Below are 276248 nucleotides of genomic sequence, written 5' to 3'. Positions count from 1 at the left end.
ACTGGTGCTTTCTAACTCATGCCTCATTCAATATGGTCGTTCTGAAGATGCTTTCAACCGATTTATTCAGTATGTGTGGCTCATGCAGGAATCAAACCTACGATTTGTGCACCAAACACCGTGCCCCAACCAACTGGGCCATTGGAAGCGCCATATGTTGGCTGGTGGGGTCTAGGGCCAGTGGGGTGGAGGCACATGGGTAGGGTACAGGAGAGAGGAGGGGTAGAGCTAGTGGGAGACACTAGAGCGCTTCCAGAGACTGGGGGTGGTGTGGGGGCTGTCGGTCTGGTAACTCGGGCAGTCATCATAAATGGCAGCTCTCCCAATGGACCTGCTGATGTGACACAAACTGACAGGAGGGGAAGATGAGGCAGCCTGTGTGTGTGTGTGACTGTGGAAGACTAGCTGTGTGTGTGTGTGGCGGAGAGCAGCCTGTATGGTGGGGAGTTGGAGACCCTGTGTGTTTACTCAAGCGGATGGAGAGGAGACTGGACGGGGGACTGGTTTTTCCCCTGACAGACGTCTCTCATAATTGTGCGCTTTCGAAGTGGTTCGTGAAATCCATAGGTCTCCCGTGCTTTCCCAGCATGCATTGTCTGGGAAGCGTTCAGGAAAAAAAGTATAATTATTCAGTACTTAGATATTTTGTATATAAAGATATTGAGCCCTGCACCAATCAATAATGACAGGTTCATTACTGCATTTAGCATTGTAAAATCTTTATCTAATGTTATTTTATTTAAAGGCCCAGTGCAGTCAAAATGTTGTATATCATATACAGCTGATGAAACTAACACTGTAAAAGGGTTAAAAAATGTGATCAGTGTTATTTCCTGATAGTGGCTGGTTGAAAATGCAAACTACACAGGACCTTCTAATCAGCAGGTTTGGGATGAATGGAGATTTGGCTTGCCTGGTGACATCACCAGGGTATATCACTCAATAGACCAATAACTAAGAGTTCCAAACCTCTCTGCCAATAACAGCTAGTTTTAAGATGACATATCCCTCCCATTAGGCCCCTCCATCGCTTTGGTGCCCTTCCCCTCCCCACTCAGACCACTCCCAGGCAAGTTTTTTGCCAAAATGCTATTTTTGTTCCTTTTGTCGATTTTAATGGAAAACTATTACAGTAAGGTATCTAATTGTTACCCAGAAATTACTTGATATTGAGATAAAAACAGGCTTTTTTTTACACAATCATAACAGCTGTATATATAGTACCTCTTAAATGATTCAATATTACCCTCCATTCATGCATGTATTTATGAACAGCACATGTATTGCATTTATTCAAGGTTGATTGTAGTGGACGCTGGGTACGTTACATTCAAAGAGCAGGATAAGTCGATTCAATTTAATTGAAGTACTGGGCTGTCTCATCCCCAATGTAACGAAGCACTTCAATACAACAAGGTCAAACCTTCTAAAAGCAAGGCAGGGGTGACAGAAGCAAGCTAACCTCCCTGATTCTTTTATTCTGTGGTTTTGTCAATATAGGTACATCCCAAAACTCTAAATGGCTTCCTTTCCTAATTATCTCAATTTTCATCTGCACTAATCCTGAAAACAAAGAAAGGTTAAAGCACTAGGTGCACCACTATAGAGAATCTCTTCTCCAGCTCTTTCATATCAGTGCAGATAAGGGGAAAGGAGACTAGGAGAGGAAACCAACTAACACTATTGAGATGCAGCCTGTGACTGCTCAGGGTAGAAACCTCAGGAGGCTGAAGAAATTTGGCTTGGCCCATAAGACCCTCACTAACTTCTACACATGCACCATCTAGAGCATTCTTTTTTGTGTGGGTATTTTACCCCCTTTTTCGTGGTATCCAATTGGTAGTAGTTACAGTCCCCGTCCCATCGCTGCAACCCCTGTACGGACATGGGAGAGGCGAAGGTCGAGAGCCCGCTTAACCCGGAAGCCAGCCGCACGAATGTGTCGGAGGAAACACTGTACACCTGGCGACCGAGTCAGAGTGCACTGCGCCCGGCCCGCCACAGGGGTCGCTATAGCGCGATGGGACAAGGACATCCCTGCCGGCCAAACCCTCTCCTAACCTGGACGACGCTAGGCCAATTGTGCGCCGCCCCATGGGTCTCCCGGTCGCGAACCAGGATCTCTAGTGGCACAGCTAACACTGCGATGCAGTGCCTTAGACCACTGCGCCACTCGGGAGGCCCCCATCTAGAGCATTCTGTTGGGTTGTATCACCCCCTGGTACAGCAACTACACCGCCCGCATCTTCTCGTCTGATGTGGCAGGTCTTGTAAACTATCACAGATTACAAAAGGAAACCCAGCCTCGAGCTGCCCAGTTACGAGAGCCTACCAGACGGGCTAAATGCTTTCTATGCTCGCTTCAAGGCAAGCAACACTGAACCAAGCATGAGAGCTCCAGCTGTTCCGGACGACTGTGTGATCACGCTCTCCGTAGCCGATGTAAGACCTTTAAACAGGTTAACATTCACAAGGCCACAGGGCCAGACGGATTACCAGGACATGCGCTGACCAGCTGGCAAGTGTCTTCTCTGACATTTTCAAGCTCTCCCTAACCTAGTCTGTAATACCTACATGTTTCAAGCAGACCACCATAGTCTGTGTGTCCAAGAACGCCAAGATAACCTGTCTAAATGACTATCGCCCCGTAGCACTCACATCTGTAGCCATGAAATGCTTTGAAAGGCTGGTCATGGCTTACATCAACAGCATCATGCCAGACACCCTGGACCTACTACAATTCGCATACCGCCCCAACAGATCCACAGATAACACACTCTCTATTGCACTCCACACTGCCCTTTCCCACCTGGACAAGAGGAACACCTATGTGAGAATGCTATTCATTTACTACAGCTCAGCGTTCAACACCATAGTGCCCTCCAAGTTCATCACTAAGGTAAGGACCCTGGGACTGAACCCCTCCCTCTGTGACTGGATCCTGGACTTCCTTATGGGCCGCCCCTCAGGGGTGCGTGCTTAGTCCCCTCCTGTACTCCCTATTCACCGACGACTGCATGGCCGCGCACGACTCCAACACCATCATTACGTTTGCAGACGACTCAACGGTGGTAGGCCTGATCACAAACGACGATGAGATAGCCTATAGGGAGGAGGTCAGAGACCTGGCAGTGAGGTGCCAGGACAACAACATCTCCCTCCAACGTCAGAAAAAAAAAAGGAGCTGATCGTGGACTACAGGAAACGGAGGGCTGAGCATGCCCCATTCACATCGACGAGGCTGTTGTGGTGCGGGTCGAGAGCTTCAAGGTCCTCAGTGTCCACATCACTAAGGATATATCATGGTCCACACACACCAACACAGTCGTGAAGAGGGCACGACAAAGCCTCTTCCCCCTCAGGGGACTGAAATGATTTGGCATGGTCCCTCTGATCCTCAAAACGTTATACAGCTGCACCATTGAATGCATCATCTTGACTGGCTGCATCCCCACTTGGTATGGCAATTGCTTGGCATTCGACCACAAGGCGCTACAAAGGGTAGTGCATACGGAGCACGGCGCTTGTAACGCTAAGGTAGTGGGTACGATCCCCGGGACCACCCATACACAAAAAATTTATGCACGCATGACTGTAAGTCGCTTTGGATAAAAGCGTCTGCTAAATGGCATATTATTATTATTATTATTACGGCCCAGTACATCACTGGGGCCGAGCTCCCTGCCATCCTGGACCTCTATACCAGTTGTGTCAGAGGAAGGTCCTAAAAACTGTCAAAGAATCCAGACACCCAAGTCATAGACTGTTCTCTCTGCTACTGCACTGCAAGCGATACCGATGCACCAAGTTCGAAACCAACAGGACCCTGAACAGTTTCTACCCCCAAGCCATAGTTAGTCCGGGTAGCTATTTGGTTAACTATTTAACTATCTGCATTGACGCTTTTTGCATTAACTCTTTTTGACTCATTACATACGCTCCTGCTACTTTTTATTATCTGTCACTTTATTCCTAGTTGTATGTACATATCTACCACAATTACCTCGTACCCCAGCACATCGACTCAGTACTCGTACCCCGTGTATATAGCCAAGTTATCGTTACTCATTGTTTATTTATTAATACTTATATTATGACGTGTTTTACTTTTCTATTATTTCTCTGTTTTCTTTCTCTCTGCGTTGTTGGGAAGGGCCTGTAAGTAAGCATTTCACTGTTAGTCTACACCTGTTGTTTACGAAGCATGTGACAAATACAATTTGATTTGATTTGAAGGGTTTTCCAGAGGGTGATGCGGTCAGCCCAATGCATCACCGGGGGCACACTGCCTGCCTTCCAGGACATCTACAGCACCCGGTGTCAACGAAAGGCCAGGAAGATCATCAAGGACCTCAGCCATCCGAGCCATGGCCTGTTCACCCTGCTACCATCTAGCAGGCGGAGACAGTACAGGTGCATCAAAGCTGGGACCGAGAGACTGATAAACAGCTTCCATCTCCAGGCCATCAGACTGTTGAACAGTCATCACTAGCTGGCCTCCGCCCGGTACCCTGCCTGCACCGAAGACACTGTCACTAGCCGGCTACCACCCGGTCATTGAACAATGGTCACTTTAATTATATTTACATAATGTTTAAAACCGATAAAAAAGATGAGCATTCCTGCAACATTATTTTGTTGAAATATAATACATACAGTAGCTCATCCATATGAACATAGCTCATCCATATAACTACTGCTGTACATTCATTTTCCATACTGTCTATACACACCACGTATTTATATCCCGGACTCTGACATTGCTCGTTCCAATATTGCTAATTCTGAAATGTCTATACAGTTAAACTGCACTGCTGGAGCTAGAAGGACAAGCAATTCGCTGCACGTGCTTTATTTAATGTATTTCAAGTTTTAATGTCACGTGTACAAGTACAGTGAAATGCCTTTCTTGCAAGCTCTAAACCCAACAATGCAGTAATCAATATCAATGTAGTACTAAAAATAACATAAGGTAGAACAAAAACACACGAGAAATAAAAATAAGAACACAAGAAGTAAGTAAGCTATATACAGGGTCAGTTTAACATTGCTAATCTGTGTACACAACAAATACACTTTGATTTGATTTGAATGCTGGTCTGCTAGTGAGACTAATCCTAATTGTGAGGCCCTAGTGAGTTAATTGGGGTATGCTTGCGATCTTAAAGAGCAGATATCGTCAGTCGCCTCAACAGGTCTGACTGCTACACTTGTCTGGATAACATGAGGGCCTACATCTGCACCTTTCCATTGGTTTGCATACAAACCTGGTTATAATTGAGTGTGTTTCAGACTATTTCACATGATTCTGGAGAATTGACTAGTACTAGTGCATTAGTCTTGTCCCTAGCCTAGGTAAGCTACCAGTATACACAGTGCCTTCAGAAAGTATTTACACCCCTTGACTTATTCCACATTTTGTAGTGTTGCAAGGTGGGATTAAAATAGATTTTAATTTTTTGTCAACAATCTACACAAAATACTCTAATGTCAAAGTGGAAGAAAATTTGTTTAAAAACGAATGGAAAATAAAACACTAATATATCTTGATTAGATAAGTATTCAACCCCCTGAATCAACACGTTAGAATCACCTTTGGCAGTGATTACAGCTGTGAGTCTTTTTGGGTTAAGTCTCTAAGAGCTTTGCACACCTGGATTATACAATATTTGCCCATTATTCAACAACAAAAAATGTCAAGCTCTGTCAAGTTGGTTGATCATACGTCTGCTAAATGATGTAAATGTAAATGTTCAAGTATTGCCATAGATTTTCAAGCCGATTTAAGTAAAACTGTAACTAGGCCACTCAGGAACATTCAACGTCGTCTTGGTAAGCAACTCCAGTGTATATTTGGCCTTGTGTTTTAGGTAATTGTCCTGCTAAGAGGTGAATTTGTCTCCCAGTGTCTGTTGGAAAGCAGACTGAACCAAGTTTTCCTCTAGGATGTTGCCTGTGCTTAGCTCTATTCCGTTTACTTTTATCAAAAAAAACTCCCTAGTCGTTGCTGATGACAAGCATACCCATAACATGATGCAGCCACCACTATGCTTGAAAATATGAAGAGTGGTACTCAGTGATGTGTTGTGTTGGATTTGCCCCAAACATAAAGCTTTGTATTCAGGACAAAAAGTTAATTTCTTTGCCACATTTTATGCAGTATTACTTTAGTGCCTTATTGCAAACAGGATGCATGTTTTGGAATATTTTTATTCTGTACAGCCTTCCTTCTTTTCACTCTGTAATTTATGTTAGTATTGTGGAGTAACTACACTGAGTGTACAAATCAGTAAGAATACCTGCTCTTTCCATGACAGACTGACCAGGTGACTCCAGGTGAAACTATGATCCCTTATCCCCCTCCTCCGCACACTCCACTGGCTTCCAGTTGAAGCTCGCATCCGTTACAAGACCATGGTGCTTGCCTATGGAGCAGTGAGGGGAACGGCACCTCTGTACCTTCGGGCTCTGATCAGTCCCTACATCCAAACGAGGGCATTGCGTTCATCCACCTCTGGCCTGCTGGCTCCCCTTCCTCTGCGGAAGCATAGTTCCCGCTCAGCCCAGTCAAAACTGTTCGCTGCTCTGGCACCCCAATGGTGGAACAAGCTCCCTCACGACGCCAGGACAGCGGAGTCACTCACCACCTTCCGGAGACATTTGAAACCCCACCTCTTTAAGGAATACCTGGGATAGGATAAAGTAATCCTTCTACCCCCCCCCCAAAAAAAAAATTGTAAAGTGGTTATCCCACTGGCTATAGGGTGAATGCACCAATTTGTGAGTCGCTCTGGATAAGAGCGTCTGCTAAATGACGTAAATGTGCCCTTGAGCAAGGCACTTAACCCTAATTGCTCCTGTAAGTCGCTCTGGATAAGAGCGTCTGCTAAATGACTAAAATGTAAATGTAAATATTGATGTCACTTGTTAAATTCACTTCAATCAGTGTAGATGAAGGGAGGAGACAGGTTTAAGTAGGCTTTTTAGCCTCCCGAGTGGCGCAGCGGTCTAAGGCACTGCATCGCAGTGCTTGAGGCGTCACTACAGCCCCGGGTTCGATCCCAGGCTGTGTCATAGCCGGACGTGACCGGGAGACCCATGAGGCGGCGCACAGTTGGCCGAGCGTCATCCGGGTTAGGGGAGGGTTTGGCCGGGTAAGCCAGGTAAGCCAGTTGAAAACAAGTTCTCATTTACAACTGCGACCTGGCCAAGATAAAGCAAAGCAGTGCGATAAAAACAACAACACAGAGTTACATATGGGGTAAACAAAACATAAAGTAAAAAATACAACAGAAAATATATATACAGTGTGTGCGAATGTAGTAAATTGTGGAGGTAAGGCAATAAATAGGCCATAGTGCAAAATAGTTACAATTTCGTATTAACACTGGAATGATAGATGTGCAAAAGATGATGTGCAAATAGAGATACTGGGGTGCAAATGAGCAAAATAAATAACAATATGGGGATGAGGTAGTTGGATGGGCTAATTACGGATGGGCTGTGTACAGGTGCAGTGATTGGTAAGCTGCTCTGACAACTGACACCTAAAGTTAGTGAGGGAGATAAGAGTCTCCTGCTTCAGAGATTTTTGCAGTTCGTTCCGGTCATTGGCAGCAGAGAACTGGAAGGAATGGCGGCCAAAGGAGAGGTGTTGGCTTTGGGGATGACCAGTGAGATATACCTGCTGGAGCGCAGACTACGGGTGGGTGTTGCTATGGTGACCAGTGAGCTAAGATAAGACGGGGATTTGCCTAGCAGTGATTTATAGATGACCTGGAGCCAGTGGGTTTGGCGATGAATATGTAGTGAGGGCCAGCCAACAAGAGCGCACAGGTCACAATGGTGGGTAGTATATGGGGCTTTGGTGACAAAACGGATGGCACTGTGATAGACTACATCCAATTTGATGAGTAGAGTGTTGGAGGCTATTTTGTAAATGACATCGCCGAAGTCAAGGATCGGTAGGATAGTCAGTTTTACGAGGGCATGTTTGGCAGCATGAGTGAAGGAGGCTTTGTTGCGAAATAGGAAGCCGATTCTAGATCTATCTTTTGATTGGAGATGCTTAATGTGAGTCTGGAAGGAGAGTTTACAGTCTAACCAGACACCTAGGTATTTGTAGTTGTCCACATACTCTAGGTCAGACCCGCCGAGAGTAGTGATACTAGTCGGGTGGGCGGGTGCAAGCAGCGTTCGATTGAAGAGAATGCATTTAGTTTTACTAGTGTTTAAGACAGTTGGAGGCTATGGAAGGAGTGTTGTATGGTGTTGAAGCTCGTTTGGAGGTTTGTTAACACAGTGTCCAATGAAGGGCCAGATGTATACAAAATGGTGTCGTCCGCATAGAGGTGGATCCGAGCGTCACCAGCAGCAAGAGCAACATCATTGATATACACAGAGAATAGAGTCGGCTGAGAATTGAATCCTGTGGCACCCCCATAGAGACTGCCAGAGTTCCAGACAACAGGCCCTCCGATTTGACACATTGAACTCTATCTGAGAAGTAGTTGGTGAACCAGGCGAGGCAGTCATTTGAGAAACCAAGGCTATTTAGTCTGCCAATAAGAATGCGGTGGTTGACAGACTCGAAAGCCTTGGCCAAGTCGATGAAGACGGCTGCGCAGTACTGTCTTTTATCGATCGTGGTTATAATATCGTTTAGGACCTTGAGCGTGGCTGAGGTCTAGCCCAGCTGATTTGTAGGGTTCCAGATTTTTCAGCTCTTTCAGAACATCAGCTGTCTGAATTTGTGTAAAGGAGAAGCGGGGGGGGCTTGGGCAAGTTGCAGTGGAGGGTGCAGAGCTGGCAGCCGGGGTAGTGGTAGCCAGGTGGAAAGCATGGCCAGCCGTAGCAAAATGCTTGTTGAAATTCTCGATTAGTGTAGATTTATCGGTGGTGACAGTGTTTCCTAGCTTCAGTGCAGTGGGCAGTTGGGAGGAGGTGCTCTTATTCTCCATGGACTTTACAGTGTCCCAAAACTTTTTGGAGTTAGTGCTACAGGATGCACATTTCTGTTTGAAAAAGCTAGCCTTTGCTTTCCTAACTGATTGTGTATATTGGTTCCTGACTTCCCTGAAAAGTTGCATATCACGGGGGCTGTTCGATGCTAATGCAGTACGCCACAGGATGTTTTTGTGCTGGTCAAGGGCAGTCAAGGGCAGTCATTTTTTGAATGGGGCATGCTTATTTAAGATTGAGAGGAAAGCACTTTTAAAGAACAACCAGGCATCCTCTACTGACGGAATGAGGTCAATATCCACCCAGGATACCCGGGCCAGGTCAATTAGAAAGGCCTGCTCGCTAAAGTGTTTTAGGGATCGTTTGACCGCGGACCCATTACGGACGCAGGCAATAAGGCAGTGATCGCTGAGATCCTGGTTGAAGACAGCAGAGGTGTATTTATAGGGTAAATTTGTCAGGATGATATCTATGAGGGTGCCCATGTTTACAGATTTTGGGTTGTACCTGGTAGGTTCCTTGATCATTTGTGTGAGATTGAGGGCATCTAGTTTAGATTGTAGGTTGGCCTGGGTGTTAAGCATATCCCAGTTTAGGTCACCAAGCAGTACGAACTCTGAGGATAGATGGGGGGCAATCAGTTCACATATGGTGTCCAGGGCACAGCTCGGGGCTGAGGGGGGTCTGTAGCAAGCGGCAACAGTGAGAGACTTATTTCTGGAAAGTAGAAGCTCAAACTGTTTGGGCACAGACCTGGATAGTATGATAGAGCTCTACAGGCTATCTCTACAGTAGATTGCAACCCCACCCCCTTTGTCAGTTCTATCGAGACGGAAAATGTTGCGTTGGGTAACGATGAAAGAGATAGCATCACTGGAGGCACCGATTGAGTCGGTCTCCGCGTGTATGGGGGGTGGGACAAAGGAGCTGTCTAAGGCAGGTTGAGCTGGGCTGGGGGCTCTACAGTGAAATAGTACAATAAGAAATAACCGAAACAGCAATAAGCAAGGCATATTGACATGGAAGAGAGGCATAAAGCAATCACAGGTGTTAATCGAGAGAGCTAAGACAACAGCTGGTAATGGCGACAAAGTTTGGGCTGAGGCTAAACATAAACAGGATACGGTACCGTATAAAGGAACAGTCCAGCAGGCATCAGCTGTATAGCTGAGTTATCATAAGGTCCGGTGAACAGCAATAGGAGAGTTCGGAGGTAGTTCGGAGGCTGCTACAGCATTGGCGAGCAAGAGGCCCGGCTTGCGTGTGCTAGCGGGCCAGGGCTAGCAGATGGATCTTCGTGGTCGACGTCGTAACGGGAAGCCTGTTGAAACCAGTCGTGTTGGATCGGCGGGGCTCCGTGTCAACACTAGGAGGTCCCGTCCGGTTGACAGAGAGGTAGATAGCCGGGAGATGGGCCTGGCTCGAGGCTAGCTCAAGGCTAACTGGTGCTTGCTAAGGGGCAATGGTAATTAGCCAACGACAACAGCCATTTGGTTGCAGCTAGCTGGTTGCGATGATCCGGTGCTAGGGTCCAGTGATTCCGGCACAAAATTGATATGCCCTGGGTCGATAGCACGCTGTGCAGACTGGCCAACAAATTGTCCAGGCTAGAGCTAGAGCTGGCTGGTGGTAGTGCAGGCCACCGACAATGGTGAAGACGCTAACGGTGGCTAATAGCAAGTAGCCATTCGGTTGCAGCTAGACTAGTTTCAGCTTAAGGTTCTTGATAAAAGTTACAAAGAAATAATAGAATCCTTTCCACGTTGGGTGAGGCGGGTTGCAGGAAAGTATATTTAGTTAAAGAAAGAATTATTTTTTTTGAGAAATATATACAAAATAGACAAAAAACTAAAAAAACTGGCTATTTACACAAGGACACAGAAAAAAACACGACCGCACTGCTACGCCATCTTGGATTGTGGCGGGCCGGGCACCTGCAAGCTGACTTCGGTCGCCAGATGTACAGTGTTTCCTCCGACACATTGGTGCAGCTGGCTTCCGGGTTAAGTGAGCAGTGTGTCAAGAAGCAGTGCGGCTTGGCAGGGTCGTATTTCGGAGGACGCATGGCTCTCGACCTTTGCCTCTCCCTAGTCCGTACGGGAGTTGCAGCAATGGGACAAGCCTGTAACTACCAATTGGAAATCAAGAAAAAGGGATAAAAAGTACACCCCCCCCAAAAAAAAGTAGGATTTGTAAGCCTTGAGACAATTTAAACATGGATTGTGTGTGTGCCATTCAGCGGGTGAATGGGCAAGACAAAAAATATAAATGCCTTTGTATGGTAGTAGGTGCCAGGCGCACCGGTTTGTGTCAAGAACTGCAACACTGCTGGGGTTTTTTTCACGCTCAACAGTTTCCCATGTGTATCAAGAATGGTCCACCACCCAAAGGACATCCAGCCAACTTGACACAACTGTGGGAAGCATTGGAGTTAACATGGGCCAGCATCCCTGTGGAATGCTTTTGACACTTTGTAGAGTACATGTCCCGACGAATTGAGGCTGTTCTGAAGGCAAAAGGTGGGGTGCAACTCAATATTAGGAAGGTGTGCTTAATGTTTTGTACACTCAGTGTACAATGTTGTTGATCCATCCTCAGTTATCTCCTATCACAGCCATGAAACTCTGTAACTGCATTAAAATCACCATTGACCTCATGGTGAAATCCCTGAGCAGTTTCCTTCCTCTCCCACAACTGAGTTAGGAAGGGCACCTGTATCTTTGTGGTGACTAGGTGTATTGATACACCATCCAAAATGTTATTAATAACTGCACCATGCTCAAAGAGATATTCAATGTCTGCTTTTTTTAATACCCATCTACCAAAGGTGCCCTTCTTTGCTAACCATTGGAAAACCTCTCTGGTCTTTGTGGTTGAATCTGTGCTTGAAATTCACTGCTCGACTGAGGAACCTTACAGTTAATTGTATGTGTGGGGTACAGAGATGAGGTAGTCATTTTAAAATCATGTTAAACACTATTATTGCACACAGAGTGAGTCCATGCAACTTATTATGTGACTTGCTAAGCACATTTTTACTCCTGAACGTATTTAGGCTTGCCATAACAAAAGGGTTGTATACTTGTCGACTCAAGAAATTTCAGCTTTTCGTTTTCTATTAATTTGTAAACATTTCCCCTTTTACATTATGGGGAATTGTGTGTAGATCAGTGGCACAAAATCTCAATTTTATCCATTTTAAATTCAGCCTGTAACACAACAAAATGTAATTTATGAAGACGCGGTATATACCTTTCTGCCTGATAGACCTTCAGACATTCCAGGGCTAGATCCAGCCAGCCCATCTAGACAAAATAAAAAAGATACTCCAGAACTAGATTTGCCAGTGTTGGGGAAGCTACTCTGAATATATAGTTTACCAAGCTACCAATTACTTCTTCATGGAAGAAGTTAAGCTACCCTTAAGAAATATATAGTTTACTAAAGTAAAGTTTCTTTGAAAAAGTAGTTCACTACATCAAAACTACTTCCTGGAAAATTGTAAGTACAGATCACTCTGGAGTCAGATGTTAACAGAATAAGTGAGAAAAATGAAGTGAGAATTAGGCAGGTCTATTTAATTTTAGCAAAAAAGGTTGTGTAGTTCCAGTAGTTAGTTACTTGGCAAACAAGTAATTAACTACTGAAAACACTACCAAGATTTGAATTGAGTTCAACTACCACCAAGCTACTTCAAAATGTAGTTAAATTACTAGTTGAAATACATATAGTTCACTACTCCCCAACACTGAGATCTGTCCAGTCCAGTCTTTTGACAGGCAAAATAGCTATTCCAGGCCTAGAGCTGCCCAGAGGCCCACCTCTCATCAGACACTGCTGCAGGCTGCAGTCCCAGTCAGTCCAGACGGCTGTTTGTTGACAGTGCAGACCGGCCGGATGAATCCTCATTCAGCCCACTGAACGTGTCACTTCCTGCTTTGGTCTCCATGGCGGCGGGGGCTCTGCTCCTTGCATATAAAGAGCCATCTGCGATCGTGGTAACCTGTGCCGAGCCTGGCCGTCACGGCGACGTGATTGATCGCGGTAACCTGTGCTGGAGACACCGGTTGGTAGGGGAGAAGGAAAGGGGGAAGGAGAGAAAATAGGAGCGGAATGGGAATGGGAATGGGGGGGGGGGGGCAGATGTCCTTCTCTCCACCTGAGGGGATTTAAAAGTGTCACATGCTATCACACCGCCCGGTTCCCCGGGAGACGGATGTGTGGCGCGTGACATTGAGGGCGAGAGGCAGAGCATCAATCGCGGGCTGCATGATGAGTGTCACACAGAGAGCCCTGCTCCTGTCACTGCACAAACACACAGAGACACACTAATACACACTCGCACACACATTCCGGGACTAACACTCTGACGAAGTGATACGAACACATAGACTAATTTAAACTCACACCACACACATACAGTCATAGACCCACTGATGTGCAAACACAAGCACACATCACTTGGGTGCAGTTAAACACACTCACGCACACAAACACACATAAGATCCCCCCTCCTCCTACACATTAACAATAATGCACACACTCTCTCACTCATAGAGAACCAACCATCAGGCCCTAGCTGCTCTATATGGCTCCTGCTGAAAGAGCAACAACACAACAGCCACCATTACAGTGCATTCGGAAAGTATTCAGATCCCTTGACTTTTTCCACATTTTGTTATATTACAGCTTTATTCTAAAATGGATTTTTTTAAAATATATATATATCCTCATCAGTCTACACACAAAACCCTTAATGGCAAAGCAAAAACAGGTTTTTAGATTTTTTTGCAAATTCATAAAAAATTTAAAACTGAAATATCACATTTACATAAGTATTCAGACCCTTTACTCAGTACTTTGTTGAAGCACCTTTGGCCGCGATTACAGCCTCGAGTCTACTTGGGTATGACGCTACAAGCTTGGCACACCTGTATTTGGGGAGTTTCTCTCATTCTTCTCTGCAGATCCTCTCAAGCTCTGTCAGGTTGAATGGGGAGCGTCGCTGCACAGCTATGTTCAGGTCTCTCCAGAGATGTTCGATTAGGTTCAATTCTGGGCTCTGGCTGGGCCACTCAAGGACATTCAGAGACTTGTCCCGAAGCCACTCCTGTGTTGTCTTGGCTGTGTGCTTAGGGTCGTTGTCCTGTTGGAAGATGAACCTTTGCCCCAGTCCTGTGCACTCTGGAGCAGGTTTTCATCAAGGATCTCTGTGCATTGCTCCGTTCATCTTTCCCTCGATCCTGACTAGTCTCCCAGTCCTTGCCGCTGAAAAACATCCCCACAGCATGATGCTGCCAACCACCATGCTTCACCGTAGGGATAGTGCCAGGTTTCCTCCAGACGTGACGCTTGGCATTCAGGCCAAAGAGTTCAATCTTGGTTTCATCAGACCAGAGAATCTTGTTTCTCATGGTCTGAGTCCTTTAGGTGCCTTTTGGTAAACTCCAAGAGGGCTGTCATGTGCCTTTTACTGAGGAGTGTCTTCTGTCTGGCCACTCTACCATAAAGGCCTGATTGCTTGAGTGCTGCAGAGATGGTTGTCCTTCTGGAAGGTTCTCCCATCTCCACAGAGGAACTCTGGAGCTCTGTCAGAGTGACCATCGGGTTCTTGGTCACCTCCCTGACCAAGGCCCTTCTCCCCCGATTGCTCAGTTTGGCCGGGCGGCCAGCTCTAGGAAGAGTCTTGGTGGTTCCAAACTTCTTCCATTTAAGAATCATGGAGGCCACTGTGTTCTTGGGGACCTTCAATGCTGCAGAAATGTTTTGGTACCCTTTCCCCATATCTGTGCCTCGACACAATCCTGTCTGAGCTCTACGGACAATTCCTTCGACCTCATGGTTTGGTTTTTGCTCTGACATGCACTGTCAACTGTGGGACCTTATATAGACAGGTGTGTGCCTTTCCAAATCATGTCCAATCAATTGAATTTACCACAGGTGGACTACAAGTTGTAGAAACATCTCAAGGATGATCAATGGAAACAGGATGCACCTGAGCTCAATTTTGAGTCTCATAGCAAAGGGTCTGAATACTTATCTAAATAAGGTATTTCTAAAAATATGTTTTCGCTTTGTCATTATGAATAAGGCTGTAACATAACAAAATGTGGAAAAAGTGAAGCGGTCTGAATACTTTCCGAATGCACTGTATATAAACACAGCAAAAAAAGAAACGTCCTCTCACTGTCAACTGCGTTTATTTTCAGCAAACTTAACATGTGTAAATATTTGTATGAACATAACAAGATTCAAAAACTGAGACATAAACTGAACAAGTTCCACAGACATGTGATTAACAGAAATTGAATAATGTGTCCCTGAACAAAGGGGGGGTCAAAATCAAAAGTAACAGTCAGTATCTGGTACTGCAGTCCATCTCTTCCTCATGGACTGCACCAGATTTTCCAGTTCTTGCTGTGAGATGTTACCCCACTCTTCCATCAAGGCACCTGCAAGTTCCCGGACATTTCTGGGGGGAATGGCCCTAGCCCTCACCCTCCGATCCAACAGGTCCCAGACGTGCTCAATGGGATGAGAGATCTGGGCTCTTCGCTGGCCATGGCAGAACACTGACATTCCTGTCTTGCAGGAAATCACGCACAGAATGAGCAGTATGGCTGGTGGCATTGTCATGCTGGAGGGTCATGTCAGGATGAGCCTGCAGGAATGGTACCACATGAGGGAGGAGGATGTCTTCCCTGTAATGCACAGCATTGATATTGCCTGCAATGACAACAAGCTCAGTCCGATGATGCTGTGACACACCGCCCCAGACCATGACTGACCCTCCACCTCCAAATCGATCCTGCTCCAGAGTACAGGCCTCGGTGTAACGCTCATTCCTTCGACGATAAACGTGAATCCAACCATCAACCCTGGTGAGACGAAACCGCGACTCGTCAGTGAAGAGCACTTTTTGCCAGTCCTGTCTGGGCCAGCGACGGTGGGTTTGTGCCCATAGGCGACGTTGTTGCCGGTGACGTCTGGTGAAGACCTGCCTTACAACAGGCCTACAAGCCCTCAGTCCAGCCTCTCTCAGCCTATTGTGAACAGTCTGAGTACTGATGGAGGGATTGTGTGTTCCTGGTGTAGCTCGGGCAGGTGTTGTTGCCATCCTGGACCTGTCCCGCATGTGTGATGTTCGGATGTACCGATCCTGTGCAGGTGTTGTTACACGTGGTCTGCCACTGCGAGGACGATCAGCTGTCCGTCCTGTCTCCCTGTAGCGCTATTTCTCTCCCTGTAGCGCTGTCTTAGGCGTCTCACAGTACGGACATTGCAATTGATTGCCCTGGCCACATCTGCAGTCCTCATTCCTCCTTGGAGCATGCCTAAGGTACGTTCACTCAGATGAGCAGGGACCCTGGGCATCTTTCTTTTGATGTTTTTCAGAGTCAGTAAAAAGGCCTCTTTAGTGTCCTAAGTTTTCATAACTGTGACCTTAATTGCCTACCGTCTGTAAGCTGCTAGGGTCTTAACGACTGTTCCACAGGTGCATGTTCATTAATTGTTTATGGTTCATTGAACAAGCATGGGAAACAGTGTTTAAACCCTTTACAATTAAGATCTGTGAAGTTATTTGGATTTTTACAAATTATCTTTGAAAGACAGGGTCCTGAAAAAGGGACGTTTCTTTTTTTGCTGAGTTTATTTTCCTATATAGTATTCACACTGCAATAGAAAACCCCTCCGACTTCTCCTGTGTCATTTATGCAGCTAGCATAATTTTTTTATTTTACTAGGCAAGTCAGTTAAGAACAAATTCTTATTTACAATGACGGCCTACACCGGCCAAACCCGGACGACGCTGGGCCAATTGTGCGCCGCCCTATGGGACTCCCAATGACGGCCGGTTGTGATACAGCCTGGAATCGAACCAGGGGGTCTGTAGTGACGCCTCAAGCATTGAGATGCAGTGCCTTAGACCACTGCGCCACTCGGGAGGGTTTAGGTCAAGTATCATACACAAGGGGTACAAACCCACCACTCGGAATTTGATACAATCCCTGACAACAACACAACATACTACTGCTGTCCTGTAATTCCATATTGTTAGCCAATCGAAGCTATGGTTTAAGATATGCCACGACACAACACTGTCATTAGAATCAGGCCTGAGACGTTGATGGGTGTTTGCTCATCTGTTCTTTTGTATTTTTCAGAGAGAGAGAGAGAGAGAGAGAGAGAGAGAGAGAGAGAGAGAGAGAGAGAGAGAGAGAGAGAGAGAGAGAGAGAGAGAGAGAGAGAGAGAGAGAGAGAGAGAGAGAGAGAGAGAGAGAGAGAGAGAGAGAGAGAGAGAGAGAGAGAGAGAGAGAGAGAGAGAGAGAGAGAGAGAGAGAGAGAGAGAGAGAGAGAGAGAGAGAGAGAGAGAGAGAGAGAGAGAGAGAGAGAGAGAGAGAGAGAGAGAGAGAGAGACTCCCATATCTATTGGGTGAAATACCAGCGTGCCATCACAGCAGCAACATTTGTGACCAGTGAAGAATAAACACCATTGTAAATACAACCCATGTTTATTTATTTTCCCTTTTGTACTTTAACTATTTGCACATCGTTACAACACTGTATATAGCCATAATATGACAATTGAAATGTCTCTATTCCTTTGGAACTTTTGTGAGTGTAATGTTTACTGTTCATGTTTTATTGTTAATTTCACTTTTGTTTATTATCTATTTCACTTGCTTTGGCAATGTAAACATATGTTTCCCATGCCAATAAAGCCCTTTGAATTTAATTTAATTGAAAGAGAGCGAGAGCGAGAGAGACATAGTCCTCCAGTACTGTCGCTTCAAGCCTTCACAGTGACACCAGATTTTACTGTGAAGTTTAGCAGCCCCTGTAACTGAGAAAACCCAGAGAAAAACCAACCAGGGGCCTTTCACTACACAGTCCCTGAGGGAATTTATAGCAGTGAAATTCAGCTTGCCTGTAGTTTTAGGGCCAGAGTGAGAAAACAGCCTATCTCAGGGAAATTAACCCCTCTTTGGCCTTGGTTCCCTAGAGAGATTTGATGTTTTAGAGAAAGTGTCCCTCCCTCCTGTAGCTGTGAAATCAGAAAGAAACCTTATTTCACAGCAAAGCTTCCCTGTAGCTCCAAGGCCCAAGAGAGGCTGTACTGTATTTGTCAGTTAAAGCATCTCTGTAACATGAGGGCCAGAGTGAGAAACAGTATTTTTCATAGAAATTAACCCCTATTAGCCTTGGGGCCCTGGGGTGATATACGACTGTGAAATCGGAGAAAGAAACTGTATTTAAAAGTAGGGCTTTCCTATAGCTTGAAGGCCCAATAGAGACTCGGGGCCCAAATCAATCAAAACTGTAAACTGTATTTATAGAGAAAGTCAATAAATTACATTCTTCCCATGAGGTGAGAAAGTGTTTGAATAAATGTACTGAGTTAGTTTAATTGCACACATTCTTAAGAATGATTCTCTCAGCATAACAACATTCAGATGTTTTTCATTCACCCATGAAACCTGGAAACAGAATTTGATTGGAAGATAACCTTTGTATTTCACAATTGGCTCAAGTCAATGTAAACACCCCACAAAATCAAGAATCTCTCTAAAGTTTTAAATGCACAATAAATTCAAACATTCCAACATCCCACATATGTGAGAGCCCATTGGGATTAAGTAATTCACTGTGTAATTCACAGTGAAGACCTTATCTGGACGACATACTGTATTTCACAGTAAAATCAAGCACTCATTACACATACTTTACCTTGGCGATATCTATCGTTCGGATTTAGGGACCAGGGTGTTAAATGAAAGGAGCGACAGCGGTGAAATACGAGCTGAGGTTTTTAGAGGCATCCGTCTTCAGGCAGCTGCTACAGTGTTTTATCACGTCCCTCTCTGACCCATAATATTTCATAATGATTGTGGCCCCATAAATTATCTCATCGTGACACTGAGTATCGATTGGGAAGAGATGGGAATAGATGGATCTCCACTGTGAGCTGACCGATGTTCCCACTCCCCTGCCTGTTTTGGGGCTTAATTGAGTCATCTTCCTTCCTTCATTCCTCCCTCTCTCTCTCTCTCTCTGTGTGTGTTTATGCATGTGTGATTGCGTATGTGCATGTCTAAAGAATGTGTTGTTAAATAGGAATAGAATAAAATAAAATAAAATGTATTTGTCACATGCTTCGTAAACAACAGGTGTAGACTAACAGTGAAATGGTTACTTACGGGCCCTTCCCAGCAATGCAGAGAAAAAACAAGAAAAATTATAGCAAATTGAAAAATAATAACAAGAAGAATAAATACACAATGAATAACTATAACTTGCATTCGGAAAGTATTCAGACACCTTGATTTTTCCACATTTTGTTATGTTAAAGTATTCAGACCCTTTGCTACAGTGAGGGAAAAAAGTATTTGATCCCCTGCTGATTTTGTACGTTTGCCCACTGACAAAGAAATGATCAGTCTATAATTTTAATGGTAGGTTTATTTGAACAGTGAGAGACAGAATAAGAACAAAAAGATCCAGAAAAACACATGTCAAAAATGTTATAAATTGATTTGCATTTTAATGAGGGAAATAAGTATTTGACCCCCTCTCAATCAGAAACATTTCTGGCTCCCAGGTGTCTTTTATACAGGTAACGAACTGAGATTAGGAGCACACTCTTAAAGGGAGTGCTCCTAATCTCAGTTTGTTATCTGTATAAATGACACCTGTCCACAGAAGCAATCAATCAATCAGATTCCAAACTCTCCACCATGGCCAAGACCAAAGAGCTCTCCAAGGATGTCAGGGACAAGATTGTAGACCTACACAAGGCTGGAATGGACTACAAGACCATCGCCAAGCAGCTTGGTGAGAAGGTGACAACAGTTGGTGCGATTATTCGCAAATGGAAGAAACACAAAATAACTGTCAATCTCCCTTGGCCTGGGGCTCCATGCAAGGTCTCACCTCGTGGAGTTGCAATGATCATGAGAACGGTGAGGAATCAGCCCAGAACTACACGGGAGGATCTGGTCAATAATCTCAAGGCAGCTGGGACCATAGTCACCAAGAAAACAATTGGTAACACACTACGCCGTTAAGGACTGAAATCCTGCAGCGCCCGCAAGGTCCCCCTGCTCAAGAAAGCACATATACAGGCCCGTCTGAAGTTTGCCAATGAACATCTAAATGATTCAGAAGAGAACTGGGTGAAAGTGTTGTGGTCAGATGTTGTGGTCAACGTCACCGCATCAAAGTGACGATGGACAGGGCCATGTACCGTCAAATCTTGGGTGAGAACCTCCTTCCCTCAGCCAGGGCATTGAAAATGGGTCGTGGATGGGTATTCCAGCATGACAATGACCCAAAACACAAGGCCAAGGCAACAAAGGAGTGGCTCAAGAAGAAGCACATTAAGGTCCTGGAGTGGCCTAGCCAGTCTCCAGACCTTAATCCCATACAAAATATGTGGAGGGAGCTGAAGGTTTGAGTTGCCAAACATCAGCCTCGAAACCTTAATGACCTGGAGAAGATCTGCAAAGAGGAGTGGGACAAAATCCCTCCTGAGATGTGTGCAAACCTGGTGGCCAACTACAAGAAACGTCTGACCTCTGTGATTGCCAACAAGGATTTTGCCACCAAGTACTAAGTCATGTTTTGCAGAGGGGTCAAATACTTATTTCCCTCATTAAAATGCAAATCAATTTATAACATTTTTGACATGCGTTTTTCTGGATTTTTTTGTTGTTATTCTGTCTCTCACTGTTCAAATAAACCTACCATTAAAATTATAGACTGATCATTTCTTTGTCAGTGGGCAAACGTACAAAATCAGCAGGGGATCAAATACTTTTTTCCCTCACTGTATGAGAATCGAAATTAAGCTCAGGTGCATCCTGTTTCCATTGATTCTCCTTGAGATGTTTCTACAACTTGATTAGAGTTGATCAGCGCGCGCCCTGTTGCCTTGTGAATGTCAACCTGTTTAAAGGTCTTTCTCATATTGGCTACGGAGCGTGATCACACAGTCGTCCAGAACAGCTGGTGCTCTCATGCATGGTTCAGTGTTGCTAGCCTCGAAGCGAGCATAGCAGGTATTTAGCTCATCTGGTAGGCTCGTGTCACTGGACAGCTCGCAGCTGGGTTTCCCTTTGTAATCCGTGATAGTTTGCAAGCCCTGCCACATCCGACGAGCATCAGAGCCGGTGTAGTAGGATTCGATCTTGGTCCTGTATTGACGCTTTGCCTGTTTGATGGTTCGTCGGAGGGCGCAGCAGGATTTCTTATAAACGTCCGGATTAGTGTCCCGCTCTTTGAAAGCGGCAGCTCTAGCATTTAGCTCAGTGCGGATGTTGACTGTAATACATAGCTTCTGGTTGGGATATGTACGTATGATCACTGTTTGATGACGTCGTCGATGCATTTATAATTGAAGCCGGTGACTGATTTGGTAAACTCTTCAATGCCATCGGATGAATCCCGGAACATATTCCAGTCTGTGCTAGCTAAACAGTGCTGTAGTTTAGCATCCGCTTCATCGGACCACTTCCATATTGAGCGTGTCACTGGTACTTCCTGTTTGAGTTTTTGCTTGTAATATGGGATAAATGTGTGTTAGTGCATTTAATTTTGTTAAATTGAACTGTGTTTGACCTAATGGATACAGTATGTACCTTACTGATAATGCAACTAATTTTATAATTTCTAGGAATTAATCCACATGACTGGCTTACATATTTATCCAGTCACCGTCAAGTGCACTGACAAACTTTCCACTAGTGCTGTTGCACAGTATTCACACACACACGCATACACACACGCAACACACACACACACCGGGGCATTGATGTGTGTTTATCACTCCAACCCCCACTCCTCCAGTCCCCATCTTAGATTGTTGCTAAGGGGCCGAGGAGATGGGGCTGCTGATTGTTTAGCAGACATATTTACAACCCAGCTCCCTGCTTAGAACTGCCACTACATTACACTACAAAGAACCAGGGCCTGAGGGAGAGAGCAGCTAGGGCCCTCACACTGAGACTCCTCTCACACTCAACTGTCATTAGGAGGAAGAAAGGGGAGTGGGTGAATGTGTGAGTGCCAGCGAAGTTGAGTGGGCTGGAGAGCACACATAAGTATGTGTGCATGCGTGTGCGTGTGTGGGTTGGTTCTTCTATCCTTGTGGGGACCTAAAATCCCCAAAAGTCCCCACAAGGATAGTAAAACAAGGACAGTTATTACTTGTGGGGTCTATTCCCACATCCCCATGAGGACATAGACTGTTTTAAATTTAGGGATTAGGGTTACAATTAGGGTTGGGATTAGGAGTTAGGTTAGGGTTACGGTTTAAGGTTAGGGTTATGTTTATGGTAAGAGTTAGGGAAAATAGGATTTTGAATGGAAATGAATTTTAGGTCCCACAAGGATAGAAGAATGTAACGTGTGTGTGAGAGAGAGAGAGAATTCAAAAACAAATCCAATTTTGATAAACTCCCATATCTATTAAGATGAAATACCAGTGTGCCATCACAGCAGCAAGATGTGTGACCTGTTGCCACAAGAAACCTGCAACCAGTGAAGCACAAATACCATTGGAAATTCAAACTATTTGCACATTGTTACAACACTGTTCATAGCCTAATATAACATTTGAAATGTCTCTATTCTTTTGAAACTTTTGTGAGTGTAATGTTTACTGTTAATTTCTGATTGTTTATTTCACTTTGGTTTATTACCTATTCCACTTGCTTTGGCAATGTAAACATGTTTCGCATGACAATAAAGTTATTTGAATTGAATTGAGAGAGAGAAGTAGGAAAACAAGTATCACATCTCCTGCTGCTCTCCTTTTTGCCATGCTGACTAATAACCTATCCCCCGCCCCCTCTTACTCTCTCTCTCTCCATCTCCTACCCTCCCCCCGCCATCCATCCATCCATCCCCTCCCCCAACCACCCAGGACTCCAAGGGAGGAGGGAGGGAGGAAAGACGTCCATCACAGGTCTTTAGATTAACTGCATCGTTGAATAACACAAAAGAGTCCCCCTGCCCGAGCCTCCCTCCCACACAACAACCCCCCCACCCCGCTAGTGAGCCTGTGAGTAATGAAGGGGTGGAGACGTGATATCACGGGGACAGAATGCAACTGGACAGACTGTTACGATCCCATCTACGCGGCCCGCTTTGAAGACGTTGCGCTCCTCTCTGCTGGAAAAGTGTATTATTTTTCTCGCGCTATAGGCCTACTCCACTCTTTTCATCTCCATAAAAAATGGTCTGTCTTTCCCTCTGTCGTTGCATCAAATACTTGTTGCCGTCCTCTCCTTTCCTCATAAGTTCTCTCTCTTAATTCTCCAGAGAGTATTTTCCACTAATCTTTTAGGGCAGTTCCTTTCCGTCTCTCTTTTCATTTGAAAGACATGTGGATCTATTTTCTCTACTCCAAAGGACTCTACTCTTTTATTTGTGATTGTGAGGGGGATACCTTATCAGTCCCAAATCAACCTCTTACCCCTTCCCCTGGATCTGAAAGGATCCCATGGGTGTACGAAACGTGGTTATAGCTCCACATAGCCTTGTAAGCTCAGTGAACAGTTTTTCCACCATATTGTTTCCACACATTCTTTCAGAGATGGTGTCTAGGGGGAGGGTTTTATGTTGACCTGATCTTCTCCTTCATTCAGATGTGTTGTGGTCAGTGATCATGCACAAAGGACAATGGGGTGGGATCTCTGATGGTGAGGAAAGAGCAGACTAATATAATATGCCATTTAGCAGACGCTTTTATCCAAAGCGACTTACAGTCATGTGTGCATACATTTTTACGTATGGGTGGTCCCGGGGATCGAACCCTCTACCCTGGCGTTACAAGCGCCATGCTCTACCAATTGAGCTACAGACTTCCTGGCTTTCCCTCAAGTGTTGCATATTTCATATATGTTGCACAGGGCTATATGTGAAATTATGGGGACTTGAGCAAAGCTGTTTATCTACATCAGATAGTATGTTTAGTTTATCATGAGATGATACATTTACAGGAGGCCTACTGTAAGGTATGGTTACATGTCATCTCATCCTCCTGCTCCAGACTAGACTGCCATTTTATAAAAAGCACCTGCACACTTCCCAATGGTTCACACAATTATCCCTGGCCACAGCCAGGGTTCTCATCACTGGATACTCTCCTGGCTCTGACAACAGGTTTTGTCCCCAGGTCATATGATACTAAGCACCATTATGGATCGTGCTGACAGGCCATAGAAAACAACTCAGTTGAGGCCGACTAGAATATTTAATATTCCAATTCTGTTATCATGTGTTGTATCTGATGGGGTCTAGACATAATTATGATTTATATCTAGAGCCCATAACATACTAAATTGACCAGTTGATATTTGTCCATTACAAGTGTTGTAGATCTAAGGGTTATGCAACAATGAAATTATTCGAAATTAACGTGCCCAAAGTTAACCCCAAAAAGAGCAATACAATTACACAATAACCATTTATACTTACCTATAATCAATGTTAGGCGATTACATAAACTGTAGGCCTGCCTGAAAAGCACGTGCACGAAAGAATGGACTACAATGACAAAAATGGATCTGGTTGAGGATTTCACCGCCACGTTGTCGAACGTTGCAGACAGAAATTCCACCAATAGAGACGACGTGAATCCTTATAGTATACATCAGAGAGGCATATTTCTATCTGAAGTTCTGAACGTTCCAAAACGTTGCGTCCTGATGAACGCGCCTGGGTCTTGGCTAGCACTGTCATCTGGTGGTAGAACGAGGAACAACGTGTGGAAGCATGGTCAAGCTATTTTACCACTTCAAATTACTAGGCCTATAAATGCAAAATTAAAGATCCGGCCTTTGCTTTTTACTTATTTCACTGTGAATCAGATGCAAAACATATTTCCCGCGTAACTAAGGGGTTGCAGTAATTAAGAGCAAATAATCAATTAAAGTCTGATTAACCACTATCTCTGTGACGAGGAGAGGTAGTGGCATAATTAGACATTCATTACTGGCCTAGTATCCATGAGGAGGGAATTAACACGTCGCACTGATCAGACTATAATAGGCTATATTTTTGAAAGTAGGTTAGTAAGTAGCCTAGCTTTATTTTATGGAATAACTTGGAAGTATATGATCTGGGGTTAATATTCAGATTAATTAGTAAACTACCAGTAATTGATTTTATCACGAAAAAATAAAATTTGAATTATAATTGACAGTTTAAAAAATGTATAGTCATGATAGTTCAAAATAATCATGGTCAAATAAACACCCAATGTAGAAGACAAAGGCGCTTGTAGTATGGCCTATAAAATGCAAAAGTAGATCATGATGATTTAACTTTGGATAAAAATGGTCAGAGGTCTCATTATTCTACTTGGTGATTTTCGCCGCTCTGATGATGGTGCAACTACTAGGCTACCCTATTGTAGGTCAGTAGATTTTCAACTCTTCTTGCTGCTATACCACCATATGTATGAAAGCTGCTTTGTATCGTGGTGATATTCTCAGATGACAATGTAGCGCATTGAGTAACACTTTACATTAAGGTACCCTTTAAAGAGCCGCTGAACACGCAGATTGGCAGGTGTGTTTTTCTGTTGCTCATTAGAAAAACGAAGGTTACTCACGTAACCACGGCTCTATGGGCTAATAGTCACTCAATGGGATATCCTTTCGCCTGGCGGCAGGATGAGTCTAAATATTAATATCAGAGTAATTCCGTGCCACGGGTGTGATGCGCGTGCGCCCACCCCCTATAAATACCTGGGCACGTAGCATCAATTCATCAAGACTCTTCCCAAGGCTACAAGGGAACCGACATCTGGACTAGCATAGTCCCTAGCTCATAGAACCGTGGTTACATGAGTAACCTTCATTCTATTTCGCTTGAGGGACTATACTAGTCACTCAATTGGATGTTAATACCCTGAGTCAAGATCACTTTTGCAGTCAAAAAGAAGCCGAGATCTACCGCTCAGTTTTGATTTTAAACAATACTTAAATGTTACATTAACCTAATAAAAACAGTTCTGTAAAAATGACTTTTGGGCAGTAGGCCTAATACATTATCACAGCATATTGGCAATATGCCTGGCCTGCCAAGATTGTTATTCTCAGACCATATTATATTTCTAAACTTGAGCTTTGATAACAAAATAGATCAGTTGGTGTAGCACTTGCGAGGCACTGCAGACCACACATTGAAATCATTTGCTTTTTTATTTTACTGGACTGATGGTATCTGCATCTGATGGTAAAAAAACGAGGTCAAATCATGACGTTAGTGATCTTCAGGTTGGAAAGTCGGAGCTCTAGAAAGATGCCTGAGTTTCCGACTTGGAATTCCGAGTTGGATGGCCATTCAAAACGTTTTATCCCAGTCGGATCTTTTCCGAGTTCCCAGTTGTTTTGAACATGTCAATGTGCTGCGTTCAAAACAACTGGGAACTGAAAAATACGATGTCAAATCATGACGTCAGTGATCTTCAGTTTGGAAAGTCGGAACTCTAGAAAGAGGCCTGAGTTGGAATTCCGAGTTGGATGACTGTTCAAATCGATTTTTCCCAGTCGGAGCTCGTTTTATTCCTGAGTTCCCAGTTGTTTTGAACGCACTGAAGTCGGAGGTCGGAGATTTCCGAGTTCCCAGTTCCCAGTTGTTTTGAACGCAGCATTAGTCTCAGCGGAGGGAGAGAGCAGCAGAGGTCCACCTTTCATGATCCCTGCTCTCTCCTTCCTTTCCTCCGGTGAGACTGACCAAAGAGGGAACACCGTCTTCCACCTGATGGCGAAACTCGAGTCGCACCGCATCTGCCTCAGTCATGCACAAATTCATGTTGGGCATGCCAGCAAAGCCATAACACAACACTACACAATACATTAATTGCACTATAATGGTGACAAACGGTTCCCACAAACTGTTAGGGCCTACATAAAGCTGTCCCAACAGCAGAGTGTTAGATTAATTTGGATTTTAAGAATAATGACTAAAGGATTTCACCCCAAATACAGTATAAATGTTAGAATTATCATGTAGTGTCAACCCACTAACAGAGGGGGCGGTACTAAACATTCAAGAGGGAAGGCGGAAACTGTTTAGAAAAGTCACCTAAAGGTGGGAGGAGTCAAGTCCAGGAGGTATAAAATCGCATGTTTGTGTCTTTGGCGCCAGAGCTCTCTCCATGAATAAAAATACAGATAAGACTTGTGGGTTGTGGACCTTGAATCATTGATGATTACAACCAGAGCCTTACAACCTCTGGTAATGATTCAAGCTTAGGTTGAATTAGAGATAGAAATTCACATGACAGATTGGTCCTTCGAGCCGGATCTTAAATACATCTTTATCGTTCTGAAGACACCGAAACCCGTGCACGGGCGGGTGATAGCATCCGTGAATGAGTCCTGGCCTTCGACGTTAAGGTTATAAACAGGCCGGTGATTACTCTTTATGAACGATAAAGACGTTAACGAGTTTGAAAAATTATTTAAATCCAAACTGCAAGGAAAAGGTCAGTAATTTTATTCATGGTTTTTGGGGAAATGATTTGAACTTGTATAAGAATAGGAATTCTTGTAGGGGGCAGACAGGTTACCAAAATCTCAAAGAAGGTAATAATTATTACGACTGGGGAGGGTCCGAAAATGACCCTAAGTAAATAGCTATTACAAAAATAAACTAGTCCGAAATGACATGGAGTGAATTGCAATCACAAATGTAAACTAGTTAATATTGTCATTGTACGAATTGCAGTGTAACAGTATAAACAGGGAAATAATGATCATCGTGTGAGATGGATGAGTCGGGAGTAGCGTATACGACTGGGCATTTGCTAGAACTTTGCAAACAAGTTTGGCAAATGATAAGGTCGTATATGTGTGAGACTTAATCCATCGGGAGACGTGATCATTATTTCAAGGAAGGAGCAAAAAATAAGTCGCGTGAGAAAAATTGGGTAACTTACTCTTTTCATGAAACCGGAGTTTTAAATAAAAACTCTGGGTTAGGGGTTAAATAATTTTAAATGGTTAATTACAAAAGCAAGAGGCACACTAAGATATTAGCTCCTACGAAAATAATTTGGGAGTGAATTATTTAAAACCAAAAAGGGGGGGGATTTCTTATTGTTCCACCATGGGAAAGACATCTTCTAAAGAAGTCCGAGAATTAACAGGGGATGAAAGATATATGTTAGAAAGAGATCGAAGAAATATGTTTTATGGATCCATTTGGGAGAAGAGGTATGAATTTATTGGGCATCTCGAAGTAGAAAAATTAGAATTTATGATCAAACAGATGCATGTACACTGTGGAACTAATTTGAAAAAAACAGCGAAAGGAGGGGCTAGAGACAGCGAGTGTTTTTTTTAAGCGCAAAAGTGTTTTAACGGTAACAAAGGAAAATATTTGAAAAAATGATTCGTGTCAATTAAGAATTGGCTAAAAACACCACAAAGCGATTATTTGAGAGGTACAGTGGGGAAAAAAGTATTTAGTCAGCCACCAATTGTGCAAGTTCTACCACTTAAAAAGATGAGAGAGGCCTGTAATTTTCATCATAGGTACACGTCAACAATGACAGACAAAATGAGGGAAAAAAATCCTGAAAATCACATTGTAGGATTTTTAATGAATTTATTTGCAAATTATGGTGGAAAATAAGTATTTGGTCAATAACAAAAGTTTCTCAATAATTTGTTATATACCCTTTGTTGGCAATGACACAGGTCAAACGTTTTCTGTAAGTCTTCACAAGGTTTTCACACACTGTTGCTGGTATTTTGGCCCATTCCTCCATGCAGATCTCCTCTAGAGCAGTGATGTTTTGGGGCTGTCGCTGGGCAACACGGACTTTCAACTCCCTCCAAAGATTTTCTATGGGGTTGAGATCTGGAGACTGGCTAGGCCACTCCAGGATCTTGAAATGCTTCTTACGAAGCCACTCCTTCGTTGCCCGGGCGGTGTGTTTGGGATCATTGTCATGCTGAAAGACCAAGCCACGTTTCATCTTCAATGCCCTTGCTGATGGAAGGAGGTTTTCACTCAAAATCTCACGATACATGGCCCCATTCATTCTTTCCTTTACACGGATCAGTCGTCCTGGTCCCTTTGCAGAAAAACAGCCCCAAAGCATGATGTTTCCACCCCCATGCTTCACAGTAGGTATGGTGTTCTTTGGATGCAACTCAGCATTCTTTGGGAGGAGAACACGACGAGTTGAGTTTTTACCAAAAAGTTATATTTTGGTTTCATCTGACCATATGACATTCTCCCAATCCTCTTCTGGATCATCCAAATGCACTCTAGCAAACTTCAGACGGGCCTGGACATGTACTGGCTTAAGCAGGGGGACATGTCTGGCACTACAGGATTTGAGTCCCTGGCGGCGTAGTGTGTTACTGATGGTAGGCTTTGTTACTTTGGTCCCAGCTCTCTGCAGGTCATTCACTAGGTCCCCCCGTGTGGTTCTGGGATTTTTGCTCACCGTTCTTGTGATCATTTTGCCCCACGGGGTGAGATCTTGCGTGGAGCCCCAGATCGAGGGAGATTATCAGTGGCCTTGTATGTCTTCCATTTCCTAATAATTGCTCCCACAGTTGATTTCTTCAAACCAAGCTGCTTACCTATTGCAGATTCAGTCTTCCCAGCCTGGTGCAGGTCTACAATTTTGTTTCTGGTGTCCTTTGACAGCTCTTTGGTCTTGGCCATAGTGGAGTTTGGAGTGTGACTGTTTGAGGTTGTGGACAGGTGTCTTTTATACTGATAACAAGTTCATACAGGTGCCATTAATACAGGTAACGAGTGGAGGACAGAGGAGCCTCTTAAAGAAGTTACAGGTCAGTGAGAGCCAGAAATCTTGCTTGTTTGTAGGTGACCAAATACTTATTTTCCACCATAATTTGCAAATAAATTCATTAAAAATCCTACAATGTGATTTTCTGGAAAAAAAATTCTGAATTTGTCTGTCATAGTTGACGTGTACCTATGATGAAAATTACAGGCCTCTCTCATCTTTTTAAGTGGGAGAACTTGCACAATTGGTGGCTGACTAAATACTTTTTTCCCCCACTGTACCTATAAAGTCCAACGATGCATATGTATGAACTTTCGCACTCAAACGTAGACGTACGTAATGAGTGAGAAAGTAGAGAATATTTACATTTGCATTTTTGGTCATTTGGCAGACGCTCTGGTCCGGAGCGACTTGAAGAGCCAATAGAGAGTTGCATTGACTGTTCTGTTGTGTTGGGCATTTGAATGGCATGGGGTGAAGTGTGTGTGTATGAGGGAATTCAACGGCAGGTATAAATGATAACCGGATACTACTTAGTATTTGGTTGGTTAAATGCTGAATAAAAGATTTGAGGCGTGATTATGGGGTAACTAGGAAGACGCACTTATTCAATAGGGAATGGGTGGAGAGAGAGAGAGTTTTTACGTGTATTAAAAGTTGCATAAGATAGGTCTATGAAAATATGTTACAAGTACGAATGACATTATGGAATATCATCCTTAAATGTATGCTTATCAACGATATCAAGTGTTTGTTTTATTGATTAGGGCCGAATCAGAGAGAACAGTTGAAGAAATTGGATGGCGAACTGAAGTAGCGATAGAGCTGTGAGGGTTGAGTTGAGGACAAGGAGAATGATTTGTGGCTCTGGTTGGCGGGAAAAAGGAGAGGCAGAGACAGACTTAGAGAGACAGAGGAAGTTAGAGAGGGAGAGAATAAAAGAAATAGAGAGAAGGAAACTGTTTAGGTTTGAAAAACAAGCAGGCTGAGAGACAGAGACAACCGTTTCTGGAGCTTGAAAAGCAGAAACTAACAGAGTAAGAAAAGGAACAGACGAGAGCAGAGTATTTAATGGCCACTAGGGGAAATAGCTGGTAGAGGTAGAACTCCAGAATAGAAGGGGAGAGAGATTTTCTTAGGGGGTGGATCAAATAATTGATAATGGATCATTTGAAATGAGATCAGATGTAGCAGATTTAGAGTAATCAATTAAATAATCTTTGTATACTCAAGGAATTTTAAGGGATTTTATGGATTAGTTATAAGGAATTAGGTGATACAAACATTATTCATGGGTTAGGACTGGGGATATCTGTATCATGTTTTGTGTGTACTACCATCTTTAGATTACGGATGGTAATTGAAGGTTAACAAAATGTATAACCAGGAGAAAGAGATTAGCTTATCTCATTGGAGTGTTGCTCAGGGCAAGGGGGAGCAGTAGTGAAGTTAGGCAATATTTAGGTCATAAGAGGGAGCTACCAAATTAAGTTGAGCCTAACTATCTTTGATTGTTATTTTTCAATTGGGTTTTTCAAATAAATAAAAAACACACCCAGCATGATGTTTATAAAGGGTTGTTATGTTGAATTTAGGGGATTTTCAACAGTTCATAGGTGGTGTTTACTATGCTGTGGGATGGAACGGTTTATTAGGTGATATTTGAAACTAAATTAATGGAATAAGCTGCAGTAATCAGAGGAATGTACAATCTAAGGCGAGACAACTATTGCCTAGTGTAAGGGATTGGGGGTTGGCAGGGTCTAGACAGAGTCTGACACTTCCCCGATCTACAGAGAGGGGGAGTCATCAGACTCGATCTGGTTCACCTGAGTTCTGAGCACACCTGTCAGTAATTAGTGTAGGATTTAAGGTGTGCTCAGAAGCTCAGTCGGCGCGAGGTATTGTTCCATTGTGACTTGCTAAGCGTTTTGTTCCGAGAGAGAGAGAGAGTTTGTTGTTTTTGATTACCCGTGTATCCGACCCGTGCCTTGTTGTTTGACTCCCCGAATTGCTTAATCCTCTGCTTGTCTACCCCAGTGATTACCGTCCTCTGATCCTGTGCCTGTGCCCTCGACTACGACTAAGCCCGCTCCATTGGTACCTCTGCCTGTCTATGCCTGGCCCGGTTTTGACCACAGCCCGCCCGACCACGATTAAGCTATTCCCTTGTCTGTACTCTAATAAAGCATCGCTATTCTGCGATTGGATCTTATCACTCTGTCCGAGTATTCATTACAGAATACCTAGCCAATACCATGGATCCAGCGGAATTACAGAGGCGATGGGAGATACAGGAGAAACGGATGGATGAACTCCTACAGCTACTCAACGCTGGTGCGGCTGAAGGCACCACCCCGAGCACGGTCAGTCCTCGTCATGCACCTCCGATTTCTCTACCTACAAGGTACGACGGGGAACCTGGCAAATGTCAGGGGTTTCTACTCCAGACGTCCCTGTATATGTCGTATAATCGTACTATGTTTTTCCGATGACCGTAGCAGGGTGGATTTCATGATTTCTCTGCTAACGGGAAGAGCACTGGATTGGGCTACTGCGCTTTGGGCAGCTGAGGTCCCCGAGTTGAATGCGGAAGTTCAGTTCAAGAGACTGTTTCAAGAGGTGTTCGACCACCCAGTATCTGGGCGTAGTGTGGGAGACCAACTATGCGAACTTCAGCAGGGCCGTCGCACAGTAGCCGACTACGCTTTAGAGTTCCGTACTATAGCAGCCGGTAGCGGATGGAGCGAGACTGCTTTGCTCACAGTTTTCCGAAGAGGGCTGCGCAAAGACGTACAGACTGAGTTGGCTTGTCGAGGAGATATCACTGCGCTACATGAGTTTATCAAAATAGCCATCTCTATTGATAATCTTATAGTGCAACACAAGGCATCCACAGTCCGGGAGTCCTCGATCACTGGTCCTATGCAATCGACAGAGCGGAGGAGAGAATCTGAGGAGGAACCTATGCAACTGGGACGGTCACCTCTACAAGGTTCGGTGAGACAACAACGTCGGCAAGACGGACTATGCCTGTATTGTGGTCAGTCGGGTCATTTCGTTCGTCAATGTCCGGTACGACCTAACCGTACACCAGGATATCGCCTCGGAACTGCCAAACCGGTGAGTAAGAATCAAGTTTTGAACATTACATCGAAACAAATGTATGTGCCAGTTACCTTATCTGTCGGAGAGAAAGTGCGCAGGTTGGAAGGACTTATTGATTCCGGAGCGGCTGCCAGCTTTCTGGATATGGGTCTTGCTGAGGAGTTGGGAGTTCAACTTATCCCAATTCAACCTCCCCTGCGAGTCAACGCGCTAGACGGTGAGCCCATGGGCACTGGGTTCATTACGCACCGTACAGAGGTAATCAAGTTACAAGTGGGCTCCATACACCAGGAGAACATCTTTTTTTTCGTTATCTCCGCTCCACGGGAGCCACTAGTTCTCGGCCACCCCTGGCTCGTCCTCCATGATCCGGTCATCTCCTGGAAATCTGGCGATATCACAGCTTGGAGTGAGGTATGTAGGGCAGAGTGCCTCAATTTACCGTGCAAAATGTCTACTGTGGAGGATGCGCAGGGTGCGGTGTCTACTGTGGTCCCTACAGAATACCAGGATTACGCGCAGGTGTTCTCCAAGGAGAGGGCTACCGTGTTACCACCTCATCGGGCCTGGGACTGCGGGATTGATCTGCTATCCGGAGCTACACCTCCTCGTGGAAGAATCTACCCGTTGTCACAGCCGGAACGAGAAGCGATGAGCCAGTATATTGATGAGGCGCTACAGCAAGGGGCCATTCGCCCATCGACGTCTCCCGCCGCATCCAGTTTTTTCTTTGTGAAGAAAAGGATGGCGGACTGCGTCCTTGTATAGACTATCGAGGGTTGAACGATATTACCATCAAAAATCGTTACCCTCTTCCTTTGATTCCAGCAGCCCTTGAACAGGTGGGACAGGCCTCCATGTACAGTAAACTGGACCTCAGGAGTGCGTACAATCTGGTGCGTATTAGAGAGGGGGATGAATGGAAGACCGCCTTCATCACACATCGAGGACACTACGAATATTGTGTCATGCCCTATGGACTTACCAACGCGCCCTCAGTATTCCAGGCGTTCATGAATGACATTTTCAGGGACATGATTGATCGATTTGTTATAGTGTACATTGATGACATCCTAATATATTCTAACTCTCTGAGTGAACATGTGTCCCATGTACGACAGGTTCTGGATCGGCTCCTACAACATTCTCTGTTCGTGAAGGCAGAAAAGAGTGAATTCCATGTCACTACGATTTCCTTCCTTGGGGCCATACTCACTCCCGACGGGGTTAAACTGGATGAATCCAAGGTGCAAGCGGTACAAGACTGGCCTCAACCCCAGACGGTGAAGGAGCTCCAGAGGTTCTTAGGGTTTGCCAATTACTATATACGGTTTGTGCGTAATTTCAGCACAACCGCAGCGCCCCTGTCGGCGATGACCAGCTACAAGGGTCGCGGTCTGAACTGGACGGAGGGGGCAGTGCGTGCGTTTGAGACGTTGAAACAACGCTTTACCACCGCTCCTATTCTATGTCAGCCGGACCCTACCTTACCGTTTATCGTGGAAGTGGACGCTCGGAGGTTGGAGTTGGAGCCGTGTTATCCCAACGCCAAGGTGAGCCGCCTAAATCACGACCCTGTGCTTTCTTTTCAAGGAAACTGAATTCTGCCGAGCAGAACTATGACGTGGGTAATCGGGAATTACTGGCGGTGAAGTTAGCACTGGAGGAGTGGAGACATTGGTTGGAGGGAGCAGAGCATCCGTTCCAAGTGCTCACGGACCACCGCAACCTGGAGTATCTTCACAGTGCCAAACGACTGAACTCCCGACAGGCAAGGTGGTCTTTATTCTTCAACCGTTTCCGATTCACTGTCTCTTATATCCCCGGGTCCAAGAATGGTAAGACGGACGCGCTTTCCCGACGGTTCGAGCGCACGGAAAGACCCGTGGAGCCAGAACCTATTCTCCCCATGAGTTACCGTGCTGGTCCGGTGAGGTGGGCTATTGATGACACGATTCAGGAGAGCTTACAAGCGGAACCAGCTCCTCCAGAAACCCCGGGGTCTAAGGTGTTTGTGCCAGCTCCTCTTCGACCTCAACTGATGGAATGGTGCCACACGTCGCTGGGATCTGGTCATCCCGGAATCACTCGAACTACTCGACTCATCAGCCGAAAATACTGGTAGGATTCCCTCACAGATGACGTCAGAGACTATGTCTTATCCTGTCCAGTATGTGCTCAGTCCAAGGTACCTCGTGCACTACCGGAGGGTAAGCTGATGCCATTGCCAACTCCTCAACGACCATGGTCGCACATTGCTATGGACTTTGTTACCGACCTACCAGAATCAGAGGGCCATACTGTAATTCTCGTGGTCATCGATCGTTTCTCCAAGATGTGCCGGTTAGTACCCACGACTCGTTTGCCTAACGCCACTCAGATGGCTGAGACTATGTTTACCCAGGTGTTCCGGCAGTTTGGTGTCCCGGAGGATATTGTTTCCGACCCGGGGACCCCAGTTTGTATCCCGGAATGGAAGGCCTTCTGCGAACGCTTGGGCATCTCGGTTAGCCTAACCTCCGGATATCATCCCCAGGCCAATGGGCAGACAGAACGGCTCAACCAGGAAATTGGGAAATATCTACGGCAACAATGTTCGCGGCAGCCGCAAGAGTGGAGTCGATTCCTTCCTTGGGTAGAGTATGCTCAGAACTCACTCATTCACACCTCCCTACGCTAACGCCCTTCCAGTGTGTTCTAGGGTATCAACCCCCCTGTTCCCGTGGGATACCGCATCAGGGATGGTACCGGCGGTGGACGAGTGGTTCCGTCGGAGTGCGCAGGTCTGGGAGACGGCCCATCAACATCTCAGTCAAGCCTCACAACAGCAAAGACCTCACGCCGACCGACGCCGGAGACCTACTCCCACTTATCAACCCGGGCAACGAGTGTGGCTGTCTACCCGAGACCTGCGGTTCCGACGGAGCTGCAAGAAGCTCCAACCCAGGTACATTGGTCCTTTCAAAGTTCAGAGACGTATTAACCCTGTCACCTACCGTCTGTTACTCCCTCGACACTACAGAATAAACCCTACGTTCCACGTCTCCCTGTTGAAACCTGTCCATTATAGCCCGATGTATCCACCAATCGCTCAACAACCTACTACACCACCTTTGGAGGATGAACAGGACACCACCTATACAGTCCACGAGATACTGGAGTCAAGACGGAGACGAGGGGGCATCGAATATCTCGTGGACTGGGAGGGATATGGACCTGAGGAACGGTCCTGGGTTCCGGCTAAGGACATACTGGATCCCGCTCTCAAGGCCACTTTCCACGCTGAGCACCCAGATCATCCAAGACCCCGACCCAGAGGAAGACCACCCGGTAGAGGTAGAAGGCCGTCAGGAGCCGGCCCTGGGGAGGGGGATACTGTAAGGCAGGGGTGTCAAACTCGTTTTAGCTCAGGGGCCACATGGAGGAAAATCTATTCCCAAGTGGGCCGGACCGGAAAAATCATGGTATATATAACTTAAAAACAACAACTTCAGATTGTTTTCTTTGTTTTAATACGATCAACATACAACATAAAGCTGGAGCCTGAGGACAGTGTGTCCAAAATAGTACAAGCACAACATCACTATTAATCATAAAACACGTCAAGTTTATTTGAAAATTCTAAAGAAAAAGAACACACAAACACACAATGCCTCAGTGATTAACAGAACTGTTTCACAGATCACAGAACTATATCAGGGTGTCATTTCTCAGGCAGAAATGTAGATAAAAAGAATGAAATCCTGTTCCCAAAACAAGTGCAAGAACCACAGAGTCAAGAATAGGTTAAATATACAAATAAAATAAAAACAATTAAAAACAATAGCACATCAACATAAAAACATATACATAAATCTGAAAGCGTTGCTCAAACTCCCGTAACAGTCCCGTTATTTTATCTTTGAACCGCTTCATGTCTGCCACATGTTGGGTCGCACACACATTTTTCAGACAGGGGAAGTGAGCTGCATCACCACCGGCAAGTTGCGTCTCCCACAATGACAGCTTCAACTTGAAAGAACGTATGCTGTCATAATACCACGTGACAACTTTGTTGCGCCCTTGCAGCTGTTTGTTCAAGTTATTCAGGTGCTCTGTAACATCCACCATAAATGCAAGGTCCGGCATCCATTCTGCGGAATGAAATTCTAACACTGGTTTGCCCTTTTCTTCCATGAACTGTTCAATTTCTTCTCGTAAATCAAAGAAATGCCTCAGCACAGCACCTCGGCTTAACCATCTTACCTCAGTGTGGTATGGCAGGCCATAGATGTGGTCTTTCTCTCTGAGAAGGCTGTCAAACTGACGGTGATTCAGGCTTCTGGATCGGATGAAATTAACAGTTTGGATGACCACCTTCATGACGTTATCCATCTTTAATGACTTGCAACACAAAGCCTCCTGGTGCAAAATACAGTGAAAAGTCAAAAATCACGTCCTCCATTTGCAGATTGCACTTTCTCTCTGAACTTTGTCACAACGCCTGCTTTTTTCCCGATCATTGAGGGCGCACCATCTGTAGCCAGGCTGACAGCGCGGGACCAGTCCACTCCGACCCTGTCCAGCGCGCCGACGAGTGCGGTAAAAATATCAGCTGCTGTCGTTGTATCTGTCATCGGCACCAACTCCACGAACTCCTCGGTGACGGTCAATGTGTCATCAACTCCGCGGATGAAAAAATGGCCAGTTGTGCAACATCTGTAATGTCCGTGCTTTCATCAATTGCAACCGAAAACGCAATAAATGACTTTACTTTTTGCTTCAACTGGCTGTCCAAATCCACTGAAAGATCGGAAATCCTGTCTGCAACTGTGTTTCTTGTCAGGCTGATATTTGCAAAAGCCTGCTGCTTTTCAGGGCACACAATCTCCGCTGCCTTCATCATGCATGTTTTTACAAATTCACCCTCACTAAATGGTTTTGAAGCCACTGCGATTTCATTAGCAATGAGGTAGCTAGCTTTCACTGCAGCGTCACTGATGTCTCGGCTGTGAGTAAACACAGACTGCTGTTTCTTCAGACCCGCCAACAGTTCATTCACCTTCTCTCATCTCCGCTGTCCTTGAAAGTTGTCATATTTGTCGGCATGAAGACTCACATAGTGGCGACGAAGGTTATATTCTTTCAGCACTGCAACATGCTCTGAACACACCAAACATACAGCTTTCCCATTCAATTCCGTGATTAAATAGGATGACCATTTTTCTTGGAACACTCTGCACTCTGTGTCCACTTTTCTCTTTTTTGACAGAGACATATTGGGGCAATGAGGGTGCCAAAGCACATAATGTTAAAAGTAGAAGCCGTAATAAATATTGCGGGCAAAACAAAGTATCTCATTGGCTGCACGTGCTTGATCTACTTGCTCTGCCCCGGTATAAACAGTTTGCTTGCTTAACACAATTGCTATTGCGCCATCCAGTGGACGCAATTGGAACAGCAGTTTATTTTATTGAATAAAAAAAAAAAAAAAAAACGTTTTTTTTTTTTTTTTTTCTTTCAAAATCATCTCGCGGGCCGGATTAAACCCGTTTGCGGGCCTGATCCGGCCCGCGGGCCGTACGTTTGACACCCCTGTCTTAGAGGCTTACCTAGAAAGACTCACACCTGTAATTGCTGCCAAAGGTGATTATAACATGTATTGACTCAGGGGTGTGAATACTTTTGCAAATTAGATATTTCTGTATGTTGTGTAGATGGGTGAGAAAAAATCTATTTAATCCATTTTGAATTCAGGCTGTAACACAACAAAATGTGGATTAAGTCAAGGGGTATGAATACATTCTGAAGGCACTGTATCTGCACATATGTGACGTAGTACGCAATTCTCTGGGAACACTTTTGGCTCGTGAGTGCTACTTTCAGAACTACTGGCAAAAAAGTATACAAAAGTACAGAAGAATCTCTTTAATGTTTAACTATTTTTTTTTCTCTGTAAAATATATTATTTTATCAATTAAATAATGTTGCCTATTGCATTTACAACACAACAGTACAACAACAAATCAAAATACCCCCAAAATAACTTGAAACATATGTTTTAAATGCAATATATTTTTATTACTATTCTAAAGAAATTAAATTACAAACAGAAAATGGAAGTCTTCAAAGGTGACAGTCTCCATGTGATCTCATTTGGAGATGTAATATCTGCAGCTTTTATTCAATATCACTTGGTTTAAGAAGTAGTCCTCAGTCTTAATTGACGCAAACCTCAGTGAGCCCAGACTGTGTGTAGCAGGGCTTCTCGGTTGCCTCGTAGTTGGATGCCTCAGCATTGTCAGATACAACTTTGGCTAGCTTGGTGTCGAATGGGTTCAATGCCACCTGGATGGCAGGCTCAGAGTCAGGCACAAGGAAGTTATCTGGGATGCTAGGCAGAGGCGGCTCACACTCTCTCAGGCTGACAGCACTCTTTCCAGGTCTCTTTTCCGACTCAGATTTGTCCTTAGTGGAGATGAACTCCTTTGACTTCTGCAACTCTTTTGCAGAATCGTCAGAAATGGGGGCACACTGGCAGTGGCAATAGCATCAGATCGCCTTCTAGCCTCCTTGGAGATTCTCACAGCATCATAGAGAACCACTATTACGATGAAGCCATAGAAAACAAGCCCCAAAATCAGGTTCACCTTCACAAGTGGCTCGGAGTAAGAAGGGTCAGTCAATATGTTGACTCTGGGTTTGATCTTCAGGGTGCTCTTCTGAGCTTTTGGAGCTGGAGCCTGAAGATTTTCTTTGAAGATGTTGTTGTCACCTTGCAATGCTTTTTGCTTGTAAGCCTGTAGATAAGGAATACGTTTCTCCACAATCATCTGTGGGACTTTAGCTTTACCTGGGAAAGTATCATCTTTCATCCTCTGAAGTTGTTCCAGCATCTGGTCCACTTGCACCATTTTGGTCCATTTTGCAACATTGGGGATGTCCTGAACAGGGTGGTCCTTCACTGGCATCAAAGGCCTGTGCTCTGGAACAGAAATCAGGGGCTCTACAAGCTCCGAGGGCTCTTTAGAATTTTTGAGGAATATCCTTTTGTCAACTGGCCCACGTTACCTGGAGAAGAATCGTCTTTCACCCGTAAACTCTCAAGTTGTTCCAGCAATGACTTAAAATTGGTCTCTTTTGTAGCATCAGGGTTGTTCTGAACAGAGTGGTCCTTCACTGGCATCAACGGCTTGTGCTCTGGAACAGAAATCAGGGGCTCTACAAAGTCCGGGGGGTCTTTGACATTTTTTGAGGAATATCCTTTTGTCAACTGGCCCACATTACCTGGAGAAGAATATTCTTTCACCCGTAAACTATCAACTTGTTCTTTTGTAGCATCAGGGTTGTTCAGAATAGGGTGGTCCTTCACTGGCATCAAAGTCTTGTGCTCTGAAGACACCAACACATTTGCAGCAACAGGCGAAAGGAGACAGAAAATAACAGCCAACAATAACATCTTCATGTTGCACAGCCCACCCTTCTGGGAGAGCTGTGCCATTTTGATTAAAGAAATCGTCTTTCAAAAGTAGGCAGTACAAATTACAAGTCAAACTACTAGTTGGCTAGCTGTGCTTTGTAAAAGTGAATTGGGTTTACTGTTCACTGTCAAACATACACAAGATATGGACCCAACATGATGTAATAGAAGAATCTGATTATAACATCACGTGTTCCAGAATGTTGTAACCTGCTCCTCATTGTATTCATTAATTCAGATAATTCATTAATTCATCTCTTTGGATACATTTGGCAATTAGTTTGACGTGCAGTCCCTGTCCCTAAACTGCTTTCTCCTACGACTTTGGCAAATGCCCCCGTGACCTACAGCTCCTCATATACTACCAGGTCATGGTAGTATCTACACTGGTGCTGGTGCTTGCGATGACCCAGCTAATTATGAGCTTTCTGACCCAGGGAGTGAGACACTTTTTGGCCTTCCTCTTGGCCCGCACTGCCCCCCTGGAAACCAAATGTTTAAAAACATGGTACTTTGGTGACTAAGAAAGTATTTTTTAAACCTCTCACTTTGGGCTGGATGCTTCAATGTCTAGTTCATACATGCATAATCTGAGGGAAGAATTACTGTTCAGAGAGAGAGAGAGAGAGAGAGAGATGACTTGTTGCACATACAGTGCCTTCAGAAAGTATTCACACCCCCTGACTTTTGCCACATTTTGTTGTGTTACAGCCTGAATTTAAAATTTATTAAATTGAGATTTTGTGTCACTGGCCTACACACAATACCTCATAATGTCAAAGTGGAATTATGTTTTTCAAATGTTTTACAAATTAATAACAAATGAAAAGTTGAAATGTCTTGAGTCACTAAGTATTCAACCCCTTTGTTATGGCAAGCCTAAATAAGTTCAGGAGTAAACGTTTGCTTAACAAGCCACATAATAAGTTGCATGGACTCTGTGTGCAATAATAGTGTTTAACATGATTTTTGAATTACTACCTCATCTCTGTACCCAACACATACAATTATCAGTAAGGTACCTCAGTCGAGCAGTGAATTTCAAACACAGATTCAACCACAAAGACCAGGGAGGTTTTCCAATGCCTCGCAAAGAAGGGCACCTATTGGTAGATGGGTAAAAATTGAAAAAGCAGACATTGAATATCCTTTTTGAGCATGGTGAAGTTATCAATTACACTTTGGATGGTGTATCAATACACCCAGTCACTACAAAGATACAGGCGTCCTTCCTAACTCAGTTGCTGGAGAGGAAGGAAACCGCTCAGGGATTTCACCATGAGGCCAATGGTGACTTAAAAACAGTTACAGAGTTTAATGGCTGTGATGGAGGATGGATCAACAACATTGTAGTTACTCCACAATACTTACCTAATTGACAGATTGAAAAGAAGGAAGCCTGTACAGAATAAAAAATATTCCAAAACATACATCCTGTTTGCAACAAGGCACTAAAGTAATACTGCAAAAAATTTGGCAAAGCAATTCACTTTTTTGTCCTGAATACAAAGCGTTATATTTGGGGGAAATCCAATACAACAAATTACTGAGTACCACTCTTCATATTTTCAAGCATAGTGAAGCGTTATATTTGGGGGAAATCCAATACAACAAATTTCTGAGTACCACTCTTCATATTTTCAAGCATAGTGGTGGCTGCATCATGTTATGTGTATGCTTGTAATCGTTAAGGACTGGGGAGTTTTGCAGGATAAAAAATAAAGGGAATGGAGCTAAGCACAGGCAAGATCCTAGACAAAAACCTGGTTCAGTCTGCTTTCCACCAGACACTGGGAGATTAATTCACCTTTCAGCAGGACAATAACCTACAACACAAAGCCAAATCTACACTGGAGTTTCTTACCAAGAAGACAGTGAATGTTCCTGAGTGGCCGAGTTACAGTTTTGACTTAAATCTGCTTGAAAACCTATGGCAAGGAACGGTGTTTCCTCCGACACATTGGTGCGGCTGGCTTCCGGGTTAAGTGGGCGGGTGTTAAGGAGCGCGGTTTGGTGGGTCACGTTTCGGAGGACACATTACTCGACCGTCGCCTCTCCCCAGCCCGTTGGGGAGTTGCAGCAATGAGACAAGATTGTAATTGGATCGCAATTGGATATCACGAAATTGGGGAGAAAAAAGGGGGTAATTTTTTAAACAAATAAAATAAGAAATATGGCAAGACTTAAATGGTTGTCTAGCAATGATCAACAATCAATTTGACAGAGCTTGAAGATTTTTTAAAATAATAATGTGCAAATATCGTACAATCGAGGTGTGCAAAGCTCTTAGAGGCTTACCTAGAAAGACTCACACCTGTAATTGCTGCCAAAGGTGATTATAACATGTATTGACTCAGGGGTGTGAATACTTATGCAAATTAGATATTTCTGTATGTTGTGTAGATGGGTGAGAAAAAAATCTATTTAATCCATTTTGAATTCAGGCTGTAACACAACAAAATGTGGATTAAGTCAAGGGGTATGAATACATTCTGAAGGCACTGTATCTGCACATATGTGACGTAGTACGCAATTCTCTGGGAACACTTTTGGCTCGTGAGTGCTACTTTCAGAACTACTGGCAAAAAAGTATACAAAAGTACAGAAGAATCTCTTTAATGTTTAACTATTTTTTTCTCTGTAAAATATATTATTTTATCAATTAAATAATGTTGCCTATTGCATTTACAACACAACAGTACAACAACAAATCAAAATACCCCAAAAATAACTTGAAACATATGTTTTAAATGCAATATATTTTTATTACTATTCTAAAGAAATTAAATTACAAACAGAAAATGGAAGTCTTCAAAGGTGACAGTCTCCATGTGATCTCATTTGGAGATGTAATATCTGCAGCTTTTATTCAATATCACTTGGTTTAAGAAGTAGTCCTCAGTCTTAATTGACGCAAACCTCAGTGAGCCCAGACTGTGTGTAGCAGGGCTTCTCGGTTGCCTCGTAGTTGGATGCCTCAGCATTGTCAGATACAACTTTGGCTAGCTTGGTGTCGAATGGGTTCAATGCCACCTGGATGGCAGGCTCAGAGTCAGGCACAAGGAAGTTATCTGGGATGCTAGGCAGAGGCGGCTCACACTCTCTCAGGCTGACAGCACTCTTTCCAGGTCTCTTTTCCGACTCAGATTTGTCCTTAGTGGAGATGAACTCCTTTGACTTCTGCAACTCTTTTGCAGAATCGTCAGAAATGGGGGCACACTGTGGTGTGGATGATGCTTGTTTCAAACCAAACCGTGAAGAGATGCTCTCCCGAACTCTGGATGCCAGTGTCTGTGGTTCAGCGGTGGCTGGTTCCCTTTTCTTCAACCTGGCAGTGGCAATAGCATCAGATCGCCTTCTAGCCTCCTTGGAGATTCTCACAGCATCATAGAGAACCACTATTACGATGAAGCCATAGAAAACAAGCCCCAAAATCAGGTTCACCTTCACAAGTGGCTCGGAGTAAGAAGGGTCAGTCAATATGTTGACTCTGGGTTTGATCTTCAGGGTGCTCTTCTGAGCTTTTGGAGCTGGAGCCTGATGATTTTCTTTGAAGATGTTGTTGTCACCTTGCAATGCTTTTTGCTTGTAAGCCTGTAGATAAGGAATAAGTTTCTCCACAATCATCTGTGGGACTTTAGCTTTACCTGGGAAAGTATCATCTTTCATCCTCTGAAGTTGTTCCAGCATCTGGTCCACTTGCACCATTTTGGTCCATTTTGCAACATTGGGGATGTCCTGAACAGGGTGGTCCTTCACTGGCATCAAAGGCCTGTGCTCTGGAACAGAAATCAGGGGCTCTACAAGCTCCGAGGGCTCTTTAGAATTTTTTGAGGAATATCCTTTTGTCAACTGGCCCACGTTACCTGGAGAAGAATCGTCTTTCACCCGTAAACTCTCAAGTTGTTCCAGCAATGACTTAAAATTGGTCTCTTTTGTAGCATCAGGGTTGTTCTGAACAGAGTGGTCCTTCACTGGCATCAACGGCTTGTGCTCTGGAACAGAAATCAGGGGCTCTACAAAGTCCGGGGGGTCTTTGACATTTTTTGAGGAATATCCTTTTGTCAACTGGCCCACATTACCTGGAGAAGAATATTCTTTCACCCGTAAACTATCAACTTGTTCTTTTGTAGCATCAGGGTTGTTCAGAATAGGGTGGTCCTTCACTGGCATCAAAGTCTTGTGCTCTGAAGACACCAACACATTTGCAGCAACAGGCGAAAGGAGACAGAAAATAACAGCCAACAATAACATCTTCATGTTGCACAGCCCACCCTTCTGGGAGAGCTGTGCCATTTTGATTAAAGAAATCGTCTTTCAAAAGTAGGCAGTACAAATTACAAGTCAAACTACTAGTTGGCTAGCTGTGCTTTGTAAAAGTGAATTGGGTTTACTGTTCACTGTCAAACATACACAAGATATGGACCCAACATGATGTAATAGAAGAATCTGATTATAACATCACGTGTTCCAGAATGTTGTAACCTGCTCCTCATTGTATTCATTAATTCAGATAATTCATTAATTCATCTCTTTGGATACATTTGGCAATTAGTTTGACGTGCAGTCCCTGTCCCTAAACTGCTTTCTCCTACGACTTTGGCAAATGCCCCCGTGACCTACAGCTCCTCATATACTACCAGGTCATGGTAGTATCTACACTGGTGCTGGTGCTTGCGATGACCCAGCTAATTATGAGCTTTCTGACCCAGGGAGTGAGACACTTTTTGGCCTTCCTCTTGGCCCGCACTGCCCCCCTGGAAACCAAATGTTTAAAAACATGGTACTTTGGTGACTAAGAAAGTATTTTTTAAACCTCTCACTTTGGGCTGGATGCTTCAATGTCTAGTTCATACATGCATAATCTGAGGGAAGAATTACTGTTCAGAGAGAGAGAGAGAGAGAGAGAGATGACTTGTTGCACATACAGTGCCTTCAGAAAGTATTCACACCCCTGACTTTTGCCACATTTTGTTGTGTTACAGCCTGAATTTAAAATTTATTAAATTGAGATTTTGTGTCACTGGCCTACACACAATACCTCATAATGTCAAAGTGGAATTATGTTTTTCAAATGTTTTACAAATTAATAACAAATGAAAAGTTGAAATGTCTTGAGTCACTAAGTATTCAACCCCTTTGTTATGGCAAGCCTAAATAAGTTCAGGAGTAAACGTTTGCTTAACAAGCCACATAATAAGTTGCATGGACTCTGTGTGCAATAATAGTGTTTAACATGATTTTTGAATTACTACCTCATCTCTGTACCCAACACATACAATTATCAGTAAGGTACCTCAGTCGAGCAGTGAATTTCAAACACAGATTCAACCACAAAGACCAGGGAGGTTTTCCAATGCCTCGCAAAGAAGGGCACCTATTGGTAGATGGGTAAAAATTGAAAAAGCAGACATTGAATATCCTTTTGAGCATGGTGAAGTTATCAATTACACTTTGGATGGTGTATCAATACACCCAGTCACTACAAAGATACAGGCGTCCTTCCTAACTCAGTTGCTGGAGAGGAAGGAAACCGCTCAGGGATTTCACCATGAGGCCAATGGTGACTTAAAAACAGTTACAGAGTTTAATGGCTGTGATGGAGGATGGATGAACAACATTGTAGTTACTCCACAATACTTACCTAATTGACAGATTGAAAAGAAGGAAGCCTGTACAGAATAAAAAATATTCCAAAACATACATCCTGTTTGCAACAAGGCACTAAAGTAATACTGCAAAAAATTTGGCAAAGCAATTCACTTTTGTCCTGAATACAAAGCGTTATATTTGGGGGAAATCCAATACAACAAATTACTGAGTACCACTCTTCATATTTTCAAGCATAGTGAAGCGTTATATTTGGGGGAAATCCAATACAACAAATTTCTGAGTACCACTCTTCATATTTTCAAGCATAGTGGTGGCTGCATCATGTTATGTGTATGCTTGTAATCGTTAAGGACTGGGGAGTTTTGCAGGATAAAAAATAAAGGGAATGGAGCTAAGCACAGGCAAGATCCTAGACAAAAACCTGGTTCAGTCTGCTTTCCACCAGACACTGGGAGATTAATTCACCTTTCAGCAGGACAATAACCTACAACACAAAGCCAAATCTACACTGGAGTTTCTTACCAAGAAGACAGTGAATGTTCCTGAGTGGCCGAGTTACAGTTTTGACTTAAATCTGCTTGAAAACCTATGGCAAGGAACGGTGTTTCCTCCGACACATTGGTGCGGCTGGCTTCCGGGTTAAGTGGGCGGGTGTTAAGGAGCGCGGTTTGGTGGGTCACGTTTCGGAGGACACATTACTCGACCGTCGCCTCTCCCCAGCCCGTTGGGGAGTTGCAGCAATGAGACAAGATTGTAATTGGATCGCAATTGGATATCACGAAATTGGGGAGAAAAAAGGGGGTAATTTTTTTAAACAAATAAAATAAGAAATATGGCAAGACTTAAATGGTTGTCTAGCAATGATCAACAATCAATTTGACAGAGCTTGAAGATTTTTTAAAATAATAATGTGCAAATATCGTACAATCGAGGTGTGCAAAGCTCTTAGAGGCTTACCTAGAAAGACTCACACCTGTAATTGCTGCCAAAGGTGATTATAACATGTATTGACTCAGGGGTGTGAATACTTATGCAAATTAGATATTTCTGTATGTTGTGTAGATGGGTGAGAAAAAATCTATTTAATCCATTTTGAATTCAGGCTGTAACACAACAAAATGTGGATTAAGTCAAGGGGTATGAATACATTCTGAAGGCACTGTATCTGCACATATGTGACGTAGTACGCAATTCTCTGGGAACACTTTTGGCTCGTGAGTGCTACTTTCAGAACTACTGGCAAAAAAGTATACAAAAGTACAGAAGAATCTCTTTAATGTTTAACTATTTTTTTTCTCTGTAAAATATATTATTTTATCAATTAAATAATGTTGCCTATTGCATTTACAACACAACAGTACAACAACAAATCAAAATACCCCAAAAATAACTTGAAACATATGTTTTAAATGCAATATATTTTTATTACTATTCTAAAGAAATTAAATTACAAACAGAAAATGGAAGTCTTCAAAGGTGACAGTCTCCATGTGATCTCATTTGGAGATGTAATATCTGCAGCTTTTATTCAATATCACTTGGTTTAAGAAGTAGTCCTCAGTCTTAATTGACGCAAACCTCAGTGAGCCCAGACTGTGTGTAGCAGGGCTTCTCGGTTGCCTCGTAGTTGGATGCCTCAGCATTGTCAGATACAACTTTGGCTAGCTTGGTGTCGAATGGGTTCAATGCCACCTGGATGGCAGGCTCAGAGTCAGGCACAAGGAAGTTATCTGGGATGCTAGGCAGAGGCGGCTCACACTCTCTCAGGCTGACAGCACTCTTTCCAGGTCTCTTTTCCGACTCAGATTTGTCCTTAGTGGAGATGAACTCCTTTGACTTCTGCAACTCTTTTGCAGAATCGTCAGAAATGGGGGCACACTGTGGTGTGGATGATGCTTGTTTCAAACCAAACCGTGAAGAGATGCTCTCCCGAACTCTGGATGCCAGTGTCTGTGGTTCAGCGGTGGCTGGTTCCCTTTTCTTCAACCTGGCAGTGGCAATAGCATCAGATCGCCTTCTAGCCTCCTTGGAGATTCTCACAGCATCATAGAGAACCACTATTACGATGAAGCCATAGAAAACAAGCCCCAAAATCAGGTTCACCTTCACAAGTGGCTCGGAGTAAGAAGGGTCAGTCAATATGTTGACTCTGGGTTTGATCTTCAGGGTGCTCTTCTGAGCTTTTGGAGCTGGAGCCTGATGATTTTCTTTGAAGATGTTGTTGTCACCTTGCAATGCTTTTTGCTTGTAAGCCTGTAGATAAGGAATAAGTTTCTCCACAATCATCTGTGAGACTTTAGCTTTACCTGGGAAAGTATCATCTTTCATCCTCTGAAGTTGTTCCAGCATCTGGTCCACTTGCACCATTTTGGTCCATTTTGCAACATTGGGGATGTCCTGAACAGGGTGGTCCTTCACTGGCATCAAAGGCCTGTGCTCTGGAACAGAAATCAGGGGCTCTACAAGCTCCGAGGGCTCTTTAGAATTTTTTGAGGAATATCCTTTTGTCAACTGGCCCACGTTACCTGGAGAAGAATCGTCTTTCACCCGTAAACTCTCAAGTTGTTCCAGCAATGACTTAAAATTGGTCTCTTTTGTAGCATCAGGGTTGTTCTGAACAGAGTGGTCCTTCACTGGCATCAACGGCTTGTGCTCTGGAACAGAAATCAGGGGCTCTACAAAGTCCGGGGGTCTTTGACATTTTTGAGGAATATCCTTTTGTCAACTGGCCCACATTACCTGGAGAAGAATATTCTTTCACCCGTAAACTATCAACTTGTTCTTTTTGTAGCATCAGGGTTGTTCAGAATAGGGTGGTCCTTCACTGGCATCAAAGTCTTGTGCTCTGAAGACACCAACACATTTGCAGCAACAGGCGAAAGGAGACAGAAAATAACAGCCAACAATAACATCTTCATGTTGCACAGCCCACCCTTCTGGGAGAGCTGTGCCATTTTGATTAAAGAAATCGTCTTTCAAAAGTAGGCAGTACAAATTACAAGTCAAACTACTAGTTGGCTAGCTGTGCTTTGTAAAAGTGAATTGGGTTTACTGTTCACTGTCAAACATACACAAGATATGGACCCAACATGATGTAATAGAAGAATCTGATTATAACATCACGTGTTCCAGAATGTTGTAACCTGCTCCTCATTGTATTCATTAATTCAGATAATTCATTAATTCATCTCTTTGGATACATTTGGCAATTAGTTTGACGTGCAGTCCCTGTCCCTAAACTGCTTTCTCCTACGACTTTGGCAAATGCCCCCGTGACCTACAGCTCCTCATATACTACCAGGTCATGGTAGTATCTACACTGGTGCTGGTGCTTGCGATGACCCAGCTAATTATGAGCTTTCTGACCCAGGGAGTGAGACACTTTTTGGCCTTCCTCTTGGCCCGCACTGCCCCCCTGGAAACCAAATGTTTAAAAACATGGTACTTTGGTGACTAAGAAAGTATTTTTAAACCTCTCACTTTGGGCTGGATGCTTCAATGTCTAGTTCATACATGCATAATCTGAGGGAAGAATTACTGTTCAGAAGAGAGAGAGAGAGAGAGAGAGAGATGACTTGTTGCACATACAGTGCCTTCAGAAAGTATTCACACCCCTGACTTTTGCCACATTTTGTTGTGTTACAGCCTGAATTTAAAATTTATTAAATTGAGATTTTGTGTCACTGGCCTACACACAATACCTCATAATGTCAAAGTGGAATTATGTTTTTCAAATGTTTTACAAATTAATAACAAATGAAAAGTTGAAATGTCTTGAGTCACTAAGTATTCAACCCCTTTGTTATGGCAAGCCTAAATAAGTTCAGGAGTAAACGTTTGCTTAACAAGCCACATAATAAGTTGCATGGACTCTGTGTGCAATAATAGTGTTTAACATGATTTTTGAATTACTACCTCATCTCTGTACCCAACACATACAATTATCAGTAAGGTACCTCAGTCGAGCAGTGAATTTCAAACACAGATTCAACCACAAAGACCAGGGAGGTTTTCCAATGCCTCGCAAAGAAGGGCACCTATTGGTAGATGGGTAAAAATTGAAAAAGCAGACATTGAATATCCTTTTGAGCATGGTGAAGTTATCAATTACACTTTGGATGGTGTATCAATACACCCAGTCACTACAAAGATACAGGCGTCCTTCCTAACTCAGTTGCTGGAGAGGAAGGAAACCGCTCAGGGATTTCACCATGAGGCCAATGGTGACTTAAAAACAGTTACAGAGTTTAATGGCTGTGATGGAGGATGGATCAACAACATTGTAGTTACTCCACAATACTTACCTAATTGACAGATTGAAAAGAAGGAAGCCTGTACAGAATAAAAAATATTCCAAAACATACATCCTGTTTGCAACAAGGCACTAAAGTAATACTGCAAAAAATTTGGCAAAGCAATTCACTTTTTGTCCTGAATACAAAGCGTTATATTTGGGGGAAATCCAATACAACAAATTACTGAGTACCACTCTTCATATTTTCAAGCATAGTGAAGCGTTATATTTGGGGGAAATCCAATACAACAAATTTCTGAGTACCACTCTTCATATTTTCAAGCATAGTGGTGGCTGCATCATGTTATGTGTATGCTTGTAATCGTTAAGGACTGGGGAGTTTTGCAGGATAAAAAATAAAGGGAATGGAGCTAAGCACAGGCAAGATCCTAGACAAAAACCTGGTTCAGTCTGCTTTCCACCAGACACTGGGAGATTAATTCACCTTTCAGCAGGACAATAACCTACAACACAAAGCCAAATCTACACTGGAGTTTCTTACCAAGAAGACAGTGAATGTTCCTGAGTGGCCGAGTTACAGTTTTGACTTAAATCTGCTTGAAAACCTATGGCAAGGAACGGTGTTTCCTCCGACACATTGGTGCGGCTGGCTTCCGGGTTAAGTGGGCGGGTGTTAAGGAGCGCGGTTTGGTGGGTCACGTTTCGGAGGACACATTACTCGACCGTCGCCTCTCCCCAGCCCGTTGGGGAGTTGCAGCAATGAGACAAGATTGTAATTGGATCGCAATTGGATATCACGAAATTGGGGAGAAAAAAGGGGGTAATTTTTTAAACAAATAAAATAAGAAATATGGCAAGACTTAAATGGTTGTCTAGCAATGATCAACAATCAATTTGACAGAGCTTGAAGATTTTTTAAAATAATAATGTGCAAATATCGTACAATCGAGGTGTGCAAAGCTCTTAGAGGCTTACCTAGAAAGACTCACACCTGTAATTGCTGCCAAAGGTGATTATAACATGTATTGACTCAGGGGTGTGAATACTTATGCAAATTAGATATTTCTGTATGTTGTGTAGATGGGTGAGAAAAAATCTATTTAATCCATTTTGAATTCAGGCTGTAACACAACAAAATGTGGATTAAGTCAAGGGGTATGAATACATTCTGAAGGCACTGTATCTGCACATATGTGACGTAGTACGCAATTCTCTGGGAACACTTTTGGCTCGTGAGTGCTACTTTCAGAACTACTGGCAAAAAAGTATACAAAAGTACAGAAGAATCTCTTTAATGTTTAACTATTTTTTTCTCTCTGTAAAATATATTATTTTATCAATTAAATAATGTTGCCTATTGCATTTACAACACAACAGTACAACAACAAATCAAAATACCCCAAAAATAACTTGAAACATATGTTTTAAATGCAATATATTTTTATTACTATTCTAAAGAAATTAAATTACAAACAGAAAATGGAAGTCTTCAAAGGTGACAGTCTCCATGTGATCTCATTTGGAGATGTAATATCTGCAGCTTTTATTCAATATCACTTGGTTTAAGAAGTAGTCCTCAGTCTTAATTGACGCAAACCTCAGTGAGCCCAGACTGTGTGTAGCAGGGCTTCTCGGTTGCCTCGTAGTTGGATGCCTCAGCATTGTCAGATACAACTTTGGCTAGCTTGGTGTCGAATGGGTTCAATGCCACCTGGATGGCAGGCTCAGAGTCAGGCACAAGGAAGTTATCTGGGATGCTAGGCAGAGGCGGCTCACACTCTCTCAGGCTGACAGCACTCTTTCCAGGTCTCTTTTCCGACTCAGATTTGTCCTTAGTGGAGATGAACTCCTTTGACTTCTGCAACTCTTTTGCAGAATCGTCAGAAATGGGGGCACACTGTGGTGTGGATGATGCTTGTTTCAAACCAAACCGTGAAGAGATGCTCTCCCGAACTCTGGATGCCAGTGTCTGTGGTTCAGCGGTGGCTGGTTCCCTTTTCTTCAACCTGGCAGTGGCAATAGCATCAGATCGCCTTCTAGCCTCCTTGGAGATTCTCACAGCATCATAGAGAACCACTATTACGATGAAGCCATAGAAAACAAGCCCCAAAATCAGGTTCACCTTCACAAGTGGCTCGGAGTAAGAAGGGTCAGTCAATATGTTGACTCTGGGTTTGATCTTCAGGGTGCTCTTCTGAGCTTTTGGAGCTGGAGCCTGAAGATTTTCTTTGAAGATGTTGTTGTCACCTTGCAATGCTTTTTGCTTGTAAGCCTGTAGATAAGGAATACGTTTCTCCACAATCATCTGTGGGACTTTAGCTTTACCTGGGAAAGTATCATCTTTCATCCTCTGAAGTTGTTCCAGCATCTGGTCCACTTGCACCATTTTGGTCCATTTTGCATCATTGGGGATGTCCTGAACAGGGTGGTCCTTCACTGGCATCAAAGGCCTGTGCTCTGGAACAGAAATCAGGGGCTCTACAAGCTCCGAGGGCTCTTTAGAATTTTTGAGGAATATCCTTTTGTCAACTGGCCCACGTTACCTGGAGAAGAATCGTCTTTCACCCGTAAACTCTCAAGTTGTTCCAGCAATGACTTAAAATTGGTCTCTTTTGTAGCATCAGGGTTGTTCTGAACAGAGTGGTCCTTCACTGGCATCAACGGCTTGTGCTCTGGAACAGAAATCAGGGGCTCTACAAAGTCCGGGGGGTCTTTGACATTTTTTGAGGAATATCCTTTTGTCAACTGGCCCACATTACCTGGAGAAGAATATTCTTTCACCCGTAAACTATCAACTTGTTCTTTTGTAGCATCAGGGTTGTTCAGAATAGGGTGGTCCTTCACTGGCATCAAAGTCTTGTGCTCTGAAGACACCAACACATTTGCAGCAACAGGCGAAAGGAGACAGAAAATAACAGCCAACAATAACATCTTCATGTTGCACAGCCCACCCTTCTGGGAGAGCTGTGCCATTTTGATTAAAGAAATCGTCTTTCAAAAGTAGGCAGTACAAATTACAAGTCAAACTACTAGTTGGCTAGCTGTGCTTTGTAAAAGTGAATTGGGTTTACTGTTCACTGTCAAACATACACAAGATATGGACCCAACATGATGTAATAGAAGAATCTGATTATAACATCACGTGTTCCAGAATGTTGTAACCTGCTCCTCATTGTATTCATTAATTCAGATAATTCATTAATTCATCTCTTTGGATACATTTGGCAATTAGTTTGACGTGCAGTCCCTGTCCCTAAACTGCTTTCTCCTACGACTTTGGCAAATGCCCCCGTGACCTACAGCTCCTCATATACTACCAGGTCATGGTAGTATCTACACTGGTGCTGGTGCTTGCGATGACCCAGCTAATTATGAGCTTTCTGACCCAGGGAGTGAGACACTTTTTGGCCTTCCTCTTGGCCCGCACTGCCCCCCTGGAAACCAAATGTTTAAAAACATGGTACTTTGGTGACTAAGAAAGTATTTTTTAAACCTCTCACTTTGGGCTGGATGCTTCAATGTCTAGTTCATACATGCATAATCTGAGGGAAGAATTACTGTTCAGAGAGAGAGAGAGAGAGAGAGAGAGATGACTTGTTGCACATACAGTGCCTTCAGAAAGTATTCACACCCCTGACTTTTGCCACATTTTGTTGTGTTACAGCCTGAATTTAAAATTTATTAAATTGAGATTTTGTGTCACTGGCCTACACACAATACCTCATAATGTCAAAGTGGAATTATGTTTTTCAAATGTTTTACAAATTAATAACAAATGAAAAGTTGAAATGTCTTGAGTCACTAAGTATTCAACCCCTTTGTTATGGCAAGCCTAAATAAGTTCAGGAGTAAACGTTTGCTTAACAAGCCACATAATAAGTTGCATGGACTCTGTGTGCAATAATAGTGTTTAACATGATTTTTGAATTACTACCTCATCTCTGTACCCAACACATACAATTATCAGTAAGGTACCTCAGTCGAGCAGTGAATTTCAAACACAGATTCAACCACAAAGACCAGGGAGGTTTTCCAATGCCTCGCAAAGAAGGGCACCTATTGGTAGATGGGTAAAAATTGAAAAAGCAGACATTGAATATCCTTTTGAGCATGGTGAAGTTATCAATTACACTTTGGATGGTGTATCAATACACCCAGTCACTACAAAGATACAGGCGTCCTTCCTAACTCAGTTGCTGGAGAGGAAGGAAACCGCTCAGGGATTTCACCATGAGGCCAATGGTGACTTAAAAACAGTTACAGAGTTTAATGGCTGTGATGGAGGATGGATGAACAACATTGTAGTTACTCCACAATACTTACCTAATTGACAGATTGAAAAGAAGGAAGCCTGTACAGAATAAAAAATATTCCAAAACATACATCCTGTTTGCAACAAGGCACTAAAGTAATACTGCAAAAAATTTGGCAAAGCAATTCACTTTTTGTCCTGAATACAAAGCGTTATATTTGGGGGAAATCCAATACAACAAATTACTGAGTACCACTCTTCATATTTTCAAGCATAGTGAAGCGTTATATTTGGGGGAAATCCAATACAACAAATTTCTGAGTACCACTTCATATTTTCAAGCATAGTGGTGGCTGCATCATGTTATGTGTATGCTTGTAATCGTTAAGGACTGGGGAGTTTTGCAGGATAAAAAATAAAGGGAATGGAGCTAAGCACAGGCAAGATCCTAGACAAAAACCTGGTTCAGTCTGCTTTCCACCAGACACTGGGAGATTAATTCACCTTTCAGCAGGACAATAACCTACAACACAAAGCCAAATCTACACTGGAGTTTCTTACCAAGAAGACAGTGAATGTTCCTGAGTGGCCGAGTTACAGTTTTGACTTAAATCTGCTTGAAAACCTATGGCAAGGAACGGTGTTTCCTCCGACACATTGGTGCGGCTGGCTTCCGGGTTAAGTGGGCGGGTGTTAAGGAGCGCGGTTTGGTGGGTCACGTTTCGGAGGACACATTACTCGACCGTCGCCTCTCCCCAGCCCGTTGGGGAGTTGCAGCAATGAGACAAGATTGTAATTGGATCGCAATTGGATATCACGAAATTGGGGAGAAAAAGGGGGTAATTTTTTAAACAAATAAAATAAGAAATATGGCAAGACTTAAATGGTTGTCTAGCAATGATCAACAATCAATTTGACAGAGCTTGAAGATTTTTTAAAATAATAATGTGCAAATATCGTACAATCGAGGTGTGCAAAGCTCTTAGAGGCTTACCTAGAAAGACTCACACCTGTAATTGCTGCCAAAGGTGATTATAACATGTATTGACTCAGGGGTGTGAATACTTATGCAAATTAGATATTTCTGTATGTTGTGTAGATGGGTGAGAAAAAATCTATTTAATCCATTTTGAATTCAGGCTGTAACACAACAAAATGTGGATTAAGTCAAGGGGGTATGAATACATTCTGAAGGCACTGTATCTGCACATATGTGACGTAGTACGCAATTCTCTGGGAACACTTTTGGCTCGTGAGTGCTACTTTCAGAACTACTGGCAAAAAAGTATACAAAAGTACAGAAGAATCTCTTTAATGTTTAACTATTTTTTTCTCTGTAAAATATATTATTTTATCAATTAAATAATGTTGCCTATTGCATTTACAACACAACAGTACAACAACAAATCAAAATACCCCAAAAATAACTTGAAACATATGTTTTAAATGCAATATATTTTTATTACTATTCTAAAGAAATTAAATTACAAACAGAAAATGGAAGTCTTCAAAGGTGACAGTCTCCATGTGATCTCATTTGGAGATGTAATATCTGCAGCTTTTATTCAATATCACTTGGTTTAAGAAGTAGTCCTCAGTCTTAATTGACGCAAACCTCAGTGAGCCCAGACTGTGTGTAGCAGGGCTTCTCGGTTGCCTCGTAGTTGGATGCCTCAGCATTGTCAGATACAACTTTGGCTAGCTTGGTGTCGAATGGGTTCAATGCCACCTGGATGGCAGGCTCAGAGTCAGGCACAAGGAAGTTATCTGGGATGCTAGGCAGAGGCGGCTCACACTCTCTCAGGCTGACAGCACTCTTTCCAGGTCTCTTTTCCGACTCAGATTTGTCCTTAGTGGAGATGAACTCCTTTGACTTCTGCAACTCTTTTGCAGAATCGTCAGAAATGGGGGCACACTGTGGTGTGGATGATGCTTGTTTCAAACCAAACCGTGAAGAGATGCTCTCCCGAACTCTGGATGCCAGTGTCTGTGGTTCAGCGGTGGCTGGTTCCCTTTTCTTCAACCTGGCAGTGGCAATAGCATCAGATCGCCTTCTAGCCTCCTTGGAGATTCTCACAGCATCATAGAGAACCACTATTACGATGAAGCCATAGAAAACAAGCCCCAAAATCAGGTTCACCTTCACAAGTGGCTCGGAGTAAGAAGGGTCAGTCAATATGTTGACTCTGGGTTTGATCTTCAGGGTGCTCTTCTGAGCTTTTGGAGCTGGAGCCTGAAGATTTTCTTTGAAGATGTTGTTGTCACCTTGCAATGCTTTTTGCTTGTAAGCCTGTAGATAAGGAATACGTTTCTCCACAATCATCTGTGGGACTTTAGCTTTACCTGGGAAAGTATCATCTTTCATCCTCTGAAGTTGTTCCAGCATCTGGTCCACTTGCACCATTTTGGTCCATTTTGCATCATTGGGGATGTCCTGAACAGGGTGGTCCTTCACTGGCATCAAAGGCCTGTGCTCTGGAACAGAAATCAGGGGCTCTACAAGCTCCGAGGGCTCTTTAGAATTTTTTGAGGAATATCCTTTTGTCAACTGGCCCACGTTACCTGGAGAAGAATCGTCTTTCACCCGTAAACTCTCAAGTTGTTCCAGCAATGACTTAAAATTGGTCTCTTTTGTAGCATCAGGGTTGTTCTGAACAGAGTGGTCCTTCACTGGCATCAACGGCTTGTGCTCTGGAACAGAAATCAGGGGCTCTACAAAGTCCGGGGGGTCTTTGACATTTTTTGAGGAATATCCTTTTGTCAACTGGCCCACATTACCTGGAGAAGAATATTCTTTCACCCGTAAACTATCAACTTGTTCTTTTGTAGCATCAGGGTTGTTCAGAATAGGGTGGTCCTTCACTGGCATCAAAGTCTTGTGCTCTGAAGACACCAACACATTTGCAGCAACAGGCGAAAGGAGACAGAAAATAACAGCCAACAATAACATCTTCATGTTGCACAGCCCACCCTTCTGGGAGAGCTGTGCCATTTTGATTAAAGAAATCGTCTTTCAAAAGTAGGCAGTACAAATTACAAGTCAAACTACTAGTTGGCTAGCTGTGCTTTGTAAAAGTGAATTGGGTTTACTGTTCACTGTCAAACATACACAAGATATGGACCCAACATGATGTAATAGAAGAATCTGATTATAACATCACGTGTTCCAGAATGTTGTAACCTGCTCCTCATTGTATTCATTAATTCAGATAATTCATTAATTAATCTCTTTGGATACATTTGGCAATTAGTTTGACGTGCAGTCCCTGTCCCTAAACTGCTTTCTCCTACGACTTTGGCAAATGCCCCCGTGACCTACAGCTCCTCATATACTACCAGGTCATGGTAGTATCTACACTGGTGCTGGTGCTTGCGATGACCCAGCTAATTATGAGCTTTCTGACCCAGGGAGTGAGACACTTTTTGGCCTTCCTCTTGGCCCGCACTGCCGCCCTGGAAACCAAATGTTTAAAAACATGGTACTTTGGTGACTAAGAAAGTATTTTTTAAACCTCTCACTTTGGGCTGGATGCTTCAATGTCTAGTTCATACATGCATAATCTGAGGGAAGAATTACTGTTCAGAGAGAGAGAGAGAGAGAGAGAGAGAGAGAGATGACTTGTTGCACATACAGTGCCTTCAGAAAGTATTCACACCCCTGACTTTTGCCACATTTTGTTGTGTTACAGCCTGAATTTCAAATTTATTAAATTGAGATTTTGTGTCACTGGCCTACACACAATACCTCATAATGTCAAAGTGGAATTATGTTTTTCAAATGTTTTACAAATTAATAACAAATGAAAAGTTGAAATGTCTTGAGTCACTAAGTATTCAACCCCTTTGTTATGGCAAGCCTAAATAAGTTCAGGAGTAAACGTTTGCTTAACAAGCCACATAATAAGTTGCATGGACTCTGTGTGCAATAATAGTGTTTAACATGATTTTTGAATTACTACCTCATCTCTGTACCCAACACATACAATTATCAGTAAGGTACCTCAGTCGAGCAGTGAATTTCAAACACAGATTCAACCACAAAGACCAGGGAGGTTTTCCAATGCCTCGCAAAGAAGGGCACCTATTGGTAGATGGGTAAAAATTGAAAAAGCAGACATTGAATATCCTTTTGAGCGTGGTGAAGTTATCAATGACACTTTTGATGGTGTATCAATACACCCAGTCACTACAAAGATACAGGCGTCCTTCCTAACTCAGTTGCTGGAGAGGAAGGAAACCGCTCAGGGATTTCACCATGAGGCCAATGGTGACTTAAAAACAGTTACAGAGTTTAATGGCTGTGATGGAGGATGGATCAACAACATTGTAGTTACTCCACAATACTTACCTAATTGACAGATTGAAAAGAAGGAAGCCTGTACAGAATAAAAAATATTCCAAAACATACATCCTGTTTGCAACAAGGCACTAAAGTAATACTGCAAAAAATGTGGCAAAGCAATTCACTTTTTTGTCCTGAATACAAAGCGTTATATTTTGGGGGAAATCCAATACAACAAATTACTGAGTACCACTCTTCATATTTTCAAGCATAGTGAAGCGTTATATTTGGGGGAAATCCAATACAACAAATTACTGAGTACCACTCTTCATATTTTCAAGCATAGTGGTGGCTGCATCATGTTATGTGTATGCTTGTAATCGTTAAGGACTGGGGAGTTTTGCAGGATAAAAAGAAAGGGAATGGAGCTAAGCACAGGCAAGATCCTAGACAAAAACCTGGTTCAGTCTGCTTTCCACCAGACACTGGGAGATTAATTCACCTTTCAGCAGGACAATAACCTACAACACAAAGCCAAATCTACACTGGAGTTTCTTACCAAGAAGACAGTGAATGTTCCTGAGTGGCCGAGTTACAGTTTTGACTTAAATCTGCTTGAAAACCTATGGCAAGGAACGGTGTTTCCTCCGACACATTGGTGCGGCTGGCTTCCGGGTTAAGTGGGCGGGTGTTAAGGAGCGCGGTTTGGTGGGTCACGTTTCGGAGGACACATTACTCGACCGTCGCCTCTCCCCAGCCCGTTGGGGAGTTGCAGCAATGAGACAAGATTGTAAGTGGATCGCAATTGGATATCACGAAATTGGGGAGAAAAAGGGGGTAATTGTTTTTACAAATAAGAAATATGGCAAGACTTAAATGGTTGTCTAGCAATGATCAACAATCAATTTGACAGAGCTTGTAGATTTTTTAAAATAATAATGCGCAAATATCGTACAATCGAGGTGTGCAAAGCTCTTAGAGCAGGGGTGTCAAACTCGTTTTAGCTCAGGGGCCACATGGAGGAAAATCTATTCCCAAGTGGTCCGGACCGGAAAAATCATGGTATATATAACTTAAAAACAACAACTTCAGATTGTTTTCTTTGTTTTAATACGATCAACATACAACATAAAGCTGGAGCCTGAGGACAGTGTGTCCAAAATAGTACAAGCACAACATCACTATTAATCATAAAACACATCAAGTTTATTTGAAAATTCTAAAGAAAAAGAACACACAAACACACAATGCCTCAGTGATTAACAGAACTGTTTCACAGATCACAGAACTATATCAGGGTGTCATTTCTCAGGCAGAAATGTAGATAAAAATAATGAAATCCTGTTCCCAAAACAAGTGCAAGAACCACAGAGTCAAGAATAGGTTAAATATACAAATAAAATAAAATCAATTAAAAACAATAGCACATCAACATAAAAACATATAAACATAAAGCTGGAGCCTGAGGACAGTGTCCAAAAGCACAACATCACTATTAATCATAAAACACCTCAAGTTATTTGAAAGTTCTGAGGACAAAGAACACACAAACACACAATGCCTCAGTGATTCACAGAAGTATATCACAGATCACAGAACTACAGTGGGGGGAAAAAGTATTTAGTCAGCCACCAATTGTGCAAGTTCTCCCACTTAAAAAGATGAGAGAGGCCTGTAATTTTCATCATAGGTACATGTCAACTATGACAGACAAAATTAGAATGAAAAATCCAGAAAATCACATTGTAGGATTTTTTATGAATTTATTTGCAAATTATGGTGAAAAATAAGTATTTGGTCAATAACAAAAGTTTCTCAATACTTTGTTATATACCCTTTGTTGGCAATGACACAGGTCAAACGTTTTCTGTAAGTCTTCACAAGGTTTTCACACACTGTTGCTGGTATTTTGGCCCATTCCTCCATGCAGATCTCCTCTAGAGCAGTGATGTTTTGGGGCTGTCGCTGGGCAACACGGACTTTCAACTCCCTCCAAAGATTTTCTATGGGGTTGAGATCTGGAGACTGGCTAGGCCACTCCAGGACCTTGAAATGCTTCTTACGAAGCCACTCCTTCGTTGCCCGGGCGGTGTGTTTGGGATCATTGTCATGCTGAAAGACCCAGCCACGTTTCATCTTCAATGCCCTTGCTGATGGAAGGAGGTTTTCACTCAAAATCTCACGATACATGGCCCCATTCATTCTTTCCTTTACACGGATCAGTCGTCCTGGTCCCTTTGCAGAAAAACAGCCCCAAAGCATGATGTTTCCACCCCCATGCTTCACAGTAGGTATGGTGTTCTTTGGATGCAACTCAGCATTCTTTGTCCTCCAAACACGACGAGTTGAGTTTTTACCAAAAAGTTATATTTTGGTTTCATCTGACCATATGACATTCTCCCAATCCTCTTCTGGATCATCCAAATGCACTCTAGCAAACTTCAGACGGGCCTGGACATGTACTGGCTTAAGCAGGGGGGACACTGCAGGATTTGAGTCCCTGGCGGCGTACTGTGTTACTGATGGTAGGCTTTGTTACTTTGGTCCCAGCTCTCTGCAGGTCATTCACTAGGTCCCCCCGTGTGGTTCTGGGATTTTTGCTCACCGTTCTTGTGATCATTTTGACCCCACGGGGTGAGATCTTGCGTGGAGCCCCAGATCGAGGGAGATTATCAGTGGTCTTGTATGTCTTCCATTTCCTAATAATTGCTCTCACAGTTGATTTCTTCAAACCAAGCTGCTTACCTATTGCAGATTCAGTCTTCCCAGCCTGGTGCAGGTCTACAATTTTGTTTCTGGTGTCCTTTGACAGCTCTTTGGTCTTGGCCATAGTGGAGTTTGGAGTGTGACTGTTTGAGGTTGTGGACAGGTGTCTTTTATACTGATAACAAGTTCAAACAGGTGCCATTAATACAGGTAACGAGTGGAGGACAGAGGAACCTCTTAAAGAAGAAGTTACAGGTCTGTGAGAGCCAGAAATTTTGCTTGTTTGTAGGTGACCAAATACTTATTTTCCACCATAATTTGCAAATAAATTCATAAAAAATCCTACAATGTGATTTTCTGGAGAAAAAAATTCTCAATTTGTCTGTCATATTTGACGTGTACCTATGATGAAAATTACAGGTCTCTCATCTTTTTAAGTGGGAGAACTTGCACAATTGGTGGATGACTAAATACTTTTTATCTCCACTGTATATCAGGGTGTCATTTCTCAGGCAGAAATGTAGATAAAAATAATGAAATCCTGTTACCCAAACAAGTGCAAGAACCACAGAGTCAAGAATAGGTTAAATATACAAATAAAATAAAAACAATTAAAAACAATAGCACATCAACATAAAAACATATACATAAATCTGAAAGCGTTGCTCAAACTCCCGTAACAGTCCCGTTATTTTATCTTTGAACCGCTTCATGTCTGCCACATGTTGGGTCGCACACACATTTTTCAGACAGGGGAAGTGAGCTGCATCACCACCGGCAAGTTGCGTCTCCCACAATGACAGCTTCAACTTGAAAGAACGTATGCTGTCATAATACCGCGTGACAACTTTGTTGCGCCCTTGCAGCTGTTTGTTCAAGTTATTCAGGTGCTCTGTAACATCCACCATAAATGCAAGGTCCGGCATCCATTCTGCGGAATGAAATTCTAACACTGGTTTGCCCTTTTCTTCCATGAACTGTTCAATTTCTTCTCGTAAATCAAAGAAATGTCTCAGCACAGCACCTCGGCTTAACCATCTTACCTCAGTGTGGTATGGCAGGCCATAGATGTGGTCTTTCTCTCTGAGAAGGCTGTCAAACTGACGGTGATTCAGGCTTCTGGATCGGATGAAATTAACAGTTTGGATGACCACCTTCATGACGTTATCCATCTTTAATGACTTGCAACACAAAGCCTCCTGGTGCAAAATACAGTGAAAAGTCAAAAAATCACGTCCTCCATTTGCAGATTGCACTTTCTCTCTGAACTTTGTCACAACGCCTGCTTTTTTCCCGATCATTGAGGGCGCACCATCTGTAGCCAGGCTGACAGCGCGGGACCAGTCCACTCCGACCCTGTCCAGCGCGCCCGGCGAATGCGGTAAAAATATCAGCTGCTGTCGTTGTATCTGTCATCGGCACCAACTCCACGAACTCCTCGGTGACGGTCAATGTGTCATCAACTCCGCGGATGAAAAAAATGGCCAGTTGTGCAACATCTGTAATGTCCGTGCTTTCATCAATTGCAACCAAAAACGCAATAAATGACTTTACTTTTTGCTTCAACTGGCTGTCCAAATCCACTGAAAGATCGGAAATCCTGTCTGCAACTGTGTTTCTTGTCAGGCTGATATTTGCAAAAAGCCTGCTGCTTTTCAGGGCACACAATCTCCGCTGCCTTCATCATGCATGTTTTTACAAATTCACCCTCACTAAATGGTTTTGAAGCCACTGCGATTTCATTAGCAATGAGGTAGCTAGCTTTCACTGCAGCGTCACTGATGTCTCGGCTGTGAGTAAACACAGACTGCTGTTTCTTCAGACCCGCCAACAGTTCATTCACCTTCTCTCATCTCCGCTGTCCTTGAAAGTTGTCATATTTGTCGGCATGAAGACTCACATAGTGGCGGCGAAGGTTATATTCTTTCAGCACTGCAACATGCTCTGAACACACCAAACATACAGCTTTCCCATTCAATTCCGTGATTAAATAGAATGACCATTTTTCTTGGAACACTCTGCACTCTGTGTCCACTTTTCTCTTTTTTGACAGAGACATATTGGGGCAATGAGGGTGCCAAAGCACATAATGTTAAAAGTAGAAGCCGTAATAAATATCGCGGGCAAAACAAAGTAGCTCATTGGCTGCACGTGCTTGACCTACTTGCTCTGCCCCGGTATAAACAGTTTGCTTGCTTAACACAATTGCTATTGCGCCATCCAGTGGACGCAATTGGAACAGCAGTTTATTTGAAAATCATCTCGCGGGCCGGATTAAACCCGTTTGCGGGCCTGATCCGGCCCGCGGGCCGTACGTTTGACACCCCTGCTGTAAGGGATCGGGGGTTGGCAGGGTCTAGACAGAGTCTGACACTTCCCCGATCTACAGAGAGGGGGAGTCATCAGACTCGATCTGGTTCACCTGAGTTCTGAGCACACCTGTCAGTAATTAGTGTAGGATTTAAGGTGTGCTCAGAAGCTCAGTCGGCGCGAGGTATTGTTCCATTGTGACTTGCTAAGCGTTTTGTTCCGAGAGAGAGAGAGAGTTTGTTGTTTTTGATTACCCGTGTATCCGACCCATGCCTTGTTGTTTGACTCCCCAAATTGCTTAATCCTCTGCTTGTCTACCCCAGTGATTACCGTCCTCTGATCCTGTGCCTGTGCCCTCGACTACGACTAAGCCCGCTCCATTGGTACCTCTGCCTGTCTATGCCTGGCCCGGTTTTGACCACAGCCCGCCCGACCACGATTAAGCTATTCCCTTGTCTGTACTCTAATAAAGCATCGCTATTCTGCGATTGGATCTTATCACTCTGTCCGAGTATTCATTACACCTAGATCATTGATTTAGCAATAGATTCAGGTAGATAAGGACTAGAAAGAAAAAAAATTGATGAAGAATGATGAGCTTTTTGGTAAGGATAGACTGCTGTAAAGCTTTGGTATTCCATTATGTACTGCATACGGGTAAATTAAGTGATCTTATCTATGGGAAGGCAATGGCAGGAACTCTGAGGAGGAAGAACAGTTTATGTTGTTGCTCTCTTCCCAAACAGTCTTAGCTTTTCATACATACAGTGGGGAGAACAAGTATTTGATACACTGCCGATTTTGCAGGTTTTCCTACTTACAAAGCATGTAGAGGTCTGTAATTTTTATCATAGGTACACTTCAACTGTGAGAGACGGAATCTAAAACAAAAATCCAGAAAATCACATTGTATGATTTTTAAGTAATTAATTTGCATTTTATTGCATGACATAAGTATTTGATACATCAGAAAAGCAGAACTTAATATTTGGTACAGAAACCTTTGTTTGCAATTACAGAGATCATACGTTTCCTGTAGGTCTTGACCAGGTTTGCACACACTGCAGCAGGGATTTTGGCCCACTCCTCCATACAGACCTTCTCCAGATCCTTCAGGTTTTGGGGCTGTCGCTGGGCAATACGGACTTTCAGCTCCCTCCAAAGATTTTCTATTGGGTTCAGGTCTGGAGACTGGCTAGGCCACTCCAGGACCTTGAGATGCTTCTTACGGAGCCACTCCTTAGTTGCCCTGGCTGTGTGTTTCGGGTCGTTGTCATGCTGGAAGACACAGCCACGACCCATCTTCAATGCTCTTACTGAGGGAAGGAGGTTGTTGGCCAAGATCTCGCGATACATGGCCCCATCCATCCTCCCCTCAATACGGTGCAGTCGTCCTGTCCCCTTTGCAGAAAAGCATCCCCAAAGAATGATGTTTCCACCTCCATGCTTCACGGTTGGGATGGTGTTCTTGGGGTTGTACTCATCCTCTTCTTCCTCCAAACACAGCGAGTGGAGTTTAGACCAAAAAGCTCTATTTTTGTCTCATCAGACCACATGACCTTCTCCCATTCCTCCTCTGGATCATCCAGAAGGTCATTGGCAAACTTCAGACGGGCCTGGACATGCGCTGGCTTGAGCAGGGGGACCTTGTGTGCACTGCAGGATTTTAATCCATGACGGTGTAGTGTGTTACTAATGGTTTTCTTTGAGGCTGTGGTCCCAGCTCTCTTCAGGTCATTGACCAGGTCCTGCCGTGTAGTTCTGGGCTGATCCCTCACCTTCCTCATGTCAATGATGCCCCACGAGGTGAGATCTTGCATGGAGCCCCAGACCGAGGGTGATTGACCGTCATCTTGAACTTCTTCCATTTTCTAATAATTGCGCCAACAGTTGTTGCCTTCTCATCAAGCTGCTTGCCTATTGTCCTGTAGCCCATCCCAGCCTTGTGCAGGTCTACAATTTTATCCCTGATGTCCTTACACAGCTCTCTTGTCTTGGCCATTGTGGAGAGGTTGGAGTCTGTTTGATTGAGTGTGTGGACAGGTGTCTTTTATACAGGTAACAAGTTCAAACAGGTGCGGTTAATACAGGTAATGAGTGGAGAACAGGAGGGCTTCTTAAAGAAAAACTAACAGGTCTGTGAGAGCCGGAATTCTTACTGGTTGGTAGGTGATCAAATACTTATGTCATGCAATAAAATGCAAATTAATTACTTAAAAATCATACAATGTGATTTTCTGGATTTTTGTGTTAGATTCCGTCTCTCACAGTTGAAGTGTGCCTATGATAAAAATTACAGACCTCTACATGCTTTGTAAGTAGGAAAACCTGCAAAATTGGCAGTGTATCAAATACTTGTTCTCCCCACTGTATTTTCGCCCACAGGACTGCCGCTGACTGGATGTTTTTTGTATGTCGCAACAGTCTCGGTAAACCCTATACACTGTTGTGCATGAAAAGCCCAGACGGCAGCTGTTTCTGAGTGTATCAAATACTTGTTCTCCCCACTGTATATCAGGGATGTTACCCAAATGGTAGAGAGTAAAGAGGGATATGACATTGGTCGTGATTTAAAGATGATGGTTTTTTTTTGGTGGGCTATTAGAGATAACTGGGTTAATCACGAACATAGAGGTTTTTATTCTTTGTTGCTAGGCAGAACACTTAGGTGACCTAAATATGGACTTGTCATGTCCAACAATCAGTCTTCAGGTCAAGCCCGGGAGAGCCGGGATAGAACAGAGGTTGAACTAAACATAAGTGTTTTTACAAGATAAGAGATTGTTTGATTGGATTACTAATTGATTCTGAACTGAATGAAAGTCGAATTTAGCCGCCATAAAGACAAAGGAAGTGGGAGTAGCAATAAAGAAGCAAAAGACAATCTCAAAAATGAAAGGCATGGCAATTGGTTGATAAATTACCTAAGGGAATGTTTAGGAAGGTGGTAAAAAATTGACACATAAGCAGAACTATGTGTCAAGAGGGGGGAAGAGGCTAATTGTAGGATTAAATAATATACGAAGGAGAGGACAAAATACTTTTTTTTTTTTTTACATTTTTTTAGATACAGTCTAAAAAGAGAATGCAGTCAGAAATTGTTACATTAATCTGAACATGTGTGAAGATAGTTTATTAACCACACCCGTATGTCAGAGGTTTTGTGCCCCACAGGTGAACTAAAGGAGAAGGTGACCCACTATCTAACCAGGTGACTGGTGAGCATCCAGTCACTAGAAGGAAAACTGGAAGCAGGCCTGTTGGGAAGGGCCCTATCAGGTTATGTTGGTCACCACCTTGGCCATTAGAATAGCAGAGAGAGGAACCTGGGTCCATGTTACCCACTGCAAGAAGGTAAGACCACATACAAGCACCGCTTAGTACACGCAGAGTTGACGAGCAGAACTGGGCCACAGGGTCCGGGGGTCACCTCTGTCAACGAAGATCTCCTACCCAGACCTATCATCACTGTAGTGTGTTCCTAGGGTGTGAGTATGGGGTGGTACCGAGCAGAAGGACTCAAGACAGGAGAGGGTTGGCGGTTTTTGGGAATATGAGTGACCCTGAGCTGCATCATAGTCTCGGCAATAGTCGTGGTAGGTCAAGATCCACCACCACCTCGCACCAATTACGCTATGGCCTTACCATTATTAAGAAATAAAAGGGAAGCGACCCGACATACTGACCGTCAAGGGCGAGTGATCTACAAAATAGGAGTCAGAGAAGGGTGGGGAGTAAGATTCAACTTACTGGGCTTGCGCGGACAAATACGGATGGGATACTTGTCTAAGATTACATTTGATGGAGTCAAAAGATATGGAAAGCACAGGTACTGTCATTAATCCACTAACAGCAATAGACCGAGTAGATCAGTCAAGGGATGACGGAGTCAATTCGACTAACCCGTCCACTATGAAAGATTTTCTCCTCCAAGAATGGAACAATGGGGAAGTGGAGGGGGTCCCTGATGAGAATCTCTGGTTAAAGTGGATGAAATACACCGCTAGGGCCTTGGGGGAGACCAATTGTTATGCATGCTCCATTGGGCGACCGACAATGTTGACCGCCCCAATGCCAAAGGCAATGTTTCCCTGTGTATTAGACCTGGGGTCCAATCAAAAAGAGCCAAATTGCACAGGGATTGGGCTGGCAAAATTGACATACTGGGCCAGCCCACCTAGATTCACTTTAACTCCTGGCGAATAACAGTGTTACAGACATAGAAATGGCACCCGTAACTTGGGTGATTTTGATGGCTGTAAGGAGATAATTAATGTGACTGATTTAGATAAGGAAGGGAGAGAAAAATTAGGAGCCTAACCATCCCTCTGACTGATGTGTGGTGGGCATGCACTAACAAAGGGAGCATTCGGCAGACATTACCAGAGGGATGGGTGGGTACTTGTGCACCAGTATTGTTGGTCCAACCTGTAAGAATTGGTCATCAAAGACCAGTGACAGGAAGAATAATTAGGAGAAAAAGAAATAAGTCAGGAAGGAAATAGCCCAATTTGGATAGATGGTATAGGCATCCCCAGGGGTGTTCCAGACGAATAGAAAGCTATGAATCAAATATGGGAGAGTTTTACTACAAAAATTTTCTGGTGGGTGACAATAAACAAAAATATGGATTGGATAAATTATATCTATTACAACCAACAACGATTTATTGACCAGACTAGAGATGCAGTAAAGGGGATCTCTGAGCGATTATCCGCCATCCCGCTCATAACTTAGTAGAGGTTGGTTCTAGATCAGGCAGAAAGGGCCGGTGTCTATAGAAAGATAAGCCATTGTTACACATTCATCCCTAACAACACCACACTGGATGGGACAGTCACCAGAGCTCTTACAGAATTAACTGCACTAAGTGAAGGATGAACTGAACTCAGAAGTTAGTACATTGTGGATAGGGTGGTTTGATGAAATATTTGGTAAATGGAAAACCCTAGCAGCCACCATCTTAGGAGCGATCAGTGTTTGTATGGGTATTCTTGTATTATGTGGTTGTTGTCTTGTTCCCTGTGTCCGAGGATTGGTGAGTCAGGCGTTGGTGAAATGCAGTATCTAAACAATGATGAGAGATGGACTGCCTCCGGACTCTGACCAGGGGAATGTGAAAAACGATCCTCCAGGCTTGGTGGATGACGAGGATTTGGACCCTGAAAGACCGCAATTGGATGAAATGTTTATTAGTTCTGATGTGATCTCTGAGATTAATCATGCTTGTAAAATACATTTATCCTGAATGTGGGAATATTTAGTCAAAGGGGTGGATTGTTAGATTAATTTGGATTTTAATAATAATGACTAAAGGATTTCACCCCAAATACAGTATAAATGTTAGAATTATCATGTAGTGTCAACCCACTAACAGAGGGGGCGGTACTAAACATTCAAGAGGGAAGGCGGAAACTGTTTAGAAAAGTCACCTAAAGGTGGGAGGAGTCAAGTCCAGGAGGTATAAAATCGTATGTTTGTGTCTTTGGCGCCAGAGCTCTCTCCATGAATAAAAATACAGATAAGACTTGTGGGTTGTGGACCTTGAATCATTGATGATTAAAACCAGAGCCTTACAACCTCTGGTAATGATTCAAGCTTAGGTTGAATTAGAGATAGAAATTCACATGACACAGAGTCCTAACAGCAGTCCCAACACTTTACCACTGCTACACCTGGCTATCAGCTGAGCCTTGTCTGGCAACGAAACAGTTCATTCAGCCTCATTTACTGCCTTTAAAAAAAACATAGCTGATATGGCTGACTTGCTTAAACAAATGTGGTTTCTACTGACAATTGCATGTACAAACTATGGCATAAGGGGACGACGAGCAGATAAGAGGCAATCCGTAATTTCAATTAAGACATTAATGAGCGAGCTAAGACGGAAGTAGTCAATATAACTATTTGTTCAGCACTTTTGAAATGTACAGCGACAGAATTCAGAACATGGGCCGTTCTTACAGTATTCTCCCTGTACACCAAGTCAGAACCGTAGGATAAAGAAAGGGGGCATAAAAGCAGACAATATTCAATGATTACATTTCTCTAAACAGGCTATAGGCTACATGTGCACCACCAAGTCAGAACAGTAGGCTAAATTATGAGGGGAAATGGGACCAAATTAGTATTACTTTCTTAGCTACAGTATACATATCTCCCTGGCATATTACATCATTTATGCAGCAGCATACAATACATTTTTGGACTCACCTTGTTGTGCTGTGCTCACTTGAACAGGAAGGTGGAGTGGCGGTCCTTCGTGGGCAAATTTTTTTATCATCAAACTTTGGCATCAAAGTCTGGCATTCTCTGGATTTATGGTGCTTTCAAGACAACTGGGAACTCAGAAAAAACAAGGTAGAATCATGATGACGTCAGTGATCTTCAGGTCGGAGCTCTAGAAAGAGGCCTGAGTTCTCGAAACAGCGACTGTTCAAAATGTATTTTCCCAGTCGGAGCTAATTTTTTCAGAGTTCCCAGTTGTCTTGAACTCACTGAAGTCTGAGATTTCCCAGTTCCGAGTTTCCATTTGTTTTGAGCGCGGCAGAAGTCATGCTGGATTGACAGCATGGCCAACGTTGAATGCTTATCCTTTTAAGCTTGGAAAAGAGACCCTTAAACCCAGGCTTGGACCACACACCCACTCCACTGAATAGCAGGATAGTGATTGCTTTGCAGTGCTTGCAGTTAGCCACTGATTCCTTCCAAACCACTCATTGTTGAATTAGCGATTTCCAACTTGTTGTGTAATGTTTATGTCCGATGGCCGATGAGCACCGATACGTTTTAGCTATAATTTCTCTTCATATGAAAAGGATTTGCCAGTAGGTTGTCGACTTACATTTTAGTCATTTAGCAGACGCTCTTATCCAGAGCGACTACAGTTAGTGACTGCATATATTATAAAAAATGTTTCATACTGGCACCCCGAGGGAATCAAACCCACAACCCTGGCATTGCAAACGCCATGCTCTACCAACTGAGCTACACAGGACTTGATACATGATGATGACTGCTAGCTTGCTAGCTAAGATTTTGAAAGTATGATGTTGACATGATCAGTCCAATCAAAGCTACTGTAGATATAACGTGATTTGACGTCATTTTATCTGTGGCCAATGACCTTGAGCCTTCTTGGATGGGCACTTCTAATGTAACTCTATGGCAGCACCCAAGCGGCTTGAATTTTCGACCTCTACCTGTAGATTTTGCGGTGACGTAGTGTCCTCATGAGTGACAGAACACTGAGCCAATCACGGCGCAACTGAAGAACATTACCAACCCCTACGCTCTGTATTTTCCGCTGGCTGCCCCACCACCACAGAAAGCACTGAGCTAGGCTGAAACACCTGCATTTGGGAGCTGCCTTACTCAAGAAAGCAAAAAAGAGACCTTTATTAACTCAAAGATGTTTTAAATATTTTTTTAACATTGTTTGCAAACTGATATGTGACACGTATTAATGCCAAAACAACATGAAAAACAGTCAACAATAAAATTAAAATAAATAGCCTAATAAAAAGGCAGGGCTACTCATTCTGAAGTAAAGAGAAGGGCGTTTTGTAATGTAGTGTTGAATAAAAACATTGTTGACAGTGCTGAATAAAAACTGAAACATGAACTTGCTCATAAAAACAGCAGCTCTTTGATGTATTCTTTCACAGTCTTTCTGTGGTCATGGTTTTAAAGGTTATTAAATCTTATGTAGGCTAGTATCAAGCTTTGTTGTGGCCGGTCATGGAAGCGTAGGCACGGTGATAGCAGTAGGCGCACTCGATTTAGCCACAGATCTCCCGGTCCACCGGGTAGGCGGAGTTAGTCTTTTCAGACAACACTTTGCTTACCTGGTGCGCAGGGCTTCTGAATCAAGTGCACCTACCGCCGACGTTATGGGCGGGCTTTAGGGGGCCTGGCTCGCCCTACCGTACATCCTTGCCCTTCCAAATCCTTGCCCTTCCAAATAAAATATTGAAATATTTATCATTTATTTGACCGAGACGCGCGCCAAGAGAAAGACGCATCAATCTCAGTTAAAGCATTCGATCGAGCGAAACAGCGCCCCTCTATCTCAGTACATTTACATCATTTAGCAGACGCTCTTATCCAGAGCGACTTACAGTTAGTGAGTGCATACATTATTATTTTATTTTTTCACACTGGCCCCCCGTGGGCATCAAACCCTCAACCCTGGCGTTGCAAACGCCATGCTCTACCAACTGAGCTACATCCCTGCCGGCCATTCCCTCCCCTACCCTGGATGACGCTGGGCCAATTGTGCGCCGCCCATGAGTCTCCCGGTCGCGGCCGGCTACGACAGAGCCTGAATTCATACTATTTCTGTCCAGACAGCATCAGATACTGTAGGCTACATATAGAGTGGTGCTGTTTCGCTTGCTCGGGTGCTTTCTGCCGGTGATACAGTTTCAGCAGAGAGGAAGAGGCGAAGCGAGAGGGCTCACTCCCGCCAAATTCTGTCCAGCTTAATCCCAATGAGTTTCTCTGGGAATAAAATGCAGACCTATGCTTGTCGCCTGCCTTCCCGCCTTTGGGACAAAAACTCCCATTGTTAGGGCGGAGGTATGAACATCTCGTCATTATATACAGATCTCTGGTTTCAACCTAGTGCGAATTGGAAAGGAAAGTTGGCGGGTGCACTGTTAGGATGCTGGTTTCGCCAAAATTATATAATTACTCCTGTCTAAATAAAATAATTCAAAATACTTCACCAGGGAGCATGACTTAGCCACATAATATCATTAGTTCTTCTTTTTTTGTTGTTGCTGTGGATTGTTTCAAATCACTCGTGTGTTTGGGAAACCCGCGATTTGGGTTGTGCGCGTGGCAAAAGGTCTAGCAATTCAGGACTGCCCAACCCTGTTCCTGGAGAGCTACCGTCCTGTAGGTTTTTGCTCCAACCCTAATCTAGCACACCTGATTCTAATAATTAGCAGGTTGATAATATTAATCAGGTTAGTAACACCTGGGGTTGGAGCGAAAACCTAAAGGAGGGTAGCTCTCCAGGAACAGGGTTGGGCAACCCTGGCTCAGCTGATTGAGTTGCGGCTGTCAGTGAAAAGCGTCTAAAATATGCGTGAAGATAATGTAAATATTGCATCAAGAACAACGGGAGGGGGATGTGGTGAAGATATGGCGCGTCTCTCTCAAGAACCCATGCATTTATAGGAAAGTGCCCATTTGGCAGTCTGATTTCTGATTGTCTTAACTCACCACATAATGTTACACCATTCATTTTTTATTTGCCTCACACAAGTCAACAAATTCTGTTTTTTTTAACATCCATTGCGAATGATAGTTCCTTAGTATTTGAAAAATCGTTCTAACACTCCTGACCTCGATAATCACCAAGCCGTGTGAAAGAGCAAAATATCATGATCTGATGATCCCATATATCCAGTTGAAACGTAATCAAAAACAGCTTTCTGTACCGAGCTCACTGGCACAGGAAACTCTGAGGGGCCGGAATAGGCTAGTTGATTCAATGTTGCAAGTTCGCTAGCAACATAGTCTGGCAAGACCAAGTGATGATTTGATACAATGTTGCACTTCACTAGCAATAGCTCAAGTCAAGACAGACAGGGGGGCAGAAATGTGGAGTAGATTGATGAATGTGATTGAAATAACCAGAATTTTCATCAGGATATTTTCGACTCTTTTTATTTGTTGGTTTTAGGCCTATGTATTTTACTTTGTTGACGTTATAGGCCTACTGCTGCATCTCTGAGTTCTATGCTCTCATTTCTTTAGCTGCCAATGGATCACAGTGTATCAATGTGTCCATATGGCAGAGGCTAGTGCTCTTGACGACCTGGATGGCTGCCAATCGGACCATCTTGGAATGCTGAAATGACTGCTGTATATACCATAGTTGAATTTTAACTTTTATCATTTTACTTCAGACTTTTAATGATTCACCACATGACAATGATTTTGAGAAACAAAAACATTATTATTGAAATGAAACTGTTCCAAGAAAATGCACACATAAAAATAATCATAACTGGAACGCAGATTGGTAGAAATGGTAGGATAAATTGTAAGCTTCCACAAACTTGAAACTCACGAGCTGCCTATGGTCTTTACTATTACAGATATTTATCAAAATGTGAACCTGCAAGCGCGTGCACACATAAGAGGTCCCGTTAACAAACGTGCCCCCCTATGGAAATCAAAGGCCCCTCCAACAGCGCAAGCCTTTATTGTTGGCTTTTCTACAGAAATGTATGGCGATCGACTAGGAATGCCTTAAAGATCGACCAGTTGAGCAATCCTCCAGGTTGCCGACCACTGGCCTAGAGCAACACATCACCATAGTTGCTCAAGGCAGTACCCGGCCCAACCACAGGTTACTGTTGGGAGGGAAGGGTAGCACCAAGCACAGCTGAGCTCACACCGTGAGGTTCAGCCACATTCACCCGGTAAAACCTTGCAAAGGTACTGGGCGACGCCCAGCTGGCAGACGCACATATGTCAGAGAGGGGGACTCCCTTAAGCAGTGCCCAGGAGGTGGCAACTCCCCTGGTGGAGTGCACTACCACAGAGGATGGGGCTGCATGGCCAGCTAGGCTATATGCTTGCAGGATAGTGTCTACAATCCAATGTGACAACCGTTGTTTTGAGAGAGGCTTACCCTGTACTCTATCCCCAAAGCACACAAACACCTGATCAGAGCAACGGATCACCTGAGTCCACTCCAGGTACGCATTTACGGATCTCACAGGACACAGAGTGCGTACACCAACATCATGAGCCCCAGGGGGCATGGAGGTGGACAAGGCTGTTAGCACCATTTCGCTGTTCACGTGACCTGGCAGCAGGACCTTTGGTAGGAAGGCAGGATTAGGCCGCAGAGTAACGCTCGCCTTACCCGAGCCTAGATGGTAACACTCATTACAAACAGATAAGGCATGGAGCTCGCCAACCCAGAAAAGCCGTCTTAAGTGAGAGATCTCTCAAGTCTATATCGTCTAACGGTTCGAAGGGAGGTCTAGACAGTACTCCAAGAACCAAATCCCAGTCCCATTTGGGAACTGAGGGGGCTTAAGAAACCTGGATGGCTGCCAATCGGGCCATCTTGCTCTTCATCATGGAATGCTGAAATGACTGCTGCATATACCTTAAGTATGGATGCAACTCTGTCAGCATCGAACAAAGACCTCAAGAACTGGAGCACAGTTTTTATGCCGCAAGATTCTGGAGCAACCCCCTGCTCCCCACACCACTGGCAGAACACGTGCCACCTCGTGTCATACATTGACGTGGTGGACGGGGCCCGGGCACTCTGTAAGATGTTAACAACAGAGGGCTCAAGATCTAAACCAGACTGTTTTCGCTGTTCAGCGGCCAAGCCCACAGCTGCAGACGGGAGGGATTCAGATGCCACAATGTGCCCTCAGCCTGTGACAATAGGTCTGGCCTCTGAGGTAGTTCCCATTCTGTCCCCGCTAGGAGTGACAGTATTTTGCTGAACCAGTGGTGTTTCTGCCATCTCGGGGCAAACAGAAGGACCTTGTGGCCCGCTTCCGTGATGCAGTCCAGAGTCGCTTGAATCAGCGTGATCGGGAGGAAGATGTACAGTGGGGAAAAATGTATTTAGTCAGCCACCAATTGTGCAAGTTCTCCCACTTAAAAAGATGAGAGAGGCCTGTAATTTTCATCATAGGTACACGTCAACTATGACAGACAAAATGAGAAAAAAAATCCAGATAATCACATTGTAGGATTTTTTATGAATTTATTTGCAAATTATGGTGGAAAATAAGTATTTGGTCAATAACAAAAGTTTCTCAATACTTTGTTATATACCCTTTGTTGGCAATGACACAGGTCAAATGTTTTCTGTAAGTCTTCAGAAGGTTTTCACACACTGTTTCCCGTATTTTGGCCCATTCCTCCATGCAGATCTCCTCTAGAGCAGTGATGTTTTGGGGCTGTCGCTGGGCAACACGGACTTTCAACTCCCTCCAAAGATTTTCTATGGGGTTGAGATCTAGAGACTGGCTAGGCCACTCCAGGACCTTGAAATGCTTCTTACGAACCCACTCCTTCGTTGCCCGGGCGGTGTGTTTGGGATCATTGTCATGCTGAAAGACCCAGCCACGTTTCATCTTCAATGCCCTTGCTGATGGAAGGAGGTTTTCACTCAAAATCTCACGATACATGGCCCCATTCATTCTTTCCTTTACACGGATCAGTCGTCCTGGTCCCTTTGCAGAAAAAACAGCCCCAAAGCATGATGTTTCCACCCCCATGCTTCACAGTAGGTATGGTGTTCTTTGGATGCAACTCAGCATTCTTTGTCCTCCAAACACGACGAGTTGAGTTTTTACCAAAAAGTTATATTTTGGTTTCATCTGACCATATGACATTCTCCCAATCCTCTTCTGGATCATCCAAATGCACTCTAGCAAACTTCAGACGGGCCTGGACATGTACTGGCTTAAGCAGGGGGGACACGTCTGGCACTGCAGGATTTGAGTCCCTGGCGGCGTAGTGTGTTACTGATGGTAGGCTTTGTTACTTTGGTCCCAGCTCTCTGCAGGTCATTCACTAGGTCCCCCCGTGTGGTTCTGGGATTTTTGCTCACCGTTCTTGTGATCATTTTGACCCCACGGGGTGAGATCTTGCGTGGAGCCCCAGATCGAGGGAGATTATCAGTGGTCTTGTATGTCTTCCATTTCCTAATAATTGCTCCCAAAGTTGATTTCTTCAAACCAAGCTGCTTACCTATTGCAGATTCAGTCTTCCCAGCCTGGTGCAGGTCTACACTTTTGTTTCTGGTGTCCTTTGACAGCTCTTTGGTCTTGGCCATAGTGGAGTTTGGAGTGTGACTGTTTGAGGTTATACTGATAACAAGTTCAAACAGGTGCCATTAATACAGGTAACGAGTGGAGGACAGAGGAGCCTCTTAAAGAAGAAGTTACAGGTCTGTGAGAGCCAGAAATCTTGCTTGTTTGTAGGTGACCAAATACTTATTTTCCACCATAATTTGCAAATAAATTCATTAAAAATCCTACAATGTGATTTTCTGGAGAAAAAAAATCTCAATTTGTCTGTCATAGTTGACGTGTACCTATGATGAAAATTACAGGCCTCTCTCATCTTTTTAAGTGGGAGAACTTGCACAATTGGTGGCTGACTAAATACTTTTTTCCCCCACTGTATAGCCTCTTCCTCGGCCACTCGTGGGCCAGCGCATCTACGCCAAATGGCCCAGGGGGGTTGGATATCGAGAACCAGAGGGGGCACTGTGTGTTCCTCTCTGAGGCAAACAGATCCACCTCCGCTTCCTCAAAGAATCCCCACATTATTCAGGGGTGTAGTCACCACTCCTCTTCCGGAGGGCCTTCCCTGGACAGTATGTCCGCTGCAGTGTTCAGGATCCCTGGGAGGTATACAGCTTGTAGTGAGGCCAGATTCTTCTGTGACCACAGCAGAAGGGTATGTGCCATCTGGTGGAGGCGGATGGAACCCAGACCCCCTTGGTGGTTTACTACGCTACCACTGTAGTGCTGTCTGTCTGTACCAGCACATGTTTGTCCCACAGTTGTATGCGGAAGTTGAGCAGAGCTAGTTGGACTGCTCTCAACTCCAGCATGTTGATGTGGAGTATGGACCAGCTGGGGCTCCATGTCCTGCTGGCCTCCCTCCCCCTCAATACTGCTCCCCAGCCTCTCAAGGGGGTGTCTGTTTGAACCAGTTCCCTCTGATGGACTCGGCCCAGGTGTATCCCGCCTGAAAGGAATTTCAGGGATCGCCATCTTGCCAGTGCTCGAGAGCATTCCTTGGACACAGTCAGGCAACAATACCTGTGTTCCTTGGGATGTAAACCTTGAGCATTGAACCACTTTCACAGGGGTCTCAAGTGTAGAAGGCCTAATGGGGTCAAAGAGAGGCTGCGGAGAGGAGACCTATCAGTCTCTGACACTGAAGAACAGTCATCTTCTGGTCTTGGACAAAAGGATTGAGGTAATCTACAATTTTCTGGACTCGCTCTTCGCTGAGGCGAGCCCTCAATAGAAACGAGTCGATCCACATGCCCACAAACATCAAAGTTTGTATTGGGACCAGGTGGCTTTTTTGCATGTACAACCTAAGGCCTAGCTCTGAGATGTGCTTCAGGAGAGATGTCGTGTCCGCTGCTGCCTGTTCGCATGACTGAGCGCAGATTAGCCAATAGTTTAGTTAATTTAGTACTATCATCCCTTGTGATGTTAGGGATGCTAGAGCGGCATCCATGCATTTTGTGAATGTTCTTGGTGTCAGGAAGAGGCCAAAAGGTAACACTTGGTACTCGTACGCTATGCCGTTGAATGCAAAGCGCAGGAACTTCCTGTGAGCTGGGTGGATCAGTACGTGGAAGTAGGCATATTTTATGTCGACAGTGGTGAACCATTGGCCTGGGCTGATAGCCTGTAGGATGCGGGACGGAGATAGCATCTTGATGGGGAGGGTTTTCAAGCACCGGTTGAGAGGCCTCAAGTCCAGGATGGGGTGAAAGCCGCCATCCCTCTTGGGGACTAGGAAATATACTCCACTGTGCTGTTCTGATGGTTCGAGTTGTCTGATTGCATTCTTCTCCAGAAGGGAGGCAATCTCTAGTTGGAGAGCTTCTCTTTTCAGGGGGTCGGCTGTTGTAGTCGACCAAACCCATCTGAAAGGCGGTGGCCGGCATTGAAACTGGAGTTTGTGCTCCTGTAGATCCAGCACCCAGGGGGACTCCACAAGCTCCTCCCACTTTGCCCGATTGGGCATGGGAGAAGCGGCAGATGATGGGGCCACACTCATCAGGATGACTGAGGGGGCCCGTCCTTCTTCGGAGCAGAGGGACGGTGCTTGTTATGCTGCTGCCTGTGCTGGTGGTGGCGCCACTGCTGACCCAGAGCCTGTTGACGTGGCTGATCAGGGCGTGGCTGGTTTGGGGGTGGGCCCAAGTGGCCTTTCAAGGCACAGGAGAGCTGAGGTCTAGACTGCAATGGTCTCTGGGTAGGGTAACACGGGCAGGGGGACCATGAAAGACTGCAGCGTCTCTCTGTGCTTCCGCAGCTTTGCCGTTTGGTCCAAAATGGCGTCCACACCAGGACCAAAAACTTGGCCTGGGGAGATGGGGAGCTCCATAAACGGTTTCTTCACGGAGGCCGACGTGACATCTCAGTGTTTAAGAGGGAGAGGAGTGTGGACACCTGAGTCATTTCAGCCGTCAGCTCAGGGCCACCATCGGTGGACAGGCGAGCTATCAGACCGTGTAGGTATGCCTGCAGCAGAGTGGTCTCATTCATGAGGTGAGCCACCATGGCCAAGGTCAGGAAGGTGTGGATGTCAGCAGCCCAATGAGGTCCCGGAGGACAGCGGGGAGACGTAGCAATGATCTCGTCTGGGAGGACCATGGCCGCAACAATGGCATCCATGACGGGGTACTGGTCCAGTCCCAACTCCTCGGGGGAAGCCATGAAGGTCCAAGGCTTACACTGGCTTGAGACATGGAACTTTGAGTTCACCTTAGCCCAGTTTGATGCAGTTCATTGGAGAACGTAGGGCACTGAGGAATGTACACTCTGCCCAGACTGCTGTTAGGGTCTGGATTAAGATCCAGAGCTTTCAGAACCCTAGAGAGGAGCTCCTGCATATCAGCTGATGAACAGGGCGCTTCACTCTGAGACCTCTATGAGCCAATGGTAAGCTGACCCAGAACTGGCCTCAAGAGGTCTCTTCGTCTAGGTCATTACCAGCAAGGATGGAGATAGCATCAGGATCCTGTCTTAAGTCTTCAACGTGCATTATTATGCACCATAGAAGTATTTTTGAATTTTCGTGCTGGGCGAGTTCAACCAATTATGTAATTGGCCTGGGGAGTGACATAATTGAGCCTCCTCTGTAGCTCAATTGGTAGAGCATGGCGCTTGTAACGCCAGGGTAGTGGGTTCGATCCCCGGGACCACCCATACGTAAAAATGTATGCACACATGACTAAGTCGTTTTGGATAAAAGCGTCTGCGAAATGGCATATTATTGGTTGATTGAGCCTGCTGTCTGATCTGAAAATGAATGGAGTCATGTTTTGTAGCAATTATTGTGGCCTTTGTGTTTTGCCGATTGCAAGCAACAAGTGGATATGGTTGTCAGTGTTCAGTAGAGCGATTGGACTTGTCTCAATCATGTTCCTATCTGCCACGACATTGCAGGATATCTAGGTTGACATTTTTTCCCTGGCTTTGTGAAGACTGCAGCCTGACAGGTGCTCTATGTCCTTGTCCAATAGTGTTCCCACCAACTAAGGCAGGCTTTTCAAAACAGGGGCGGTACTAGTTTCTACAGGTTCATGGGAGCTATGTTACCGTGCACTGTCTAGCTAAACAATTACAATGGCTGCTTCTGATGATTCCTCTTTCCAAGAAGAGCTAGATGACGAAACAGTTTATAACCAGTTATTATTGACATTTTAGTCATTTAGCAGACGCTCTTATCCAGAGCGACTTACAGGGGCAATTAGGGTTAAGTGCCTTGCTCAAGGGCACATTGACAGATTTTTCACCTAGTCGGCTCGGGGATTAGAACCAGCGACCTTTCGGTTACTGGCACAACGCTCTTAACCACTAAGCTACCTGCTGTTAGTATATAGTATATTCCTTGTTTGTTTTTTAAAACTTTTTTTAAAGCTTCTGCATTGCCTTCAGTATACTACAATTCCAAGGGTGCATTTAATCTGCAATGCTCCGCCTAGTTAGTTTAGCTGGTAGCATAGTGGTTAAGAGCGTTGTGCCAGGAACCGAAAAAAAATAGTGGTGCACGATTCCAGGATTTTGGGAGCAAGAGTCGACTCCAATCAAAGGAGTCTGAGTCGACTCTTGCTCGACTCCCAAAACACGCTGAAACGGATGCGCACACACCGACACATCACCTCATTATTGCAATCGTTCTAGGAAGACTAAATTTGCGTTCTAGATAACTGACATGAGCATGATGCTGCCCATTTGCTTATAAAAGGCCTATTTTGTTTGAATATAGAAGGTGATGTGTAGGAACTACAATATTTCAGTTATATTTCTGCTGTGTGCAGCCTTGACGGATACCATGGGATGATGTGGCGCACTCTACGCTGATAAACCTATTATTTGCCATGTTAGGCTATAGCCCTATTCGGACGGGTATTACTAGAGACGTTGATTCTGTAATTATTATCCAAGCATGTGCGTTATTCCAGAGGACGATTCACACAGGATTCGTTTTTTCAAACTGCCCCCTGTAAAAAAAAAAATCTGATTGAATTGACTCTTATGACGGACTATATTGTAGGCGTGAAGATATTTCAATGTCATGTCTAGACGATATTAGGCTACACACTGACAACTCGTGCTTGGCTGCTAAATGTATAGGTCTCCCCATAATATTTAAATTGATTAAGTGTGATCATAATCATTATTTTAGCTATCCATCCATTTATTATTATTATACGTCCTTCCTAATAACAATGCACTACATCCCGCTGATGTGAGCTGCTGAACCGGATGAGAAAATGAACTTGCCATTTCCCATTTCCAAAAAGTTTAGCGGGGATGCTGCTTTGCGATCTATTGCCTAGGACAGGGCTCTCCAACCCTGTTTGTGGAGAGCTACCATTCTGTAGGTTTTCACTCCAACCCTAATCGAGCGCATCTGATTCAATAATTTGCTGGTTGATAAACTGAATCAGGTTAGTTACAACTGGGGTTGGAGCGAAAACCTACAGGACTGTAGCTCTCCAGGAACAGGGTTGGAGAGCCCTGACCTAGGACATCAACAGCCAGCCAGGGTTTCATTAAATAAACTATAGGCCATAGTTTTTATTGCACATTTAGGCCTAATTAAACTGATGCATTTGGCGACGTTCAACTTCAATTTACTGGCACTATGAAAAATAGTTTAGCCATACTCACACATATATATATATATATATATATATATATATACTTGAATACACTGTTGGTGAATTTACGAAGCATTGCTAGATACAGATTACCAAGATATAGCCTATGTGCACGGTTTTCATCCTCTCTCTCCATTGCCTGCTCTCTTTCTATTCGCTAGGAATAAAGCTAGTGTTTTGTCTTCAGTCTGTTGCGTGTAAAATAGCTCAGCCTACTCATTGGTAGACCCTACTTTAGTGAACTGGAGCGAGACATTGCAAGCCAAGAAATTGCGAAATACAGCATTGCGATAGCCCATAGCCTACATCTTCTGATTACCGATGCACTGTTCTGACGTGCTGCCTGGTGGCCGACATGCCTACATATGACCCTCCATTTCTCTCTCCCTCCCTCGCTCTTTATTTGCTGTGAAAGATGCGAGAGTTTGTTCTCGAACTAGACTACGGAGAATAGTGTAATGAAACACGTAGGGAGCAGATCTCGAACCCTCAACCTTCTAGCCCGCAGTCAGCATGCTTCCGTGGCAGAGTTGATATCCGCGTTTATAAACCCAGGGTCTTTACAATAGTTTCCTCCTTTGAAAAATACGGAGTCTTAGGAGTCGATTCCTTTCGGAATCGAAGCATGACACCCAGAAATGGGAGTCGACGGGCATGGAATCGATTATTTTGGAGTCGACTCCCCACCAGTATAGCTGGCACTCAAACCAAGATTACATTTATGTCATAGATTATGAGTGCATTTCACATTACTTTTGGGTTGTAATCATATTATAATGCTTGCATGAATATAATGCTGGAGTATACAAATATGTTCTACTGTCGGATACACCGGATAGCTGCAGTGAAATGTGTTATTTTACAGTGAGCCATAGTAGTACGGCCACAGATAGAACAGTTATCAAAAATATAAACATCATTGGTACGGCACACAAAAAAATAATTCGAAATTAGATGCTAACCATAAATGTGTGTCTGACGCTGGTTAGCTAGCATGCTAGCTAGCCCGACTGCTACCTCCGAAATAATAGATTACAACAACACCCGAGTTTAGTCTTAGTGACTGTCTTAAACAACAGTCCAAACAACATGTAGGCCTGTTAGAACACATTTATTATTAAATGTACAGGCAAATCACTACGGAATCATAGTCTCATGATTGAAGACTGCTGTATCTTTGGTGCTAACATTAGCAATGCTAGCTAAGTAGCTAACCCTGTTGCATCCGAAATAAAGTGTTTTCAAAAAAAATATCAACCAAATACAGCCTTGGCTACTGTCCAAGCAACCATCCAACAACACTGTAGGCCTATTGGAACTAATAAAAAATATGAATTTTACATGTCATTCACTACGAAAATATATGCTATAGAGCTCGCCAGCCTGTAGTCCTAAAACCCGGAAATAAATTACCTCTGGTTCGTTCATGGGGAAAGAATTGAATTTTGGAATAAACGGCGAAAATAAATTCTGAGGTTAACACAGGCTTTTTTAATATAGGTTTTGTTCTATGAGATGATAGCAGTCAATTAACATTACCTTTATGAATTATGAAGCCTTTATATTATTTGTTTTTTATTATTACATAAATTAGCTGATGAAGATTATCACATAAAACACAACATATAAGATCTCCTAAACCTGTGTTTCCCACAGACCTTATTTTCAGCGTTTATCCATAGGCTTTGTCCAACGAACCATGGCAGAGTTAGTACCTACAATAAATACACCATTACCATTTTTCTCTAATTGGAAAGGGCGGAATGCAATGGCTGCAATTTAGACCGTGATGGTGGAAGTGGTTTTGCCGAATGGAATCATGGGAATTTGAGCCTTGAACAACAGAAAAATATTGTAGCAAGCCAACTATAAATATCATACTGTAGGTTTTTGAGCATCTATTTAAAATATTTAAAGATGTTATTTGAAGACAAACAGAGCAACATATAGCAGGGAGTTCCAATATGATCAGAAATCTATAGACCGGTTATATATGTGGTCCTCTGTAGCTCAGCTGGTAGAGCACGGCGCTTGTAACGCTAAGGTAGTGGGTTCGATCCCCGGGACCACCCATACACAAAAAAAAATGTATGCACGCATGACTGTAAGTCGCTTTGGATAAAAGCGTCTGCTAAATGGCATATTATTATTATTATATAAATAGCTGAAAATGGCTGTCCATAATTTATTTTATTAGTTATCTCAGGGATCATACTTGAAAACGTCACAGAGAGAAGCAATTTCCGGTTTGCTCATGACTAAACAGTCAATAAACATGAAATCATAAAACTACACTAAAACTGTGTAGGACATCTCTAAATAAGTCATAATAACAACCCAAATGTTAAGTGGCGTAGTTGCCCTTTAAAGGTCCAATGTAGCCATTTTATCTCTAGATAAAAAAAAATGTGTTTCTCAAACACATCTTAATAAGAACTACTGCTCAAGTACTGTGATTGTTTTCAATTAAAATTGTCAAAAATAAACACAAATTGCTTCTCAACAAAGAGCAATTTCTCAAGCAAGAATTTTGGTAGCTGTGTCTGGGAGTGGTCTGACTGGAGAGAGAACTAAAAACTAGCTGTTATTGGCAGAGGTTTGGAACTCTTTCTTAGTGATGTCCGCAGGCAGGGCAAAACTCCATCCCTCCAAAACAGGCTGAAATTTCAGGTGGTCTATTCAAACAGCTCTTACACTAAAAGGTCATTATCATTTTCATAATTCACAGTATTATTCCAACCCCATAGTGTGGAAATACACTGAGTATACAAAACATTAAACGCCCACTCTTTCCATGACAGACTGACCAGGTGAAAGCTATGATCCCTTATTGATGTCACTTAATCCACTTCAAATCAGTGTAGATGAAGGGGAGGAGACAGGTTTTCCCACGCTCAACAGTTTTCCGTGTGTATCAAGAATGGTCACCACCCAAAGGACATCCAGCCAATTTGACAACTGTGGGAAGCATTGGCGTCAACATGTGCCAGCATCACTGTGGGACGCTTTTGACACCTTGTAGAGTCCATGCCCCAACAAATCGAGGCTGTTCTGAGGGCAAAAGAGGGGCGTGCAACTCAATATTAGGAAGGTATTCCTAATGTTTGGTATATAAGGTGTATATAGCCCCGTGTAGCTCAGTTGGTAGAGCATGGCACTTGCAACGCCAGGGTTGTGGGTTCGTTTCCCATGGGGGGCCAGTATGAAAAAAATAAAAAATATGTATGCACTCACTGACTGTAAGTCACTCTGGATAAGAGCTTCTGCTAAATGACTAAAAATATAAAATCACAAGCAAATCACACAATGTGCCTTTAAAGGGTACCTTAGTGAAGTGTTACCATGCATGGTATGGTGGACTACTGTGCCCATGTCAAGGTATTCCAATAACCAGTCACACAATAATAGATGACACCATGGTGTTGTCCCAAACCTTTATTGCAGCCCTCGAACAGAACACTTACAGCACGTGTCAAACTCATTCCACAGAGGGCTGTGTGTTTGCGGGTTTTCCCTCCTCCCTTGTACTTGATTGATGAATTAAGGTCACTAATTAGTAAAGAACTCCCCTCTCTTGGGTGTCTAGGTCTTAATTGAAAGGAAAAAACAAAACCCCGCAGACATTAGGCCCTCCATGGAATGAGTTCGACACCCCTGATTTACAGAAACTGTGACAGCTGTCCAACCCTGCACACAGAATGCATTTTCACAATAATTTAAAAACCTGTTGTTAGCCTTTACAGCAGGATACTATGTATACCTCTACGTAAAACATGTTTTTGAGTGTAAACCCCGTTCACATGTGAACTGCAATAAAAAATAAACACTGAGATTGTAGTGATGTTTTCGGTTACTGCTGGTTGTGGAATGTCTTTCCCTTGGGAGTACAGTCCGTTCTGAGCAGCAGAACCCCAACTGTCACATATGGCTTTGAAAAAAGTTTAACACTTTCTTTAAAATTTTCATAATTAAAAAGGTTTGATCCTAAAAAGTTTATTTTTATTTAAAAATCTAGAACAGATAAATCTTGCAAAGTTTTGTATAATGTAAAATTAACACCACGTTAAAAATTCACATTGACTTCAAAAGTGTTAAGGAATAGAAAAATACCCACTAGTGTTATAGAAAAAAGACTAGATTGCAACCACTTGTTTTCTGGTCTGTCAAAACAAACCATTATTTGGTTTCCTCAGAGAAGATTAGTATTGCAGCATTTCCTACAGTCCATCACATTATCAGCATTATATCATCTGACAGGCCCCTTATTACCACAATGTATAGAAAACTGCTACAATGGAGAAACAAATTCAACAAACACACTCATCTGAATTCACAGAAACATTACAGCTTTGGAGGAACACAGACTAAACACACGACTGAGTTTCCTTGAAAAAATTAAATCATTTTTCTTTTTCGTCACCATACAGCCTAAAGTCCAAAGCACGAGCTAGCATCATCCTTGTAGTAAAAACAAACCATGACAACATCATTAACGACAATAACATCAATATTAAATACTAGCAAAAGTCGAGTTAGCTGTCGCTAGGACAGCGTGAGCAGGTTACACTGTCACGTTCCTTCTAGATGTACTACAGCATTTCTCTTTGAACAGTTGGTTTGGGGGGAGCGTCACTTCAATTGAGGGATGGGGGGCTGCACTGAAACACATGCAGAGGGACAATAAGAGGTGGTCCGGGTGTCTGCTAAATCAGCAACAATCATAGACATTCAAAAACCTTTGCTCCAAAATAAGCACTTAGCCTGGGCTTGAGCCAGTTAATATTCAAGCGAAAGTGGAACTATACATTTAGAGAGAAAGGGAACAAAAGTTTATGAATATTACTGACGCAGAATTATTATAATAATTTTTTTGAATGATGAATTTTGAATAATCATGTTCCTGTTGGACCACGTGTGTGTGTGTGTGTGTGTGTGTGTGTGTGTGTGTGTGTGTGTGTGTGTGTGGAGCAGACCTGGGACACACACTGCACAGAAGTCAGGAGCGCTCATTTTACCAGGAGACCTGGTTGGGTCAGACCATTACCCCAGAGCAGCTACACCCACACTGAGCTGCACCTAAGGGTTACTACCATTCTCTGAGACCATGCCCTTCCCGTCTCCAGGTAAAAATGCAGTTATCAGTTTCTCCCATTTGGAGTTTACTTCAAACCCAAATACAGTAAAAAAATAAAATTGTTAAAAAATGGGCACAAGCCTGGCTTGGGTATAACTCATTGTGTTCTGATAGATCCTAAGATATACAAAAGATGTTCACCGTTCTGGCTAGAGGTATGAGTAAGTCAAAAACACTTTCAGTATTAAAGTAGTAACAGAGAGAGCGAGGTACTAGGAGTTGGAACAAACAAAACTACAATTTAAACGAAATGAGGACGAGTCTCAAACGCATCTTAAATGAGAACTACGGCTCATAGGATTGTTTTATAGACATAGTCTATAAAATGCACACACAGAAACATACACTATATATACACAAAAGTATGTGGATACCCCTTCAAATTAGTGGATTCGGCTATTTCAGCCACACGTGTTGCTGACAGGTGTATAAAATCGAGCGCACAGCCATGCAATCTCAAACATTGGCAGTAGAATGGCCTTACTGAAGAGCTCAGTGACTTTTTCAACGTGGCACTGTCATAGGATGCCACCTTTCCAACAAGTCAATTCTTCAGATTTCTGCCCTGCTAGAGCTGCCCCAGTCAACTGTAAGTGCTGTCAGCACAATAACTGTTTGTCTGGAGCTTCATGAAATGGGTTTCCATGGCCGAGCAGCCTCACACAAGCCTAAGATCACCATGCGCAATGCCAAGCTTTGGCTGGAGTGGTGTAAAGCGCGCCGCCATTGGACTTTAGAGCAGTGGAAACGCGTTCTCTGGAGTGATAATCACGCTTCACCATCTGGCAGTCCGACGGACGAATCTGGGTTTGGTGGATGCCAGGAGAACGCTACCTGCCCCAATGCATAGTGCCAACTGTAAAGTTTGGTGCTCCAGTATGAAAAATGTATGCACTCACTAACTGTAAGTCGCTCTAGATAAGAGCGTCTGATAAATGACAATGACATGTTGTTTCGGACTAGGCCCCTTAGTTCCAGTGAAGGGAAATCTTAATGCTACAGCATACAATGAATGACATTCTATCAGATTCTGTGCTTTAACTTTGTAGCAACAGTTTGGGGAAGGCCCTTTCCTGTTTCAGCATGACAATGCCCCCGTGCACAAAGCAAGGTCCATATAGAAATGGTTTGTCGAGATCGGTGTGGAAGAACTTGACTGGCCTGTACAGAGCCCTGACCTCAACCCCATCGAACACTTTTGGGATGAATTGGAAAGCCGACTGCGAGCCAGGTCTAATCGCCAAACAGCAGTGCCCAACCTCACAAATGCTCGTGGCTGAATGGAAGCAAGACCACACAGCAATGTTCCAACATCTAGTGGAAAGACTTCCCATCGGAGTAGAGGCTGTTATAGCAGCAAAGGGGGGACCAACTCCATATCAATGCCCATGATTTTGGAATGATATGTTCGATGAGCAGGTGTCCACATACTTTTGGTCATGTTGTGTACATCTATACACATTCTCAATCATACACGTATGGAAGCTCACACACACTCACCAAACATCACCGGACTAGTCTGTTCACCTGCCAGCATAACTTCGCCTTAGATATGCAACATCTTGACGTGTAGACTCTCGTAATACAAAACTGCAGCTTTGAATCTTCACATTGAACAAAAAACAGGACATCCATGCTGATGAACTCAGCTCAGACGTGAAGTTCTTGTACCTCTGCTTGTTATACACAGGAAAGGGAAAACAACCTACATTCCATTAGCAAAAAGCTACCCTCACATTATCTACCTACATCTGTAAGAGAAATTAATTGATACTTGCCATTATAACAAATGTTTAAAAAAAAATCATAGAAAAAAAAAAATATATAGGGTAAGAGAAAAAGTACTAACAAGTTCTGGAAGATTTTACACTAAAGAAAGAAAAACAAGATTCTGATTGTGTGTGAGAAATGGGAGACAGTGAAGAATGCCGTGACAACGCTTTTCATTCTCTGGAGGTGGGGAAGCGTGGCTGCACGCGCTCAGTGGGATGCGATGTGGGCTGGTCCTCAATCAGTCTTACCGCACTGAGACCGCAGGCTCTACGTTTCTATGGAAAGAAGATACTGACCTCACTAACTGACAGTGATGGAATAAAAAAGCAGTTATCATTCAATTTCATTCATAATACAATTTCATCTTGTAGAGAAAATATTGACAACATAACACTTTACACAATTACTACATCATATAATAAAGAAATCACAGTACAATCTAACAGACAAAAACAGGATTGAGGCCCTCTATTCAATCACAAGTCATTTAACAAAAATCCTCAAAAACAATATCAAGATATGTAAAATGCATGGAATGACTAGTAGACTCGTTAGTAGACTTCTGCGAGAGCCATTTTATAAGCTATGTTTCATAAACCAGCCTCAAGGGGGAGCTATAGCCTACACTACAAATAGCTGCACTGGCCTTCATTACGCACCACAAGGGAGAGTTAAGTCTACCTACCTTGATAGGATTAATCCACTGACTACATGTGGCCTACACATGTTAGAGCACACGCTACCTACTGATCACGTGTCCTCACTGGCATGGGCTTCAAAGTTGGGAATATCTTGTTGTACAACATACAAAGACTGGCTATTTTTGTCTGCTGTGGAAACATTCCCAAAGGTCAGCCTCACTGGGAAAGCTGGGCTTCTAGTGACACGCTTTCCTAGATAGCATAAAACCATACTGTATGATACTGTACTGCTAGTTAAATAGCCAAAGGGCAAACTATCTATTAAACAATGATTATGGACTAAGTACAGTAGGCCTGCATTCAGCTGTGAAATGTTGATTCTATGAAATGATGATTCTGAACTTGTTGAATGTCTGATTCTAAACTTGTTGCTGTACAATCAAACAATAGAGTAAAAACTAATGAGAAGATGCGAACAATTGCGTTATGACAAGTTTTTAAATGAAAGTTTACCCGTTGGCTCATCTTCCATCTGTGCTTCTGCCTGGGAAAGCTCTTTTGTTGAAACAAAACGAAACAAACCAAAGTTAGAATTGAAAAACATGCTTCAACACTCTACAGAGCAGTACTACTGGCCATGCTTTCAGAGAACAGGGTCAATGACCACTATGAAAGCTTATACAGAAGAGCTGTTCATAGTAATAACATTGAACTGAGTTAAAATAATCTTATCACCAACCTATCACCTCCTCTAGCTCATCTACTTCAGCTTCTTCCTCTGCAACAGAAGAGAGAGAGAGAGAGAGAGGAGGCACTGAAGAATGAAACGTACAGTTTTAACATCAGAATATTCTTGCCCTCAACTGAGTGGAGGTATACGTACATAAAATCACACTCAACACGTACCTGCAAACTCTTCCTGAAGAGCTTCCTCCTGTTGAGTTTCTTCTGATTCTGCTTCCTCTGTTTGTTCTGAATCTTCTGCTGCTGCTTCTTCTACCACCTCTTCTGTGGAACAAAGGAACAAGGAATATTAGAACACTGTTTTTCAAAAGACAATGAATTACACCCTCACATTGGGAATTGACGAGTTCATCCACTAATGAGCAGAGATTTTAAGTTTAAAGTGTTATTAGTTGTATGTACGGGATATGCATGGTATACATCATCCAACGACATGCTTACTTGCAGGTTCCTTCTCAACAATGCAACAACAATAAGAAATAATAAAAAATGAGGTGACATAAGCAATGCAAAAAATGTATAGGAGAGACAGAAAAGTGAGTACCATATCCACTACCCCGAGATTAGATGTGAAAGGGGCCACTGCCCCACCTCTCTACATACATGTAGCTACTCTTATCAGATAAGATAATGTGTGCATACACTTCTGCAATGCAGCACCTGTTGTTCAACTGTGCTCGTTCTAAACTGTGTGAAGAGAAACGCCTCATCAGCAAAAACCGAGGCCTTGAGAGGATTTTCGGTTCAATACTTTCTGGACCCAGATTAAGCCTACCCCTGGACTAAAAACCTTTTGTTCTGTTCTGGATAATTTTTCCTTACCCTCCTCTGCTGGTGCTGCCTCCTCTTCCACTGCCTCCTCTGCTGCTGGTTCCTCCTCTGCCTCCTCCGCCTCCTCCACGGCCTCCTCCTCAACTGGTGCAGCCTCTTCTTCTGCGGGGGCAGCCTCTTCTTCTGCGGGGGCAGCCTCTTCTTCTGCGGGGGCAGCCTCTTCTTCTGCGGGGGAAGCCTCTTCCTCAACAGCCTCTTCTACGGCATCCACTTCCTCCTCCTCTGCAGCAACTTCCTCCTCAACGGATGCGGCCTCTTCCTCAGGTGCGGCCTTCTCCTCAATAGCTTCTTCTGTGGGAGCAGCCTCTTCTTCAACTGGGGCAGCCTCTTCAGCAACCTCCTCCTCGACTGGTGCAGCTTCCTCCTCAATGGCGGCGACTTCCTCTTCGACTTGGGCGGCTTCCTCTACCTCTTCCTCAATGGGGGCAGCCTCCTCTTCTACGGATGCAACCTCCTCCTCGACTGGGGCAGCCTCCTCCTCAATGGTCTCTTCTACAGGGGCAGCTTCCTCCTCCACAGGGGCAGCCTCTTCCTCAACTGGTGCTGCCTCAACAACCTCCTCGAAAGGAGCAGCCTCCTCCTCAATGGCCTCTTCTACAGGGGCAGCTTCCTCCTCCACAGGGGCAGCCTCTTCCTCAACTGATGCTGCCTCAACAACCTCCTCGAACTGAGCAGGCTCCTCCTCAATGGCCTCTTCTACAGGGGCAGCTTCCTCCTCCACAGGGGCAGCCTCTTCCTCAACTGGTGCTGCCTCAACAACCTCCTCGAAAGGAGCAGGCTCCTCCTCAATGGCCTCTTCTACAGGGGCAGCTTCCTCCTCCACAGGGGCAGCCTCTTCCTCAACTGATGCTGCCTCAACAACCTCCTCGAACGGAGCAGGCTCCTCCTCGACAGCCTCTTCTTCCTCCTCCAGAATCTCAGGCTCTTCCTCAATGATTTCAGGCTCATCCACCTCAGGCTCTTCTTCCTCTTCAACCACCTCAGGTTCTTCCACAACCTCGGGCTCAAGCTCTGTAAGGAAGAGATAGCGTTAAGCAACTTAGCTGATAACGTGGATTTCCTGCCAAAACCAACAAAAGCATTTCCCAAAAGTAATATTTCGTTAGAAAATGACACTGGGTGATAAAGGTCTATAATATTGGTTGACTTTTTCCCTTTTAAAATCCACAATTTCAATGTTGTCTTCAAGCTTACACACCTGGTGGGGGAGCAGCAGCTTCCTCTGCTTCTATGGCCTCGATCACTTCTTCAATGGGTTCTGGTGCGGCTGAAGCAAGGGGAAGCGGGGAAAGAGATAAGGGGTAGAGGGGAACAGTTAAGACCATCCTGATTGCAGTTGATCCTTTTACTTCAACTAAGGCATTATCTGGCATACTTCATCATTTTCCTCTTGCACAGAACGTTCCAAAAAGTCTTCCTTAAAAAGGCACATTTAAGAAAGTGCTCTAATTTTACGAGGTGATTTTCCATGGTGTGTCAATAATGAAAAAAGTGTCTGCTCCGTCAATATATTATTTTAAATTAATTAACCCGTAGACCTACAGAATAGAAACTGCTGACTTAAACCATGGTAGATATATGTATGGAACATTAGTTTGTATAATGTGACAACTGGTATTGGTGTCTAGTCAACAGTAGGTGCAAGCATGTCGTGTACATGTCGTGGGGTTTACACAACAGTGCCAGGTATGTGGCAAGACCAGTTTATCAGAGCCAATGGTTAAAAGGGTAGAGAATGGCTCATGCTCCCCCAACCAATGACAGCTCCTCTGGAGAAAATGTATAATCTCTACAGGTGGCAGACATGGAATCAATAGTTTACATGTACAATGAGTTTAATGGTTAGCTCGTGACTTAGATAGCCGTAGCAGCGTCGTGTGGGTGTCTGGTGGAGGACCCAGTTCTACTGAGGGTAAAGGTTTCATAAAGACCCTTTAAGGCCCACACAGACTATGATTTTAGCCATCTTACGCCACGATTCTGCTGTCCCAGAAAATGTCCACGTTATGGGCAAATTGTTGGACGTCTTGGCTCGTTCAGGGTGACAGGGTCTAGGTCTGCTGATTTAAGTACCACCATGTGCGGTTGTAGGTCCGAATTGTTTTGCCTTTATCGTGTAGTGTGTGTGGCTGGTGTTACGATCCGATTCTGGTGACTGGCCAGTAGGAACACGGCCGACACAGAGTATGCACACAATAATATGATTGTGGATAGTCATATTAATATAATAGTTTGATTTAAACATTGACATGCTTTGCAAGAAGAACAATTTCCGTAATAAACTTTTAAAAATGACATCTGAAAATCAGGCTACCTGATGGGATTTTGATAAAGGCACAAAATCGACAATCAAAATAAACGTTCTACCACAGCGACCATGTTATTTTTGGGAAGTCTATTTGATTCCGAGTTCAGACAAGTTTGTATGTGAAAACCATTTCTAACTTCACTCACGCATAAGCATAGAGGGAGGCTTGCGCTGCTGGCACATGCGCAGATCAAATACACTACTGCAGTTGACGTAGCCTACATCGGCTGACAGCCTCGCAAGCCTATCGCAGAATGTGATGACAGAACTGAAGCAAATCGTACAATGTGGCCAGGTTGATATCAAGATTTTAAATTTGCTAACGTCGCACAGTGTGACATCTAATAATCATTAAAGACGGAATCAGACATACAGTGTAGGAAGGCCTTAAGAGCTTGTGACGTTCTAGTTGGATGCCATTTTGTCTAGTCAAGCCCACAGTTCAAATTAAATGAGAATAGTGATTAATAACTTGCATGTTTAAGCAATTAGGATACTGCATAAACGTCTGACAAGGGGAGGTTGTATGGAATTGTAATGATGAAATTAAGTAGTAGGCTATGTTTGAGTATGAAAAAAATGACCACTGGTCACATTCTTAATGTACAGAAGAGAAGTGTAGTAGATGCGTTTGTTGCATCTGTATCGACTCAAGGGACATGCACACCACCGGTGCTACTGGGGCCTTCTCCTGTGGGTGTGGGTATAGTGTGCGTGTCATTACACACACACTTCCTCTCATGAGCTTTACCATCTACTACAGTTAGGTTGTGTGTGTGTGTGTGTGTGTGTGTGTGTGTGTGTGTGTGTGTGGTACGTGTAGACCAGCAGGAGTTGTACCTTCTTCCACAGGTGCTGCAGGGGCCTCCTCTGGTGCTGCATCTCTGGTAATGATGACGGTAGCCTTCTCTTTCAGTCCTGAGGGTTTTACAAGTGACGCAGGGGGTTTAAGGACGACATGGCAACAACTCTTGTTCAGGAGAAGTGCCTTTACTACAACTCTATATAATGTATACTGTATTTGGCATAGTAATATTCATGTATATGGCTAGTAACAATATAGTAATTTACATAGAGATTTAGGTCTAGGTCATATGCATAAACGTTTAGAAATTAACATAATTAAAAACAAAAATATAACTTTTAAAGACTGATTTGGGTTTACTTTTGCACTTAAACACTGAATTGGTATTGTGTTCCGATATGCTGTGAAAAGGTGAGGTCTGCAGTGCTAAGAGAGAGCAAGACAGGGGAGCAAAGAAGGAAAAAAAAGGAAAGAGTATTCCAATAGAAACGACTGGGAGGGAATGCCTACGTGTATGCATACCATTGGCCATTTATGTAACACCAAAGTATCTTATTGAAAAGTGTGAGACAAGTGCACTTGATAACAGGAAACCTTCAAGAATCCAGCAACTTTATTAACAAAGAACACCCACATAGCTGATCCTTTCAAATCCACTTCGGAGTTCCATCTTCACCAAATGCAAAATAAATCATTATGTCCTATTTCTACACATTTCCTGTCTAGCGACTCTATAAAGCTATATTTTCTGATGTAAATTAACACATAACTAAACCACATCTGATTCTAAGCTTATAGCACCTTGCTGTCCACTTGGCACCTTTCCTTGTCAAGTTCATACTTCTATAGAGGACAACATTATGATTTTTTCACAAGTAGGGAATGGCTAAAACACTATGCACTATACATTGCGGAAATGGCTGTCCTGCACAGTAGGGGGTTTCATACTCCCATTCGCAGGGGTCTGTCACTGGAGATCTCTCACAGGTGGTGTTTTTCCTGAATCTTTTAACATCCCGTGTCACCAGAGGGAGTGAATGATCACCAACATCAGTGCAGGTGTGAAGAGTTTAGCATCATTTCCGGACCCCCTTATCAGACACCTTGAGCTTTTTAGCAGCAGCTTTGGGGGACTTTTTACTTTTGGCGTTTTTGGGGGCCTCCACCTTCTTACCCTCCACCTCTTTCCCTGACTTCTTGTCTGGCTTTGTCACATTCTTCTTAGCTTTCTTGCCCTTCTCGTCCTTATTTTCTCCCTCCTTCTCTTTCTGCTCTTTGTCTCTCCTAATCTTGCCCTTCTCAAATTCCTCCTTCTCCATCTTGTCCTCCATCCTAGCTGCCATCGCCACCTTAGCCTTCTTTGCTGCCTCGTCCCTCGTCACCCCTGGGACCTTCTCCTTCTCCCTGGCCAGGATGTTCCTCACCTCGGCCAGAGCCATCTTGGCAATCTTTTTGGCCTCCACTCGATCATGGATGATGGCCAGCTGCTGTTTCAGGGCCTCCCTCAGCTTCCAGCCCACGTCTTTGGTCAGAGGGTTTTCTGGGACACGAGAATACCGTTTAGCGTCTTTCACCGTTTTTTCACTGCCAGGCTGCTAGGGTCACAACGCAAGCATATTGCTGACCACACTTCAAGCGTTTAGTAGGTTGCAAAGCACCATGGGTAATTGGATTTGCTGACTGGGAATGTTAGGATAAGTAGCATCTTTCTGCACTTTGGAAAGGTTTCGCTAGAATTCACCCTGTCAATATTTAAAGGTGTATAGGGGCATGATCTGACAACAAAGACAACGTCTGTGGTCAAACACGTTTTACTACACGGATGGGATTCAGTTGGTCCAACAGTTATATGATGTCCAATATTACAGTCAGCACACCACGCAGACATGGTGGATTTAAATTATTTCATACAAAATACCCTATAACTACAAAAGGGGTAGTCAAATACAGCATGTGGCTAGAAACCAATTCATGATTGTATGCCAAGAAGCAGTAATATTTTTTCAGAAATTCAAACTTAATTCTACTAGTACATTTAAATTCAAAAGATCACAATATAGTTATTAGGGTAAGCAAGACCTTTATAGCTCAAACTCTACTGCACACTGGAACCCACACTGTTCCTCATGCAATACCTTTTTTGGCTTCTCTCTTGGAAACACGTCCTGGATTTTCATCTGAGGTTTAAGAAAACAAAAAGTTAAAATACGGATATAGTCTCAGCAAGACTGGTGTATCTGCTTGGTGCTCAACCACCAATAGGAATAGCCGAATCACAGCTTACCTATGGTAGGGGAGAGCAACCATTACAACAGAACAAAACCAAGCTCAACCAATAACAGGTGGAGAGAAGTATTGTACCTCACTCAGCTTTCATTGACACCATTGGCAAGCTTACCCATAGGCAAATATTTATTATCCAGTAGGGCTAAGATTTTCTCTCACAATCTAATAGTAAAGCCTTTGACATACAGCTTTCGGAGTATTGGTAGTAAAAATGCACACAGAATCTACTTGGGCCACCCCTCATCTGGCATTGCCAAATAGCAGCGGTGGGTGAAGTCACAAAGTCAGGGGCAAATTCAGTACGAATTAATAAAACTAAAAACCAGCCAGACCTTAAAAACAGACTAAGTTACAGGTCCCCCCAAAAAACTAAAATGTGCATGTTGATAACATGGAAAAGCAGACAAAATGCTAAAATGTATTTTGAGAGCATGGACTAGACAAACTACAAAGCAATCTGGACACTCATCCACAACAAAGTACCTTCTGTCTCAGTAGCCGCCTCTTTTTTCTTGACCTTTGTTTTTGGAGATTCTGGTTCGATTAAGTCGGCTAAGAAAAAAATTAAATAAATGACCAACGAAAAATCAACACCAATTTAGCAATGTTAAGACTTCAAAACTTTAGCCGAATATACAGGTTTCTTTAACTAGCAGACCTGCTTTCCATGAATGGAATGCCATGCATTCACGCATCTGAAAATAGACATATGGTGTAGTCGGCTAATCAGAGCTTCTTCAAGTTTTACTATCAGCAGAGAATAAAAAAGGGAGCAGGTTAAGTACCTCTGTGTCTCGCTCTTTTCCGATCGCGTCGAGGTTCATCTGATATTTTTCAAAAGGAACATGGCATTAGAATCTAACAATCCAGTGACCATTACTAATGAACAACAGGCAAAACTAATATCCCAAAATTATCAGAACAAAATTTGACAACTCTAAACATGCACATGCCAAACCACAAAGCCGGACAGATGCTACCATTCAGGGCTCTACACTGACCTTGTTTTACAAGGAGCACGTGTGCGTCTAAGTTGAAAAATGTAGGAGCACAAATAAAAAATATTTGGAGGTAATAAAAGTTAGAATCCTTAAATTTGTCTAGGCGCACCAAAATATAAATTCCAGGTCACACAGCAAAATATTTAGGTGCATATGCAAGTAAAATGGCCGCACTGTGGAGCCCTGCCACACATTCACGATTGCATAGTGCTTACCCACACCTCCTATTCTGATGGTTTTATTACATTACTTGTAAGAGTATGACTTGGAAATGATGACCATGCGAGTGTGACATGACTGTATAACTAATTTTACACTTAATCAATACATTTAGATTCATATTTGTCAATGGTGCCAAAGACCAATCAACTAAAACAATAGATGGTAGTTGTAATGGGAATATTTAAGATTAATAAAGTTAATATTCAGTTTAGAGTGATTAACAAAATGTTTAGCATATTTATATATATTTTCCCTTTCTGTAATACACATGATTTCCAGTGTTCTGTTTTTAACACTCTGGTTGGTCACGTGTTATGGATTAAACTCATATCTGTTGATAGTGATTGGAGGTACAATGACTTAGGACACTGATTATTATTGTATTCTGTGAAACACTGAATCTGTAGCAGCTGACAAAGTCACTGCCTTTTGTTCTTTCCTTCCTACAAGCCTCTTGGGCTAGTGTTGTTATCTCCCTGTTGCAACTTGTATTAAACCGAATTGATTTATGATTGACTTTATCTGCGACTGCACTTCTTCTGTTCACCTGGAAATACATTTCACAGTAGTCCACCATCAAAACCCTAATTGGGTCATTTGGCTAGTTCTATTTTTAAATGGGCAGATAAGTATTACATGAGTCGCTTGAGATGAAGTGACATATTCAAACTACTACAACCACTATGACTTCTTTTCACACATTTTCCATTTTACATTTTAGTCATTTTAGTCAAACCCACAACCCTGGCGTTGCAAACACCATGCTCTACCAACTGAGCTACATCCCCTGCCGGCCATTCCCTCCCCTACTCTGGACGACGCTGGGCCAATTGTGCGCCGCCCCATGGGTCTCACCAGTTCAACCTGTTTGTAGCTATACGGTCATTGCTTGGTCATTGTACATGAGTACTAAGTCAAGCCTCTAAATGAGTGAAAGACACTACGAAATCTGAATGGACAGCAGGTTTATTGTATCTTTGATAGTGCCATTCCTTATACCTTTTGTGACAGACATGTGTTTGCTAGTACTTACTAGAAACCTGTCTTCGTTTGCTTTCAATGTTGTCATAGATGACACATTTTTGACCATACATACTATTAGAAATTACTGGAACTTCACTGACACTGCTTTCCAATTATTGAGTTCCATCTATAGACCACAATGTTTAGAGTTTGAAATCTAAACTAGCTGGGTAAGTCTCTTTAGGGCGAGTGGGAGTCAGCACTGACCCATTTCAGATATCTGGTGTTCAAATCAAATCAAAATTTATTGGCCACATGCGCCGAATACAACAGGTGCAGACATTTTTAATAAAAAAAGTAAAATAAAACAACAACAAAAAAGTGTTGGGAAAAAAAGAGCAGAAGTAAAATAAAATAACAGTAGGGAGGCTATATATACAGGGGGGTACCGGTGCAGAGTCAATGTGCGGGGGCACCGGCTAGTTGAGGTAGTTGAAGTAATATGTACATGTGGGTAGAGTTAAAAGTGACTATGCAAAAATAATTAACAGAGTAGCAGCAGCGTAAAAAGATGGGGTGGGGGGCAGTGCAAATAGTTAGGGTAGCCATGATTAGCTGTTCAGGAGTCTTATGGCTTGGGGGTAGAAGCTGTTGAGAAGTCTTTTGGACCTAGACTTGGCACTCCGGTACCGCTTGCCGTGCGGTAGCAGAGAGAACAGTCTATGACTAGGGTGGCTGGAGTCTTTGACAATTTTGAGGGCCTTCCTCTAGGTTACCATGGAGTGTGGAATTCGGTAAAAGTACTTGAACTCATATAGTCAGACTCAAAATACATGGAATCCTCCATATCAGGGAGCACGTTTTTCCAAAGCCACCTCGGGCTAAGTATGCAACATCATATTTCATTACCCTGTCCTAGGACATCTAGAAAGTTGGTTTAAGGAACAGTCGAAAGCTAGTTTCTCAAGGGGTTGGCTTTAACAAAAGTGGACAGCTAACGAGAAATGATTAACACCTGTGCAATAAGTCCTCCAGCAAGCCGGTCTCTAAATATTTCTAAGCTTATGTGCAGTCTTTTTTTTGGGGTGAAAAATCGACGCTTTACCATGCAAGGAAAAAAAGAATATTCACAAAAAACACATAAACCTTAACCAATAAATAATCTGGAAAACACGTTTTTATTGTGTTTAACGAATGGATGACGAAGACAAAAATTATGGAAAGATGGGGACAAATAGCTGACCTGAATACGTTCAAAAACCAACAAACACAGAACATTAATAGTAATCCTAATATGGACAACAGAAAAATAAATAAGTTAATGAGGGAATGCTTCACTGATAAAGTAAAAAAAAAAATCTTCAACAATACTTTCAAGAAAGTAACTACTTAGACGAAAGGAGAAACTCAAGTAAAAAAGTACAAATATAATTCCTGCTAAGTGGATGAATATATTTACATTTACGTCATTTAGCAGACGCTCTTATCCAGAGCGACTTACAAATTGGTGCATTCACCCTATATGTGCTGGTTAGGACCCTAGGGTATGAAGTACTGTGGTTGTAAAAAAGAGAACCAATCTGTTGTCCAAGTGCAGCTGTTCATTGCATAAGTTGCTAGTCTGCTGGGTATTGCAAGCAGTCTGTTAAGTGGAAATGCACATATCATAGAAAAGCATTTTTCAGCCTGGCATTTAAAAGTGCTCCAAAAATCCTGAAGGCATAGTCTTCATCCCACCATAGGAGATCTTCAAAAAAGACTTGAGGGGTCAACTTCTACATGACTTAACCCTTCAAAGTATTCTGCCAGAGAATGGTGATTTTACAGAGGGTTTTTCAGCAAACGCTCCTCAAGCAATGGGAAACAAGTCTAAAGGAGCAATAAGTCGACTTGGGACCACATGCCATGGGGGATATGGCTACTGGTTACTGGTTGTGGAGGCCTAAGATCACACAACTCTTTCCCTGAACCCCGTCAGTCTGAGAAGTGCCAGCACTTTCCTCCTCCGCCGCTTCCTCCTCATCCTCAAACGGGTTTATGAGGCCATAGAGGAAGGTGAAGAAGCCTTGAAACCAATCGGAGCCCTCCTCTGCTAACATATCCAGGACCTCCTCGAGGGAGTCCGAGCTTTCCTGACTGCCATCTTTGGTCAGGCCTACGCAAACAGAGGGGAAAACAAGGAAAGAGAGATAGGGAGGGAGGAAGAAAAAGAAAGAGAAAAAGGTGGAGCAGGGAAAAAGGGAGGAAAGTTTTAAGCGAGGTCAGGCAGCGAGGGAAACTATGCAGGTCTAAGGTAGCATGAAGCAGAGTTAGAGACTAAAGAGAGGAGAGAAAAGCAATAGCATAGCCTAGAGGGGGGTGGGCATGCAGAGGGCCTCTATAGAATCTATCACTAGCAGCAGGGGGACCACAGCTGTGCCAGACAGGCAGTGGTCTGGGTGACAAAGCAGAGCAGTAGTCTTTATGGCAGACAGCAGCAGAGTAGACCGAGTACCAGAACATGGAACCAACTCATTGGAGCAAACACTCCTGAAGTCGGTTCTTCCCTTTTGATTAGAAAGAAATTAGCAACTTTAAAATCATTTAACAAGCGACTTAGAGATGAGAGAACACAGAAGTCCTTGTTATGACTGAGTAATTCTTAAAGTATGCAGCAGTTTGGCCCTGTGCCAATTGTGGTGCATGTCTACCAGGACTTGTGATAACTGCATGCCATGTCAGTGGTGTGGGCCTGAAACGCAATAGTCAGTATGGAATCGAACCCTAAACACCTTTTCACACCATGCACATGCAGACCTTGTTGATTAATTGTCCAGTTTGGTAGAATTGACTAAAATAGTATCTTGTGGCAGAGATCAGTTAAACCAAAGTCAGTCATGCAAAAGAAACCCAAATCAGTTATGTAATCACACAAACACACGTCAATAAATAACAATCCAGTTCAAATCGATGAACTTGCCTAGCAGTACTTTAGCATCCTCCACATCGAAGTCACCATCTCCATCGGCATCATAGGACGAAAGTTTACCTAGTAAAGTAACCGGAGTTAGTCTTTAGCCACGGGTCAATGGGGGTTGGGTATGTACGGTGAAATGTGGGTGGGTATACCCTACGCAATGGAATTGCTTAGGATGGGGGTTACTAGCATTTAGGTTATAATAACAAAACAATATGTTAATTGCTATCGTTCTTGGATGATGATTTAGGATAATCATTACTGTTAATTTCTGCATTTCCAGAAGTATTGCTCTTAATTTCTATGATAAGCAATATTACCGTTTAGTAATTTTTTTAAATGATCATATTAGCGTTTCTGGTAAATCACATTAGCATTATAGTAACCCCCCTTTTTTTGTTTTTGAAACTAATAAAACATAAAATATTGGTTAACCAGACATAAAATCTTGCATAATTTGGTCAGCTGCGTGATTAACTTCTGGCTCTATATGTGTTAGAAATTGAGAGCTCCGGCAAAAACGAAGTCTCCACCCTCGCAAAAGGAAACTCTGCTGCCCCCCAACATTCTTTGCATCTTGTGCCAATATCAGTTATTTTTAAGTCTTGGTTCCAATAGTTTTAAAAAAATTCTAAGAGGTTGTCAGTTGGATAGACTCTGCAAGGTTTTGTATCTTCCCTATCATATGAATATCATTTTCTGACTAATAGGATTCCCTCAAGATTGCTCTGATGTCCAAAATATTACAAATCGATATTGTGATATTAAACTTTTAAGTTGCATGTATTTGAAAATATCTACATTGGCCAGTCCAAAATTACTTTTTAATTGTGTCATGGAAATGAACTTATTTCCCATTACCAAGTAATTTACAGTTTCCAAGGATTGTTCCATAGGGTTGTGTTTTTTGGGAGTGATATTGGTTCTTGTAGAATCTGTTTCATTTTCTTCCATATTTTTATAGTGTTTCTTAACTATGAAGTTGTTAATGTTCTTTGAAAATAGACACTGGATTCTGGGGGTGAGCATGCGCATCTTCAATAATTCCTATTTAGTGCATTTAACAATATGTCAAAAGTAAAAGCCTTGGGTACAATTAAAACCACCCTCAGATTTAGGGAGATTTAAAACGTTCCTTTTTATTCTGAGTTTTATTTGCCCATATAAAGTCTTATGGCAGAGTATACTTTTTTAAAGAATGTCTTCAGTGGGGTAATTGGTATACAGGCCAGGCGTTTCTATGCGTGCTCAAGCAAAAAAATTACAAACATTAACATAGGGCCAAGAATTGACAAAATTAAACAATGAATGCGCACGAATTAGCGGGAGACAGAGCGCATTCTGAAGAGAGATGTGCCTACTAGTGAGCCTTCACCAAACACACGCTTCCCTTCTTCGTGTCAACATTCTAAATTAGGGATGTCATTTATCAAAATTATAAGCTGTAGAGTAGACCACTACTCAATTATTATAAATAGGCCTTCAACAGGAAATGCATGTGAAACCTTAACGCCAGACAAGGCCTGCGCATCAATAAAGCAGCATTTTTTATATTTCAGATCCATTGGGGTACGATACAGACCCGACCCAATTTTGATCCGATTCATCTGACATATTTTTGGATAGGATCTGGTCTACCTCGGCTCCGAATCGGATACGGACTTTCAAAAGAAAATAACTGGGTCCTGTCAGTGTCGGATAGGAATTTCACGGATCCAAGTCGGTTCAGATCTCAATTTCGGGATCCGAGAATACCTCGAGTCTACGCGCAGAATCTGCACATGAGAGATTAGCCTTATAGTAACATGTTAGCATTTCAATATTTAAAATGTTTTAATGATGAGGTACAAATAACAACCAGGGGTTGGAACCAAAATTATTTTTCAATCGTTTCGTTCTGAAACGAACCATTATTTTGTTTGTTCCGTTCAACTGTTCCGACTGGCAAAACAAAAAAATAAAGTCCTGAACAAAAATTTACATTAGCTTGACATTAAATTAATTTTTTATTTTTTTTAAAATAAATTACTTCACTAATCAATGTGGATACAGGAGTTTGCAATGGAGCGTGCAAGCTATAGGCCTAGTCGTTGTAGCCTGGACGCTATAGGCTGCCTAGGCAATAGTTGTTTACAATGCGCAATAGACAACCAAGTGTAGGGCGCGAGATGCGACTGAAATTTTGCGGGGAGAGAGCGAGAGTGGGTGGAGGAGGAGGCTTTGCTTGAAGCGCTGGGCATCTTATGACATGCATTATCGGAATTAGGCCCACTGAATTATACCTACAGAGGAACGGCTTCTATGGAGGAACTTTTAATGTCTTTGAAATTCTGAGAGTTGGACCAGAGCTAGTTAGCTAACAAGCTTGTTAGTGCAGAATTAAAAACAATTCTTAACTTTTAGTAGTTAATAAATCCAACGTGAAATGTGATTCTATAGTATCCATAACTAGCACTGAAAAAGTTCATCCATTCTTTTCTAATTAAAAATCTCCTCAATTTCTGAATCACGCTTGTAACGTCAGTAGGTTACAGTAGCCTAAGCTTCAGAGGGGGAGGGGCAAGTTGCACACGCAAAGATTTTCAGCTGGCAGGCAGACACTGGAATAAGTTAGAGTGACAGAGTGAGGGCTTTGGCACAGGCGCGTTGGTGCGTTTGTGGGACGTAAAAAAATGCCCGGAACGTAAAATAACGTTATTAACTATGTCTTATTTTAATAAATATGAGCAAGGAAGGGATGATTCAAAATATTATTTTGCCAACATTTGTTCATTTACATTGCATTATATCAAACTTATTTGATTGGTATAAATTATTCAAAAATACAGTGTGACTATTAAAAAAAATCTCTTCTATGATGGGGTCATAAAATACTAATGCAACTTTTAAATGTTATCTCTACATGCAATAAGAATTTTGTCGAAAGCAAGTGATTAGGAAATAAGGAAAGTGTATGGGAAATAAATTGATTATTTCAATTTGGACAGGAGGGTTGGTGAGTCTCATGGTTGACACATTATTATTTGGGGGCATGATCATGGGCGCAAATATCATACCTTGCAGTGTCTCAGAGAGGTTAATGTGCAAGTCCTTTGCCTTGGCTGCATGCAAGATTAAGACCAGACAAAAAAATTAACATTGGAGAAATTACAATATTTACTAGATTAATAAATTATTAATTAAGTATCAATTTGAGATCCAAACATAATTAGTGAACAGGCATATTCAGATCCCCTCACTGAGCAAGTGCACACATGCACCAAAGATAAAACTACGTCAAGGTTGAGAAGTTGAAAGTTCAATGATAAAATGCATCAAAGCACTCAGTATCACTTTGGGTTATTCCTCAATGGTATTCATGATTGTGGCGAAGGCTGAAGGTTTTATCAACTGACTGTGACAGAATGCTGTAGCTAGCAAGAAATTTAGCCTTGCTACAGTAGCAGTTGTGTTTCCTGTTAAAAGGTCCAATGCAGCTGTTTTTATCTCAATATCAAATCATTTCTGGGTTAGAATTAAGTACCTTACTGTGATTGCTTTCAATTAAAATTGTCAAAAAGCAATTTCTCAAGCAAGACTTTTGCTAGTACTGTCTGGGAGTGGCCTGTGGGAGTGGCCTGAGTGAGGGGCCTTATTGGGAGAGCCTAATTGGGAGGGATATGTAACCTGAAAACTAGCTGTTATTTGCAGAGGTGGGCAAACTCTTTGTTATTGGTCTATTAACTCATACCCCCTGGTGATGTCCCAAAAATATTCTGCCAGTCTTTTCAAACAGCTCTTACACTAAAAGCGCATTATCATTGTCACAATATTATTACAACCTCAGTGTGTGTGTGTGTGTGTGTGTGTGTGTGTGTGTGTATTTAAGGTGTCACTTACCGATGACGCCTTGGTAGTCGACCAGGTCGAAGTAGACGACGGCCACAGAGGTCCAGACACCCAAGAGGGCCAGCACCATGAACCAGGTGAAGAAGGAGCTTCCCCCTGCTCCCTCAGGCTTCTTGCCATTCTTACTGGCCAGCTGTGCTTTGGCTTCTGTAATGGTGGGTGGGAGAGAGAGAAGTCAGAGAGTCAGACCTGAAACAAATATTGTACAGGATAAAGGCATGTGTATACATAAGCTACACACAAATGCAGTGTGTTCCATTTGAGTTGTAAGAGTGTCAAAATACAGGCCTAAATGTTCCAGAAATCAGAAAGCTTTTGTGGTTAAAAGAAGCTGACGGCAAAGATATATCTTGCCATAATACTCATGACTTAAGCATTTTTTTTTTTCTTGCAGTCAGAGATATAAAATGGGAAGTTAAATGGGTAAGAATGGAGAAATCTCATAAGCCACTGACCACATTTTTGCCACTTACAAAACAAAAAAAGGTAGATAAAATGTTGCCTAGAAATAGCATGAAAACCTAAGAATGCCACATTTCAAACCTCAAGAGGCCTGAAAATAGGCCTTTCAAGTAACTGAATTATAATTCAGTATTGTCCTCAGAGGTAAAAATACAAAAGCAGTGGAGTAATTATTCTGGTTGCTGTTGACACTGAACACAGAGCACTATATGGGTAAAAATAACAGTATATTCGAAGAGATGGCAGTGGAAGAATGAACAGGTGCAGAGTCCGCTACCCTCAAGCTAGGTCAAACCATTCACACATACAGATCAAATCAAATGTTATTCATCACATGCTTCGTAAACAGGTGTAGGCTAACAGTGAAATGCTTACTGGACACCATATACACACAAAGCACCTGCTTATGTCAATGACAGTTATATATATTTTTTTACATTTACGTCATTTAGCAGACGCTCTTATCCAGAGCGACTTACAGTTACTGAGTGCATATGTATAGTCCTGAACAAATCTCCAATTGCATTGATTGACTGATGGCACCAATTGGACATTCGACTTCACTTTCATGCAAACCCATCTACACACTACAGTTTGAGGTTTCTTTCTAAAAAGTTCAATAAAGTGGTTCCACATCTGCACCAAAACCAACCCAAACACTAGGCCCAACCCTATGACCTTATCCACAGAGCTGTGTCCTTCTCTACATCGTCCCTCAGTTGAGTACAACAAAAGGCAAAGTATCAACCCCAGATGTGCACCCCCTCATAATAACAATGGTTTCTCCACCATCACCAAAAAAGGAACATTTCACAGGTCGAATCAACGTCTATAGAAGTAATCCCTCATTCCGGAGAAGGTTGTTATCTGGCAACATCGTTCCATCTACCTTCTGTCGGTTCGACTACCACCGCGGGTTCCAACACCGGGATAGGCTCGACTATCGGCACTTCCATCCGTACAGTCCGTCCCTGACCCGTCCGAATGGGAAAAGCTTCAGTGAGTCTCATCTCCCTTATCCTTTCCCCAAACCCCTTTGCAACAGCTGCCCTCCTCTTTTAGTTCCAGGCAAACTCAGCCGGAACCCGATACGGGACCTGAATCAGCAAATAGGGCTATTTTTAGAGCTGTCCGCTCTAAAGACATTCAGGCATTCATATGGAGAGGCGGTGTTCATGCCATACCAACGTGACATTACCCAGCATCCCTCGGGACAGAACCCCAGGGACTCAAAGGGTCATAAAAAATGGCTGTTGTTATTACCTTCCATCGCAGTAACAATAGAACAGCAGCAGGCAGAGAAGTTGAGATCTTTACTAAGTGAACTGGCTGACACTCATTCACACACTACCGTGTGGTGGAGCGGGCTGAGGGAGAGGGATTTAAAGGCTACAGGCCACAGCCCATGCAAATCCTGGCAGACTTTCAGTGACTTTGCTTGGCTGCCAGGGGGATACTCATTAGCCCTACATGGGCGGTTTAAGCAGGCTCTCAGAGAGAGTAGAGGCATTTCAAAACTACTCTGCACACTCAGGATTGAGGGACGTCATTCACAAACGTACATCACCTGTCTGACATAGGTAAAGGACAATCTGCTGCAAAGAAGTGTGAGTTTTGTGGAAGGAGTTGGGTTATTGCCAATGTGTTAAATGTTGCTCATTCAGGCCTCCCGAGTGACGCAGCGGTCTAAGGCGCCACTACAGCCTCGGGTTTGATCCCAGGCTGTGTCACAGCCGGCCGTGCCCGGGAGACCAATGGGGCGGCGCACAATTGGCCCAGCGTCGTCCGGATTAGGGGGAAGGTTTTGCCGGCCAGGATTTCCTTGTCTCATCGTGCTCTAGCGACTCCTTGTGGCGGGCCGGGCCCCTGCAAGCTGACATCAGTCGTCAGTTGGACGGTGTTTCCTCTGACACACTGGTGCGAGCAGTGTGTCAAGAAGCAGTGCAGCTTGGCAGGGTCGTGTTTCGGAGGACGCATGGCTCTCGACCTTCGCCTCTACCGAGTCCGTAGGGGAGTTGCAGCGATGAGACAAAATTGTAACTACCAATTGGATATCACAAAAATGTGGGAGAAAAAGGGGGTAAAATAAATGTTATATATATATACAGTGGGGAGAACAAGTATTTGATACACTGCCGATTTTGCAGGTTTTCCTACTTACAAAGCATGTAGAGGTCTGTAATTTTTATCATAGGTACACTTTAACTGTGAGAGATGGAATCTAAAACAAAAATCCAGAAAATCACATTGTATGATTTTTAAGTAATTAATTTGCATTTTATTGCATGACATAAGTATTTGATACATCAGAAAAGCAGAACGTAATATTTGGTACAGAAACCTTTGTTTGCAATTACAGAGATCATACGTTTCCTGTAGGTCTTGACCAGGTTTGCACACACTGCAGCAGGGATTTGGCCCACTCCTCCATACAAACCTTCTCCAGATCCTTCAGGTTTCGGGGCTGTCGCTGGGCAATACGGACTTTCAGCTCCCTCCAAAGATTTTCTATTGGGTTCGGGTCCGGAGACTGGCTAGGCCACTCCAGTACCTTGAGATGCTTCTTACTCACTCCTTAGTTGCCCTGGCTGTGTGTTTCGGGTCGTTGTCATGCTGGAAGACCCAGCCACGACCCATCTTCAATGCTCTTACTGAGGGAAGGAGGTTGTTGGCCAAGATCTCGCAATACATGGCCCCATCCCATCCTCCCCTCAATACGGTGCAGTCGTCCTGTCCCCTTTGCAGAAAAGCATCCCCAAAGAATGATGTTTCCACCTCCATGCTTCACGGTTGGGATGGTGTTCTTGGGATTGTACTCATCCTTCTTCTTCCTCCAAACACGGCGAGTGGAGTTTAGACCAAAAAGCTATATTTTTGTCTCATCAGACCACATGACCTTCTCCCATTCCTCCTCTGGATCATCCAGATGGTCATTGGCAAACTTCAGACGGGCCTGGACATGCGCTGGCTTGAGCAGGGGGATCTTGCGTGCGCTGCAGGATTTTAATCCATGACGGCGTAGTGTGTTACTAATGGTTTTCTTTGAGACTGTGGTCCCAGATCTCTTCAGGTCATTGACCAGGTCCTGCCGTGTAATTATGGGCTGATCCCTCACCTTCCTCATGATCATTGATGCCCCACGAGGTGAGATATTGCATGGAGCCCCAGACCGAGGGTGATTGACCGTCATCTTGAACTTCTTCCATTTTCTAATAATTGCGCCAACAGTTGTTGCCTTCTCACCAAGCTGCTTGCCTATTGTCCTGTAGCCCATCCCAGCCTTGTGCAGGTCTACAATTTTATCCCTGATGTCCTTACACAGCTCTCTGGTCTTGGCCATTGTGGAGAGGTTGGAGTCTGTTTGATTGAGTGTGTGGACAGGTGTCTTTTATACAGGTAACAAGTTCAAACAGGTGCAGTTAATACAGGTAATGAGTGGAGAACAGGAGGGCTTCTTAAAGAAAAACTAACAGGTCTGTGAGAGCCGGAATTTTTACTGGTTGGTAGTTGATCAAATACTTATGTCATGCAATAAAATGCAAATTAATTACTTAAAAATCATACAATGTGATTTTCTGGATTTTTGTTTTAGATTCCGTCTCTCACAGTTGAAGTGTACCTATGATAAAAAGTATAGACCTCTACATGCTTTGTAAGTAGGAAAACCTGCAAAATCGGCAGTGTATCAAATACTTGTTCTCCCCACTGTAGCTTGTTGACGAGAGAGGTCAAAGGATAATGGCAAGAATTGTGCAAGCTAACAGGCGGGCCTCAAACAGGCAAATAACAGCGCAGTACAACAGTGGTATGCAGAACGGCATCTCGGAATGCACAACTCATCGATCCTTGTCACGGATGGGCTATTGCAGCAGACCACCACACCGGGTTCCACTCCTATCAGCTAAAAACAAGAAGCGGCTCCAGTGGGCACTCAATCGCCTACACTGCACAATTGAGAAGTGGAAAAACATTGTCTGGAACATGACAGCGAGTTCAGTTTACTTGAATGGCCTGCACAGTCCCCAGACCTCCAACTAATAGAGCATCTTTGGGATGAGATGGAATGGGCTGTTCGCAGAATGTATGTACTGCCGTCAAATCTGCAGCAACTGCATGATGCCATCACGCCAGCAAGGACCAACATCCCTTGGGAATGTTTCCGACACCTTGTAGAATGCCTCGAAGAATTCAGGTTGTTCTGGAGGCAAAGGGGGGTCCGACCCAGTACTAGATGGGTGTACCTAATAAACTGTTCAGAAAGTGTCGTTGCGAGGATGAAACCAAATCATAATGTTTAACAGCAACCTAATTCTGCAATCTTCCCTTTAAACCAGAATCTTACACACTGTATTTTTGACTATTCGTTTTCAATAACAAAACTATTTGCCTCTGTCTTGTATAAGGTATTTGCTACTCGCCGTAGGCTTACATTTTCAAACACTTAGCTTTCACAAGATTACAAGAGACTGAAAATAGCGTACCAAGTGGGTCTAAAAATAAATGCCAACAAACTGTCTAAACTGTTTGCATACCTCGTTGGAACATGGGTACTGACAGTCCCGAAAAAGGTTGCTGCCCTAATCTAACAGACCTACATTTTAAAGCCCCTAAGCCATTTGTGCAGGTGTTTACGGATTTTGCATGTCATCCTTTCGCAGGTGCGGGGCCAGTTTGATTTAATCATGATCTGTTTTGTTTCCCAGCTAATACCACTTGGTTACTTTATACACTGTCATGGTTTGGTTAAAAGGGCCAGTCTCAAGTCACCAAGTCCAAAGATAGCGGAGTTGAAGAGACTCCAGACCAGATACAGGGTTAACATTCTGCTAAATACTCCCTCCAAGCACACCAGCCTCCATTCATAACCAAAGTGTCCTTTAGAGATACTGCTCACATTACCAGTAACATAACAGCATTGTATGGACTATGTGGGAACATCAGGACATTAACAATGATGCTCCGTTGAAATCTAAGGTTTGTTTCCCACGGGGGGCCAGTATGAAAAATGTATGCACTCACTAACTGTAAGTCGCTCTGGATAAGAGCGTCTGCTAAATGACTCAAATGTAAAATGTAGCGCCAGACACAATTTAAAAGCAATTAGCCTAAATAATTTCTAAACCACATTACTGACTCTTCATAAAGACATGCTCGTCTCCTTTAATGTCTTTAGAACAAAGACATTCGGAACCATAGTGCAAACTGAACAAACAGGGTCCTGTCTCTGAGATGCAGCAGGCCCACATACTATACTGTACAAAGGACTCTAGTAATAAAATGGGCCAATTGACTTATTAAAATATTGATATACTTCGGTGCCATCAATTCAGTAAAATGAACTCAAGGATCAGTGAGAGCAAAAACAAAACAAATTCAGCATAGCTGACGAGAATGTGTGAAATGTTCACAACCCTCATTCATTAGTTATTCAACATTTCCAGTCCTACAACTCTTGTACAACTCAGTGCAAAATCCAAAGGACCGGCAAGCTAAACAACATCCCCTACAAACAAGCTCACACCACACATGCAAGATTATTCCCCAACTAAGAACAGTATTTAGTTTGGGGGGGGTACACTGCAAAGAAAACACACGTGGTCACACATCAGGGCAAGCAGTTGTTGCCTTTACCAGTTCTGTGGCCTTCGTCAAATTAAACCATGACGCTGTGAGAAGAGGCTGGAGGGAGCAAATGCATTGTTTATGAATAATAATATGATAAGACATAATAAAATATGGCACGTCCATAGAAAAACTTTGTAGAATATCAATGACAATCAAACCTATGAACAAACAATATGTTGAAAGAATGCAGATTCAAAAAGAACAGCTGTTTTTATATTTTGCCCATATAGTACAGTAATTGACTTCCACATACTTTTTCCGTCTTATTACATAAATGCAGCATCTTGAAAGCGCAACTGGAAAATAGCTTTCACGTTGAGGCATCAATGAGTCCCTATAGCTATAGGCAGGCAGTTCATAGTCATTAGAAGTTGGGCAGTGAGTATGAGGCCTGTTCGGGGGGTGCAACATAACCAATGTTAACTACCAGAAATGTGCGTCTGTCTTGTAGAATAGTGAAGTGTCCGTTCTACACATTACATTTCTATCTGCAACTTCCTGAACAGTTCACCTAATGAATATGCCCCTGTACAACGTCAACATACATGTAAGGGGAGGGGCCTTGAGTTGTGAAATACTCCGATAAGAACAGTGCATAATGTTCCAAATTACTTTGTATTCTTACAACCACTGTTTGATCATGTGTAACATACAAAGTGTGTGCCTTCAACTCATTTGCAACCACTTGAAGTTGATAGAAAGTTTGCAATTGCTTACTTGATGACTTCTCAACTTTCCCTTATTGCAGCTCAAAAGATGGAAGCATAATATTCACACTGATATGATCGATATGCCTGATAATTATCATCTTATTGAAAGTGTAACAAAACATGGTGTAAATGCAACGTTATGTAGAAGATTAATGAATCAAAAATAGTTATAGAAGTAGCCTAAAAATGAGGGGCACTGAAACACTGATATTAACAGAAGATTGTGGCAATCTTCTTACCTATGTGCAACACATTCTAAGGTGATATAAGTCTCCAAGAACTTCGGGTAAACTGTTCTAAGGCCACGTGTCACAATGCAACTGGAGTTTTGAAAAGGGGCCCAATATTTAGCATGACTTGTACATGTGAAGCGCCCCCCTTTTGCAGTCTTCCCTGCAACCATTAGTTTTTAAAGTTTCAAGTAGGGAGCTCAACCCATGCCAATGTAATTCATTATCTCGATAACTTGGGGAGCGGTCCGCGATGAGAAAAAAGGGGGTCCATATAATTAAAAAGTCTCCATAGGGGTCCTGGTTTGCAACCGTGACGGTAGAAGCCACGTGTAACCCCTCCCACGTTCTCCCATTATTGACACGTGAGCACTTGGAGAAATTAACGAAAAGTAAAAGGCGGGGGGACAATAGACGCTACCGATGCCGTTTCCGCTGAAGTCTACGAGGTGGATATGTAATTGGTCTCGCTGCGTAAAATGACACAGATTGTCATAAGTGAACACAATATGACACAGGTCCTAACTAGTCTAGGATACTATAGCCAATCTATGCTATTCTTTGCAACCTGACGAATTGCACGAAAAATATTTCATCGAACAAATCCGCCGTTACGCAATGTATAGTAAATAGGGAATGCGTCTGAAATCTGGATAGAAAGAGACACTGCTTGTGCTGTTTACTATAACTCGACACAATGTACTGTACATTTGATGGCTCCGTAAAAAGGGGCACAATTGCTGGGTTACTTTGTTGGTATATTGTGGACATTATACTACATCTTGTCCAGTTATATAGGCTTATCGTATTGTTGTAGGCTAACTTGCATTGCTTAAATGAAAATATCAATACTGCCCCCCCGATTAACTTTTAAAGGCCTTCTGCAGCTAAGTCAAGGTTGGTTCCACGCACCACTGCCACTACTAAAATTACGAACCTTTCATTTTGTGTCCTCGTGCGTTTTTCTTCAGGGCCATGGCTATTCGAAGTTGCTTGAATTCAAGTAGAAATGTGGAAATTCAAAATTAACGAGCTTCACTCTCAATTTCTTGCACTAAAGGTGGCCCAGTGGAAATCAAATATCTGCCCTCATAACCCGAAGCCCATAGCAACCTCGTCCACTTTCTAGTGACTGCGCCGTCAGCCAGTGCGAGCTTTACGAAGACAAGGTGGGCGGAGAAAGGGAAATCTCGTCCAATTCGCTTTCAGAGGTGGTTGTCTTATTCAATCGTGTGGATACATTCATTGGGATACCCCCGCAGGTTAGAACCGCCTCGTTTATCCCCCTTTTATGTGGTTCTGTCTAGAAGAGATACAGCTTTTGTCAAAATGGACTTTTCGTAGGTTAGGAGAACTACCCTGATGAAGACAGCTTGTCTGTCGAAACGTTGGTTATTATGTTATTAAATTATTACATCTGAGCTCCTAGAGTGTGCGGCTCTTCTTCTCTTTTTCAAGTTTTTTTTAGGAGAACTTACACAGCAGGTTAGGATAACTAACGTAGCAGTTTAGGATAATTAGGTTACGGTTAGGAAAAGGGTTAGGGTTAGCTAAAATGTAAAACATATTTTTTTTTTTTACATCAATTTGACAAAAGCTGTATCCCATCTAGACATTACCGTTTTCCGTTAGCGCTCGAACGTGGCAAGATGGAAGATACACCCATCGCGAGAACGGACTGTTTTTCACAGTACTGTATTAGCTCGTTATTACATAACCTATGTAATCTCTGAGCCTTTGTGCAGTTGTAACCCGTTTTTAACAAATAGGTCGCTTAAAACCACGTAGCCTTGTTGTGGAATGTGATTGATGCATGTTATATGTGCATTTGATAGAAAACTCTCACTTTCAGTATCACAAAGATGAGACCGTTCAGAGAATGACCACCGTCAGCATCACAAAGATGAGAGACCTTGCAGAGAATGAATCACATACAGTAGCCTAGCTTCCATGAGCTCAGGAGCGCTTGCGCACTTAAATCCAGTGACAGCGGTGGTGATTCTACTCTTATTAATCAGAAACCAACATATATTATTATCAAAGTAGAGTACCACCTTTATAATTTGCAAATATTCCATCGACAGTTTACTAAATAAAAATCAGTACTTTCCAGTTGTATATTACATTCTGATGTAGCCTACACGTGCTAGCCTACTACACTTGTGTGTCTATAGGTTGATGTTCCATACATTGTGCCCCTCCTCCATTCATTCAATTGTTCACGCCATCAAATACAGTACAGATGGGTCCATACCAGGCAGTGTGAGAATCCTAGACACACTTTGCCTGTATAAAACTACACATAAGTATACACAATTGTTGATTGAACTGAGGATATTTAGATTTATAATAATATCTTATGTACAGTACTAGTCAAAAGTTTGGACACACCTACTCATTCAAGGGTTTTTCTTTATTATCTACTATTTTCTACATTGTTGAATAATAGTGAAGACATCAAAATTATGAAATAACACATATAGAATCATGTAGCAACCAAAAAAGTGTTAAACAAATCAAAATATATTTTATATTTGAGATTCTTCAAATAGCCACCCTTTGCCTTGATTACCCTGTGTAGCTCAGTTGGTAGAGCATGGCGCTTGCAACGCCAGGGTTGTGGGTTCGATTCCCACGAGGGGCCAGTATAAAGAAGAAGAAAAAAAGGAAAAAATGTGTATGCACTCACTAACTGTAAGTCGCTCTGGACAAGAGTGTCTGCTAAATGACTTAAATGTAAATGACAGCTTTGCACACTCTTGGCATTCTCTCAACCTGCTTCACCTGGAATGCTTTTCCAACAGTCTTGAAGGAGTTCCCACACATGCTTAGCACTTGTTGGCTGCTTTTCCTTCACTCTGCTGTCCGACTCATCCCAAACCATCTCAATTGGGTTGGCCAGGTCATCTGATGCAGCACTCCATCACTCTCCTTCTTGGTAAAATAGCCCTTACACAGCCTGGAGGTATAAGTCATTGTCCTGTTGAAAAACAAATGATAGTCCCACTAAGCCCAAACCAGATGGGATGGCGTATCGCTGCAGAATGTTGTGGTAGCCATGCTGGTTAAGTGTGCCTTGAATTCTAAATAAATCACTGACAGTGTCACCAGCAAAGCATCCCCACACCATAACACCTCCTCCTCCATGCTTTACGGTGGGAAATACACATGCGGAGATAATCCGTTCACCAACACGCATCTCACAAAGACACAACGGTTGGAACCAAAAATCTCAAATTTGGACGCCAGACCAAAGGACATATTTCCACCGGTCTAATGTCCATTGCTCGTGTTTCTTGGCCCAAGCAGGTCTCTTCTTCTTATTGGTGTCCTTTAGTAGTGGTTTCTTTGCAGCCTGATTCACACAGTCTCCTCTGAACAGTTGATGTTGAGATGTGTCTGTGACTTGAACTCTGTGAAGCATTTATTTGGGCTGCAATTTCTGAGGCTGGGAACTCTAATGAACTTATCCTCTGCAGCAGAGGTAACTCTGGGTCTTTCATTCCTGTGGTGGTCCTCATGAGAGCCGGTTTCATCATAGCGCTTGATGGTTTTTGCGACTGCACTTAAAGAAACTTTCAAAGTTCTTGAAATGTTCCGTATTGATTGACCTTCATGTCTTAAAGTAATGATGGACTGTCGTTTCTCTTTGCTTATTTGAACTGTTCTTGCCATAGTATGGACTTGGTCTTTTACCAAACAGGGCTTTCTTCTGTATACCCCCCCCTACCTTGTCACAACACAACTGATTGGCTCAAACACATTAAGAAGGAAAGAAATTCCACAAATAAACTTTTAAGAATGCACACCTGTTAATTGAAATCCATTCCAGGTGACTACCTCATGAAGCTGGTTGAGAGAATGCCAAGTGTGTGCAAAGCTGTCATCAAGGCAAAGGGTGGCTATTTGAAGAATCTCAAATATAAAACATATTTTGATTTGTTTAACACTTGTTTGGTTACTATGTGATTCCATATGTGTTATTTCATAGTTTTGATGTCTTCACTATTATTCTACAATGTAAAAAATAGTAAAAATAAAGAGAAACCCTTGAATGAGTAGGTGTGTCCAAACTTTTGACTGGTAGTGTATGTCTAATTATTTGGTGCATTACCGATGTTAGAATGATTTTCAGTGAATGTTTTCTTTAACTTTTATATTTGACATTTTAGTCATTTAGAATACGCTCTTATCCAGAGTGACTTACAGTTAGTTAATTCATCTTAAGATAGCTAGGTGCGACAACCACATTTCACAGTCATAGTAAGTACATTTTGCCTCAATAAAGTAGCTATCAGCAGTCAGAGCTACTAAGGGGGTGCTATGGTTGGGGTGTAGGGTTTGAGCATAGTCTCAAGGTAAGGAGGGGCAGTTCCTCTTGCTGCTCCGTAGGCAAGTACCATGGTCTTGTAGTGGATGTGAGCTTCGACTGTAAGCCAGTGGAGTGTCCTGAAGAGCGGGGTGACATGGAAGAACTTGGCAAGGTTGAACACCAGGCGGGCTGCAGCGTTCTGGATAAGCTGCAGGGGTTTGATGGCACAAGCGGGGAGGTAGGGTCATACTCTACGGATGTTATAGCACATGAATCTGCAGGAGTGAGTTACTGCTTTGATGTTTGCAGAGAACGACATGATGTTGTCCAGGGTCATGCCAAGGTTCTTTGCACTCTGGGAGGGGGACACCGTGGAGTTGGCAACCGTGATGGAGAGGTCTTGGAGCGGCCAGTGCAGAGAGCCTCCGTGACACAGAGAAGAGCAATCTTGGTTGAGTGACCCATCTTGAAGCCTGACTGGTTAGGGTCAAGAATATTCTGAGAGCGATAGTGAGAGAGTTGATCAGAGACAGCACGCTCAAGTGTTTTGGAAAGAAAAGAAAGAAGAGATACTGGTCTGTAGTTTTTGACGTCAGAGGACGTTGGTTTCTTGAGGAAGGGAGCGACTCGGGCCATTTTGAAGTCAGAGTGGATGGGATGAGTTGATAAGGGGAGTGAGGAATCGGAGAAGGTCTCCAGAGATGGTCTGGAGAAGGGAGGAGGGGATGGGGGTCGAGCGGGCAGGTTGCTGGGCAGCCGGACCTCACTAGTTGCAGGATTTCATCTGGAGAGAGGGGAGAAAGAGGTCAAGGCATAGGGTAGTTCTGTGTGAGTGGGACCAGCTGGACTCAATAGGCTGAGTGAATGAGGAGCAGATGTTGCTGACCTTCTTTTCAAAGTGGCTGACAATGTTGTCAGAGGAGAGGGAGGGGGTGGAGGATTAAGGAGGGAGGAGAAGGTGGAAAATAGTTTCCTACGGTTAGAGGCAGAAGCTTGAAATTTAGAGTGATAGAAAGTGGCTGTAGAAGCGGATACAGAGGAAGAGACTGTAGAGAGGAGGGAGTGAAAAGATGATAGGTCCTCCGGAAGTTTAGTTTTCCTCCATTTTTGCTCAGCTGCCCGCAGCCCTGTCTGTAAACTCGCAATGAGTCACTCAGCCACGGAGCGGGGGGGCGGGGGAGACATTGCGAGTCATAGGATGCAGAAAGGGAGGCGAGTAGGGCCAAAGAGGCAGAATCAGGAGACAGGAGGGAGAAGAATTTAGCAGAAGGGAGAGATGATAGGATAGAAGAGGAGTGAGTAGTGGGAGAGAGAGAGCGAAGAGTGTGACGACGCATGACCATCTGGGTACGGGCTGAGTAGTGATCAGAGACCTGGAGGGGGGTTGCAATGAGATTAGTAGGCGAACAGCCTCTAGTAAAGATGGGGTCAAGCATATTGCCTGCCTTGTGAATGGGAGGGGACTGGGGAAGGGTGAGGTCAAAAGAAGCAAGGAGGAAAAAGAAGGAGTTGCAGTCTTATCACTCATCTTTTCAATCTTCAAATTATAATTTATATAACTATTGCAGAAGATGGGATCCCCAAGTGTAATCAGTGAGTAAATATTCAGTCAGTTGTGTTTGTGTCATGATTTAGATTCTGTTCTCAATGTAAACCAAGCCCTGGTGTGAATGAAGCTAGTTGAATGTAATGCCTTTTGGCACCTCCATGTCAGTTTTCATAAAGACCCCTAACTAGCCCAACAGTAGACCCAGTAGTGAGATTCCATTTGCTTGTCTGCTTATCCAAACAGCCCCCAGATTCACAGATAACGCTGCCCCAGGCAGCGGTCTGGGTGGAGTGGGGTCGGGTGCGGAGGACAGGGGAGGGGTCAGGGGTGAGGTACGGTGTGGGGGGAGGGGTCTGGATGGGGGTTTGATTTGGTAGTGGTTGTGGGTTTCTCACATACTGTATGAATGACTGAGCGACAACAGGAAGGACAAAAGGCTTTGATATGACCTGATCACCTCACCCACTTTTGTCTTTTGTCAGGGTGGGGACAGGGTGTTGATGAAGGTGAGAGAGGGATGATCTAATCACCTGGATGGAATGTTGGAGGGTGGGGGGTGATAGTGGACTATAGTGGGGGTATCTTTGGCACTCCCCACCTGATTTTTGTAGACCTATCTCCAACACCCCTGGCTAAATACTGTACAAATAGGCCAAGTCTATGTCTATTGTATATGAACTAGGGGTTTTGAGCTGTAAATGAGTATACAGTATCAAAATGTGGAGGAAATCTTCAATGGTTTACAGATGCTGCTCTACACTGAAAATGCACATGACAGATTTACATTCTAAGCATTAGAAGCGTTCAACTTCAATGTCCAATTGACTGTATGCACTGGAATAGGTGTCCAATGCTGTCTTTACTAGAATTACTGGCACACAATGCTCATCATTGCATCAATGGTTTATTTAATTTGATTTTACAGAACCAAAGGGATAATCTTAATGCTTTATTTCTTATCTGAAACACTGACCTAGACTGACTGGAGACAGCTGCCACCAAATAAACATATTTAAACAGGTTTATCAATAAAGAAATCCCAGAACCTTCAAACAGGTAACTCCAGGTATTGTGAAATGGGATGATCAACTTTGTGATACCTAAGTAAATGTCTAAAATCACATCATGTCATCTGTGCTGCCAATATTGTATGACTTCATAATGGAAGTTAGGACTTCAACTCACACTGAGTCACTCGCTGATACATAGAGCATATGGAGTGTTCCCATATGCAGTAGCCTATATCTAGCCTTGACATAGAGGCGGTGTACATTGTGCATATATGAAGGTGTACATCAAGTGAAACATAGTATTTCCATTGACAGGTCCCTACTGACTACTAGGTAACGTGTTCTTATACGTATGTAAACATATGTGAACCTGTCTGTCTCTCCATGTCAGTCTGGCTGTCGGTCTGGGCCTCCATGTCAAGAACAAGACATATTCATCTTTATCCCCCAGAGGTTTGAAATAGTAATTTAAATAATAATTTCTGTCTGTAAAATATTACATTCAATAAAGATGATATTATCTTGATAGTAGGTTTATGGAGGTCCGTACAGCTCATGGGGTCATGTCTAATAGTAGACCTACGAATCCTTTGACAATGACAATTGATAGTCATAATAATTTTATGGCACAGTAAAGAATAAATGCAGGATATGGATGAGGGACAATGGGATAAAAAAAAAATACTAACTCATACAGGTTTGGACTCCTATTTTCCCCACTAGATGGCAACACTTGACCTGTTAAATATGCAGTAAAAACAAAATCTGTAACTTCGGCGCTTCTATGCTTTTCAGCCTAGTCATTTTATGAAATGTCATGGAAAACATAATTGAACAGTCACAGACCCACTTGTCTGTGGACACTATTGTCTTTTCCACTATAAAAGTTATTCCATATCCACATTCTTTCACCTTGGAAGGAAAAGGAATTCCATAGGCGTAAAAAGGGTTACACTTCCCTCTACAGGGCCATTTTCATAAAATAACTAGTTAAATACATTGTTGATAGACTCCTGTTGCTTTTTTCCCTACTTCTATGCATTTCTATTTATTGGAGCATAAGGCATAGACTGAAATTCAGAAAACCTGGAAGTTAAAATATAATTGGTAAGAACAAGAAAAATTACGAACGTCAAGACAATGAGGGTAATAATATTAATTTGATATTTTAAAAAAATTAAATATTCACTTTATACAGTCAAATTACAGGGGTTTAGTAAACTTTCAAATGAGTGAATAAGTTGTTTAATTACAGTACTATTCCAATAGCTAATAATAGTAGGTACAATAAACCTTTGCCATACGAGGAGGCAAGATGACTCTATCAGGAACCACTGAATGACACAAAGCTTACAAAAGTTCCTTTGAATTACTGGTATGTTCACATTTCCTCAATGTAATGTTATTAGTCATAGAGGTGTAGCAAGCAGTGTGTTCCAACAAACCTCAAGTAGAACATCAATAGAAAAACACAAGAGGCACTTCATCAAAAATAATTTTGCTCTTATCTTGCTCCCAAACTCCAAACAAACAGACAAAAATAAAACAAATTATCTCCTCAAACATTGACAGAGGGCTTATGCTATGCAGGCAAAGGCCAAAATGTGCATGTCGACCTGCCAGTGTTTACTGACAAGTTAGAAAAGGGCCGAAAGTCAAGAAGGGGAGAGAACCCAGCCAAACTCAACACAACAGACTGTGAAAGAGTCCAGCCAGGCTCAAAACACTGTTGTGAGAGAACCCAACCAAGCTCAACACCCTGCACATTGACCCTCTAGACGGCTTTTAGACCTTTGGACAATTTCACATAAAGATAGGGAATGGGCTAGAGCTTCTGTAACAACGTACACAGTTGTATTTTGCACTTATTTTCTCATTTGAGATAGAGATGAAAACATTCCCCCAAAAATGTATCTCTCTAATTTTGCTACAATGTGAACGTTTCTGGGGACATATGTTTTACGTCTCGACTCTCTTTCATAACCCTGCATGAGAAAGAGACGAAACAGCAAATAATGTAATCAATGTCCTCTGAGTTTGCTACTTAACACTGGACAAAGGATATTCAAGCAATTCCGCCACTTTTCATCCTCTTATTCATTATCTCCAGCACCAAGCCAGTGTCTACATGCTGTACAGTGCCTTTAGAAAGTATTCACACCCCTTTACCTTTTCCACATTGCTGTGTTACAGACTAAATTTAAAATGTTTGTTTTTTGTCACTGGCCTACAGACAATACCCCATAATGTCAAAGTAGAATTAGGTTTTTGGAAATGTTTACAAATTAATTAAAAATGAAAAGCTGAAATGTCTTGAGTCAATAAGTACTCAACCCCTTTGTTATGGCAAGCCTAAATAATTTCAGGAGTAAAAATGTGCTTAACAAGTCACATGATAAATTGCATTTCTGTACCCCTCACATACAATTATCTGTAAGGTCCCTCAGTCAAGCAGTGGATTTCAAACACAGATTCAACCACAAAGACCAGGGAGGATTTCCAATGCCTTGCAAAGAAGGGCACCTATTGGTAGACATCGAATACGCCTTTGAGCATGGTGACGTTATTCATTACACTTTGGATGGTGTATCAATACACCCAGTCACTACAAAGATACGGGCGTCCTTCCTAACTCAATTGCCGGAGAGGAAGGATACCGCTCAGGGACTTCACCATGAGGCCAATGGTGACTTTAAAACAGTTACAGTTTAATGGCTGTGCTAGGAGAAAACTGAGGATGGATCAACAACATTGTAGTAACTCCACAATACTAACCTAATTGACAGAGTGAGAAGAAGGAAGCCTGTACAGAATAAAAATAGTCAAAAACATGCATCCTGTTTGCAACAAGGCACTAAAGTAATACTGCAAGAAATGTGGCAAAGCAATTAACTTTTTGTCCAGAATACAAAGTGTTATGTTTGGGGCAAATCCAATACAACACATTACTGAGTACCACTCTCCCTATTTACAAGCATAGTGGTGGCTGCATCATGTTATGGGTATGCTGTGGAGTTTTTCAGGATAAGAAATAAACGTAATGGAGCTAAGCACAGGCAAAATGCTAGAGGAAAACCTGGTTCAGTCTGCTTTCCACCAGACTCTGGGAGATGAATTCACCTTTAAGCAGGAAAATAACCTAAATCACATGGCCAAATATACACTGGATTTGCTTACCAAGAAGACAGTGAATGTTCGTAAGTGGCCGAGTTATAGTTTTGACTTAAATTTACTTGAAAATCTATGGCAAGACCTGAAAATGGTTGTCTAATAATTATCAACAACCAATTTGACAGAACTTGAAGAATTATGAATAATGGGAAAATGTTGCACAATCCAGGTGTGGAAATCTCTTAGAGACTTACCCAGAAAGACTCACAGCTGTAATCACTGCCAAAGGTTATTCTACAAAGTATTGATTGACTCAGGGGTGTGAAGACTTACGTAAATTAGATATTTCTGTATTTAATTTTCAATAAATTATCCAAAATTTATGAAAACATGTTTTCACTTTGTTATAATGGGGTATTGTGTGTAGATGAGTGAGAAAAAACATAATTAATTCATTTTGAATTCAGGCTATATCACAACAAAATGTGGAATAAGTCAAGGGGTATGAATACTTTCTGAAGGCACTATATGTGAAAACAGCATGTTTCCATGATCTGTGGTTAAAAAGATAAGAAAAAAGGTCCTACGAAATGCTTCTCTGCCCTTACAAAAAAGTCCTACAGGAATCCTGCACAAACATATCAATTCCTGCAGGAATCCTGCAGGACAGAACCCTGCAGGATTTTGATATTCCTGTAGGATATGACAATTCCTGCAGGACCAAGTAAATTCCAGGTCAAATCATGCAGGACTGAAAACTTTAGGATTTTGATATTCGTACAGGATATGGCAATACCTGCAGGACCAAGTACATTCCTGCAGGAATCCTGCAGGACCTTACAGGATTTTGATATTCCTATGTATATATGACAATTCCAAGTTAACTCAAAGATTTGAGATACAGTATGTCAACAGAGAAAATAGACTTTTGAAATATAGTGCAATATCAGACATTTCAACTCGGCAGATGAGAAATGTAATAAATGACAATGTCCACATGCAATAAATATAGTGAATGCTATTTTTATTTGATAGATATCAACACAATTGATAATGGTTTCAGTAGACCCACAGTTCAGTCAATGTAATAATGTATTTCGGAAAGTATTCAGACCCCTTGACTTTTTCCACATTTTGTTACGTTACAGCCTTATTCTAAAATGGATTAAGTAAAACATGTTCCTCATCAATCTACACACAATACCCCATAATGACAAAGTGAAAACAGGTTTTTAGCTAATTTTGCAAATGTATTAAAAATAAAAAACAGAAATACCTTATTTACATAAGTATTCAAACCCTTTGGTATGAGACTCGAAATTGAACTCAGGTGCATCCTGTTTCCATTGATCATCCTTGAGATGTTTCTACAACCTGTGGTAAATTCAATTGATTGGACATGATTTGGAAAGGCACACACCTGTCTATATAATGTCCCACAGTTGACAGTGCATGTAAGAGCAAAAACCAAGCCATGAGGTCGAAGGAATTGTCCATAGAGCTCCGAGACAGGATTGAGTTGAGGCACAGATCTGGGGAAGGGTACCAAAAAATGTCTGCAGCATTGAAGGTCCCCAAGAACACAGTGGCCTCCATCATTCTTAAATGGAAGAAGTTTGGAACCACCAAGACTCTTCCTAGAGCTGGCCGCCCGGCCAAACTGAGCAATCGGGGGAGAAGGGCCTTGGTCAGGGAGGTGACCAAGATCCCGATGGTCACTCTAACAGAGCTCCAGAGTTCCTCTGTGGAGATGGGAGAACCTTCCAGAAGGACAACCATCTCTGCAGCACTCCACCAATCAGGCCTTTATGGTAGAGTAGCCAGACGAAAGCCACTCCTACGTAAAAGGCACTTGACAGCCCGCTTGGAGTTTGCCAAAAGGCACCTAAAGGACTCTCAGACCATGAGAAACAACATTATCTGGTCTGATGAAACCAAGATGTAACTATTTGGCCTGAATGCCAAGCGTCACGTCTGGAGGAAACCTGGCACCATCCCTACGGTGAAGCATGGTGGATGCAGCATCATGCTGTGGGGATGTTTTTCAACGGCAGGGACTGGGAAACTAGTCAGGATCAAGGGAAAGATGAACAGAGCAAAGTACAGAGAGATCCTTGATGAAAACCTGCTCCAGAGCAGTCAGGACCTCAGGCTGGGAAAAAGGTTAACCTTCCAACAGGACAACGACCCTAAGCACACAGCCAAGACAACGCAGGAGTGGCTTCGGGACAAGTCTCTGAATGTCCTTGAGTGGCCCAGCCAGAGCCCGGACTTGAACCCGATTCAACATCTCTGGAGAGACCTGAAAATAGCTGTGCAGCATCGCTCCCCATCCAACCTGACAGAGCTTGAGAGGATCTGCAGAGAAGAATGGGAGAAACTTCACAAATACAGCGTCATACCCAAGAAGACTCGATGCTGTAATCGCTGCCAAAGGTGCTTCAACAAAGTACTGAGTAAAGGGTCTGAATACTTATGTAAATGTGATATTCCAGTTTTGTATTTATTATAAATTAGCAAAAATATCTAAAAACCTGTTTTTGCTTTGTCATTATGGGGTATTGTGTGTAGATTGATGAGGGGAAAAAAAACATTTAATCAATTAAAGTAACAAAATGTGGAAAAAGTCAAGGGGTCTGAATACTTTCCGAAGGCACTGTAACATAACCCCATGCTCAACTGGCGGACTGCGTACTGGATCCGGACCCAGAACGGGGTCAATACCGACCGCGAGTCCATAAATAAATAAATATATATATATATACAGTGGGGAAAAAAAGTATTTAGTCAGCCACCAATTGTGCAAGTTCTCCCACTTAAAAAGATGAGAGAGGCCTGTAATTTTCATCATAGGTACACGTCAAAAAATCCAGAAAATCACATTGTAGGATTTTTAATGAATTTATTTGCAAATTATGGTGGAAAATAAGTATTTGGTCAATAACAAAAGTTTCTCAATACTTTGTTATATACCATTTGTTGGCAATGACACAGGTCAAACGTTTTCTGTAAGTCTTCACAAGGTTTTCACACACTGTTGCTGGTATTTTGGCCCATTCCTCCATGCAGATCTCCTCTAGAGCAGTGATGTTTTGGGGCTGTCGCTGGGCAACACAGACTTTCAACTCCCTCCAAAGATTTTCTATGGGGTTGAGATCTGGAGACTGGCTAGGCCTCTCCAGGACCTTGAAATGCTTCTTACGAAGCCACTCCTTCGTTGCCCGGGCGATGTGTTTGGGATCATTGTCATGCTGAAAGACCCAGCCACGTTTCATCTTCAATGCCCTTGCTGATGGAAGGAGGTTTTCACTCAAAATCTCACGATACATGGCCCCATTCATTCTTTCCTTCACACGGATCAGTCGTCCTGGTCCCTTTGCAGAAAAACAGCCCCAAAGCATGATGTTTCCACCCCCATGCTTCACAGTAGGTATGGTGTTCTTTGGATGCAACTCAGCATTCTTTGTCCTCCAAACACGACGAGTTGAGTTTTTACCAAAAAGTTATATTTTGGTTTCATCTGACCATATGACATTCTCCCAATCCTCTTCTGGATCATCCAAATGCACTCTAGCAAACTTCAGACGGGCCTGGACATGTACTGGCTTAAGCAGCGGGACACGTCTGGCACTGCAGGATTTGGAGTCCCTGGCGGCGTAGTGTGTTACTGATGGTAGGCTTTGTTACTTTGGTCCCAGCTCTCTGCAGGTCATTCACTAGGTCCCCCGTGTGGTTCTGGGATTTTTGCTCACCGTTCTTGTGATCATTTTGACCCCACGGGGTGAGATCTTGGGTGGAGCCCCAGATCGAGGGAGATTATCAGTGGTCTTGTATGTCTTTCATTTCCTAATAATTGCTCCCACAGTTGATTTCTTCAAACCAAGCTGCTTACCTAATGCAGATTCAGTCTTCCCAGCCTGGTGCAGGTCTACAATTTTGTTTCTGGTGTCCTTTGACAGCTCTTTGGTCTTGGCCATAGTGGAGTTTGGAGTGTGACTGTTTGAGGTTGTGGACAGGTGTCTTTTATACTGATAACAAGTTCAAACAGGTGCCATTAATACAGGTAACGAGTGGAGGACAGAGGAGCCTCTTAAATAAGAAGTTACAGGTCTGTGAGAGCCAGAAATCTTGCTTGTTTGTAGGTGACCAATTACTTATTTTCCACCATAATTTGCAAATAAATTCATAAAAAATCCTACAATGTGATTTTCGGGGAAAAAAAATCTCGATTTGTCTGTCATAGTTGACGTGTACCTATGATGAAAATTACAGGCCTCTCTCGTCTTTTTAAGTGGGAGAACTTGCACAATTGGTGGCTGACTAAATACTTTTTTTCCCCACTGTATATAATTTTTTTCTTTTTTTTGGTCGGGCTTTGACCACTGGTATCATATAAACACACATAAGACATGGAAGAAATGTGTAGAATTACAAGAAATTAGCTTTAAAACAGCAACATTATCTCTCCGCCAACAAGAGGGGTATGAACAGTTTGGGGTCGCATGGGTTGTGAGGTGGGGGTTTGTTACTACGCCGATAAATTACATTATCCATCCGGACCTAGGAAATTTGTGTGACCGGACCTTCTCAAATAGTATTTGAGTTCCCCTGACACCCATCCACCTTATCAGCAAACTGTTGTCTAGAGAGCATGAGCGAAAACCAGATTGGACAAGTTTGGCATTTATCACAACAGTTTGCATAGAGTGGAAAATGCAATGCAAATACATTGAATTTATGTTTTTTATTTGACACATGAGAACTTTAGGTCAAAAGTTTTTTTTATGTGCACTACGTCATCATATCTTTATAATGCCGCTGGAGGGGATGGCTGCCGGAGGGGATGGCTGCTGTTTTACGGGCTCCTAACCAACTGTGCTATTTTGTTAGTTTTTTCGCAGTTTGTAACTTGTTTTGTACATAATGTTGCTGCTACCATTTGTTATGACTGAAAAGAGCATCTGGACATCAGAACAGTGATTACTCACCTCGAACTGGAAAAATATTTTTTTATTTAATGAGTCCGACGTGAAGGATATACCACTTCCCCGAGACCAGGCCCAAATCCATGTCATTCACGTGAAGAAAAGATGGAAATACAGGGGGCGGAGGTCGGGGTACCTTGTGAGAATTTGTCGGCGAGTGGGTAAACCGCCTTTACCATCCGTTCTATTGGCCAACGTGCAATCACTGGAAAATAAACTAATGATCTACGATCGAGACTATCCTACCAACGGGACATTAAAAACTGAAATATCTTATGTTTCACCGAGTCGTGACTGAACGGCGACACAGAGAATATTGAGCTGGCTGGGTTTTCCGTGCACCGGCAGGACAGAGCAGCTACGTCTGGTAAGACGAGGGGTGGGGGTGTGTGTCTATTTGTCAATAACAGCTGGTGCGCGATGTCTAATATTAAAGAAGGCTTGAGGTATTGCTCGCCTGAGGTAGAGTACCTCATGATAAGCTGTAGACCACACTATCTACCAAGAGAGTTTTCATCTATATCATTCACAGCTGTCTATTTACCATCACAAACCGATGCTGGCACTAAGACCGCACTCAACGAGCTGTATAAGGCCATAAGTAAACAAGAAAAATGCCCATCCAGAAGCGGCGCTCCTAGTGACAGGGGACTTTAATGCAGGCAAACTTAAATCCGTTTTACCTAATTTCTACCAGCATGTCACATGTGCAACCAGAGGAAAAAACCTCTAGACCACCTTTACTCCACACACAGAGGCACATACAAAGCTCTCCCTCGCCCTCCATTTGGCAAATCTGACCATAATTCTATTCTCCTTATTCCTGCTTACAAGCAAAAACTAAAGCAGGAAGTACCAGTGACTCGCTCAATACGGAAGTGGTCAGATGACACGGATGCTACACTACAGGACTGTTTTGCTAGTACAGACTGGAATATGTTCCGGGATTCATCCAATGGCATTGAGGAGTATACCACCTCAGTCACTGGCTTCATCAATAAGTGCATCGACGTTGTCCCCACAGTTACCGTACGTACATATCCCAACCAGAAGCCATGGACTACAGTCAACATTCGCACCGAGCTGAAGGCTAGAGCTGCTGCTTTCAAGGAGCTGGACACTAATCCGGACGCTTATAAGAAATCCCTCAATGGCCACAGATGAACCATCAAACAGGCAAAGCGTCAATACAGGACTAAGATTGAATCCAACTACACCGGCTCTGACACTCGTCGGATGTGGCAGGGCTTGAAAACTTTTACGGACTACAAAGGGAAACCCAGCCGCGAGATACCCAGTGACGCAAGCCTACCAGACGAGCTAAATGCCTTTTATGCTCGCTTTGAGGCAAGCAACACTGAAGCATGCATGAGAGCACCAGCTGTTCCGGACGACTGTGTGATCATGCTCTCCGTAGCCGATGTGAGCAAGACCTTTAAATCAGGTTAACATTCACAAGTCTGCGGGGCCAGACGGATTACCAGGACATGTACTCAGAGCATGCGTGGACCAACTGGCAAGTGTCTCCACTGACATTTTCAACCTCTCCCTGGCCTAGTATGTAATACCTACATGTTTCAAGCAGACCACCATAGTCCCTGTGCCCAAGAAAACGAAGATAACCTGCCTAAATGACTACCGCCCCGTAGCACTCACATCGGTAGCCATGAAGTGCTTTGAAAGGCTGTTCATGGCTCACATCAACACCATCATCCAGGAAACTCTAGACCCACTCCAATTCACATACCGCCCCAACAGATCCACAGATGATGCAATCTCAATCGCACTCCACACTGCCCTTTCCCACCTGGACAAAAGGAACACCTATGTGAGAATGCTGTTCATTGACTACAGCTCAGCGTTCAACACCATAGTGCCCTCAAAGCTCATCACCAAGCTAAGGACCCTGGGACTAAACACCTCCCTCTGCAACTGGATCCTGGACTTCTTGACGGGCCGCCCCCAGGTGGTAAGGGTAGGCAACAACACATCTGCCATGCTGATCCTCAACACTGGGGCCCCTCAGGGGTGCGTGCTTAGTCCCCTCCTGTACTCCCTGTTCACCCACGACTGCGTGGCCAAGCATGACTCCAACACCATCATTAAGTTTGCTGACGACACAACAGTGGTAGGTCTGATCACCGACAACGATGAGACAGCCTATAGGGAGGAGGTCAGAGATCTGGCAGTGTGGTCCCAGGATAACAACCAAGACAAAGGAGCTGATCGTGGACTACAGGAAAAGGAGGGCCGAACAGGCCCCCATTAACATCGATGGGGCTGCAGTGGAGTGGGTCGAGAGTTTCAAGTTCCTTGGTGTCCACATCACCAACAAACTATTATGGTCCAAACACACCAAGACAGTCGTGAAGAGGGCACGACAACACCTTTTCCCCCTCAGGAGACTGAAAAGATTTGGCATGGGTCATCCAGATCCTCAAAAGGTTATACAGCTGCACCATCGAGAGCATCCTGACCGGTTGCATCACCGCCTGGTATGGCAACTGCTCAGCATCCGACCATAAGGCGCTACAAAGGGTAGTGCGTACGGCCCAGTACATCACTGGGGCCAAGCTTCCTGCCATCCAGAACCTATATACTAGGCGGGGTCAGAGGAAGGCCCAAAAAATTGTCAAAAACTCCAGTCACCCAAGTCATAGACTGTTCTCCCTGTTACCGCACGGGAAGTGGTACCGGAGTGGCAAGTCTAGGTCCAAAAGGCTCCTTAACAGCTTCTATCCCCAAGCCATAAGACTGCTGAACAATTAATCAAATGGCCACCTAGACTATTTACATTGACCCCCCCCCGTTTTGTTTTTACACTGCTGCTACTCTCTGCAGCATCTTGCCCAGTTGAACGCCGCCATGCAGGAAGTGCTCCAAACATAATCTGCCCAGCGCTCCGGTTCCACCTCAGGGAGCGGTGAGTGCACCCAATCCACCTGTTTCTGTGCTATCACCCACTTCTGAGGGAACCCTCGCCCTACCGGAGCGTTATGACGGTAAAACTACTAAATGTAGAGGCTTCCTGCTACCAGTTTCACTTTATCTGGCGTGTCAGCCTGGGGCATATCCATCTGACCAAGCCAGGATAGCGCTGGTGATTTCGCTACTTAAAGGAAAGGTGCTGGATTGGGCCACGGCAGTCTGGGAAGGAGGTGAGGCCGTGGCGCTACCCAACTCCACCTTCCTCGCTCGGTTCAGGTCGGTGTTTGATCATCCCATGGAGGGAAAGGACGGGGGTGAGCGTCTCCTCCAGCTACAACAAGGAGAGGGGCCTGCGTCCGAATACGCTCTGAGCTTTCGCACGGTGGCGGCGTCTTCCGGCTGGAATGAGCGTGCTCTGCGCACGGCCTTCAGGAGAGGCTTACGGGAGGACATCAAGACGGAACTCGCATTTCGGGACGACGAGATGGATCTTGATACCCTTATCGCCACGTCTATCCGTCTTGACGACATGTTGAGAGACAGACGGCGTTCCCAACACCTCCTGGAGCTTCGATGCTCACCCCATCTGAGCTATGGAAGCCGCCCTGCCGCCGAGTCCTCACCCATGGAGGTGGACAGCACCCCCTACACCACCACGGACCACAGATCTCCTGGCGGCTCCCAATCTAGGCGGTATGACTCCCGTAGCCGCTCCGTGAGTGTTACGTCATCTCCTATCATTGTCTTTAGTTCCCATAACGGTGACTGGTTATTCCTTCTCTTCCATTTCCACTGCAATGATAGATTCTGGATGGGGGGTTGCCCACCGTGCCACTGCCTTCTCCGCTACCATTACGCACATCACTCTCCCCATCACCATCACCATTCCCACACTACCGGAGCACCACGAGGAGCTGTCATTCCACATCGTCACATCACCCCTTCACCGGATCGTCTTGGGATTGCCCTGGCTCAGACTACACAACCCCACCATCAATTGGATCACCAAGAGGATCACAGCCTGGTCCACCTCATGCCGGAAGACCTGCCTGCCGGTGGTTTGTTGTTCCACGTCAGTGGAGATTCCGGAGTCGGCCCTCCAGCCCAACATTCCACGTGAGTACGCAGATCTCTCCAATGTCTTCTCTTCATCAAAGGCCCTGGGACTGCGCCATTGACCTGCTGGAGGGGCAACACCCCCCGAAGAGTCGCATTTACCCCCTTTCCATGGCGGAGACTGAGGCCATGGAGAAGTATGTGGCGCAGACCCTGACACAGGGGTTCATCAGATGCTATACCTCTCCTGCCTCCGCCAGCTTCTTCTTCGTGGCCAATAAAGACGGAGGACTGAGGCCGTGCATTGACTACAGGGGGCTGAACGCAGTCACCACCAAGTACCAGCACCCCCTCCCTCTGGTTCCGTCGGCCATCGAGCAGCTACGAGGGGCCCGGTACTTTATCAAGTTGGACCTGAGGAGTTCCTACAACCTGATCCGAATCCGGGAAGGAGACGAGTGGAAGACGGCATTCAGCACTACCTCAGGCCACTATGAATACTGCGTCATGCCCTACGGCCTCGCCAACGCACCTTCTGTGTTCCAGTCCTTCTTCAATTACGTGTTCCGAGACATGCTGAGTAGACAGGTGGGGGTGTACATCGACGATATCCTGATCTACTCGGCTACGTTCGAGGAGCACATCAGGGACGTCAGAGCTGTCCTACTCCACTTCCGGGAACACAGCCTGTTGGTGAAGGGGGAGAAATGCAAATTCCACCAACAGGCCATCTCCTTCTTGGGATACAGGATCAGTCCTCAGGGGGTGTTCATGGAAAGAGCGAAGACAGACGCCGTCAGGTCATGGCCAGTCCCCACCACCATCAAGGGCCTACAGAGCTTCCTGGGCTTCGCCAATTTCTACCGCCGTTTCATCAGGTCCTTCAGCTCCAAAGCCACCCCGCACACCACCCATACAGCAGGGCACTCCGGTATTACGCGCACCCTGCATTCTCTAGCATAAACATACTGGTGGCCCACCTTGGCTTCTGATGTCTCTCGCTATGTCAACTCCTGTTTCGTACGTGCCCAAACGAAGACACCTTGGAATGCCCCGGCAGGCAAACTAGTTCCTCTACCAGTGCCTCAGCGACCTTGGTCACACCTGTCCATACACTTTGACACCGACCTCCCACGTTCTGACGGCTTCACCACAGTCATGGTGGTCATAGATCGGTTCTCAAAATCATGCCGTGTTTTGCCACTAACTGGTCTTCCTTCTGCTCTCCAGGTCGCTGAGGTCCTGTTCCAACAGGTCTTCCGGCACTATGGACTTCCAGAGGACATCGTCTTGGACCATGGCCCCCAATTCACCTCCCGTGTGTGGAAAGCTTTCCTGGAGAAGATCGGGGCCACGGCCAGCCTCACTTCCGGGTATAGGCCTCAGCCAAATGGGCAGGTGGAGTTCATGAACCAGGAGCTGGGGAGGTTTCTTCGTTGCCACTGTCAGGACCGGCAGGGTGAGTGGGCGAGGTTTCTTCCCTGGGCAGAATATGCCCAGAACTCCCTCGTTCACTCCTCCACGGGGCTCACTCCCTTCCAATGCGTCCTGGGGTACCAGCCGGCCCTGGACCCTTGGACACCCAGCCAGACCGATGAGTGGTTTCGCAGGGCCGGACAGGTCTGGGACGCCGCACATGTCCGTCTCCAGCGGGCCATTCGTCAGCAGAAGGACCAAGCTGACCACTACCGCAGTGAGGCTCCCGTATTCCAGCCTGGTGAAACTGAGCCCCCGGTTTGTGGGGCTGTTTAAGGTCCTCCGGCGGATTAATGAGGTGTCGTACCGGCTGCTCCTTCCCCCTCACTACCGTGTCTCACCTAATTTCATGTGTCTCTCCTCATGCCGGTGGTTCCTGGTCCTCTGGCGGATGCCGTCCCCCGGGGTACGCCCCCTCCGCCCCTGGACATTGACGGGAGTCCGGCGTATGCTGTGAGGGATCTGCTGGACTCCAGGTTCCGTGGGGGACGGCTCCGTTACCTGGTGGACTGGGAGGGGTATGGCCCTGAGGAGAGGAGCTGGGTTCCGGCTGGGGACATTCTGGACCCCAACCTAATTCGGGACTTCCACCGTCGCCGCCCTGACTGGCCCGATCCTTATCCTCGGGGTCGTCCTCCTGGCCGGCAAAGTCCTGTGGCGGGAGCCGTCCTGTGGCGGGTACTGTCACGTCTCCTCCTGTTGCTCCCCTCCTACGTTCTGATTCGCCGGTCTACTGAGCCACCGGTCTGAGCACACCACCTCGGCAAACACAGGAATGGAAACCCAATGCACCCTAATCACCTCCAGCGCACCTGCACCTCATCTCATCACAACCACTATATAGCCCTGGACTGTTTGTTCATTGTTGTGTGTAATTGTTAGCATCGTGTCGTTTACTCGCTCTTTGTTATTCTCTTTTTCATTGTGAAGCAAACCTTTACCTTGTTAATTCCTGCGTCTGCGTCCTGCCTCTTCGTATACTCAGTACTTGTCACAACGGGACGGTTGAGCTAACGTGCGCTAATGTGATTAGCATGACTATTGTAAGTAACAGCAAACTTTCCAGGACATAGACATGTCTAATATGGGCAGAACGCTTAAATTATTGTTAATCTAACTGCACTGTCCAATTTACAGTAGCTATTACAGTGAAAAAATACCATGCTATTGTTTGAGGAGAGTGCACAACAACAAAAAACTTTCACAGCAACTGGTTTGATACATTCACCTCTGAAGATAAATGATGTACTTACATTCAGTAATCTTGTTCTGATTTGTCATCCTAAGCGTCCCAGAGATAAAATGTAGCATAGTTTTTTTTGACAAAATCCATTTTTATATTCAAATGTAGGAACTGGGTTCTACAGTTTGAACCCCTGCTGTCTCTGGCTCCACACCCACCCCGCCTGGCCATCTAGATGTGTGAAAGTTAGTGTATAAGCTAATGATCCATCGTGTATGACATTACTGGGAGTGTGTAAACTTACATTTTGTATTACCATATCATTGTTGTATGTTCTCTATAGTTATGTACTTCAACATGTATAAATTTGGCACATTTGGGCAGACTTGATAAAAAATTGTCCAGTATTGCAATTAGGGGTGTAACGATCCATCTACTACATCGATGTATCGATTTATATTCCTATGATCCAACTACATCGATCTGTGCTCGGCGAGTTGGCCTTTTGGACAACATATATCAATCTAACATCGTTTTAAAATGTAATAAATCGATTGTATCGATACTAGGAAATAACCCATTGGATTTAAGCACGTCAGACTTTATATGGATGTTTTTTCTTAGCACTTTTAATGATAAAGGCTTTAAACATTACTCGATTCAGTCTGCCTATCCGTGACGTCATCGCCCGCGCCAGCAGCAGCGCAAAGGCGCAAAGACAACAAAACATAGCATGGCGGACGACAGAGGAGAAGCCGACGAGCGAGAAATTATCAAGCCACCATTGCGGTCCTTACAAGAAACAGGAATCTAGGAAACTTCACCTGCACTGTCCAGTATCCAGGTATTTATTTCAGTCACACTGGTTGAATTTTTGGCTAAAAGGTTACTGAATCGATTTCAAGTCACTGAATCGTTTCGGATCGTATCGTTCTAAATGAACCAATATCGTCCTTGAATCGTATCGACAACCACGAATCGTGATACAAATCGAATCGTTGTTAAAACGAATCGTTACACCCCTAATTGCAATGCTTCACAGGATCAAATCTAAATTGCGCCTAAACTGCAATATATTGTGGCCTTTCTCTTCCATGTTTTTTTGTTTGTATTATATTTTACCAGATCTAATGTGTTATATTCCCCTACATTAATTTCACATTTCCAGAAACTTCAAAGTGTTTCCTTTCAAATGTGATCAAGAATATGCATATCCTTGCTTCAGGTCCTGAGCTACAGGCAGTTAGATTTGGGTATGTCATTTTGGGTGAAAATTGAAAAAAAGGGTCAGATCCTTAAGAGGTTAAGGGATTGTAAGTAAGCATTTCAAAGTAAGGTCTACACCTGTTGTATTAGGCGCATGTGACAAATAACATTTGATTTTATTATCTGCAACATGTCTGTTTTGATGGAAACAAACCTATGGTGGGAAAATGTGCATATTTGTTTAATGCATATTTTATAATATTCACATTAACATCTCTTGCAAATTGGATGGAAACCTAGCTTGTGACATCACAGGGTAGGATTAAAAGTAAAAAGTGGTTTTCAAAACTTGCAACAAGTTTCTAGCCAGAGGGAGGGTATTTGCATGCTCCCAACGTCACTGCGATTCTCATAGTGTTTGAAAATCACTCTTAACTTTTGATGTCATCGGCTATAACTATTTTCTTCCTACAAAATGTTGAAATGTGCCGTTTTCACATATGTAGACACTGGCATTGTGCTGAAGATAATGAAAATGAGGTTGAAAAGTGGTGGAGTTGCCCTTTAATCTTCGTAATTAAAACACCAATCATATAAAAATACAAGTAACTAATACAGTAGACATTCATAAAATTGAACAAATAGCTAAAACGTACATCTTTAACCTTGGTCTTAGTTATAACACATTATGGTAACAGACAGTTGGCTGAGTACCGCTAATACACTTTTTAAAAACCCATAAAACAGGAGATCTAGGTAGTCTAGGTCTAATTCCAAAGTGTTATTCATTAAACACAATGTACTCAACTCTTTTGAGCACTTGGTCCTACCATCATCCCTCATCATCATTCTATCTTTTCATCGACATCTGACAAAATTAATAACCAGGAAACTGGTAGTAAACTTGAAACTAGCATATCATCTTGGAGCTCGAGGGCTGAAGTTGTGCACCCCAACCACTGCAGAAGGATGCTACGAGTTGTGTGGTTGTTGGTTGGTCGTTGAGATACACTCTGGGATGTGTAGTCCAAGTGGAGTCAGGAGCTGTAGGCGGACTGGCTGTCAGGGTCAGGTTCTGGCTCCGGGTCAGGGATGACCTCATCTCCTGCAGGGTAGATGGAGAGCTGGGTGAGGCGTTCCTCAGACTGCAGGATGTGGGAGGTCCACTCCTGACACACCTCCTCCATGGAGGGGCCGCTGCCCCCGTACTCCTGGGGGAGAATGTCTTCGGAGAAGAAGTCACTCAGAGTCTCTTCGAAGGTGCTGCCGTGCATGTGGATCTAGGAGTAAGACAGAAGGGAATTGACATGAACTAGCATCACTGCCATCATGATAAACATTGTTATTGTTGTCATTATTATCATCAGAGGCAGCATTATCATCATTATCATAATGGGTTATAAGCACCTGCTCTAAACAACATCTGAGGTCACTATCATCATCATCATCATCATCATCACCACCATCACTCCCATTGACAATGTATGAAAGAGATGTATCCAGGTGAAGCAAAAGTCATAGTGCAAGAACATGTGAATGGTGAAGAATGGTGACTGACCCGTTGTTTGATCTTATCAGGCAGGAATGGACGGATCATGGCGAAGACGGGTCTGAAGAATATGGGCTCATTGATCAGATGGATCCCTCGCACCTTCAGAGGAAACGAGTCCTGACAAGATCACATTTACAGAGGCTTATTACAGTATTATTACAGGCTTATTCACAGTATAGCTGTGTATGTAGCTATATTATATAAGAGTAACATGAGATTTCTGCAATACAGACAACTCTGGATCCAGACCTAACCCTAAACTTCAAAAGTATTGATAATTCTAAGATTATTTCTGAAAGCAGCAGAGGGACCCTTTTAAAAACAGCAGTTCTGGGTTCTGTTCATTAGGCACCAAACTAAAGAAAACAGACTGAAACAGGGAGGGACTACCTGTACTGGTTCAATAGGAAACACTCATTTTTCATTGGGTGTCCTAAAGGACTCAACCCAGTTCAACTGATAGCCTACCGTGAGCACAGAGGAGATCCTCTTTGCCAGGGAGGGGTTGATCTGTAGGGCATGAGCGAAGCACCATCCCTGCATGTCGAAGATGGCCTTCAGTCCATTCCTCTGGGTCTCTGTCTCCTGGACGATCAGCTCCGATGTGATCAGACTAACACGGAACACCTCGTAAGCTGTGAAGTCTTTAGGGTTCCACTGGCCTGAGGAGACAAGCAAACATCTCAAATGACAACTTCTCAAATGACCCAATAGAGCAGGGTCCTCCAACCCTGTTCTTGGAGAGCTACCGTCCTGTACGTTTTCACTCCAACCCTAATCTAGCACACTTGATTCTAACAATTAGCTGGTTGATAAGCTGAATAAGGTTAGTTGCAACTGGGGTTGGAGCAAAAACCTACAGGAGGGTAGCTCTCCAGGAACAGGGTTAGAGAGCCCTGCTATAGAGCACATACATTCTAATCTTGACATCAAAGCCAGTTCCACTGCTTTTTTAAAATTATTCCCTTCTATTGAGGGACTGATTTAGACCTGGGATACCAGGTGGGTGCAATTGATTATCAGGTAGAATAGAAAACCAGCAGTGCTCTGGATCTCGTAGGGTAATATTTGAATAGCCCTGTTATAGAGTATACTATATTAAGTCAAACACTCCTCACATAGCCTTTTACACAGCCCTGTGCCATGGGCAGATGTATCAAAAGGAATAATGTTCAAAGTACATTTCAAGGTTGCTGCGTTCACGTAGCAGAAGTGATACTTCGGTGCATCTCCATACGATTCAAGAGATTAAGTTACCCCAGGATACCCATTGTGGGCGGTAACAGTAGATGACATGGTATCTTTATTCACCTCAGGGGAATTTAACAAAATAAGGTAGCTTTATTCACGTCAGGGGAATTTAGCAAAACAAGGTAGCTTTATTAATGTCAGGGGAATTTAGCTGAGTGCAGTGCACCTCCATACAATTCAAGGTTGCTGCGTTCACGTCAGGGGAACACAGCAGGGGTGAAACTTAGGTGCAACTCCATACGATATGATATGTGGCTCTGTTCACTCCAGGGGAACTGAGCAGGAGTTAACGTCTTCGGTGAAACTCCACATGATTATTGCATTTCCATTTTCGTGTGTTACACTTGCGTTCAGTAGCATCTATGAGTCACATTATTATGAACCAAGGACACAGATGGTTCCTGATGTTGTGAAACTCTCTCAGTTTTTTACAGAACAACTGGTGCTGTGAGATTAGGATATCAGTATTCAAGGTTGCTGTGAGATTAGGATATCAGGATTCAAGGATGCTGTGAGATATCTGGACTTGCTTAGACACAATATATCACAATATATGGGAAAATGAATGGCTGCGTTATTGCCGTTATAATGAGTGCATATGATGCATGGAATGCTAAGGCATAAATTTATGAAAGTGTGTATTCTTATTTTAAATGTATGTAGTTCTGTCCTTCAGCTGTAATTGTCTATTAAATGTTATGTATTATGTCATGTTTTAGGTTTTGTGTGGACCCCAGGAAGAGTGGCTGCTGCTTTAGCAGTAGCTAATGGAGATCCTAATAAAATACTACAAGTAATAAATACTATTTTAAGTGGTTTTATGCAGTGGTGCCATTTGCCTTGCCTGACACCCAGACCACATCATATAGATGAGGACTAACCTATCCTATAGATGAGCACTCTGCTGCCGCTGTGGTCCCGGTCCCTCAGCACTCCATGGTAGTTATTCTGGAGGAGTCCCAAGACAGAGGACGGGTGCAGGTTGGCACTGATCTCTGGGCACTCTCTCCTCCAACGCTGGTAATTAATGAGTAACTATAGGGATGGAGGGAGAGATGAAGCGAGAGAGAGAGGGAAAGAAAGAGAGAGGGAAAGAAAACATATTTTAGATTGCAACAGAAAAACAACAGCCAGCGGTCAGCCTGTCAAATCATGTCAGGCTATTGAACCAAGCATGACATTCTGAATCAGGGGAGGATGGAGAATAATCTACACCTTTAACTTTGAGGAATTTAAAATCAAAATAAAGAATAAAAAAACTAAAAATGTTATCCGTCTCATCTACATTTTTTTAATGTTACGAACAACGATTCTGAGGTAAGTTGACCTAATATTTTGTCATTTAGAAAAAGATAATTAGTATATATACAGTACCAGTCAAAAGTTTGGACACACCTACTCATTCAAGGGTTTTTCTTTATTTGTACTATTTTCTACATTGTAGAATAATAGTGAAGACATCAAAAATATGAAATAACACATATGGAATCATGTAGTAACCAAAAAAAGTAATAAACAAATCAAAATATATTTTAGATTCTTCAAAGTAGCCACCCTTTGCCTTGATGACAGCTTTGCACACTCTTGGCATTCTCTCAACCAGCTTCATCAGGAATGCTTTTCCAACAGTCTTGAAGGAGTTCCCACATATGCTGAGCACTTGTTGGCTGCTTTTCCTTCCCTTTGCGTTCCAACTCATCCCAAACTATCTCAATTGGGTTGAGGTCGGGTGATCGTGAAGGACGGGTCATCTGATGCAGCACGTCATCCCTCTCCTTCTTGGTCAAATAGCCCTTACACAGCCTGGAGGTGTGTTTTGGGTCATTGTCCTGTTGAAAACCAAATTATAGTCCCACTAAGCCCAAACCAGATGGGATGGCGTATCGCTGCAGAATGCTGTGGTAGCCATGCTGGTTAAGTGTGCCTTGAATTCTAAATGATTCACTGACAGTGTCACCAGCAAAGCACAACCACACCATCACACCACCTCCTCCATGCTTCACGGTGGGAACCATACATGCAGAGATCATCCGTTCACCTACTCTGCGTCTCACAAAGACACGGCGGTTGGAACCAAAAATCTCAAATTTGGACTCATCAGACCAAAGGACAGATTTCCACTGGTCTAATGTCCATTGCTCGTGTTTCTTGGCCCAAGCAAGTCTCTTCTTCTTACTGGTGTGCTTTAGTAGTGGTTTCTTTGCAGCAATTCGACAATGAAGGCCTGATTCACCCAGTCTCCTCTGAACAGTTGATGTTGAGATGTCTCTGTTACTTGAACTCTGAAGCATTTATTTGGGCTGCAATTTCTGAGGTGCAGTTAACTCTAATTAACTTTTCCTCTGCAGCAGAGGTAACTCTGGGTCTTCCTTTCTTGTAGCGGTCCTCATGAGAGCCAGTTTCATCATAGCGCTTGATGGTTTTTGCGACTGCACATTTTCCAGATTGACTGACCTTCATGTCTTGATGGACTGTCGTTTCTCTTTACTTATTAGAGCTGTTCTTGCCATAATATGGACTTGGTCTTTTACCAAATAGGGCTATCTTCGGTATACCACCCCTACCTTGTCACAACACAACTGATTGGCTCAAACGCATTAAGAAGGAAAGATATTCCACAAATTAACTTTTAAGAAGGCACACCTGTTAATTGAAATGCATTCCAGGTGACTACCTCATGAAGCTGGTTGAGAGAATGCCAAGAGTGTGCAAAGCTGTCATCAAGGCAAAGGGTGGCTACTTTGAACAATCTGAAATCTAAAATATATTTTGCTTTGTTTAACACTTTTTTGGTTACTACATGATTCCATATGTGTTATTTCATAGTTTTGATGTCTTCACTATTATTCTACAATGTAGAAAATAGTAAAAATAAAGAAAAACCCTGGAATGAGTTGGTGTGTCCAAACATTTGACTGGTACATATATATATATATATATATATATATATATATATATACCATTTGGGGAGCCTAAAAACAAATTATCCACTTGTTTAGAGATACAAAAAAGTATCAGTTTTTTATAAAACAGTAGCATTTAAGGTGAAAAACTGCTTTTTGGGTCAGGGGGGGCTTGTTACGCCACGTTACCCTACATACAGCCTGATTAATCAGACTAGCATCGACACAACTTTCTTTCACTGACAAACAGTTTTGATTCCAAGTTCTAAACGACTGCAAAATGCATTGAAACCATATCTTAAATAGTTACAATTTACAATACAGTTAACCCACCGCGGATACCAACCTTCAGTGACAGCTCAACATCAAAGTCTCTCGCTCTCAGAAACTTTATTAGAAAACTGTCCGACCAATTCAAGCTGTCCTGCGGGTCGATGATGTCTTTCTGTGCCCTCTGTCTCAGTTGTAATAAATAACGTTGGACAACATTTGAGTCGTCCGGTAAACTATTTAGGTCTCCTTCGTAATCTCTCTCCTCTCCAGACATGTCGGAACTGTATGACATTTCACGCCCACCACACACAAAAGTAGGCTATTCTATTTACATAAAGGAAAATGGAGAAACCATGCAGTCAAAATGGAATTGAAATCATTTCTGCTCTTCAACCCGCACGCGGTTCACCTAGGCAAGGCCCTACTCACCGCTGTGCAACAAGGCAAATAATCGAAGCGCGTGTCAACAAACATGATGAAATCAAGGCAACTGTACAGCCTATTGGTGGTGAGGGGTAAACCTTTGTTTTCAAGTACTTCTCGACCTAAAGTCTACTGCCATTATACGTTGCAGCAAGGCAAGACAGTGGAAAAACGTGTGCAGTGACTTGTGGAATAGGCCAATGAGCTGTAATTAGTCTAAATAAATTGTTATGTTATGCTACAATTCAAACACTTAATGATGCAGGCTATTTAAGCAATAAGGCCCTAGGGGGTGTGGTATATGGCCAATATACCACTGCTAAGGGCTGTTTTTAGCACGACACAATGTGGAGTGTCTGGATACAGCCCTTAGCCGTGGTATATTGGCCATATACCATAAACCTCTGATGTGCCTTATTGCTAATATAAACTGGTTACCAACCTAATTAGAGCAGTAAAAATACATGTTTTGTCATACCTGTGGTATATGGTCTGATATACCACGGCTGTCAGCCAATCAGCATTCAGGACTCAAACCACCCAGTTTATAATACACTATACAAAAGTATGTGGACAACTGCTCGTCGAACATCTTATTCCAAAATCATCGGCATTAATATGGAGTTGGTCCCCCCTTTGCTGCTATAACAGCCTCCACTCTTCTGGGAAGGCTTTCCACTAGATGTTGGAACATTGCTGCGGGGACTTGCTTCCATTCAGCCACAAGAGCATTAGTGAGGTTGGGCACTAATGTTGGGCGATTAGGCCTGGCTCACAGTCAGCGTTCCAATTCATCCCAAAGGTGTTCGGTGGGGTTGAGGTCAGGGCTCTGTACAGGCCAGTCAAGTTCTTCCACACCGATCTCAACAAACCAATTCTGTATGGACCTCGCTTTGTGTACGGGGGCATTGTGTCATGCTGAATCAGGAAAGGGCTTTCCCCAAACTGTTGCCACAAAGTTGGAAGCACAGAATCGTCTAGAATGTCATTGTGTGCTGTAGCGTTAAGATTTCCCTTCACTGGAACTAAGGGGCCTAGCCAGAACCATAAAAAACAGCCCCAGAACATTATTCCTCCTCCACCAAACTTTACAGTTGGCACTATGCATTGGGGCAGGTAGTGTTCTCCTGGCATCTGCCAAACCCAGATTCGTCCATCGGACTGCCAGATGGTGAAGCGTGATTCATCACTTCAAAGAATGCATTTCCACTGCTCCAGTCAAATGGCGGCGAGCTTTACACAACTCCAGCCTAAGCTTGGCATTAGGTATGGTGATCCTAGGCTTGTGTGAGGCTGCTTGGCCATGGAAACCCATTTCATGAAGCTCCTGATGAACAGTTATTGTGCTGACGTTGCTTCCAGAGGCAGTTTGGAACTCGGTAGTGAGTGTTGCAACCGAGGACAGATTATTTTTACATGCTACGTGCATCAGCACTCGGCGGTCCCGTTCTGTGAGCTTGTGTGGCCTACCACTTTGCGGCTGAGCTGTTGTTGCTCCTAGATGTTTCCTCTTCACAATAAGGAACAGCACTTACAGTTCACCAGGGCAGCTCTAGCAGGGCAGAAATGTGACATACCGACTTGTTGGAAATATGGCATCCTATGACGGTGCCATGTTGAAAGTCACTGAGCTCTTCAGTAAGGCCATTCTACTGCCAATGTTTGTCTAGGGAGATTGCATGGCTGTGTGCTCGATTTTATACAACTGTCAGCAACGGGTGTGGCTGAAATAGCCGAATCCACAAATTTGAAGGGGTGTCCACATACACTATACATACAAAAGTATCTATTTGGTCATGGATCACTCCCCAAACTGAATAAAATACTGATAGATTAATTATTAATGACTAATTATTACACCCTGAAACTGTGTGAAATGTGTTGGAAATGTGTGAGTGTAGGACCAGTAAAGACTATGGCATTGAGCTACTATTTAGCAATGTGAGTAAGAGTTAGACCAGACAACAAAGGAGAACTGTCTAAACCAAGATAAAGGGGCCTCCCAATTTAGGGAGGAGAGAAACTTTTTGAGGAGTATGCAGGATATTGTGAGGATGCGATAACTGAAGTTTGCCACCTGGCCGAGCAAGGAGTAGGAAAATATAAGAACAGTGTGTGACCTAAGGGTCAGGAGAGCAGAGGAAAACATGAGCTGAACCGAAGTGTGTGTGTGCTTACAAGATGTGTATAGTGGAAAAATACAGGCCGCCTAAGGGGGGTGGGGGGCAGGATGTTTTTATGACGTATGAGTATAAAAGATGGACTCTGAAATTGTGATGGCAGAATTCTCAATGAATAAATATCTCTGACTATGCAGACCGGGACTCTGTCCGTTACTTAAATCCCAAAAGACTTACAACCTTTTGGGAGACGCACAGAGACACTGAAATAGTTTGTTAAATAATTCACATAACAAATACTTCCAGAGAATGAAAAGGCATAGTGTACCATTACAAAAGTGGCCGTAAAATGTTACCTTGTCTCTACAATCTATCATATAATTGTATCCTTTGTCATCTACCCACATGTACATACACTGCTCAAAAAAATAAAGGGAACACTTAAACAACACAATGTAACTCCAAGTCAATCACACTTCTGTGAAATCAAACTGTCCACTTAGGAAGCAACACTGATTGACAATACATTTCACATGCTGTTGTGCAAATGGAATAGACAACAGGTGGAAATTATAGGCAATTAGCAAGACACCCCCAATAAAGAAGTGGTTCTGCAGGTGGTGACCACAGACCACTTCTCAGTTCCTATGCTTCCTGGCTGATGTTTTGGTCACTTTTGAATGCTGGCGGTGCTTTCACTCTAGTGGTAGCATGAGACGGAGTCTACAACCCACACAAGTGGCTCAGGTAGTGCAGCTCATCCAGGATGGCACATCAATGCGAGCTGTGGCAAGAAGGTTTGCTGTGTCTGTCAGCGTAGTGTCCAGAGCATGGAGGCGCTACCAGGAGACAGGCCAGTACATCAGGAGACGTGGAGGAGGCCGTAGGAGGGCAACAACCCAGCAGCAGGACTGCTACCTCCGCCTTTGTGCAAGGAGGAGCAGGAGGAGCACTGCCAGAGCCCTGCAAAATGACCTCCAGCAGGCCACAAATGTGCATGTGTCTGCTCAAACGGTCAGAAACAGACTCCATGAGGGTGGTATGAGGACCCGACGTCCACAGGTGGGGGTTGTGCTTACAGCCCAACACCGTGCAGGACGTTTGGCATTTGCCAGAGAACACCAAGATTGGCAAATTCGCCACTGGCGCCCTGTGCTCTTCACAGATGAAAGCAGGTTCACACTGAGCACTTGACAGACGTGACAGAGTCTGGAGACGCCGTGGAGAACATTCTGCTGCCTGCAACATCCTCCAGCATGACCGGTTTGGCGGAGGGTCAGTTATGGTGTGGGGTGGCATTTCTTTGGGGGGCCGCACAGCCCTCCATGTGCTTGCCAGAGGTAGCCTGACTGCCATTAGGTACCGAGATGAGATCCTCAGACCCCTTGTGAGACCATATGCTGGTGCGGTTGGCCCTGGCTTCCTCCTAATGCAAGACAATGCTAGACCTCATGTGGCTGGAGTGTGTCAGCAGTTCCTGCAAGAGGAAGGCATTGATGCTATGGACTGGCCCGCCCATTCCCCAGACCTGAATCCAATTGAGCACATCTGGGACATCATGTCTCGCTCCATCCACCAACGCCACGTTGCACCACAGACTGTCCAGGAGTTGGCGGATGCTTTAGTCCAGGTCTGGCAGGAGATCCCTCAGGAGACCATCCGCCACCTCATCAGGAGCATGCCCAGGCGTTGTAGGGAAGTCATACAGGCACGTGGAGGCCACACACACTACTGAGCCTCATTTTGACTTGTTTTTAGGACATTACATCAAAGTTGGATCAGCCTGTAGTGTGGTTTTCCACTTTAATTTTGAGGGTGACTCCAAATCCAGACCTCCATGGGTTGATAAATTTGATTTCCATGGATAATTTTTGTGTGATTTTGTTGTCAGCACATTCAACTATGTAAAGAAAAAAGTATTTAATAAGATTATTTCATTCATTCAGATCTAGGATGTGTTATTTTAGTGTTCCCTTTATTTTTTTGAGCAGTGTATTACCTCAATTACCTCGACTAGCTGGTGCCCCCGCACATTGACTCTGCACCAGTACCCCCCTGTATATAGCCTCCCTACTGTTATTTTATTTTACTGCAGCTCTTTAGTTATTTGCTTTTATTTTTTTACTTAACACTTTTTCTATTTTACTTTATTATTTTTAATGCATTGTTGGTTAAGGGCTTGTAAGTAAGCATTTCACTGTAATGTCTACACCTGTTGTATTCGGCGCATGTGGCAAATAAAATTTGATTTGATCGATCCTTTCTAACAATGTAACAATTTGTATTTAAACCTTTCCCCAGGGCTGTGTCGTGTTGATCCACATTTAATATAGCGGATGTCCCAAATAGGCATGGGCATATTTTTTTGGTGTCAAATCTGTGGCTGGCCTTGGCCTATACAATATATTTTCTGTTTTATAGGAGAAACATGGGAGGTTTCAGCCTGCCAAGCATGGGCATGACACTATTACTTTGAGTAGCTATAAGAAGTCATTTCATTGACACCTCCCTATGCAAAAGAAACCAAAATGTATAGGAAAATATTCACACCAGTCTACATTCAAACATCATAGAATGCCCACAAGAGGTCATAGAAACTGCGGCATCTGCAGAACAAGTAAATGATGGAAGAGAATGAATAAAGAGGAAATAAATAAGTACAGAAGGATGAAAAGAAAGAACTACGAGTCCAGTCATTTTGTGTTTGATCTTTTTTTTCTTTTTTTTTCTCAAAAACAGTATAACAGGGTGAGGGAGGCGATCCAGGCACCTAAGTTAGCAGAGAATGCCAAATGCATGAGGAGTACTCCTTTAAGGTTGTAGTTACAGTGACCAGAGGTACAGGGTACGATGACAGTACACAGGGCGAGCATGTCCAAAAACTGGAACATAAAACAACGCTCTCGGGACACATGGGACATTTAAACGTAGTCCGTTTCATATAATTCATACAGGATCTTTATTAAGTCTTTATAACGTTCTAGGCATAAGGGAAACATGGTTACGTTTCACAAACTTTCTAAAGAGCTTTGTTTTGGTCCAGGCTTTTGCTACAGTAGATTCCACTCTTCTTCCATGGGAGGATCCATTTGAGTGACAGCTTTGAGAGATCCAGTGATCCAATGAGAAGCGACAGGGAAACGGGTCCAGTGCAACTCCACCCTTAGCATTCATAGATCAGCTGGAACATACTCCAAGCAAGGCGTGTGTGTACAGGGTATGCTTGTAAGCAGGGTGTGTATAAGCACTTCGGAGAGTGTGTGCATGTATATTTACAATATCTCTGTATGTGTGTGTGGGCCCTCCAAGGGTGTGACGTTAATCTAGGAATGTAACAAAATGATTGCTAAATATTTACTTATTCCCCCACTAGGTCCATTGGTTGACCTAGAGGTGTAGTCTCCAGACCTGAAGAGACCACAATATCTGAAAATGTAACAACTGATGGCCATCACCATCTTAACAACGGGCGGGGGACCAAGGTTGCACAGGGTGTTAACTCGTTACTAGTTGTGTCCCATATTTTGCGCATTCGTCAGGAAAATGAATCGCTCGCTTATTCGGTCTGTTATGATTCTTTTTTAGCAGCTAAAGTGCACAAGTAGGTACACATTGATGGCAAATCATTTATTTTTGCCAGAAATTGGACAATCGGATGAGGTGGAATCTAGTTAAATATTGACTCATTGATCTACAAAGCACTGAGGCCCAATGAAAATCAACAGTTTGCCCTGAGACACTGGAGTCCCCTCCTCCCTCAGGTACAAACACTGCTTGACACTTATTAAGACTTATTACAGGGATAACGCATAGCCGTTATTGCTCACCAGCTCAATTCAAGTCTATGGGCCTCTGTGGACGGTCCCATCTCAGCTGGGCAAGGCCGACAGTAAAGCTCAACCATAAAGAGACGGGGCATATCTAAAATTACACCCTATTCCCTATATAGCGCAATATAGTGTGCTACTTTTAGTGCACTATATCAGCAATAGGGTGTCATTTGGGACGGAGCCACAAATAGATCACCATGTTGTCTTTTCTTGGTTCTCATCTTCACCACATTATTTAAGACTAGTTCCCCCAGACCACATTTAAGCTCCATCAGGCTTTCCACAATCACCATTATAGTTGACCTATAAACTACGAAATGCAGCTTGAGAAGCATGGGCCAAATCCTAACCTGAGATACACTTGGGTTAACTGGGCATATCAAGTTAGGATTCTACCCTATACAATTGCTTATATCTTTACAGTGTTAGTAAATCTACCTGGGCATACAGAGTGGAGGTTAAAACCCTCAGGTGGCTTTTAGGAAGGGCAGGGATTCTGGGAAATGGTGTTTACTAAGTATGAGTAGAAGGCTTAAAGCTTTTGCCTTCATTAGAACTGAGAAATGCATCGGATTCATTCTAATATTCAAGTCTCCTTAGGTGAGCCAATGCAGACCCTTCTCTTTGGAGTCTTTATGTGAGAGCACACACATTGCATTTCTTGGCTGGAGTTACTAACAGAATGATACATTCAACAAATGCCCCAAAGTGAGAAGTGTCCGAGCTAAGAACACATCCAAGGCTAGGAATAAAATGTCTGGATGGATGGAATGACTTAGATTTCTGCTACAAAAAAATATGATGCTGTTACAGTAGAATTAAACTACTACTAATATTAATTTCAGTTAGGGTTAACCCTTATGTACAAAAAGACACTAAACACACCCAGGAAGTGGAAATCAGAATGGACAGGGTGTGTAGATGGAGATGATTGGCAGGTGAAGAGGCCAACCCCTGCACATCCCCAGATACACGACGCCTCACTCCTAACTGGCATTGGGTGTTCAGACCTAAGATCTAATGGAATGGCAAGGACCAGGAGTTTTCCCAACTATGACACCCGCCCAGGAAAAACTCTGGGCCCCAATTATAACACAGTCAGGGGAAACTCCTGGCCCTACTGATGGCTAAACTCAATTTCAGAACAGAGCTGGGCTGTGGTGCTTAGTGGACGCAAAGCAGCACATCATCACATACAGAACTAGGATGTCTAGAACAGACATACGTATCACAGGTGGCTGGCTGGTGGCACCTTAGGATGTGATTTTCTCCTGACCGTGTGACCTGACTCGAAAAAACTCATGTCGCATGGCCAAGAAAAAGTAAGGGCCCTAATAGTGAAATATATTTTCTATAGATTTCATTTCTATCTGCTGTGCAATATCACGAAAAGGTGCTGCAGGATCAATCCAATGTCTGCATTAGCTGTGCAGCATTTACGGTGATACAGCCTCTGCAGAAGTCAGGGCATTCATACTTATTTCGCTTCGCGGAGCAGCGCAGAACTGTTGTGAAGGAAGTGAGTTTGTGTTTATACAGGACATCCCGCCCTCACCTACCGTCAACCAATCATGTCAACGCGGAGCTATACAGAGCTATATGAAGCCCTCCGCATTGTTACAAAATTTGGGAGGCGCACCACGATGCAGTATGGACCTCAATTTGGTCTCTGCGTGCCTTCGGAGGCTCCGCAATTGCGTCACACCCTCCATACGGAGCCTCTGACCACATTTTCAGATCAAGCATAAATGGGCATTTAGTGAAGCGTTGCGCTTTGGAAGCACAGCTCTCAATGGAATGTTTCAGATATTTGGCTAGCAAGAAACATAACAATAGTTCTAAATCCTGAAATTCCCACACCTACCACAGCTTCCTGAGCGAGACTGTTAGCTCACACTGCTAAATAAAAAGAAGACCTACAAGATTTGGCATGAAAGTAAACAATGCTACAGTTAAACCATATTGGTAAAGGGTCGTTCCATATGATTTCAATCACTTTCTGACTGCACCCCTTTTGATTTGAACGAAACCTTTCAATCACGTTTGCCCATGGTGGAAGTGGCCGGAAAGTGACTTTTTGGAATGCCAATGCATTCAGGAGATGGTGCTCAAAGCTGACCCATTTTGCATACCCCACCCTACCATGAGACGTCCACGTCTTCATCACTGGAAAAAATAAACGGTTGAGTTTGATATAATTTTAAATCTTACAAACAGGGTTGTCAGATTATTCTATGATTTCATTTAAGAAAGTTCTTAAAACTGTAATTTAAGCTATAACGTCTATCTAAAAACGCGTAAACTTTTTTTATTTTCACAAATGTTGTAGCTTAGACCAGTGGTTCCCAAACTGTGGGGTCGGCGGGGGGGACTGTCTGGCTTTCAAATTACTCTTGAATGCACAAGATGCAATTTCAAAATTGGGTAGTGCATCATCAGTTTTCCTCTTGTCATTGCAGACCTTAGAGCTATTTAGAACTTGTCAGAATGTCCAGATCAACTAGTCCATGTCAGCTAAGGTTTTTTAGCCCATCGATTTTGTTGTAATGTTTGAGTCACTCAGATATCACATGAACACGCATAAGACATGCCGAAATGTGTGGAATTGCAGAAAATTAGCCTAAAAATGGCAAAAAAAATTCTCCACCCCATGGCAAAATGTATAGAATTACAGGAAATAAGCTTTAAACCTGCAAAATCCTCTCTGCCAACAAGAGTGGTGTGAACAGTTTTTGTCATGGAATGCACTTGTGCCCATAGAAATAGACGTGGGTGGGGTGGGGGGAGGGTGTTCCCCAATGATGGAAGGCCCCCCTCCCTATAAAGGTTCTGAAGACAGGGAAGGGGTGGGCTTGTTTTGAGAGAATTGTCCAATCAGAGCCTCCTGAGGGTTTTTGAACATACAATGTCATTTTATAGGATGAGATGCCCTGAAGCACTGGTCTCTGATCAGCCTTATATTCAGACCGACCCATACTGAACCATTAGAACAAACTCCCCTCCCCCCTTACCAACGTTCTCGGAACAGTCCTTATTGGCAACATTAGGCAGACACTTTAGCAGCCATTTCAAATCAGAACCCCCCCCCCATTTCACTACCAAATGTTTTAGGCATCTCTCCCCTCACATAAATAACAATTTAATTTAATAAAATAAAAACCAAGGTATTCGTGGAAGAACTTATCGCACCTGGAAAGGACTGCCACATCAATACAGTCATCTTCATCATCATGTTCATCAAAAAAGGTAATTAGAAAGTCAAAGAAAGTCTTGGACCAGACTGATTGCAGAGGAGTGTCTGATCACTGTTCATAGTCCAACGCTCTCAAAGTCTTTTTTATATTAGATCATTTCTGATTAGCCATCTGATATTTACATCAACATTTACAGTCTTGGTGTTTCGTCTCTGCCCCATGAAATCAAAAAAATAACGGGTGACGTCAACTCAGCACTAAATGGTCCATGAAAGTAACAAAACAAAGTGGCTTAAAATTAGCTGTTCCAAGGTGTGTGCGTGTGATATTTGTCTCAAATTGTCATCTTCTGTATATGCCTATATTCATGTCTTTGTACTCTGTGTGCATGTGTGTTGATGCAGATAGGCAGCTCTGTGATGGACTGATGAGGGGGCAGGTCATCAAACGATCGATCGACTGATTGATGGGGAGGAGGGGGGTCAGGGGGGCGTGCCCCTAGGAGGGACGTGGTCCTTTAAAGAGGTTCTGAACCCATGCTATGGATGCAATGGGTCTGGCCTGATGTCAGGTGTCATCGTCTGTGTCCTCCATGAGAACTTTGGTGTCCCGGGTCTTGGTCCTGAGAGGGAGTGCGAGAGAGAGAAAGTTTAGTAGAGGGAAACATTAAACATTAGTCGAGGGAAACACAGCCATACGCTTTATTTAAGGTGTATGTGGGGTTGTCTGTGTGTGTTATTATTATACTAGGAAGCGAGGCACGGTTGTCTCAGAGACATGCTGTAGCTTTGTGTGTGTATGCATGCATGCCAATATGTGTGTGTGGAGCAATTGTATAACCGTACTGGGAAGTGAGGCGCGGCCTTCTCAGGGACATGCTGTAGGAGCGTTTCCAGTTTTTCTTGCCCAGGCGGTTCCTGACTCCGTCCTCCTGGTCCATCATCTGCTCCAGCAGCGTCTGGTCGTCAGCGTTCAGTGGAGCCACTGAGATGTCCCTCACCGCTCGGAACTCACCACAGTTATTCAGGTGCTCGTTCTCCAGACGGAAGAAGTTCCAGACAAAACGCCTGCAGTGGAGAGGGGGAGGGGGAGGAAGAGAATATCAAGTGAAATGTTGTTGAGGTGTTTCATCATAATTTCATGTATGAAATGACATTGAGGGAGGTATTTAGTGGTTAAATGGTCACCTGTTGAAATCTTCAGGAGAAGGGCTCTACCTAGTGGTTACCACAATAGTAGGCATAGACTGAAATGTTCATTCAAAAAGAAAGGAAGAGAATGCAAAGAAAAGATGGAACGAGAGAGAGAGAATAAAACAATGTCTTCTCACCTGAAGACCTCCAGAGGGGCTAGGATGGTGGCCATAATGTCTGCAGCTGAGGGTATCCCACTGACCGTGCTCAGGGAGAGGGGTATCGTCCAGGCAAAACGCAGCAGCACATCCTCCAGTATGGCACAGTAGTAGTAGGCCTGAACACACACACACACACACACACACACACACACACACACACACGTGTATTATCATCACATAACCACATAAACATCTTCTGAAGTTACATAAAAATAGTAGGCCTGAAAATATTTGAATGATGATTTATTACATTAGCAGACATTCTCTTATGGCTGGGCGATATGGCCTAAAAATCATACTTGATTTTTTCTAACTTATGAACGATTCACGATAATATCTCTAAATAAGCTTTGTTGTACAATTAACAGTCACATACACTTTATTTCAAACAGTCATCAATAATCTAATGAATTCAGGGCTTGTGAAATTACACCTAGGCTAAATGTACAGTCGGGAAAAAAAGTATTTAGTCAGCCACCAATTGTGCAAGTTCTCCCACTTAAAAAGATGAGAGAGGCCTGTAATTTTCATCATAGGTACACGTCAACTATGACAGACAAAATGAGAATTTTATTTCCAGAAAATCACATTGTAGGATTTTTTATGAATTTATTTGCAAATTATGGTGGAAAATAAGTATTTGGTCAATAACAAAAGTTTCTCAATACTTTGTTATATACCCTTTGTTGGCAATGACACAGGTCAAACATTTTCTGTAAGTCTTCACAAGGTTTTCACACACTGTTGCTGGTATTTTGGCCCATTCCTCCATGCAGATCTCCTCTAAGCAGTGATGTTTTGGGGCTGTCGCTGGGCAACACGGACTTTCAACTCCCTCCAAAGATTTTCTATGGGGTTGAGATCTGGAGACTGGCTAGGCCACTCCAGGACCTTGAAATGCTTCTTACGAAGCCACTCCTTCGTTGCCCGGGCGGTGTGTTTGGGATCATTGTCATGCTGAAAGACCCAGCCACGTTTCATCTTCAATGCCCTTGCTGATGGAAGGAGGTTTTCACTCAAAATCTCACGATACATGGCCCCATTCATTCTTTCCTTTACACGGATCAGTCGTCCTGGTCCCTTTGCAGAAAAACAGCCCCAAAGCATGATGTTTCCACCCCCATGCTTCACAGTAGGTATGGTGTTCTTTGGATGCAACTCAGCATTCTTTACCAAAAAGTTCTATTTTGGTTTCATCTGACCATATGACATTCTCCCAATCCTCTTCTGGATCATCCAAATGCACTCTAGCAAACTTCAGACGGGCCTGGATATGTACTGGCTTAAGCAGGGGGACACGTCTGGCACTGCAGGATTTGAGTCCCTGGCCGCGTAGTGTGTTACTGATGGTAGGCTTTGTTACTTTGGTCCCAGCTCTCTGCAGGTCATTCACTAGGTCCCCCCGTGTGGTTCTGGGATTTTTGCTCACCGTTCTTGTGATCATTTTGACCCCACGGGGTGAGATCTTGCGTGGAGCCCCAGATCGAGGGAGATTATCAGTGGTCTTGTATGTCTTCCATTTCCTAATAATTGCTCCCACAGTTGATTTCTTCAAACCAAGCTGCTTACCTATTGCAGATTCAGTCTTCCCAGCCTGGTGCAGGTCTACAATTTTGTTTCTGGTGTCCTTTGACAGCTCTTTGGTCTTGGCCATAGTGGAGTTTGGAGTGTGACTGTTTGAGGTTGTGGACAGGTGTCTTTTATACTGATAACAAGTTCAAACAGGTGCCATTAATACAGGTAACGAGTGGAGGACAGAGGAGCCTCTTAAAGAAGAAGTTACAGGTCTGTGAGAGCCAGAAATCTTGCTTGTTTGTAGGCGACCAAATACTTATTTTCCACCATAATTTGCAATTAAATTCATTAAAAATCCTACAATGTGATTTTCTGGATTTTTTTCTCTTAATTTGTCTGTCATAGTTGACGTGTACCTATGATGAAAATTACAGGCCTCTCATATTTTTAAGTGGGAGAACTTGCACAATTGGTGGCTGACTAAATACTTTTTTTCCCCACTATAAGCCTTCCACAACCATAATAATTTAATTATTTTATCAAAATAGTTTAACCTGCTTTTTTGCGATAATCACTGATCTGGCTTTCAAGTCAGTCTATGAAAATGCCCTTTTTGTTACACATTTACCAGAACCATGTATAATGCACATTCACTAATAATGACTAACTTCGTATAGCAGACATTATAAAACAGGTTTCATAATCTCTCTAGCACAAACCCACGTGCTAGTGAGTAGCCAGCTAATCTCTATACAGTTGAAGTCAGAAGTTTACATACACCTTAGCCAAATACATTTAAACTCAGTTTTTCACAATTCCTGACATTTAATCCTAGTAAAAATTCTGTCTTAGGTCAGTTAGGATCACCACTTTATTTTAAGGGTGTACAATGTCAGAATAATAGTAGAGAGAATGATTTATTTCAGCTTTTATTTCTTTAATCACATTCCCAGTGGTTCAGAAGTTTACATACACTCAATTAGTATTTGGTAGCATTGCCTTTAAATTGTTTAACTTGGGTCAAACGTTTCGGGTAGCCTTCCACAAGCTTCCCACAATAAATTGGGTGAATTTTGGCCCATTCCTCCTGACAGAGCTGGTGTAACTGAGACAGGTTTGTAGGCCTCCTTGCTCGCACACGCCTTTTCAGTTCTGCCCACACATTTTCTATAGGATTGAAGTCAGGGCTCTGTGATGGCCACTCCAATACCTTGACTTTGTTGTCCTTAAGCCATTTTGCCACAACTTTGGAAGAATGCTTGGGGTCATTGTCCATTTGGAAGACCCATTTGCGACCAAGCTTTAACTTCCTGACTGATGTCTTGAGATGTTGCTTCAATATATCCACATAATTTTCCTTCCTCATGATGCAATCTATTTTGTGAAGTGCACCAGTCCCTCCTGCAGCAAAGCACCCCCACAGCATGATGCTGCCACCCACGTGCTTCACAGTTGTGATGGTGTTCTTGGGCTTGCAAGCATTCCCCTTTTTCCTCCAAACATAATGATGGTCATTATGGCCAAACAGTTCTATTTTTGTTTCATCAGACCAGAGGACATTTCTCCAAAAAGTACGATCTTTGTCCACATGTGCAGTTGCAAACCGTAGTCTGTCTTTTTTATGGCGGTTTTGGAGCAGTGGCTTCTTCCTTGCTTAGCGGCCTTTCAGGTTATGTCGATATAGGACTCGTTTTACTGTGGATATAGACACTTTTGCACCTGTTTCCTCTAGCATCTTCACAAGGTCCTTTGCTGTTGTTCTGGGATTGAACGCACCAAAGTACGTTCATCTCTAGGAGACAGAACGCGTCTCCTTCCTGAGCGGTATGACGGCTGCATGGTCCCATGGTGTTTATACTTGCGTACTATTGTTTGTACAGATGAACGTGGTACCTTCAGGCGTTTGGAAATTGCTCCCAAGGATAAACCAGACTTTTTTTTCTGAGGTCTTGGCTGATTTCTTTAGATTTTCCCATGATGTCAAGCAAAGAGGCACTGAGTTTGAAGGTAGGCCTTGAAATACATCCACAGGTACACCTCCAATTGACTCAAATTATGTCAATTAGCCTATCAGAAGCTTCTAAAGCCATGACATCATTTTCTGGAATTTTCCAAGCTGTTTAAAGGCACAGTCATCTTAGTGTATGTAAACTTCTGACCCACTGGAATTATGATACAGTGAATTATAAGTAAAATAATCTGTCTGTAAACAATTGTCGGAAAAATGACTTGTGTCATGCACAAAGAACATGTCCTAACCGACTTGCCAAAACTATAGTTTGTTAACAAGAAATTTGTGGAGTGGTTGAAAAACGAGTTTTAATGACTCCAACCTAAGTGTATGTAAACTTCCGACTTCAACTGTATTTCAAGTTTCAAGGATCAATTAGCTTGCTAACAAGGCAGAACAGTTGAATTGTTATGAACACACCGTTCTGTCCGTCTCCAACTGTTTGAACAGCATGATAGCCTGTCCACTTTGTGTTAGGCCTACTGCTGCTAGGTAGCTCTCTCTCTGCTCTCCCCCTCCCCTCTGTCTGTCCTTGATTGCAGGAGTGAAGTCTGGTGTGCGGGAGTCAGGGTTCCAGCTGCAGCTCATTCACCATAATCACCTCAGCCTTTAAGACCCGGTCAAACTTTCCACTCATCGTCAGATCATAGTCAAGACAACCATATATTTGGAACCTGACTCCTGCCTCCGCTTCACTCCTGCCACCACCATCCTGCTCTCCACTATCGGGCCTCTCCTTTGGACTCACCACGGACACTAGGACATTACGGTACCACACCTGCCCTGACCTGGATCTGTACCCTCCCTGTAACCTGGACTTGCTCTTCCCCATTTATTGGAAACCTGGACTATTGAACATTATAATAAACCTGTTAAAACTTCTCTGGCTTGGTGTACTTGTCTGCATTTGGGTTCTATCCAGTTAAATCATAACAGTATGATCTGACCAACATGAACCCAGCAGACAGTAGCTCGGATACCACCCCAGAGTGCACTCAAATTTGGACTGCCATAGCCAATCAGGGCATTCTACTTGGCCAACATGATACCCTGTTTAAGACGATTGCTGAGGACAGTCAGGTGCTGCTTAATCAGGTTCAATTACTCACCAATCAAGTGTCTGCCCTTACTACCCCTTCAGCCCAGATCAGAGAGCCTTTTGTTCCTGCTCCAGAGCGCTATGACGGGAACATGGGAACCTGTGGCGATTTTTGACTCAATGCTCGTTAGTGTTTGAACAACAGCCCCTCACCTACGCCTCAGAAAGAGCCCGTATTGCCTACCTTATCAACTCTACTAGCGGTTCCGCTCGTGCCTGGGGATCCGCGGTCTGGGAGAGTCAGTCGGACATTTGCAACGCTTACGTGGCCTTCACCACGGAGATGAGGAAGGGTTTTTGACCACCCCGTACGAGGCAAGGAGGCTGCGAACGGTTGTTTTCTCTTCGGCAGGGGGGCTCGTAGTGTGGCGGAGATGGCAGTGGAGTTTCGGACTTTAGCAGCAGTGAGTGGTTGGAATGACGAGGCATTACAAGGAGTGTTCATCAATGCTTTGTCGGAGACTTTAAAAGATGAATTGGTGTCATATGATGAATCGCCTACGCTGGATAATCTTATTTCACTCACTATCAGGTTGGATAATCGGATTCGGGAGCGCCGCCCGGGAGAGGAGTGTTAGTTCCAAGCAACCTGTCTGTCATCAACAAACTCCTCCCTGCATCGTCCCTACGGAGAGCCGTGTCTTCCCGAGTCGATACGAGGAGCACTGAACCCGAAGCCATGGAGGTGGGTCGTGCACGGTTGTCCTCAGAGGAGCGTGCACGTCGTATTCAGGCTCGGGTCTGCCTGTATTGTGGAGAAGCTGGTCATTTCGTTCCTTCCTGCCCAGTTCGTCCGGGAAAAGGGCCGGCTCATCATTTATGGGAGAAGTTTTGGTGAGCCGAGCAGCGGATTCTTCCTCTTCTCCCCGCATTCTGCTCCAGGCATCCCTCCAGTGGCAGTCCCAGAATTTCTCTGTTAGTGCGCTGATTGACTCTGGTGCCGTCGAAAGCTTTTTGGATAGAGAGTGGGCTCAACAAATGGATTTGGAGACTGTTCCTATGGACTGTCCGCTGCAGGCTAAGGGTCTAAATGGACAATTGTTGACCCGCATTACCCATCAGACTGTTCCTGTTTGTCTTAGAGTGTCGGGAAATCATCAGGAGAACATTCAATTCCATATTATCGACTGCCCACAGACTCCCCTGGTCCTTGGTATCCCCTGGCTCATAAAACACAATCCACACATTGATTGGGTGACAGGTAGCATTGTTTCATGGAGCACATTTTGTCATGTGAATTGTTTGTGTTCTGCTCAGACTCCTGCCAGTACTGTGCCTCAACCTCCACTGGAGTCCATGGATCTTTCTGCTGTTCCTGACGTGTATCATGACCTGGCATCCGTTTTCTGCAAACACAGAGCTACTTCTCTTCCTCCTCACCGGCCTTACGACTGCGCCATTGACCTCCAGCCAGGAGCCCCGCTCCCCAGCAGTCGCCTGTACAATCTCTCCCGGCCGGAGACGGAGGCTATGGAGAACTACATTCGGGACTCCTTGGCGGCAGGTATTATGCGTCCTTCCTCGTCACCTGTAGGAGCGGGATTCTTTTTTGTTGCTAAGAAGGATAAGACCCTCAGACCCTGTATTGATTACCGTGGACTTAACAACATCACCATTAAGAACAAGTATTCTCTGCCTTTGATTAATTCTGCTTTTCCCCTCCTTCATGGTGCTACCATCTTTACGAAACTGGATCTACGAAATGCGTATCACCTGGTGCGCATTCGTAAGGGTGATGAATGGAAGACTGCCTTCAACACACCCTTGGGACATTTTGAGTATCGGGTTATGCCTTTTGGGTTGTCTAATGCCCCTGCTGTTTTTCAGGCACTAGTCAATGATGTCCTTCGGGACATGTTGAATCGGTTTGTTTTTGTCTATCTGGATGATATCTTGATTTTCTCAGAGTCCTCCCAGGAACATGAACTGCATGTGCGCCAGGTGTTGCAAAGGTTGTTGGAGAACAAACTGTTTGTGAAGATGGAGAAATGTGAATTTCATGTGTCTGAGACCTCTTTTTGGGTTACATCATAGCTCAGGGGGAGCTGCGGATGGACCCAGCTAAGATCTCTGCTGTCACGGACTGGCCAGCTCCCTCTACCCGCAAACAACTTCAACGATTCCTGGGGTTTGCGAACTTCTATAGGAGGTTCATCAAGGACTACAGCCGCATTGCGGCGCCACTCACCAGCTCTCACCTCCATCTCACGACCGTTCGCTTGGAATGAAGGGGGCCGAATCAGCGTTCGAAGAACTGAAACATCGCTCAGCCTCGGCTCCCATTCTGATGCAGCCGGACCCCGACCGCCAGTTTGTCGTGGAGGTGGATGCATCCGACACTGGGGTAGGTGCAGTGTTGTCACAACGTTCTCCTGAAGATAACAAACTGCATCCCTGTGCTTTTCTCTCAAGGAAACTTTCTCAGGCAGAGAGGAATTATGATGTTGGAAATCGTGAACTGCTCGCCGTTAAGCTGGCTCTCGAGGAGTGGCGACATTGGTTGGAGGGGGGCGAACAACCCTTCATCGTTTGGACGGATCATAAGAATCTGGCTTACCTCCAGTCAGCGAAGCAGCTCAACCCCCGTCAAGCCAGGTGGGCACTATTTTTTGGGAGATTCAATTTTTCTCTGTCTTACCGTCCTGGGTCACGCAACGTCAAGCCTGACGCCCTGTCTCGTGTTCATTCGGCTGTTGATACTGGTAGTAACCCTGAACCCATTTTGCCTCCTACCTGCAGTATTGCAGTCATCACATGTGACATCGAGGGATTGTTAGACAGGCTCAACATCATCAAGCTGACCCTGGGAGGGGTCCTCCTAACCGGATGTTTGTCCCTGAGTCTGCTCGCTCCCAGGTACTTCAGTGGGCTCACTCGTCTCCCCTTACCTGTCACCCTGGAGTTTCGCGGACCCTTGACTTTGTGCGACGGAAGTTCTGGTGGGCCACGATGGAGGCGGACACTCGAGCCTTCATTGCTGCTTGTACGGTATGTGCACGAAGTAAAAACTCCACCCAGGCCAGCGCTGGTCATCTACGACCTCTACCTATACCCAGCCGGCCCTGGTCGCATATCGCTATGGATTTTGTCACTGGACTTCCCCCTCATCTGGTAAGACTGTCATTCTTACGGTGATTGATCGTTTTTCTAAGTTCGCTCATTTTTGGCCCTACCTAAACTGCCCACTGCCAGAGAGACGGCTGATATTTTGGTTGAACATGTGTTCCGCTCTCATGGTCTACCCACGGATATTGTCTCTGACAGGGGTCCCCAGTTTGTCTCCCAGGTGTGGAAAGCTTTCTGTAAAGCTTTGGGCATTACATCCAGCCTGTCCTCTGGATATCACCCCCAGACCAACGGGCAAGCCGAGAGAGCGAACCAGGAGATGGAGACCGCACTTCGCTGTGTCACTGGGTCTAACCCTGGGTCATGGAGCTCCATGCTCCCCTGGGTGGAATATGCTCATAACACCTTGACTAACGCTTCCTCTGGTTTGTCTCCTTTTCTGTGTGCTCTGGGTTATCAACCTCCCCTGTTCCCTTCCCAAGAGAGGGAACTTGCGGTACCCTCGGTGCAGTCCCACATGCGCCGCTGCTGCAAGGTCTGGAGGAAGGCCAGGGTAGCTCTGTCCCGAGCTCGGCGTACATGCAGAGGCAAGCCAACCGTCACCGGTCCCAGGCTCCCGGTTACTCTCCTGGTCAAGAGGTATGGCTGAAGTCACGGGACCTTCCATTGAAGGTGGAGTCGAAGAAGATGGCGCCTCGTTTTATAGGACCGTTCAAGATACTGTCTATTGTTAACCCCTGCGCGGTTAAGCTACAGCTTCCTGCCTCCCTACGGGTTCATTCCACCTTTCATGTTTCCCAGATTAAGCCTGTGTCGGTTAGCCCTTTGTGCCCGCCCTCTCGTCCCCCTCCTCCGCCCAAGATCGTGGGTGGGGGTCCGGTCTACACTGTCCGGCGACTTCTGGATGTTCGCCGCCGGGTCGTGGTTTCCAGTACCTGGTGGATTGGGAGGGTTATGGTCCTGAGGAACGTTCCTGGGTGCCCAGGAGCTTCATTGTGGATCCTGCTCTGGTTCGTGAGTTTCATAGGTTACATCCTGATAAACCCTGTCGGCCGCCAGGTGGCGTCCGTAGAGGGGGTACTGTTAGGCCTACTGCTGCTAGGTAGCTCTCTCTCTGCTCTCCCCTCCCCTCTGTCTGTCCTTGATTGCAGGAGTGAAGTCTGGTGTGCGGGAGTCAGGGTTCCAGCTGCAGCTCATTCACCATAATCACCTCAGCCTTTAAGACCCGGTCAAACTTTCCACTCATCGTCAGATCATAGTCAAGACAACCATATATTTGGAACCTGACTCCTGCCTCCGCTTCACTCCTGCCACCACCATCCTGCTCTCCACTATCGGGCCTCTCCTTTGGACTCACCACGGACACTAGGACATTACGGTACCACACCTGCCCTGACCTGGATCTGTACCCTCCCTGTAACCTGGACTTGCTCTTCCCCATTTATTGGAAACCTGGACTATTGAACATTATAATAAACCTGTTAAAACTTCTCTGGCTTGGTGTACTTGTCTGCATTTGGGTTCTATCCAGTTAAATCATAACACTTTGTTCAGATGTTGAAATCAAGTGGCCTACCTTATTTCTCAGAATGAGAACGAGTTGCCAATTCCTTATATAATAGTTTGTTATGCTCATTGCACATTTATAAAACACAGACTAGACAGCTAGTATAACTGTCTGTGGCTAAAATGCTGCTAGTGGTACTGCAATGCCACGCGCAACAAACTGAGCATTCATTTTCCAGAATCAATGTTCATTGATACACTTTAGTAGTGTCTGCTCTGCGCGCATTTTGAGCAGTTGAGACATAAAAAGGGTATTGGTAGAAAGGTTAACTTCTCCTCTAATACAGTAAAATAATTTCTCAATGCGTTTCGGTGTCCATATGACCGATTCTGTTGGACCAAACCTCAAAACGCAAATAGCAAGTTGAAACCGCTTGTCGGAGAGGAAGAAGTGATCTCTCATATTTGTTGTGCGAGTGGCAGGGGGAGGGGCTTGGTGTGTGTGTGTAAACAGAGAGGAAGAGGCGAAGCGAGAGGTTTCACAAATAAACCCAATGCGTTTCTATGGGCTTATTTCGGACCTAAACTGGTCGACTGCCTTCCCGCCTTTGGGACAACGACTCCCATTGTTAGGGCGGAGACATGAGCATCTTGTCATTATATACAAATCTCTGGTGTAAATGGGAAGGTGAACAGCACCGAAGGAACGAAGGAGACGAGACCAAAAAGACAACATGAGAACAAGCGGACATAAACGCTCATAAAAACTAAAAAACGTTATTCTTAAGATAGAGGCATTTAGATACTGCAAAAACATACTGTAACTACCCTGGGTTTATAAGCGCGGATATCGACTCTGCCACGGGAGCATGCTTTTGGGGCACAGTCGATGGCGCGCTGGACTTCGGCCTAGAAGGTTGAGGGTTCGAGACCTGCTCCCTGCCTGTTTCATTACAATACATTCAAATTCATTCCATATCGACCAGCCCTACATCCTCTCGGTTCCTCTTTGAGGCATACGTTTTTCTGAACATTGTGTGTGTATTACTGTATATAGATGATTACCTCTAGGCAACTTTTATTCGTCATTTTGGTCATTATGACCCGTTTTAAAAGGTACACTAACTTTCTGGGGGTAGACGATCTCCTCTCTGAGTATGGTGTTATCTCCTGCATTGCGGTCAAACAGGCCCCAGTCCATCTTCAGGTCCCACACCAGGGTGTAACAAGAACTGACTAATGAACAGCCAATCAGCAGGTAGAAGAAGATCTTGGCGTCATCATGACCCTCAGCTAGGAGGGGAGAGGCATAGAGGTCAAGGTCAATCACCCAATCACTGATCAATCAACAAAGCAACTGCTCAATCAATGATTCAAGCGTTTGGTCAATTAATCAATGTAGTGCATACGTATCAACTACAAACGTTATATTGCAATACTATTACAGTACTAATCTCTCCTTGTTTGTTGTTCCATTGTTTGTGGATCCTCCCTCCTCTTATGAGAATCACTGGTATATGCATGTCAACCGGCGTAGTGGCCAAAAACATTTCTGTACTTACGATATGTCATTTAGATCCCAGTCTAAGATGAGACTATAAACTTTCTCTCCATACCTTTGTGGGTGCTGTAGAGTGCAGCGAAGGTGACAACGAAGAAGGTGGTGGAGTATTTCCCTGCGTTGACCAGGTGAGGGAAGGCCCGTTTGGAGTCGCGGTAACGCCGCAGGCACTGCACAAAGCGGAACCAGGCCGGCAGACACTGGATCACTGCCCGCACGCCGTACGAGTACGAGTGACACACACCTCCACCTATCAGAATACACATTGATTATAATTAACCCATAAAATCCCACCCACGGTATACGAGTAGGAGTGACAAACACCAGCACCCATCACAATACACATTATCAGTCAACCAATAAAATCAGCCGAATATGTTCCATTTAAATTCCCGTCTGTTGGATTGGACATATCATTAATTTATTGGAATGCAATTCAATATACTCAATTGACATGCGTTTAAGATGGAGTTGACTTCAACACTTAACACCCATGCAAATAATAACATCAACGGGATAAAACGTGCTTGAACAGGGCTAGGTGGCAGTGGTGGTGTGTATGTTTATTTGGACTGGATAGTGTTTGGAGTGAGCCATCTATGGACTAGGTTATGTTTGTGACTGGGCTATGTTTGTTTGGACTCAAGTTCGCTTTGTTTGGACAAAAGTCTTGAGGGTATGTTTAATGTGGGCTTGATTGGCCTGTAGGTTTGTTTTGACTGAGATTTGTATGTTTGGATAAGGCTGTGTGTTGTGTGTGAGTGAGAAACAGAGAGATACAGACAGAGAGAGGAGACAGGGATAAAGGAGTGGAGAGAACTGAAAGTAGCCATCAGAAATGAGAAAAGCCCTGATTGTTGAGCTGACGGATTGAAAGTAAAACTAACAAGCTTATTTTCCATAGAGCTTGGAGTGTGTTATTGTGTGTGTGTGTCTCCGTGCGTGTATGTATGCGTGTGTGCGCAATTATATGTGTACATTTACACATATGTACGCATTGTATGTATCCATGTGTACTCATATGTGTGTGTATCCGTTGCTTACTGTCCCGCAGTAGCCCGTCCTGTTGCTTCCAGTCGAGCTCGAAGCTGTAGAAACAGATGAGGTACTCCAGGTCCATCAGAACCACCCCTAGAGAGTTGAGCTGGTCAGCCAGCCAGAAGTCTGCAAACTCTACCCTGTGGAACGGGGCTGTCACCACACGGAACTGGAGGAGATGGAGGGAGAGGGAGAGGGGAAGAGCGAGAGATATATATTACTGACTGAGGATGCACAGGACTACAAAGCATTTGGCAACATAAAAATGTCTCCATTGTCCCCATTTCCCCCATCATGATGTCAGGCACATGTTCAGACAGGTTCAGCGGCCCAATAACATTTGACACTTCTTCAGCATTCTGAGCGTCTCACCAGCAGTTTGAGGAGCCAGAAGCGTGACTTGTAGTAGCAGGTCTTGAAGGGGTTGATGAGGAAGAGGAAGAAGAAGCCGTAGAGGATGAGGGGGTTGGCCTGCATGGGCACCAGGATGGACTTGGAGAACAGACAGGACAGGATGCTCACACACCACAGCACCCCCAGGAAACCAGCAATCTATGTGGAGGGGAAGAGAGAGAGAGGTTCACTTGTGTTGTAAAGCTAGTTTAAATATGAGACAAAGAGGGAGAGATAATTCAAGAAAATGACTTGATAATAATGTGAAAAGCAAGATCCAGTAACACTACACTAAATGTGATTAGAAACTGGGTGGTTTGAGCCCTGAATGCTGATTGGCTGACAGCTGTGGTATATTGGCCATATACCACATCCCCTCAGGCCTTATTGCTTAAGCATAAAAAGCCACATTGGTACAAGTAATAACCAGAGCTGTATGAATAAAACTCAACCAGTATCCAACGACAGACTTATAGGACAAAACTAATATATATGCCATTTAGAAGACGCTTTTATCCAAAGTGACTTAGTCATGAGTGCATACATTTTAATGTACGAGTGGCCCCGGGAATCAAACCCAAAATCCTGATGTTGCAAGCACCATGCTCTCCCAACTGAGCCATACAGGACCAAACTCTTACCTCAAAGAGGTGCTGGTGGGAGAGGTTGTTGCGGGGGTTGAGCTCGAAGATGAGCACATGGTTGACCCCCGCCTGGCGCCAGCCGTACGTGTTGATACCCAGCAGGAAGAGGAACTCGATCAGCAGGAAGCCGCCGCGGTAGATCCTCACTAGCGGCCACACGTTGGCATTTTCTATCACAACCGCAGCTAGAGGCCAAGACGGTTAAAAAAATATTAATAATGTATTAATAACACATTAACGTCACCTTTCTGTCATTAACGCAGCTGTCAAATCCTGAACTAGAGCACTTAGCCCTGTAGGAATGAGGAGGAAAAAATAATCACTATCGAGCTAATCGTTTTACATGGTAAAGCTCTTCACACCACCAGGTTTAAAACCTGTGTTACAGCCTCAGTGGGAGCGAGGGAGGGAAGGAGGGAAGGAGGGAGGACGGGCATACCTGTGATAACGACGGTGACCATGAGGACGAGGAAGACTCCACAGTACAAGCCGACCCTAAAGGTGGTCCACGCCGGAGCAGGCTGTGCAGCACCCAGTGGGGGCACTCGTAGCCTCTTCATGGCTTTCTGTCTGTCTCCTCCCTCCAACTCTTGTGTTACCAGGGCCTGAGAGAGAGAGAGACAGAGTGAGAGAGATGGAGACGGAGCGAGAGAGATGGAGACGGAGAGAGAGAGATGGAGACGGAGCGAGAGAGATGGAGGCAGAGCGAGAGAGATGGAGGCGGAGCGAGAGAGATGGAGGCGGAGCGAGAGAGATGGAGGCAGAGCGAGAGAGATGGAGGCAGAGCGAGAGAGATGGAGACGGAGCGAGAGAGATGAGGCGGAGCGAGAGAGATGAGGCGGAGCGAGAGAGATGAGGCGGAGCGAGAAAGGCGGAGCGAGAGAGATGGAGACGGAGCGAGAGAGATGGAGGCGGAGCGAGAGAGATGGAGGCGGAGCGAGAGAGATGGAGGCGGAGCGAGAGAGATGGAGGCGGAGCGAGAGAGATGGAGGCGGAGCGAGAGAGATGGAGGCAGAGCGAGAGAGATGGAGGCGGAGCGAGAGAGATGGAGGCGGAGCGAGAGAGATGGAGGCGGAGCGAGAGAGATGAGGCGGAGCGAGAAAGGCGGAGCGAGAAAGACGGAGCGAGAGAGATGGAGGCGGAGCGAGAGAGATGGAGGCAGAGCGAGAGAGATGGAGGCAGCGCGAGGAAGGAAGAGATTGTGTCACAGCTAAAAGTTAAGACAAGATAATAAGCTAATAATTCAGGCTCTGTCGTAGCGGGCCGCGACCAGGAGAACCATGGGGCGGCACACAATTGGCCCGACAGGGATGTCCTTGTCCCATCGCGCTATAGCGACCCCTGTGGCGGGCCGGGCGCAGTGCACTCTGACTCGGTCGCCAGGTGTATGGTGTTTCCTCCGACACATTGGTGCGGCTGGCTTCTGGGTTAAGCGGGCACTGTGTCAAGAAGCAGTGCGGCACGGTTGGGTTGTGTTTCGGAGGACGCACGACTCTCGACCTTTGCCTCTCCCGTGTCCGTACGGGGGTTGCAGCGATGGGACAGGGACTGTAACTACTACCAATTAGATACCACAAAATAGGGGAGAAAAAGGGGGTAAAATAGATAATAAGCGAATAAAAAAATAACAACTGAAAGGATTATAGTACATTGGTACTACCCAATGCTTTTCATTGATAAGAGGGGAAAACAAAATGGCTGTCCAGTCCAGTACCTCAGTCTCAGAGATGAGCTGCGTGATCTTCTTGCAGGTGTAGAAGGGGGCCACCTCCACGTGGGCCACGCGCCAGTCGGCTCCCCGCGATGTCTCCAGGATCTTATCATGCTTCTTCAAGATCTTACGGAAACCTGTGAAGTTCAGATTCTGGGGAGAGGAGAAACAGTTGAAGGGTTATAAATAGGAGTCTCCCATTGAATTTTTAGGACAAAAACTTGTTGACACAGAACAACAAGGTTAGGGTTAGTGGTAGTGTCTAGGGTTTGGTGATTAGGAGCTGGTACCTAACTTGGTAGTTCTGCAGCAGGATGAGGCTGTATTTGTAGCTACTTTTTAAGTTAACACCTGCAGTCAACTTGTGCAATACATTAGGAGATAAAGCAGATTGCGTTCTTCATTTCACCTGTCACATTATTTTACATTATGAAGCTTACCGTAGTTCCCCAGAACAATTGAGCCAGTCACGTGTTTGTTTGTAAATAGCACAACGGGAGAAAGCGGGAGCTGGTGAGTCCATAGCGTTCTATATCTATCGGCGAGTCTCTGTTGTGCGGCACACATGAGGTGATGAAATTACACTTGTGTGCAATTCACTACTAAATGTTTTCCATCAGATATCCTATAATGGCTTTCTGCCAGAAGTCAGAGATCTCTGGGTGAGTTCTGTACAGCTGCCATTTTCTCCCTGTGCTTCCTACTAGCATTTTGTCTCCTCCATTGTCCCCTCTGCTCCATGTACACATGCTGCTCTTCCTTCAGAAAAGCATGCATCACAACTTCGTTCATTTGCACAATTTCTCTCGTTCACTTTCACTTGTAAATGTCCACACTCACCGAAAATGACATTTGGTAGCTATTAGCTATGCTTGTATAACTTTATGAGCTGGATTTGCCTGTCTGCAATTAGTTTGTTCGTTTTCGCTCGATTTAGCTAACTAAATGTGATTTCACTATTAGTTTGTGCTACTTTTGTTAGCATTCCGGTAATAGAGGCCCAATGGCCTTATCTTGTGTTTTTAGCACCCCCTTGTGTGCAATGCCGGTAATACCGTAAATCCCGGGATGAGAGAAGGACGGTATGACGATATGAAAATCTGGATACTGCCCAAGCCTAGGGTCTACTAACTTGGTAGTTCCGCAGCAGGATAAGGCTGAGGTAGTATCTAGCGGTAGTCTAGGGGTAGAGTCTAGGGCAGGGGTGTCAAACTCATTTTAGCTCAGGGGCCACATGGAGGAAAATCTATTCCCAAGTGGGCCGGACCGGAAAAATCATGGTATATATAACTTAAAAACAACAACTTCAGATTGTTTTCTTTGTTTTAATACGATCAACATACAACATAAAGCTGGAGCCTGAGGACAGTGTGTCCAAAATAGTACAAGCACAACATCACTATTAATCATAAAACACGTCAAGTTTATTTGAAAATTCTAAAGAAAAAGAACACACAAACACACAATGCCTCAGTGATTAACAGAACTGTTTCACAGATCACAGAACTATATCAGGGTGTCATTTCTCAGGCAGAAATGTAGATAAAAATAATGAAATCCTGTTCCCCAAACAAGTGCAAGAACCACAGAGTCAAGAATAGGTTAAATATACAAATAAAATAAAATCAATTAAAAACAATAGCACATCAACATAAAAACATATAAACATAAAGCTGGAGCCTGAGGACAGTGTCCAAAAGCACAACATCACTATTAATCATAAAACACCTCAAGTTATTTGAAAGTTCTGAGGACAAAGAACACACAAACACACAATGCCTCAGTGATTCACAGAAGTATATCACAGATCACAGAACTATATCAGGGTGTCATTTCTCAGGCAGAAATGTAGATAAAAATAATGAAATCCTGTTCCCCAAACAAGTGCAAGAACCACAGAGTCAAGAATAGGTTAAATATACAAATAAAATAAAATCAATTAAAAACAATAGCACATCAACATAAAAACATATAAACATAAATCTGAAAGCGTTGCTCAAACTCCCGTAACACATGTTGGGTCGCGCACACATTTTTCAGACAGGGGAAGTGAGCTGCATCACCACCGGCAAGTTGCGTCTCCCACAATGACAGCTTCAACTTGAAAGAACGTATGCTGTCATAATACTGCGTGACAACTTTGTTGCGCCCTTGCAGCTGTTTGTTCAAGTTATTCAGGTGCTCTGTAACATCCACCATAAATGCAAGGTCCTGCATCCATTCTGCGGAATGAAATTCTAACACTGGTTTGCCCTTTTCTTCCATGAACTGTTCAATTTCTTCTCGTAAATCAAAGAAACGCCTCAGCACAGCACCTCGGCTTAACCATCTTACCTCAGTGTGGTATGGCAGGCCATAGATGTGGTCTTTCTCTCTGAGAAGGCTGTCAAACTGACGGTGATTCAGGCTTCTGGATCGGATGAAATTAACAGTTTGGATGACCACCTTCATGACGTTATCCATCTTTAATGACTTGCAACACAAAGCCTCCTGGTGCAAAATACAGTGAAAAGTCAAAAAATCACGTCCTCCATTTGCAGATTGCACTTTCTCTCTGAACTTTGTCACAACGCCTGCTTTTTTCCCGATCATTGAGGGCGCACCATCTGTAGCCAGGCTGACAGCGCGGGACCAGTCCACTCCGACCCTGTCCAGCGCGCCCGACGAGTGCGGTAAAAATATCAGCTGCTGTCGTTGTATCTGTCATCGGCACCAACTCCACGAACTCCTCGGTGACGGTCAATGTGTCATCAACTCCGCGGATGAAAATGGCCAGTTGTGCAACATCTGTAATGTCCGTGCTTTCATCAATTGCAACCGAAAACGCAATAAATGACTTTACTTTTTGCTTCAACTGGCTGTCCAAATCCACTGAAAGATCGGAAATCCTGTCTGCAACTGTGTTTCTTGTCAGGCTGATATTTGCAAAAGCCTGCCGCTTTTCAGGGCACACAATCTCCGCTGCCTTCATCATGCATGTTTTTACAAATTCACCCTCACTAAATGGTTTTGAAGCCACTGCGATTTCATTAGCAATGAGGTAGCTAGCTTTCACTGCAGCGTCACTGATGTCTCGGCTGTGAGTAAACACAGACTGCTGTTTCTTCAGACCCGCCAACAGTTCATTCACCTTCTCTCATCTCCGCTGTCCTTGAAAGTTGTCATATTTGTCGGCATGAAGACTCACATAGTGGCGACGAAGGTTATATTCTTTCAGCACTGCAACATGCTCTGAACACACCAAACATACAGCTTTCCCATTCAATTCCGTGAATAAATAGGATGACCATTTTTCTTGGAACACTCTGCACTCTGCGTCCACTTTTCTCTTTTTGACAGAGACATATTGGGGCAATGAGGGTGCCAAAGCACATAATGTTAAAAGTAGAAGCCGTAATAAATATTGCGGGCAAAATAAAGTAGCTCATTGGCTGCACGTGCTTGACCTACTTGCTCTGCCCCGGTATAAACAGTTTGCTTGCTTAACACAATTGCTATTGCGCCATCCAGTGGACGCAATTGGAACAGCAGTTTATTTTATTGAAAAATTGCAGCGCATTTTTATACTTTACAAAAAAAAAAAAATTATATATTTTTTTTCCCCCGAAATCATCTCGCGGGCCGGATTAAACCCGTTTGCGGGCCTGATCCGGCCCGCGGGCCGTACGTTTGACACCCCTGGTCTAGGGATAGTGTATAAGATGTAGTGCATAGGGGGTAGTGTATAAGATGTAGTGTCTACTAACCTGGTAGTTCTGCAGCAGGATGAGGCTGAGGTAGAACTCTGAGAAGGCCAGCTGCAGGTCTTTGATGTTGCGATGTTTGCAGCGCTCCTGCTGGGACAGGTGGAAGACGGCCTTGCGGCGGCGACGGAGGCCCTGCATGCTGCTCTCCCGCTGGGCATCCAGCGAAGACTGCAGCTCATTCTGCAGAGTGGCGAAACGACGCTGGGCCTCGGCTAGCTTTTCTGGAGAGGGGGAGAGAGAGGGAGAGAGGGTGAGGAGAGAAGAGAAGAGAGGGAGATTGAGTAAGAGATTCAGTCTCTGTTGCCTAACTATTGGCAGGGAGATTCAGTCTATGTTGCCTAACTATTGGCAGGAAGATTCAGTCCCTAAGGGATTAATGTTTGTCTTCTGACCAGATGGGCCTTTAGTGGCCTAGACCTGTGGTGGACAGTGGAGGAGAATGTGACTGTTTGCTAATAAACGCAATGTGAATGGGCTGTTGGTTTTTTGGTACAATCATAGAAATAGGCTAGCTAAGTAGAGAAACAAACGGTGGTTTGGTTATATCAGGTGCATGAAATACAGCAACATGCACAGTTACCTGAGTAGAATGTGTTGATTTTGGCCAGCTCCTTCTCGCACGTCTGAAAGAACTTCTCCTCAAACTTGGCGTAGTACCTCTTGACTGTGTCCTCGTCTGTGACTGGAAAGACAGGAGAAGAGAGGAAGCACAAGAAAAACGAGGTGTTATTAATCTTCTCTCTTTTACAGCTGACGTATTTCAAGGGGTTTGCAAATGTCTTTGAGACCTTGCTATTTTTGCCCTCTGTGATATCGAGCAGTGGTCCTTTCGCCAAAGATAGCCTCAACCCAGTCGTTTCACATATTTGATGCATTCCAACACTAACGGCACAGATTTAACTATCTAGTCAACTGATTAGAAAGCCCTTGTTTACCGTAAATACATCAAAACATGTGAAACGCCTGGATTCCTAAGTAGGGATGTCAAACGTTCAGCCTGCTGCACTGACCCTATGGACGCTCTAGTCTAGAGCGCCTTGTTCAATTGTGCTTAGGAGCATTTCTAAACTCTCTCCATGGTTAAAGTAGGAAGAAATATATGTCATTATTGTAAAAATGTGTGAGTGTGCTACATTTACCATCATCATATATGAAAATATTGAACTACTTTGACATATTGAATTATATTATATTACACTAATTTCCATATGGTGGACAAAACGTGTTACTACATTACACAAGCTTGCATTTTCACCACAAAATTTAGTGGAATTAAACATCCTTTTTACCTCAGATTGGAGATGCTATTATAAAACGTGTATAGTCATCACGCCAACACTAAATAGATTGCTTGAAATCAGATGAATATATTTGGTTTGGTACTGTTGATTTTGTCATACGCGCTGTCTGTCGCAGGACTTAACACCATACTTAAATGGTACAGACAATTCGTGGCGCACTCTGTATAAAAGTCGCTGGCCACAAACTAATACACAGACTTGACAGTCATCACTCAAATGAAAGCAACCCGTGTCACTATTTAGAACTACCTGTGGAGAGATGATTCGTTGAAATCCACAGTTACATATAGTATACCCAAATTCGTTGTGGTTTTTCTTTTAAAAGAGCGCAAACGATACATGTCGCCGTCCCAGTTCCATTGATTTCAATACAATATGGATGTGAGTGATTCATTTGTGTGCTCTATTGATTACAGTAGAACTAGCTAATCCATTTCAGTCTAGAGTGACTGCTTGGTAAATACTGGTGCGTGAGCAGTTTAAGGTAAATATGTTGCTAAATACAAGTAATCTGAACACAAGTGTGACATGTGTGTGTGTGTGTGGGAGTAATTTATATTTATATATATATATGTCAACTTATTTCAGCATATTGATTATGAATTCTGACATTTCAAACCAGTGTTTTGACACTGTTATAATTTTTTTAATCCATGACAACAGGAAGCAGCAACAGTATCATTTTCAACGTATGTTTTAGTAATATTAATGGTACTTTTTACATTATTTTTCAGTATTCTACTTAAATCAGGTCAGATCTAATGAATGAGCCCAAAAACATGCTATGATATATTGATTTTGATGATATTAGTGTCTTGCCTACACTAAGACTGCATTGAGAGAGGCTGTCCTAAGAGATGGTGTGGTAGGTTATTGTGAGACTCAGTAGTGAGCAGGTTTTCTGTACATACATTACACAGTCATTACTTAACCTCTCAAAGTTAGCTTATTCTGCACATTCAGGTGGCATGACATGGTGGAGATGAATGGTGCAGATGACATTGACAGTGTCGACAATAGACAGCAGCAGTTCTAGCATGTTCATAATGCTGAGCGCTGCTGAGGTCTTTTAGAATGTAGAACAGCTAGCCATGTTTGAGAGTTCAAACAGTAGAGGGTGAGAATGTTTTGATAGAAGTGAAAAGCAGTTTTGCAATGTTTGAAGAAAGAGAGCTAATGTTTCATAGAAGGCTAATATGTTCATACAGAGAACATAGCAGCGGTAGAACACTAGACTGCTGTGAGAGACTGAAACGGTTCCAATTTCTATGGGAAGAACATATATGATGGATATGTACAAAGTGTTCTTCACTCCTTGTCCTCCTGGAGGCCCACAATGTGTGAAGGCTTTTGTCCCAGCCTAGCACTAAAACACTGGATTCATCTTGTAGATTAGTTGAATCAGGTGTTTAAATTAGTGCTACACTTGAGACCAAAGCCTGCACACATAGCAGCTCTCTAGGAACACTGGTCTAAAGCAGGGGTTTTCAACCGGGGGTCTGCGGAGGTACTGCAGGGGTCCCCGAAAATATATACAGTTCCAGTCAAAAGGTTGGACACACCTACTCATTCAAGGGTTTTTCTTTATTTTTACTATTTTCTACATTGTAGAATAATAATGAAGGCATCAAAACTATGAAATAACACATATGGAATCATAAAGTAACCAAAAAAGTGTTAAACAAATCAAAATATATTTTATATTTGAAATTCTTCAAAGTAGCCACCCTTTGCCTTGACAGCTTTGCACACTCTTGGCATTCTCTCAACCAGCTTCATGAGGTAGCCACCTGGAATACATTTCAATTAACAGGTGTGCCTTGTTAAAAGTTAATTTGTGGAATTTCTTTCCTTCTTAATGCGTTTGTGCCAATCAGTTGTGTTGTGACAAGGCAGGGGTGGTATACGGAAGATAGCCCTATTTGGTAAAAGACCAAGTCCATATTATGGCAAGAACAGCTCAAATAAGCAAAGAGAAACGACAGTCCATCATTACTTTAAGACATGAAGGTCAGTCAATCCGGAAAATGTCAAGAACTTTGAAAGTTTCTTCAAGTGCAGTCGCAAAAACCATCAAGCGCTATGATGAAACTGGCTCTCATGAGGACCGCTACAGGAAAGGAAGACCCAGAGTTACCTCTGCTGCAGAGGATAAGTTCATTAAAGATACCTGCACCACAGATTGCAGCCCAAATAAATGCTTTACAAGTAACATACAAATCTCAGAGGAGACTGCGTGAATCAGGCCTTCATAGTCAAATTGCTGCAAAGAAACCACTACTAAAGGACACCAATAATAAGATTAAGAAAAGTTCCAAAATTCTGCATTTTGACATGTCCTCTGTGCAACCTCTGTGACTTCTAGGAAGATTTTAACCCACTTAACCACAACATTTCTCCAAGTTTTCACCATCATTGTAAAGCCCTAGTTATTTTGTTGCTTTGACAAAGTCATTTCTGAATATTATTATTTATTTCATGTGATTTAGTGATTCAAAACCTGTCCCTCATTTTAAGGTCAACCCTGTTACGTGAACTGAACTCTTAATATGGTGAAACTATTCCTTTTAATATATATATATTTTTTAAAGAAACTTTCAACATGTAATAGTCAAATCATTTTGTAAAAGCAAGTGAGCTGGTTCTACTCTTTTTGCCATTTTCTGGTGTTTTTTTGGTGGAAAACTGAGTGGGTCGAGCATAACATGTCAACTTGGACATTAATGTTTGCCAACACATGGCTAACCTTTGTTTAACCAGCTAAACAGCTACTCTTAGCAAAATGTGTTTGGAGTTACCCTTCTAGCTAATAGGCTAAGTTAGTTTACACTTCCACTTAATGTGGGAGGTCAAAATAATGAAAAATAATCTACCAAAGCTATTCATTTTAAAATATTAATTATTTCTCCTTGCCATTATCATTCACCTGATGATAAGATAAGACATGTTCATTTGTATTTTTTGCTAACGTATAATGGGGGTCCCCGGGCCATCGGTTTGACTGAGAGTGGGTCCCCTGGTCTAAAGTCATTTAAAGAAAGTACAGTATGTGCCTCGATACGCCGCTGCCTCACTCCTGTAATACCTCAGAGGGCCATCAGGAGGAGCCATTGGAGAGAGGGCAGCAGGTTGGTTCCGAATAATTCCCAGTGTTATAGTATTAGGTTCACTTACAGTAGGGCTATGCGTGTCCAGACAGGTGCCTCTGACTCAGTGTCTGAGCACTATCTGTGAGTCAGAACAGCCAGACTGTGGTCTGGAAAAGACTGGGTGGGTGTCAAGAATATTTCAAGGAGTCTACCTTCCCCTTACGTGCTCATGTAGGGTTCATGTACGTTTTATCAGGTGCATTTGTGCTGGGATAGATTAGAAGCAGGCACATACTGTGACCTCGTAGAACTGGAGTTAAGGAGAATGCCGACCTCTGTATTAAGTCCTTGATGACTTGTATTCCTGAAATCGGTTTTGAAACTATGTAATCTCATGTATTTGTAGGATCAAAGACGCTGATATGAACTTGAAATGTGATAGGCTGGGAGGAAAGGATTAATTGCCCTAATAGCCTTGCTTTAGATGCAAAACTCTTGATTCATAACAAAACGCTCATCCTTCTGCTTTCTGCAGAACGAGTATCATGAATACATTACACACGCAAGGACACATGCATTCAGACATTTGCAGCAAAAGATAATCACTGGAAGGTATTTTTTTTATCAAAAAGGGGCTTAGGTGGTGGGCGTGGCAGGGGGAGGCAATGGGCAAGAACATTTTAAAGGCCCCACTCCCATCTTGGCAGTGTAGAGAAATGTTTGCAGTTTTAATGAAAATGTCATGCATTTTGCCATGGCTAATGCTGTGTTCTAATGCTCAAACATAATAACAAAATCAAATTTCCCTGACTGTCTAGCTTTTATTTTGGTGAGTTAGTCTTCAAAGATGATATATATCTTTTTAAAGTATATAGCTCCATTATATTTTCTACATACCTTATATCTGGTTTCAGTCATTTGAGTTTACACTGAAAGTGGGGTTTTTCAACCCGAAAATGTATAAAAAAAAGAAAAAGTGTTATGACTCCAGTTTCAATATACAGTGACACATGATGACCAAATCTGAGTGGGGACTATCCAAGAGGGGTTGTTGTGAGTCTGCAGACTGAATACAGCTCATTTTATTAAAATATATGCTATTTTATCTCAGACAGGGATCCTGACAGTGGCTGAATCATGGACCAAATGACAGTTTTTCCTCAATGTCCCTTTTCTTGTTTTTCCTTTGTCTTAGGCCATATATATATATATATATTGAATACCAATGGGATCTTAATATTATTGAATTGCTATGAACCCCTAAACAGGCTACCTCTGCTATATACCACCCAATAAAACACTTCTCTGGTGTGATGTTTATCAAGTTCAATGTACACCGAGTGAACAAAACATTAAGAACACCTTTTTAATATTGAGTTGCATCCCCCCTTTTGCCCTCAGACCATCCTCAATTCATCAGGGCATGGTCTCTAGAAGGTGTTGAACGCGTTCTACAGGGACACTGGCTCATGTTGACTCCAATGCTTCCCACAGTTGTGTCAAGTTGGCTGGATGTCCTTTGGGTGGTGGACCATTCTTGATACACACGGGAAACTGTTGAGTGTGCAAAAACCCAGCACCTACTACCATACCCCGTTCAAAGGCACTTAAATATGTTGTCTTGCCCATTCACCCTCTGAATGGCACACATCAACAATCCACGCCTCAATTGTCTCAAGGCTTAAAACTCCTTATTTAACCTGTCTCGTCCCCTTCATCTACACTGATTGAAGTGGATTTAACAAGTGACATCAACAAGGGATCAGACTGGTCAGTCTATGTCATGGAAAGAGCAGGTGTTCATAATGTTTTGTACACTCAGTGTATAGTGTAGGAAGTTGAACTCCCAGTTTGATTAAGGTTATCAACTGCCCCAGGGCATGGCAACAGCACTAGCACATCCCAGCAGTTTGTGTAGTACTGGTTTGACTGTGAGCCAACCCCTGTATAACTGGTTTGGGTAACTCTCTGTATAGCTCTACAGAACTGGGTCACTGAGGCTGTCTGGGCCCCACACACCAACCAATCGATACACAGCTGGATGACACACTGACAAATCACAGGAGCGCCTGAGTAGTGTGCACATATTGTTGGCCTAGAGTTGAAGAAAGACCCTTAAAACAGTTTTGACACAGTGGGTAGATGGTGGTGGCAGTGAAGTCAGACTTGTGAGAGTGCTGGTAAAGTAAGTGACATCATGATGTCTGTGTGTGAAAATTAACGGGCAAAACCAACCTCACAAGTCTGCAAACCTCAGCTGTTTCCAAGGACCATCATTAACTTTTCAATTACATTCAATTTGGCCTAAAATGGGCCTGTGATTATCATCAGTCTGCCATGGCAAATAACAGCTATTTACACCCAGTTCTGGCACACACACACACGCACACACGTAATGGTACAAAAACAGCAGCAGAGATAATCAACACACACCCACACACATATTCATAAGCATCAGCCATTCATAACTGTCATTTACAACACGTGGGTAGGTCACATCCTCGCTCCCGTTCTCTCTGACACACTCACACAACACATTGACAAACAGCTGCAGAGATCACAACAATCAATTCACGCATAGTTCTATTACCATCTGTTGATTGGAAACAACTATGCCTTTAGGCCTAATTCATGTAGTGAATGAATCTATGGTGTATCATAGTGATGTAAACAAAGACGACTGCAGTCTGCAGTTGTGAGTTTGGAAAGGGTAGGCCTACTGAAAAAAGAGCCAAGGGTTAACAAAAATCAAACAGTTGGTTGGGAGTCTCACAGTGTGCGGACTGTGGTGTCTTCTTGGTTATATAACACAGGGTTGGTTACTATTTTGTTATTACAGTAAACACACTGGGAGCATAACAGTGTCACAATACTTTTTTGCTGATGCACTGGTGAGTTGAGTTTCAACCCGGGCAACACTCCAGGCCATGTGTCCACTGTCCAGCCATAGCAACAGCACCTACAGACCCAGAGATAGGCTCGCTCCAATCCTATCAGTGGCAGTGATGGTTGAACTATGACCTCAGATGAACACAGGAATCTGTGTTTGTTTTCGCGCCGAAGAAACACAGGGATATACAGTGTCTTCAGAAAGTATTCAACCCCCTTGACTTTCCCCACATTTTGTTGTGTTACAGCCTGAATTGAGATTTTGTGTCACTGATCTACACAATACCCTATAATGTCAAAAAGTGGAATTATGTTTTTAGAAATGTTTATAAATTAATCAAAAATGTAAATCTGAAATGTCTTGAGTCAATAAGTATTCAACCCCTTTGTTATGGCAAGCCTAAATACGTTCAGGAGTAGAAATGTGCTTAACAAGTCACTTAATAGGTTGCATGAACTGTGTGCAATATTAGTGGTTAACATGATTTTATTTAATGACTACCCCATCTCTAGACCCCACACATACAATTACCTGTAAGGTCCCTCAGTCGAGTAGTGAATTTCAAATACATATCTCACCACAAAGACCAAGGAGGTTTTCCAATTCTTTGCAAAGAAGGGCACCCAATGGTAGATGGGTAACATTTTTCAAAAGCAGACACTGCTTATATATATATGTCCTAAAATTCAAACTCAAATAGCTAAATGATCCTTGGTATGACCATCTTAAAACACATGTTAGCTTAGTAGATATCGCGAACAAAGGGAGTTACATCCCCCCCCCCCACTTTGACAGAGTATTTTGTGTAGATCATTGACAAAAAAAAATGACAAATCAATTTTAATCCCACTTTGTAACACAACAAAATGAGAAAAAAAAACAAGGGGGTTGAATACTTTCTGAAGGCACTATAGGTCTATACACACACACACACACACACACACACCACACCACACCACACCACACCACACCACACCACACCGAAGTTCAAATACAATCTGAAACCTTTCAAATACTTTGAGCATTTGCTTGCCCCTGCCTGGATTGCGAGGTAGGTGGCTGAAGTATTTGAACCCAGGTCTGACACACAGATATGCACACGTTTGATAGTAAACCCTTTCTATCCTTTGAGAGAAGCTCCAGTGTACAATCCCCCACCTACATGTTTTCTCGGGTCCCCTCAAGCTTTCACTAGCCTAACTTCAGGCACATCTCAAGGTTGATAGATGCCAACTCTTTCCACCCTAATCAGCTACACTATAAAATCCTACACCTACATGTGTCCTGCAGTTCCGTCCAGCTTTGACTGTGTTACTGACTTCAGGCTCTTACAAAGGTGTTGACAGGCGAGTGGAACAGAGTAGCCTCTGTGGCCTGGTCAAACGTAACAAGCTGGACTAAGTCTTCAAGCCCACAATGCCACGCAGACATCACAGGGAACTCTTAACAAAGGAACATGACGCGTTTCACTGAGAATCACGCTGTAGAATTGGATTAGCCGTCCAATAAACTGAAAACAGCTATGACGACGCCAGCGACAGTAGAAAAAGGCCTGAGCAAAGCATTCTGTCATTCTTCTCCATGTTAGACCAAAGACTGATGGACAGAAGCTTCATTTAAAGAGAGAGGGGTATTTGAGGGATGAAATTTGATTATTGTGCACTTTTCTTCCTCTCCCTGGCTCGACAATCTTTTCCTCCACTCTCTTTTCTCTCCTAGTCTATCTAATGCAGATGATTGACTTTGTTCTTGCATTGCTATCTGCAGCAGTTTGATACTGAAAGGCCAAGGGTTACCTAATAGTGGTGTGTTGGGGGGACGTGTGGGTCAGGGTTGTGCCCTAATAGTGTGCAATATGCACGTACACTGCATGTGCACGCACACACGCGCACACACATACCTTACCTTCGATAGAGGGGGCCTGGTCCTGGGCAGAATACAGCATATCCTTGAACGCCTACAGATCAGAAATAGAAAAACAAGAAAGGGGTCAATAAAAATCATAATAATCACTAACCTAACTATTCGGATGACACATATAAAAGGCATAATGCACTGCAGACGTTTTATTTGAGGCGACATTACTTATGTTTCGACCTTTAAACTCTTTAAATAATGCACTTTATGTACACAGATGTAAGCCGACAGCACAATGTGGTATTGCAGCACATGATGCAGGGCTCCACAGTTCACCCAATTTACTCGCATATGCGCTTAAATATTTTGCTGTGCGACCCAGAATTTTTATTTAGGAGCACCAGTGTGCCTAGAAAAATGAAGGATTCTAGCTTTATTACCTCATATTTTTCATTGTGCTCCTAAATGCCTTTGTGTGCACCTACATTGTTTTACTTAGGCGCACACATGATCCTTGTAAAAAAGGTCAGCGTAGAGCCCTGTGATGTACTGTAGTGTATGACTCATGACGCTGCCACTGCTTAACATGGGCAACCAGATTATTCCACCGCTGACTAGCTAAAACAGACGGCGAATTTCTGCCCAGGAGCAAGTAAGCAGGCAGGCAGGCACAGAGGTAGACAGACAGCGACCAGAGACAGTACAACCAACCAGCCAGCCAGCCAGCCAGCCAGCCAGCCAGCCAGCCAGGGGAAATCTACTGAAGCAGCAGAGTTGCGTGATAAAACAGGTCATGATTTTCAGGGCTGCAAATCTACCAATAGAAAAGGAAGGCGAAAAAGGGGAAGCGTTCTGTCCTAGCTGTCCTTGGCATCAGCGTGACAAAGGAAACAGTCAAGGATATTCTGGTGCATCAGGGAGCCAATCACATAGAACAGAAGGCGCTTTTCGAAGCTCTAGCCCCCTAGTCGGAGAGTCCAGACAATGGGTACAGAATAGACAGAGTCAGCAGCAGATAGCTACTGCAGTCTTTCTACAGTCTCTCGGTGTGTGTCGCGGAGTGCAGAGAACAAGAAGCCACTCATTATTGTGGAGAAGCCAGCGAGACAGAAGACAATAAAAGTCCTCGGTGCCAATAGAGCCGCATGGTCAAGGTCACTCATGCTTTGCTGAATGAGTGGATTCAGTAGATTTACAAACAAACAAGAGCTACGAATGAAGAGAACGAATGAACAAATGATTGGGAAAGAAGTCTAGTTCACTGGAAGATAACATATTGGTTATGTTGTACTGATGTGGACAAGTGCAAACAGGAGTTTCAAAGTCTTGCCTGTTTTATTTCGTTGCAGTCTGTGCATGACCTGGGATCAGTCATTTTGCTTTGGGTTCGTTGGCATACTTGTGTTGTGTGGGAGTGTTTGGCGTTTGTGTGAGTGAGTGAGTGAGTGTGTGCGCGCCTGTGTGTGTGCGTGTGTGTACTATCTTACAGTGGGAATCCCAAATCAATCATTCCCAATCATTCAGTGTTTGCTGGTTCTTTATCAGGGTTCCATACTGTCACCTTATCCAACGTGTGTGTGTGTGTGTGTGTGTGTGTGTGTGTGTGTGTGTGTGTTTCCAACACCGCCAACCCCCACTGTTCCCAACAACAATGATGTAGGCAGATCCATTCTCACATGCTTGTTTTTTTCTCATCATGTGACTCCTTGGAACAACAGTTTCAACATCAGGCTACAATAACAAGCACCCTCAGTTCCTCAGTCCAAGAGATGCCCCTAAAGAGTCCAGATAAATGTTACTCCTAGGCAATGGCCTGGGGTCAGCTTTCGCTGCCTTAATCCAAGCCTACACTATTAGAAATGCTGTTCTTAGAGTCTAGACAAGAGATTCGGGGGAAAGTCTACCCTACCTAGATGGGGGAAAAAATGACTTACACTAGTTTATGCCTATTCTCTTAGAACTTGGCTAGATCTGATAGAATCTCATAAATAGTAAATAGCGAGAGCGTGAGAACCAACAGACTAGGGGCCCGTCTGTGTAGTCCTCTTTCTTAGCTATGGTCTTCTGTGAGGGGTTGGTTGTGTTCCAGCCCATCTCCACACAGTCGGACTATGTATATCATATTAATGTGGTTCCTAAGATGTAAAACACTTCTCCAGGCATTGTGAGATCTGATCATTTGCACAGTGCGACGGGCTGGAACGCGACCAGTGTCTTTCTTAATCTGCCCTGGAGCTGAGCTAGTCAATGACACTGATACGACCCTGCCGTGAACCTGGTTCCTGCCTGACCCTGCTCTGCACTGTACCCCACAAAGACAGTCACGGGACTGTCCCTGTGAGAAAGAGGGCTAATATAATGGAACAGTCCACTGTTAAATGATCCAGTAGTTTTATTAGAAGCATTCATTTTTGACCACAGAGGGGAAGGCCTGACGAAGACCCTTTTGTGGTAAAATCTTTGCTAGTATGTAAAACCACGGGAACGTTTAGCCCCTAGGCTTAACCGTGAGAAAGTGTCTTCCTCTTTTTCACATGACGTTTTGTACCCTTTTTTGCACTACTTTCGAACTAGCAGTCCAGTGTTTCCCTAGGCTTGTTCTGTTTTAAAATGGTGAATGTGTTTTGACTGAGCAGCAAACGGTTTGTGGCACAGATGGTAGGGATGATAACAGCGGCAGCGGCAGGGATGGCATGACATGACATGGTCTGCTTACAAAGCTCACCAACTGTCATGCAATGTTCAGCATATAGCCTACACGGCAGAGCGCGGTGCTACTAGTGTAGCGAAAGCCCTCGCTTTCCCACACTACCCACGGTGTACGGGTGTGTACGTGACAGAGAGGGCAACTGCCCGTGCTTGAGCCTGTGTGTGTATCAGCGGGTGCTAAAGCGTACGTTTCCTAAAGAAAGCAGACCACTACAGGCAGGCGATTATCCCTTTAGCCCAACCTCCCTCCATCGTCCCTTCATCCTCCCTCCTCTTCCCTCTTCTCTCCCGCTGTACTCCTGTTGGCCTTTCACAGGTCTGTGGTATCTTTGCAAATGGCTTTACTCACACAGCGTGGACCGTAATACAGGCCAAACAACAACACAAGGCCAGCCAAAATCAAAGCAGTGTGGACTGTGGAGATATGGTGTGTGTGTGTGTGTGTGTGTGTGTGTGTGTGTGTGTGTGTGTGTGTATATTAGGCTACACTAGGAGGAGTCTAGGAGACAGAGCCTGGTTAGAATGAACATAGAGTCAAGTTGAGTGACTTCTGACTACAACTGACAGCTCACTCCGTCTCCAATCTCACTGCATTCGTTGGCCGAATAGGCTAATATGCTAAAAGGAAACTGAGGTATATATATATATATATATATTTGGGTGTCATGTCATGCTTATAATAGGATTATATCTACTCTATGACGCACAAGCCAAGATGAAGGAGTAGGTGGGCTATAAACTATTAACTACTGGTGAGTTAGCCACTGCACATCTCCAATGTGAGCTCAGTAAACCATAATCATATTCATCGAACAGAAAAAAACTGACTGAAAACGGAAGGGACTACCTGAACATGTCCAATAAGAAACGTTGTTTTCCGTTGCAAACCATTTTGCCCTAATGAATACGACCCACAATGCAATGACAACAGCAATAATCATAAACTGTGACTTTAATGGATTGGTGCAACTCCCAAAGATACAGCAGTGTAGACAACAACAGATGTCACACAGACAGCACTAAGACACACTAATGACAACCGTAACCACAGTCACACACACATGAATACAAACAGACATGAATATGGCACGCAAACACATGAATGCGCACACAGTCACACACACGTACGCAGATGAATTCCAACGACAAAAATAAACAGTACAATGACAGACATAAAATGTCTGCTGCCTGTAAATAAATAAAACTAAAGGTGCTGCAGGGTCAATCTGATGTCTGCATTGGCCATGCAGCATTTACGGTGATACGGCCTCAGCATTCATACTTCTTGCGCTTCGCGGAGCAGCGCAGAGCTCTTGTCAAGGAAGTGAGTTTGTGTTTATACAGGATCTCCCGCCCCCACCTACCGTCAACCAATCATGTCAACGCGGAGCTATACAGAGCTATATGAAGCCCTCCGCATTGTTACAAAATTTGGGAGGCGCACCACGATGCAGTATGGACCTCAATTTGGCCTCTGCATGTCACCGGACGCTCCGTAATTGCGTCACACCCTCTATACGGAGCCTCCGACCACATTTTCGAATCAAGCATAAATTGGCTTTAAGCCTCAGCCTGTTTCCCTTCTGAATCTAATTCAGAGGCAGTACAGTGGTCTGCTCACAGAGCCCTGAGAGAGAGAGAGAGAGAGAGAGAGAGAGAGAGAGAGAGAGAGAGAGAGAGAGAGAGAGAGAGAGAGAGAGAGAGAGAGATCAGTCAACAAATACAACACCTTTACGAGGAATTAAGATATATTCTCAGAGCGGCACATGCATGCACTCACACACATGCATACATGTGTGTGCGCGCACACTCAAACAAACAAACAAACAAACAAACACACACACAGCAAGGCAGAATCTAACAAACAGGTTCTCATAAATAGGCATAAGCAGATTCTCACAAATATTTTGAAAACCACTACATGAATAGACTACACTTCTGAAAACCACTACACAAGTGATAATTCGTCCCTATGTGTTGTGCAATTCCAGACAACAGCCGGGAGTCTGGAAAGACAAATTGTGTCATCATTGTGTAAAGAACTGATCCCTGCAAGAGCCACAGAGCATCATTCAGTGTCTGTTCCAGCCCTGTCCATCTCTAACCGGTAGGCTAAGAAACCCCAGCAGCACTGATGTTAAATGATTAAATTATATGTACTGCAGATGGAGGGAGTGCTATTTTCTGAGGGAGAAGGAAAGGGGTGCTGGGTGTGGTGGACACATAACTACACCATATTTCATACATTTTTAAGAATGCCGGCCTGCACACCTGCATGGATCAATATGCCATAAATCTATTTGGCATGCTTATTTCATAACAAAGAAATGCTTTAGGGACCACTGGTCTGTACCCATTTTGTTCACACACTGTCCAGCAGACTGAAGTTTTGGAGGAGGGCAAGCTGACCCTTTCCAGAGATGTTATGAAAAGAATCAGTGCAAGAAGCAGCAATGGGTAGATTAGTCCCGTGTAGCTCAGTTGGTAGAGCATGGCGTTTGGAACGCCAGGGTTGTGGGTTCGTTTCCCACGGGGGACCAGTATGAAGAAAAAAATAATGTATGCACTCACTAACTAAGTCGCTCTGGATAAGAGCGTCTGCTAAATGACAAAAAAAAATACCAATTTTTTTTCAAAAATAATAATAATAATAATTTTACAACTGGAGGGAGCTGTGACTCAGTCTGACTGAGGACAGCAGCCGTCATCACCTCCAAATGCAGGTGCTCATTGCAGAGCTACAGTATGTTGCTGCATTCCACACCAGTTCCATAGATTGCAGGTCTTTTCAACCATCACCATCGAACAGAGGCACTGAGTTTTGTAGTTGCTCCCATGCTGCCGGAAAAAATTTAGGGGATCAGTAATATGGTGTGCCCTGTATTACAGGTAGCTAGCTACTGTATAACATTTCTGAACTAGCTAGATAGCTATTTGGTTGCAATTAAATAATTGCATTGCAAGAGTTCGCTTGCTAGCTAGCATAATAAGGTAGCTAGCTAACTAAATAATAACATAATGTTGTAGTTAGCTAGCTATGGCTCAATGAGTAACGTAGCTAGTAAACTTGCTAAAACACTAGCTAAATAGCTCAAATGCTTGACATTCACTGCCTCAAAAACTGTTAACTCACTGCAGGTGCAAACCCCTCACCCACGAAAAACTTGCTAGCTAGCTAACCGCTAACGTCAGTGTTGTAGTACTTGAGTCCGGTCTCGACACCACATATTGAGTGTCTCGGTCTTGACTCGGTCTCGGACAGTGAGGACTTCTTCCCGAGACCAGCGGAGTAAAGAACTCATAATTATGAGCTTCCATTCAGTCAGCGCATAAAACCGCTACGCCAGGCCAAATATATACACTTCTTTATTGAAACATTAATATATTTACAGCCTTTATAGCTATTATAGACATGTTTGCGCAGTGGCGAACCTATAGGCCTTCAGTGTGTGACATGTTCGTGATTCTGAAAGGACAGCAACCGTAATACCAGCGCGCTCATGTAGGAGAGTGCACTTTTTGTAAAACACAAAGGGCCAGCGGTGTAGTGGAGGGTATACGCAGGTATAAGCCGTATCCCCTCTTTTTTAACAGTGGGCATTGCGTATACTCACTTAATCCCTACTGATGCGTATCAAAGTGGTGTAGTGGAGGTATAAGACTTGTAGTACAATAGAGAAATAACGCACAAAGTAGCCCTACACAATCGCAATGCATGTGAAATATATTCACATGCTCGCCGCATACATAACCTAGTTTCAGCGGAATAGCATCTGCATGCAGCAAGAGTGTGCAGCTCTCAACTGGTTTTGGCATGGAGCAGCTCACAGAAGACTGACATTGGTAGCCAGTAGGGTAGGAAAGACATTTCAACTTATGATATCTACCAGTAAATGCTAACTAAGGCAACAATGGGTATGCAAACCAGGTATTGAAAAAGTTTAGTCCGAAGTGTTGGTTAGTAGGCTATTTGTGATGCACAATTGTCATCATGTGCTGTTTGCATCAGGGGCGTAGAAATGGATGGGCCTGAGTGGACACAGGCCCACCCACTGGGGAGCCAGGCCCTGACAGGCCCACCCAATTAGATTGATGTGGTTTAAGCATTGTTGTGGACTTAGACAGTCATGTTTTTGTAAAATAAATAAATAAGTGATTTTAAGAGTGACAATCTGAAAAATCTATAGGAAAACTCATAAACAACCATAGGAAAACATAGGATGTTTCACACAGGGTGCCTTTCCTTCACTGGGCAGGCCGTTTGGGAACTTTTGGGCTAAATTTGATTCACCAGGTAACACTACACCACTGCATAGGGCCGATGGAAAGACAGCAGCCACACACCATGATGTTAAAGGATAAGCAGTCCATAAACTCAGAGCGCAGAACAACTGATTAATTTATGAACGCGCAACACCTGCTGAATATGAACGGTGTCAGTAAACGTAGGCAAAAAAAATAATAGTTAGTCAAGAACGCTCTAGGTAACATGTAAACAGCCTAACCAGCTCTGCTATGGCAAGTAAAATGATCAGAGTGCGGTGTTCTCTCATTTGTGTCTGGAAGTAGCTTGCTACCAAGCTAGCCAACTTTAGCCAGTTAGCTTGGGTGCTTGGTTGGGACAAGCATTCATTGGCATGCAAGCTGCAGAAGGACAAGGAGGCTATAATTCCCCATTGTTTATCAGTGCAATTTTGACGGCCAACTAGCTGAAAAAGCTTTAGAGGGTTTATCTAATGTTTCTTCGTTAGATTTGAGCTAATATTGCTCTGGTTAGCATTAGTTGTTGATCTTGTTGTTGATGGTCATAAATGAGGGAGAGAGAGCCTACCTTTTCATGGCTGTTTGATTAATAGGACTGTAATGTTCCCAAACGTAAGACGACTCCCGTTAGGCCTGGGCGACATGAGCTAAAACTCATATCTCAATCTTTTCAAACTTATGGCCGATTCACGATATATAGTACCAGTCAAAAGTTTGGACACACCTACTCATTCAAGGGTTTTTCTTTATTTTTATTATTGTAGAATAGTGAAGACATCAAAACTATGAAATAACACATATGGAATCATGTAGTAACCAAAAAAAGGTGTTAAACAATTCAAAATATATTTTAGATTCTTCAAAGTAGCCACCCTTTGCCTTGATGACAGCTTTGCACACTCTTGGCATTTTCTCAACCAGCTTCATCTGGAATGCTTTTCCAACAGTCTTGAAGGAGTTCCCACATATGCTGAGTATTTGTTGGCTGCTTTTCCTTCACTCTGCGGTCCGACTCATCCCAAACCACCTCAATTGGGTTGAGGTTGGGTGATTGTGGAGGCCAGGTCATCTGATGCAGCACTCCATCACTCTCCTTCTTGGTCAAATAGCCCTTACACAGCCTGGAGGTGTGTTGGGTCATTGTCCTGTTGAAAAACGAATGATAGTCCCACTAAGCGCAAACCAGATGGGATGGCGTATCGCTGCAGAATGCTGTGGTAGCCATGCTGGTTAAGTGTGCATTGAATTCTAAATAAATTACAGACAGTGTCACCAGCAAAGCACCCCCACACCATCACACCCTCCACCATGCTTCACGGTGGGAACCACACATGTGGAGATCATCCATTCACCTATTCTGCGTTTGAGGCAGGTAACTCTAATGAACTTATCCTCTGCAGCAGAGGTAACTCTGGGTCTTCCTTTCCTGTAGCGGTCCTCATGAGAGCCAGTTTCATCATAGCGCTTGATGGTTTTTGCGACTGCACTTGAAGAAACTTTCAAAGTTCTTGACATTTTCCGGATTGACTGACCTTCATGTCTTAAAGAAATGATGGACTGTCGTTTCTCTTTGCCTATTTGAGTTGTTCTTGCCATAATATGGGCTATCTTCTGTATACCACCCCTACCTTGTCATAACACAACTGATTGGCTCAAATGCATTAAGGAAAGAAATTCCACATATTCACTTTTAACGAGGCAAAGGGTGGCTACTTTGAAGAATCTCAAATATATTTTGATTTGTTTAACACTTTTTTGGTTACTACATGATTCCATATGTGTTATTTCATAGTGTTGATGTCTTCACTATTATTCTACAATGTAGAAAATAGTAAAAATAAAGAAAAACCCTGGACTGACTTATGTGTGTCCAAACCTTTGACTGGTACTGTATATCTAGATTTTGAAAATGTTTTCTCTAAATAATCTTTGTTGTACAATTAAAGGTCAAATACACTGCATTTAAAACAGTCAGCAATGATCTAATGAATTCAGAGCTTGTAAAATTATATATAGGCCTTTGGAAAGTATTCAGACCCCTTGACTTTTTCCAAATTTTCTTACGTTACAGCCTTATTCTAAAATTGATTTTTTTTTATTTTTACATCCTCAGCAATCTATACACAATACCCCATAATGACAAAGCGAAAACAGTTTTTTTAGAAATTTTAGCAAATATATTACAATTTACAAAACAGAAATACCTTATTTACATAAGTATTCCGAATCTTTGCTATGAGACTCTAAATTGAGCTCAGGTGCATCCTGTTTCCATTGATCATCCTTGAGATGTTTCTACACCTTGGAGTCCACCTGTGGTAAATTCAATTGATTGGACATGATTTGGAAAGACACACAGCTGTCTATATAAGGTCCCACAGTTGACAGTGCATTTCAGAGCAAAAGCCAAGCCATGAGTTTGAAGCAATTGTCCGTAGAGCTCCGAGACAGGATTGTGTCGAGGCACAGATTTGGGGAAGGGTACCAAAAAATGTCTGCAGCATTGAAGGTCCCCAAGAACACAGTGGCCTCCATCATTCTTAAATGAAAGAAGTTAGGACTCTTCCTAGAGCTGGCCGCCCGGCCAAACTGAGCAATCGGGGGAGAAGATCCATCATCAGGGAGGTCACCAAGAACCCGATGGTCACTCTGAAAGAGCTGTTGAGTTCCTCTGTGGAGATGGGAGAAACTTCACCAATCAGGTCTTTATGGTAGCGTGGCCAGATGGAAGCCACTCCTCAGTAAAAGGCACATGACAGCCCGCTTTGTTTGCCAAAAGGCACCTAAAGACTCTCAGACAATGAGAAACAAGATTCTCTGGTCTGATGAAACCAAGATTGAACTCTTTGACCTGAATGTCAAGCGTCACGTATGGAGGAAACCTGGCACCATCCCTACGGTGAAGCATGGTGGTGGCAGCATCATGCTGTGGGGATCCTGGGACTGGGAGACTAGCCAGGATCGAGTCAAAGATGAACGGAGCAAAGTACAGAGAGCTCCTTGATGGAAAACCTGCTCCAGAGCGCTCAGGACCTCAGACTGGGGTGAAGGTTCACCTTCCAACAGGACAACGACCCTAAGCACACAGCCAAGACAACGCAGGAGTGGCTTCGGGACAAGTCTCTGAATGTCCTTGAGTGGCCCAGCCAGAGCCCGGACTTGAACCCGATCGAACATCTCTGGAGAGACCTGAAAATACCTGTGCAGCAACGCTCCCCATCCAACCTGACAGAGCTGGAGAGGATATGCAGAGAAGAATTGGAGAAACTCCCCAAATACAGGTGTGCCAAGTTGTAGCGTCATACCCAAGAAGACTCGATGCTGTAATCGCTGCCAAAGGTGCTTCAACAAAGTACTGAGTAAAGGGTCTGAATACTTATGTAAATGTAATCTCCGTTTTTTATTTGTAATACATTTCTAAACACCTCTTTTTGCTTTGTCATTATGGTGTATTGTGTGTAGATTGATGAGGGGAAAAACAATTGAATACATATTAGAATAAGGCTGTAATGTAACACAAAATGTGGAAAAAGTAAAGGGCTCTGAATACTTTCCGAAGGCACTGTATGTCTTCCACAACCATAAGACCCACTTTTATTAGTTATTTTATCAAAATGTACCTGCTTTTTTTTTTGCAATAATCACTTATCTGGCTTTCAGGTCTGTCTATAAAAATGCCCTTTTTGTTACAGATGTAACCAGAACCATGCATAATGCACATCTACTAATAATATAGCAGGCGTTATAGAAAATGAACACCTGTCTCATAAACAATCTCTCAAGCACAAGCCCACATGCTTGTAAGTAGGCAGCTAAAATGACTAACATGTAAGTTTAGCCAACTTGGATCTAGGTATAATTTCAGTTGAATTGTTATGAACACAACCTTCAGTCCGTCTCCAACTGTTTGAACAGCATGCTAGCCTGTCCACTTTGTTCAGATGTTGAAATCAAGTGGCCTACCTTATTTCTCAGAATTATATATATTTTTATTGCTTATTGCACATTTATAAAACACAGAATAAACTGTTAGTATAACAATCTTTATTTGACGAAAATGCTGCTAGCAATACGTGGTACCATATTGCGCGCGCGACAAACTGAGCATTCATTTTCCAGAATGAATGTTAATTGGTACACCCGTTTTAGTAGTGTCTGCTCGAATTTTAGGAGTTGAAACATAAACAGGGTATGGTTCGAAAGGTTAACTTCTTTATTTTTAACCTAAGCCTGTTGCCTGCCTTCCCGCCTTTGGTACAACGACTCTCATTGTTAGGGTGGAGACATGAGCATCTCATCATTATATACAAATCTCTGGTGTAAATGGGAAGGTGAACAGCACCGAAGGAGCGAAGGAGACGAAACCAAAAAGACAACATGAGAACAAGCGGACATAAACACTCATAAAAACAAAAACACTTGATTCTGCGATACAGGCATTTGGAATATCGCGCAAAAACATACATTCAAATTAATTCGATATATATATCGCCCCCAGCCCTATCTCCCGTGGTGTTTACATATTTGCAGAAATCCATTCAGGTGTATTTGTTGACTTTTGGCGAATGCGTTCTAATGATCTAAAATAGCGTCGTTGCAACTGCCTGTAAACTCAGTCCAGTTCAAAGTGAATGATGGCAGGTCCATGTGGCAAATGGCTTGTTTGTATAAAGGCCTACTGTAGCGCACTGGTCTGTGTAGGCTCCGGTCCTGGACAAGACAGATATTTTTATTCGGTTTTATTTACTGCGGTGTCTATTAAATTGTCCAAACACACGGCCGCTTTCCCACTTTATATTGCTATAGAATTTTCACAAATGCCCTGGTACAGTGGGGAGAACAAGTATTTGATGCACTGCCGATTTTGCAGGTTTTCCTACTTACAAAGCATGTAGAGGTCTGTAATTTTTTATCATAGGTACACTTCAACTGTGAGAGACGGAATCTAAAACAAAAATCCAGAAAATCACATTGTATGATTTTTAAGTAATTAATTTGCATTTTATTGCATGACATAAGTATTTGATACATCAGAAAAGCAGAACTTAATATTTGGTACAGAAACCTTTGTTTGCAATTACAGAGATCATATGTTTCCTGTAGGTCTTGACCAGGTTTGCACACACTGCAGCAGGGATTTTGGCCCACTCCTCCATACAGACCTTTTCCAGATCCTTCAGGTTTCGGGGCTGTCGCTGGGCAATACGGACTTTCAGCTCCCTCCAAAGATTTTCTATTGGGTTCAGGTCTGGAGACTGGCTAGGCCACTCCAGGACCTTGAGATGCTTCTTACGGAGCCACTCAGTTGCCCTGGCTGTGTGTTTCGGGTCGTTGTCATGCTGGAAGACCCAGCCACGACCCATCTTCAAAGCTCTTACTGAGGGAAGGAGGTTGTTGGCCAAGATCTCGCGATACATGGCCCCATCCATCATCCCCTCAATACTGTGCAGTCGTCCTGTCCCCTTTGCAGAAAAGCATCCCCAAAGAATGATGTTTCCACCTCCATGCTTCACGGTTGGGATGGTGTTCTTGGGGTTGTACTCATCCTTCTTCTTCCTCCAAACACGGCGAGTGGAGTTTAGACCAAAAAGCTATATTTTTGTCTCATCAGACCACATGACCTTCTCCCATTCCTCCTCTGGATCATCCAGATGGTCATTGGCAAACTTCAGACGGGCCTGGATATGCGCTGGCTTGAGCAGGGGGACCTTGCGTGCGCTGCAGGATTTTAATCCATGACGGCGTAGTGTGTTACTAATGGTTTTCTTTGAGACTGTGGTCCCAGCTCTCTTCAGGTCATTGACCAGGTCCTGCCGTGTAGTTCTGGGCTGATCCCTCACATTCCTCATGATCAATGATGCCCCACGAGGTGAGATCTTGCATGGAGCCCCAGACCGAGGCGATTGACCGTCATCTTGAACTTCTTCCATTTTCTAATAATTGCGCCAACAGTTGTTGCCTTCTCACCAAGCTGCTTGCCTATTGTCCTGTAGCCCATCCCAGCCTTGTGCAGGTCTACAATTTTATCCGTGATGTCCTTACACAGCTCTCTGGTCTTGGCCATTGTGGAGAGGTTGGAGTCTGTTTGATTGAGTGTGTGGACAGGTGTCTTTTATACAGGTAACGAGTTCAAACAGGTGCAGTTAATACAGGTAATGAGTGGAGAACAGGAGGGTTTCTTAAAGAAAAACTAACAGGTCTGTGAGAGCCGGAATTCTTACTGGTTGGTAGGTGATCAAATACTTATGTCATGCAATAAAATGCAAATGAATTACTTAAAAATCATACAATGTGATTTTCTGGATTTTTGTTTTAGATTCCGTCTCTCACAGTTGAAGTGTACCTATGATACAAATTACAGACCTCTACATGCTTTGTAAGTAGGAAAACCTGCAAAATCGGCAGTGTATCAAATACTTGTTCTCCCCACTGTATATGTAATTCCTAAACATTCTAAGAATTTATGTAAATGTGAAAATGACTATATCTAAGTGGTCACTTGTCAGATTTCTTTTTTTTAAGTGTGTCATTCTTCCTGGGGGTGTATATGAACAGATTTTAATAGGATTTCATGTTGCTAAAATGCTGTCAGTTCCACTTTAAATGCAACAATGTTTCACACACAAGTTATTTTCAAAGAGATGGCTAACAGCAAGCGCGCTGCAATACAAAACACAGTTCCACTCACCAGATGATCATTTGAAACTGAACTTCTTGTTGAAAGTTATTCTTGAAAAGGGAGAAGCTAACAAATTAGCAGCAACATCCTCTTTGATAACATGTGCTGCAGCCGCTGCAAACTATCCGACAACAAAAGATAGCTAGCTAGACCGTGGGAAAACTACTGCTCGCTATTGCGCAGTGACCTGTTGGCCTTCAAGAAGGCAGAAGTTTCCATAAGTTTTTGTAAAAAAGGTCCCACCCATTAAGTCAAAATGTGATTAGTTGATTCCACTGTCACTCCAACATTTTGCCCTAATACAGTTGAATGGCAGATGCCTTTATCTAGCTTCTGATGGCCTAGCCAATGGCTGACTTAGCTAGCTAGATTTATCTCCCCAGAGACCAGCAAAGACAAATCCTGATTGGATATTTTTTTCCTCTTCAGTGTTAACCCTTTCCTTTCTAACAAAAACTGAAGAGATTAAATCAGAACATCATTGAAAATAATAAGGCCCATTGTTCCCCACTGTGTTTGGGTTAGTAATCATTTGCAGAGTGGATCTATTTTCCCTTAGCATGCATTTTTTCACTATTCTGAATGTCTAAAGAATCCATATGATGTTCTGAAATACAGTGGGGGAAAAAAGTATTTAGTCAGCCACCAATTGTGCAAGTTCTCCCACTTAAAAAGATGAGAGAGGCCTGTAATTTTCATCATAGGTACACGTCAACTATGACAGACAAATTGAGAAAAGAAAATCCAGAAAATCACATTGTAGGATTTTTAATGAATTTATTTGCAAATTATGGTGGAAAATAAGTATTTGGTCACCTACAAACAAGCAAAGATTTCTGGCTCTCACAGACCTGTAACTTATTATTTAAGAGGCTCCTCTGTCCTCCACTCATTACCTGTATTAATGGCACCTGTTTGAACTTGTTATCAGTATAAAAGACACCTGTCCACAACCTCAAACAGTCACACTCCAAACTCCACTATGGCCAAGACCAAAGAGCTGTCAAAGGACACCAGAAACAAAATTGTAGACCTGCACCAGGCTGGGAAGACTGAATCTGCAATAGGTAAGCAGCTTGGTTTGAAGAAATCAACTGTGGGAGCAATTATTAGGAAATGGAAGACATACAAGACCACTGATAATCTCCCTCGATCTGGGGCTCCACGCAAGATCTCACCCCGTGGGGTCAAAATGATCACAAGAACGGTGAGCAAAAATCCCAGAACCACACGGGGGGGACCTAGTGAATGACCTGCAGAGAGCTGGGACCAAAGTAACAAAGCCTACCATCAGTAACACACTACGCCGCCAGGGACTCAAATCCTGCAGTGCCAGACGTGTCCCCCTGCTTAAGCCAGTACATGTCCAGGCCCGTCTGAAGTTTGCTAGAGTGCATTTGGATGATCCAGAAGAGGATTGGGAGAATGTCATATGGTCAGATGAAACCAAAATATAACTTTTTGGTAAAAACTCAACTCGTCGTGTTTGGAGGACAAAGAATGCTGAGTTGCATCCAAAGAACACCATACCTACTGTGAAGCATGGGGGTGGAAACATCATGCTTTGGGGCTGTTTTTCTGCAAAGGGACCAGGACGACTGACCCGTGTAAAGGAAAGAATGAATGGGGCCATGTATCGTGAGATTTTGAGTGAAAACCTCCTTCCATCAGCAAGGGCATTGAAGATGAAACGTGGCTGGGTCTTTCAGCATGACAATGATCCCAAACACACCGCCCGGGCAACGAAGGAGTGGCTTCGTAAGAAGCATTTCAAGGTTCTGGAGTGGCCTAGCCAGTCTCCAGATCTCAACCCCATAGAAAATCTTTGGAGGGAGTTGAAAGTCTGTGTTGCCCAGCGACAGCCCCAAAACATCACTGCTCTAGAGGAGATCTGCATGGAGGAATGGGCCAAAATACCAGCAACAGTGTGTGAAAACCTTGTGAAGACTTACAGAAAATGTTTGACCTGTGTCATTGCCAACAAAGGGTATATAACAAAGTATTGAGAAACTATTGTTATTGACCAAATACTTATTTTCCACCATAATTTGCAAATAAATTCATTAAAAATCCTACAATGTGATTTTCTAGATTTTTTCCCCTCATTTTGTCTGTCATAGTTGACGTGTACCTATGATGAAAATTACAGGCCTCTCTCATCTTTTTAAGTGGGAGAACTTGCACAATTGGTGGCTGACTAAATACTTTTTCCCCCACTGTATGAACACAAAAACAAAATTTTGAACTCTTATTATGGTGGTGATTTGACAAAATTACTATCATGGTCTTGAATTGGACTTGCATTTTTCTGGTCTCGGTCTTGACTCGGTCTCCGACCCCTTGTCCCCCTCCCGGTCAAAGGTCTTGAACCAGAATCTCTAGTGGCACAGCTAGCACTGCGATGCAGTGCCTTAGACCACCGTGCCACTCGGGAGTTACTCGCTAGCTAGGGGTTCATCCTAGTAGGCAGGGCAAACCCATTTAGGTGATTTCTGGTATATCATAAAAACAAATCAATCGCAGCATGTGTTTGGACTCATTCAGCAGATTTGACCTGATTAAGTACAATACCATGGAAATTAATGTTGAAAGTTACATTTATATTCCTAAAATGTAAGTTGAAAATGATGCTGTCGCTGCTTCCTTTTTTAAACAAGCACCTTATAAACTGCACACGCAACAAAAAAACTGTTGTTTTGACAAGTGGAAATAAATCACTAATATCGATTAGTGGGGAGATCAAGTGGAAACTGGAGATCTTTTTTACATCACTGGTTAGAGAACAACCTCCAGAAGACAGTCAGGTACAGTGAGGGAAAAAAGTATTTGATCCCCTGCTGATTTTGTATGTTTGCCCACTGACAAAGACATGATCAGTCTATAATTTTAATGGTAGGTTTATTTGAACAGTGAGAGACAGAATACCAACAAAGAAATCCAGAAAAACGCATGTCAAAAACGTTATAAATTGATTTGAATTTTAATGAGGGAAATAAGTATTTGACCCCTCTGCAAAACATGACTTAGTACTTGGTGGCAAAACCCTTGTTGGCAATCACAGAGGTCAGACGTTTCTTGTAGTTGGCCACCAGGTTTGCACACATCTCAGGAGGGATTTTGTTCCACTCCTCTTTGCAGATCTTCTCCAAGTCATTAAGGTTTCGAGGCAGTCGTTTGGCAACTCGAACCTCCCATTTCTATGGGATTAAGGTCTGGAGACTGGCTAGGCTACTCCAGGACCTTAATGTGCTTCTTCTTGAGCCACTCCTTTGTTGCCTTGGCCGTGTGTTTTGGGTCATTGTCATGCTGGAATACCCATCCACGACCCATTTTCAATGCCCTGGCTGAGGGAAGGAGGTTCTCACCCAAGATTTGACGGTACATGGCCCCGTCCATCGTCCCTTTGATGCGGTGAAGTTGTCCTGTCCCTTTAGCAGAAAAACACCCCCAAAGCATAATGTTTCCACCTCCTTGTTTGACGGTGGTGATGGTGTTCTTGGGGTCATAGGCAGCATTCCTCCTCCTCCAAACACAGCGAGTTGAGTTGATGCCAAAGAGCTTGATTTTGGTCTCATATGACCACAACACTTTCATCCAGTTCTCCTCTGAATCATTCAGATGTTCATTGGCAAACTTCAGACGGGCCTGTATATGTGCTTTCTTGAGCAGGGGGACCTTGCGGGCGCTGCAGGATTTCAGTCCTTCATGGCGTAGTGTGTTACCAATTGTTTTCTTGGTGACTATGGTCCCAGCTGCCTTGAGATCATTGACAAGATCCTTCCGTGTAGTTCTGGGCTGATTCCTCACCGTTCTCATGATCATTGCAACTCCACGAGGTGAGATCTTGCATGGAGCCCCAGGCCGATTGACAGTTATTTTGTGTTTCTTCCATTTGCGAATAATCGCACCAACTGTTGTCACCTTCCTTCTCACCAAGCTGCTTGGCGATGGTCTTGTAGCCCATTCCAGCCTTGTGTAGGTCTACAATCTTGTCCCTGACATCCTTGGAGAGCTCTTTGGTCCTGGCCATGGTGGAGAGTTTGGAATCTGATTGATTGATTGCTTCTGTGGACAGGTGTCTTTTATACAGGTAACAAGCTGAGATTAGGAGCACTCCCTTTAAGAGTGTGCTCCTAATCTCAGCTCATTACCTGTATAAAAGACACCTGGGAGCCAGAAATCTTTCTGATTGAGAGAGGGTCAAATACTTATTTCCCTCATTAAAATGCAAATCAATTTATAACATTTTTGACATGCGTTTTTTATGATTTTGTTGTTGTTATTCTGTCTCTCACTGTTCAAATAAACTTACCATTAAAATTATAGACTGATCATTTCTTTGTCAGTGGGCAAACGTACAAAATCAGAAGGGGATCAAATACTTTCTTCCCTCACTGTACATTTTGGAGTGATACATTTTGAATTGGGGGTCACCAAAACTGAAAGAAAAACACAATAGTTATTTGTTAATCACTCATATCGATATCACGTTGAAAACAATTGCATGAGAGGGGGAGATGAGGTTGCACGTCCTGTTAAAACTAACACAGCTCCAAAAACCACACGAAATCTGGGAATAATGTGTACATCACTAGGTAGAGGACAATTTGTAGAAGACAGCTTGCTACATTTTGAAGTGTTGCATTTTGATTCAAGTGGGTCACCAACGCTGTAAGTGTAACACATCACTTTTTTTGTTCATCACTTCCATCGATATCATGCTGAAATCAATAGAACAGGGGGCAAACGTTTGGTATGTAGCGCAGTTTAAACTAACACTATTCAAAGGCCACACGGAAACTTGGAATACATGGTTGGTTAGATGAGAACTTATAGAATGCTTATATCTATATTTTGGAAAGTCGGATGTTGATTTCGGGAGGCTGCCATCACGGAAAAGGGAACAGAACACTTTTTGTGTTAGTTAACTTAAACGAATCATGACGCGGCATAGGATATCAACAATGACAACAGTTGGTTGCTATTTAAGGGTGCAATATGCAGAAGTCACTCTGTCATTTCCTGGTTGCTAAAATTCAGTTTATAGTGCATTCTGAAAGTATTCAGACCCCTTGACTTTTTCCACATTTTGTTATGTTACAGACTTATTCTAAAATTGATTAAATTGTTTGTTTTTTCCTCAAAGGGAAGGGGTCTGAATACTTTCTGAATGCATTGTATGTGACAAAACAAGCAATCCATAGTGTAGTGAATCATTGTATCTAAACTGATGTGAAATATCTTTTCAATAAACAACAATATTGTATTTTCTGCTTTTTGAAGCTGGTGTACAAAACCGAAAGTAAAAGACGCAAAAACGAAATGTAAGAATGGGAAGCATAGAAATAGCGCACATAGACCTCATCTACCACTTATTAGACTTGCTTTCAATGAGAATAACAGATATATAACTTAGATCTATAATTCTGTGAATTTGGTCGGGTTGCCTAAAAAGTTACATAATGCAGCTTTAAGTGATGGTTTGACTGTCAAATCCATGTATTGGTGTGTGGTCAGCAACTTTTATAGAGAGACCGCCCTGATTCTTACAGACACAGGAGTTTGTCTCTTCTGCTGGTGTGAAGCAGGATGTGAAATCTGTCACCGCTTGAAGCTGGGATGTCCCTCCTACCATTTCATTCGCTCTTCTGACTGTCCATCAACTCCTGGCTGAACCCTACATCACAGCTACTAACAACGCATATGCCTGGTATCCTTACATCTTAACGCAGCAGGAGAGAGTAGTTCCGTCACTGTAGCACATTCAGAAATCTAAAATATTTCATAGTTTTGAAACAAAAAACACTGTTTGTCATAGACGGACAAGATGAAAGGCGAGTTCCTAACGAGTTCAGGAAGCCAAGCTAGAGCTATGTGAGACGTTCACAGCAATGGGGGGCATACGTTTTGATCCAGAGACCTTTAGAATAAATATGTATTTTACAGTTATAAGGAAGGTGAAATCTTATAGTTAGTCATTTTATAAATTTATTATACTTTATTTAGAAAAAATATAACTCATTTTAAGCCTTACTCATACAGTTTTGTTGAATAGGAAATACATAATCAAATATTTGTACTGTGTCCTTGAGCTTGTATCCTCAAAAGTGACTACACCTCAGCAATTTATAACAATTCTTACCAGAAAGGTGAGATTTTAACCTTTCTTGGAGTATGCAGCATTACTAGTTATTGTTTACGGCACGCTCATGATAAATCATTACTTTGGGGGATTCTGTAGATAACATTTTCGGTTACATTTAGTTACATTTCAGAGGTTAACTCCGCATTCTTAGTCCTGTGTATCCCAGCGTGTGACAAAATCAATGGTACAAAACCAAAGATATTGATCTGTCTCTCCCTCCCCTCCCGGAGGACCTGAGCCCTAGGACCATGCCTCTGGACTACCTGGCCTGATGACGCCTTGCTGTCCCCAGTCCACCTGGTCGTGCTGCTCCTCCAGTTTCAACTCTTCTGCCTGCGGCTATGGAACCCTGACCTGTTTCACCGGACGTGCTACCTTGTCCCAGACCTGCTGTTTTCAACTCTCTCCCTCTACCGCACCTGCTATTTCAACCTCTAAATGCCCGGCTATGAAAAGCCAAGTGACATTTACTCCTGATGTACTGACCTGTTGCAACCTCTACAACCACTGTGATTATTATTTGACCCTACTGGTCATCTATGAACATTTGAACATCTTGGAGAAAAATCTGGCCTTTATGGCCATGTACTATTAGAATCTCCACCCAGCATAGCCAGAAGGGGAATGGCCACCCCTCGGAGCCTGGTTCCTCTCTAGGTTTCTTCCTAGGTTTCTGCCTTTCTAGGGAGTTTTTCCTAGCCACTGTGCTTCTACATCTGCATTGGTTGCTGTTTGGGGTTTTAGGCTGGGTTTCTGTATAGCACTTTGTGACATCTGCTGATGTAAAAAGGGCTTTATAAATAAATGTGATTGATTGATTGATTATGTCATTGTGATGACTATACATTTACATTTACGTCATTTAGCAGACGCTCTTATCCAGAGCGACTTAATACTAACATCACCATGCTGAGGTAAAAAGGATGTGTAATTCCTCTAAATGTTATGGGGTGAAAAAGCAAGTTTGTGTAAGGTAGTAGCACAAACTGTCAACATTAGGGAAGTTAGCCCAATATACAATACTTTAATATGGCAAAATAATTCAACATGTCAATTTAAAGGTGCAATATGCAGAAATTGTTAAAATTCTAATAGTTCGCCTAATTTCAGTTTATGTGACAAAACAAGCAATCTATAATGTAGAGAATCATTGTACCATCTAAACGCTGTGAAATATATTTTAAATTGTATCTTCCGCTGTTTGAAGCTGGTGTACAAAACCGAAAGCAAAAGATGCGAAAACGAAATTTAAGAAGGGAAGCATAGAAATAGCGCACATCTACCGATTCTTAGATTTTCTTTCTTAGATTTTCTTTCAATGAGAATGACAGATCTATAGCTAACATTTCTATGGGAATTTCGTCGGTTGCCCAAAAAGTTACATATTGCAGCTTTAAGATGATAGTATATGTTGCCCACTCACAAACTATTGCAACAATGACATCTATTTCTCACTCTATTTCTTAACCATTTAGAGGGTTTAAAAATGCTCTCAAACACAATTTAACCAGGCGCTCTAGACTAGTCTAGAGCATCTATACTGTCTGTGCAGAAACCTGAACGTCTGAAGTCTCTAATCCTAGCCGATTAAACTCAACTCCACGATTTACGATGGAGTTGAGCCGCGACTAGTGTGGGCGGACTGGAGCACCGATGTCTCATTAAATTAGGTTTTTATCAAAAACTACTGATTTCAGCACCCAAATAGCCTGCAATTACAAACGAGATTGTTCTGTGTACTAGCAGGCTATTCATTGGGTGCTGAAATCAGTCGTTTTTCGTAAATCGTTGAGTTTAGTCCGCAAAGGTTCAGCCGAAACTATTTGTGATACTGGCTAGCTGGTTAGCGAGATAATTTAGCAAGCTAACCCGTTTTACTAGTTGGGTTGGCTATAAAAAATCAAGCTCCATTAAGAAAATCCCCTTTGGCAGCTACTGTAGATAGCATAATTTAGCTAGCTGCGCGAGCCAAAAAGCAAGCCAGCTAACGTTAGCTAGCTATTTACCTCATACTGGATGTATTGTTTTCTCCATTCAGGAGTGATGTGCGCCGAAAGGTGCTCCGTGAATTTCATCCTTCCTCAGCGGTTCCCCTCCCGGGGTTTCGACGATGAAATACTTGCTGTCAGATGACTTTCTTTGTGATGGATGGATATCATACAGCTAGCTAAAATGAAGCCAGCATGGACGATGTGACAATCACCACTGAACAATGTTTGTCATCCAGATTATGACTGTGCTGGCTGCTCGGTCCAAGAACCCCTTTTTCTCCGTCTCACATTATGGTCGGAGAACGTTGGCGGGACAGCCCCGAAACATTACTGCAAGATGATGCTCCTCTCCTCCTTTATCTTAACTATGTTGTCACTATAATAAAATGTTATTTCGCCTTTAGTTATTACTTAGACAATATTGTTTTTGTGGTTACACAGCTCTAGCCTCTTGTTCTGTAAAGTCGTTCAGTCGCCATCATTGAGCAGAAAGTGACGTGCTTGTGTCGTCACCACTCATAGAATGCACAAAATCAGGCGTGTATTCATTACGCCGATTCTGTTGCAAAACTTTTTGTCTGTTGTAAAACGTATTGCAACAGAAACCATTTACTCCAAACTGAAAACGTTTTGCAGTTTATATTTGACAAATTCAGGTCCGTTTGCTCTGTTTGCTTCAGTTTGGTTCTTAAACGGTCAACGGTTTCCGTTGCGAGACGTAATGAATACTACACAGTTGGATTGTTTTGTCCAAACTCTCACCGCTCCCTACATTTGGAATACGGTAAGAGCATGTGCAAATCGCCACAGGGCCTTTCTCACAATTTATAGTCTAAACCACAGCTTTTTCTGTAAGGTCCAAACCCTTGCCAGATGGTCAGACCTATCATACATTTGCGTTGTGAACATCATTGTCTCCCAGAGCAGTGCTATATTTATCAACAGACTATGAGTCGGAGCTTGATTGGCCCCAAGTAGGTCTGGCACCAAGGCGTTATGAACAGAGCTCAGACTGTTCCTTGGTATGCAACCAGCATAATAAGACACAAATCGTGACTTAGTCACTAGATGGCCATGCAATATTAAGGACAAATGTAGAGTAGGGATTGAGGGAAAGAGTCAGAGTAGGACTTGAACCATCAATTATGCACTTCCAGGGCAAATGCACAACCACCTATAAGGTCCAGACCTCTTGGTACAGAGTAGGCTATGCTCACATACAGTCTACACTATTCCAGCGTCTTGGTGGCACAACCACAATGAGAGTTGGACAAACTTCCAACAAAATTGAGAGATCACAGGGATGATCTCAGTGCTGCCAGTAATGTAGCAATTAATGGGAACAGTTGGAGCAGGACCTCAACCAGTAACTTGGCAGGGTAAAAGAGCACCAGACCTCCTCTTGGCAGAGGCAGTAGTGTACTCACATAGAGGGAGGGAGACCATAAACTACAAAATACATGTTCAGAATTAAAGAGCAAGTGCATTAACTCATTTATCTTAATTTTGGGTTTAGGGTTAGGTCACCATGATATGGTGAACTACTCTATCATGAGCATGGAAATTCAGGATACATGTGTTACTGTAATAAGATGGTAACCTAAAGTGAAAGGGTAGGAACCATAGTTTCAGTCTCTGTTTCCCAGGGGACCCCAATTATTGGGGAACAATAAAAGGTGCTATAAAATCACTCCTCAGACATGTTCAGGTGAGAGCATTGTGTCCCTAAAGGTAATGTGTAGTATAAGTTTATTTCTGTGTGAGCAACTATTTTGTGACTATACAAAATAGTGATGTTGATTGGGGTGTGGGCCAGTGCTCTGAGAAGGTATGTTTGTTTCGATGTTACACTAACACCGGGTCAGGCCTGTTTTCTGTCTTCGAACACATACAAAATCTCAATTCAACCCCAGGTTGTACTCCATGCTACGTTGTTTCATTGATTGAATTGCAGTAATCTCCAGTCTTCACTGTTTCCGCCTGAACCACACGCTGTAGACTGTAACCCTTATTTAGTTGTTAATCCATTTACATACATCTTTGGCATGACAATGAACACAGAGAGAACATGGTTAAAGCACACAGACAGGACCAGCAGGCTTTTTTAAAGGCTCTTTCATACCCGTGATGTATCTGAATACCTCTATATATAGCATTGGACACAAACTGGACAACACCGGAACTTGTGTGAATGTGAGTTTCTTGTGACAACAGCGCCCCCAGGTGTCAATATCAGATATGCCTAGAGCATAATGTCACCAAGCACTGCCCATAGGTACCGCCAAAGTTGGTGGATAAATGAAGATATCCCTTAAAGGTCGTTTACCATTGAACAAATGGTCACAGTTCTGATCAACTTAAGGGGTGGCTCTCCCAAAGGCACCAATGTGATAGCAGCTGGGTCTAGTCTACTTAGTTAATTGACTGAAGGCCTATATGAATGTCTCTGGTACAGCTACCCCTCATGTTGCCTAATAAATCAGCCTGTGATACCAATTATTGGTATAGAGTCTGAAACAAACCACTGCAAAAAAATTGTCATTTACTCTACCGGTTGTCTGTGAGTTTGGTCCTTCAGCTGGTCAACATTTATGGCAAATGTTTTATATGTTTTACATTTTAGTCATTTAGCAGACGCTCTTATCCAGAGCGACTTACAGTTAGTGAGTGCATACATTTTCATACTGCCCCCCCGTGGGAAACGAACCCACAACCCTGGCGTTGCAAGCGCCATGCTCTACCAACTGAACTACACGGGGCACATACACCATTTGTCCTGCCAGCTATCTATTCCTGATAACCTATACAGACACAGTGTAAACATTAACACAACTAATGTTGTGGGTTCGATTCCCATGGGGGGCCAGTATAAAAAAATAAATAAAAATAAATAAAAAACATATGTATTCACTAACTGTAAGTCGCTCTGGATAAGAGCGTCTGCTAAATGACTAAAATGTAAAAATGTAAGAAGAAGAAAGGGGTGTACTCTGCTAGCTACTATCCAGAGGAAAGTGCCCCTTCCATATCCTTGTCTGTACATAATGCCCTGAATCTATTCTACAACGCCCGGAAATCTGCCCCTTTTATTCTCTGTACCCAATGCACTAGAAGACCAGTTCTTAAAGCCTTTAGCCGTATCCTTATTCTACTCCTCTGTTCCTCTGGTGATGTAGAGGTTAACCCAGGCCCTGCAGCCCCCAGTATCACTCCTACTCCCCAGGCGCTATCATTTGTTGACTTTTGTAACTGTAAAAGCCTTGTTTTTTTGCATGTTAACATCAGAAGCCTCCTCCCTAAGTTTGAGTTACTCACTGCGTTAGCACACTCCACCAACCCTGATGTTCTAGCAGTGTCTGAATTCTGGCTTAGGAAGACCACCAAAAACTCTGAAATGTCCATCCCCAACTACAACATTTTCCGTCTAGATAGAACTGCCAAAGGGGGCGGAGTTGCAATCTACTGTAGAGCTCTATCATACTATCCAGGTCTGTGCCCAAACAGTTTGAACTTCTACTTCAAAAAATCCACCATAAACTGGGATATGCTTAACACCCCGGCCGTCCTACAATCTAAACTAGATGCCCTCAATCTCACACAAATTATCAAGGAACCTACCAGGTACAACCCTAAATCCGTAAACATGGGCACCCTCATAGATATCATCCTGACTAATTTACCCTCTAAATACACCTCCGCTGTCTTCAACCAGGATCTCAGCGATCACTGCCTCATTGCCTGCGTTCGTAATGGGTCCACGGTCAAACGACCACCCCTCATCACTGTCAAACGCTCACTAAAACACTTCAGCGAGCAGGCCTTTCTAATTGACCTGGCCCGGGTATCCTGGATGGATATTGACCTCATTCCGTCAGTAGAGGATGCCTGGTTGTTCTTTAAAAGTGCTCTCCTCTCCTTCTTAAAGAAGCATGCCCCATTCAACAAATTCAGAACTAAGAACAGAAATAGCCCCTGGTTCACCCCAGACTTGACTGCCCTTGACCAGCACAAAAACATCCTGTGGCGTACTGCATTAGCATCGAACAGCCCCCGCGATATACAACTTTTCAGGGATGTCAGGAACCAATATACACAATCAGTTAGGAAAGCAAAGGCTAGCTTTTTCAAACAGAAGTTTGCATCCTGTAGCACTAACTCCAAAAAGTTTTGGGACACTGTAAAGTCCATGGAGAATAAGAGCACCTCCTCCCAGCTGCCCACTGCACTGAGGCTAGGAAACACTGTCAACACCGATAAATCTACGATAATCAAGAATTTCAATAAGCATTTTGCTACGGCTGGCCATGCTTTCCACCTGGCTACCCCTACCCCGGCCACCAGCTCTGCCCCCCCGCTGCAACTTGCCCATGCAAATCGGAGGGCCTGTTGTCTGGACCTCTGGCAGTCTCTATGGGGGTGCCACAGGGTTCAATTCTCAGGCCGACTCTATTCTCTGTGTATATCAATGATGTCGCTCTTGCTGCTGGTGACTCTCAGATCCACCTCTACGCAGACGACACTATTTTGTCGTCACTATTCCTAGCGATCCTTGACTGTGCTAACAAACCTCCAAACGAGCTTCAATGCCATACAACACTCCTTCCATAGCCTCCAACTGCTCCTAAACGCTAGTAAAACGAAATGCATGCTCTTCAATCGAACACTGCTTGCACCCGCCTGACCGACTAGAATCACAACTCTCGGCGGGTCTGACTTAGAATATGTGGACAACTACAAATACCTAGGTGTCTGGTTAGACCGTAAACTCTCCTTCCAGACTCACATTAAGCATCTCCAATCCAAAGTTAAATCTAGAATCGGCTTCCTATTTCGCAACAAAGCCTCCTTCACTCATGCTGCCAAACATGCCCTCGTAAAACTGACTATCCTACCGATCCTTGACTTCGGCGATGTCATTTACAAAATAGCCTCCAACAATCTACTCAGCAAATTGGATGTAGTATATCACAGTGCCATCCGTTTTGTCACCAAAGCCCCATATACTACCCACCATTGTGACCTGTATGCTCTCGTTGGCTGGCCCTCTACATATTCGTCGCCAAACCCACTGGCTCCAGGCCATCTATAAATCACTGCTAGGCAAATCCCCGCCTTATCTTAGCTCATTGGTCACCATAGCAACACCCACCCGTAGTCTGCGCTCCAGCAGGTATATCTCACTGTTCATCCCCAAAGCCAACACCTCCTTTGGCCACCATTCCTTCCAGTTCTCTGCTGCTAATGGCTGGAACAAACTGCAAAAATCTCTGAAGCTGGAGACTCTTATCTCCCTCACTAACTTTAAGCATCAGTTGTCAGAGCAGCTTACCGATCACTGCACCTGTACACAGCCCATCTGTAATTAGCCCACCCAACTACCCCATCCCCATATTGTTATTTATTTTGCTCATTTGCACCCCAGTATCTCTATTTGCACATCTTCTTCTGCACATCTATCACTCCAGTGTTAATACTAAATTGTAATTATTTTGCACTATGGCCTATTTATTGCCTTACCTCCATAACTTACTACATTTGCACACACTGTATATAGATTTTCTATTGTGTTATTGACTGTATGTTTTGTTTTATCCCATGTGTAACTCTGTGTTGTTGTTGTTTTTATCGCACTGCTTTGCTTTATGTTGGCCAGGTTGCAGTTGTAAATGAGAACTTGTTCTCAACTGGCTTACCTGGTTAAATAAAGGTTAAATAAAAAATAAAAATAAATAAAGTTATTTAACTGTTTAGAGGTCCAGTACTACCTTTGACATTTATATCACCTGGCACATGCGCAAAACCATGTAAACGCCTGCAAGACTTCAGTTAGTATGCATGCATCTTGTGCATCTACTTCCGTCTTGTGCACATTACTTAGGTCATAAGCAAACAAATCTTGATTGCCACACACAGAGACCCACGTTTTGAAGTCGGTTTAATAATACTTTCCTGTGGATATTTTGTCTCAAATGTTGGCCAGCTGAGAGATCAACCTCATGGGCAATTGGCAGAGTAATTTCAAATATAATTGTATTCAACATTTGTGACAGACAAGGGACGTTTTTCTTTCTTCTATGTAAATGTGCGTGGCTATGCTGTTCAGGCAATGGAAAGCATCACCACAATCGGGATTATCCCTCATGGGGACTTGGTTATGTAGTTTATTACAACAAGGTCTGGTATTATTAGAATGAAAAGTGAATATGGGACAAAAGAACATGTGATTGAAGTTGAATCCAAAGTAGATAGTTGTATTGAAAGTAGACATTATGGGGAAATTATGCAAAAACATAGAGCTTGCATGTCTCCCTGGACTCTGCTCTGGCTGCTAGTAAAGAAGATGAATATCTAAAATAAAATAAAAATATGTATTCTTTGCGGACAGTGATTTTACTCTCTGTAATTCTCACAAATCGTAATTTTTGTGTAAATGTTTAGTTTTTCTTGTATGGATTCAAAATGCTGTTGTGAATAGGACAGCTAGTACTGACCCCCAAAGAGGGTTGTTTACATGCTAAGTTAACCCTATATTAAAGAGTGACAAGACCCCACAAAGCTATATCCTCTTGGCCATGAAAATGAATGAAAGTTGAATTACTGGAATTGAACTCAGAAAATGAGCCTTGTGTGATAATTTTTGATTGTGTGAATATGCTGCAAAGTCAGCTCCACTATTTAGTGCTGTTGTGTGTGTGAGTGTGCTAGTGTGCGGGTGTGTGTGTATGTGTGTCTGAGATAGAGAAAGATCATAAATACCTAAACACAACTTTCTTTCTCAATAAATCTTTATTAGGCATGAGGTTAACAAACAGTGATTCTCAAAAAAACAGTGGGCCTAACACACCATACATAATGGAGGACAGCATTTGGAATGGATTCCTCTTGCCTTTCAATTACATAACAGTTGAGTTTGCTTTGTTTTGACGCTCTAAGCAGCCAAAGGCAGACTAACACCATGATGACACTGGCCTCATCGGCCTCTGGTCAAATTCAGCACCTTGCGTTGTGGACAGCGCCTCTGTGCCGCACCACATATTGCTGGCTTGAAATGGCAAACGTATGTCTCCCTGCAACGATAACGAAGTGAAATCTGTATAGCAATTATATTTGGTGGTAGAATCCCTAATTTATGCGTTATTGATTAGGCTACAGATGCAATGCTATAAAATAAAAAAATAAAAACAGCGTCGCGTCCATTTAGTGCTGTAGGCCGAGGGCTCCGCTCTTGGCATTCACCGCGTGCCTTAATTGAATGACTTTAAATCAAGGTCCGCTGTGAACACGGAGAGCCGGAGTCTAAATCATGGATGGAGAGAAAAAGGCGTCACCGGTCTCCATTTTAGGCTAGCCTATCCATAATCTCACCAAAAGGGAAAACCGGTCCTTGTCCCGTCGGATGGGGGTGCATTCCATATAGCAAAGCCTATTTTCCATATAAGGTGTTGCAGCCAATCGAGGCGGTCAACAATAACTCAATTGTCTATTCCTAAAACCTGCGTCTCGAATTTGGATAATGTTTGGCCCCTGAAATTTCGTTGACTCAACCTCGGCTATTCATAAAGAGATCACCAATACGCCTACGAGATAATCCACGGCAGCCATTATAAGAGAATGAAGTTGGTCAGGCACGGCCGTGCATTTTAGTCCTTGCAGGAAAGGCTATGCGGTGCACTGATTTTGCATGTTGTAGGCTACCACAATGAAAACACCTTAAAGTGAAAAGCGGTGGCACATTTGATGTCTTTACGCGTCTGTCATGCAGCATAAGCAAACATGTTATTTACCATAGTAGTATGACTAGAATAATCCCATAAAAAGACCAAGGCCGTTATTCCTCAGGCATTCATTCAGAGATGGAGGGGAGATAATCTAGGCCAAACAACAACAACCAACATAGCCTACAACACCACTAATCCGACATTGAATGCAAATATTTAAAAATTCTGCAACGCCCTAATTCACTGAAAAACGCAAAGAAGAAAAATACAAAATACACAAATAACCTAAACGATTACACATTTAGCCCGTGTCTGGTTGAAGGGTAACAATGATTAGGCTAAATAAAATAATATAAAAATGCTGTCAAATACCAACCGTGCGCACAAAGGTAGTCTATTCTGTAAAGAGAAATAACATAATTTTATCGAAATACAACCCACATAAATACAACTGCACAGGTTTTAACTGCATATAGGCTATTCTGGTCAATGGCGCATTCTTTCCTCAGGAATGATCCCCAGTCGCATAGCACTTCTTATCACGACTGAGTTCGTCTCCAGAATTCTAGGGATTTTGATTCGATGCCGGAAAAAATCATTTCAAATCTGATCTAATAGCCTACATCCTCGTTCGGCATTCTTCTTCGGTGAGAATTGTACTATTATATGTCGTTCCAGACGATAGCAATTTAGCATCCTTTCAGCGCGAGAGGATTACTAGCAGGGTCAGTGACGTCACCATGCAGACAGATGCTCCAAAGTCCCTCTCATCCTCATCCAATGCCCTTGAGACTGTTGCTGCGCTTGCAATTTTACCAGCCTTTTCTCAAATAGCTATTTGCAAAGACGTCCATCTATATTTTTTTCCACAAGTCAGCAATATTTTCATATGCAGTGTGAATATTTGTGTCTAGGCTTGCACATAACTGTGCATGATGACACATTAATAAACTAATGACTCAATTATGTCTAGGCCTAATTCTAATAGGCCTACTCTCTTCAGATACCCATGCAGCACAAACTTTGGGTATTTTAGCAATAGGCCTATCAGAATATTTGCTAACTATAACAAGATTTACAAGATATAGGAGCCATCCAAATAAATTGTGCATAATTCAGCGATGGACATACTGAGTTTGCCACTAGAAAGCAGTACAGCCACACAAAGCACCTTGATGCAAAGTTAAATGGAATTCAGCCACACTGAGAAAGAAGGTTAGATTTGTATTGATTAGTCTGGACTGATTAGCTCAGTTTACAGTTGCCTCTGGCCAGCCAGGGATGTGCTTGTGTCCAGTCTAAACACATGATTCAATGGCTCTATTCTTCAAATTCAGTAGGTCATTCCATTATAAACCTGTCACCATATTCAGTACATTGTGCACTCGATGTTCATCAGAACATCTCTCCATATAACAGACGAACAGAAATGCTACGGACAGAGCGAGACATGCCCATGATATTCTGCTTATCCTTTTCCTCTCTTCCTAGTTTGCACTTTCAGTCACTAGTTCCCTATGATGGAACCACATCTGTTCTGCCTTAAGCCTGCATCAAACCATGTGACTCTTTGTGGAGCAGCAGGCTATACCACATCCACTTTATCTAGCTGGACAGTATAGAGAGATTGAATTGGTAGCCTTGTGATTTAACCAATGAGGGTGGAAATGAACAAAAGATGAATGCTTTGGTTTACAAAACATCATCAGCTTGCTTTTAACCCTCGATATTGGGGAAGGGCCGATATTGGATGAAGGTGAAATCCCAAGTTGCATGCGGTCACACACCTTAGTTTTGACTCTTGTTACCTCTTGAATAGCTTTAACAGCTGTTACACAGCACAGGCACCCGTTTATGACATGTGATTTGTTTGTTAACTACTTAATATCAAAGTAATCCTGCTTTCTTAAGTAATAAAAATAGATTGAATATGTGAGAATTATGACCTCACTCCTTTTCTCTTAACACTGACATCATGCAGTAGCAGAACAGTATGCTCATCCCTTTCAATATATTAAAACAGATCCAGATCTCAGTGCTGTTAATGGGCCTCCGTCTTGTCCTTCCCTTATGACTGCTTGAGGCAGAAGTTGCCCTTACACACAGATCTAAGATCAGATTTCTTTGCATACCTGCAATTCTAACATCTGACTCTGCACTGGTGGTTGGGGGCAACTACCTACTCCTATATGACCACTGATACATACAATAACTGGATAGGTATCCAACATATTGCTCTCAAATGATCAGTGCTTTCAGAACAGTGTTAGTGAAGGAAAGGATTGAAGAAAAGGGAAGGAAAGTTATAAAGCCTCAGTAAGAGTGCTGAGGTGTCCTGGGATGTAACCAGGTAACCAATTCCTGGTAGTGAGATTTGCAATACCTGAAGGTCCCAGCTTTACCTACGGAATAGTGTCTCATCTCACCTAGTTCCCACCGGCCATGGGATTAGTATTCATGAATGTGTGTGCTGGGCCATGTTTCCATGACCCTGTCTAAGCTCTCGCCTAATTGGTTAATTAGGGCAGATGGTTCTGTGATAAGAATAGATGGGACAGTCTACATGTCAGGCATGATATAGGGGAAGTTTAGGGTAACCAGTTCACTCCCAGGGAATGTTGCACAAGTCTACTTGTACAGGGAACTGACATGGCAGAATAGAATGAAATAGAATATAGTTAAATAGAATAGAATATAATTAAATAGAATATAATTGAATAGAATAACTTTATGTTTCCCAGAAGGAACTTTGGGTGTTTTTTTGCAGCTAAGATGACTCCTGTTGATATGATTGCCCCCTGTTTTTCATAACCTTGATGGGATTGGATTTAGCCCTCTCTATGAAGTCAGCATATGAAGACTATAGGGCAAATAATCTCAGTCTTGCTGTATAAATTACACTCACCTTGGATCAGGGCCATGCACAGCACATACCTTTCTGGGGTCAGGTACTCAAAATAAAAACAGGGGCACCCTGATAGAAAAAATAAATACTTTCATAATTCATATCTCGAAATTCATAACATACCAAATGGCTCTGTAGTGATTTTTTAAAATATTTTTTTGCATGGCCTATTTATTTCTGCAACAACACCCTCTCTCATCATCACAAATTGTAAGCAAGGCAGTTAGTTAGTGGCTCCTAAACACATGATTGACATCAGGACAAGATGGTGGGCTATCAGATGATCATTGATGTTGATGTAGGCAAAATCTTCTGGTTAGCTAGACTGATTTATGTTACTGATTGCATCTTTGAGAAGTCCCAGATATTTTCAAACATGTTTGATTTTCTCGGTACAAAATCTGCAATGCTCTTGTAGTGTGAGATGTGCAACAACACGTTTTGAGAACGGATGATCAGCAATAGCCAATGAGAGCTAGCTCGCCAGAGAAGAAGCCAGTGAGATGATGACGTTGTTTTGCATCACCCAGAATGTGTAGACTCGAGCAGGAGCGATGACTAGGCGACTACTAGTATGCGTTTGTACTTGCCTTAAACCAAAGCGTCAAATTGTTACAGCTCTAAAGTTCACAAGCAATGTTATTCAATTCGAAATGTTGGCTAGATATTTCAACTCTGTATGGCAAGCATGAATGTATGACTGAAAACCTTTATGAGGCTGCTTTGAGACACAGCTAGCTCTAGCTACATTAGGGATTACTACATATAACAATACCTGTAGCAAACCTGTGTTTATACACATGGATATCAACTTGACCACTTCAGCATGGTTTTGTGGCACAGTTGATGCAATGCAGGGCTATGGGCAAGAAGGTTAAGGGTTCGCTGACCACCACTGAGGAGCTCACTCTCCCTGCCGGTCTCATTACACTACGATCAGAGCCATCTGCAGACAATGATCAGCTACACCCGCAATAAGATCTGCTAAACATGTGTACGTGACCAATAACATTTGATTTGATTTGATTTGATTTAGGAGGAAATCAGATTATCAACATTTTGATGCTATATTTATAATTATATAAAATACATGCAACTAATTTTCCACCAACAGGTTTCTGTGCCAATGCACCACACACAACCCAAAAGCAATGCATAACTGCATACCGATTACTGACTTTGAGTGTTTCATCATGTAACGCCACAATTAAATAGAGTGTGTCAATCTCGAGCAAACAGAAAATACATCCCTCCCTAATCAGTATCGAAGGCTTGGCTTGACAGACTCTGATTGTCATTCAACTTTTTGGTGTTTTGTTTTGTAACAGATGTTTCTTCCCATTCATCGAATGACTGTTGCACAGTTTGGATGCTGGAATTATATTGGAGTGGATGAACATGCACATGAAGCCTACAGGATACTTTTTAAGTAGCATAATCAGATTATAACATTGTGACTGGTTGTGTTTATGCCACACATAATATGTAATACATTTTAAAAGTTAAAAGTATGCGACGGATGTCATTCATTTCAATGGGGACGTCCACAACGGAGTGGAATCGCAACACCCCCTTGTGGTTGAAGGTTCCGTTGCAAGACTGACACTGCATTCTTTGAATTTTCTCAAACTTTCAGTGGTCTTCAGTCCAGCCAGAGTCAATCGAAGAACAGGATGTGACCAAACCACAGAAGAAGATACAAATATGTGGTTTTTGGTGATGGCTTTATGGGATAGCTAGCAACTTGTAAACAAATGAGTACTATTTTAATAGTAATGTTAAATAATACACATTGGCTGTTAAGCCAATGAGGACATTTGGCTATATGGAAGAAATTATATAGTAAAACTTGCAAAATGGGGAATGTAAATCAGGGGAAAAATGCACTACCCTCCTCTGTAGCTGGTCCGGATCCAGAATTCTAAATAATGTAATGCGTCTGGGCCGGATCTGATTGTCACGGGTTTCAGGTATGTGTAATTTTAACTGACTTGTCTGGAAGTGCCGTACAGATCCGAATGAAACTGCTGCAGTAGAGAGAGAGAGAGAGAAATGTTATCATTTATGCAGAGCACTACTCTTGCTTATCAGAAGAGTGGAGCGTGGCACGTGTGTGGCAAAAGTTAGGAGATATCTAATCAATGGAAGATGAAATTATAATGAAGGAATTTAAAGTTAAAGGAGAAGGATAGGCTACAATGACCAAGAGCCAACAGGTAGGCTGCTACTTAATATTCTGAATGGAGTTGTTGTTATTTGTAGCTGTAGGATGAGAAAGCATATGCTCTGCAGCCTCAATTAGCCTAGCTAGTTACTGAAGCTTCACTAGCTTCTCGCGGTTTGATGCAGTCAAGACAGGTACTACATAATCATATTGGATGATAAAATAACCTAGCTATGGCAACTATTAGTCTACTATAGCACGAGTCGGCTTGGTTGGTTGCTGTCTCTTATCTCTCCCTCCCTCCTCCCTGTTTAATTTGCTCACAGTATGGCTCCTCCCCCGCCTCCTAGAGCAGCTCCACCTCTCTCTCCCTCCTCTCATGCTTTATCAGCTCTGGTTAATAAAGTAGCTTAAAAAAATAATTTTCTGCTGCTTCCCTCAAGCAGATCAGACCGGGTCTGGATCCGACCAGGTCTATATGGAACGGGTCTAGTTGTTCTCTGGTCCGTTCGGAAACAGGTCTCGATTTTAAAAATGAATTTATCGGTCAGGGTGGGAAAGCCCCAGGCCCTTCCCTAATTTGGACCAGTCCCCCCACCCCAGTAAATGTAGAACTGTCCATTAACAATCTAATTACATCATTGTTTTTTTCGCGAGACAGCGTGGTGGTATCGAGAATCCTCAAGACCAAGTGGAGAATCTTGTAGTCTGTGCCAGATCGTTTAGTATGCGCACCACGTTGGAAAGACAAACAACTACAGGAAAGACGGTCGTTTAATGTGAGAGGCTCAGCGATGTTAGGATTTGGAAAGTCGTGTAGTGTAGGCCTATACCCGGCATGTATACAAATAATAAAGTACTGTCGAAAATAATGACCTCTATCACAGTGAAGGCACTTTGTTAAAGTGTAAAACTGTGTTCTTCAACCCTTTATCTCATAGACACTTTTCCCAGCTCAAAGACATTCATTATCATTCCATTATGATGGGTTGCAGTATGCCTAACTAAGCCATCCCAGACATATGACTTTGCCGTGTGTTTGAGGATTGTGCCTGAGCGCGAGTTGTCTAGTGCGTGTGGTTGCTGATCAAAGTAATTAGTGTTGGGGGTTTGAAACACGTCAGTGGCACGTCCTGCTATGGAGAGGTACCAAGGCCTAATTGTAGTCAGGTGGGAAGAAACAATTCGTAAGAGAACTGCATCACATGCCACAGGGAATGCCAAGCACACACACCATGATGAGTGGTCTGTTTGTGTTGGTGGCCTGCAGCTTACATCACTGCAATGTTAACCACACTGTAAAAGTGACTGTTTTACAGTTAGGTCTATGTACTTTCATTCAGACATATCAAAACTAAAACTGACTGAAAAAAGATTGTAAGATGACTATTATAAGACTTAAAGTGGAAAAGTTAACTTAGGAATGTAAAATAACAACTGAATTATGACACACAAATCCACAAAGAACATTCTTGAATCCTTATGCGTAAAAGACGTGACACGAACTGTACTAGGCTAGGCTAGATGAGTAACCATCCCTGCGCAGCTCAGACACTTGACAGGGGATTCACTTCTTAGGTCAGAGCCGCCTCCTATCAAATGCTGATTGGTCAGACTCTACCAAACCATAGCAACGTGCCCTGTGTCGAGGTTTGGCATATGGTTACTTTGGATGCGTCTTGGACGAACTGAATTTTTCAGCCTTCTTCAATTGAAACTTTTTGTTGAAGAACAAACTAAATTGGAATATAGAACACAATCCAGTCTAAATTCTAGTGAAGAATTTGAAGCCGTGCTGACAAGTGAGGAGAGTTGTCGCAAGTTGGATATGGTCACCTTTGTTCTTCTCTTCATCCCTTTTGCCTGCGACATAGTTTTCACTAGTTCGTCAATAGAAGATCATCAAAAGGAATATCTCGTATTGTGTGTTTTAGTTTCATTCAAAAGGGTATAAAGAACTTGTTTTGCATCAACAACTTGTGCACTCCATCTCCAATTCATCTGTTGAAGAACCCTATATAATTCTGAGATTTGAACAACGCCGAATGAAATGGCAGATGAATATGTAATACTTGGAGCGTCGGAGTTCATCAAAGGTAAAAAAAGAAAAGTAGTTGCGCAACTTGGCTTGAATAACATCTACTTATTGCGCGAGAGTTCATGCGCGTGTTGCGGTCAGGCGCAGCCTTAGATTGCTTTTGCCCACAAACGTTTAGAACATGTGATTTAACAGCTGTTTAACTAATTTGTATGTGGAATCAATGCGTTTCATTCGTGTAGTTAGTTTCTTTGAGCATTGTTTGTGCAGTTTTTAGTGACTTTAGTACTTGATGAATCTCCCAGAGCAGAAATATGATTGCACCAGCCAAAACATAGGCCTATATGGGAACACATTTAATGGAAGAGTAACTTTATATTTTGGGTGTTAATGAATGTTGTTTGATGTTTTGGAAGAAGCTAAGTCGGAATGGAAAGGGTTAAAAAGAACCCCTGATGTGGGTCACATTCACATAATGCTCATTGAGCGTGGGAAATGAAATATGATTATTATCATTGTTATCACTTTGCCCTTGTTTTCTCTATTCTCTTACAGACCGGTTGTATTTTACAACCCTTAGAACCAAACCGAAAACTACAGCAAACACTCACTACTTCAGCACAGATGATGAACTTCTCTATGAGAAGTAAGTAGGCCTGTTGTATGGACTGCCCTCTTCAATTCAAACCACAGGTTTTCAATGGGTTTCATGTCCGGAGACTGCGATGTCCTGGTACTGGATAAAGTTCATGATGCCGTTGACCTTAACAAGGTGTGTGTGGCCAAAGAGCACTATTTTCATGTAATCTGACCAAAGCACCGGTACCAATCCAAGTGCCAATGCTGTTTAGCAAACTCCAGGGGTTTACATGTGTTGGATGACATGACAATATAGCTCTTTGGCCACACACACCAGTGTGGAAATGAGAATGCATGAGCAGAAAATAACTCCATACCTACTGTAAAATATGGTGGTGGAGCTTTGATGTTATGGGGCTATTTTGCTTCCACTGGTCCTGGGGCCCTTGTTAAGGTCAACGGCATCATTAACTTTACCCAGTACCAGGATATTTTAGCCAAAAACCTGGTTTCCTCTGCTAGGAGGCTGAAACTTGGCTGCAAGGGGATCTTCCAGCAAGACAATGAACCCAGGGACACATCAAAATCCACAAAGAAATGGTTAATTGGCCACAAAATCAGCATTTTACCATGGCCATCTCAGTCAAAAATTTGAGCATACAATATAGTTCAGTATTTGAATTATTTATTTTATACAGTCATTTTTGCACACCTTTATCAAGGGTGTCAAACGTTTCAGACCCGACTATAGCGCACATAGATAGAACACATGTGTTGTCTATGGATTTAGGCTAACCAATAACCAGTAGGTCTAGGCCTAATGGCAACCAGTTACCATGTGTAAAATTGGATTTTATAACCTGATTTCTAAATCCCAAAATGTGTATTACATGTACTTTATTCTGTAATTGTTCATTTACAGTATACAGGCCTACATGATATTACCTTCCTCCACTGAAGAGTAATAGTTATGCTATTACTTTAGATACATTATTTACGTTTGCTCTCTTGGGCTTGTGTCTCAGCTTCTATGCTGACTTTGGACCCCTGAATCTGGGCATGCTGTACAGGTACTGCTGTAAACTGAACAAGAAGCTCAGGGTAAGACACAGATACATTACCATTCCTCCAAGGGGGTTTCCTCAATATGAACATTACTTTACCCTTTTGATAACCCTTTACATTAAGGTGCTCCTATTACTATGTAATATCAATGTCATTTTCAACACAATCTTTCCTATAAAACCAAACATAGAAGTCGTTTAACGAACATCTTATGATTTGAAATGTTGACAGTCTGGTTTCTTTCAGTCCTTCACTCATTCCAGAAAGAGGGTGATTCACTACACCAGCTATGACCAGAGGAAGAGGGCCAATGCTGCAGTACTTATTGGTGCCTATTCTGTAAGTGTTCATCTTCTTGTCTTTATTATGTCATTCTCGTAATCTCTTATTGTCTCTAATGCACATGCACACGTCTGTCTCAGGTGATCTATTTGAAGAGAAGCCCAGAGGAGGCCTACAGGACCCTCATCTCAGGAAACAATACCGCATATCTGCCTTTCAGGTAAACAAACAGTACACCACTCCAGTAACTATTCAGTTACTCTATCGCCCAATCTTAAATTTAGAGGTTGGTAGGCTAATGCTGTGTACATAACACCCTTCATGAATGGTGCATATACAAATACTGCCAAACGTCATGCCTAATGCCTTTATGCCTAACTGCCTAATGTTTGTCACTGATAATGTTGAAATAGCGTACTGCTGAACAAAGGAGAATATTTGTTGTTTCTTTTCTATAACTGGTATCAATGCGCTCGCATTAGACTCAGAGATATACTGCAAATCCCAGCTTAGCCAGGCTGTGCCACTGACAGAAATGCCTCTGGCACGCCCATAAATACGTGCGGTTGCACACGCACATACAGTTAGAAATGAGTTGAGATGAGAATGTGGAAGATTGATGCAAAGTTCCTGCAGAGCGTTCTAGATTCCTGATGACTCAATGCCACATTGTAACCCCATCATCCTGACATCGCAGGATGACACAACACCATACCAAGTTACACTGTCACCGTTTGGGTGTATGTTGAGTAAATGTAATTGGAAAAGCTTATAATGAGGTTAGCTGTTGAAAATGCACAGCCAACAATAATCTCCAAAAGTGTAATGAATTCACCATTTGTTCTTCTCTTTTAGGGACGCTGCTCTCGGAGACTGCACATACAATTTGACCATCCTAGACTGTTTACAAGGAATCCGCAAGGTAAAAATGCGTTGTTTATTTTCAGTTGAGCCTTGGGTTGGTCATTATTATAAATAATGATTTATTATTAGACTCTGTCCTTCTTATCGTGGGTAGTTGGTGTCTTCTAATGCTTGATAACATGTTATAATAACTGTCATTAATAAGCATTAATAAACTATTTATAAGTAGTACATACTCTTAATAAATGAGTATTCCATCATTTATAAAAATGTATATGGCATTTACAATGGTGTATCAATTAAATTTTTTATAACATGTTATCCAGCCTTTTTATGAGTTTAAAAGGACCCATAGACCGGTTACATGGCCTCAAGAATCCATTTTCTTTCTCCATTCCCCCTCTCTCTGTCTTGTTCGCAGTGTTAATCTTTTAGTCCAATTATGCTCACAGGGAGAGAAACATGGTTAGCATGTATCAACATGGAGGAAGGGTTACATCATGGGTTCACTACAGAACGTTCCATTCAGATAGAAATATAGTATCTAGAATAAACATGATTCTCAACTATGTAGAATATGGAATCATCTTAGTTCTCTGCAAAACATTTATATCTGAGCATTTCAAAATCTTTCTCGCCTGAATTCGACCCTGCACTATGTGCTTTTGCTCACCCTGGCTTTTTAGTCAGGGACTCATTTCTACACACGCAACCTGGTGTGTGGACTCTATATCCAGTTAATGAATTGATGAATCAATCAAGTGCCAGGGAGATGTGAAGAACAGAAGGATTGTGCAATGGAGTGTAATCAATAAGAGAAAAAGAGAAGATGAGAAGAGAGGGAACTCTTGCAATTTCTCCACGTTCACACAGGTCCTTGAGACTGCAAGGCTATGTCTACAGTGACTATATATGTACGTTGCTCCTAAGTACTCGTCTTTTTGTGAACAACAATTCATGTCAGGTTTGATTGAATACCACCCTGCTTTTTCTTCCATCCCTAGGCCCTGCAATATGGATTCTTCAACTTTGAGACATTTGATGTGGAAGAGTATGAGCATTATGAGCGGGTGGAGAATGGAGACATGAACTGGATTATTCCTGGGAAGATTTTGGCCTTTAGTGGACCTCACCCAAAAAGCAAGATAGAGAATGGTGAGTTTTTCTCAGTGCCTATACATGTTTTTAAGAGACAATTACAGCGCTTGTCATGTCACAGTAAATGGAATGGCAGTTGATAGTACAGAATACCCAAATTACTTTACTTCACCAACCTCCACTATAATGGTACTGACCCCAACCCTGTTGCCCCCCCTCCCTCCCAGGATACCCTCTCCACGCTCCAGAGGCCTACTTCCTGTATTTCCAGGAGCATGATGTCACCGCCGTGGTGCGGCTCAACAGAAAGATCTACGACGGACAGCGGTTCACTGACGGCGGCTTCGAGCATCACGACCTGTTCTTCGTGGACGGAACCACGCCCAGTGACCTCATCACACGACGCTTCCTCCACGTGTGTGAGAGCACCGAGGGCGCTGTGGCTGTCCACTGCAAGGGTTAGAGGCTGTGTGTGTGTGTGTATTAATGAGTTCATAAAGCCATCATGTACAGAAAGCAACATAAAACATGTGTACATCATACAGTACATAAAGCTCTGCTGTCTGTTCAGTAGCAAATTACAAAATTATTCAGTGGTGGACTCTAGCATGCAGTGATACAGAGACATCACTAGAGGGCAGCAATTGACTGACATATCAACAGTAGGCTTACTCACTCACCATTACTCTATCATAAAGAACTCTATTTTCTCTTCTTCTCTCTTTACTCTTTCTCTTTCTTTTCTGCGCACTCCTCCCCTCTCTGTCCATTCACAGCGGGTCTGGGTCGTACGGGGACTCTGATAGGTTGTTACCTGATGAAGCACTATCGTTTCACGGCGGCTGAGGCCATCGCCTGGATCAGGATCTGCAGGCCTGGATCCATCATCGGACCTCAGCAGGACTTTCTTGAAGAGTAAGGAATAAACCCCAATATTTCACACTAAGGCCCAGTGAAAGATACAGTGCATTCGGAAAGACCTCTTGACTTTTTCCACATTGTGTTACATTACAGCCTTATTCTAAAATGGATTAAATTGTGTTTTTTCCCTCATCAATCTACACACAATACCCCATAATGACAAAGCAAAAACAGGTTTTTAGAAATGTTAGCAAAAAAAGAAAATATCACATTTATATAAGTATTCAGACCTTTTACTCAGTACTTTGTTGAAGCACCTTTGGCAGCGATTACAGCCTCAAGTCTTCTTGGGTATGACGCTACAATCTTGGCACACCAGTATTTGGGGAGTTTCTCCCATTCTTCTCTGCAGATCCTCACAAGCTCTGTCAGGTTGGATGGGGAGTGTCGCTGCACAGGTATTTTCAGGTCTCTCCAGAGATGTTCGATTGGGTTCAAGTCTGGGTCTCTCAAGGACATTCAGAGACTTGTCCCGTAGCCACTCCTGCGTAGTCTTGGCTGTGTGCTTAGGGTCATGTCCTGTTGGAAGGTGAACCTTCGCCCCAGTCTGAGGTCCTGAGCACTCTGGAGCAGGTTTTCATCAAGGATCTCTCTGTACTTTGCTCCGTTCATCTTTACCTCGATCCTGACTAGTCTCCCAGTTCCTGCCGCTGAAAAACATCCCCACAGCATGATGCTGCCACCACCATGCTTCACTGTAGGGATGGTGCCAGGTTTCCTCCAGCGGTGACGCTTGGCATTCAGACCAAAGTATTCAATCTTGGTTTCATCAGACCAGAGAATCTTGTTTTTCATGGTCTGAGAGTCCTTTAGGTGCCTTTTGCCAAACTCCAAGCGGGCTGTCATGTGCCTTTTACTGAGGAGTGGCTTCCGTCTGGCGACTTTACCATAAAGGCCTGATTGGTGGAGTGCTGCATAGATGGTTGTCCTTCTGGAAGGTTCTCCCATCTCCACAGAGGAACTCTGGAGCTCTGTCAGAGTGACCATTGGGTTCTTGGTCACCTCCCTGACCAAGGCCCTTCTCCCCCGATTACTCAGTTTGGCCGGGCGGCCAGCTCTAGGAAGAGTCTTGGTTGTTCCAGACTTCTTCCAATCTATTGAATTTACCACAGGTGGACTCCAATCAAGTTGTAGAAACATCTCAAGGATGATCAATGGAAACAGGATGCACCTGAGCTCAATTTTGAGTCTCATAGCAAAGGGTCTGGATACTTATGTAAATAAATAAATAAATAAATAAAAATAAAACTGTTTTCACTTTGTCATTATGGGGTATTGTGTGTAGATTGATGAGGAAATGTTTTTATTTAATCAATTTTAGAATAAGGCTGTAATGTAACAAAATGTGGAAAAAGGGAAGGGGTCTGAATACTTTCCGAATGCACTGTATATTGCAGTATCTCAGGTTCACAGTGCTTCACCACTTTTCATGAATTTGATTTACTGCCAGGAGTTTGTAAAGTATGATTTGACATGCACCGCAGTTGGGTTCAGGCCTTGTACTCATGAAGTGTCGCAGAGTAGATCAGAGTGCTGATCTAGGATCAGTTTTGCCATTTAGATCATAATAAATAAGAGGAGGACCTGATCCCAGATCGCTTTTTTAATATGGACCCTTTGGGGGAGACATCATCTGGCTCTTAAATCTGTGGAAGTTTGGTACATCTGACTCCTCATCTCTCTCTTTAGTAAGCAACACAGTATGTGGGTGCAGGGTGACATGCACCGCACCAAACAGAAGCAGCAGCAGCGTCGCCAGCGGCCAAAGCTGGACCAGGAAGTGACTTGCCTCGTCTCCAGCATGGACGACCTGTCAATCAATACGACTCTTTATAAGTCCTTCAGCCTGGATGAGGTGAGTGACTTTGGCAATAGTTCTTTGTATGCAGGGTTGGGTAGGTTACTTTCTAAATGTCATCTGTTACAGTTACTAGTTACCTGTCCAAAATTGTAATCAGTAACTTTTGGATTATCCAAACTCAGTAATGTAATCTGATTACTTTTCGTCATGCATCTTGTTCTGGAGGCAGCTCTGGCAGAGCCACAAAGTTATAACATCTGATTTTAAACCTAACCTTAACCCTAACATTAACAACACTGCTAACCACTAATGCCTAACCCTAGCCTTAAATTAAGACCAAAAACACATTTTTGTTTTCATACATTTTTACAATATAGCCAATTATGTACTCTGCAGCTGGCCCATCTAGTGGAAATCTCTCAGTTCTGCCTCAAGGACAAGACTCATCCCAATAAACATCAACCTGCTTAAGAGGCATTAGAAGAAGACAAAAGTCAATGCTTACTTACAAGCCCTTAACCAACAATGCAGTTTTTAAGAAAATAAAAAAAGTGTTAAGTAGAAAATAGAAAAGTAAAGAAATAGCAAATAATTAAAGAGCAGCAGTAAAATGTACGTTTGTGTAAAACATTGTTGATGGCTGTTTTGTGGATGATCACCAGTTTTATAATTGTACAACCATGAAATGACTATCTAATGCAGTTGACCAAATTCCATTTAAATTTGCTGCTATGCTTGTCCTAGTCGCGTACGAGACAGAATGCTGGATTTGAAAAGTAGATGGTTGCTGTGCTTCTTGTATGAATTGTAGCACTTTTCTGGCCAGATATGCCACCTGAGTTACACCAACGGAGAGTGATTGGCAGGTACCACAGCTGCAAAAAAAGATTATTTACAAAGATGGATTCCACCTCATTTACCAATGCAGCAATGGCTGCTCACGTTCAAGGAAATTGTCCTTATGTCCACGGCCAGGATTCACAGGGCCAAGGTGTCCACTCTGGACACATGGAAAAAAAGCAGCGGCCGACATTTCGGAATTTTTATGCAACAGACATCCATGAATGCGTCGCTATAATTTATAACTATTTCCGACGCTATATGATGTATTGTTCAGTAGATCTACAAAGTAATGTGTTTTTCCTGATTTATTTTACATATGCTACCCCTGTAGCTCAGTTGGTAGAGCATGGCGCTTGCAACGCCAGGGTTGTGGGTTTGTTTCCCACGGGGGGCCAGTATGCAAATAGTCCGGGTAGCCATGATTAGCTTTTCAGAAGTTTTATGGCTTGAGGGTAGAAGCTGTTAAGAAGCCTTTTGGACCTAGACTTGGCGCTCCGGTACTGCTTGCCGTGCGGTAGTAGAGAGAACAGTCTATGATTAGGATGGCTGGAGTCTTTGACAATTTTTAGGGCTTTCCTCTGACACCGCCTGGTATAGAGGTCCTGGATGGCAGGAAGCTTGGCCCCAGTGATGTACTGGGCCGTACACACTACCCTCTGTAGTGCCTTGCGGTCGGAGGCCGAGCAGTTGCCATACCAGGTGGTGATGCAACCACTCAGGATGCTCTCGATGGTGCAGCTGTAGAACTTTTTGAGGATCTGAGGATCCATGCCAAATCTTTTTAGTCTCCTGAGGGGGAATAGGCTTTGTCGTGCCCTCTTCACGACTGTCTTGGTGTGTTTGGACCATGATAGTTTGTTGGTGATGTGGACACCAAGGAACTTGAAGCTCTCAACCTGTTCCACTACAGCCCTGTTGATGAGAATGGGGGCGTGCTCAGTCCTCTTTTTATGGTGGTCTGCTTGAAACATGTTGGTATTACAGACTCAGTCAGGGACATGTTGAAAATGTCAGTGAAGATACTTGCCAGTTGGTCAGCGCATGCTTGGAGTACACGTTCTGGTAATCCGTCTGGCCCTGCGGCCTTGTGAATGTTGACCTGCTTAAAAGTCTTACTTACATCGGCTACGGAGAGCGTGATCACATAGTCATCCAGAACAGCTGATGCTCTCATGCATCCTTCAGTGTTGCTTGCCTCGAAGCGAGCATAGAAGTGATTTAGCTCGTCTGGTAGGCTTGTGTCACTGGGCAGCTCGCGGCTGTGCTTCCCTTTGTAGTCTGTAATAGTTTGCAAGCCCTGCCACATCCGACGAGCATCAGAGCCGGTGTAGTACGATTCAATCTTAGTCCTGTATTGACTCTTTGCCTGTTTGATGGTTCGTTGGAGGGCATAGCAGGATTTCTTATAAGCATCCGGGTTAGAGTCCCGCTCCTTGAAAGCGGCAGCTCTACCCTTTAGTACGTATGGTCACTGTGGGGACGACGTCATCGATGCACTTATTGATGAAGCCAGTGACTGATGTGGTGTACTCCTCAATGCTATCGGAAGAATCCCGGAACATATTCCAGCCTGTGCTAGCAAAATAGTCCTGTAGCTTAGCATCTGCGTCATCTGACCACTTCCTTATTAACCGAGTCACTGGTGCTTCCTGCTTTAGTTTTTGCTTATAAGCAGGAATCAGGAGGATAGAGTTATGGTCAGATTTGCCAAATGGAGGGAGAGGGAGAGCTTTGTACGCGTCTCTGTGTGTGGAGTAAAGGTGGTCTAGAGTTTTTTTCCCTCTGGTTGCACATTTAACATGCTGGTAGAAATTAGGTAGAATGGATAAAAATTTCCCTGCATTAAAGTCCCCGGCCACTAGGAGCGCTGCCTCTGGATGAGCGTTTTCCTGTTTACTTATGGCCTTATACAGCTCATTGAGTGCAATCTTAGTGCCAGCATCGGTTTGTGGTGGCAAATAGACAGCTACGAAAAATATAGATGAAAACTCTCTTGGTAAATAGTGTGGTCTACAGCTTATCATGAGATACTCTACCTCAGGCGAGCAAAACCTCGAGACTTCCTTAGTATGAGATTTTATGCACCAGCTGTTGTTTACAAATATACACAGACCGCCACCCTTGTCTTACCGGAGTCAGCCGTTCTATCCTGCTGATGTTGCGTATATCCCGCCAGCTGTATGTTATCCATGTCGTCGTTCAGCCACGACTCGGTGAAACATAAGATATCAGAGTTTTTAATGTCCCGTTGGTAGGATAACCTTAATCTTAGGTTGTCCAATTTATTTTCAAATAATTGAACATTGGCTAATAGGATTGATGGAAGAGGCAGTTTACTCGATTGCCGTCGGATCCTTACAAGACACCCCGACCTACGTCCACGATACGTCCAAGATCTCATGCGAATGACGGGGATTTGGGCCTTGTCGGGTGTCTGTAGAATTCCTTCGCGTCCGACTCGTTGAAGAAAAAATCTTTGTCCAATACGAGGTGAGTAATCGCTGTCCTGATATCCAGAATCTCTTTTTGGTCATAAGAGACGGTGGCAGAAACATTGTGTACAGAATAAATTAGAATAACGCAAAAAAACACACATAATAGTACAATTGGTTAGAGGGCTGTAAAACGGCAGCCATCTTCTCCGGTGCCATCAAGTCGAAGCAACCACTACCCCATTGTTGACTAGAAATTAGCTATAACTGGGCTAATAACCCATTAACTAGAAAAGAATATGAACAAATGTGCACGTGGCTACATGCAGCTCTCACTTTGATCTCAAAACAAGTGCATCTACTCGCAACCACACATACTGTAGCCTAAACATAGTCTAGTTCAAAGTGAATGGCACAGATCCATATATGGCAATGGCTATTTGCATATAGGCCTACTGCAGCTCTGATTGGTTATGGCACACCGGTCTGTGTAGAGTACAGGCCTGGTTCATGCCTGTCAATATAATAGAATCCTACTCCAATGCGCTTTGCCTACAAGAAAATATCTTGCCAAGTTAGTTTAGCATACTATGTCTTGCAAAGTTCGTTTTGTTACGGTATGTTACATTGAAAGTGGCTAATATTGCGTTGATTCGATCACAATTCCCACAGTAGAGCGAAACGTTGATAGTGTTAACTAAAGGGGAAAACTCTAGAAAGTTGAGTGAAGTTCAATCTAGTGCTTCTCTGCGTGGGTTGATATTTCTTCTGCGTGGCAGTCCGAGGGGAGCTGAGCGCCCGCGCACGCACGCAGCTTAGAGGGAACATTGCCATTGAGCATGTTTGGGATGCTCTGGATTGACGTGTACGACAGCGTGTTCCAGGTCCTGCCAATATCCAGCAACTTCGCACAGCCATTGAAGAGGAGTGGGACAATATTCCACAGGCCACAATCAACAGCCTGATCAACTCTATGCGAAGGAGATGTGTTGCGCTGCATGAGGCAAATGGTGGTCACACCAGATACTGACTGGTTTTCTGATCCACACCCCTACAATCTTTTTAAGGTATTTGTGACGAACAGATGCATACAGTATCTGTATTCCCAGTCATGGGAAATCCATAGATTAGGGCCTAATGAATTTATTTCAATTGACTGATTTCCTTTTGTGAATTGTAACTCAGTCAAATCTTTGAGATTGTTGCATGTTGCGTTTATTTTTGTTCAGTGTAGATATCAATAATAAGTGATATCCGTATCTCCCGTAGGCTACACCACTGCTGTCGTCCTTACCTCCAAGCATTTATTCAAGTTGGATAATCTTTGGATACCGACAGCAGTCACTCCATTGGAAGACAGCTTGGACTGTAGCTTACAAAAGCCTATTCCTGCTCTTTTCCCGAGATCCATCAAACGCATTTGGTGTATCATCAAAGTGGTCTCTGCCTTGTGGTCAGACTCGCTCAGGCGGAACAAACGTAAACTTGCGGCTTTTTTCAATGCTGATTTGAATGTCATTGAGAAAACATAAAGGTGTAAAAGAAAAATGTGCGCAAACATGCTTTCTGAATTTAAAAGTAATCCTCAAAGTAATCATCTAGTTTTTCAAAAGTATCTGTAATCTGATTACAATATTTTTGGCCTTGTGTTTGACACATGTGGTGTTACAGATATGACTGTTTGTCAAGTACAATAATCATTCAGGTCAGTTTTATTCATTGCATTATAATCTGAAATGTTCTGACCCTGTCTAAGTTTTTTGAGGGCTGGTATTTCGCTAGGATGTGAAATGATTGTGACTGCATGTCTTGGTTTGTTGCCCTCTCTCTGCCGTCTGCAGAATAACTACAGGGAGTGTCTGACCCAAGGAGATAAACTCAGGGATTTGAAAGGCCGTCGCTCATCCAGGTCTGCCACCTCTTCACGGTATGTGTGTGTGTGGTGCGAAAGTGAATGTGGTAAAACATACATCGATAGGCATAACCCTCATCTTTAGAGCTGTACTTTGAATGTATTTTAAAAGGTTATGAAACCTTGTTGTTTGTTGTACCATCATTCTCCAGGTTGAATTTGACAAAGACCAGTCAGACCTCTATCACCCCTCCCAAGTCTTCCAAGTTATCTCAGGTCCCTGTCCCCTTCTCCTCTTCCTCTTCTCCCAAGAGGCTGGTGCAAAGCTCCTCATCCTCAGCTAGTAACCTTAAGAGGTGAGTTTCTGTGTGTGATGTGTGTGTTTTTGTGCCATCTTCATGTGTTCAGGTATGTATGATCTCTCTCTGTCTCTCTCTCTCTCTCTAGTCCCTTTAGCCTGAGTATGTTCAGCTCTAAGGCTACTGCCATTCACTGAGCCAGCGTTGATCACTGACTTTTCATCTTTGACCTTCTGACCTTCCAGTTGACCCCAGGAGACGGGAGGTTAACCCTCTCAACAGCTGGAGAAATGTGCACGATTGTCTCTGTTAAAAAATCTAATCCACCCCTGAGACACTGTAAAAATCCTCTTTGTAACAATTGGATTTGTAGACATGATGTAATTTAAATCAATGTAATTTGTTTGATTTGAAAATGGGTTTATAATCATTTTAATTGTGTGTTTATCATGGCTTTCTCTTTCTCTTATTCAGTTATTCAATTGGTATCTATTTTTTGATTGACGCTGTAAAAGCAGACATATCCTACACTCAGCTGAAACATGAGTGGCTGTCTATGAATGTTGTCATACAGGAGATGTATTTTTTGAATGTGAATACGTTTGGATTGTAACAGAACTGACTCTGGTTGAGCACTTTTTTTCTGACTTGTTTTTACGACTCTGTTGTTGACAGGCTTGAGACAATTGTTGTTTTGTTTTAAGTAACTTTAAGTAGTAGGCCTATATGGCGTATATGGAGTGTATTTCTGCAAACTTTGCAGAAATACTATTGGTACATTGTGTCCTTTAAATTTGATTAAAAACTTTCCTTGTCAAAATAAGTCATCTTTCTCTGCAAATTTCATTTGACTCATAGACATGGCAGGATAAGACCAATTTTCTGGCTTATATTAAATATTTCCAACTGAATAAAATAGGGACCATGTATAGCAGTTGTAAGGGCAGGAAATCAACAGAAGGTAAGGCAGATTGAAGTGCTACATTTTATTTATTTATTTGCAGGTCTTAGGCGTTTACACAGGCAGCACAATTCTGATATTTTTTCCACTAATTGGTATTTTGACCAATCAGATCTTTTTACAATATGTTTTTCAGAGCTTATCTGATTGGTCAAAATACCAATTAGTGAAAAAAATATCAGAATTGGGCTACCTGTGTAAACGCAGCCTTAGTGATCCAATGGTGAATATGCCTACTTGACCATACCATTACCAAATTGGCAATTAAAACCAACTGGTTCTACTATGTAAAAGGCAATTTCCATATCCATCTTTACTTTGATACATTTGTATAAATCAGAAATACAGTGAGGGAAAAAAGTATTTGATCCCCTGCTGATTTTGTACGTTTGCCCACTGACAAAGAAATGATCAGTCTATAATTTTAATGGTAGGTTTATTTGAACAGTGAGAGACAGAATAACAACAAAAAAAAAACAGAAAAACGCATATCAAAAATGTTATAAATTGATTTGCATGTTAATGAGGGAAATAAGAATTTGACCCCCTCTCAATCAGAAAGATTTCTGGCTCCCAGGTGTCTTTTATACAGGTAACGAGCTGAAATTAGGAGCACACTCTTAAAGGGAGTGCTCCTAATCTCAGCTTGTTACCTGTATAAAAGACACCTGTCCACAGAAGCAATCAATCAATCAGATTCCAAACTCTCCACCAAGACCAAAGAGCTCTCTTAGGATGTCAGGGAGAAGATTGTAGACCTACACAAGGCTGGAATGGGCTACAAGACCATCGCCAAGCAGCTTGGTGAGAAGGTGACAACAGTTGGTGCGATTATTCGCAAATGGAAGAAACACAATAGAACTGTCAATCTTCCTCGGCCTGGGGCTCCATGCAAGATCTCACCTCGTGGAGTTGCAATGATCATGAGAACGGTGAGGAATCAGCCCAGAACTACACGGGAGGATCTTGTCAGCTGGGACCATAGACACCAAGAATACAATTGGTAACACACTACGCCATGAAGGACTGAAATCCTGCAGCGCCCGCAAGGTCCCCCTGCTCAAGAAAGCACATATACAGGCCCGTCTGAAGTTTGCCAATGAACATCTGAATGATTCAGAGGAGAACTGGGTGAAAGTGTTGTGGTCAGATGAGACCAAAATCGAGTTCTTTGGCATCAACTCAACTCGCCGTGTTTGGAGGAGGAGGAATGCTGCCTATGACCCCAAGAACACCATCCCCACCGTCAAACATGGAGGTGGAAACATTATGCTTTGGGGGTGTTTTTTTGCTAAGAGGACAGGATAACTTCACCGCATCAAAGGGACGATGGACGGGGCCATGTACCGTCAAATCTTGGGTGAGAACCTCCTTCCCTCAGCCAGGGCATTGAAAATGGGTCGTGGATGGGTATTCCAGCATGACAATGACCCAAAACACACGGCCAAGGCAACAAAGGAGTGGCTCAAGAAGAAGCACATTAAGGTCCTGGAGTGGCCTAGCCAGTCTCCAGACCTTAATCCCATAGAAAATCTGTGGAGGGAGCTGAAGGTTCGAGTTGCCAAACGTCAGCCTCGATACCTTAATGACTTGGAGAAGATCTGCAAAGAGGAGTGGGACAAAATCCCTGCTGAGACGTGTGCAAACCTGGTGGCCAACTACAAGAAACGTCTGACCTCTGTGATTGCCAACAAGGGTTTTGCCACCAAGTACTAAGTAATGTTTTGCAGAGGGGTCAAATACTTATTTCCCTCATTAAAATGCAAATCAATTTATAACATTTTTGACATGCATTTTTCTGGATTTTGTTGTTGTTATTCTGTCTCTCACAGTTCAAATAAACCTACCATTAAAATGATAGACTGATCATGTCTTTGTCAGTGGGCAAACGTACAAAATCAGCAGGGGATCAAATACTTTTTTTCCCTCACTGTAACATCACAGTTCATAAATTGAACACTTTCCAAATGAGGAGCGCAGGCCACGTCTATACATATACTTATTAGATCAGCTCTTTTGCCAATAATTGGGCAAAATATCAGAATTGGGCTGCCTGTGTAAACGCAGCCAGAGAAACTAGACTCAAGCAAAGATGGAGCGCTCCAAACAAAAATACATAAATGTTATGTAATAAATCAAAAAAAGTTTTTTTTGCCTGTGCTACATCGGTCCGTTAATTCAGGACTAGTGAAGGACCAGTGCATAACTTTTGTGAATTATTTTTATTTAATTAAATGTTTTATGTCATTTCTGATTTTTCAGGACCCCGCGGCTATAGTCCACTCTGAGAATGAGAACCTTAAATTAATGTAGGCTAGGCTTTCGCCGGTAATAAGAACAGAAGTTATACAGTGCCTTCGGAAAGTATTCAGACCCCTTGACTTTTCCACATTTTGTTACGTTACAGCCTTATTCTAAAATTGATTAAATCGTTTTTTTCCCTCATCAATCTACACACAATACCCCATAATGGCAAACCAAAAATAAGTTTTAAGATATATTTGCTCATAAAATAAAAAAATGAAATATCAAATTTACTTAATTATTCATACCCTTTACTCAGTATTTTGTTGAAGCACCTTTGGTAGTGATCCAGGCTCTGGCTGGGCAACTCAAGGACATTCAGAGACTTGCCCCGAAGCCACTCCTGCGTTGTCTTGGCTGTGTGCTAAGGGTTGTTGTCCTGTTGGAAGGTGAACCTTTGCCACAGTCTGAGGTCCTGAGCGCTCTGGAGCAGGTTTTCATCAAGGATCTCTCTGTATTTTGCTCCATTCATCTTTGCCTCCATCCTGACTAGTCTCTCAGTCCCTGCCGCTGAAAAACATCCCCACAGCATGATGTTGCCACCACCATGCTTCACCGTAGGGATGGTTCCAGGTTTCCTCCAGATGTGACGCTTGGCATTCAGGCCAAAGAGTTTAATCTTGGTTACATCAGACCAGATAATCTTGTTTCTAATGATCTGGGAGGCTTTAGGTGCCTTTTGGCAAACTCCAAGTGGGCTGTCATGTGCCTTTTACTGAGGAGTGGCTTCCGTCTGGCCACTTTACCATAAAGGCCTGATTGGTGGAGTGCCGCAGAGATAGTTGTCCTTCTGGAAGGCAGATTGACACTCAGCAGTCCACTCAAAGGACAATGAAGGACTGAGTAACCTAGTCATTGGGGCTACAACAGTTGAGAAATCCCTACAAAATGTACGATAATAACCCGTAATGCCTAAGAATCTGCGTAATTCCCGTCGAGTGGCAGGGGCAGGAAACAGCAGAAGCAACAGAGGTTACAACAGGATTTTTACTGGTAATGGGGGATTCGATACCAACTCTAACATAATAGGCTTTAATCATGTTAATGTGACATATCCCAAATGGGCGTCTACGGTCTGGCGTTTGATAACATAATCAGTATCACTGAGTTTTCGCTCCACCACATATGGGCCAGAGAAAATGGAAGAGAGGCACGAGCCGGGTACTGGCAACAACACCAAGACTTGGTCACCTGGTTGAAAAGAACGAGACACAGTTTTTACATCAAAGTGACGTTTCATTTTCTTTTGTGTGAAAGACATTATATAAATGTAGGTGATGCTGCTCCAATCAAACAGCACCTTTATCGTGTGAATTCAATGAAGAGGGGAGTGATGAAGAAAGAGGTAACTTATTTAGTGTAAAATGAGATGGCAATCCCCAGTGGCAGTCCTTGGAGTTCCCCCTGTCTGCTGATTCCAAAGCCTGATGGGACGCAAAGGTCTTATTGTGGCTCTAGTGTATTATTAAGGGGGATCGAAATGGGTTGTGTGCCTGTTCCGTTACATATTGTCCATTTGACTTCTGATCAAGTGGATGTTTCAGAATCTGTGTGCAGTCCGAGCTTCCCGTAAATGGGGTTGCTCTAATCATGGGTAACGATCTAGCAGGAGGCAAAGTTGTGCCTGTGTTAGAAGTACTAGACAAGCCTGATGCTCAGTCAAGTGCTGATGTTTTGGCCACTACGTTTCCTGAAGCATTTCCAGCGTGTGCCATTACGCGTGCGCAGTCGCGTCGCTTAGGTACCATGGTAGACTTAGCTGACTGTGCTTGCACCTATGTTGAATGGGGAAGATATCCAGTGTTCTACTCCTGTGTTCCCAGTGAGTTCTGATTATGATGATGGTAGTAAAGACAAGACAATGGCTTCCTCGGTGGACTGTTTAAGGTTGCCAGTTACTCGGGAGAAGCTAATAGCTGCCCAGAAAGAGGATGTGGGCTTAGCCAAATGTTTTTCCTCCATGTTACCTTTGAGTGAGGGTCTTTTGATGAGAAAATGGACTCCCTTGCTGACCTAGAAAATTATTGGTGTTCCGTTTTCCAGATTGTAGTTCCTGCCACGTTTCAGACGAAGGTGTTGTCCCTGGCTCATGATATTCCCTGGTCTGGTCATCTAGGGGTGACTAAAACCTACGATCGAATCCTCCGTCATTTCTTCTGGCCCGGGAATGAAATGGGATGTGGCTCGTTATTGTCGTACATGTAGTACGTGCCAAGTGGTGGGGAAGCATAACCAGGTAATTTCCCCGGCTCCTCTCTGCCCAATTCCGGTCATGGGAGAGCCGTTGGAGAAAGTAATAATCGATTGTGTTGGTCCATTACCCAGGACTAAGTTGGGTAATCAATTCTTGTTAACGATAATGTGCACTGCTACAAGGTACCCATTTTATTTTTTATTTTTTTTATTTCACCTTTATTTAACCAGGTAAGCCAGTTGAGAACAAGTTCTCATTTACAACTGCGACCTGGCCAAGATAAAGCAAAGCAGTGCGATAAAAACAACAACACAGAGTTACATATGGGGTAAAAAAACATAAAGTCAAAAAATACAACAGAAAATATATATACAGTGTGTGCAAGTTGTGGAGGTAAGGCAATAAATAGGCTATAGTGCAAAATAATTACAATTAGTATTAACACTGGAATGCTAGATGTGCAAGAGATTATGTTCAAATAGAGATACTGGGGTGCAAAAGAGCAAAATAAATAACAATATAGGGATGAGGTAGTTGGGTGGGCTAATTTCAGATGGCGTACCCAGAGGCGATTCTTATGTGTAAAATCACCAGTAAGGCAATTGTGAAGGCGCTAATTAAGTATTTCTCTACCTTTGGATTTCCAAAAATCGTACAGACGGATCAAGGCATTAATTTTACATCGAGATTGTTTGGAAATGTGTTGAAGTCCTTGTCAGTGTCCCATCAGCTGTCTAGCGCTTACCACCCAGAGAGTCAGGGTGCGCTGGAACGTTGGCATCAGACGCTAAAAGCCATGTTGCATAAAAACTGTATGGACACAGAAAAAGATTGGGATGAGGGGGTGCCGTACGTGCTGTTTGCTATTCGGGAGACCGTACAAGAGTCTCTTGGGTTTAGCCCAGCTGAGCTAATCTTTGGTCACACAGTGAGAGGGCCTCTAAAGGTACTGAAATAACAAATTATGGCTGATGATTAAGTTGGGTCCTCTACTAATGTACTAGACTATGTTAGTCAAGTCCAGGAGCGGTTGCATGACACGTGCTGTAGCCAGAGAAAATCTATGCAGAAAACGTGGTTGCGGATGCTCTGTCACGTGCCTAGTTCAGAGAAAAAAAAGAAAATAATAGAATGGGGGGTTGACAACTATGGGGGGATGTGGGCGGCAGGTGGCTTAGTGGTTAAGAGCGTTGTGCCAGTAACCGAAAGGTTGCTGGTTCTAATCCCCGAGCCGACTAGGTGAAAAATCTGTCGATGTGCCCTTGAGCAAGGCACTTAACCCTAATTGCTTCTGTAAGTCGCTCTGGATAAGAGCGTCTGCTAAATGACTAAAATGTAAATGTAATGTGTTGGAAGTAAGTACTTGGTATTATAAAAATAAAGATATATATATAAATGTAATGTTCTTATCATAAACACAGGGGTTTACTCTTTTTTTTTTTTTTTTTTTGGGGGGGGGGGGGTTACGTGTGACATGTTTTTCTTTCTCCCAATCTTCCTTTGTAGTGTGTGTGTGGTTCAGAGTGGTTGTTCTGTTTGTGTGTTCTGGTTATTACAGGTGTGATGAGTTGCGGCTGACGATGGTGGGCGTGGCTTCGGTCCGGAGTCCTGGCAGCTGTGGTTGTGACTGATTGACTAGAGTATATAAACTGTTTGCCATTTGAGCTTAACAGAGAGAGGGGGCACTTTTTGTTTGGCTGTTTGTCTGAGGATTTGGTTATTTTAATGTATCGTTGTTTGTGGTCCAGCCTGTCCTCCTGATGTACTCCACCCTACCTGGGTCCTGGAGAAGGGAAAGGTAGTTCTGCCCATGGGTGTACATTCACACGTAGATAACCCACTGTTTTACACACTAGGTTAGCCGGGCGGGTGTCACCCCTGTATTTGTGGTAACAGGTAGGAAAGCGGGTTAAGGCTTGGAGTGTGATAGGAAGGATTAGGTGTGTAGAAGAGGAGGGACCTTTTGTTTATTTTCATTACTTGGACCCCGTTCCCAAACATTCCCTTCTCTTACCATCCCTGGTTTGTTTGATTGGTCTTTGTTTTATTACTGTTTCTTTATGGGTGTTGTATATTATTTTGTTTAGTACCTTATTAAACGTCCCCAAAGGGCTAACATTGAGTTCTGGTTGTTGTGTCTGGTTATTTTAGTTAGTTACACCCCACATTTCTTCCCCATCCATCTAGTTTACTTGTGTGCGCAGGCACGGGCATTTACGTCTCCTCCTCAGACGAGCTACACCCGAGGGGAGAACATTATACTCCATGTTTGAACTTTTGTCACCCAACAACAAAGGGAGGAAATGAATGACCAGCTGTACAGATTTCATTCATAGCGTTCTCCATCTTGCCCCAGAGTAACCCCAGTTCTAGTTAAATTACCTCACATACAGTGGCTTGCGAAAGTATTCACCCCCCTTGGCATTTTCCCTATTTTGTTGCCTTACAACCTGGAATTAAAATTGATTTTTGGGGGGTTTGTATCATTTCATTTACACAACATGCCTACCACTTTAAAGATGCAAAATATTTTTTGGGGTGAAACAAACAAGACATAAGACACATCGCAGTGCTTGAGGAGAGGTTGTGTTTTTCTCTAGCAGGAGGTAAGCTTGGCTTCTTATATGATGTTGAGTAAAGCTTAAACCATGTATTTAGATTGTAGGTAGGTATTGTAGTCAGGTATTATAGGTAGTTTACTTAGGTAGTTATTGTAGGTTATTGTAGGTAATTATTGTAGGTAAGTATTGTATTCGGCGGACCCCGGCGAAGCACGAGTGCTAGCTAACCCACTACTTGGACCAACAAAGCTAGCTAGCTAGCGGGTAGCTACTGTTAACTTTTAGCAACTGTGGTCAGTTGTTTCCAATGTTATTTCACGCTTAAGAGTACCTGTAATTGAGCCAGCTAGCTACCTACCATTCAGCTGTTTTTCTAACCTCATTATCCGAGGCATTAACGTTAGGTGGTTGGTGGCTGCTGTACTTAATTACAGCTACTGATTGCAGTCTGCCACCCAGATAGCTGGCGTTGGGTAAGTTTGGCTTTATACATAGCTTGGGCTTTGTCGAGTAAGGCTTAAACTATGTATTTAGATTGTAGTTAGGTATTATAGGTAGGCATCGTGGGCTGTATATTATTAGGTATTATAGGTAGGCATCGTGGGCTGTTGTGGGTAGTTGTATGTAGTTATTGTAGGTTACTTTTGTATTCGGCGGTGCCGGTGTAGCACGAAGCTAGCTAGCTAACTCACCTCCTGGACTAGCTGGCTAGTAGCTATTAGCAACGGTAGCAACTAAATACAATATCCTTTTAGCCAGCTACATTCGTTCGCAGCGACGCCGTTTTTCAAACAAAGTCAACACAGCAGCCATTGCTAGCTAGTCAACACTACCAGCTAGCTGTACTGTAGTAGCTAAATACGATATCTTTGTGCTAGCTAGCCAACGTTTAATCATTGCTGCGTTATGAAAGAACTAGACACGGACACGAATTATCTGTTTAGTGTGTTAACACACTATTGGTAGTTTGTTGTAACCAAGTATTGGTGCTAAACTGTGTGTTATTGGATGCTAGCATGCTAGTTAGCTATGGCGTCATAGTTAGCTAGCTGAATAAAGTAAGTTGAGTCTAGTCCTTGAAACATTGAACCGCTGTAGTTTACAACAATTCTAATTTCTAAAGTGGAAGTTGGGAGAGTTTTATTCGGGTGGTTCAGTGAAACAATTATAGTTTCTGAGGTGGAAGTTGGGAGAGTTATATTTTTTTGGTGAGGGAGGCCTTGCTCTCTCCTTTCCCAGATGTTTAGTTCATTTCATTCCGATCTCCTCTGCATTATTGTAGCCATCTGCTACAGCCTGTCAACTATGCCTCTGCCTATCCCTGTTCTCTCCTCTCCGCACAGGCTACACAAACGCCTCACACCGCGTGGCTGCTGCCTCTCTAACCTGGTGGTCCCTGCACGCATCACACACCTGGAGTTCCAGGTCTCAGGCAGCCTCTGGAACTGCCGTTCTGCGGCCAACAAGGCAGTTCATCTTAGCCTATGCTACCCTCCAGTCCCTCGACTTCTTGGCGCTGACGGAAACATGGATTACCACTGAAAACACTGCTACTCCTACTGCTCTCTCCTCGTCTGACCATGTGTTCTCGCATACCCCGAGAGCATCTGGTCAGAGGGGTGGTGGCACAGGAATCCTCATCTCTCCCAAGTGGTCATTCTCAATTTTTCCCCTAACCCATCTGTCTATCTCCTCATTTGAATTCCACGCTGTCACAGTCACTAGCCCATTTAAGCTTAATATCCTTGTCATCTATCGCCCTCCAGGTTCCCTTGGAGAGTTCATCAATGAGCTTGACGCCTTGATAAGTTCCTTTCCTGAGGATGGCTCACCCTTCACAGTTTTGGGGGATTTCAACCTCCCTACGTCTACATTTGACTCATTTCTCTCTGCCTCCTTCTTTCCACTCCTCTCCTCTTTTGACCTCACCCTCTCACCGTCCCCCTACTCACAAGGCAGGCAATACGCTTGACTTCATCTTTACTAGATGTTGCTCTTCTACTAATCTCACTGCAACTCCCCTCCATGTCTCCGACCACTACTTTGTATCCTTTTCTCTCTCGCTCTCCTCCAACACTACTCACTCTGCCCCTACACAGATGGTAACGCGCCGCCGCAACCTTCGCTCTCTCTCTCCCACTACTCTCTCCTCTTCCATCCTATCATCTCTTCCCTCTGCTCAATCCTTCTCCCTCCAATCTCCTGATTCTGCCTCCTCAACCCTCCTCTCCTCCCTTTCTGCATCCTTTGACTCCCTGTGTCCCCTATCCTCCTGGCCGGCTCGGTCCTCCCCTCCAGCTCCGTGGCTTGATGACTCATTGCGAGCTCACAGAACAGAGCTCCGGGCAGCTGAGCGGAAATGGAAGAAAACTAAACTCCCCTGCCGACCTGGCATCTTTTCACTCCCTCCTCTCTACATTTTCTTCATCTGTTTCTGCTGCTAAGGCCACTTTCTACCACTCTAAATTCCAAGCATCTGCCTCTAACCCTAGGAAGCTCTTTGCCACATTCTCCTCACTGCTGAATCCTCCCCCCACCCCCCTCCTCCCTCTCTGTGGATGACTTCGTCAACCACTTTGAAAAAGAAGGTTGACGACATCCGATCCTCGTTTGTTAAGTCTAATGACACTGCTGGTCCTGCTCACACTGCCCTACCCTATGCTTTGACTTCTTTCTCCCCTCTCTCTCCAGATAAAATCTTGCGACTAGTGACTGCAGGCCGCCCAACAACCTGCCCGCTTGACCCCATCCCCTCCTCTCTTCTCCAGACCATCTCCGGTGACCTTCTCCCTTACCTCACCTCGCTGATCAACTCATCCTTGACCGCTGGCTATGTCCCTTCCGTCTTCAAGAGAGCGAGAGTTGCACCCCTTCTCAAAAAACCAACACTCGATCCCACTGATGTCAACAACTACAGACCAGTATCCCTTCCAGTATCCCCCTTTCTTTCCAAAACTATTGAGCGTGCCGTCTTTAGCCAACTCTCTTGCTATCTCGCTCAGAATGACCTTCTTGATCCAAACCAGTCAGGTTTCAGGACTGGTCATTCAACTGAGACTGCTCTTCTCTGTGTCACGGAGGCTCTCCGCACTGCTAAAGCTAACTCTCTCTCCTCTGCTCTTGTCCTTCTAGACCTGTCTGCTGCCTTTTGATACTGTGAACCATCAGATCCTCCTCTCCACCCTCTCCGAGCTGGGCATCTCCGGCGCGGCTCACTCCTGGATTGCGTCCTACCTGACCGGTCGCTCCTACCAAGTGGCGTGGCGAGAAGCTGTCTCCGCACCACGTGCTCTCACCACTGGTGTCCCCCAGGGCTCAGTTCCCTAGGCCCTCTCCTTTTCTCCCTATACACCAAGTCACTTGGCTCTGTCATATCCTCACATGGCCTCTCCTATCATTGCTACGCTGACGATACACAACTAATCTTCTCCTTTCCCCCTTCTGATAACCAGGTGGCGAATCGCATCTCTGCATGTCTGGCAGACATATCAGTATGGATGACGGATCACCACCTCAAGCTGAACCCTGGCAAGACGGAGCTGCTCTTCCTCCCGGGAAGGACTGCCCGTTCCATGATCTCGCCATCACGGTTGACAACTCCGTTGTGTCCTCCTCCCAGAGTGCGAAGAGCCTTGGCGTGACCCTGGACAACACCCTGTCGTTCTCCGCTAACATCAAGGCGGTGACCCGATCCTGCAGGTTCATGCTCTACAACATTTGGAGAGTACGACCCTGCCTTACACAGGAAGCGGCACAGGTCCTAATCCAGGCACTTGTCATCTCCCGTCTGGATTACTGCAACTCGCTGTTGGCTGGGCTCCCTGCCTGTGCCATTAAACCCCTACAACTCATCCAGAATGCTGCAGCCCGTCTGGTGTTCAACCTTCCCAAGTTCTCTCACGTCACCCCCCTCCTCCGCACACTCCACTGGCTTCCAGTTGAAGCTCGCATCCGTTACAAGACCATGGTGCTTGCCTATGGAGCAGTGAGGGGAACGGCACCTCCGTACCTTCAGGCTCTGATCAGTCCCTACACCCAAACGAGGGCATTGCGTTCATCCACCTCTGGCCTGCTGGCTCCCTTCCTCTGCGGAAGCATAGTTCCCGCTCAGCCCAGTCAAAACTGTTCGCTGCTCTGGCACCCCAATGGTGGAACAAGCTCCCTCACGACGCCAGGACAGCGGAGTCACTCACCACCTTCCGGAGACATTTGAAACCCCACCTCTTTAAGGAATACCTGGGATAGGATAAAGTAATCCTTCTCCCCCCAAAAAAAAAGAAATAAAAAAAAAGATAAAGAAAAAAAAGAAATACAAATAGATTAAAATTAAAAAAATTAAAAAAAATTGTTAAGTGGTTATCCCACTGGCTATAGGGTGAATGCACCAATTTGTAAGTCACTCTGGATAAGAGCGTCTGCTAAATGACGTAAATGTGCCCTTGAGCAAGGCACTTAACCCTAATTGCTCCTGTAAGTCGCTCTGGATAAGAGCGTCTGCTAAATGACTAAAATGTTAAATGTAAATGTAACAAAAAAAAACAGAACATTTGAGCGTGCATAACTATTTACCCCCCAAAAGTCAATACTTTGTAGAGCCACCTTTTGCAGCAATTACAGCTGCAAGTCTATTGGGGGTATGTCTATATAAGCTTGGCACATTTAGCCACTGGGATCTTTGCCCATTCTTCAAGGCAAAACTGCTCCAGCTCCTTCAAGTTGGATGGGTTCCGCTGGTGTACAGCAATATTTAAGTCATACCACAGATTCTCAATTGGATTGAGAATCATTCCTTCAATTCTGACTAGTCTCTCAGTCCCTGCTGCTGAAAAACATCCCCACAGCATGATGTTGCCACCACCATGCTTCACCGTAGGGATGGTGCCAGGTTTCCTCCAGACGTGACGCTTGGCATTCAGGCCAAAGTGTTCAATCTTGGTTACATCAGTCCAGAGAATCTTGTTTCTCATGATCTGGGAGTCTTTAGGTGCCTTTTGGCAAACTCCAAGCGGGCTGTCATGTGCCTTTTACTGAGGAGTGGCTTCCCTCTGGCCACTTTACCATAAAGGCCTGATTGGTGGAGTGCTGCAGAGATAGTTGTCCTTCTGGAAGGTTCTCCCATCTCCACAGAGGAACTCTAGAGCTCTGTCAGAGTGACCATCGGGTTCTTGGTCACCTCCCTTACCAAGGCCCTTCTCCCCCGATTGCTCAGTTTTGCTGGGCGGCCAGCTCTAGGAAGAGTCCTAACTTCTTTCATTTAAGAATGATGGAGGCCACTGTGTTCTTGGGGACCTTCAATGCGTCAAAAGTTTTTTGGTACCCTTCCCCAGATCTGTGCCTCGACACAATCCTGTCTCGGAGCTCTACGGACATTTCCTTCAACCTCATGGCTTGGTTTTTGCTCTCATATACACTTTCAACTGTGGGACCTTATATAGCCACGTGTGTGCCTTTCCAAATCATGTCCAATCAATTGAATTTACCACAGGTGGACTCCAATCAAGTTGTAGAAACATATCAAGGATGATCAATGGAAACAGGATGCACCTGAGCTCAATTTCGAGTCTCATAGCAAAGGGTCTGAATACTTATGTAAATAAGGTATTTCTGTTTATTATTAATAAAAGTGCAAACATTTCTAAACTGTTTATTTAATTTAACAAAATGTGGAAAAAGTCAAGGGGTCTGAATACTTTCCAAAGGCACTGTAGATGTCGGCTAACCAACTTACATTCTAGAACACTGGGAAATGACGGGGGTTACCGTAAATACATTACTGCCGATTTATCAGGTAGCCTGAATTCAAATCAAATCACATTTTAGTGATATACATTTAGAGTGCATTCGTGGTGAGAGGAGCCTAAAAATAAAAAATAAATAAAAACATTGTGACGGAAGTCTTTATTTAGACATGTCCATTGTTTGTGAATTAGGGGATGGTCCTTTGATACCCTTAGTCACTTCCTCCTACCCCTCAGAGAGGCACACACATTGGGCCTCTAGATACGGGAATTCCATTATACTCTATGTTTGAACTTTAGTCACCCAACAACAAAGGGTGGAAATGAATGACCAGCTGTACAGATTTCATTTATAACATTCTCCATCTTGCCCCAGACTAACCCCAGTTCTAGTTAAATGACCTCACATACAGTGGCTTGCGAAAGTATTCAACTTTTGGTATTTTTCCTATTTTGTTGCCTTACAACCTGGAATTAAAATGGACTGTACCATTTCATTTACACAACATGCCTACCACTTTGAAAATGCAAAATATTTTTTCTTGTGAAATCAACAAGAAATAAGACACAAAAAAAAGAAAACTTGAGCGTGCATAACTATTCACCCCCCCAAAGTCAATACTTTGTACAGCCACCTTTTGCAGCAATTACAGCTGCAAGTCTCTTGGGGTATGTCTCTATAAGCTTGGCACATCTAGCCACTGGGATTTTTGCCCATTCTTCAAGGCAAAACTGCTCCAGCTCCTTCAAGTTGGATGGGTTCCACTGGTGTACAGCAATATTTAAGTCATACCGCAGATTCTCAATTGGATTGAGGTCTGGGCGTTGACTAGGCCATTCCAAGACATTTAAATGTTTCCCCTTAAACCACTCAAGTGTTGCTTTAGCAGTATGCTTAGGGTCATTGTCCTGCTGGAAGGAGAACCTCCGTCCCAGTCTCAAATCTCTGGAAGTCGGAAACAGGTTGCCCTCAAGAATTTCCCTGTATTTAGCGCCATCCATCATTCCTTCAATTCTGACTAGTCTCTCAGTCCCTGCCGCTGAAAAACATCCCCACAGCATGATATTGCCACCACCATGCTTCACCGTAGGGATGGTGCCAGGTTTCCTCCAGACGTGACGCTTGGCATTCAGGCCAAAGTGTTCAATCTTGGTTACATCAGACCAGAGTATCTTGTTTCTCATGATCTGGGAGTCTTTAGGTGCCTTTTGGCAAACTCCAAGCGGGCTGTCATGTGCCTTTTACTGAGGAGTGGCTTCCCTCTGGCCACTTTACCATAAAGGCCTGATTGGTGGAGTGCTGCAGAGATGGTTGTCCTTCTGGAAGGTTCTCCCATCTCCACAGAGGAACTCTAGAGCTCTGTCAGAGTGACCATTGGGTTCTTGGTCACCTCCCTTACCAAGGCCCTTCTCCCCCGATTGCTCAGTTTTGCTGGGCGGCCAGCTCTAGGAAGAGTCCTAACTTCTTTCATTTAAGAATGATGGAGGCCACTGTGTTCTTGGGGACCTTCAATGCGTCAAAAGTTTTTTGGTACCCTTCCCCAGATCTGTGCCTCGACACAATTCTGTCTCGGAGCTCTACGGACATTTCCTTCAACCTCATGGCTTGGTTTTTGCTCTCATATGCACTTTCAACTGTGGGACCTTATATAGCCATGTATGTGCCTTTCCAAATCATGTCCAATCAATTGAATTTACCACAGGTGGACTCCAATCAAGTTGTAGAAACATATCAAGGATGATCAATGGAAACAGGATGCACCTGAGCTCAATTTCGAGTCTCATAGCAAAGGGTCTGAATACTTATGTAAATAAGGTATTTCTGTTTATTATTAATAAAAGTGCAAACATTTCTAAACTGTTTATTTAATTTAACAAAATGTGGAAAAAGTCAAGGGGTCTGAATACTTTCCAAAGGCACTGTAGATGTCGGCTAACCAACTTACATTCTAGAACACTGGGAAATGACGGGGGTTACCGTAAATACATTACTGCCGATTTATCAGGTAGCCTGAATTCAAATCAAATCACATTTTAGTGATATACATTTAGAGTGCATTCGTGGTGAGAGGAGCCTAAAAATAAAAAATAAATAAAAACATTGTGACGGAAGTCTTTATTTAGACATGTCCATAGTTTGTGAATTAGGGGATGGTCCTTTGATACCCTTAGTCACTTCCTCCTACCCCTCAGAGAGGCACACACATTGGCCCTCTAGATACGGGAATTCCATTATACTCTATGTTTGAACTTTAGTCACCCAACAACAAAGGGTGGAAATGAATGACCAGCTGTACAGATTTCATTAATAGCATTCTCCATCTTGCCCCAGAGTAACCCCAGTTCTAGTTAAATGACCTCACATACAGTGGCTTGCAAAAGTATTCAACCTTTGGCATTTTTCCTATTTTGTTGCCTTACAACCTGGAATTAAAATTGATTTTTGGGGGGGGTTTGTATCATTTCATTTACACAACATGCCTACCACTTTGAAATGCAAAATATTTTTTATTGTGAAACAAACAAGAAGTAAGACAAAAAACAGAAAACTTGAGCGTGCATAACTATTCACCCCCCCAAAGTCAATACTTTGTAGAGCCACCTTTTGCAGCAATTACCACTGCAAGTCTCTTTGGGGTATGTCTCTATAAGCTTGGCACATCTAGCCACTGGGAATTTTGCCCATTCTTCAAGGCAAAACTGCTCCAGCTCCTTCAAGTTGGATGGGTTCTGCTGGTGTTCTCAGTGTGATGAGAGGTGTTGGGTTTGCGCCAGACATAGTGTTTTCCTTGATGGCAAAAAAAACTCAATTTTTGTCTCATCTGACCAGAGGACCTTCTTCCATATGTTTAGGGAGTCTCCCACATGCCTTTTGGCGAACACCAAACTTGTTTGCTCTTTAAGCAATGGCTTTTTTCTGGCCACTCTTCCGTAATACCCAGCTCTGTGGGGTGTACGGCTTAAAGTGGTCCTATGGACAGATACTCCAATCTCCGCTGTGGAGCTTTGCAGCTCCTTCAGGGTTATCTTTGGTCTCTTTGTTGCCTCTCTGATTAATGGCCTCCTTGCCTGGTCCGTGAGTTTTGGTGGGCGGCCCTCTCTTAGTAGGTTTGCTGTGGTGCCATATTCTTTCCATTTTTGTTAATAATGGATTTAATGGTGATGTTTTTTTATAACCCAACCCTGATCTGTACTTCTCCACCACTTTGTCCCTGACCTGTTTGGAGAGCTCCTTGGTCTTCATGGTGCCGCCTTCTTGGTGGTGCCCCTTGCTTAGTGGTGTTGCAGACTCTGGAGCCTTTCAGAACAGGTGTATATATACTGAGATCATGTGACAGATCATGTGACACTTAGATTGCACACAGGTGGACTTTATTTAACTAATTATGTGACTTCTGGAGGTAATTGGTTGCACCAGATCTTATTTAGGGGCTTCATAGCAAAGGGGGTGAATACATATGCATGCACCACTTTTCCATTATTTAGTTTTTAGAATTGTTTGAAACAAGTTATTTTTTTCATTTCACTTCACCAATTTGGACTATTTCATGTATGTCCATTACATGAAATCCAAATAAAAATCAATTTATATTACAGGTTGTAATGCAACAAAATAGGAAAAACGCCAAGGGGGATGAATACTTTTGCAAGGCACTGTAGACACTCTTTCTCAGCCTGTGCTTGTGGCTCAGACCTCAAATCAATGATTGTATCTCTGCTCAAAGGTCACACTTTCAATTGTTTTTAATGGCTTAGGTTTACTTTAGGCTGGAATGTTTGGAAAGTTTCTGTATGTGCTTTAAGCCAAACTAAGTCAGAAACTGTCATTTTGTACATCATGTCAGGCTAAAGCACATAACTACAGATCTGGAGTCAGGCTCGGGAAAGTTATATCAGAGTTATGAAAGGTTTCTGGTATTATGTTGACATTTGTAAGAACTAAGACTGCAGTGTATCCCAGGAGTCTCTAACATGAAATGATCAACAATATATCACCTTGAATAGCCTAAAGTTGTGAAGAAAGACTCAATCTTTAAAGTCATCATTAATAAATAAGCTATCCTGCCTTTGTATTTTGAAACATACTTCCATTATACAGTACCATGGTGTTGGTATATGATCTTAGCCCACAGTGGCAGGTTTGGGTCTGAACTGTGGTAAACTCAACTGTTCAATTTGATGGCCTTTGCTAACAGCTCCTGCATCAGCTGGAGATAAGGAAAGGTTTGCTCTCTGAAGAGCAAACAAGCAATTCAACAGTAATATTTAAACAGCAAACACTGCAGTACAATCTACATTTTATTTCTGTGCTCATCCAATAACTACATTCACAGACGGTAGCCCACAAATGCACCCGTTGGCATGTTGGTGAGACAGCAGTGCTGACGGCAGCAGCTGGGGTTATTATGTGCCAGTGATGACACTGTGCCTACTGGTTCTCTTATCGTCCTGGGGTTGATGTCTTGCCCAGCTGGCACACATACAGTCAGGTCCATAATTATTGGCACCCTTGATAAAAATGAGAAATAAATACTGTATAAAATAAATAATTCAAATACTGAGCTATTACTGTGGGCTCAAAAAACGGGATAATTGTATTATTTTATATGAATACAATTGCTCAAAGAAAGAGATTTTGTTTAAGATGTAATAAAAAAAATCTACAAAAGATAGGGGTTAAATTGATTGGCACCCCTGTTTTCAATAATCTAGCACCCTCCTCTTGCGAGGATAATGACACTGCCTTTTTCTAAAATGTTTTATTAGTTGGAGAACACATTGGGAGGGATCTTAGACCATTTCTCCATACAGAATCTTTCCAGATCCTTGATATCATTTGTCTGCTCTTATGGACTGCCCTCTTCAATTCAAACCACAGGTTTTCAAGAGGGTTCAAGTCCATTGCAAAATGTTGATTTTGTGGTCAAATAACTATTTCTTTGTGGATTTCGATTAGTGCTTGGGGTTATTGTCTTCCTGGAAGTTCCACTTGCTGCCAAGTGTCAGCCTCCTGGCAGAGGCAACCAGGTTTTTGGCTAAAATGTCTTGGTACTTGGTCAAGTTCATGATGCCGTTGACCTTAACAAAGGCCCCATAACAAGTGCAAGCTAAATAGCCCCATAACATCAAAGGTCCACCACCATATTTTACCGTAGGTATGAGGTACTTTTCTGCATATGCTTCTGTTTTTCAACGCCAAACTCACCATTGGTGTGCGTGACCAAAGAGCTCTATTTTCATGTTATCTGACCTTAGCACCTGTTCCAACCTAAGTGTCAATGCCTGGAGGAATGGTCTAAAAACTCTCCCAACATGTTCTCCAATCTCATAAAACATTTTAGAAAAAGGTTCAGTGTTGTTATCCTCCAGTGGTGTGTATTCATGGATGCCAAGGGAAGCCGGGCTTTCCCAAAAAATTGCCAACAAGTGACATCAATAATGGATCATAGCTTTCACCTGGATTCACCTGGTCAGTCTATGTCATGGAAAGAGCAGGTGTTCTTAAGGCCGAGACAATAAAAAGACACATTGGCAGAATAAATTATACCACACCTTTGTTTCATCACAAAACCGGAGAGCAACCTCTGCCCGGTGAAGTCCACAAAGCCTATTGCATGTAACAAACAGTTACATGACCTACAGCATGGTCAAGCAAGTTAATGTTTCTGACATTTTCGGACTACTAAACAACTATTGATTTAGAACTACGGAGAGCTGCCTCCACTATTCCAGCATAATTTCAGTTTCAACATTACGGTTGGATCTGAATCGCCTTTATAATCATTGGCCAGTACGGAGAATTAAGTAAAGCCACAAGTCCCTATCTTTATCCATGGCTAATTTAGGAAAGGGCCAATTTAAGCTAGCTAGCCACCGGAGAACAACAACACAACGAGATGCAACAAGTTGTTTCTGTCAATGACATATTTCTCTCGATGCGATGTGATAGGAGTGAAGCCAAACCAAACTGGCTTCCCTTTACACTTTTTTTTGGTGCGCCAGGACCATTCAAAGTTGAGCTCACTCAGTTTAGCTCAACACTGATTGGCTATTATTTTATACTTTTTTTAATCAAGGGAGGCCAAATGCTCGCTGGCTTCCCTTGCATTCAATTCTATGGGCGGCAACAATGTCATACTCTTTTTGAACAGACAACATCAGATACACCTACAGAGACAGAGGGGTGCTGTATTCGCTTGGTCAGATGCTTTCTTCGGTGAGATACATTCAGTCTCCTGCGAATTGAAGGAAAATTATGAAACACACAGAGACGAAAGATATATTGTTTCATTTATTTTAACTTTTTTTCTTGGTCAATGTTTTGGCGAAGCCTGGCTTCCCTTGGCATCCATGAATACACGCCACTGGATTTATTTATTACTTCTTTCTCTGCGCAATTGTATAAAATAATAGAATTTCCCTTTTTTTTGCGTACAATATAGCTCAGTATTTGAATAATTTATTTTATACAGTCTTTTTTGCTAATCTTTATCAAGGGTGCCAATAATTATGGACCTGACTGTATCTATGTAACAATCAATGTTTTATGATCTAATGATGACTGAACAAGTTACTGCAGGACATGAGGAGCTGGCCAATTGTGCTGTAGGTCTACCCACTAAATCTTGTCATAGTCTTGACGTCTTCAAAATTATTAATTTCAAGGCTAGTCTTCTAATTAAAACCCAAATAATACAAAAACATCACATGCATTTTTATACTTGTTTTGTACAGTATATCAAAGTAAACATTAATACAGATTACCACAATGTATTTCATCCCAGTAGAGGGAATCTTTCAATGGAACTACAATGTACATTACACTACTCAGTCAATGTAGTTAGAGCTATTCAACATCACAATAGAAGCATTTACCAACTAACTACTGTTAGTTAGTGTCCCGAACAGAATTACCACTGAAATGTTGAATGATTTCACAATAGTGAAACAGTTATGATGATTAACTGGAAGATGCAGTAAATATGACTAATAACACTTACAGTGGGGAAAAAAAGTATTTAGTCAGCCACCAATTGTGCAAGTTCTCCCACTTAAAAAGATAAGAGAGGCCTGTAATTTTCATCAAAGGTACACGTCAACTATGACAGACAAAATTAGAAAAAAAATCCAGAAAATCACATTGTAGGATTTTTAATGAATTTATTTGCAAATTATGGTGGAAAATAAGTATTTGGTCAATAACAAAAGTTTCTCAATACTTTGTTATATACCCTTTGTTGGCAATGACACAGGTCAAACGTTTTCTGTAAGTCTTCACAAGGTTTTCAAACACTGTTGCTGGTATTTTGGCCCATTCCTCCATGCAGATCTCCTCTAGAGCAGTGATGTTTTGGAGCTGTCGCCATAGCAACACAGACTTTCAACTCCCTCCAAAGATTTTCTATGGGGTTGAGATCTGGAGACTGGCTAGGCCACTCCAGGACCTTGAAATGCTTCTTACGAAGCCACTCCTTCGTTGCCCGGGCAGTGTGTTTGGGATCATTGTCATGCTGAAAGACCCAGCCACGTTTCATCTTCAATGCCCTTGCTGATGGAAGGAGGTTTTCACTCAAAATCTCACGATACATGGCCCCATTCATTCTTTCCTTTACACGGATCAGTCGTCCTGGTCCCTTTGCAGAAAAACAGCCCCAAAGCATGATGTTTCCACCCCCATGCTTCACAGTAGGTATGGTGTTCTTTGGATGCAACTCAGCATTCTTTGTCCTCCAAACACGACGAGTTGAGTTTTTACCAAAAAGTTCTATTTTGGTTTCATCTGACCATATGACATTCTCCCAATCCTCTTCTGGATCATCCAAATGCACTCTAGCAAACTTCAGACGGGCCTGGACATGTACTGGCTTAAGCAAGGGGACACGTCTGGCACTGCAGGATTTGAGTCCCTGGCGGCGTAGTGTGTTACTGATGGTAGGCTTTGTTACTTTGGTCCCAGCTCTCTGCAGGTCATTCACTAGGTCCCCCCGTGTGGTTCTGGGATTTTTGCTCACCGTTCTTGTGATCATTTTGACCCCACGGGGTGAGATCTTGCGTGGAGCCCCAGATCGAGGAAGATTATCAGTGGTCTTGTATGTCTTCCATTTCCTAATAATTGCTCCCACAGTTGATTTCTTCAAACCAAGCTGCTTACCTATTGCAGATTCAGTCTTCCCAGCCTTGTGCAGGTCTACAATTTTGTTTCTGGTGTCCTTTGACAGCTCTTTGGTCTTGGCCATAGTGGAGTTTGGAGTGTGACTGTTTGAGGTTGTGGACAGGTGTCTTTTATACTGATAACAAGTTCAAACAGGTGCCATTAATACAGGTAACGAGTGGAGGACAGAGGGGCCTCTTAAAGAAGAAGTTACAGGTCTGTGAGAGCCAGAAATCATGCTTGTTCGTAGGTGACCAAATACTTATTTTCCACCATAATTTGCAAATAAATTCATAAAAAATCCTACAATGTGATTTTCTGGAAATAAAATTCTCAATTTGTCTGTCAGAGTTGACGTGTACCTATGATGAAAATTACAGGCCTCTCTCATCTTTTTAAGTGGGAGAACTTGCACAATTGGTGGCTGACTAAATACTTTTTTTCCCCACTGTATATGGAGTTCCATCAATGTCACTTTTGAAACGGGACTCCTCCTAAAATGTGCTTTTCACCAATGCTACCATTCTGAGGCGATCACAAACCACTCTGTGGCTTATGTTTTGTGTATGAACTTAAAAAATGCATTATAACAAGACATTGCAGCCTATGTACATCATTGTGGCTTCAATTGTTAAATATACAATATATACAATTTACATTATTGAGAAAGTAGATCAGTGGAGTCTATCTCACTGAGATTTCAGTTTGTATCTAAAGTTAACGTCATAGGTGGGCTGCAGGATCCCCAGGCCTGCACGTGATTGGTCGAGAGGAGGCACTTTAACGGCTGAGTCTAGGAGCTCCATGTCGAAGTAGGACAGAACCAGCGCCAGGAACTGCTTTATCTCATGCACGGCAAAGAAGCGCCCGGGGCACTTGGTCACCCCCGAGCCGAAAGGCATGTAGTAGTACCGCAGCTTGCGTCCCTCCCTGTAGAACGTTGTCTTCTCCTGGCCATTTTCATCCAGATATCTGTCGTATTTGTAGGTCTGTGGATTGACAGAGAGAGGGGTATTAGAGGAAAGACTGAAAAACTCCTGGCCCTAGTTATGTGGTCTTTCCATGTACATCAAGATCCCCGTCATCTTTAAAGGAAAGACCCTGAGCATCACTTACCAATGGATCCTCATAAATTTTGGGGTCAAAGTGGAGCATCTGTGGGTAGAGGGCGATGACGTCATCTTTGCGGATGTGGTACGACTCCTGGTTGTCAAGGTGAAGCAGGAAGTCCTCTTTGGCCACTCGGATGTTCATTGATGCGCTCGACAGACGCATGGCCTCCTTGATGATGCTGTCTGCAGGGCAAGAAGACATGATTCTTTATAATACCATATTCATTGGACAGCTTGACTTTGGTATCAAACATGATTTTGTTAAAATATCTACTAAATCAGTTTTGGTATATTGCAGCTTCCCCTTACCTATTACAGGCATGTTGTCCAGGTCCTCCCGGGAGAGAGTGAGTTGTGGTTTGCTAGGGTCGACACGCTGACCTGAACTTTCCAGAATCTTCTTCACCTCCTCTTTGGCTGCTTTCATAGCCTCTGGACTCCTTAAGAGGCAAGACAAGATGGAGGGTAAGTCAAACCATCAAGTTCAGACTATACAGATCATGTATCACAATATTCCCAACATGCACTTTGGACAAGGTCGTTCTCTGCAGCTCTATGACATAAAGGGAATGCTATGTTTCTCCAATGAGTGGTTCTTGACACCTCTGTTATCGCAAGAGTTACTGTGAGCCAACTCTAAGTCGTAGTTAGTAGAATGCTGATGTACTGTACAGGACTGTTACAAAATACATTACTCAGCCCTTATCTCCACCCTAATGAGCACAGCATATATGTTCAGCTGTTTGAACAAGATAGCTAAACTGATATCCGCCCCCCGTTCACTGCCTGTCTGTGTACACTATTCTGTACCTGTTCTCTTCAGGACTAAATGTTCTGTTCAGTTAAACTCTTTGTAACACTTTGTGGCCTACCTAGTCTGGCCTACATAGTCTCACTTGGACAGTCTCGCTTGTCCAAACTTACCCAGACTTGTGACACAAGTCTATGGTGGATACACAAAGGATGAGAATGAGACTAAGCCCTGCTGTACAGATGTAGGATCTTAATTTGATCACTCTTTTGTTACTGAGAATTTTTCTACAACGCAGGAAATACAAACTTGTAGTGTATTTGAGTTTTAAAAAGGCTTTTAAAGTTTGTAATTTCCACTTTGAAATTTCAGACTTGTTTTGCCCTAATGAAAAATGTATCAACCCCTATAAACATTTCCATTAATTATAATCCACATAATAATTTAAATGTCCTGTTGCTGCAGGATAATTTTCCTGCTGTAGCAAACTGGCTCAAATTAAGGTCCGACACACAGTATATACATACCTGATCATGTAGAGCAGGCTCCAGAAGGTAGCGGGGAGCGTGTTGGCCTGTGAGGCCCAGAGCAGAGCCACGTGGGTGCGGGCCTTGCTCAGGTCATTGAAGGTCGACAGGGTGTCATTCAGCAGCATGCGCAGCGAGATTAAGTCCGATACGTTCTCACGTTTGCTCAAGTTCTCAGCCAGCATGGTCTTAGCCAGGTTCTCCCTGGCAGAGTGGGCACTCTTGAACACGTGGATGGGTAACCCAGCCACCAGCGCCGGGAAGATCTTGTCGAACTCCTTGAAGTTCTCCAGGGCATTGAGGACCAAAGCCTTCTGGACCTCCTGGCGCGCAGCATTCTTGTCGTTGCCCAGATCCTTGCCGAAGAGCGTTAGGTAGCCCGACTCGAACATGACCTTGTAGCAGAAGGCAAAAATGCCGTCCACGTCCCAGCGATCCTTACTGGGGCTGAGGGTGTCTGACTGCAACATGACCGACTGCAGATTCTCCATCATGGTCTCGATGAGTGAAGGGAGGGCTTCACCCTGCAGGGTCTTCATGAAGGTCTGGTGGAGGTTCTCTGTGGTGTAACCGTGTCTGGGATCCATGCTGTCATGGCCGAAAGCCTGGGTGGAGACAAAGAGAGGTTTCATTTAATACTCTTGAAAGCCTGAATTGACAGATATGGATAGATTAACTCATCATCAGCAAATGTTTAGTTGAACAACAATTCATAGGTCGGCTTGTCCTTACATTGACCGAGGTAGAGAAGTGAAACTTCTTCCAGTCCAGATGCCTTCCTTGGCGGATGACGGCATGGTAGGAGAAAGGGTCGCACAGGAAGTGAAAGTACTTGCCAGCGATCTTGCAAGTGAATATGTGCCCATATTTATTCTGTCGGCTCCGGAGAAACTCCAGGGGGTTGGCTCCAAACTGGACCGCACAGCCGAGGTATGGGATCAAACCGTTTTCCACTGGAGGCTCACCTGGTTTTCTTGAAGAGCAACATCAATAATTTAGCATCATAACAATATAAAGCAATGCCCAAGCAAGCCATCAGAAATATTTGAACATATGAAACACCAAAGTGATGTTTAGACATGAGATGTATAAAATAGTTGAGTTAAGCAAAGGACACTTAAAGATGTCCAATGTATCCATACTTGTATCCGAACCCAATTTAAATGTTGTCTTATAAACCCAAAGCAAACAAAAATACAGTAATGTCAGAATAACTCTAGTGATGTCCAAAAAAACGATGTACTCAAACTACAAGGTAAAGTCAAAACAACTTTGGAAGGTTATAAATCACATCCAGTAGAGCAAAACCCAATGACACCGCAGCAATCTCAGAATAACACTATCATTTACGCATAACAATCAGGTCTTAAAGTACCGTATGTCAAAGACAGAAATTACCTCTGGCTTTTTTGACACGTAGACAACACTAAAGTCTCCATAAAAATGAATAACCTTTTGCAACATGGAACCCATTTATATTTTAAGAAAAATACAGGTGACACAAATAAAACCATAGAACATCCAAGAAAGAAAACAGTGAAAGGGTCAGCTGTAAATATTTTATTGTTATACAACATTCCATTTCTGATTTAAAAAAGTCATCACCCAAGCCTTCACGTTATCAGCCATGAGTTCCATTCCACGATATTACAGTCTATGTTGTGTTCTTCATTAGATTGCTGACTATCTAACATTGAATATAATTTAACATTTTGCATGTGAAGGCATTTTACTATACAACGCATGGGTCTCTGCTTACCTCTTGCGGATCCCCAGAGCAAGCCACAGACAGCAGCAAAGGCTGATCACCACAGCCCAAATCAAAGAGATGGTGATGATCATGGTTGCTAAAGATGCTGGTGGCAAATACCAGTGTAGAGAATAGATCACAAGCTTCCTGGTGCTAGAGAGGGCTAATGGTCAGGTTTAGTGTTAACTCCCTGGCAGTGAGAACTCAACTAGATGACAGTGGAGGTTCCGGAATCCTAAGCTTTGAGTCATCTTATTTATATGGTGCTCCACACAAGCCACGGGGCGGGACATGAAGCAAAAAGGCGGTGGGGATGACTGATTACATGTTTGCTAGTGTTACCTGTTACACTAGATGTCTCTAGGAAATCCATGGAGGTGTGTGTGTGTGAGTTGTACATGGCCTTGACTGTAGTCCATGGACCACTCCACCTGAAGGACAGCAGACTGTACCTGATAGCACTGCTGGGTTGGCAAATAGCTTTCAAGGTCTTTGATGCTTCTGTGTGTGTCTCTCTCGCGCTGTGTGTTTGCGTGTGTGTGTGTATGTGTGTGTGTGTGTGTCTCTCTCATTCTCATTCTCGCTCTCTTTTATGTTTGTGTGTGTGTATACTTGTTTTGACCTGTTATGACGAATTGTTGAGACCAGTAATTAGGTGGAGGAGGCGAAGTATTGTTTTTCAGTTACTCTTAGAACATCAATATCAAAACAATAAATATACTGTATTCGCACTCAAGAGATAATTATCTTGAGCAATAACTGTTTCCATTACCTCATGAACCCTCAGGACAGAACATTTACATGCAGTACATTATTATTACCATCGAACATTTAAAAAAGCAACCCTCAGGTGGTGACTAGTCCATTTCCAGCCTTTTATACAGTGCCTTGCAAAAGTATTCATCCCCCTTGGCGTTTTTCCTATTTTGTTGCATTACAACCTATAATTAAAATGGATTTTTATTTGGATTTCATGTAATGGACATAGACAACATAGTCCAAATTGGTGAAGTGAAATGAAAAAAATAACTTGTTAAAAAAAATTAATTAATTAATAACGGAAAAGTGGTGCGTGCATATGTATTCACCCCCTACGCTATGAAGCCCCTAAATAAGATCTGGTGCAACCAATTACCTTCAGAAGTCACATAATTAGTTAGATTGCACACATGTGGACTTTGTTTAAGTGTCACATGATCTGTCAAATGATCTCAGTATATACCACCTGTTCTGAAAAGCCCCAGAGTCTGCAATACCACTAAGCAAGGGGCACCACCAAGCAAGCGGCACCATGAAGACCAAGGAGCCGTATACTCCACAGAGCTGGGCTTTACGGAAGAGTGGCCAGAAAACAGCCATTGCTTGAAGAACAAACACATTTGGTGTTCGCCAAAAGGCATGTGGGAGACTCCTCAAACATATGGAAGAAGGTACTCTGGTCAGATGAGACTAAAATTGAGCTTTTTGGCCATCAAGAAAAACGCTATGTCTGGTGCAAACCCAATACCTCTCATTACCCCGAGAACACCATCCCCACAGTGAAGCATGCTGTGGGGATGTTTTTCATCTGCAGGGACTGGGAAACTGGTCAGAATTTAAGGAATGATGAATGGCGCTAAATACCTGGGAAATTCTTGTGGGAAACCTGTTTCAGTGTTCCAGAGATTTGAGACTGGGACGGAGGTTCTCCTTCCAGCAGGACAATGACCCTAAGCATACTGCTAAAGCAACGCTCGAGTGGTTTAAGGGGAAACATTTTAAATGTCTTGGAATGGCCTAGTCAAAGCCCAGACCTCAATCCAATTGAGAATCTGTGGTATGACTTAAATATTGCTGTACACCAGCGGAACCCATCCAACTTGAAGGAGCTGGAGCAGTTTTGCCTTGAAGAATGGGCAAAAATTCCAGTGGCTAGATGTGCCAAGCTTATAGAGACATACCCCCAAGAGACTTGCAGCTGTAATTTCTGCAAAAGGTGACTTTGGGGGGGGATAGTTATGCACACTCAAGTTTTCTGTTTTTTTGTCTTATTTCTTGTTTGTTTCACAATACAAAATATTTTGCATCTTCATAGTGGTAGGCATGTTGTGTAAATGAAATGAAACAAACCCCCAAATCCATTTTAATTCCAGGTTGTAAGGCAACAAAATAGGAAAAATGCCAAGGGGGGTGAATACTTTCGCAAGTCACTGTAGATAACAGCAGCTCTTGTATCTACAGTTTAGGAGATTAGTCAGATACGTGTAACCTAGCATATAATTACAGAGAAGTGAAAGATCCTCCAATGTCTCAACAGTATTTTAGGTTTGGATGATGTAAGCTTTTTGGAGAGAGCCTCTCTACGTGGTTGTTTTAGACAAGTGTCTATGGACTATGTCCAACAATGTGTATTAAGTACCACATCATGTCAGGCTCTTTGTGTTTGAACAATACGTGTCATTTCATCAGTAAAGACTATGTAGTGGTGGCCCTGAGTGACACTGCTCTTAAAATAGTTTTTATTTCTCAAGATGAATTCATTTTCAAAAGTTTGACCACAGAGTGACTGTAATTGTTGGTGGGAATATAGTGTGTGAATTTTCAGGATCTAAATCAATTTTTGAAATTGTAAGAGGATTGTTGCATCTTTCCTCATACATTGTTACACAAATTAATTTCCCCTATATTCTCCAAACCACATGATGATGCTCTGATAAAAATAAGTAACTAAGATGTTCATTTATTTTATTCCGTCTGCCTGACTACCGACCCACGTAGGACTATACTTATTTTCTTCCCATCTCACCAAATGAATCCCCTAGGCATTCATTACACACACTGCACACAACTGACAGTTCAAGATGAAATCATGAGAATAATTAAAGAGGAAAAGTTGGAATGAACCCGTGAAGAGGTGAAGATGTGAACAGGATGGGACTTGTCCACCTGATGGAACATTGAAACACCTGGGATGGTGTGTGTGTGTGTGTTTGTTTCAACATTAAGTTAGCAGTTCATAAAAGAGATTACATGTATTTCACCAATTACTAATCGAAAAGACTTGCTGACACAGGTTTTGTCCTTATCCCTCGCGTCATGCCAACTGATAGTTTCAAGGTTAAAGTCTTGTTCATTGTTTGTGTTTTATCCCTTGTAGTCGCTCCGGTCAGATGGAAAGGTGTTTTGCAAAAATGTTATCGTAAACTTTACAATGTGAAACTTTTAAAACGTTCCCTAATAGATATACAAAAAAACGACAGTCAAATCAATTATTCAGATATATCCATGAAAAATTCTGCCAAGTTCTGAACTTGTGTTCAAACAAAACCAAACCCTTTCTTTCTTTCTTTCTTTCTTTCTTTCTTTCTTTCTTTCTTTCTTTCTTTCTTTCTTTCTTTCTTTCTTTCTTTCTTTCTTTCTTTCTTTCTTTCTTTCTGTAACTAACTTCCTACTTTACATAACTTCAGATTTACTACAAATGTGAGTCATCAACCAAAAACCCCTTCTGACCAGTGATGTTGTGGCATTGCATCGCCACTGTTCTGCCAGCCTGCCCTTTGAGTTTAGACTGTAGTAACCTAAATCCATCCGCCTCCACACAGGTCACTCCTGGATAAAAGGTTACTCCCGTACCATGGTTGAGGCTGGCTGTGGCTGATGGCTCTCATATCATTCAGTTAACAGTCAGGAAGGTAAATCATTTCTTAATTTGAGATATCACCTAATGCAGGGATGGGCAACTTTGATGGGGGTGGGGGCCACAACAAATCTGAACTCATCATGGGGGGGCTGGTAGAGCGGTTAGTTGTATGTGGAGGTTGAGGGCTGTCGTAGGTATCTCAGATAGGGGGGAGTGAGGCCTAAGAGGGGTATACAGAGATGACCAGTTTACAGAGGAGTATAAAGTGCAGTGATGTGTCCTATAAGGAGCACTGGTGGCAAATCTGATGGCCGAATGGTAAAGAACATCTAGCCACTAGAGAGCACTCTTACCTGCTGATCTATAAATTACGTCTCCGTAATCTAGCATGGGTTGGATGGTCATCTGAATCAGGGTTCCAAGTCTAGAAACCAAGTCTAGATTTAACCTAAGCCTGCAGCTTGGATATGTGCTGAGAGAAGGACAGTGTACCATCTAGCCATACTCCCAAGTACTTGTTTGAGGTGACTGCCTCAAGCTCTAAACCCTCAGAGTTAGTAATCACACCAGTGGGGAGAGGGGCATTCTTCTTACAGAACCACATGACCTTTGTTTTGGAGGTGTTCAGAACAAGGTTAAGGGCAGAAAAAGTTTGTTGGAGAGTGTTTAACACAAAATCTGGGGAGGGGCCAGCTGAGTATAAAACCGTATAATCTGCATTCAAATGGATGAGAGAGCTTCTTACTGCCTGAGCTATGTTGTTGATGTAAATTGAGAAAAACGTGGAGCCTAGGATTGAGCCTTGCGGTAGTCCCTTGGTGACAGGCAGTGGCTGAGACAGCAGATGTTCTGACTTAATACACTACACTCTTTGAGAGAAGTAGTTAGCAAACCAGGTCAAAGACCCCTCAGAGACACCAATACTCCTTAGCCGGCCCACAAGAATGAAATGGTCTACCGCATCAAAAGCTTTGGCCAAGTCAATAAAAATAGCAGCACAACATTTCTTAGAATCAAGGGCAATGGTGACATCTGTAGCTAAGACGCAGGGAGTCAGGAAGCAGCTGCAGTCGGTGAGTTTAATAAAAACAAACATAGAGTAGAAAGGAACAAGAGTAGCGTCTGAACATAAACCAGAAACAATACTGCCTGATGGATGACAACAACAGAGTGCTAGATAAAGGGGGAGTAGTCAGGGAAGTGATGAAGTCCAGGTGTGCCTAATGAAGGTTGCCAGGACCGGTGGTTAGTAGACCGGCGACGTAGAGCGCCGGAGGGAGGGAGTGGGAGTAGACGTGACAGTACCCCCCCCCACGGACGGCTCCAGCCGCAGGACGACGCCAGCCAGGAGGACGGCCCCGAGGGCGAGAAGCGGGCCGGTCGGCTAAGGTGGAAATCTCGGATGATGTTGGGATCTAGAATGTCATCCACCAGAACCCAACACCACTCCTCTGGACCGTACCCCTCCCAGTCCACCAGGTACTGGAGCCGACCCCCACCACATCTGGAGTCCAGGAGGAATCTGACGGCATAGGCGGGACCTTCCTCGATGTCCAGGGGAGGCGGAGGGGTGTCGTGGGGGACGGCATCAGCCAGGGGACCAGGAACCACCGGCCTGAGGAGGGAAACGTGAAAAGAGGGTGAGATCCGGTAGTTAGTTCTGGGCGTATTCCTCCCAGGGAAGAAACCGGGCCCACTCCCTCTGCCGGTCCTGACAGTGACTCCTCAGGAACCTCCCCAGCTCCTGGTTGGTCCTCTCCACCTGCCCGTTGGACTGAGGCCGGTACCCAGATGTGAGGCTGACCGTGACCCCCAGCTTCTCCATGAAGGCTCTCCACACTCGCGAAGTGAATTGGGGACCATGGTCGGAGACGATGTCCTCTGGAAGGCCCTAGTGCCAGAAGACCTGCTGGAACAGGTCCTGCCTCAGCGACCTGGAGAGTGGTAGGGAGACCAGAGAGAGGGATAAAAACGGAAGGATTTGGAGAGTCTGTCCACAACAACCATAACAGTGGTGAAACCATCAGAGGAAGATCAGTAACAAAATCAATAGACAGATGGGACCAAGGCCGCTGAGGCACAGGGAGGGGAAGGAGTTTCCCTGCTGGAGCGTGCCGGGGAGACTTGGTTTGAGCACATACGGAGCAGTAGTTGACATAGCGGGCGACGTCCTGCACCAAGGTGGGCCACCAGTACTTAATGGAGATGGATTGAGAGGTGTGGGTGATTCCTGGGTGTCCAGCGGCAAGGGATGTGTGCACCCAGGTCAATATCCGTGGGAACGTAGGTGCGCTCTGGAGGACAGGTAGCAGGCGTGTATGTCCATGTCTATGTCCCAAAGCACGGGGGCAACGATTCGGGAGGGCGGTATGAAGGGCGCACTCAGGACCGGAACCTCACCCGAATCGTGGAGACGGGACAGGGCATTGGCTTTGATGTTCTTTGAACCTGGGCGGTATGACAGGGTGAAGTTGAATGTAGTAAAGAAAAGGGCCCACCTTACTTGGCGCAGGTTCAGCCGCCTCGCTGTCCGTATGTACTCCAGGTTACGATGGTCGGTGAGGATGAGAAATGGGTCAGTGGCACCCTCCAGCTAGTGTATCCACTCCTCTAATGCCAACTTTACCACCAGGAGCTCCCAATCACTGATGCCATAGTACCTTTCTGCAGGAGACAGTTTTTTAGAGTAGGATACACATGGATACAATTTGTGGATTACCTTGATGTTGTGACAGGACAGCCCCCACACCCAATTCTGAGGCGTCCACCTCCACCACGAAAGGCAGCGTAGGATCTAGGCATTTCAGCAACGGGGTGAGGTGAAACGCTCCTTCAGTAGGCGTAAGGCCTCTTCGGCTGCAGGATTCCACAACAACTTACGGGGACCACCTTTGAGGAGAGCGGTGAGGCGATGAGCTGATGTTCCTAATTGTTATGAGGTTAGGTCATAGTGTTGTGTGAACCAGGTTAAAGTTAGTAGATAAGTGGCTTGGTGCCACAGAGTCTGCATTCCATTATGTCAAGGGAGATTACTGATGTTTATTGTAGAATGATTGATGGATATGATATACTGACTTGGGTACAGGGGAATAACATCAGAGAAGGGAGTGCCCACTGATGGTTACCAGATGTGGTTGAAGAAACGTGTAACAGAGGGTATATAAATGAGAGGGTTTCTTTGTTCAGTAGTTCGGAATAGCTAGAGGCAAAGCACTGTCTGTTTGTTATGCTAACCATGGTACCTATTCAATATTTATATGAACTCCCCAGCTAAGTGTTAAATATCTTCTTGCATCATGAATTACTTGATACCCGAGAAACTAATCATAACATTAATGAAGCAACGGTAGATGTTGGCAAACACCAAAAATCATTGTAGTCCCTTTATGGTGGTTGGGACTGGCCATGACCTGACTGCATCTACCTTCCTCTCCTCCATAACCACTCCCCAAGAAGGAGATGTCGACCTGATGTAACTGGCACTCCTCCGATTTGACGTACAGATGGTTCTCCAGGAGGCGTTCCAGGACTACCCGGACGTGGGTGATGTGCTCCTCCAAGGTGGCCGAGTAGATCAGGATGTCGTCGATATTCATGACCACCTGAAGCCCAAGCATGTCCCGAAACACCTCGTTCACAAATGCCTGGAACACCGACAGAGCATTGGCTAATCCATAAGGCATCACCAAGTACTCGTAGTGCCCAGACATCGTGCTGAAGGCAGTCTTCCATTCATCCCCCTCACAGATGCGGATCAAATTGTAGGCACACCACAGGTCCAGCTTAGTAAAAAAAACGGGCCCGGCAGATCTGTTCAATGGTGGCCAGCAACAACAGGAGGGGGTAGCGGTACTTGGTGGTGATGGCATTGAGACCTCTGTAGTCAATACGTGGATGAAGATCCCCTGCCTTCTTGGCCACGAAGAAGAAACCTGTCAACGCAGGAAACCCTGTTGGAGAGCCTCCTAGACGTACTCCTCCATAGTGGTTTCAGCCACCGACAGGGGGTAGATGCGGCTGTGAGGAGGTGCAGAGTCTGTTAGCAGGTTGATGGCACAGTCCCAGGGGCGATGAGGAGGGAGACAGGTGGCGCGGGTCTTGGAGAAACAATAGGGACAGAGCCCCAGCTGTCTCCGATGGCGTCGCTCAGCCGCGGGGAGGCATGTGGCCCTTACCCCCATGGGTTCAGGCTCTGACTCAGATTGGTCAGCGAAGGAGGGAGAGAGGCGATGGAAGTGTCGACGCTCCTGAAGGAGGTTATCCAGACGGATGGCCATCGCGATGAGTGCATCCAATGAGAGAGTGTCGTCTCGGCATGCCAACTCCTTCTGGACCTCCTCGTGCAATCCTCTTCTGAATAAGGTGCGGCGCGCCGGCCCATTCCATCCGCTGGATGCTGCCACTGTACGGAAGGTGAGGGCGTACTCCTCAGCTGTCTGGTCCACCTGCCATAGTTGGAGTGGGTACTCACCCCCCTAACTGCCCTCCAGTGGATGATCAAAGACTCCTCTGAACAGAGCAATGAACCTCCCATAGGAGCCCAGCTCCTCCTCTCCTCTCTCCCAGACGGCTGTAGCCCACTCCAACGCCCGTTCAGCAGGGAAATCACCGTGGCAACTCTCGACCTCTCTGTGGTGGGGGCTCCCGTTTGATGAGCTAAATAGAGGGAGCTGGCTCGCTGGGTCAACTCATAGTAGAAGATCCTCTGCATGTTGGGGGTGACGCCCCTTGAGAAAGGACCTCATCCATAGCCGTCCCCAGTTGCGCCAGCGGGTCATGGTGTTGGTGAAGTAGGTCTCCCTGTTCGCCGACCATCTGGGAGATGTCTCGGTTGGCTGCTGCTTCCATTCTGAGAGGCAGTATTCTGTAACGAAGACGCAGGGAGTCAGGAAGCAGGTGCAGTCGGTGAGTTTAATAAGAACAAACATAGAGTGGATACAGGAACAAGAGTAGAGTCTGAACATAAACCAGAAACAATAATGCCGGATGGGTGACAACAACGGAGTGCTAGATAAACGGGGAGTAATCAGGGAAGTGATGAAGTCCAGGTGTACCTAATGAAGGGTTGCCAGGACCGGTGGTTAGTAGACCGGCGACGTCGAGTGCCGAAGGGAGGGATAGAAAACGTATGTTTTATTGTTTGTTTTATCTTTTACCAGATCTATTGTGTTATGTTCTCCTGCATACTTTTCACGTTTCCACAAACTTCAAAGTGTTTCCTTTCAAATAGTATCAAGAATATGCATATCCTTGCTTCAGATCCTGAGCTACAGGCAGTTAGATTTGGGTATGTCATTTTAGGCGGAAATTGAAAAGAAGGGTCTGATCCTTAAGAGGTTAACCGTTTTCCAGAACTTCTTAGGGTTAGACCCACAGAGAGAGAACTGATCCTTAAAGTAACTAACTTTAGCCTTCCGGATAGCCTGAGAGCACTTATTTCTCATTTGCCTGAACCAGAGCCAGTCTGCCTGAGTACACGTGCCAAGCCTTTCATCAAAGGGAATTATTGAGGTGGAGTAACTCTGCCAGATCACGGTCGAACCAGGGGCTGAACCTGTTTTTAATTCTCATTTTCTTTATGGGGGCGTGTTTGTTAAAAATATCACTGAAAATATCAAAAAAGAAGGTCCAAGCCTTCAACAGAGAATATCAAGCTGATTCTATACCAATTTACAGAGGCCAGGTCATGAAGGAAGGCTTGCTCATTAAAGTTTTTTAGGAAGCGTCTATGACAAATCAGGACAGGTCGTTTAACTGAGCAGCCATTACGAACACAGGCTGTAAAACAGTGATCACTTAGGTCATTACATAAACATCAGACTGATACCTATCAGGATTATTTGTGAGGATAACATCAAGGAGAGTAGCCTTTTCTGGGTGTTTGGAGTCATACCTTGTGGGATTGGTAATAATCTGAGAAAGATTTAGGGAGTACCATTGCTTCAGGACTTGGTCAGGTGGTTAAAGCATGTCCCAGTTTAGGTCACCTAGCAGGACAAATTCAGTGTAAGGGGCCAGAAGAGAGCTTAGGGCAGGTAGGGTGCAGGCAGGTGCTGATGGTGGACGATAACATCCAACAACAGTCAACAAAAAGCTATTTGAAAGCTTAATGCTTAAAACCAGCAAATCAAATTGTTTGGGGACAGACTTGGTAGAGACAACAGAGCACTGAAGGTGTTCCTTGGTAAAGATTGCCACTCCACCACCTTTGGAAGATCTGTCTTGTCGAGAAAGGTTATAACCAGAAAGGTTAACATCAGTGTTCAAAACACTCTTTCTTAACCACATCTCAGTAATGACCAACACATCTGGATTGGAATCTGTGACCCAGCACTTTCAATTGATCAATATTAGGTAATAAGCTTCTAGTGTTAACGTGCAGAAAACCCAGGCTTTTACGAGAGCAGAAATCAGTGAAGCAGAAATCAGAGCACAAGTCAGGATTGGGGCTAGCAACAGTAGATGGGCCAGGGTGTACATGCACATTTCCAGATATCATCAGCAGTAATACAATCAGGGCACGGCAGAGGACAGGAAGAGCTCTGCAGTGTTGATTTTTGTATGACATTTGAATGTGCATCAGATGGTAACAAGATCATATTGTACAGCAATTTCATCAGGTAACATGAATACAAAGCTGGCGAGAGGTGGTTAGAATAGGATGGGAGGCCAAGAGTCCATGTAACCAATAGAGAGTCAGAGTCGTGAGTGTGGGAAAAAACATTGTCTGTCCCACGGTCAGGTAAACAAGCAAGTTTATAGTTAACAAAGCACGCAGGAGTCATGGGGCAAATAGCATAAAGCTGAAGAAAAAATAAAACGACTTGGGGCTAGCCATTGTAAGTTCAAAGAGTCACTCGCCCCAACAAGATAACTTTACACACCTGGATTGTACAATATTTTCCCATTATTCTTTTTAAACTCTTCAAGCTCTGTTAAGTTGGTTGTTGATCATTGCTAGACAGCCATTTTCAAGTCTTGCCATAGATTTTCAACCCGATTTGAATCAAAACTGTAACTAGGCAACTCAGGAACATTCAATGTCGTCTTGTAGTGATGTGCGGGTTGACTCATAACCCACCCGCGGTGTGGATGGGTTTAGGGTCATTAAATATTGGGTGGATGAATTGCGATTGGGTGGCAAGGGTGTTGAATAAAGAGAAAACAATACCTTAAAAAATCCATAAATGTATCATTCTTGTGTAATTTATATCTATAGGCTACATTCAGGTTTTTCTTTCATTATTTTATGCTATCTGGCATTAGTGCATAAGTGTCAGTAATGCTGATGTGGATGCGGTGGTGAAGTCAAGCGCAGGACACAGAGGATAAGTCAAGATGACTTTACTAATAAACTCTATACGCACAAAAATAAACGGCCTCAAAACACAAGAGGCGAACAAATACGCGGAGTGCGTAATCAACACGAATAGCTAAGGTACTGAACCAATACATTAAAGACAAGCGGACAATAACATACAAATGCAAACATAACACAGGGGAACTTATAGGTGACATAATCAATACAGAATACGAAACAGGTGCACCAACTAGACATGACAAAACAAACATTGAAAACATCAAGCGGTAGTAGCTAGTACTCCGGGGACGACGAACGCCGAAGCCTGCCCGAGCAAGGAGGAGGAGCAGCCTCGGCAGCATCCGTGACAGTACCCCCCCTTGACGCGCGGTTCCAGCCGTGCGCCGACCCCGGCCTCGGGGACGGCCAGGAGGACGCGGAGCAGGGCGTGTGGGATGACTCCGGTGGAACTCCGTCAGGAGGGAGGGATCTAAAATGTCCCTCCTAGGCACCCAGCACCGTTCCTCCGGACCGTACCCCTCCCACTCCACGAGATACTGCAGACCCCCCATCCGACGTCTCGAATCCACGATGGACCGGACTGAGTACGACGGAGCCCCCTCGATGTCCAGTGGGGGCGGAGGAGTCTCCCGTATCTCACTGTCCTGAAGTGGACCAGCTACCACCGGCCTGAGGAGAGACACATGGAACGAGGGGTTAATGTGATAATCATTAGGCAGTTGTAACCTGTAACATACCTCGTTCAATCTCCTCAGGACTTTAAATGGCCCCACAAACCGCCGACCCAGCTTCCGGCAGGGCAGGCGAAGGGGCAGGTTTCGAGTCGAGAGCCAGACTCGATCTCCAGGTGCGTACACTGGACCCTCACTGCGGTGGAGATCGGCGCTCGCCTTCTGCCTACGGATAGCCTGCTGCAGATGTACATGCGCAGCGTTCCATGTCTCCTCCGAGCGCCGAAACCACTCATCCACCGCAGGAGCCTCGATCTGGCTCTGATGCCATGGTGCCAGAACCGGCTGATACCCCAACACACACTGGAAAGGGGTCAGATTCGTAGAGGAATGACGAAGAGAGTTCTGGGCAATCTCTGCCCAGGGGATATACCCCGACCACTCCTCCTGCCGGTCCTGGCAATATGATCTCAGAAACCTACCCACATCCTGGTTCACTCTCTCCACCTGCCCATTACTCTCAGGGTGGAAACCAGAGGTAAGGCTAACCGAGACCCCCAAGCGTTCCATGAACACCCTCCAGACTAGAGGTGAATTGGGGACCCCGATCAGACACTATATCCTCGGGTACCCCGTAGTGCCGGAAGACGTGGGTAAACAAAGCCTCAGCAGTCTGTAGGGCAGTAGGGAGACCCGGCATTGGGATGAGACGACAGGCTTTAGAGAACCGATCCACAACGACCTGAATAGTGGTATTCCCCTGGGAGGGGGGAAGGTCCGTGACAAAGTCTACCGAGAGGTGAGACCACGGCCGTTGTGGAATGGGTAGGGGTTGTAACTTCCCCCTGGGCAGGTGTCTAGGCGCCTCACACTGAGCGCACACCGAGCAGGAGGAGACATAAACCCTCACGTCCTTAGCCAATGTTGGCCACCAGTACTTTTCACTAAGGCAGTGCACTGTCCGGCCAATACCAGGGTGTCCAGAGGAGGGTGACGTATGAGCCCAATATATGAGACGATCACGAATCTCGAGTGGAACATACGTCCGCCCCACTGGACACTCTGGAGGAGTAGGGTCGGTGCGTAACGCCAGCTCGATTTCCGCATCGACCTCCCACACCACCGGTGCCACCAGACAAGACTCCGGCAGTATGGGAGTGGGCTCAATGGACCTCTCCTCTGTGTCATATCGCCGGGACAGGGCGTCTGCCTTACCGTTCTGGGACCCTGGGATGTAAGTGAGCTTAAACACAAACTGGGCCAGAAACATGGTCCACCTAGCCTGACGAGGGTTCAGTCTCCTAGCTGCCCGGATGTACTCCAGGTTACGATGGTCAGTCAGAATGAGAAAAGGGTGTTGAGCCCCCTCAAGCCAATGCTTCTTAGAGTAAAAGGCGCAGGGCCGGAGTTTAGGGGGCGTGCCTGAGCGTTGAGACAGTACAGCCCCAATACCGGCCTCTGACGCGTCCACCTCCACCTGGAACGCTAAAGCGGGATCCGGATGCGCCAGCACCGGAGCCGAGGTGAACAGGTCCTTCAGTTTTCCAAACGCCCTGTCCGCCTCAGCCGACCACTGCAAACGCACCGGGCCCCCCTTCAGCAGGGAGGTGATGGGAGCTGCTACCTGTCCAAAACCCCGGAAAAACCTCCGGTAGTAATTGGCAAAACCCAAAAACCGCTGCACTTCCTTAACCGTGGTTGGAGTCTGCCAATTACGCACGGCTGAAACGCGGTCAATCTCCATCTCCACCCCTGACGCGGACAATCGGTGGCCCAGGAAGGAGATGGACTCCTGGAAAAACAGACATTTCTCTGCCTTGACATACAAGTCATGCTCCAACAGCCTACCCAACACTCGACGCACCAGGGCTACATGCTCGGCTCGTGTAGAAGAGTAAACTAGTATGTCGTCAATATACACTACTACACCCTGCCCATGCAAATCCCGGAAGATCTCGAGAGCATTCATTAACCCGTATGGCATGACGAGATACTCATAGTGACCCGAGGTGGTACTAAATGCTGTCTTCCATTCATCTCCCTCCCTTCTTCACAAAAAAGAAACTCGAGGACGCAGGGAAGTGGAGGGCCGTATGTATCCCTGTCTCAGAGACTCGGCTATGTATGTCTCCATAGCCACCTTCTCCTCTTGAGACAGAGGATACACATGACTACGCGGAAGTGCAGCACCTGCCTGGAGGTCTATCGCACAATCCCCCTGTCTATGAGGTGGCAATCGCGTCGCACTAGTCTTGCTGAACACGAGTGCCAAATCATCATACTCAGGAGGAATGTGCGGGCAATTGGTTCGGACTTTCCACCGTGGTCGCCCCTACGGACACACCTAGACATCGCCCAACACAGTGGTCAGACCACTCCTTGAGAGCCCTCTGTTGCCACGAAATGGTGGGGTCATGGGCGATTAACCAAGGAAGCCCCAGCACCACGGGATACGCAGGAGAGTCGATCAGATATAACTGAATGATCTCCTCATGACCCCCCTGCGCCTTCATCTTTAGTGGCGCTGTGACCTCCCTAATCAACCCAGATCCCAACGGACGGCTATCTAGGGCATGAATAGGAAAATGACATCTACTGGTAGGAGGGGAATCCCTAACTTAACACAACAATTACGATCAATAAAATTCCCAGCTGCGCCTGAATCGACTAGTGCCTTATGCTGGGAATGAGATGCAACCTGGGGGAATACTACTGGTATACACAGGTGAACAACAGAGAGCTCTGGGTGAGTTGGGCGCCTACTCACCTGGAATGACTCCCCAGTGCGTGACCTGTTGCCTCGATCCCCTGGAGACCCTCCCCAGCACCGAACCGCAGTGTGTCCTCTACGGCCACAGTTGGTGCCGGGGACGGCCTCCCTCCGGATCTCTCTCCTCCTCTCTCTAGCGCCAGCACCCCCAAGCTCCATAGGGCTCGGCTCGGAGGTGCTGGGGGATGGAATGGACGGCCCCAACTCCGGACGTCCGCGGGTAGCCAGCAGGGTATCCAGACGGATTGACATGTCCACCAACTGATCGAAGGTTAGATTGGTGTCGCTGCAGGCCAACTCTCGTCGAACGTCCTCTCGCAGGCTGCACCGATAGTGGTCGATGAGGGCCCTCTCATTCCACCCCGCATCCGCCGCTAGAGTCCGGAAGTCAAGGGCGAACTCCTGTGCGCTCCTCTTCCCCTGTCGGAGGTGGAACAGACGCTCCCCCGCCGCTTTACCCTTTGGGGGATGATCGAAAACAGCCCTGAAGCGGCAGGAGAACTCCGCGTAGCTGATGGTGGCGGCGTCTTTTCCCCTCCATTCGGCATTGGCCCACTCCAAAGCCTTGCCGGATAGACAGGAGATGAGGGCAGAAACGCTCTCGTATCCCGAGGGCGCCGGGTGTATGGTTGCCAGGTAGAGTTCCACTTGAAGTAGGAACCCCTGACACCCGGCTGCAGTGCCATCATAGGCCCTCGGGAGCGAGAGCCGAATCCCACTGGACTCCGGAGCTGGTATGATGACGCTGGCCAATGGTGGTGGTAAGGTAGGAGGAGGTGTGGGCAAGCCTCCTCTTACCCATCGGCGCAGGGTGTCCATCACGTCTTGCATGGCGGAGCCGAGTCGCTGGATCATGGCATCCTGGCTGCTGACCCGATCCTCCAGTGACTCGGTCACCGCCGCTGCTCCTGCTGACTCCATGGGTGGTATGTTATTCTGTCAGTAATGCTGATGTGGATGCGGTGGTGAAGTCAAGCGCAGGACACAGAGGATAAGTCAAGACGAATGTACTAATAAACTCTATACGCACAAAAATAAACGGCCTCAAAACACAAGAGGCAAACAAATATGCGGAGTGCGTAATCAACACGAATAGCCAAGGTAACGAACCAATACATTAAAGACAAGCGGACAATAACATACAAATGCAAACATAACACAGGGGAACTTATAGGAGACATAATCAATACAGAATACGAAACAGGTGCACCAACTAGACATGACAAAACAAACATCGAAAACATCAAGCGGTAGTAGCTAGAACTCCGGGGACGACGAACGCCGAAGCCTGCCCGAGCAAGGAAGAGGAGCAGCCTCGGCAGCATCCGTGACAATAGGCCTAAACTTTAGGGTCTAACTGTATGCGGGCCAAATAGCCTACACGCCAATCATCAATCGCCAAATGCTTTTGGGAACGGTCAGAAAATGTTTACCTCAATCCATGGAGGCAAAAACAACAATGTCGGAGTTTGATTCAATAAGAGAAAAGCTGCGAAATGGAAAGTTGAAAAAAGAGATGGGAGGGCCACAAAAGTAATGTTTGGGAAAGATTTGGTGAAGTGGTAAAAGAGGATGATAGCAGTGCATTGCTATGTTATGTGTGATGATTGTGAGGCACTATACAAATTCGACAGTCACAAGATGGGGACTTCAAATAGAGAAGTTCAAGGGAACTGTAGCCTACTGCTCAGATGGGTTAAATGGAAACTAAAATCTGGACACTGACTGTAGGTCTATAACCTCTCACGTAGCCTTAATATTAACTCCTGCAGAATTAAGCATTTCTTGCAGTAAAATTATACACCAACTGTAGGCAACATTTTGACTAGGGAACAGGAGTGGAGAAATATGACTTCTTTCTTAGAATGCTAATGCTCAGTTAGATACCATCTGTAAGAGGTGCTATCTTTATCAGCATCATAAAAGCTGATAGTATTTCTACCACATAAAATATTCATCGAAGCCAAACTGAAATCCTATCAGGAACATGTTGGGTCGTTTTCACAGCTTTCTATTTCCTTACAACTAGTCAAACTGATGTCATTTGGATAATTTTGCACGGAAAACTTTGCCGTTTTTTTGTTGTTGAGTTATTGCATTTTTTCCGCGGCCCCTAAGCGGCTTTGTTCTGCATAAGAAGATGACAGAGAAACTACAGATGTCAACTAGATTAAAGCATTAATTATATCGATTTATTACACTATTCTGGTGATGAAGGGTTTATTTAGTATTCTAGGGCAACATACAGTACCAGTCAAAAGTTTGGACACACCAACTCATTCAAGGGTTTTTCTTCATTTGTTACTATTTTCTACATTGTAGAATAATAGTGAAGAAATCAAAACTATGAAATAACACATATGGAATCATGTAGTAACCAAAAAGGTGTTAAACAAATCAACATACAGTGGGGAAAAAAAGTATTTAGTCAGCCACCCATTGTGCATGTTCTCCCACTTAAAAAGATGAGAGAGGCCTGTAATTTTCATCATAGGTACACGTCAACTATGACAGACAAAATCAGAAAAGAAATTCCAGAAAATCACATTGTAGGATTTTTAATGAATTTATTTGCAAATTATGGTGGAAAATAAGTAGTTGGTCAATAACAAAAGTGTCTCAATACTTTGTTATATACCCTTTGTTGGCAATGACACAGGTCAAACGTTTTCTGTAAGTCTTCACAAGGTTTTCACACACTGTTGCTGTTATTTTGGCCCATTCCTCCATGCAGATCTCCTCTAGAGCAGTGATGTTTTGGGGCTGTCGCTGGGCAACACGGACTTTCAACTCCCCCCAAAGATTTTCTATGGGGTTGAGATCTGGAGACTGGCTAGGCCACTCCAGGACCTTGAAATGCTTCTTACGAAGCCACTCCTTCGTTGCCCGGGCGGTGTGTTTGGGATCATTGTCATGCTGAAAGACCCAGCCACATTTCATCTTCAATGCCCTTGCTGATGGAAGGAGGTTTTCACTCAAAATCTCACGATACATGGCCCCATTCATTCTTTCCTTTACACGGATCAGTTGTCCTGGTCTCTTTGCAGAAAAACAGCCCCAAAGCATGATGTTTCCACCCCCATGCTTCACAGTAGGTATGGTGTTCTTTGGATGCAACTCAGCATTCTTTGTCCTCCAAACACGACGAGTTGAGTTTTTACCAAAAAGTTCTATTTTGGTTTCATCTGACCATATGACATTCTCCCAATCCTCTTCTGGATCATCCAAATGCACTCTAGCAAACTTCAGACGGGCCTGGCGTAAGCAGGGGGACACGTCTGGCACTGCAGGATTTGAGTCCCTGGCGGCGTAGTGTGTTACTGATGGTAGGCTTTGTTACTTTGGTCCCAGCTCTCTGCAGGTCATTCACTAGGTCCCCCCCGTGTGGTTCTGGGATTTTTGCTCACCGTTCTTGTGATCATTACATTTTACATTTACATTTTAGTCATTTAGCAGACGCTCTTATCCAGGAGCGACTTACAGGAGCAATTAGGGTTAAGTGCCTTGCTCAAGGGCACATCGACATATTTTTTTCACCTAGTCGGCTCGGGGATTAGAACCAGCAACCTTTCGGTTACTGGCACAACGCTTTTACCCACTAAGCTACCTGCCGCCCCATTTTGACCCCACGGGGTGAGATCTTGCGTGGAGCCCCAGATCGAGGGAGATTATCAGTGGTCTTGTATGTCTTCCATTTCCTAATAATTGCTCCCACAGTTGATTTCTTCAAACCAAGCTGCTTACCTATTGCAGATTCAGTCTTCCCAGCCTGGTGCAGGTCTACAAATTTGTTTCTGGTGTCCTTTGACAGCTCTTTGGTCTTGGCCATAGTGGAGTTTGGAGTGTGACTGTTTGAGGTTGTGGACAGGTGTCTTTTATACTGATAACAAGTTCAAACAGGTGCCATTAATAAAGGTAACGAGTGGAGGACAGAGGAGCCTCTTAAAGAAGAAGTTAAAGGTCTGTGAGAGCCAGAAATCTTGCTTGTTTGTAGGTGACCAAATACTTATTTTCCACCATAATTTGCAAATAAATTCATTAAAAATCCTACAATGTGAGTTTCTGGATTTTTTTTCCTCAATTTGTCTGTCATAGTTGACGTGTACCTATGATGAAAATTACAGGCCTCTCTCATCTTTTTAAGTGGGAGAACTTGCACAATTGGTGGCTGACTAAATACTTTTTTTCCCCACTGTATATTTGAGATTTGAGATTCTTCAAATAGCCACCCTTTGCCTTGATGACAGCTTTGCACACTCTTGACATTCTCTCAACCAGCTTCACATATGCTGAGCACTTACATTTTACATGTACATTTATGTCATTTAGCAGATGCTCTTATCCAGAGCGACTTACAAATTGGTGCATTCACCCTATAGCCAGTGGGATAACCACTTTACAAATGTTATTTTATTTTATTTATTTTTATTCTTATTAATTTTTTTGGGGGGGTAGAAGGATTACTTTATCCTATCCCAGGTATTCCTTAAAGAGGTGGGGTTTCAAATGTCTCCGGAAGGTGGTGAGTGACTCCGCTGTCCTGGCGTCGTGAGGGAGCTTGTTCCACCATTGGGGTGCCAGAGCAGCGAACAGTTTTGACTGGCCTGAGCGGGAACTATGCTTCCGCAGAGGAAGGGGAGCCAGCAGGCCAGAGGTGGATGAACACAGTGCCCTCGTTTGGGTGTAGGGACTGATCAGAGCCTGAAGGTACGGAGGTGCCGTTCCCCTCACGGCTCCATAGGCAAGCACCATGGTCTTGTAACAGATGCGAGCTTCAACTGGAAGCCAGTGGAGTGTGCGGAGGAGCGGGGTGACGTGAGAGAACTTGGGAAGGTTGAACACCAGACGGGCTGTGGCATTCTGGATGAGTTGTAGGGGTTTAATGGCACAGGCAGGGAGCCCAGCCAACAGCGAGTTGCAGTAATCCAGACGGGAGATGACAAGTGCCTGGATTAGGACCTGTGCCGCTTCCTGTGTAAGGCAGGGTCGTACTCTCCGAATGTTGTAGAGCATGAACCTGCAGGATCGGGTCACCGCCTTGATGTTGGCGGAGAATGACAGGGTGTTGTCCAGGGTCACGCCAAGGCTCTTCGCACTCTGGGAGGAGGACACAACGGAGTTGTCAACCGTGATGGCGAGATCATGGAACGGGCAGTCCTTCCCGGGAGGAAGAGCAGCTCCGTCTTGCCAAGGTTCAGCTTGAGGTGGTGATCCGTCATCCATACTGATATGTCTGCCAGACATGCAGAGATGCGATTCGCCACCTGGTTATCAGAAGGGGGAAAGGAGAAGATTAGTTGTGTATCGTCAGCGTAGCAATGATAGGAGAGGCCATGTGAGGATATGACAGAGCCAAGTGACTTGGTGTGTAGCGAGAATAGGAGAGGGCCTAGAACTGAGCCCTGGGGGACACCAGTGGTGAGAGCTCGTGGTGCGGAGACAGCTTCTCGCCACGCCACTTGGTAGGAGCGACCGGTCAGGTAGGACGCAATCCAAGAGTGAGCCGCGCCGGAGATGCCCAGCTCGGAGAGGGTGGAGAGGAGGATCTGATGGTTCACAGTATCAAAGGCAGCAGACAGGTCTAGAAGGACAAGAGCAGAGGAGAGAGAGTTAGCTTTAGCAGTGCGGAGAGCCTCTGTGACACAGAGAAGAGCAGTGTCAGTTGAATGACCAGTCCTGAAACCTGACTGGTTTGGATCAAGAAGGTCATTCTGAGAGAGATAGCAAGAGAGTTGGCTAAAGACGGCACGCTCAATAGTTTTGGAAAGAAAAGAAAGAAGGGATACTGGTCTGTAGTTGTTGACATCAGAGGGATCGAGTGTTGGTTTTTTGAGAAGGGGTGCAACTCTCGCTCTCTTGAAGACGGAAGGGACATAGCCAGCGGTCAAGGATGAGTTGATCAGCGAGGTGAGGTAGGGGAGAAGGTCACCGGAGATGTTCTGGAGAAGAGAGGAGGGGATGGGGTCAAGCGGGCAGGTTGTTGGGCGGCCTGCAGTCACAAGTCGCCAGATTTTATCTGGAGAGAGAGGGGAGAAAGAAGTCAAAGCATAGGGTAGGGCAGTGAGAGCAGGACCAGCAGTGTCATTAGACTTAACAAACGAGGATCGGATGTCGTCAACCTTCTTTTCAAAGTGGTTGACGAAGTCATCCACAGAGAGGGAGGGGGGGATTCAGCAGGGAGGAGAATGTGGCAAAGAGCTTCCTAGGGTTAGAGGCAGATGCTTGGAATTTAGAGTGGTAGAAAGTGGCCTTAGCAGCAGAAACAGGTGAAAAAAATGTAGAGAGGTGGGAGTGAAAAAATGCCAGGTCCGCAGGGAGTCTAGTTTTCTTCCATTTCCGCTCAGCTGGGGGGATTCAGCAGGGAGGAGAATGTGGCAAAGAGCTTCCTAGGGTTAGAGGCAGATGCTTGGAATTTAGAGTGGTAGAAAGTGGCCTTAGCAGCAGAAACAGGTGAAAAAAATGTAGAGAGGTGGGAGTGAAAAAATGCCAGGTCCGCAGGGAGTCTAGTTTTCTTCCATTTCCGGGGGGGATTCAGCAGGGAGGAGAATGTGGCAAAGAGCTTCCTAGGGTTAGAGGCAGATGCTTGGAATTTAGAGTGGTAGAAAGTGGCCTTAGCAGCAGAAACAGGTGAAAAAAATGTAGAGAGGTGGGAGTGAAAAAATGCCAGGTCCGCAGGGAGTCTAGTTTTCTTCCATTTCCGCTTAGCTGCCCGGAGCTCTGTTCTGTGAGCTCGCAATGAGTCATCAAGCCACGGAGCTGGAGGGGAGGACCGAGCCGGCCGGGAGGATAGGGGACACAGAGAGTCAAAGGATGCAGAAAGAGAGGAGGGTTGAGGAGGCAGAATCAGGAGATTGGAGGGAGAAGGATTGAGCAGAGGGAAGAGATGATAGGATGGAAGAGGAGAGAGTAGTGGGAGAGAGAGAGCGAAGGTTGCGGCGGCGCATTACCATCTGTGTAGGGACAGAGTGAGTAGTGTTGGAGGAGAGCGAGAGAGAAAAGGATACAAAGTAGTGGTCGGAGACATGGAGGGGACTTGCAGTGAGATTAGTAGAAGAGCAGCATCTAGTAAAGATGAGGTCAAGCGTATTGCCTGCCTTGTGAGTAGAGGGGGACGGTGAGAGGGTGAGGTCAAAAGAGGAGAGGAGTGGAAAGAAGGAGGCAGAGAGAAATGAGTCAAATGTAGACGTGGGGAGGTTGAAATCCCCCAAAACTGTGAGGGGTGAGCCATCCTCAGGAAAGGAGCTTATCAAGGCGTCAAGCTCATTGATGAACTCTCCAAGGGAACCTGGAGGGCGATAGATGACAAGGATATTAAGCTTAAATGGGCTAGTGACTGTGACAGCATGGAATTCAAATGAGGAGATAGACAGATGGGTTAGGGGAAAAATTGAGAATGTCCACTTGGGAGAGATGAGGATTCCTGTGCCACCACCCCTCTGACCAGATGCTCTCGGGGTATGCGAGAACACATGGTCAGACGAGGAGAGAGCAGTAGGAGTAGCAGTGTTTTCAGTGGTAATCCATGTTTCCGTCAGCGCCAGGAAGTCGAGGGACTGGAGGGTAGCATAGGCTGGGATGAAGTCAGCCTTGTTGGCAGCAGAACGGCAGTTCCAGAGGCTGCCTGAGACCTGGAACTCCAGGTGTGTGGTGCGTGCAGGGACCACCAGGTTAGAGAGGCAGCAGCCACGCGGTGTGAGGCGTTTGTGTAGCCTGTGCGGAGAGGAGAGAACAGGGATAGGCAGAGGCATAGTTGACAGGCTGTAGCAAATGGCTACAATAATGCAGAGGAGATCGGA

At 43.8% G+C, this 276248-nt stretch overlaps 11 protein-coding genes and 1 non-coding gene across 16 annotated transcripts; 2 read left to right on the top strand and 10 right to left on the bottom strand.

Moving 5' to 3' along the window:
* Nucleotides 1-38934: 38934 nt before the first annotated feature.
* On the bottom strand, nt 38935-40743 carry LOC121535128. The gene is made up of 2 exons (XM_045206085.1): nt 39902-40743; nt 38935-39815 (listed from the first exon to the last, which is right to left on the bottom strand). Exons 1-2 carry the CDS (start codon nt 40329-40331, stop codon nt 39250-39252), a joined length of 996 nt encoding a protein of 331 aa, XP_045062020.1. The 5' UTR covers nt 40332-40743; the 3' UTR covers nt 38935-39249.
* A 2290-nt stretch (nt 40744-43033) lies between these two features.
* On the bottom strand, nt 43034-45018 carry LOC121535095. The gene is made up of 2 exons (XM_045206084.1): nt 44177-45018; nt 43034-44089 (listed from the first exon to the last, which is right to left on the bottom strand). The coding sequence occupies exons 1-2, from the start codon at nt 44604-44606 to the stop codon at nt 43215-43217; spliced, it is 1305 nt and encodes a 434-aa protein (XP_045062019.1). The 5' UTR covers nt 44607-45018; the 3' UTR covers nt 43034-43214.
* Nucleotides 45019-47304: 2286 nt separating this feature from the next.
* LOC121535130 lies at nt 47305-48608 on the bottom strand. Its single transcript, XM_045206083.1, has 2 exons — nt 48449-48608; nt 47305-48361 (listed from the first exon to the last, which is right to left on the bottom strand). The coding sequence occupies exons 1-2, from the start codon at nt 48561-48563 to the stop codon at nt 47487-47489; spliced, it is 990 nt and encodes a 329-aa protein (XP_045062018.1). The 5' UTR covers nt 48564-48608; the 3' UTR covers nt 47305-47486.
* A 2967-nt stretch (nt 48609-51575) lies between these two features.
* On the bottom strand, nt 51576-53563 carry LOC121535129. Its single transcript, XM_045206082.1, has 2 exons — nt 52722-53563; nt 51576-52635 (listed from the first exon to the last, which is right to left on the bottom strand). The coding sequence occupies exons 1-2, from the start codon at nt 53149-53151 to the stop codon at nt 51761-51763; spliced, it is 1305 nt and encodes a 434-aa protein (XP_045062017.1). The 5' UTR covers nt 53152-53563; the 3' UTR covers nt 51576-51760.
* Nucleotides 53564-55845: 2282 nt separating this feature from the next.
* On the bottom strand, nt 55846-57647 carry LOC123481576. Its single transcript, XM_045206081.1, has 2 exons — nt 56993-57647; nt 55846-56905 (listed from the first exon to the last, which is right to left on the bottom strand). The coding sequence occupies exons 1-2, from the start codon at nt 57420-57422 to the stop codon at nt 56031-56033; spliced, it is 1305 nt and encodes a 434-aa protein (XP_045062016.1). The 5' UTR covers nt 57423-57647; the 3' UTR covers nt 55846-56030.
* Nucleotides 57648-88154: 30507 nt separating this feature from the next.
* LOC121535126 (fibrous sheath CABYR-binding protein) lies at nt 88155-113384 on the bottom strand. Of its 5 annotated transcripts, XM_045206262.1 has the most exons (11): nt 113168-113384; nt 111297-111344; nt 105195-105350; nt 101319-101387; nt 93923-94000; nt 91973-92041; nt 90766-91785; nt 90106-90207; nt 89939-89977; nt 89713-89754; nt 88155-88833 (listed from the first exon to the last, which is right to left on the bottom strand). In XM_045206262.1, exons 3-11 carry the CDS (start codon nt 105271-105273, stop codon nt 88826-88828), a joined length of 1506 nt encoding a protein of 501 aa, XP_045062197.1. In that variant the 5' UTR covers nt 105274-105350; nt 111297-111344; nt 113168-113384; the 3' UTR covers nt 88155-88825. The 5 variants fall into 5 exon arrangements, with proteins under 5 accessions (XP_045062197.1, XP_045062196.1, XP_041697796.1 ...); XM_045206261.1 differs by lacking the exon at nt 111297-111344 and having other exon boundaries at nt 113168-113382; XM_041841862.2 differs by lacking the exons at nt 111297-111344; nt 113168-113384 and adding an exon at nt 106555-106735.
* LOC121535127 (histone H1, gonadal) lies at nt 94486-96981 on the bottom strand. The gene is made up of 4 exons (XM_041841867.1): nt 96959-96981; nt 96657-96725; nt 96024-96064; nt 94486-95429 (listed from the first exon to the last, which is right to left on the bottom strand). The coding sequence occupies exons 3-4, from the start codon at nt 96062-96064 to the stop codon at nt 94964-94966; spliced, it is 507 nt and encodes a 168-aa protein (XP_041697801.1). The 5' UTR covers nt 96657-96725; nt 96959-96981; the 3' UTR covers nt 94486-94963.
* Nucleotides 113385-135593: 22209 nt separating the features above from the next.
* Nucleotides 135594-141481, bottom strand: LOC121535125 (alpha-tocopherol transfer protein). The gene is made up of 5 exons (XM_041841859.2): nt 141099-141481; nt 138731-138884; nt 137067-137260; nt 136605-136715; nt 135594-136326 (listed from the first exon to the last, which is right to left on the bottom strand). The coding sequence occupies exons 1-5, from the start codon at nt 141315-141317 to the stop codon at nt 136084-136086; spliced, it is 921 nt and encodes a 306-aa protein (XP_041697793.1). The 5' UTR covers nt 141318-141481; the 3' UTR covers nt 135594-136083.
* An 8933-nt stretch (nt 141482-150414) lies between these two features.
* LOC121535123 (xenotropic and polytropic retrovirus receptor 1 homolog) lies at nt 150415-201631 on the bottom strand. Its single transcript, XM_041841858.2, has 14 exons — nt 201176-201631; nt 179422-179473; nt 170817-170918; nt 170237-170457; nt 166494-166643; nt 165219-165384; nt 164777-164964; nt 164115-164294; nt 163749-163911; nt 162760-162954; nt 162270-162436; nt 151923-152062; nt 151438-151659; nt 150415-151214 (listed from the first exon to the last, which is right to left on the bottom strand). The coding sequence occupies exons 1-14, from the start codon at nt 201242-201244 to the stop codon at nt 151160-151162; spliced, it is 2070 nt and encodes a 689-aa protein (XP_041697792.1). The 5' UTR covers nt 201245-201631; the 3' UTR covers nt 150415-151159.
* On the top strand, nt 184548-184621 carry trnap-ugg. The gene has a single exon. It is a non-coding gene; the product is annotated as a tRNA-Pro (tRNA).
* A 13916-nt stretch (nt 201632-215547) lies between the features above and the next one.
* On the top strand, nt 215548-229013 carry LOC121535122 (dual specificity protein phosphatase CDC14AB-like). Its single transcript, XM_041841857.2, has 13 exons — nt 215548-216043; nt 216541-216631; nt 217590-217665; nt 217876-217968; nt 218052-218131; nt 218767-218833; nt 219780-219930; nt 220101-220331; nt 220650-220788; nt 222484-222649; nt 227712-227797; nt 227935-228078; nt 228170-229013. The coding sequence occupies exons 1-13, from the start codon at nt 215998-216000 to the stop codon at nt 228216-228218; spliced, it is 1419 nt and encodes a 472-aa protein (XP_041697791.2). The 5' UTR covers nt 215548-215997; the 3' UTR covers nt 228219-229013.
* Nucleotides 229014-250542: 21529 nt separating this feature from the next.
* On the bottom strand, nt 250543-254289 carry LOC121535121 (cytochrome P450 7A1-like). Its single transcript, XM_041841856.2, has 6 exons — nt 254081-254289; nt 253054-253294; nt 252322-252926; nt 251353-251483; nt 251048-251226; nt 250543-250920 (listed from the first exon to the last, which is right to left on the bottom strand). The coding sequence occupies exons 1-6, from the start codon at nt 254161-254163 to the stop codon at nt 250621-250623; spliced, it is 1539 nt and encodes a 512-aa protein (XP_041697790.2). The 5' UTR covers nt 254164-254289; the 3' UTR covers nt 250543-250620.
* Between the last annotated feature and the right edge of the window lie 21959 nt (nt 254290-276248).

The sequence above is a fragment of the Coregonus clupeaformis genome, chromosome 21 (assembly GCF_020615455.1).
Source record: "Coregonus clupeaformis isolate EN_2021a chromosome 21, ASM2061545v1, whole genome shotgun sequence".
Taxonomy (NCBI): Eukaryota; Metazoa; Chordata; class Actinopteri; order Salmoniformes; family Salmonidae; genus Coregonus; species Coregonus clupeaformis.
The sequence above is the reverse complement of the archived record's forward strand: the minus strand, read 5'-3'. Positions and strand labels throughout refer to the sequence as shown.

Bases quoted from the DNA above. Each gene is read 5' to 3' on its own strand.
- LOC121535128 (XM_045206085.1), bottom strand. From the start codon at position 40,331: ATGGCACAGCTCTCCCAGAAGGGTGGGCTGTGCAACATGAAGATGTTA. The intron at 39,816-39,901 runs GTAACGTGGGCC...TTTCTGTTCCAG, and splicing joins GAAAGACGATTCTTCTCCAG to AGCACAGGCCTTTGATGCCA.
- LOC121535095 (XM_045206084.1), bottom strand. From the start codon at position 44,606: ATGGCACAGCTCTCCCAGAAGGGTGGGCTGTGCAACATGAAGATGTTA. The intron at 44,090-44,176 runs GTAACGTGGGCC...TTTCTGTTCCAG, and splicing joins GAAAGACGATTCTTCTCCAG to AGCACAGGCCTTTGATGCCA.
- LOC121535130 (XM_045206083.1), bottom strand. From the start codon at position 48,563: ATGCCAGTGAAGGACCACTCTGTTCAGAACAACCCTGATGCTACAAAA. The intron at 48,362-48,448 runs GTAACGTGGGCC...TTTCTGTTCCAG, and splicing joins GAAAGACGATTCTTCTCCAG to AGCACAGGCCTTTGATGCCA.
- LOC121535129 (XM_045206082.1), bottom strand. From the start codon at position 53,151: ATGGCACAGCTCTCCCAGAAGGGTGGGCTGTGCAACATGAAGATGTTA. The intron at 52,636-52,721 runs GTAACGTGGGCC...TTTCTGTTCCAG, and splicing joins GAAAGACGATTCTTCTCCAG to AGCACAGGCCTTTGATGCCA.
- LOC123481576 (XM_045206081.1), bottom strand. From the start codon at position 57,422: ATGGCACAGCTCTCCCAGAAGGGTGGGCTGTGCAACATGAAGATGTTA. The intron at 56,906-56,992 runs GTAACGTGGGCC...TTTCTGTTCCAG, and splicing joins GAAAGACGATTCTTCTCCAG to AGCACAGGCCTTTGATGCCA.
- LOC121535127 (XM_041841867.1), bottom strand. From the start codon at position 96,064: ATGAAAATCCAGGACGTGTTTCCAAGAGAGAAGCCAAAAAA. The intron at 95,430-96,023 runs GGTATTGCATGA...TTCTCGTGTCCC, and splicing joins CCAAGAGAGAAGCCAAAAAA to AGAAAACCCTCTGACCAAAG.
- LOC121535126 (XM_041841862.2), bottom strand. From the start codon at position 106,675: ATGAGACTCACTGAAGCTTTTCCCATTCGGACGGGTCAGGGACGGACT. The intron at 92,042-93,922 runs GTACAACTCCTG...CCCTTGCTTCAG, and splicing joins TGCAGCACCTGTGGAAGAAG to CCGCACCAGAACCCATTGAA. The intron at 90,208-90,765 runs GTAAGGAAAAAT...TTTGTTCCACAG, and splicing joins GGCAGCACCAGCAGAGGAGG to AAGAGGTGGTAGAAGAAGCA.
- LOC121535125 (XM_041841859.2), bottom strand. From the start codon at position 141,317: ATGTCATACAGTTCCGACATGTCTGGAGAGGAGAGAGATTACGAAGGA. The intron at 136,716-137,066 runs GTAGGCTATCAG...TGATCTTGTCAG, and splicing joins GGATCTCCTCTGTGCTCACG to GACTCGTTTCCTCTGAAGGT. The intron at 136,327-136,604 runs GTCAGTCACCAT...TCTTACTCCTAG, and splicing joins CTGATAAGATCAAACAACGG to ATCCACATGCACGGCAGCAC.
- LOC121535123 (XM_041841858.2), bottom strand. From the start codon at position 201,244: ATGAAATTCACGGAGCACCTTTCGGCGCACATCACTCCTGAATGGAGA. The intron at 164,965-165,218 runs GTATGCCCGTCC...CTTGGCCTCTAG, and splicing joins GGTCACCGTCGTTATCACAG to CTGCGGTTGTGATAGAAAAT. The intron at 162,955-163,748 runs GTAAGCAACGGA...GTATTCTGATAG, and splicing joins GGACGGGCTACTGCGGGACA to GTGGAGGTGTGTGTCACTCG.
- LOC121535122 (XM_041841857.2), top strand. From the start codon at position 215,998: ATGGCAGATGAATATGTAATACTTGGAGCGTCGGAGTTCATCAAAG. The intron at 219,931-220,100 runs GTGAGTTTTTCT...CCTCCCTCCCAG, and splicing joins AAAAAGCAAGATAGAGAATG to GATACCCTCTCCACGCTCCA. The intron at 220,789-222,483 runs GTAAGGAATAAA...CTCTCTCTTTAG, and splicing joins CAGCAGGACTTTCTTGAAGA to TAAGCAACACAGTATGTGGG.
- LOC121535121 (XM_041841856.2), bottom strand. From the start codon at position 254,163: ATGATCATCACCATCTCTTTGATTTGGGCTGTGGTGATCAGCCTTTGC. The intron at 253,295-254,080 runs GTAAGCAGAGAC...TTGCTCTTCAAG, and splicing joins GCTCTGGGGATCCGCAAGAG to AAAACCAGGTGAGCCTCCAG. The intron at 251,484-252,321 runs GTATGTATATAC...TTGCCTCTTAAG, and splicing joins AGCCTGCTCTACATGATCAG to GAGTCCAGAGGCTATGAAAG.